Source organism: Leucoraja erinacea, chromosome 10, assembly GCF_028641065.1.
Source record: "Leucoraja erinacea ecotype New England chromosome 10, Leri_hhj_1, whole genome shotgun sequence".
In the NCBI taxonomy this organism is placed as follows: domain Eukaryota; kingdom Metazoa; phylum Chordata; class Chondrichthyes; order Rajiformes; family Rajidae; genus Leucoraja; species Leucoraja erinaceus.
Window position 1 is genome coordinate 10,151,850 of NC_073386.1, and position 229,414 is coordinate 10,381,263.

At 44.3% G+C, this 229,414-nt stretch overlaps 2 protein-coding genes across 3 annotated transcripts; one reads left to right on the plus strand and one right to left on the minus strand.

The window, feature by feature from the left end:
• The first annotated feature begins 78,067 nt into the window (after window positions 1-78,067).
• On the plus strand, window positions 78,068-145,937 carry LOC129700774 (choline transporter-like protein 3). Of its 2 annotated transcripts, XM_055641463.1 has the most exons (16): window positions 78,068-78,304; window positions 87,097-87,201; window positions 99,644-99,786; window positions 101,798-101,934; window positions 103,010-103,103; window positions 108,339-108,508; window positions 111,070-111,159; window positions 112,082-112,206; window positions 112,744-112,930; window positions 119,034-119,199; window positions 123,010-123,166; window positions 125,103-125,186; window positions 135,467-135,604; window positions 137,184-137,420; window positions 143,025-143,123; window positions 145,762-145,937. In XM_055641463.1, the coding sequence occupies exons 1-16, from the start codon at window positions 78,083-78,085 to the stop codon at window positions 145,777-145,779; spliced, it is 2,172 nt and encodes a 723-aa protein (XP_055497438.1). In that variant the 5' UTR covers window positions 78,068-78,082; the 3' UTR covers window positions 145,780-145,937. The 2 variants fall into 2 exon arrangements, with proteins under 2 accessions (XP_055497438.1, XP_055497439.1); XM_055641464.1 differs by lacking the exons at window positions 143,025-143,123; window positions 145,762-145,937 and having other exon boundaries at window positions 137,206-137,379.
• A 9,812-nt stretch (window positions 145,938-155,749) lies between these two features.
• On the minus strand, window positions 155,750-207,943 carry LOC129700775 (calponin-3-like). Its single transcript, XM_055641465.1, has 7 exons — window positions 207,603-207,943; window positions 171,922-172,043; window positions 167,586-167,652; window positions 165,191-165,328; window positions 161,229-161,345; window positions 159,941-160,087; window positions 155,750-157,253 (listed from the first exon to the last, which is right to left on the minus strand). Exons 1-7 carry the CDS (start codon window positions 207,657-207,659, stop codon window positions 156,900-156,902), a joined length of 1,002 nt encoding a protein of 333 aa, XP_055497440.1. The 5' UTR covers window positions 207,660-207,943; the 3' UTR covers window positions 155,750-156,899.
• Between the last annotated feature and the right edge of the window lie 21,471 nt (window positions 207,944-229,414).

Consider the following 229,414-nt stretch of genomic DNA (forward strand, 5'->3'; position numbering starts at 1 on the left):
AAGAAGGTTCAGGAAGGTACAGGAACCTGAAAACTGTAACTTCCAGATTCAGGAATAGCTGTTTAAAAAATGTTGAGGTTCTCTTTCCTGTCAATCACGCCATGCCCCTTCCGGTGGGAGGGGGAGGAGCTATAAATCCAGGAAGTGAGGGCGTGGCTCAGTCTCTGCAAGATGGGGGAGGGAGAGGGTCATGACTCTCAGTCCGAGCTGGAAATCTAGAGAACACTGAGAATACTGACTTGTATGTGCCCTTTATGTGTTTTTAAACTGTGCCTATTGCAACTGTGTGGCTATTGAAATGTGTGCCTATTGCAACTGCGTGCCTTTTGCAACTGTAAAAAAAGATGAAAATGTCTTAAATTCTCACTCACCCTCTCCCCCTTCTCTCTCACAGTCTCTCACCTGTTTTCGGCTGAATTTCTGGCAGTTTCTGAGCTGCCAGGCCTGAGTGACTGAGCTGCCAGCCCAAGAATCCACTCGGCCCACAATGTCCATACTAGCCTTCCCCCCCCCCCACTGGCCAGCAATCTCGGAATTGGTGGAGAGGTGGAATATTGTTTTGGGGGACCAGCCCTCCCGTGTGAAGCTGGGACCCAACGGGTCCCACTTAGTCTAGTATATATATATATATATAAATATATTTGAATATGTGTATACATACACACTGAAACTTTTTTTTCCACTCTCGTTTATCATATTATTAACAGTGTACTATGTTTACATTTTCCGCTAGCCCCTAGAGGTCTATCTAACTCTCGTTTAAATTAATCCAGTGACTTGGCCTCTACTGCCTTCTGTGGCAGAGAATTCCACAAATTCACAACTTTCTGGGTGAAAAATTGTGAAAAAAGTGTTTATCTCAGTTTTAAATGGCCTTCCCTTTATTCCTAGACTGTGGGCCCTGGTTCTGGACTTCCCCATCATTGGGAACATTTTTCCTGCATCTAGCTCGTCCAGTCCTTTTATAATTTTACACGTTTCTATCAGATTTTCTCTCATCCTTCTAAATTCCAGTGAATACAAGCCCAGTCTTTCCAATCTTTCCTCATACGACAGTCCCGCCATCCCGGGGATTAACCTCGTGAACCTACGCTGAACTGCCTCAATAGCAAGGATGTCCTTCCTCAAATTAGGCGACCAAAACTGCACACAATACTCCAGATGTGGTCTCACCAGGCCCTGTACAACTGCAGAAGGACCTCGTTACTCCTATTCTCAAATCCTCTCATTATGTAGGCCAACATGCCATTAGCTTTCTTCACTGCCTGCTGCACCTGCATGTTTACTTTCAGTGACTGGTGTACAAGGACACCCAGGTCTCGTTGCACTTCCCTTTTTCCTAATCTGACACCATTGAGATAATAATCTGCTTCCTGTTCTTGCTGCCAAAGTGGATAACCTCACATTTATCTACATTATACTGCATCTGTCATGCATCTGCCCACTCACTCAACCTGACCAAGTCACCCTGCAACCTCCTAGCATCCTGTTCGCAGTTCACACTGCCACCCAGCTTTGTGTCATCTGCAAATTTGCTAGTGTTACTTTTAATCCCATCATCTAAATCATTAATATATATTATAAATAGTTGCGGCCCCAGCACCGAGCTTTGCGGCACTCCACGCCACTGCCTGCCATTTTGACAGGAACCGGTTTATTCCTACTCTTTGTTTCCTGTCTGCCAACCAATTCTCTATCCATGTCAATACTTTACCCCCAATACCATGTGCTCTAATTTTGCCCACTACTCTGTGTAGGACCTTATCAAAGGCTTTCTGAAAGTCCAGATACACTACATCCACTGGCTCTCCTTCATCCATTTTACTTGTCACATCCTCAAAAAACTCCAGAAGATTAGTCAAGCAGGATTTCCCCTTCATAAATACACACTGACTTGGACCAATCGTTTTACTGCTATCCAGCATCATCCCCACCACCGATGTCAGGCTAACTGGTCAATAATTCCCCGTTTTCTCTCCCATTCCTTTCTTCAAAAGTGGGATAACATTAGCACGTCGAGGGCGACGGAGGAGGATAGGGCTTACCTGGATTTGGAGCCACGCCACTACATCGAGTGTGTGGAACGGACTTTGGACTTTTGCGAACGGTGCTAAAATATGGCGAGTCGTACATGTGTGAGCTGTGCAAAAAGTATTTCGCTGTGCAGTTAATCCTGGGAATTAACCTTGTAAACCTACGCTGGACTCCCTCAACAGCAAGAATGTCCTTCCTCAAATTAGGGAATCAAATCTGCACACAATACTCGAGGTGTGGTCTCACTAGGGCTCTGTACAACTGCAGAAGGACCTCTTTGCTCCTATATTCGATTCCTCTTGTTATGAAGGCCAACCTGCCATTCGCTTTCATCATATACCTACAAACCAATCCATGTACCTGTCCAAATGTTTTTTAAAGTTGGTGATAGTACCTGCCTCAACTACCTCCTCTGGCAATTCATCCCATATACTACCACCCTTTGTGTAAAAATGTTGCCCCTCAGGTTCCTATTAAATCTGCCCCCCCCTTTGGTTTTGGTAAGTTGTAAAAAGGTCCCTAGAGTGTGTAGGTTTGTGTACGGGGTGATCGCTGGTCGGCACGGACTCAGTGGGCTAAAGGGCCTGTTTCTGCACTGTATCTCTAAAATTCTTTGGCTTGGTCATCTGGTAGACTGGAGAACTGAGGACAAACTCTATCTGACCTGCATAATTCCTCCAGCTGTTTGCTCTATATTTCAGCATCTGCAGTCTCTTGTGTCTCTATTCACTACACTTCCCACGTTTACTAAGTTAACTTGCAGTGGAGAAAATCTGTAACAGCCATAATCTGTTGTGCTAAATCAATTGATTTCCATGAGCTATGAACTAAGTTCCTTTTAATTATTCTGTCTGTCAGCATAGTGAAAGACTAAGCAAGCAAGTATTTTCTTTCAAACTTTGAAAGGTACCTTTTTTGGTCTGTGCCACCTTCCTTGAAGGATAAGGAATGAAACGAACTTCAACGTTTTTTTAAATCTTGGCTGAGAGTTTGTCCTCAGTTCCCCAGTACACGGTGAAGAAGGGGAAGCACAGTGCGCAGCGGTGGAGTTGCTGCCTTACAGCGGCAGAGACCCGGGTTCGAACCTGACTACGGCAGCTCTCTGTACAGAGTTTATACGTTCTCCCTGTGACCGCATGGATTTTAGGCAATAGACAATAGGTGCAGGAGTAATTCGAGCCAATACCACCATTCACTGTGATCATGGCTGATCATCTACAATCAGTACCCCGTTCATGCCTTCTCCCCATATCCCTTGACTCCGCTATCTGTAAGAGCTTTATCTAACTCTCTCTTGAAAGCATCCAGAGAATTGGCCTCCACTGCCTTCTGAGGCAGAGAATTCCACAATTTCACAACTCTGGGCAAAAAACACTTTTTTACTGGTGCTCCGGGTTCTTCCCACGCTTCAAAGATGTAGAGGTTTGTAAGTTATTTGGCTTCTGTAAATTGTCCCTAGTGTGTAGGATAGTGCTAGTGTGTGGGGTGATCGCTGGTCGATGCTGGCTCAGTGGGCCGAAGAGCCTGTTTCCACTCTGTATCTCTAAAGTAAAGTCAAAAGATGGGCAGACTGAATTGCGGTGTCTCCTTGCCAGCAGAGAGTATAATTTCCTCCTCCGATGGTGGAAATGCAATTTTATGCTGGATTGAGGAACTTCTCAGTAACCTGGAACACTTCTTGTTCCAGACTACTCAGCTCAGTGACTTGACTGTGAGTCTGCAGATGAACAAGCCAAAGAACATGCAATGCCAGCAGTCTAGTTCGAACCATAAATCAGGCTTATTGAGACATGGGAGGTGAACTGTGGCTGTTCTCCTCTGTCTGGGGGGAGTTGAGAATGTGGACAGAAGAGAAACTGAGATTAATGGTGGATTATTAATAGTATTAGTTGGTGATTGTGCCAGGACAACAGCCTCCTCTTGAACATCAAAAAAACGAAGGAGCTGATCATGGAATTTAGGAGGGCACATCATCCGAGGACGTACACTCCATTGAGGATAAATGGGGATCCTGTGGATAGGGTGAACTGTTTTAAATATCTGGGGTCCACATCTCCGAGGATATGACATGGGCATCACACGCCTCAGCACTCGTGAGTAAGGCAAGGCAGCGCCTTTACCACCTCAGGCAATTGAGGAAATTCAGAGTGTCTCTGAGGATCCTCCAGTGCTTCTACGCAGCGGCGGTGGAAAGCATCTTGTCCGGAAATATTATCATCTGGTTTGGGAATTGCTCTGCAACAGGAGGTGCAACTCTAGAGCAAATAAAATCATGGGAGACCCCTTCCACCCCTGCAACGGACTGTTCCAGCTGCTACGGTCAGGCAAACGCCTCCGTTGCTATGTGGTGAGAACGGAGAGGTTGAGAAGGAGTTTCTTCCCAGAGGCAATTTGGACTGTAAATGCCTATCTCACCAGGGACTAACTTTACAGAACGTTTTTCCTTCCATTATTTATTATGTAAAAGAATATGTGTGTTATGATTGTGTTTATAATTTGTTTGGTTGTTTTGTTGTTTGTCTTTTGCACAAAAGTCCGCGAGCATTGCCACTTTCATTTCACTGCACATCTCGTATGTGTATGTGACAAATAAACTTGACTTGACTTGACTTGTGGTCAGTGTGGACTCTAGGGCACAATGGGCCTGTTTCCATGCTGTATCGTCCTTATGTCTTGATATGATTCCTCGTCCTGATCACTACAAAATAATCTCCTCCACCTTGCTGGGCAGAAGTGAATGCCGAACGATAATGCAGAGGGCAATGTTTATCGAACCAGCTGCCAGAGGAAGTGGTTGAGGCATTTAAATAACACTAACGTGTACATTTTCTAAGTAAAATCAGAAAGGTTCAGAAAGATATGGGTGAAAGGCTGGTGAATGGGATCAACTTAGTTGAGCATCTTGATCAGTTGGACCGAAGGGCTTGTCTCCCTGCTGTATGACTCTAAATCTCTCTGTGACGAGCATCAGGCTACCGAATTGTGGCACAGGATCTTTGAGAGAACAAATGGGGTTTCATGCCTCGTCCAGAAGCTGTGAGACAGATGTGCCCGTCTGAAAAAAGGTCTCGACCCGAAACGTCACCCATTCCATCTCCCCAGAGATGCTGCCTGTTCCGCTGAGTTGCTCCAGCTTTTTGTGTCTAAGTCAGATGTGTCAGCTGTGTTTCATGGAGTGAGCCTTGAACTGATAACCTTCTGAATAACATATTGGAAATGCTGCCAAGGTGACGTTGTTGGAATTGTGGGGAGGGGTAGGGGTAGCAGAGGACTTGGGCTCTAGCTCACTAGAAGCTCGAGCATTTCCACTACAGTTGCACATGAACTGTATGTGTTTTTCCGGTTTCATTAGTGTTTCCTAATTTCCTTTGGAGAATACGCTATGCTAGATAACAAAGACCCCACAACTTATTGAACTTTTAGTTTAGTTTAGTTTAGAGATACCACGCGGAAACAGGACCTTCGGCCCATCCAGTCCCAACCGGACGGCGATCCCCGCACATTAACACTGTCCTACGTGTACGTGTGGGAGGAAACTGAAGATCTCGGAGAAAACCCACGCAAGTCACGGGGAGAACGTACAACCTGCACAAGCAGTAGTGTAAGGCAGCAACTCTACCGATGTGCCACTGTGCCACACACAATAGTTTAGGATGCACGTTATTACACTCTGGGTGTTTATTGGTTTTGAGTGCCATTAATTTCCCCAACATTATATTTTTAAACTAATTTCCTTTAAGTCCTCTTTATCATTAGGCTCGTGTTTCCCAAGCATTTCTCTGCTGGTATTGAATCATCTTCTATGAACACAGAATCAGAGTCTTTGTTTAATTGCTCTGCCATTTGTTTGTTCTCCATTCTCATTTCTCATTGTAAGTAATATCTCATCTCCGGAAGTGGCGGCGCTGCCCTAGCAGCTGCGGCTCACCTGGAGTCCGTTCGTCCTTACTTTTTTTGTTTATTTTTGTTTATTTTAGTGTGTGTGTATGTGTGTGGGGGAGGGGGGAGAAACTTGTTCTAGTCTCTTCCTTCGGGGGGGGGATGCAACCTTTTCTTGTCGTATTCCCCGTCTCCATCTCCGTCTGCGCTGAGGCCTAATCGCGGAAATGGCGGCCTTCAACTGGGGCCTACCTCGAGGCTCCGGAGGCAGAGCCAGGCAGGACGTACTATCGCGAGGTTGGCCGACTTCGGGGCTGTGGTGCCGTTGCGGCGGCGACGACCCGACTTCGGAGCCTCGGAGGCTCGGCCGTGGGCCCAGTGGAAGACATCGTCGGGAGCTCGCAGGTCCCAGGTTGGTGGCCTGTTTTTCCGGAGCTCCCGCAACAACAGCTTCATCCGCTGGACTGGAGGGTGGCAGCTTCGGCAGCTTCGACTGCCCCGGGCCACGTAGTTTGAACCGGCCCGCTCGCGGAGCTCGGATTCAGCGGCAGGACTGACTTACTTACCATCACCCGGCGGGGTCACAACATCGGAAGCCTGGATCACCTCAACGCAGAGGGAGAACATGGAGGGAAGAGACAAGGACTTTAAGACTTTTACCTTCCATCACAGTGAGGAGGTGCCTGGGGGACTCACTGTGGTGGATGTTAAACTGTGTTTATTGTGTGTTTTGCTATTTTATTCTATGTTATGACTGCAAGGCACGAAATTTTGTTCAGACTGAAAAGTCTGAATGACAATAAAGGATACTTGATACTTGGCAGAGAACTGGTCTGGTTAGGACACTTGAATGGAAAATAATGATGACAGCTTCAACTACTAAAGTCAGACAAGCTCATTATTAGTGGATTCAGTTATTCCCTTCATACACAAGCATCTTGTGTGAAAAAGCTATTCAGACAGAAAAGCCGGAAATCTCCAGGAGCGGACAATGTTTCCCTCTCTACACTCAAGCTCTGTGCCGAACAACTGGCTCCAGTCTACACAGACATTTTCAATCGGTTCGTGCAAACCTGCACTGTCCTTGCCTGCTTCAAAGTCTCCCAAACCCAAATAGCCAAGGATTACTGGTCGTAATGTCTACAGGCCTGTTGTACTGACCTCTGTAATCATGAAGACCCTTGAAAGACTTGTGCTGGCCCACCTGAAAAATATCACAAACTCCCTGCTGGACCCCCTACAGTTTGCATACCGGGCCAATAGATCTGTGGATGACGCAGTCAACCTGGGCCTCCACTTTATCCACCAACACCGAGACCGCTAGGGGGCCTATGCAAGGATTTTGTTTGTGGATTTTAGCTCTGCATTCAACACCATTGTGCCAGAGCTACCACACTCCAAACTCTCCCAGTTGACTGTGCCTGAACCCCTCTGTCGTTGAATCACCAACTTCTTAACAGACAGGAAGCAGCATGTGAGGCTGGGAAAGCACATCTCAGACCCGTAGACCCTCAGCATGGAGCACCGTAAGGCTGCGTACATTCCCCTCTCCTTTACTCTCTCTGCACCAATGACTGCACCTCCACAGACTCCTCTGTCAAGCTTCTCAAATTTGCGGATGACACAACCCTGATTGGACTGATCCAGTATGGGGAGGAATCTGCCTACAGACAGGAACTGGCATAGCTGGCATCCTGGTGCCATCGCAACAACCTGGAGCTCAATGCACTTAAGACAGTGGAATTGACTGTAGACTTTAGGAGAGCTCCCCCTCTCCCTCCCCCCACTCACCATCAACAACACCACGGTCACATCTGTGGAATCCTCTAAGCTCCTTGGAAATCATCATCTCCAAGGACTTTAAATGGGGGACACCATCGACTTCACAGTCAAAAAGGCCCAACAGAGGATGTACTTCCTGCTGCAGCTGAGGAAGCACAATCTATAAACCCATGGCTATCTTGACTACTCGTCCTCCCACCCTGCTTCCTGTAAGGACTCCATCCCCTATTCCCAATTCCTCCGTCTACGCCGTATCTTCTCCCAGGATGAGGTGTTCCACACCAGGGCATCGCAAATGTCCTCATTCTCTTGGAACCATCATCTCCAGGGACCTTAAATGGGATGACCTTAAATTGACTCCACAGTCAAAAAGGCACAACAGAGGATGTACTTCCTACGGCAGCTGAGGATATACTATCTGCCACAGGAAATGGTGGTCCAATTCTAAACAGCCATCATAGAGTCTGTCCTCACCTTCTCCATCATGGTCTGGTTTGGCTCAGCCACCAAGCACGACACCTGGAGGCTGCAGCGAATCATTCGATCAGCAGAGAAGGTTGTTGGCTGCAACCTTCCCCCCATCGATGAACTGTACACTGCAAGGGCCAGGAAGCCAGCGGGTAAGATCATCTCTGACCCCTCTCACCCTGGCCACAAACCCTTTGAAGCACTTCCCTCTGGAAGGCAACTCCGGACTGTCAAAGCTGCCACAGCCAGACATAAAAACAGCTTTTTTTCCACTACCAGTAGGTCCAGCCAGTAACCAGCTGTAGCCTCCTTTTGTTTTGGTATTTTATTTCATTACTCACATGTTTAAATTATAATGTTTTATTTTTAATTATCCACTGTCTATCGTGTTGTTACCTGTGAAGCAAAGCAGCAAGGCAAATTCCTTGAATGTGTACATACTCGGCTAATAGAATTTATTCAATTCAATTCAATCTTGAAGACACAATGGAGTATTATTATGCCTCAAATATAGGGCTAAGTGGTGGAAGCACTACTATGTCATAATGTGAATCCATTCATGATCCATTGAACGATAATTAATCCTAAATGGTTGTACACTTGGTTAGGTTCCCTCACCCATACAAGTGAGGCTCACCACATCTTTATGTCTACTGAATATCTTCATAGTGTTTAAGGCTGAGAGGCTTCCTATTTCCGAATTGTTGACATTAAGTTTAACTTTGCCAGGATCTCTCAAATCACAGTACTAACTGCATCATGATTTATCAACAATTTACAAACGTCCTTCTAGGGACACTTACTATTCTGGCAGAAATGCTATTAGTCTGCGGGGTTTGTTCCAATTTAGCTCTTGTTGGTGGTGGGATCCATTAATCTGGCAGTAATGATGATACTAACATACTGGAGTAACTCAACGGGACAGGCAGCACCTCTGGAGAGAAGGAACGGGTGACGTTTTGGGTCGAGACCCTTCTTCAGACTGAGATGCTCCCTGTCCCGCTGAGTCACTCCAGCATTTTGTGTCTATCTTCATTGTAAACCAGCATCTGCAGCTCCTTTCCGAAACATTTGCTGGGATTGTGCTAGTGTGTATTTCTCTCCTTTAGTTCTGAGTTTCTGTCTGTGCACTCCCCTTGCACTGCCTTTCGAACCCAGTCTGTTCGTGACTAGACTAGTTCTCTTTTAAACCGTGCCCTAGGGCCCTTACACCTTCTCGTCTCACCCCTGCCCTAATTTCCTCAATGAGCTGTGTGCCCACATTGTTCATTTATTTTTTAATCTTTCCCATCTCTTGCACAGATTCATCTTCAGCCAAATAAAAGGTTGAATTGCTTCAGTCCATGGGGGCATTGTATTCATGCATGGCTGTTTGCTGGCTCAGGGATAACAAGTTCTTACTTGAAGCATGCCATCCTTCATCTGATTTTATGAAGATCATAAATCCTTAAAAGTTAATGAGCAATTCCCGCTTTTCAGAAACATGTTGGTTCATGTGGCGACAGAGCCGTAAGGAAGAAACACTCAAGAAGCTATTTCCAGTTCGAGATTGAAATGTTGACACACACACAGTTAAGGCGGCTACTAAATTGACATGTCAAGATAGACGATACTCTCAACCCATTAGGGTGGTGCAGCGGTACAGCTTGTGGAGTCACTGCCTCAAAGCTGGGCTCGATCCTGATCTCGGGTTCAATCCTGCCTGCTCCCTATATCCCCTGACTCCGACTTTAGTCCCCTGGCATTAGGCAAATGTGGATAATATCTTTTGAGTTCTTGCTGTTTAAGGTGCAGAAGCTTGAACGCGCACACCACCAGACTCAGCAACAGTTACTACCTCTGCTACCAGGTTTCTGAATGGACCTTCCATAAGCTATGGTTGTGTCAAATTCACTCCAACCCCATTGAGGACATATAGATGCTCGACAATGCTCGACAATGCTGAGAAGCATATTTTGCATTGTGTATCTTTCCCTTTGCTCTATGTACTGTACTTGAGTGTATTTATGTATAGTACATCTGATCTGCTTGGATACCTTAGTACATGTGAATAAACCCAAAGCTATACCAGGAGTTTTATTTAACTGAGTGTCAGTCAGAATACCAAATTTTTTAGCTCCCTATTGAATCCATTTTGTTTGCTTTGGTATCCTAACTCTTACATAGAAACATAGAAACATAGAAAATAGGTGCAGGAGTAGGCCATTCGGCCCTTCGAGCCTGCACCGCCATTCAATATGATCATGGCTGATCATCCAACTCAGTATCCTGTACCTGCCTTCCCTCCATACCCCCTGATCCCTTTAGCCACAAGGGCCACATCTAACTCCATCTTAAATATAGCCAATGAACTGGCCTCAACTACCTTCTGTGGCAGAGAATTCCAGAGATTCACCACTCTCTGTGTAAAAAATGTTTTTCTCATCTCAGTCCTAAAAGATTTCCCCTTTATCCTTAAAAAAACTGTGACCCCTTGTTCAGGACTTCCCCAACATCGGGAACAATCTTCCTGCATCTAGCCTGTCCAACCCCCTATGAATTTTGTAAGTTTCTATAAGATCCCCCCTCAATCTTCTATATTCTAGCGAGTACAAGCCGAGTCTATCCAGTCTTTCTTCATATGAAAGTCCTGACATCCCAGGAATCAGTCTGGTGAACCTTCTCTGCACTCCCTCTATGGCAAGAATGTCCTTCCTCAGATTAGGAGACCAAAACTGTATGCAATACTCCAGGTGTAGTCTCACCAAGACCCTGTACAACTGCAGTAGAACCTCCCTGCTCCTATACTCAAAACCTATTGCTATGAATGCTAACATACCATTCGCTTTTAATTACAAGATTAATAACAAGGTCATTTTGGTGACAGTTGTGGACATTGAGCACATTACTTAGGTCTGGATTATTTCCCTTTGGCTCATGACCACAGTGGTGTATAAACCTAACTATACAACAAGTTACTTTTGGCTTGAAGCAATCAAGCAAAGAAAATAGCCAATTATGCTCCGGTCCAGAGAAAATTGGTTGCCCAATTCACAATCCTCATTTAAGTTACTGGAGCCAAAGTCATTATGCTTATTATTTTGCACAAATTTAAAGCAGCTAATCAAATTCTGCAAGCTTCCGCTCTCAAGAACAGTAAGGTCAGTATCCTGACAATTGTTTACCCCAAAAACGAATATCTAATTTCTGCGCAATAACATGGTTCTGTGCTCGGGGGAAATAGCTTCCTATACTTGGGTCAACGGTCTGTCTGGCTTCAACCTGCTCGGCACAGTGTCGCAGAGATAGAGTTGCTGCCTTACAGAGACCCGGGTTCGATCCTGAGCACGTGTGCTGGCTGTATGGAGTTTGTGCGTTCTTCCTGTGACCTGCGTGGGTTTTATCCAGGTGCTCCGGTTTCCTCCCACACGCCAAAGACGTACAGGTTTGCAGGTTAATTGGCTTTAGTAAGTACCTAGTGTGTAGAATAGTGTTAGTGTACGGGGTGATTGCTGGTCGGCACAGCCTCGGTGGGCCGAAGGGCCTGTTTCCACACAAAATAAAGTCTAAAAGCTCGGCAGTCACTGCCCTCCAGTCAACCACTAATGTTCTTCAGAGAATAAAATCTGCCATCCTTATCCAAAATGCGACACTAGACTATTTACATGAGCCACTCAGTCACAGGATGTTGACTATAGGAAATAAATTCTATACTTAACTCAAGTATACCTGATTGAGTGAAAGTCTGAAGAAAGGGTTCCTACCCAAAAGGTCACCCATCCCTATTCTCCAGTGATGTTGCCTAACCCGCCGAGTTACTCCAGCACTTTGTGTCTTCTTGGGTGAGTGGCAAATGCGGACAACGGAAGCCAGACACTTGTTATGAAATGCATTTGCTTATTGATCTCTAGATCAGAAATAGCCAATTCTTGGATGAACTTTATCCATATATAGATAACGGACAAAATCACCAATAAAATGAAAATAATAGATTGTAAAGAGTGCTCAAATATCTCATAATAATTAAGTACTAACTTCTTCACGAATTTGCGTTTGCAGTAACGATCGTTGACTGAAATTGATTGAAACTGGAGAGGCTTATTTGTGACAACGAGCTTCATAGAACTGGATGTTAATATTTAATAGTCTGAAGAAGGGTCTCGACCCGAAACGTCACCCATTCCTGCTCTCCAGAGATGCTGCCTGTCCCGCTGAGTTACTCCAGCATTTTGTGTCTATCTTTGTTAATAGCACAGGCTCAGCAATATCACATGGAGCCAGGTTTTAATGATTGTGATAACACCCATCTCCCTCTCTCAGACGCCACTGCACTGACTTAACATCACCATGTAGTTCAGTTGATATTCAATTCTCAGTTTGCAACCCAGAAACATCTAACAACCCATTTTGAAGGAGATTGAAGTCATTGTCACAACTGACAGTAAGCATGCAGGTACAGCAGGCAGTGAACAAAGCTAAAGGGCCTGACCCACTGCGGCAACCTAATACGCGAGTTTAGAAGTGTTTGCCCTCGGCTCATACTCGCAGCATGGTCGACACGAGGTCCTAGGAGGTCTTTGTAATGCCCCTGTCCCACTTAGGAAACCTGAACAGAAACCTCTGGAGACTTTGCGCCCCACCCAAGGTTTCCGTGCGGTTCCCGGAGGTTCCCGGAGGTTTTTGTCAGTCTCCCTACCTGCTTCCACTACCTGCAACCTCCGGCAACCACCTGCAACCTCCGGGAACCGCACGGATACCTTGGGTGGGGCGCAAAGTCTCCAGAGGTTTCTGTTCAGGTTTCCTAAGTGGGACAGGGGCATAACTCTCCTTCATGCCCGAGAGTAGTCCCCGCGTACTCGAGGCTTCAGCTAGGTCGCGGCGTTTTTTTCAACTTGTTGAAGAATGCTCGCGAGTAAAAAAAGGTTGCCTTGGAAAAAATCAATATTTTTTTACTCGTAGGTTTAGTCGAGGTAGTAGTCGTAGTAGGTCGTAGTAGGTCGTAGTAGGTCGTAGTAGGTCGTAATGCTATCGTAGGCAATCAAAGCTAATCAACGGTAGTCGAAGGTAAAGCTCATTGAGAAAAAAAAGGTAAGTAAACCGACCGGTGATGTTAAATGCCCGCTAAACTTTATTAAACATTGATTGGCTTCTTAAAAGTGTCTCCACTCCATCTCACCCCTCCTTCTCTCTCCCTTCTCTCCCCTTCTCTCCCCCTCTCTCCCCCGTCCCCCCTCTCCGTGCTCTCTAAAGGACTTACCGTACTGTGCCAGCCATCTTTTACCTTCCTGTTCATCGTGGGTGTGAATTTCAGACAGCGCTCCCCCACTTTCCCTGGCCCCCGCCTTTGCGATGTGGTTGTGTGTGTGTGTGTGTGTGTGTGTGTGTGTGTGTGTGTGTGTGTGTGTGTGTGTGTGTGTGTGTGTGTGTGTGTGTGTGTGTGTGTGTGCGTGTGTGTGTGTGTGCGTGTGTGTGTGTGTGTGTGTGTGCGTGTGTGTGTGTGTGGTGTGTGTGTGTGTGTTTGTGTGTGTGTGTGTGTGTGTGTGTGTGTGTGTGTGTTTGTGTGCGGTCGAACCAATCAAGCTTGAAGATTTTATTAATGATTTGGGCATAATTTTAATGATGATTTTACTACCATCAATTAGAAAAACATTCACTAACTGCCTGAAGTGTGAGGAGGAAAAGTCCAACGTTACATAGAAACATAGAAAATAGGTGCAGGAGTAGGCCATTCGGCCCTTCGAGCCTGCACTGCCATTCAATATGATCATGGCTGATCATCCAACTCAGTATCCTGTACCTGCCTTCTCTCCATACCCACTGATCCCTTTAGCTACAACGGTCACATCTAACTCCCTCTTAAATATAGCCAATGAACTGGCCTCAACTACCTTCTGTGGCAGAGAGTTCCAGAGATTCACCACTCTCTGTGTGTAAAATTTGTTTTTCTCATCTCGGTCCTAAAGGATTTCCCGCTTTATCCTTAAACTGTGACCCCTTGTCCTGGACTTCCCCAACATCGGGAACAATCTTCCTGCATCTAGCCTGTCCAACCCCTTAAGTATTTTGTAAATTTCTATAAGATCCCCACTCAATCTTCTAAATTATAGCATGTACAAGCCGAGTCTATCCAGTCTTTCTTCATATGAAAGTCCTGACATCCCAGGAATCAGTCTGGTGAACCTTCTCTGTACTCCCTCTATGGCAAGAATGTCTTTCCTCAGATTTGGAGACCAAAACTGTACACAATACTCCAGGTGTGGTCTTACCAATACCCTGTACGACTGCAGTGGAACCTCCCTGCTCCTATACTCAAATCCTTTTGCTATGAATGCTAACATTCCATTCGCTTTCTTCACTGCCTGCTGCACCTGCATGCCTACTTTCAATGACTGGTGTATCATGACACCCAGGTCTCGTTGCATCCCCCCTTTTCCTAATCGGCCACCATTTAGATAATAGTCAACTTTCCTGTTTTTGCCACCAAAGTGGATAACCTCACATTTACCCACATTATACTGCATCTGCCATGCATTTGCCCACTCACCTAGCCTATTCAAGTCACCTTGCAGCCTCCTATCATCCTCCTCCCAGCTAACACTGCCCTCCAGCTTTGTGTCATCCGCAAACTTGGAGATGTTGCATTCAATTCCCTCGTTCAAATCATTAATATAGATTGTAAATAGCTGGGGTCCCAGCACTGAGCCTTGCGGTACCCTACTAATCACTCCCTGCCATTCTGAAAAGGACCCGTTTACTCCTACTCTTTGCTTGCTGTTTGCTAGCCAGTTCTCTATCCACATCAATACTGAACCCCCAATACCGTGTGCTTTAAGTTTGTATACTAATCTCTTATGTGGGACCTTGTCGAAAGCCTTCTGAAAGTCCAGATATAACACATCAACTGGTTCTCCCTTACCCACTCTACTAGTTACATCCTCGAAAAATTCTATAAGATTCGTCAGACATGATTTACCTTTCGTAAATCCATGCTGACTGTCCAATAATTTCACCACTTTCCAAATGTGCTGCTATCCCATCTTTAATAACTGACTAGCAGTTTCCCCACTACCGATGTTAGACTAACTGGTCTGTAATTCCCTGTTTTCTCTCTCCCTCCCCTTTTTAAAAAGTGGGTTTACATTAGCTACCCTCCAATCCTCAGGAACTACTCCAGAATCTAAAGAGTTTTTAAAAATTATCACTAATGCATCCACTATTTCTGGGGCTACTCTAGTAACAGATACAAATTCAGAAGCCCACGGGATACCACCGTTCATTTCAGAACCTAACAAATCTGGGAGGAAGTAAATCCTTCCATGACCACAAGCAACTGACTGCTAAGATATGGCACTGTAAGTGCATATAATATAAGTGCACCCATAATAGTACTGATAAGACAAAACTGTACACTGCCGAGAGCCAGGAGGCAAATAGGTAAGATTATCTCTGACCCCTTTCGCCCTGGCCACAAATGCTTGGAATCACTTCCCTCTGGAAAGTAGACATAAAAGCAGCTTTTTTCCATGAGCAGTAGCTCTACTCAACAGCCAAATGACTGCCGCCTCCTTTTGCTCTGGTATTTTATTTCATTCTTCACATGTTCATTTCTCTTGCACTTTATGTGCAAGTGACGAATAAAACTGATTGTATTGTATTATTGTATTGTTTAAATTATAATGTTTTATTTTTAATTTTCTACTGTATATTGTGTTGGTACTTGCGAGCAAATTAACAAGGCACATTTCTTGTTGCTTTGCATACTTGGCTAATAAAATGTATTCAATTCAATTTAATCTGAGAGGGACGGGACATTGACTGGATCCCCATTTACAGGTACCCTCCCCTTAATACCATTTACAGGTTCCCTCCTCTAAATCCACCATTTACAGGTGCCCTCCTCTAAATACCATTAATAGGTGCCCTCCTCTAATTCACCATTTGCAGGTGCCCTCCTCTAATTCACCATTTGCAGGTGCCCTCCTCTAAATCCCAATTACAGGTGCCCTTCCCTAATTTAACATTTAAAATTTATCACAAATAAATTAGATAATATTACTTTATTGTTCTGATAATAATAATCTCGGATTAGTAGAGATTCGGGTCGAGACCCTTCTTCAGACTGAAAGTCACGGGAGAGATCGGTGAAGATGTAAGGAACAATGAATAAAAGATATGCAAAAAAGTAACAATGATAAAGGAAACAGGCCATTGTTAGGTAAGAACGAGCTGGTACGCGAGAGGGAGGGAGGGGAATGCCGGGGCTACCTGAAGTGAGCAAAGCTGCTTAGTTTCACTGATTGTATTCACTCATTAACATCTTCTCCACAGCCATCAAAGGACCATTGTGGGCTCCACCTTTCCTTGATCATCCTTTCTAGTCATAGAAACATACAGTGTGGAAACACAGGGCTGCCACCTCTCACGCATTGAGCGAAATTCTCACGCCGATCACAGAATTTCTCACGCTCAAAAATATGTATATTTTTGTAAATAAAATAGTCACAAACAATTAAATTCGACCAAGCTTCAAGCTTCCAGATCTCCTCCACGCTCACCAATGAGAATAGTTTTCTGTCGGCGGGTTTCCTGTAAAGAACGAGCAATTTGATTGCCTTAAGCCCATCGCACACTATTTAAAATGGCAACGTAACTGCAGTTCTAATGATTCCATTTGACCATCATGGAACCAAAATCTGCAGGTGCTGGAAATTCAAAATAAAGCAAGAATTATTTTAGTGAATAAAAGCCACGTTGTATGTTTGAGAAAGGACTGCAGATGCTGGAAAAATCGAAGGTAGACAAAAATGCTGGAGACACTCAGCGGGTGAGGCGGCATCTACGGAGCGAAGGAAGACCATTCTTCAAACTGATTATTGATTGTATGCCTCCTTGTCACCTTCTCCTCAGCTATGAACCATACTACATTTCCTTATCGTCGTTGTTAATTCTGGCAAAAACGGGCTATCTATGGCTTCAAAATTGAGTAAGGGCTTATGTACGGCTAGGCCATTTTGGTCAAGTTAAATGTACCTTTGCAGAACTGAGACAAGCTGCTGAATGGTGCCAGCATGTCTGTGGCCCAGATAAGTACCGCAGAGAAAGAATGGGGCATCTGCAGAGGTCTTACAATGAAGTGTGAAATGCATAGAGTTAACTGGATCATTGCAAACCAAGTATACATAGTGTAAATAATGTTGCGAGACAGTTACCTTGTAGTTGTTGATTGGTTGAAATGTTAAGCCTTGTCTGGGTTGTTTGAATCCCAAGGCACATGTTGCATTATTCATCTATGTTCGCTTCCTTCTTGAAGCCTTACCAGATACAATGTACTAGTTGTCCGAAGAAGGGTTTCGGCCCGAAACGTTGCATTTTTCCTTCGCTCCATTGATGCTGCTGCACCCGCTGAGTTTCTCCAGCTTTTTTGTGTACCTTCGATTTTCCAGCATCTGCAGTTCCTTCTTCAACATAATGTACTGGTTACTGTGTTATTGGGTTGGGGAACAGTCAATCACACACTGTTAAATCGATATGTGTTCTTGGACTGTATAGAGACCACCCCCATGTAGTTCAACCCCTCAAGGTTCGGGGACCTATAAAAGGTAACCCCCACGCGGTCCGTTGTCGATCTTCTGGAAGAACGATGGGGACTGCATGACCTTTTGGAGTGTCTCTGCTTGCACGAGCACAAGCAGATACAAGGATCGAACCCGCGGTGGTTAGTATCGTTTAGGGGGATTTGTATTGTGTTATCCAAAATAAAGTTTAGTTGCTCAAGTGCTTGATTAAGTATTTTATTGACTGAAACTAGACTGCGGGGGGGGGGGGGGGGGGGGGGGGGGGGGGGGGGGGGGGGGGGGGGGGGGGGGAGCATAGAACGAGCTATTTACAATGTCTGCCTTGATCTGCTATTTTCACACCTTCCCCTCCATATCTCTAGACTCATTCTCCTCTGATTCTCAGTCTGAAGAAAGGTCTTGACCCAAAACATCACCCATTCCTTCTCTCCAGAGATGCTGCATGTCATGCTGAATTACTCCAGCATTCTGTGTCTATTTTGGGAAATAGCTCAATAGGGAGGTTTCACGGCAGTCGGGTCACGACCCATGACCCGTACGCTTGCTATGCTACGTCAAATGGAGTATACGCGATGAACTGCAGATAGGCACTTACCATTGTTTCCAGCATAGCGGGCCCATTAAAACCCGCTGAAATTGTTAATTTTTGCGCTGTAAATAATTATGGAAATCGGGATAAGCGTGTGAGACATTTAGTCTACTTCAGAATTCCAAAAGTGAGGAGAAATGACGGTAGATAGAAGCGAGAACTGAAGGGACAACAGCCAGAATGCTTGGCGAACATTGGCCGTTTGCTCACTGCATTTCATCAACTAAGGCACTATTTGTGTTTTTTCTTGATTCCTTTGGCAACTAAAAAGTTTCAGAAGTGATAAATCTGTCTATAAATTTTTTAAATCGCCCATGGTTCTCAACTGGGTTTTTACATACAAAATGAAAACGCATCTGAAGAAAGATTTACAGCCAGATTTATCACTTCTGAGGCTTTTTAGATACCAAAGGAATCAAGAAAAAACACAAGTAATGCCTTAGTTGATGAAATGCAGTGAGCAAACGCGATAATTCCCAATATTTTCAATTCCGATATCTGCACGGCCAATGTTCGCCATGTAACATATACCGGAAGTTACGGATGTCCTCCAGATGGATTGAGCGGCTCCGTGCGTCAAGCCCTATGACCCAGTGACCTTGTGTGCAACCCCCCTATATAAAATATGATCAGCCAGATGAACAAGTGTGTTGATGGAGAGGAACTGGTCGGGTCCCTGTTCAAGGAAGTAGTGGAGCATCCTCAGAGCATTCTGATGTGAGACAGGGATCTGGATGGATTGTGTGTCCATGGTCAAATTAACCCGAATGGGAACAGAGAACGAGAAACCGTAATATTGGCAAAAGCCATACGAAGACCCAAGCATGAAAACGGGAAGTGTCTAGACTCGATGGAAAAGATCTAACCAGGATAGGGATAAAACACAAGGTAGACCCAAAATGCTGGAATAACTCAGCGGGACAGACAGCATCTCTGGAGAGAAATGGATGACGTTTCGGGTCAAGACCCTTCTTCAGACTGAGAGTCAGGGGAGAGGGAGTCTAGACAACAGGAAAAATACATGTTTGGTGGAGCAAGGCATGAAACTCTGGATAGCACTGATTGTGGATCTTGGGAAAGTGGATGAAATAGGGGGTGTGGGATTATGTGGCCAAGATGCTGGGGGCTTTGGAGAAAATCGTCTGAGAATTCGGAATTCGGAATTATAGGAAAAATGACTCTCATTGTAAGGTTATGTGTAGGATTAACTTCACGAGGTTAGTAGGGGCCCAACTGCAGATGGCTAGGGGTAAATTTGGCTGGCGGTTTGCTTTTCTAATTTGAGTCTCTGGCTACTCTTTACGTTTTGTTGTGCCGTGTACGAGGTCAGCCCACACAAGAGGGGTAGGGTAGGGCTGATTCTCCACAGCCAGCTAAATACTTCCGCAAGGAATTGTCAGTGGACTTATAGAGACACTGAACTCTGCGTAAACTGAGTGGAGAGGAAATCAGTGCGGAACATTGCATTCTTGTGTTGGGATCATAATAATGACCACCTTCTGGGACTAAAAACATGGAAAACAGGAATTTGGGTGGGTGAAATAAATTATTTATAGTCATAGAGTTATACAGTGTGGAAACAGGCCCTTCGGCCCAACCTGCCCACGTCGACTCACTTGCACCATCTACACTAGATCCCACCTACCTGTGTTTGGTTAATATCCTTCTTTTTGTGAGATTACACATTTATTGATTGAATTTGTGTCTCCTGAACTTTCTCCAATACTTGGTGCCTAATGCCCCTGTCCCACTTAGGAAACCTGAACGGAAACCTCTGGAGACTTTGCGCCCCACCCAAGGTTTCCGTGCGGTTCCCGGAGGTTGCAGGTGGTTGCCGGAGGTTGCAGGTAGTGGAAGCAGGTAGGGAGACTGACAAAAACCTCCGGGAACCTCCGGAAACCGCAGGGAACCGCAGGGAAACCTTGGGTGGGGCGCAGGTGAAGTCTCAAGAGGTTTCCGTTCAGGTTTCCTAAGTGGGACAGGGGCATAAGGGAAAAAGTCTCAGAAGTCCATAGTTTGGGTACAGTCTGACTCACCTTTACCTAGAAGATAATTGGACCATTGGACTCTGGAACTACAATACAATGGTGAGAACTTTAACCTGCACTCTGGAATTTTATTTTTCGCTCTCGTTTATTATATTGTTTACGGTGTACTATGTTTACATAGTCTGTTGAGCTGCGTAGGAAGGAAGAAGAAGGGTCTCGACCCGAAACGTCACCCATTCCTTCTCTCCAGAGATGCTGCCTGTCCCGCAGAGTACTCCAGCTTTTTGGGTCTATCTTCAAAAGTAAATAGTTTGTACATTTGGACAGGTATGTGGAGAGCAAGGTTTATAGTGATATGGCTCAAACACGGGCAAGTGGGACTGGTATAGATGGGGCATCTTGGTTGGAAGGGGCAAGTTGGGCAGAAAGGCCTGTTTTTATACTGTATGACTGTCACTCTGACTATGACTAGTTGAAGAAAAATATGTCCATGAGGTTTTCAGTATCTTATTTCCGCGTAGCAAGCCACAAGGTACAGGTTCACCTATTTTGGGAAAACTGGGGGTCGGTCCAGCACCTCTTTTAGTCTGGACATAATTACGAAAGTGCACTTGAAATCCTCCTCCCCCTCCCGAAAATTTGGTGTCTAGGCCAGGTGAGGCGGACAATCTCGACCTCATCCGGGCTTACTCGACCGATCGGTGGGTCAAATTTGATTCTCTTCAGCTCTGCTCCCGTTTCCATTCCCAATATGGGTCTGTTCAGTTTCGAGGGAAAGGTCAACATATCCACCGTGTTTAGAAGAGTGAAAGGAACTTAGTTCCTCTTGCGAGAAAATCTTGAACAAGGGGGTAACATTTTTTAAAGAAGCAAACATCCATGTGAGACAGCGATAAGTTACATATATTTTCTTGCAGGAGACCATGTGTTGGCGGCGGTGCAGCGCTGAATCACCATTGCGGAGCGGGCGAGGCCTTACTGAGGGTCGCCGTGTGGTAAGCTCCTGAGTGCTGAGATCGTCGACTCATACATCGCGGAGCTGTGGTCACAGAGCGTCCGGCTGCGGGGCGGCACTGGATTTAAACACCGTGGAGCCTGGGATCTCTCTCCAAGATCGGCAGTGTCGGAGCTCTGACCAGCGCGGCCTGTGGACTTCGGGAGCCGCGGTCTCCGGGGAGGAAGCGGCCGTTCCAGACACTCCAAGCCGCTGAGAGTGTTTTCCCGACGCCGGAGTTCCATCAACCGGCGAGAGGCCCTGTAACATCGGGCCGCCGTTGCGGCGACTGTGGAGGCCTCAATAGCCCGACCATGGGTGAACCAGGGGACTGGACTTTATGCCTTCCCTCACAGTGAGAACCATTGTGGGGGGGATGTTTTTATGTTTAATGTTAAATTCTTCTTTAATGTTGTGTGTTATTTTTATTGGTGAACGTAACAATAAATGTCCTTTGTCCTTTGTCCTAGTCTATTAAGTTCTGTTTCTTAAGTGAAGTAACTTAGAAACATAGAAACATAGAAATTAGGTGCAGGAGTAGGCCGTTCGGCCCTTCGAGCCTGCACCGCCATTCAATATGATCATGGCTGATCATCCAACTCCAACTCAAAAAACTTACTGAATAGCGAAAGGCTTGGATAGAGTGGATGTGGAGAGGTTGTTTCCACATCCTCCCCTAGTGGGAGAGTTTAGGACTAGATGTCACAGCCTCAGAATTAAAGGACGTTCCTTTAGCAAAGAGATGCGGAGGAATTTATTTAGTCAGAGGGTGGTGAATCTGTGGAATTCTTTTGCCACAGAAGGTTGTTGGCGCCAAGTCAGTGGATATTTTTAAGGCAGAGATAGATAGATTCTTGATTAGTACGGGTGTCAGGGATTATGGGGAGAAGGCAGGAGAATAGGGTTAGGAGGGAAAGATAGATCAGCCATGATTGAGTGGTAGAGCAGACTTGAATTCGGTTCCTACCACATGACTATGACCTTATTATGGTGCTTGCAGAGTCCCCAAGTATTTTAAAGGTAGATTTGCATAGATTCTTGATCAGCAGGAGTGAAAGGCTAGCATGGGGAAATGGAGTGGACGTCACAATCAGATCCGCAACCACCTTATGAAATGGCGGAATAAGCTTGAGGGATTGTATGTGTAGAAAGGAAGGTGGATTACAGGTCCTGTGTCAACTACCACATGGAAGCTTTCTCCAGTTAGACAACATGTGGCACATTCCACCATTCCGTCCGCTTGCAAGTGTTCACTTGCAAGGAATGTCGTCTCCATTGAGTCTGTCTGGCGCGGTGACCGGCATTTTGCCTGCGACATGTAATTAAACCAAGGCTTGACCTCACTTTGACCCAAACGTCAAACCACTTAACATTACAACTATTTATCATTTGTGAATGTGCCCAAATCAGCAGAGAAACGACAGGGCAAGCGAATTCAAAGAAAATAAATGGAAATGAAAACAGCTACAGTTGCTGGAAATGTGAAATATAAACAGAATGTGTTGGAAACACTGAGCAGGTCAGATGTAGAAAGAGAAATAGAGTAGGAAGAAACTGCAGATGCTGGTTTAAGCTGAAGATGGATACAAAAAGCTGGAGTAATTCAGCGGGACGCACAATATCTGGAGAGAAGGAATGTGTGACGTTTCGGGTCGAGACCCTATTTCAGCCAATAGTTTACATTTCAGGTCAATACTCTTCATTAACCTTCTAACGAAAGGTCTTTAACCTGAACATCGATGTCATTTCTTTTACCACAGATACTGCCTGACCTGCTGAATCTTCTGTTACTTTATTTCAAAGAATCTCAAATCAGTCTTATATCAATACTTTTCATTGTATGTTGAAAAGTCATGAGGCAAATGCCTTTTTCCTGCAACAGAACCACATACTCCCAACATCGCGGAGCTGGGGCTGCTGGCATCCGGCCGCGGGCGGCGCCGGTTGTAGCTCCGACCCCGGCAACTCTACCCCTGGCTGCGCGGCGCTCCAAATCCAGCACGGCCCGCGACCGGCGACCGGACGCCTGCAGCCCCAGCTCCGCGATGTGGGGGACTGAGAATTCGGCGGCCACAGCGCTCCGGAGCTAAAATCCCTCCAAACGGCGACTAACCGGTAAGCAATGCTTTGCCCGCTCCCCGCTGGTAGCCGCTCCAGCGCTGTGGCCGCCGACTCCCAACATCGCGGAGCTGGGGCTGCAGGCGTCCGGTCGCGAGCGGCCCTGGATTTGGAGTGCCGCGCAGCCAGGGGTAGAGTTGCCGGGGTCGGAGCTCCAACCGGCGGTGCCCGCGGCCGGACGCCCGCAGCCCCAGCTCCGCGATGTTGGGAGTCGGCGGCCACAGCGCTCCGGAGCTTACTGCACGGCGACCCGGTAAGGCATTGCTCGCTCCCGCCTCTCCGACCAGGTAGGGGACTGAGAATTAAAGTTTCCCCCTTCACCCCCCTCACCACATAAAATCCCTCCAAACTAACTGACTAACATTTAAGCAATGATTTACAATGATTCCCCGGTCTCCGGGGTGGAGGCAGCCGCTCCAGACTTTTCAAGCCGCCCGCGCTACCTACCTAATCTACGCTAAAAATGTTCCATTCCGAAATACGAAAAATTCCAAAATCCGAGAAGTGTCTGGTCCCAAGGCTTTCGGATAAAAGGTTGTGCACCTGTAAAATGGAAGTCAATGGGCTTGAAAGGGTAAACACCCTGGTGGCTGGGGGCAAACCACACACAACAATGGCCTGTTTCCTTCATTATTGTTACTATTTTGCGTATCTTTCATTCATTGTTCTTTATCTCTCGTTCCCTTTTCCCTAACCGGTCTGAAGAAGGGTCTCCACCCGAAACGTCACCCATTCCTTCTCTCCAGAGATGCTGCCTGTCCCGCTGAGTTACTCCAGCTTTTTGTGTCTATCCTCACACAAAGGAAGATAGTTATGGAGGGTCAATGAGCCCTCTACAGGGAGGTGTCCTCAGGTCAACCATCTTCAGTTGCTACATAGAAACATAGAAAATAGGTGCAGCAGTAGGCTATTCGGCCCTTCGAACCAGCACCATCATTCAACATGATTGTGGCTGATCATCCTAAATCAGCATCCCGTTCCTGCTTTCGCCCCATATTCCTTGATTCCCTTAGCCCTAAGAGTTAAATCTAACTCTCTCTTGAAAACATCCAGCGAATTGGCCTCCACTGCCTTCTGTGGCAGAGAATTCCACAGATTCACAAATCTCTAGGTGAAAAAGTCTTTTCTCATCTCAGTCCTAAATGGCCTACACCTTATTCTTAAACTGTGACCTTCTTCACACCAATGCTTCTTTCCAACAGAAAGTGAGACATGTGGATGACGGTTGTACAATATTCAATACCATTTGTAAAAACGTCAAAGCATTTTGCTTCACAGGCTTAATAGGTGTTTGAAGAAGGGTCCCGACCCGAAACGTCACTTATCTATCTTCTCCAGCGATGATGCCCGCCTGAGTTATTCCAGCGTTTTGTTTTTGTTTTTTTTGCTTGACAGGTATCCCATTAACTACTTTAACTAACTAAGGATGGCACACAGGTACAGCGGTAGAATTGGTCCTTCCAGCGCCAGAGACCCGGGTTCGATCTTGACAACGGGTGCTGTCTGCACAGAGTTTGTGCGATCTCCCTGTGACCACGTGAGGTTTCTCTAGGTGCTCTGTTTTCCCCCCACCATTCAAAGACGTGCAGGGTTGTAGGTTTAACTGGCTTCTGTGAACTGTCCTCAGTTTGTAGGATAGAACTAATGCGATGAGGTGATCATTGGTCTGCGCGGACTTGGTGGGCCAAAGTGCATGTTTCCTTGCAGCATCACTAAACAAAACTAGCTTCATCATTACTTTCTTCTACCACCTGTCCACGTAGGCTGTGGTATGCAACATTTGCAAACTGCAGGTGAAGTTCTGGCCAGAAATATTGTTTGTCCATTCCTGCCACAGATGCTACCTGAGCTGTTGAATTCTTCTAACTCTTAGTGTTTTGCTTTAGATTCCAGTGTCAGCAGTTTCTTGAATCTCTAACTCCTCTCCAAGGCTGTTGGGGAACAGGGTTGAGGAGATTATTTTGAGAGAGAGTGCCATCAACTCCCCCTTTTGATTCATTTCTTTCTTTAGCCTACACTAAGGGGTTATGTGTGTTAAGGAGTTACCACCAGGGGTGCCTCGCCAACAGTATGTCTGGTTTTTCATCTTTTTTTGTTATTTTTAGTGTGTTTTAAAAGTTTGTGTAAATGTTCTCTGGTTTGTTTTATGTGGGTGGAGTCGGGGGAAACTTTTTTTCAGTCTCTCACCTTGCCGGAGATGCGGTTGTTTTCCGGGTCGCATCTCGGGTCGCTCTGCGGCCTAACATCATGGAGCTGAAGGCCTTGCTCGGGACTGACTTTGAGCCCCACCGCGACGCATGGTCGAGAGCTGATCCCTTGTCTGGTAAGGCGTGGACTTACCGTCGAGAGCTCGCAGTCTAGGGAGAGACCGAGTTGGAAAGCTCCAACGACGCAGAGGTTCGACCAGCGCCGACCAGGGGTCCAATCACTCGACGAGGGGGGGTTGAGATCCCCCCCGATGCAGGAGCTTGATCGCCCCGACGAGGAGGGTTCGACCACTGGCTACGGGAGTAAGATTGTCCCGTCAATGGAAGGCTCGAGGCACCTGACCTCAGGAGGACAAAGAAGGGAAGAGATTGAACTTTTTTTTTTCGCTTTCCATCACAGTGGGGAATGTGGAGGAGTCACTGTGGTGGATTTTTATGTTAAAATGTATTTTGTGTGTTCTGTTGCTTTTTATTTGTATGACTGACTTGGCAAATGAAACTCCCCGTACGTTGCAAAACATACTTGGCTATTAAAGTATCATTGTATTATATTGTATTGTATTGTATTGTATTGTATGTGTAGTAGCCAGGCTACAAGCGTCCAGCATGTCTTTTGGATCTGAGAGGTCACTAGATAACCCAAAGGAAATCAATGCGGACATGGAGAGAAATACACTGAGTCCATTCAGTCAAACGCCTTAATGTGGATTGAAGCCTCTCTCCTTTAGTGAGTAGGAAAAAGAACAATCTCATAGTATAGAAAAAAAGGACTGCAGATGCTGGTTTATAACCAAAGATGGACACAAAATGCTGGAGTAACTCAGCGGGTCAGGCAACATCTCTGGAGAAAAAGAATTGGTAACGTTTCGGGACGGGACCCTTCTTCAGACTCAATCTTACAGAGTACCCACATGAAAATGAAAATGTTCCAGGAGGTTACCTTATGGACCCATGAGAATTGCTTTGAGATCTTATGCAAATGTTTGAACGGGACAAAGGGTGACCTTGAAACTAAAGGGTGGTGGATGCATGGAACAAGCTGCCAGAGGAGGTAGTTGAGGCAGTGACTATTGCAGCATTTAAGAAACAATTAGACAGGGCAATGGATAGGACAGGTTTGGAGGGATATGGGCCAAACGCAGGCAGGTGAGACTAGTGTAGATGGGATATGTTGGTCAGTGTGGGCAAGTTGGGCCGAAGGGCCTGTTTCCACTTAATATGACTCTATGACTCTAGGACCTTGTTTTTCACAATTGAGCATGTGTGGATTTGTTAAATGCACCAAGTTCATGTCAGGTTTTATAACAGTACATGCCATGAGATTTACCAAGCCACAGACGTTCCCAGAGGACAATACGAGAGCAATTTTGCTTCATTGTTGTATATATTTTGACTGGACACTGACATGGGCTAAAATTCAAAATTAATGAGTATACCAAGTATGGATTCTATTAAATGTCTGGAAAAGATGAACAGATATGATGCGGTGTTCTTGTGCCAAAGCCAACATCAGCCTTAACATGCTTATTTTCTAAATACCCAATGAAAGTGATTATGCCAGAAATAATATAAATATGTAGTAACATCCATATTGAGGTCACTAAGAGTATTAACATATTGTGTTGCTACTTGCCTCCGCCCTTTCAAACCATGCTCTGAACCGCTCCCAATTGTAATGTCCACCAGTGGTGGCTGTGCCCATAGCTATCTCAACCCTAGGTCCCAGATCCCATCCCGTAGCCTTTCCACCTTCACAGCTCTCTTTCAGACGGACAAATCTCTTGAAAGATGGACAAACAAGGAACTGCAGATGCTGATTTACATCAAAAAGGCACAAAGTGCCGGTGTAACCCAACGTTTAGGTAATGCTTCGGGTTGGGACCCTTCTTCATACTGATGAAAGTTGCCTTACTGACCCAGCATTTAGTTATTAATCCCTATATCTCTTCACCCTGGCTCTGTAATATCTCTCAGACTGTCATATGAGGAAAGACTGAAAAGACTAGGCTTGTATTCGCTGGAGTTTAGAAGGATGAGGGTGGATCTTATAGAAACATATAAAATTATAAAAGGACTGGACAAGCTAGATGCAGGAAAAATGTTTCCAATGTTGGGCGAGTCCAGAACCAGGGGCCACAGTCTTAGAATAAAGGGTAGGTCATTTAAGACTGAGGTGAGAAAAAACTTTTTCACCCAGAGAGTTGTGAATTTATGGAATTCCCTGCCACAGAGGGCAGTGGAGGCCAAATCACTGGATGGATTTAAGAGAGAGTTAGATAGAGCTCTAGGGGCTAGTGGAGTCAGATATGGGGAGAAGGCAGGCATGAGTTATTCTGGAATTCTCTGCCACAGAATGTAGTTGAGGCCAGTTCATTGGCTATATTTAAGAGGGAGTTAGATGTAGCCCTTGTGGCTAAAGGGATCAGGGGGTATGGAGAGAAGGCAGGTACAGGATACTGAGTTGGATGATCAGCCATGATCATATTGAATGGAGGTGCAGGCTTGAAGGGCCGAATGGCCTACTCCTGCACCTATTTTCTATGTTTCTATGTTTCTATGGGTCTCGCCCCTCAGTGTCAGGGGTTATGGTGAAAAGGCAGGAGAATGTGGTTAGGAGGGAGAGATAGATCAGCCATGATTGAATGGCGGAGGAGACTTGATGAGCGGAATGGCCTAAATCTATTCCTATCACTTATGATCTTACGATCTTATGGCTCGAAACATCACCTGTTCCTCTCCTTAAGAGATGCTGCCTGACCCACTGAGTTATTCCAGTTTTTTGCGTCTATCTTCTGTAATAAACGTTGATGGACTAAATTCCTGTGAAGCAGGTTTGGACATTTTCTTCTCCTAAAGGCCCTGTTGTTATTTTATGTCACAATAGTTCTATTCAGGCGTGGTTTGATGTAATTACAGTCTGTGCTGGCTCCTTGCATTTGCCTGGAGATGACTGAGCTGTGCAAACTGTTACAAAATCACAGTTTTTATTGGATTCATTCCATGCTCAGGGAAAAGGCATGAGGATGATGAGTCTGAATGAGTGCTGGTGCCAGAACCAGATGAAGTCATTCAGAACGAAACTATCCTAATGGAGTGAAAGATAGATTATTTAACTTGCAATCAAAACTACTGTAACAAATCGGAACCATGGATCTCATGATCTTATAGGGAGAGAACTAGAAGTAAGCTCGATATTGCAAATGTGCACAAATTCATATTCCGAAATGGTGCCAAAAATTGATCTTATTTCTCACTTCCACACAACATCCAATTATTCTGCACTTTGCACAGGATAGTGAAAGCCCTGGATAGAGTGAAAGTGGGGAGGATGTTTCCTTTAGTTTAGAGAGAGATACAGCGCAGAAACAGACCTTTCGGCCCACCGGGTCCACGCTGACCAGCGATCCCCGCATATTAACACTATCCTGCACCAACTAGGCTCCCTGTTGGATTGCAACCTTGTCGTGGTCGGGGAGCTTGTGTGTCCCAGTGACCCCTAGAGCTATGCCAGCGGGAGATTCGTCTCCTGTTAGGGTCTCCCATGCTGGACAGGTCGAAGGGTAGAGGTGAGACGAAGAGAGATCCAGTGGTCCTCCAGGTTGGAGGTTGAGCACAGGCTAACAACCCTGTCCCGTAAAACAAATATGTTACAGAAACAGCAACTGAAGGAATGAACACTACTGGGCGTGATGGACTTCCAGGGCTATCGACAGATGCTAGGATGAATGTCAATGGTGAAAGCCGAAAGGCCATAAACTGAGAAGAGAACCAGACAGCATCCCAAGAATAGCCCAGCACTGGACACCGGAAGGGAAAAGGAAAAGAGGGAGACCCAAAACCACCTGCCGTCGAACTGTTGAGGAGGAAATGAAAACAATAGGCCTGACCTGGGGTAGTGTCTAGAAGCTAGCCCAGAACAGACAGGAGTGGAAGACCTTTGTTGTTCCCCTACATGCCACGAGGCATAATAGGCAGTAAGTAAGCAAGTATGTAAGTACACCAACTAGGGACATTTTTTACATATACGAACCAATTAACCTACAAACTTGTACGTCTTTGGAGTGTGGGAGGAAACCGAAGAGCTCGGAGAAAACCCACGCAGGTCACGGGGAGAACGTACAAACTCTGTACAGACAGCACCCGTAGTCGGGATCAAACCCGGATCTCCGGCGCTGCATTCGCTGTAAGGCAGCAACTCTACCACTGTGCTAGCGTGCCGCCCTGGTTTCCACTGGTAGGAGAGTCTAGGACCTGGTGAAGAAACACATCTGCGCCAACCTCCCTCGCAACATGGACCCGTTACAATTCGCATACCGTCCGAACAGGTCCACGGACGATGCGGTCTCCCAGGTTTTGCACACCGCTCTCTCTCATCTTGACAGCCAGAAGGGAGGCTACGTGAGGATGTTGTTCATAGACTACAGTTCAGCCTTCAACACGATAGTCCCCACCAGACTGGCCGAGATGTTACTGGAATTAGGGCTCAACACCCCCCTGTGTGCCTGGGCCCTGGACTTTCTCACTGCCAGGTCCCAGGTAGTCAAGATGGGAGGGAATACATCAAAGTCCCTCACCCTGAGCACAGGATCCCCCCAAAGTTGCATCCTCAGCCCCCTATTGTACTCCCTGTACACACATGACTGTGTGGCTAGGTTCAGCTCCAACTTAATAATCAAGTTTGCTGATGACAATGTGGTGGTGGGCCTGATCTCAGACAACGATGAGAAGGCCTACCGGGAGGAGGTGGCTGATCTAGCACTCTGGTGCCAGGACAACAGCCTCCTCTTGAACATCAAAAAAACTAAGGAGCTGATCATGGACTTTAAGAGGGCACATCATCCGAGGACTACACACCATTGAGGATAAATGGGGATCCTGTGGATAGGGTGAGCTGTTTTAAATACCACTGGGAGTCCACAACTCTGAGAATATGACATGGGCATCACATGCCGCAGCACTCGTGAGTAAGGCAAGGCAGCGCCTTTACCACCTCAGGCAATTGAGGAAATTCAGAGTGTCTCCGAGGATCCTCCAGTGCTTCTACTCTGTGGCTGTGGAAAGCTTCTTGTCCGGAAATATCACAATCTGGTTTGGGAATTGCTCTGCCCAGGACAAGAAGGCTCTGCATAGAGTAGTGCGTTCGGCCGAACGCACTATGGGAACTACACTCGCCCCTCTGCAGGAACTATACATCAGGAGGTGCAACTCCAGAGCCAATAAGATCATGGGAGACCCCTTCCACCCCTGCAATGGACTGTTCCAGCTGCTATGGTTAGGCAAACGCCTCCGTTGCCATGCTGTGAGAACGGAGAGGTTGAGAAGGAGTTTCTTCCCAGAGGCCATTAGGACTTGACTTGACCAAAAGCCATAGCCTCAGGATAAAAGGACGTACCGTTAGAAAGGAGAAGAGGAGGAATTTCTTAATTCAGAGCATGGTGAATCTGTGGAATTCATTGCCACAGACAGCTGTGGAGGCCAAGTCAATGGATATTTTTAAGGTGGAGGTTGACAGGTTCTTGATTACTATGGTGTCAGGGGTTATAGGGAGAAGGCTGAATGGGGTTGAGAGGGAAAGATAGATCAGCCTTGATTGAATGGCGGAGTAGACTTGATGGGCCGAATGGCCTAATTCTGCTCCTAGAACTTATGAACTCATGAAACATAGTTTGGTAAAATTTGCCCAAATCTGTCTGTCTGTCTGTCTGTCTGTCTGTCTGTCTGTCTGTCTGTCTGTCTGTCTGTCTGTCTATTTATCTATCTGTCTGTCTGTCTCTGTCTATCTGTCTGTCTACCTGCCTGCCTGTCTGTCTGTCTGTCTGTCTGTCTGTCTGCCTGCCTGCCTGCCTGTCTGTCTATTTTTCTATTTATCTATTGATCTGTCTGTCTGTCTGTCTGTCTGTCTGTCTGTCTGTCTGTCTGTCTGTCTGTCTGTCTGTCTGTCTGTCTGTCTGTCTATTTATCTATTGATCTATCTATCTGTCTGTCTGTCTGTCCGTCTGTCTATTTATCTATCAATCTGTCTGTCCGTCTGTCTGTCTGTCTGTCTGTCTGTCTGTCTGTCTGTCTGTCTGTCTGTCTGTCTGTCTGTCTGTCTGTCTGTCTTCATTTATTCATCGATCTGTTTGTTGTGTTTGCTGTGCCTGTCAGATTTGATAGTTCTGGTTCATATCTAGTGCATGTGGTAAATAAACACTCTTGACTCGTGGTGGAGGAGGTGGGTTGCTGCAATGAGAATGGGCAAGGCAGCCAGAGAATGATGCAAACCAAATGTACTGGAGACATTACTCCTGCGAACCTAGACTCATCCTAGAGGGCATTAGCTAGAAGGAGAGGTTAGAATGTTTTTCTCTGGAGTGTCGGAGGCTGAATGGAGACCTGAGAGAAATATATAAAAGCATGAGACCCATCAATATAGTGGGAATATTGTTCCCAGGATGGAAATATCGAAAGCAATTGAGAGAGTGTAACTTGGCGGTGAAAGAGACAAAGTTTAAAGGAGATGTGCGGGGTAGGTTTTGTACACATAGTGGTGGGTGCATGGAACACACTGCCTGGGGTGGTGGTGGAGGCGGGTGTGATTTTGGCATTTAAGAGACTTTGAGAAGGGCATATGTATTTTCCTTCCTCAAACTCGGAGACCAAACTGCACACAATACTCCAGGTGTGGTCTGACTAGGGCCCTGTACAACTGCAGAAGGACCTCTTTGCTCCAATCCTCAACTCAAGTGCGGCAGAGATATTGTGGGCTGAAGGGCCTGTTCCTGCGTTGTACTTTCAATGGGTTGTAGTGTGTTCTGTGTTCCAAATGCTTTTATTTCACCATCGAATATCTCTTCGTTGCTTCCTGCATCCCGTGTTCTATTTTCTATTTCCTTACATCTTTACACCTTATTTACTTTAGGTAGTTTAAACTACTACATTCTCTCCACCTCATGGCCTTTGGTGTATCTTTCTATTTACGTCATGGTTCCTGGATTTCTATACAGCTGTTGGTATGGGTTAGATCATTTACGATCCGATCCTAGGAGGAGCCATCTTGGAGGAACAGCTGCTAACCAGCAGCCGTCCGTTAAACCCGCTTTTTTAAAAAGTTTTTTTAGTTAGTCCTGTCTCGTCCGTTTGGAGAAATGGACTTTTTAATGTGGGGGGTAGGGGGTAATTTTATTTCTAGGTCCCTACCTGGTCGGTGAGGCAGCTTTTTCTCCGGGCTGCCCCGTCGACCCATCCTCGCGGCCTACCAGCGGGCGTGGAGCGCCGTTTCCTGGCGGGGACCGCCCAGCACCTCGGCCTCGGTGGCGGCACAGCGCTGGAGCGCTATCGTGGAGCGGAGCGGGCGATGCCTTGCCTGGGTCGCCGCGCTGGATCGACGCGCTGGAGCTCCGGTGAGCTGTGACCGCCGAGATCAACACCTCCGGGCTGCGGGTCTGCGGAGCGGAGCGGGCGGCGCCGATTTCAACATCGGGAGCCTGGGAGCTCCAAACCGGCGCGGCCTTGTCGGCTCCGGAAGCCGCGGTCTACAGCTTGGAAGCGGCCGTTCCAGGTGGCCCAGCCGCTGAGAGGACTCTCCCGACGCCGGGGCAAGACCACCCGGTGAGAACGGCCAGGAACATCGGGCCTCCGTAGAGGCAACTGCAGTGGCAGGCCTGACTTTGGGTGAACTTGGGGCTGGGGACTTGACATTGTGCCTTCCCCCACAGTGGTATCCATTGTGGTGGGATAATTTTCTGTCTCTACGTAATCCTGTTAGTCTTTGTCCAAGATGGCTGCCGTGAAGGGAGAGTGGACGCTGGCGCGCTTTGGCTGCCGCTGCTCTCTCTTCACATTGTGTTTTTGATTTTCTGTTTTTGGACTGAATTCTGTTTTTAGTTTGTGTCTCTGTGATGTCTTTATTATTTATTTTACTCTGATTATATGTTTATATTCCTGTTAATCTATGTAAGGTGTCCTTGAGATGTCTGAAAGGCGCCCAACATATTAGTATGTTACTATACGATATGATACAATAGAACTTTACTTAACCCACGAGGGAAATTCATCAAAGATTCGGATGGATGTTGATTTGGATATTGTACTGTCTCCTGGTGAGAAAGTTTACTCTGCATCAACAAGAACGTGTTCTGAGTTAGGGGAATGGCCTCTTCCTGCACCTATTTTCTATGTTTTCTATTTTCTATGATATGGGGAGAAGGCAGGAACGGGGTACTGATTGGGGATGATCAGCCATGATCACATTGAATAGCAGTGCAGGCTCGAAGGGCCAAATGGCCTATTCCTGAACCTATTGTCTATTGAGTCTCACTGAGAATGTGAACTGTGTCAGATCAGGCAAATGTATTGTGTCTCATTCAGAAGGTGCACTGTTTCTCGTAAGTATTGTTCTTTATGTTTCTTTATAACATGTGTTTCCTCGCCACTTACATAGCCTATACTGTCTGCTGCATAATGCTTAATAAACTAAGTGCTGTGTAACTCAATGGCTCAGGCAGCATCTGGGGGAGGGAACAGACAGGCAATGTTTTAATTTGGGTTCTTGGATCACCAGGGTACCGGTACACTGGAATCAGTACCAGGAACAGAGTACTTACTGATTCTGGGTGATCAGCCATGAAGGGCTACTCCTGTACCTATTTTTCCATGTTTTGCTATGTTTCCATGTTCTTCAAACTAAAAGAAGGTACCTGACCTGAAACGTCATCTGCCCATTCCCTGCACAGATGCTGTCTGATCTGTTGTGTTTTTCTCTAGCAGTTTGTTTTTTGCTCAGCGTCTGCAGTCTCATATGTCTGTTCTATACTGTCGTTCACTATAGTTGTTTGCGGAGAACATCGTATTAGTCATTAAAGTCTGAGCGATGGAGATAAAATCCGAGAATGTTGTAGGTTCATTTGGTGCCAAATTAATATATAAGTAATAAATAAACACAGAGTTACTGGAAGACTTCAACAATATTACTCATGAAATAGGATGTTAACATGTTGAAAGAGAAGGGTCTTGACCCGAAACGTCACCTTTTCCTTCGCTCCATAGGTGCTGCCTCACTCGCTGAGTTTCTCCAGCTTTTTTGTCTACCTTCGATTTTTCCAGCATCTGCAGTTCTTTCTTAAACACTTAGGTTTAAGTTAGCCAATTAACAACAAAGTCATCTGACACAATTCACCAAAATATAATCTTTTAACAAAACCTAATGTTATAAGATACTCACATGAGCATGAAGCAATTTGATGTTGATTTCTTTGAGGAAAGGAGAGCATCTGTGCATGAGAATTGTGTAACTGGAGTCTGGTTTACACCAGAGGTTGAAGTTTTTGACTTATTGTGGAATCAAGCACCCCAGCCTCTGAGATTCAAAATATTATCAATCAATGTTCTACCTTTCACTTGACACCATCTTTTCCTTAACGTCTATGGCATCCTCCACATTCTTGTCATCTCCGCAAGTTATTATTTAAGCCAATATGACCCAATTCATACTACAAAATGTTGTATTACAAATGAGTCAGTGTTCCTAGCACATGAGACACATAAGGACAGCATGGAGTAACTAGAATGGTTAATAGAATGTGGACCTCAATTGCAAGAACTATAGTCTATTAAAGTACATAGGTTTTGATCAAACCTGGGATGACGGAGTAGATGGCTGAACGAAGATTGAACAGATTAGGCCACTACTCTTTGGATGAGAAGGTGAAACTATCATCTTGAAAGATTAACAGGGTAGATGTTGTGAGGATATTTTTCTTAAGGGGAGTTGCTGGAACCTGGTACGGACACTGTGGGAGATGGAGGTGAGAAAGAATGTCTTCTCTCAACAGGGGGCGTTATAGTGATGCAGCGGTAGAGTTGCTGCCTTATGGGTCTGTCCCACTTAGGTGATTTTTTTGGTGACTGCCGGCGACTGTCATAGTCGTAGCAGGTCGCCAAAAAATCGGCAAATGGACCCCCCTACGACAATGTCTACAACAACCTACCACCTAGTTGATGTCAAGCTACGGCAAGCTACCGACAACTGGCGACCCAATACTCCTGCACCTATTTTCTATGTTTCTATGTGTCTCATTCAGAAGGTGCATTGTTTCTCGTAAGGCTGAACACATTTGTTCAGTCCGCCTTATCCTTAGTGATCTCCCAGTTGCCAAATAGTTTAAGTCCCCATTCCCATTCCCACACTGAACCTCCTGTCCTGGGCCTCCTCCATTGTCACACCGAGGCCAAACGCAAATTGGAGGAACAGCACCTCATATTTCGCTTGACCAGCTTATAACCCAGTGGTATGAATATTGATTTCCCTAACTTCAAGTAACCCTTGCATTCCCTCTCTCCAGTCTCTCCCCCACCCTAGTCATTGCACTAGTTTCCCTGTTGGCCTGTTGAGTTTCACTGTCTGTGTCACTCATTGCCACCTAGCCCATAGCCAACAATGGACCATTGTGGGCTCCACCTTTCCATGATCATTGATACTTTTTACATACCTTTCATTCATTTGTTCTATATCCCTCTGTATCACTGTCTATACCTCTCTTTTCCCTTTCCCCTGATTCTCAGTCTGAAGTGTCTGAAATGTCACCTATTCCTTTTCTCCAGAGATGCTGCCTTACCTGCGGAGTTACTCTAGCTTTTTATGTCAATCCTAGGAATGGTCATTATGTCTCTTCATGAACTGTACAGTGTTACATTGGCACATACGTGACCAATACTGTCTGTTGTATTATGGTCAATAATAAAAAAGTGCTGGAGGGGCTCAATGGCTCAGGCGGCATCTGGGGAGGGAATGGACAGGCAATGTTTGCTTCAAACTGAAAGAAGGGCCCCAACCTGAAACATTCCCTCCACAGATGCAAGGTGACTTGGATAGGCTGGGTGAGTGGGCAAATGTTTGACAGATGCAGTAGAATGTGGATAAATGTGAGGTTATCCATTTTGGTGGCAAAAACGGGAAAGCAGACTATTATCTAAATGGTGGCCGATTGGGAAAGGGGGAGATGCAGCGAGACCTGGGTGTCATGGTACACCAGTCATTGAAGGTAGGGATGCAGGTGCAGCAGGCAGTAAAGAAAGCGAATGGTATGTTAGCTTTCATTGCAAAAGGATTTGAGCATAGGAGCAGGGAGGTTCTACTGCAGTTGTACAGGGTCTTGGTGAGACCACACCTGGAGTATTGCGTACAGTTTTGGTCTCCAAATCTGAGGAAGGACATTATTGCCATAGAGGGAGTGCAGAGGCGGTTCACCAGACTGATTCCTGGCATGTCAGGACTGTCTTATGAAGAAAGACTGGATAGACTTGGTTTATACTCTCTAGAATTTAGGAGATTGAGAGGGGATCTTATAGAAACTTACAAAATTCTTAAGGGGTTGGACAGGCTAGATGCAGGAAGATTGTTCCCCATGTTAGGGAAGTCCAGGACAAGGGGTCACAGCTTAAGGATAAGGGGGAAATCCTTTAAAACCGAGATGAGAAGAACTTTTTTCACACAGAGAGTGGTGAATCTCTGGAACTCTCTGCTATAGAGGGTAGTTGAGGCCAGTTCATTGGCTATATTTAAGTGGGAGTTAGATGTGGCCCTTGTGGCTAAGGGGATCAGGGGGTATGGAGAGAAGGCAGGTACGGGATACTGAGTTGGATGATCAGCCATGATCATATTGAATGGCGGAGCAGGCTCGAAGGGCCGAATGGCCTACTCCTGCACCTAATTTCTATGTTTCTATGCTGTCTGACCTGTTGCGTTCCTCTAGCATTTTGTTTTTTGTCTGCGGTTTCATATGTCTGCTCTATAATGTCGTTCACTATAGTTGTTTTGCAGAGAATATCACATTAGTCACTGATGTCTGAGCGATGGAGATATAATCTGAGAATTTTGTGGGTTCATTTTCGTGCGTGTACCAAATTAATATATAAAGTAATAAGGAGACACAGTTACTGGAAGACTTCATCAATATTATTCATGAAATAGGATGTTGACATTGAAAGACAGCTTTAGTTTTATCGTGATGTTCGCCCACTAATAACAAAGTCATCTGGCACAGTTCAACAAAACATAATCTTACAACAAAACCTAATGTCATAAGATGCTCACATGAATGTTCACTAGGAATGTGCTGTTGATTACGTTTGTGGGAAAATATCAGTGGCTATTTTTAAGGCAGAGATAGACAAATTCTTAATTAGAATGGGTGTCAAGGGTTATGGGGAGAGGGCAGGAAAATTGGATTAGGGGGCAGAGATCAGCCATGATTGAATAGCTGGACTCGATGGGCTGAATGGCCTCAAACTCAGTGTGGACATTTGGAAATGACCTTACAGAAGTAGAACGAAGCAAGCTATTGTAGTGGATTTTCATTTTAGAATGATTTATTAGTTTAAGAACAGGGTTCCATGTACATACACTTTCCCATCATGAATGGTATGATTTGACGGAATAGCAGCGAAACAAGGTGTATGTCTGTGGCAACAAGAAACTACAGATGCTGGTTAATGCACAAGAGGATACATAGTGCTCATAAGGTCATAAGTGACGGGAGCAGAATTAGGCCGTTCGGCCCATCAAGACTCCTCCGCCATTCGATCATGGTTGATCTATCTCTCCCTCCTAACCCCAATCTCCTGCCTTCTCCCCATAACCCCTGACACCTGTACTAATCAAGAATCTATCTAGCTCTGCCTTAAAAATATCCATTGACTTGGCCTCCACAGCCGCCTGTGGCAAAGAATTCCACAGATTCACCAGCCTCTGGTAACCCAGCGGGTCAGCAGCATCTCTGGAGAACATGGACAGGTGATGTTTCGGGTTGAGACCCTTCTTCAGGTTTGCTATATCTCAGTACATGTAACAACATTGACACCAATACCAATTGACATTGTCTAATGAAGCTTATACTTGAAGCATCCCATGTGAGGAGGCATTCCTATTTTCCTGTCAGGAGGAAGGGTCACTTGCTTCAACTCTGGCTCCTTGGTTTTTCAGAAGCCTGACAGGGTGAGCGGGTGAATAGAGTGCATTCCTTCCTGATTTCCTCCCTCTGTATGGAAATGTTCACAAAACATTCTGTAATCTTTATGCAGTGTAGACATTTAAAATACACTTGAACAGGTAGGTAGTTGGATGGGAAAAGTTTAGAGGGTATGGACCAAATGCTGACAAATGTGACTTGCTGAGATGAGGCATTTTGGTCGGCATGGATGATTTGGGCCAAAGGGCCTTTTTTATGTGCTGTATGACCCTGGGACTCTATGACTCTATACACTGGTCTCTGAGATTATCTAATGCAATTAATCACTCACAATTGTTATCTTTACACAAATATTACAGGAGACATACTTGCGGCTTGCATAGTTTAGTGTAGTTTAGTTTCGAGATGCAGTGTAAAAACAGGCCCTTCAGCCCACCGAGTCCACACCAACCCAACGATCCCCGCACATGAAATGCATTTCGTTGTCTCTGTACTGTACACTGACAATGACAATTAAAATTGAATCTGAATCTGAATCTGAATTAACACTATCCTAGGGACAATTCACATGTATACCAAGCCAATTAACCTACAAACCCATACGTCTTTGTAGTGTGGGAGGAATCCGAAGATCTCGGAGAAAACCCACGTGGTCACGGGCGGAAAGTACAAACTCCATACAGACAACACCCATAGTCAGTGAAATCCATTTCATACTTTTCTCTTAACCCTAGTACCAGTAATGACACAATAAAGGGCCAAGCCCTCTGCACTCTTTTGTTAATAGCCTTGAATAATGCAGTCCTTTCACCCAGAGCCAAAAGATTGTCTCCAGTTTTGTTAAGTCATGCACTGATACAAACGTCTCTCTGCAAACCAAAGCATTTGGTGTTCAAACAGGCAGGGTTTCTGGTACATGATATTTGAAAAACCATGCAAACGCCCTGCAGGTTTTGCTCTTTAAATCCTTTAAAGACATTTTTGATTTTGCTCTTTAATTTCCTTAACTTTCTTCAAGAAATTGAATTGTGACCTGATTGGGTTGATTGTGGTTTTGTAGACTCTAAAGTAGAAGTTTTTTACAGGGCATTGCAAAATATTATGGTCTGCCAATTCAAATACCTCCCACATTCAGAGACAGTGGATGGTTTGAAATCTTTCTTACTTGGCTTGCAAGTTGTTGCTGACTATATTCAGCTCCTGACTTGCCAAGTAAAATCACGGCAGCGTATTCACGGTGTCACTGGCATTGCCATAAAAACCTCTTCAAAAGAAGGGAGAAGATGTTGAAGATCTCACCCAGTATCGCAACTGGTGAAGTCATTCATTTTAAAGGTAGACACAAAGTGTTGGAGTAACTTAGTGAACTGCAGATGCTGGAAAAATCGAAAGTAGACAAAAAAATGCTGGAGGAACTCAGCGGGTGAGGCAGCATCTACGGAGAAAAGGAGTAGGCGACGTTTCGTGCCATGACCCTTCTTCAGACTGATCCTTAAGTAACTTAGGCTGCATCTCTGGAGGTAAAGAGTGGATGATTTAGTTTAGTTAGGAGATACAGCATGGAATCAGGCCCTTCGGCCCACCGAGTCCGTACTGACCAGTGATCCCCGCTATCGTGGATCAGCACTACCCTACACACACAAGGGACAATTTACATTTATACCAAGTCGATTAACCTACAAACCTGTACGTGTGGGAGGAAACTGAAGATCTCGGAGAAAACCCACGCGGTCACGGAGAGAACCTACAAACTCCGTACAGACAGCACCCTTAGTCAGGATCGAACCCGTGTCTCCGTCGCGGCAACTCTACCGCTGCGCCACTGTGCCGCCCTAACATATTTGGGGTCAGGACCCTTCTTCAGGGTCTCGACCCGAAACGTCATCCACCCTTTTTCTCCAGAGACGCTGCCTGACCCGCTGAGTTACTCCAGCACTTTGTGTCCATCACTGACATAAACCAGCATCTGCAGTTCCCGTGTTTTTGCATTCAGTCATTTTAAGGTTGACTTTAGCGGCTAACAAAGTCCATAGACTGGACGGTGAGGAAAAGGAAGATTGATTGTGGGAATGAATCAATTAAGAGAGACAAATGGCCATTGTTGCAATCTCTAGTTTAGCCAAGAGTCCTTAATGCCCAGTAGAATTATCCAATTAATGAGGAAAAGTTATAATCTAGTGAGCAAGGCAGACAAACAACTTTGTAAAGGAGCTTTATTTTAACCACAGTGTATTAATTTGTGGCATTCCCTGAATACTTTATCCCCCTCTTGGTCTTCCCAGATGTATTGTTTAGATGTTGAAGAAAGAGACTGTTTTTACTGAATTACAGAGGGACCCCACACCGACAGTGGATGGAAATCCAGGAATGGATTTGTGGTGTTTGCATAAGGATTAACAACTTAAATTTATTGAAAAGAGGACATTTACGATAATGGCTCACTAAGCCCCCTGACGTCATGTATAAATAAAACTTGTTGCCCTCAGCTTTATTCTACTTTAGTCTATACTTGAGAGATACAACGTGGAAACAGGCCCTTCAGCCCATCGAGTCAGCACCAACCATCGATCACCCCATACACGAAACCACTATTCTATACACCAGGGATAATTTACAATTTCTACCAAAGTCAATTGGCCGCCAAACCTGTACGTCTATGGAGTGTGGGAGGAAACCGGGGCAGTAAATACCGCTGTGCCATGTTGCTGATCTGTGCAGCGGTGAATCCTCTACAATCAAGGCACGGTGGCGCAGAGGTAGGGTTGCAGCACTGGAGACCTGCGATCGATCCTGACTACGGGTGCTGTCTGTACGGAGTTTCTAAAATCTCCCTGTGACCACGTGGGTTTTCTTCGGGTGCTCCGGTTTCCTCCAACATTCCAAAGACGTACAGGCTTGTAGGTTAATTGGCTTGGTGTAATGGTAAAGTGTCCCTCATGTGTGTAGAAAAGCGTTAGTGGTCAGTGCTAACTCGGCGTTCCAACGGGGCTGATTCCGTGCTTAAATTAAACTTTACAAATACAACGCAGAAACAGGCCCTTCTCCCCCCACTGAGTCTGCGCCGACCAGGGATCCCCGTACACTAATACTATCCTACACACACTATATTCCGAAGCTAATTAATTAACAAACCTGCACGTCTTTCGAGTGTGGGCAGGAAGCTCAGTTACTCTGTGGGAGTAACTCAGTGGGACAGGCAGCATCTCTGGAGAGAAAGAATGGGTGACGTTTTGGGTCGAGACCCTTCTTTATTGAGCCATGCCCAATTTGTATGGGGCTTGACGGAGGATAATGCAGAGTTGATGTTTTGCCTGGGTGCGAAGTCTCAGCTCGTACCAAACCTGATTTGTCACCAGCCCTTAGCTCGCTGGGAACCTTGCAGTGTGTGTGTGTGTGTGTTCTTACCATGCAGAGCACAGCCCTGGAATTAATGCAGGAGTAACCTAAATAAGTGACTGGTGGCCGAGGCAGGTTCTGACAGCATACGTCTTTGTATACGTCTTGTATACCTCTCTAGTTACCTATCCCTGGTCAGCACAATTACTGTTTGCTAAAGACAATGGATGGCAACCTTTCCAAAATTACAAATGCGATCAGCTATGTACTTCTACACAACTTGGCGGTGGTGCAGTGGAAGTTGCTGCCTCACAACGCCAGAGACCCGGCTCACGGGTTTGATCCTAACTACGGGTACTGTCTGTGTGGAGTTTGTACGTTTTCCCCATGACCTGTGTAGGATTTCTCAGAGATAGAAACATAGAAACATAGAAACATAGAAATTAGGTGCAGGAGTAGGCCATTCGGCCCTTCGGGCCTGCACCGCCATTTAATATGATCATGGCTGATCATCCAACTCAGTATCCCGTACCTGCCTTCTCTCCATACCCTCTGATCCCCTTGGCCACAAGGGCCACATCTAACTCCCTCTTAAATATAGCCAATGAACTGGCCTCAACTTCCCTCTGTGGCAGAGAGTTCCAGAGATTCACCACTCTCTGTGTGAAAAAAGTTCTCCTCATCTCGGTTTTAAAGGATTTCCCCCTTATCCTTAAGCTGTGACCCCTTGTCCTGGACTTCCCCAACATCGGGAACAATCTTCCTGCATCTAGCCTGTCCAACCCCTTAAGAAGTTTGTAAGTTTCTATAAGATCCCCCTCTCAATCTCCTAAATTCTAGAGAGTATAAACCAAGTTTATCCAGTCTTTCTTCATAAGACAGTCCTGACATCCCAGGAATCAGTCTGGTGAACCTTCTCTGCACTCCCTCTATGGCAATATTGTCCTTCCTCAGATTTGGAGACAAAAACTGCACGCAATACTCCAGGTGTGGTCTCAGAAAGACCCTGTACAACTGCAGTTAGATACTTCCAGCTGCTCCTCTTTAATCAAATCCTCTTGCTATGGAAAGCCATTTGTTGGCATACCATTCGCTGTTCTTTACTGCCACACTGCTGCACCTGCATGCCATACCTTCAATGACTGGTGTACCATGACACCCAGGTCTCGCTGCATCTCGGCCCCCCTTTCCCAATTAGCCACACGTTTAGATAACATCTGCTACCAACGCCCGTTTTTGCCACCAAAATAGATAACCTCACATTTACAGATCTACAGTTATGCTCGCTCACGGCGGGGGCTGTGAGCACGCCAGTCGCCTTTCCATCCCCCACACCCCCCCAGAGCCTTCCCCAGCTCCCCCACTCCCCCCCCCTCCCCCTGTCCCTCCCATCCCCAGTCCCCCCCTCTGCCTATCCTTCCCCCACATCCCCCTCCTCCAACCAACAAATTGTGTTTTGAATTGAATTCTGTCTTTAATTTGTGTACTAGTCATGTCTCTACTATTTATTTCATTCCGCTTACATGTTTTTCCTCAACTTGCTAAATTTTTGTAAGGTGTCCTTGAGACTCTTGAAAGGCGCCCATAAATAAAATGTATTATTATTATATTATTACATCTTTGGAATGTGGGAGGAAACCGTAGCACCCGGAGAAAACCCACGCGGTCATGGGGAGAAGGTACAAACTCCATACAGACAGCACCCGTAGTCAGGATTGAACCCATGTCTCTGGCGCTGTAAGGCAGCAGCTCTACACCTGTGCCACTATTGCCGCCCGTGTTACCCTGCCCATGTGCCGCCGTCATGGTAATAGTTCCTGATATTGCTTCCTCTGCATCATAGTTAATGTTGCCCAATAATGTTTGATAAGCCCAGGAGAGGGAAGACAAAAGAGATAGCAGATGACTCTTATCCAGAGAAATGCAAGCATTGTTATATGATTCACACTTAAATGTAGAGTCCGTGATTAAGACATTTGTAAATCTGAACAAATATCTCATTGCGGTTGATAGAAATTAAAAAAAACTTTCCAAGCTGAAAAACAAAGGGGAATGCAACGGATTAAACAGATGGTAAATAACTTTCAGTTTGTTGCAGTGAGATAATGCATTGGAAGAAGACAAAGTAGATATAGTGTCAGGCACTAAGTGGTCAGGTCAGGTCAGGGGCAGTTCCCCCCGCCACGGGTACCATGTAATCCCGCGCTACCTGCTCCATGGTCGGATAGTCGGCGACTAAACCGTCTCCCCCACCTGGTTTGCCAGGTGAGGAGGGGGCTGTGGACCCCCAGCTGGACCAAAAACAAGATCAGTCAAAGGGCGGATGAGCTCCTAGCGAGCCAACGGCCATCCACACTTCAGTAGAAGCTGCGATCACTGCCGTACATAGCATTGTGAGGAATGATGATAAAGCTCACACACCAGAATCCTATACATCCAGCAGTGGAAATCCACAGGGACTGGAGGACCGGGATGTGTGGTACGTCCGTCATCATTCCGTCGTAAACCAGCATCACTGCGTGGCTAATATTTTGATGATGAATGAATGACTAACTGGTAGGGTATTCAGAAATGTAAAGAAATAGAGGGGCATTGGAGTGCATGCCACAGATGCCTGAAAATAGCAGCCCAGCTTTATTGGTTGAGGAGTAGAATACAAGAATAGGGAGTTCTTGCTATAAATGTGCAAAAACTGCGACTGTTTCTGGTTGCCACATTATGAGAAGGAAAGGTTTCACAGGAGATCCACAAAGATATTGACTGGGTTGGCAGATTTGGATTGGGGATTACTGGTTAGCCACAGTAGCCTACTTTAGACAAAGGAGGTTGGCAAAAAGTGAATGTGAAATGCCAATAAATAGAGAACATGGACATAAGACGCTGGGTCCGACCTCTGGTTACGACACCAATTTGGGTAGCAAAGGATTCAAATCTGGTGGTTACATTTTTATTTTAAACTAGACCAAGTGGGACCCATCGGGTCCCTGTCTCACGGGAGGCCTGGTCCCCCAACTCAACCCGTTCCCCAACGCAATATTCCGCCACTTACCCGTTCCCCCAATGTAATATTCCACCACTCACCTCCCTCTTTTTAAACTTTTAAATAAATACAATTGCATTTGTTGGTGGGACCCGTTGAGTCCCTGTCACACGGGAGGCCTGGTCACCTAACGCAACCCGTCCCCCCAACGCAATATTCCACAACTCACCTGTTCCCCCAACGCAATATTCCACCATTCACCCATAGCCCGCAAATGCGCAGGGGCGGCTCATTTCCCCTCATTTACCCTCCCTCTTTTTAAACTTAAAAACAAAATCCAATTGCACTTGCTGCCACTTGCTGCCAGGACTCAGTGTCCTGGGATTTGCAACATTGTAGCGAGCAGGGCTACAATCCCATTGTGATGTCATAGCTGTAACTGCCACTGCAACTTCAAGTCATTTTTTTCATAGTGGGGCTTTGTAAAGTTGAAAATGTAAATAACGTAAAATGTAACATCAATGTTAACGAAACTTGATAAAAACACACCACAGGACAATTGGGAGTAAGGTGGTCCAAAAATTGTAGCGCTATCGTGTACCATTTTGGCATAGTTCACGACATGAATCACAGACAGACACACTCACAATCAAACAAGATGAGCGTTTTAGTAATGTATAGATAATGAAAATATCTGGGGAAATTTAATGGGAGATTCTGGTGAAAATTATTGAAACGTTTACCGTGCAGATTTCGTGCTGCTGTGCAAGATTCAGCATGTTTACAAGAATGACTCCAGAAATGAGTGGGTTAGCAAATGATAAGCGTTTGACAGCACTGGGCCTGTACTCACTGGCGTTTAAAAGGTTGATGGGGGCCTCATTAAAACTTACAGAATAATTAAAGGCATACAGTAGATAGAGTGGATGTGGAGAAAATATTTCCACTGGTGGGAAAGTCTAGGACCAGAGGTCTTAGCCTCAGAATGAAAGGGTGCTCTTTTAAAATGGAGGTGAGGAGGAACTTTTTTAGTCAGAGGGTAGTTAATCAGTGGAACTTATTGCCACAAAGGGCTGTGGAGGCCAGGTCAGTGGATATTTTTTAAGGCAGAGGACAAGTTCTTGATTAGAACGGGTGTCATTGGTTAAGTGGAGAAGGCAGGAAAATTGTATTAGGAGGCAGAGATCAGCCATGATTGAATGGTGCAGTAGATTCGATGGGCCGAATGGCCTAATCCTACTCCTATAATGTGAACATATGAAAGAGGCAGCGGTGTAGACTGGTAACAGCGTTGAATGTTGTCACAATGTTAATTGTGAGGCTGTGACTGAAACTTTAGTCAGTTTGACAGAATTATCAATTCACTTATCGTGCAACCTTAAAATATGGGCCTTAAATCCAAAAGTTTGATTCAATTTTGGTTGCTGATGAAACAAAATGGATGCCTTTGATATAAGGTAAATGCAAATGTTTAAGGTGAAGGGGAAAAGATTTAATAGGATTCTGAGGGGTCACTTTTTCACACAAAGGGTAGTAGGTGTATGGCACAAGCTGACAGGGGAGGTAGTTGAGGCAGGGACTATACCAACATTTAAGAAACAGTTAGACAGGTACATGGATAGGCCAAGTTTGGAGGGATATGGGACTAGTGTAGCTGGGGCATGTTGGCCGGTGTGGGTAAGTTGGTCCGAAGGGCCTGTTTCCACACTGTATCACTCTATGACTCTATGACTCAATGAATAGGATTAGAGGGACGTTGAGGAGATTTATCTTTATCCAGTGCAGTAGCAATCAAGAACACAGTTCTTGAGAGTGATGCAGAAATCCTTATTGCATTTATGTGTACGAGTGCTTAAAGAGTTGTTGGTTATACGCCTCTGATCTGAGATGTAGGATTAGGCTTAAATCGTCATTTTGGGCTGGCATAGGTGTGGTGGGCTGAATAGCCAACCTCCATGCCTTAACATTTGATGATTTTATGATGGCATGAAATCAGGGGGAATCTGTTTTCTACAAATAATTGGTGTCCTGAATACTTAGGAATTATTTAGAATTTTTGTTTGAATTTGTTTCTTTAAAGTCAAAGGAGGGAGTTAAAGCGACAAGTGTAGAATTTCCTGCGATTGCAAGGATAAGCGCCAGGAGAGGGGGTGGTTTGGGTGGGAAGGGACAAATTGACCAGGGAGTTGTGGAGGGAGCGGTCTCTGCGGAAAGCCGAAACGGGAGGAGATGGAAGATGTGGCCAGTGGTGGGATCCCGTTGGAGGTGGCGAAAATGTCGGAGGATTATTTGTTGTATGTGACGGCTTATAGGGTTGAAGGTGAGGACAAGGGGGACTCTGTCCTTGTTACGAGTGGGTGGATGGGGAATGAGAGCAGAGTTACGGGGTATAGAAGAGACCCTGGTGAGAGCCACATCTATAGTAGAATTCCCTAAAGAATGAGGACATCTCCAATGCCCTGGTTTGGAACACCTCATCCTGGGTGCAGATGTGGCATAGACAGAGGAATTGGGAGTAGGGGATGGAGTCCTTACAGGAAGCAGGGTGGGAAGAAGTGTAGTTCAGATAGCCATAGGAGTTAGTGGGTTAACTAAATTAAAGCATTCAATACAAAATAATTGATTGCTCAATTTAATAACGTGGACAATTAACAATGAGGTACAGATGATAGACACTGATTACACTACTCTTCAAAGTAATTTCTGGATGTGCAGCACTTGGAATGGATGTTTGTGAGAGAAGTCACAACAGAATGATCTATGTTCTTCTCAAAGGATACAGAATGAAGGAATATTTATGTTTATAACCAGTTAGCTATTTGTTTATACAAAATAAAATTGTTCTAAATCTGGAGTTCCGACATATAGTCATTGACCTGAAATATTAACTTAATCTTTATCTCCACTGGCACTGAGCATTTCTATCATGTTCAATTTTTTAAATTTAGCATTGTTTAGTTTAGTTTCCAGAGACAGTGTGTAAACCGTCCCTTCAGCCCACCAAGTCTGCACCAACCAGTGATCCAGTCCAATGGTTCTATACTACAGACAAGGGACAGTTGACAGAAGCCAATTAACTTACAAACTTACATAGAAACATAGAAACATAGAAATTAGGTGCAGGAGTAGGCCATTCGGCCCTTCGAGCCTGCACCGCCATTCAATATGATCATGGCTGATCATCCAACTCAGTATCCCGTACCTGCCTTCTCTCCAAACCCTCTGATCCCCTTAGCCACAAGGGCCACATCTAACTCCCTCTTAAATATAGCCAATGAACTGGCCTCGACTACCCTCTGAGGCAGAGAGTTCCAGAGATTCACCACTCTCTGTGTGAAAAAAGTTCTTCTCATCTCGGTTTTAAAGGATTTCCCCCTTATCCTTAAGCTGTGACCCCTTGTCCTGGACTTCCCCAACATCGGGAGCAATCTTCCTGTATCTAGCCTGTCCAACCCCTTAAGAATTTTATAAGTTTCTATAAGATCCCCTCTCAATCTCCTAAATTCTAGAGAGTATAAACCAAGTCTATCCAGTCTTTCTTCACAAGACAGTCCTACATCCCAGAGGCCAGTTTCCATGCTTCAAATTTAGTTTACTTTAGCGATACAGCATGGAAACAGGACCTTTAGACAATCGCGTCCATGTTGACCTTCCAGCATCTGCAGTTCCTTCTTGAACACAGATGATAGAGTTGTTGCCTCACAGTATCAGTGTCCTTGGTTCAATCCTGACCTTGAGAACTGTCCGTGTGCTATTTACATGTTCACCCGGTGACCTCTTTGGTTTCCCCTCCACGTGCCAAAGATGTGTGGGCCTGTTGGTTAGTCGGCTTCTATAAATTGCCCCGAGTGTACGGGGAGTTCATACGAAAGTGAGATAAGAAAGAACTAGAATGTATGGGTGATGGGAGGTCAGCTTGGACGCGATTGTCTAAAGGGCCTGTTTCCATGCTGTATCGCTAAAGTAAACTAAATTTGAAGCATGGAAACTGGCCTTTCAGCCCACTCTGTCCATGCTAGTCATTGGCTATTATCTTATTTAGAAGCAGGTTCAAAAAACAGTTCTGTTTGTGAAGTTTTGATTGGCATAAACAAGTATCAAGTCACTCAAAATTACACCTCATTAAAAGTGCACAGTGGTGCAGCGGTAGAGTTGCAGCCCTGTCCCACTTAGGAAACCTGAACGGAAACATCTGGAGACTTTGCGCCCCACCCAAGGTTTCTGTGAGGTTCCCAGAGGTTTTTGTCAGTCTCCCTACCTGCTTCCACTACCTGCAACCTCCGGCAACCACCTGCAACCTTGGGGAACCGCACGGAAACCTTGGGTGGGGTGCAAAGTCTCCAGAGTTTTCCGTTCAGGTTTCCTAAGTGGGACAAGGGCATAACAGCACCACAGACCAGGGTTGGATCCTGACTAAGGGTTTAAAGTTTGCACGTTCTCCATATGACAGTGTGGGTTTACTCCGGGTGCTCCGGCTTCCTCCCACATTCCAAAGACACGCGCAGGTTCGGCTTCTGTCAACTGTCCCTTGTCTGTAGTATAGAACCATTGGACTGGATCACTGGTTGGGGCAGACTTGGTGGGCTGAAGGGACGGTTTACACACTGTCTCTGGAAACTAAACTAAACAATGCTAAATTTAAAAAATTGAACATGATAGAAATGCTCAGTGCCAGTGGAGATAAAGATTAAGTTAATATTTCAAGTCAATGACTATATGTCGGAACTCCAGATTTAGAACAATTTTATTTTGTATAAACAAATTGCTAACTGGTTATAAACATAAATATTCCTTCATTCTTTATCCTTTGAGAAGAACATAGATCATTCTGTTGTGACTTCTCTCACAAACATCCGTTCCAAGTGCTGTACATCCAGAAATTACTTTGAAGAGCAGTGTAATGTGTGTTTAATATATTGTCCATGAAAAGACATCTAATATCGACTTGGAGTATATCAAAATCGTAGTCATTTGAATTCAATAGACATTAGACAATAGGTGCAGGAGTAGGCCATTCAGCCCCTCGAGCCAGCACAATAAAGATCCCCTCTCATCCGTCTAAATTCCAGAGTATACAGGCCCAGCCACTCCATTCTCTCAGCATATGGCAGTCCCGCCATCCCGGGAATTAACCTTGTAATTAGCAAATTAAGAACAACAAATCAAGCTAGAAAGGGTACAGAGAAGATTTATGAAGATGTTGCCAGGGTTAAAGGGTCTGAGCTATGGGTGTAGAAGTTGAGTAGGCTGGGACTCTCCATTCCTTAGAGGTGTGTAAAATCATGAGAGGAATAGATCAGGTAGATGCACTGAGTCTCTTGCCCAGACTAGCAGAATCGAGGACCAGGGGACATAGGTTTATGGTGAAGGGGAAAAGATTTAATAGGAATCTGAGGGGAAGCTTTTTCACACAAAGGGTGGTGGGTGTATGGAACAAGCTGCCGGAGGAGGTAGTTGACAGGGAGTATCCCAAAATTTAAGAAACAGTTAGATAGACACAAAAAGATGGAGTAAGTTAGCGGAACAGGCAGCATCTCTGGAGAGAAGGTATAGGTGATGTTTTGGGTCACAATCCTTAAACAGTTAGACAGGTACATGGATAGGTCTGGTTGGAGGGTTATGGATCAAAGGCGAACAGGTGGGACTGGTGTAGCTGGGACATTGTTGGCCGGTGTGGGCATGTTGGGCCGGCGGGCCTGTTTCCACACTGTATCACTCTATCACTCTATGACTATGACTAAGTGAATTAATAAATGTATGAAAGAGAATCTGATATAATCCTCATTGAGTCACAGAGTCATAGCAGCACACAGCACGGAAACAGGCCCTTCAGCCCACCACGTCCATGCAGGACATTAAGTATCAAATTGAATTTCTAGTGCTTGACCTATGGCCGTATATATCATGGCGTTTCAAGTTCTCAAGTAAATACATCTGGCGGGATCCTTCTTCAGATCAAGAAGGGAGGACATGGGAGGGCATCTCTTGAGGACATAGGTAGATGATGTTTCAGTTTGGGACCCTTCTTTAGACTGAAGAAAGGTCCCACTCAGAAACGTCACCTATTCATGTTCTTCAGAGATGCTGCCTGACCCACTGAGTTAATCCAGCACTTTATGGTCTTTTTCTGTAAACCAACATTGCAGTTCCCTGTACTTTACTTCACTACGACATCAGGTCATTTTGATAAATTAGCTGCTCTACAAATTTACATTAGATATAACATTTTTTTTTTGTTAACTTAGATGAGTTGGATCTAAGAATATTAGTTAAAGATGGCAAGGCTTACGAAAAGGAATCACGTTTCCTTCCACATTCCTCATATCTGGTCAATCATATTTTCTTGAGAAAATTAGTAATCAGATAGAAATATATTCCCTCAAAACATTTCCAGACTCAATTGCTAGTCATTTGAAGCACTTGCTTAATGTATGATACACCCAGGGGCATGTTTGATTCATTTCTCAAAGCTTGAGTCCACAGCTGTAAGTTTTCAGATAAATGCTCAAGAGAAATACATGCATTCCAGTCCACACTACAGTGGCATCTGGGCGGAAGTCAGCAAGAAAGTGTGTCCTGATAATAGGGCCTGATGAAGTGCAGTTACATTTTATTATTGTTTACTAAGGAATGGGCAAATGTCTTTGTTATCTGTGGCTTACTTTGTTCAACAATGTAAGCATGTTGGAAATTATAGGCTAGGGAATGCCAGTTGGTTATGGGGCCTGTACCATACTGTCATTCTGCAGTTTAATATGATGAGAAGTAACATTAGCAAATTTGCAGATGACACAAAACTGGGTGGCAGTGTGAACTGTGAGGAGGATGCTATGAGGATGCAGGGTGACGTGGGCAGGTTGGGGGAGTGGGCAGATGTATGGCAGAGGGAGTTTAATTTGGATAAATGGGAGGTTATCCACTTTGGTGGCAAGAACAGGAAGGCAGATTATTATCTGAATGGTGTCAGGTTAGGAAAAGGGGAAGTACAACGAGACCTGGGTACATAAGTCACTGAACATCTGTCACTGAAAGTAAGCATGATGGTACAGCAAGCAGTGAAGAAAACTAATGGCATGTTGGCCTTCATAACAAGAGGAGTTTATTATAGGAGCAAAGAGGTCCATCTGCAGTTGTACAGGACCTCACCTGGAGTATTGTGTGCAGTTTTCGTCTCCTAATTTGAGAAAGGGCATTCTTGCTGTTGAGAGAGTGCAGCGTAGGTTCACCAGGTTAATTCCCGGGATTGCGGGACTGTCATGTGTTGAAAGAATGGAGTTACTGGGCTTGTATACACTGGAATACACTGGAAGGAAGTGAGGGGATCTTATTGAAACATATAAGATTATTAAGGGATTGGACATGCTAGAGGCAGGAAACATGTTCCCGATGTTGGGGAAGTCCAGAACCAGGGGCCACGGTTTAAGAATAAGGTGCTTTCAAGAGAGAGTTAGATAGCGGAGTCAAGGGATATGGGGAGAAGGCAGGAACGGGTGCTGATTGTGGATGATCAGTCATGATCACAGTGAATGGCGGTGCTGGCTCAAAGGGCCGAATGGCCTACTAATGGCACCTGTTGTCTATTGTGCCGCACGGTGGTGCAGCGTTAGAGCTGCTGCCTTATAGTGCCAGAGACCCAGGTTCAATCCTGAATACAGTTGCTCTCTGTATGGAATTTGTCTGTTCTCGCCTGTGACCGGCGTGGGTTTTCCCCGGGAGCTCCGGTTTCCTCCCACACTCCAAAGACGTCCAGGTTTTGTAGGTTAATTGGTTTTGTAAAATTGTAAAATAGTCCTTAGTGTGTGTAGATAGTTCATGTGTGCTAATGTGCGAGGACTCCATGCGCCGAAGAAGGGGCCTGTTTCTGCGCTGTATCTCTAAACTAAAAACAAGACTAAAGCCCTTACTACCCCGCCCTCAACAGTCATTCACATTGCATCCAGCGGTGCTCTGATTAAACGGAAATGCATGTATTTATTTACTTGCTTACGCACATGCCTGACTAAGTGTACGGCTCACAATTAACAAAATGTACGAAAATACGAATCTCGCTAAGTGCATAGACAATGAATGTGTCACTAAGATTTTGATTTACTTGCTTCATACGTCACAGGAGAAGGCAATGTTCTATTTGACTTCCCTATTAGACATGAGAGAATAATTTGTATTGCAAGATGATTAAACTTCCTGTCATCTTTCTAAATATTTTCATCAAATGTTTTAAACCCAGTTAGCAGAAAGACTTTACATGATTACAATGGAGTTGTCCACAGTGTACAGATACATGAAAAAGGGAAATAAAGGGAATAATGTTTAGAACAAGATAAAGACCAGTAAAGTCTGATTAAATATAGCCCGAGGGTCTCTAAAGAAGCAGATGGTAGCTCGGAGGGATGGCACGGACATGGTAGGCCAAAGGGCCTCTTTCCATGCTCGATGTCTAAATAGGCCTAAGTGGTATAGAATAAGCAAAGTAGGTACATAAAGATAAGGTCTGTTTGGCTATTTGCAGTTTCATTTATTAAAGCACAATCATTCATTCAAAAATACACAGAAAATTAGTGTTCATATGTGATAGGAGCAGAATTTGGCCATTAGGTCCATCAAGTCTACTCCACCATTTAATCATGGCTGATTTATCTTTCCCTCTCAACCCCATTCTCCTGCCTTCTCCCCATAACCCCTGACACCCGTACTGATCTAGAATCTATCTATCTCTGCTGTAAAAATAACTACTGACTTGGCCTCCACAGCCTTCTGTGGCATTGAATTCCACGGAATCACCATCCTCTGAATAAAGAAATTTTTCCTCATCTCCTTCTTACAGGAAAGTCCCTTAATTCTGAATCTATGACCTCTGGTCCTAGACTCTCCCACTCGTGGACACATCCTCTCCACATCCACTCTATCCAGGCCTGTGGAAAATGTGGAAAAATAGTTTGCATTGAGACCATGATTGCAATATCTCCTCATCCAGAGCAGTAACCACAGTTTAGAAGCAATTCAATGGATATCAAGCGCTTTGATATTATGTGTAAGAAGGAACTGCAGATGCTGGTTTAAACCGAAGATTGACACAAAAAGCTGGAGTAACTCAGTGGGACAGGCAGCATCTCTGGAGAGAAGGAATGGGTGACGTTTCGGGTCGAGACCCTTCTTCAGACTGATATTATTCTAGGTTATAACAGAAGCATTGGATGTGAAATCAGCCCCATTCATTAATATCAAACATTTCAGCTGTTGTTGGAATGTTTTCATCCACCGGGTCAACACAGTGTTGTTCCTCACTGTGGTAGACAAAAATGCTGGAGAAACTCAGCGGGCGAGGCAGCATCTATGGAGTGAAGGAAATAGGCGACGTTTCGGGTCGAGACCCTTCTTCAGCCAACTTCCATCTGAAATTATTTATGGCATTTATTTGCTGACGAGAGAATGCTATTTTAACCCAACCACATTTCACTTAAAATAGAGAACTGTTGTACAGCCATGGAATTATTGAATCATAGACCACGGAAATAGGCCCTTCAACCCACCACGTGTCTGCCGACCATCTGCTCTAACCCCATTTAGTAGCAATTGGTCGACAGCCTTCTGTGCTCTACTGTGGCTTTCCTATACATGTACTCAGTCGTTGCACTCCGGTATCATACAGAATCTTTCTGGGCGGCAAGTAACTATTTTTTCGAGGCCTGAGGCGGGGATTTATCTTTTGTTTGTAATTGCCGGCTTTCCTGGGTTCTGGGTGCTGGTCCTGACCTTTGACCAGCTGGCCCTTAAATGACTCCCATATGGCCGATGCAGAATTCCCAATAACAATATGGTGTGTACACAAAAAAGCTGGAGAAACTCAACGGGTGCAGCAGCATCTATGGAGCGAAGGAAATAGGCAACGTTTCGGGCCGAAACCCTTCTTCAGTCTGAAGAAGCCCGAAACGTTGCCTATTTCCTTCGCTCCATAGATGCTGCTGCACTTGCTGAATTTCTCCAGCTTTTTTGTGTACCTTCGATTTTCCAGCATCTGCAGTTCCTTCTTAAACTATATGGTGTTCTTGCTTTCATAAGAGGCAGGAGGTCATGACGCAACTTTATACGACTTTGTCTACGCCACATTTTGGAGTATTGTGTGCAGTTCTGGTCACCGCATTGTAGGAAGAACGTGCATGCTTTGAAAAGGGAGCAGGGAAAAGTAGAGGTTTAATAGAATGATGTCTGGAGCACATAGCGACAAAGAATGATATATCGTGGAAACAGGCCCTTCGGCCTAACTTGCCCACACTGGTCCACATGACCCAGCTACACTGGTCCCATCTGCCCACGTTTGGTCCACAGCCCTCCAAACCTGTCCTAGCCATGTACCTGTCTAGCTGTTATTTAAATGTTGGGATAGTCCCAGTTTCAACTACGTCCTCTGACAGCTCGTTCCATACAGGGGCGGAAAACCCAGGGGGGCCAGAGGGGGGACACGCCCCCCCCCCCCCCCCCCCCCCCCCCCCCCCCCCCATGTTTTGAGAGGTGAGGGACATCCCCCCCAAGGTTTTGTGATCCCGATTTTAAAATCTCCGCTTTTAGCGCTGGATTGAGCCTCCGAAGCCTCACGCGTGTGTGTGAGTGTGCGCAAGTGCGCGTGGCCGGCAAAAAATTGGGTCCCCAGTCCCCTCCATGTTTCGATAGTGAGTTCCGCTCTTGGTTCCATACACCCACCACCCCTGTGTGAAAATGTTTCCCCTCAGATTCCTGTTGAATCTTTTCCCCTTCACCTTAAACCTTTGTCCTCTGGAGTAGAGGGTATTAGCTATAAGGAGATGTTTAAGAAAGAACTGCACATGCTGAAAAAATCGAAAGTGGACAAAAATGCTAGAGAAATTCAACGGGTGAGGCAACATCTATGGAGCGAAGGAATAGGTGACGTTTCACCGGAGGTTGAGGAGAGACCTTTTACAAGTCTATAAAACTATGAAAGGCATAGATAGAGTCGATAGTCAGAAACCTAGAGGGCACAGCTTTAAGATAAGAGCGTTTTAAGTTTAAAGGAGAAGTCCAAGGTTTTCACACAGTGGGCTCCTGAAAAATGCGCCAGAGGTGGAGGCAGCTATGATAGTTGTGTTACATATATACATAGATAGATACATAGACAATAGGTGCAGGAGAAGGCCCTTCGAGCCAGCACGGCCATTCAATGTGATCATGGCTGATCGTCCACAATCAGTACCCCATTCCTGCCTTCTCCACATACTCCTTGATTCTGTTAGCCCTAAGAGCTCTATCTAAGGGCCTGTCCCACTTTCACGACCTAAATCACGACCTCTGCCGAGTTTGCCCTTGACTCACACTCGCAGCATGGTCGTCATGAGGTCGTAGGTAGGTCGTAGGCAGGTTGTGATGCTAGTTGTAGGTACTCATGGCATCAAGTAGGTCGGGGTTTTTTTTCAACATGATGAAAAATGTCCACGAGTAAAAAAGCTCGTGAATTAGGTCATGAAAGTGGGACAAGCCCTTAACTCTCTTTTGAATGCATCCAGTGAATCAGCCTCCACTGCCTTCTGTGGCAGAGAATTCCACAGATTCACAACTCTCTGGGTGAAAATGTTTTTCCTCATATCGGTTCTAAATGGCTTACCCCTTATTCTTAAACGGTGGCCCTTGGTTCTTGACTCCCCCAACATCGGGAACATGTTACCTGCATCTAGCGTGTCCAATCCCTTAATGATTTTATATATTGCCAAAAGATGCCCTCTCATCCTAAATGCCAGTGAATGCAAGCCCAGTCGCTCCATTCTTTCATCATAAGGATATACATGAAATAGAGGGATATGGATCACGTTTAGCTTGACATCGTGTTTGGCACAGACATTTTGGGCCGAAAGGCCTGTTCCTATGCTGTACAGTTTTATTTTTTATGTCGTAATAACTAATATCTCCAGTTTAATTTTCTTCAGGGTAAATGCCATACGTACAGGTACACTGGGAGATTTGGACATGGTGGGCTGAAGGGACAGTTTCTGTGCAGTACAAACAGTATCTATGACTTAATGTTAGAAGAACATTACCATCTGAAACTAACAGAATCTCATTGAGTCTGTACACACAAGAGACTGCAGATGCTGGAATCTTGAGCAAAAAACAAAGTGCTGGAGGCACTCAATGGGTCAGGCAGCACATGTGGAGGATGACATATCAGAATAGGGCCTTCCTTCAAAGATTCCTGGTTCAGTACCATCCCTACCAGTCATGAAGATGAGTCCCAACCCGAAACATTGTCTGCCCTTTTACTTTCCACATTAGGGCAACACAGTGGCACAGCGGTAGAGTTGCTGCCTAATGCCCATGTCCCACTTAGGAAACCTGAACGGAAACCTCTGGAGACTTTGCGCCCAACCCAAGGTTTCCGTGCGGTTCCCAGAGGTTGTAGGTGGTTGCCAGAGGTTGCAGGTAGTGGAAGTAGGTAGGGAGACTGACAAAAAACCTCCGGGAACCTTCGGGAACCGCACGGAAACCTTGGGTGGGGGTGCAAAGTCTCCAGAGGTTTCCTTTCAGGTTTCCTAAGTGGGACAGGAACAATACAGCGCCAGAGACCCGGGTTCGATCCTGACTACGGATGCTGTCTTTACGGAGCTTGCACGTTCTCCCCGTGACCTGCGTATGTTTTCTCTGGGAAGCTCTGATTTCCTCCCACACTCCAAAAACATACAGGTTTGTAGGCTAATTAATTATGGGCACCATGTTATAGGAAAGATATTGTCAAGCTTGAAGGGGTTCAGAGAAGATTTACGAGGATGTTGCCAGGACTAAAGGGTGTAAGCTATAGGGAGAGGTTGAGTATGCTGGGTCTCTAATCCTTGGAGCGCAGGAAGATGAGGGGTGATCTTATAGAGGTGTATAAAATCATGAGAGGAATAGATCGGGTAGATGCACAGAGTCTCTTGCCCAGAGTAGGTGAATCGAGGACCAGATGACATTGGTTCAAGGTGAAAGGGAAAAGATTTAATAGGAATCTGAGGGGTAACTTCTTCACACAAAGGGTTGTGGGTGTATGGAAAAAGCTGCCAGAGGAGGTAGTTGAGGCTGGGACTATCCCAATGTTTAAGAAATAGTTAGACATGTACATGTACATGGACAGGTTTGGAGGGATATGGACCCATATGCTTGCAGGCAGGTGGGAATAGTGTAGCTGGATCATGTTGGCCAGTGTGGGCAAGTTGGGCGGAAGGGCCTGTTTCCACACTGTATAACGTTATGTCTCTATTGGCTTGGTATAACTGTAAATTGTCCCTAGTGTGTGCGGGGATCATGTATTGGATGGGCCGAAGGGCCTGTTTCCGTGCTGTATCTCTAAACTAAACTAACCTAAGAAGCTACCTGACCAACTGAGTTCCCCCAGCAGTTTGCGTTCAATATATTAAGTCCTCCATACAAATACATTTAAACTTAAATCAACATGTCAGACAAAAAATATAGAAAGTCCTTCAGTGGTGGGATGAGTAAAGCAATGTAGGTCTCCTCTGCCCAAGTCAACACCCCATGTTTGATGCCCAGATACTCGCCTGCCTAGGTTGGGCAAGGAAACCATAAACCTGGAATTTGCTTTCACTTTTTCCCTTTAATTCACTCCCTAAGAGGCAGCCCGTATTATGGTTTGTGCCCTAATGTCTCCTGAGACTGTCCACTGTCAAAATCTGTGTGACGCAAGTCTTTACTTTTGTTTAGTTTAGTTTAGAGATACAGCGTGGAAACAGGCCCTTCCGCCGGCCGAATTCGCGATGAAGAACCATCACCCGTACACTTGTTCTATGTGGGTGGCGCGGCAGGAGAATTGCTGCCTTTCAACGCCAGAGACCCGGGTTCAGTCAGATACTCTCTGTACCGAGTTTTGTGAGGGAGTTGGATGTGGCCCTTGTGGCTAAAGGGATCAGGGGGTATGGAGAGAAGGCAGGTACAGGATACTGAGTTGGATGATCAGCCATGATCATATTGAATGGCGGTACAGGCTCGAAGGGCCGAATGGCCTACTCCTGCACCTATTTTCTATGTTTCTATGTTGTCCCCCTTCTGCACCCGAGACACAAGGAGCAATTTACAGAAACTAATTGACTGACAAACCTGCACGACTTTGGAATGTGGGAGGAAACCGGAGACTCTAAAGAAGTCTGTAAGTTATCTTTGTTTTTAAATCAGAAAACACACAAAAATCACTCGGGATGGTAACCATGCCTCCACTGTATTGTTAGAATTATGTTGGTGTGAGTCAATTAACAGGAACACATTCAACTGAGTTATTCTAGCTTTCTGTATTAAAATTCCGTGGTAAAAGGTCCTTACCGGGATGAGGTCATTCACAGCAGTGTTACAGGAGTGTCTCCGGTTATAAACATCTGATTTATGGACATCTCATATTTGTGAACAAGCTCCCATAAAAACTATTAAAACTTTATGTTTATTCTTCCAGATCTGGACCTCTTACCTCTAACCTTCCTTGGCATAGTCAGTAAAACCAAGGAACTGATTGTGGACTTTGGTAGGGGAAGGATGAGGACCCACAATCCTGTTCACATCAACGGGACGATGGCGGAGGGGGTCAAAAACTTCAAATCCCTGGGCGTGCTTATTTCCGAAGATCTTTCCTGGACCCAGCACACAACGATGCAATTATAAAGAAGGCACATCAGCGACTCTACTTCCTGAGAAGATTACGGAGATTCGGCATGTCGAAGAGGATTCTCCTAAACTTCCACAGGTGCACGGTAGAGAGCATTCTGACTGCTTGCATCGTAGCCTAGTCCAGGAGCAAAAAAGTCTACATAAAGTTGTAGACACTGCCCAGTCCATCACCGACTTTGACCTTCCCTCCGACGAAGGGATCTATCGTAGTCGCTGCCTCAAAAAGGCAGCCAAAATCATCAAAGACCCACACCATCCTGGCCACACACTCATTTCACCATTCCCATCGGGAAAAGGGTACAGGAGCCTGAAAACTGTGACGGCCAGGTTCAGGAACAGCTTCTTCCCTACAGCCATCAGGCTATTAAGCACAACAACAAATGAACTCTGAACTGCAACAGACTATTATTATTATTGCACTATATTTGTTATTTATTGAGTATGTGTTACATGCATATACACACACTGATCTTTTCTTTCTTCTTCCATTATGTACTATGTTCACATATTCTGTTGTGCTGCAGCAAGTAAGAATTTCATTGTCCTATCTGGGACACATGACACTAAAACACTTTTGACTCTTCTCTTGACTCCCTGCCACAGCTTTGGGTCTAGAAATGAGCAAGATGGTACAATTAATTGACTGCAAAAAAAATATGTTGATGACTGCACTCTGATTCTGGAGTGATGCTGGAAGGCTGGCTTCTCAATGTATTTAACTCCCTGATGTTCCATCCAGTGCACCTGGCAAACAAACGCTCTTTTCTCTTCACCCTACACACTGAAAGGCCTTGAGAATCAGAGCAATGGATTGTGAGAGAGCTGTAGCAAGGGAATTTTGCCACCCTTGTCTTGCCATTGTATCTGGGAATTGCGCATCCTAAACACTGGGTGGCGCTGTGGCGCAGCGGTAGAGTTGCTGCCTCACAGCGCCAGAGACCCGGGTTCAATCCTGACCACCAACGCTGTCTGTACGGAGTTTGCACGCTCTCCCCGTGAGCACGTGGGTTGTCCCCACCTGCTCTGGTTTCCTCCCACATTCCAAACGACATGCAGGTTTGTAAGTTAATTGTAAGTCTGTGGAATTCCCTGCCTCAGAGGGCGGTGGAGGCAGGTTCTCTGGATGCTTTCAAGAGAGAGCTGGATAGGGCTCTTAAAGATAGCGGAGTCAGGGGATAAGGGGAGAAGGCAGGAACGGGGTACTGACTGGGGATGATCAGCCATGATCACATTGAATGGTGGTGCTGGCTCGAAGAGCTGAATGGCCTAGTCCTGCACCTATTGTCTATTGTCTATTAATTGACCTGTAAATTATCCCTAGTGTAGGTTTGTTGGTCGGGCGCCGACTTGGTGGGCCAAAGAGCCTGTTTCCATGCTGTATCTCTAAACTAAACTAATCTTTTAAAATAAATTTTATTCACAGGCAAATTATAAATTCAGAGCCCACAACCACCAAGTAATGTTTTGTTTCCACACAGGACTCATAGTTTGTCTTTGTCAAAGACCATGAACAAATATTAAAGTTAATCACAAATTATCGCAATGTTTTCCACATTTGACATTCTTTCAAAAGAAAATCCAAACATTACACAGAGGTGAGTGGTGATGATACAGCATGGCATTGGAAGAGTTACAGAGCTTCATACCGACAGCAAGATTATTGCCATGCATAGTTGAAATTCCAACTGCATTGAATCACTCCAGATAAGAGGTGGGATTTTGGCTCAGATCCCTGTACTAATGGAACCAATTTACCTCCAGAATGAGAGATAAATTGTGTTTAATCTGTGTTTTTAAAAAGTAATTTTCAACATTGAATGACAACAGAATGGGATCTAAAGATGAGGTTAAGCAGTTTTAAAACTCTGCCATGTTCTAGTGGGAGACACAATGACTCTCTTTGGAAAATTTGATTAGTGAAGTCGTAGACAGTGAAGAACGTTGTCTAAGGTTACAGCAGGATGTAGATCGAGTATAAAGGTGGCCAAAGGAATGGCATTTAACTCAAACAAGTGCAAAGTGATTCATTTACGGAAATCAAACTACGGAAGGACATAAGAACATAAGATCATAAAACATAGAAACCAAATTAGGCCATTTGGCCCATTGAATCTGCTCCGCCATTCGATCATGGCTGATCTATTTTTTCCCTCTCAACCACATTCACCTGCCTGCTCCGTCTGGGTAACCTTTGACACCCTAACTACTCAAGAGCCCATCAATTTCCAAATAGCCAAAGACTTGGCCTCCGCAGTGGTCTGTGATGGTGGATTCCACTGATTCACCACCACACAGTAAATGACAGTGCTCAGTGGTAGAGAACAGAGAACAAAGGGTACAGCTACATAGTTCCCTGAAAGTGGCAACACAGGTAGACAAAGGGGTAGCAAAGGTGTCCACAGTCACAGTATTAAGTACAAGAGTTGGGGCGCCATGTTACAGCTACACAAGAATGTGGTGAGACCACACATGCAGGTCTGGTCGACATACCACAGGACGTGGCTAAACTTGAAAGAGTGCAGGAAGATTCACGTATGTTGCTGTGACTGAAGAGCTAGAGTTATAAAATGAGAATGAGGGGCGACCTGACAGAGGTTTATAAAATCATGACGGGTATACACTACATCATGTTATGTTACAACTGTACAAGGCGGCCACAGTTGAAGAATAAGGGGTAAGCCATTTAGAACGGAGACGAGGAAACACTTCTTCACACAGAGAGTTGTGAGTCAGTGGAATTCTCTGCCTCAGAGCGGGGGTGGATGCCGGTTCTCTGGACGAGTACGGCTGTTAAAAATAGCGGAGTCAGGGGATATGGGGAGAAGGCAGAAACGGGGTACTAATTGGGGATGATCAGCAATAATCAGCTGGCTCGAAGGGCCGAATGGCCTACTCCTGCACCTATTGTCTATTGTCTATTGTCTATTGTCTATTGTCTAAGGCACTGGTGATGCACTGTAGAAAGTATCCTGATTGGTTGCATCATGGCCTGGTATTGCATTTCCAATGTTAAGGCTGCAAATAATAATGGAGGCAGCATGGTCCATCATGGGTACAACCCTCTCAACCATCAAAGATATCTATAAGAGGCGTACCTCAATGAAAATGTCATATATCATCAAGGATCTCCATTATCCAGGTAAGACTTCTTTCTCACCTTGATCGTCAGGCTGGAGGTAGACAGCCCCAAAGTCCCACGTCACCATGTTCAGGAATCACTATTCTCATAATACTACAGTTTCAATCTCCCCTCAGCAATGGAAGACTATGAAACCCCTCTTGCACTACCACAAACTTGTTCTTTTTCAATCATAATCATAATCATAATTTATTAGCCAAGTACGTTTTGCAACATACGAGGAATTTGGTTTGCCATACAGTCATACCAAAAAAGCAACAAGACACATAAACATCCACCACAGCAACTTCCCCACTGTGATGGAAGGCAATAAAGTCTTATCTTCTTTCTTCCTTTCCTTGGGGAGTCGAACCATTCGCAGTCGGGGCGATTGAAGCTCCCACGTCGGGAGCTCCTGAAGTGGGTCTCTAACCAGCGACCACGAGCTCCACTTTGGGAGAAGGCAGGAATGGGGTGCTGATTGTGGATGATCAGCCATGATCACATTGAATGGCGGTGCTGGCTCGAAGGGCCAAATGGCCAACTCCTGCGCCTATTGTCTTTTGTCAATTGTCTATCTCATTATCAGTTCCTTGCAGCATCTTCTTGGTAACCTCCCGGTAATTGATAGAAGATAGACAACAATAGAGATACAGCATGGAAACAGTCCCTTCAGCCCACTGAGTCCATGTTGACCACCAACCACCCATTAACACTATTCCTACATTAATCTAAACTAATTTATTCTCTTCACATTGGCATCAATTGCTAGTATATTTACCAGAGATTAATAGGGTAAAACAAGGAATGAATGGAATCATTTTCCGAGTTGATCTCTGTTGTAAAATATTTTTAATATTTTATGTCGGTGATGACATATTTCAGAAATATTCCAACATCTGCAGTAACTCACACTGATGTAATGTGGAAAATTGGATTGAAGCAATTACAGGGTTGAAGCAAGAAAAACAAACTGCTGGAGGAACTCAGCAGGCCAGACAGCATCTGCGGAGGGAAGTGAGCAGACTTGGTTTTGGGGTCAGGACCCTTCTTCAGACTGATGCTGTAGAAGGCACAAAGCTGGGGGGGGGAAGAGGGAGAGGGAGAGGGAGAGGGAGAGGGAGAGGGAGAGGGAGAGGAGAGAGGGAGAGGGGAGGGAGGGAGAGGGGAGGGGGGAGGGGGGGGGGAGAGGGAGGGGAGGAGGGGAGAGGGGAGGGGGGGGGAGAGGGGGGGAGAGGAGGGGGGAAGAAGAGAGAGAGGGAGAGAGGGGGAGAGAGGGAGAGAAGGGTGAGGAGTAGGGGTGGGGCATGAGCTGACAATTATTAAGTGGATTCAGGAGGATTACATAGTTTTACACTGACTGGGAGATACTATAAGTGACATGCCCAGTTGAAACTCCACCAGCCCTGAAATCCTCCTGATAAGAGAATAAGTAAAATCATTCAGGTTCAGATTGTAATTTCCCTAATTACTGCGGCAGTGATTCTGGGCACGTCTGATCCTGATCACATCTGGCCACCGGTATCACTAGGACCTTTTTAAAAAAATCAAGTGTTCTGAAATGATCTTGAAACTTATGTGTGCAGCGAATGATTGCATAGCTTTAAACATTTTATTTTTTAAGCTGTGCATTGGGAGTATCAGGTTTGCTGCAGCCAACTTCCACATTTGGCCACATGTGCCGGCCATCGTGCCAAAACTAACTTAATGAGTAAATTAACTAGTCCAGTGGGACCTTCTTAAAGCAGGCAGATTGTGCTTCGAGATGGTGTCAAGCCATGGTCCAGATAACATTTAAAGAAGTGGATTGCTGGGATGATGCAGGAAATATTGTCTTAACTTCAAGGCTTGACAAGGTGTGGCATTGAGGAACGCAGTTATTAGGAGAATCCTTTCTTCTGGCTGGTGATAATGGCTGTGATTGTTGGGGTTCAATCATCTCTGCCCCAGATATTGTGATATTTGTGATATCAGGATATCCACCAACCTGGCTTCATCCACAGGTAGGAGGTGGAGAGAGTCACCAACTTCAACTTCCTGGACATGCATTTCTCCAAAGATCTGTCTTGGGCCCATCACATTGAGAGCGTTTAGAGGGATATGGGGCAAACACAGGCAAGTGGGACTCATGTAGGTGTGAAGGAAGGAACTGCAGATGCTGGTTTAAACCGAAGATAGACACAAAAAGCTGGAGTAACTCAGCGGGACAAGCAGCATCTCTGGAGAGAAGGAATGGGTGATGTTTCGGGTCAAAACCCTTCTTCAGACTAATCATATTGAATAGCCGAAGGGCCGAATGGCCTACTCCTGCACCTATTTTCAATAATTTTATATTGGATGGCACAGTGGCACAACTGGTAGAGCTGCTGCCTCACAGTGCCAGAGACACAGGGTTCAATCCTGACATTGGGTTCTGTCAGAGTGGATTTTGCATGTTCCCCCTGTGACAGCGTGGGGTTCATCCGGATGATCCGGTTTTCGCCCACATCACAAGGACGTGCAGATTGTAGGTCAATTTGCCTCTAATAATTGTCCCTAATGTGTAGGGAGTGAATTGTCCCTACATTGGGACAATTGAGAACTACTGTGAACGGATGATCAATGGACTCGGTGGACCTCAGGGCCTGTTTCTACGCTGCATCTCTAAATTAACATGCTGGCATGGTCAGAATGTGGTTACATACCTTTAGCAAGGAGATGAGGAGGAATTTCTTTAGTCACAGGGTGAATCTGTAGAATTCATTGCCACAGATGGCTGTGGAGGCCAAGTCAATGGATATTTTTGAGGCGGAGATTGACAGATTCTTGATTCGTACGGGTGTCAGGGGTTAAGGGGCAAAGGCAGGAGAATGGAATTGAGAAGGAAAGATAGATCAGCCATGATTGAATGGGGGAGTAGACTTGATGGGCCGAATGGCCTAATTCTGCTCCTAGAACATATAGCGTGAACTTTCTGCTTATTAACAGCACTTTTCTCCTCTGTTGTCCTTGACTCTTTGCATATTGAGTTAGAGTTTATCCTCAAAAGCTGTGAACTTTGCATTAGGTGTAGTGGGTCAGATCAATGCTACAACTAGAGGCAGAGAGGCTGCTACTGTAGAATGGCTAATGATAGCACTTTGATGAAGATTTCGTATTCTAAGCAAATCAGTTCCATCAGAACAACCATAATATAAATTAAAGAATGGGTTAAAGTTTAATGAAAATCAAAACCCTGCAGCTGCAGAAATCTTAAACAAGAAACAGGAAGTGTTGAAAACACTCATCAGGCCAGACTATATCTTGGAAAGGAGTTAATGTTACAGCAAAAAAACTCTTTGTCAGAAGTGGGAAAGAGAATAAAGGAGGTTAATGTCCAACATTTTTTATTTCGGTTATACATTCATATTTCTGTGTAGCCTATCATTTATAAAGGATGTATTAAAAAAAAGCCCAATTGTACAAAAGCTGCCCAAAAAGCCCAATTGTACAAAATAGTCTGTTACACTTTTTTAATTGTGGATTCCAAAGCCACCTTAGCTCAATACTAACATCTAGTGGTTACAATAAGTGTGGCACAATTTAAGCACAAAAAAGAAAAAAAAAACTCCAGTCAAATGAAGACAATGTTTCCAGGTTTATTGTGTAGGAAGGAACTGCAGATGCTGGTTTAAACCGGAGATAGACACAAAAAGCTGGAGTAACTCAGCGGGACAGGCAGCATCTCTGGAGAGAAGGAATGGGTGACGTTTTGGGTCTGAAGAAGGGTCTCGATCTGAAACGTCACCCATTCCTTCTCTCCAGAGATGCTGCCTGTCCCGCTGAGTAACTCCGGCTTTTTGCGTCTATCTTTACTTTGGTTTATTTCCTGAATTGTTAAAATCATAAATTTGTTGGTCGGTTATCTACTCTCATTCTCAGGCAGAATGAAAATGAAAGGATGTACCCTCAGAATAAGAGGACGTACCTTTAGAAAGGAGATGAGGAGGAATTTATTTAGTCAGAGGGTGGTGAAACTGAGGCATTCATTGCCACAGACGGCTGTGGAGGCCAAGTCAATGAGTGTTTTTAAGGCGGAGATTGCAGACTCTTGATTAGTACGGGTGTCAGGGGATATGGGGAGCAGGTAGTAGCATGGAGTTGAGAGAGAAAGATACATCAGCCATGACTGAATAGCAGAGTAGACTCAATGGGACGAATGGTCTAGTTCTGTTCCTATCACTCATTAACTTATTCTCCCTGGTTGTTATTTACCGGCATTTACCAGCACTTGAGAATTAAGGGACAGAAGTTTAGGGGTAACATGAGGGGGAAATTCTTTACTCAGAGAGTGGTGGAGGTGTGGAATGAGCTTCCAGTGGAAGTGGTGGAGGCAGGTTCGATTTTATCATTTAAAAATAAATTGGATAGGTATATGGACGGGAAAGGAATGGAGGGTTATGGTCTGATTGCAGGTAAATGGGACTAGGGTAAAATACGTGTTCGTCACGGACTTGAAGGGCCGAGATGGCCTGTTGCCATGCTGTAATTGTTATATGGTTATATGGTTATATGAATGTACATAGAACATCAGCCACAGTCTCCTGACCCCACCCCTATGTCATCTTTGTAAATTTGTAACTTTATGTGCGACCATTTGCATACCTTGGGGATACAAGCAAATAATTTCACTGTGACTTGTCACAGGTGACAATAAAGTATTCAATTCCAGTCAATTGACTCAATTCAATTCACTTCAATTCAGGCCAATTCCACTAGTGTTTAAGAGAGAGTTAGATTTAGCTCTTAGGGCTAACGGAATGAAGGGATATGGAGCAAAAGCAGGAATATGGTACTGATTCTGGATGATCAGCCATGATCCTATTGAATGGCGGTGCTGGCTTGAAGGGCTGAAGGGCCTGCTCCTGCACCTATTTTCTATGCTTCTAATTCAATTCAATCAATCTGGCTCTTTCTGCCCATCATCTCCCCATGTTATCGTGTTTCATCTATCGCCTGCCAGAACGTGTCTCATCCCTCCCTCATCTCTCTATATACTCTCAATCCTGATGCAGGTTCCCTTTGCCTCCACGGATGCTGCTCGACCCATTGAGCTTCTTCAGCGGCTTGTTTTTTTGCTCCAGTCTCCAGTATCTGCAGTTCTTCTGGTGTCCCTGTTGCACATAAAACTTGCTGATTGCTGCGGCCACTGTGCACTCTGGAACAAACACCCGACAGACAGCACAAACTGATTGGGATTGGCAACCAAACGACGACACACTTATGCAGCGGTAGAGTTGCTGCCTTACAGCGCTAGAGGCCCAGGTTCGATCCTGACTACAAGTGCTTTCTGTGCAGAGTTTGTACGTTCTCCCCGTGACATAGAGACATAGAAAATAGGTGCAGGAGTAGGCCATTCGGCCCTTCGAGCCTACACCGCCATTCAATATGATCATGGCTGATCATCCAACTCAGTATCCTGTACCTGCCTTCTCTTCATACCCCCTGATACCTTTAGCCACAAGGGCCACATCTAACTCCCTCTTAAATATAGCCAATGAACTGGCCTCAACTACCTTCTGTAGTAGAAAATTCCACAGGTTCACCACTCTCTGTGTGAAAAATGTTTTTCTCATCTCAGTCCTAAAAGATTTCCCCCTTATCCTTAAACTGTGACCCCTTGTTCTGGATTTCCCCAACATTGGGCACAATCTTCCTGCATCTAGCCTGTCCAACCCCTTAAGGATTTTGTAAGTTTCTATAAGATCCCCCCTCAATCTTCTAAATTCTAGCGAGTACAAGCCGAGTCTATCCAGTCTTTCTTCATATGAAAGTCCTGACATCCCAGGAATCAGTCTGGTGACCCTTCTCTGTACTCCCTCTATGGCAAGAATGCCCTTCCTCAGATTAGGATCTTCTGAGTTTTCTCCGGGTGTTCCAGCTTCCTCCCACACTCCGAAGATGTACAGGTTTGTAAGTTATTTGGCTTTAGTAAAATTGTAAATTGTCGCTGGTGTGTAGGATAGTGCAAGTGATAGGGATCGCTGATCGGTGTGGACTCATAGGCCAAAGGGTCTGTTTCCATGTCGTACCTCTAAAGTCTAAAGGCCATGCCTGTTGGTGTCCTCTATGGCTGGGAATAAATGGATTTGGACCCATACCATTAGAAGTATCATTAGATATACCTTTAGTATAAATTTGTTCTTCAAAAAGTTGAATGTTTTGCTGAAATGTTGTCCTGCCTTCAGTAAATAAACCCTCCAAATAGGTTCTGCTCAACAGAAGCAAGACAATTATTGCTGCACTTGCTTCAGGATTAATTTTGTATTCAAGGGTTCACTTAATTCTGTTGCCAAATGGCATGTGATACAATTCAATCACTACTAATTTCATGATGCACAGAGTCATAGAGTGATACAGTGTGGAAACAGGCCCTTCGGCCCAACTTGCCCACACCGGCCAACATGTCCCAGCTACACGAGTCCCACCTGCCCGCGTTATCCATATCCCCCCCCCCAAAGCTGTCCTATCTCTGTACCTGTCTAACTGTTTCTTAAACGCTGGGATAGTCCCAGCCTCGACTACCTCCTCTGGCAGCTCATTTCATACACCCACCACCCTTTGTGTGAAAAGGTTACCCCTCAGATTCCTATTAAATATTTTCCCCTTCATCTTAAACCTCTGCCCTCTGGTCCTAAATTCCCCTACTCTGGGCAAGAGACTCAATACGTTTTGTTGACCTACTGCTGATAATGACATAAAATGAACTGTGAGAATCTGGTTGCCCAAACACTCCCTCATCTACTTTGTAGATTAGATTCTGCTTTGAAGTTTCTTGCATCCAAAGGCTGACAATGCCATGTTACATTTTACGACTAAATATAACTTACTTCTCACGGTGGTGCAGCGGTAGAGTTGCTGCCTTACAGCGCTTGCAGTGCCAGAGACCCGGGTTCGATCCTGACGACGGGTGCTTGTCTGTACGGAGTTTGTATGTTCTCCCCGTGACTTGCGTGGGTTTTCTCCGAGATCTTCAGTTTCCTCCCACACTCCAAAGACTTGTAGGTTTATTGGTTTGGTGTATGTGTAAATTGCCCCTAGTGTGTGTAGGATAGTGTTAATGTACGGGGATTTCTGGTTGGTGTGGACTCGGTGGGTCGAAGGGCTGCTTCCCTGCTGTTTCCCTAAACTGAGATCCAAGCCACAGGAGCTTCAACCGCCCCGACGTGGGACCTTCGATCGCCCCAATAGACAATAGGTACAGGAGTAGGCCATTCGGCCCTTCGAGCCATTCAATGTGATCACGGCTGATCATCCCCAATCAGTACCCCGTTCCAGCCTTATCCCCATATCCACTGACTCCGCCCCGACCTGGGGCTTCGACCGCCCCGAATGTGGATGGTTTGACTGTCCCGGCCGCGGGAGAATAAAGAGTAAGAAGATTAGACTTTATTCCCTTCCATCACAGTGAGGAATGTGGGGAATCCACTGTGGTGGATGTTTATGTTAACTGTTATGTAGTTGTGTGTCTCGTTGCTTTGTTTTAGTATGGCTGCATGGTCATTCGTGTTTCACTGTTCCTTAATTGGTACAAGTGACACTAAACTGACCTTTGAACCTTTTGTTGTCCTGGCAGTGGCATTGGATTGGGTCGCAGGGATCAGCCTAACCCGGTGATGCTGTCGATGCCGTCCGTCACCTCTCTGCCGCTCTGTGCTGCTACAGGCTGCGTCCAGTTGAATGGTCGGCCTCTGTGAGGACTCTGGCAACGCCTGATCCACACCACCCCAAGGCTGCTGCAAGCCTCTGGCGTGCCACTCCGCAGACACAAATTGACCCGTGAATATGCCATCCCCTCCCCTCCCGCAGCCACCACTCAACATCCGTGCCAGTGCAGAATTCACTGATCAAAGATTAATGGCTCATTGTGGGCAAGGTCATCAGGTCAAAAGTGATAGGGGTAGAATTTGGCCATTCGGCCCATCAAGTCTACTCCGCCATTCAATCATGGCTGATCTATCTCTCCTTCCTAACTCCATTCTCCTGCCTTCTCCCCATAACCTCTGACACCTGCACTAATCACAAATCTATCTATCTCTGCCTTAAAAATATCCACTGACTTGGCCTCCACAGCCTTCTGTGGCAAAGAATTCCACAGATTCACAACCCTCTGACTAAAGAAATATGGCCTCAGCTCCTTCCTAAAATAAGTCCTATAATTCTGAGGCTATGACCTCTAGTCCTAGACTCTCCCACTAGTGGAAACATCCTCTCCACATCCACTCTATCCAAGCCTTCTGTGAGTTTCAATGAGGTCTCCCCCTCATTCTTCTAAGCTCCAGCGAGTACAGGCCCGGTGCCGACAAACGCTCAACGTAGGTTAACAAACTTATACTTATATGTGTTTCTTCTGAGTAATATTTCCATGGATGCAGAACTAAACCTGTCAATAGTGAAGAGCAAATGTCTCGCGATAAAGCAGGTCTACCACACAGCACGTTTTAGGAACTTTTATCTGACCAACATCTTTGAGATAGCAATGGAAAGCAAGATGACCCGGACCTGGATGTTTCCCCAACAACTCCGAGGCAGCCTTTTTTTGTGTCATTTCAAAAGTCAAGAGTCAAGAGTGTTTTCTTGATGTATATCCCGAAACGAAACAATGATACTCTTGCTTGTAGCAGTACAACAGGCATGTAAACATAGTACTCAGTTGGTACCATAATAAACAGCAAGTTCAATAAATTAGAAAAATATGTAATGCAAAATCAAAAACAAAGCCCAAAGTCCCTCGTGCAATCAAAGTAGTTGGTAGTTCAGAGTTTAGTTGGAGTTCACATGAAGACATATAAAAGCAAACGCCTCCGTTGCCATCCTGTTAGAACGGAGAGGAATGAGAAGGTGTTTCTTCCCAGAGGCCATTAGGACTGTAAACTCCTATCTCACCAGGGACTAACCTTACTATACCACTCTACTGCTTTTTTTTTAAATTGCTGTTTTTTTTCCATTTTTCCTTCCGCCCACAATATTTAATATGAAAAAGAATATGTGATTCTGTTGCATTCTGTTTGTAGTTTGTTTGGTTGTTTGTTTGTTTGTCTTTTTGAACAAAGTCCGCGAGCATTGCCACTTTTCATTTCACTGCACATTCGGAAGTGGCGGCGCTGGTGAACGGCTGCGGCTCGCCTGCAGTCCGTTTGTTTTTACTTTTTTGTGTTGTTTTTTTTTCCGTTTTGTCTAGCTAAGTTTTTGTTTTTTTTAGGTTGTGTATATGTGTGGGGGAGGTGGGGGGTTGAAACAGGGTTTGCTGTCTCTCCCTTCGGGGGAATGTGACTTTTTTGTCGTATCCCTGAGGCCTAATGGCGGAGCTGGCGACCTCGAGGCTCTGGAGGCAGCCTGTCAGGACTCGCCCTGGGCTCGCTCCCTTGAGGGCGGCCCAGCTAGGGGCTGGAACGGCTCTCCCGTGAGGGGCTGAGACGCTCCCGTGAGGGCGGCCCAGCTCGAGGCTGGAACGGCGCTCCCGTGGGGCCGGCCCAGCTCGAGGGTGGAACGGCTTCCCGTGAGGGTGACCCAGCTCGGGGCTGGAACGGTGCTCCGGTGGCTGAGACAGCGTTCTGGCGGCGACGGCCTGAGTCCGGGGTTCGGCCGCGGGCCAGTGGACGACGTCGTCAACAGCTGCGTCCGCTGGACTGGAGGGCGGCAGCTTCGACCACCCCGGGCCGCAGTGTTTGAACCGGGCCATTCGCGGAGCTCGGTGAGCCGCAGGACTGATTTACCATCGCCCGGTGGGGTATCGCCTCAGCGCAGAGGGAGAAGAGGAGGGAAGAAACTGCAGCCCTAAGATCTTTGCCTCCATCACAGTGAGGAGGTGCTTGGTGGACTCACTGTGGTGGATGTTAATTTGTGTTTACTGTCTGTTCTGTAGTTATTGTATTATTGTATGTATGACTGCAAGCACGAAATTTCGTTCAGACTGAAAGGTCTGAATGACAATAAAGGAAATTCAATTCAATCTCATATATGTATGTGACAAATAAACTTGACTTGGCTTGAAAAACACATGATTTGTTTTCAGACGTTTGTCTACGTGCCAGTGATGCTGCTGCAAACTAGGTTTGCATTGTACCTGTAGTTTAGCTTTAGCTCGGAGATACAGTGTGGAAACAGACTGTCCGCGCCGACCAGCAATCGTCCGTGTCCGCGCCGACCAGCGATCACCCATATACTAGTTCCGCCCTACACACTAGGCAGAATTTACAGAAGCCAATTAACCGACAAACCTACACGTCTTTGGAGTGTGGGAGGAAACCGGGGCACCTGTAGGAAACCCACGCGGTCACAGGGAGAACGTACAAACTCCATACAGACAGCACCCGTGGTCAGGATCGAACCCGGGTCCCTGGCGCTGTAAGGCAGCAACTCTACCGCTGCGCCACTGTACCTCACAATACAATACTTGCGCATATGACAATAAAATGGACTTGACTTGGCAGCTACGAAGATAGACACAAAATGCTGGAGGAACTCAGCGGGACAGGCAGCATCTCTGGAAGGAAGGAATGGGTGGCGTTTCGTGTCGAAACCCTTCTTCGGACTTGACAGCTATTCACTGGTGCAATGTAAATCCAGTCTGCGCTGCCACACCTCCACTTGTAGCCCTGTTCTATCCTCGGCTTCATTTGTGCACCCGTTTGTTACTTCAAGCATTCAACAATCTCTGCCATAACCACAGCCACTGCACAAGGTGTCTCCATACCTCGATCTCAATTACAATTTAAAGAAAAACATAAACCGCCGTCACTTTTTAACGAACAAAGGAAGTAATACCTCCCACTTCATGTTATTAGATCCTTTCATGAATTGAAAACCTTCATTGAACTTTTATTTTGCTATTGCTCAACAGTGTATGGAACCTTAGACTCGTTATGTGCACACAGTTTCCCATATCAACAACAACCTTAGTGAGCTGCCCACTCAATGGGTTTCATACCTGTTCTATAATGGGGGGGGGCTCCTGAAACAACCCACCATGTTGGATGTGACTCAACATTTGGATGAGTTTACTCTCCACACTTCTTCCCTCTGTGTAACTCCCTCAATCTTGGAATGTTTGAGACATCTGAGTAAAGACGTTGGGAGGTCAAGTTGCAGTTGAATGAGACATTGGTGAGACCAATTTAGAGTTTTGTGTTCAGTTCTGGGCACCATGTTATGGGAAAGATGTTGCCAAGCTTGTAAGGGTAGAGAGAAGATTTACGAGGATGTAGCTAGGGCTAGAGGGTCTGGGCTACGGAGAGAGGTTGAGTAGGCTGGGACTCTATTTTCTGCAGGGCAGGAGGATGAGGGGTGACCTTATAGAGATGTATAAAATCCTGAGAGGAATAGATCGGGTGGATGCACAGAGTCACTTGCCCAGAGTAGGTGAATCGAGGGCCAGAGGACATAGGTTTAAGGTGAAGGGAGAAAGATTTAACAGGAATCAGAAACCTTTTCACACAAAGGGTGGTGGGTGTATGGAACAAGCTGCCAGAGAAGGTTGAGGCTGGGACTATCCCAACATTTAAGAAACAGTTAGACAAGTACATGGATAGGACAGGTTTGGAGGGGTATGGACCAAACACGAGCAGGTGGGTTTAGTGTTAGTGTATCTGGGCCTCCACTGCCACAAACATTGTGGAGGCCAAATCAGTGGATATTTTTAAGGCAGAGATAAATAGATTCTTGATTAGTACAGGTGTCAGGGGTTATGGGGAGAAGGCAGGAGAATGGGGTTAGGAGGGAGAGATAGATCAGCCATGATTGAATGGCGGAGTAGACAAGATGGTCAAAATGGCCTAATTCTACTCCTATTCCTTATGACCTTATGACATGTTGGCCGGTGTGGGCAAGTTGGGCCGAAGGGCCTGTTTTAACGCTGTATAATTCTGACTCTATAACTATCTTTCTTCCTCTAGGATCCCACGGATTTGCTCAACCACAAATGTAATCTCTCTGTCAATGGCAAACATGCGTCTAATTCAGCTGCTATTGAAGTATGTTTTCTTTCCAAAACTTTGTATATTTGATCAAATTAAACCTAATCTGCCCTTTACATACTTTGCAACTTCCAGGCTACTCACTTAGAATTTCATATCCTTCCAACGTTTGGTCTGTTTAGTTTAGTTTAGAGATACAGCGCGGAAACAGGCCCTTCAGCCCACCGGCGATCCCCGCACACTTATGCTATCCCACACACACACTAGGGACAATTTGCAATTATACCAAGCCAATTAGCCGACAAACCAATACGTCTTTGGAGTGTGGGCGGAAACGGGATATTCTGGAGAATGGCGTCATTCCGGTATCACTTATGAGCTTATGACCTCCCAGAGAAATGCCACGTGGTCACAGGGGGAACGTCCAAACCCCGTACAGACTACGTACAACCTCCGTATAGTCAGGATTGAACCCGGGCCTCTGGCACTATAAGGCGGCAACTCTACCGCTGCACAACCGTGTCACCTCAGATTTTACCTGAAACAATATCAAACCTATCACATCACATACGTAAAGGCTTTGAAAGGCAAGAACATGAAACATGATTTACTTGGCCCATAGATGTGACTTGGACCTGCTGTGTATTGCCTCTCTGTTCAGGTTTAAATGACTTATCTGGCAGCTGTGACCATTGTCTATGACTGTCCCACTGGTGAAAGCATCTCAATATTTACAGTTCATGTCGCTTAGGATCTTTCATGTTTGCATACAGTCACCCCTCATTCTGCTAAACCCCAAGTCAAGAAGATCCATTTGAATTTACTGGTGTTTGCAGATACTTAAGAGTTGACAAGTTCAACTTACAAAGACTTCAGTGAACAAAGAAATGTGTATTAACCAGCATCTGCAGTTTAGTTTAGAGGTGAATTTCTCGTCTCTACAACTAAATAGTTTGGTTTAGAGATACAGCATGGAAACAGGGTCTTCAGCCCATCTAGTCCATGCTGACCAACGATCACCTGGATACTAGTTCCATCTTACACACTAGGAACTATTTGCAAAATCCAATTATTTGGGTTAGTTTATTGTCACGTGTACCGAGATACCGTGAAAAGCTTTTGTTGCTTACAAACCAGTCACCTGTTGAGCTTTATGTTCTGAGCTTCAAAAACTTGAATGAATGAATAAGTTTATTCATAGGGCTCCTTTTCAACAATAATCCTGGTTTTTTTTGCCTAAAGTATAACTTGTTCACATACAAGGAATTTGCCTTGGTGCTCCGCTCGCAAGTAACAACACGACATACAGTAAACCATTAAGAATAAAATATAAAATATTAAAATATTAACAATAAAACATTATAATTTAAACATGTGAATGTGAATTAAATAAAATACCAGAGCAAAAGGAGGCTACAGACTTTTGGTTATTGAGTAGAGCTACTACTCATGGAAAAAGGCTGTTTTTATATCTGGCTGTGGCAGCTTTGACTGTCCGGAGTCACCTTCCAGAGGGAAGTGATTCATAGAGTTTGGGGCCAGGGTGAGAGGCGTCAGAGATGATCTTACCCACTCGCTTCCTGGCCCTTGGAGTGCACAGTTCGTCAATGGAGGGAAGGTTGCAGCCAACAACCTTCTCAGCTGATCGGCGCTGTTTCTCCAATTTCCGGTGTTGCTAACTCTGGCCGTGGAGGAGGCCCAGGACAGAGAGGTTGGATACGGAATGGGAGGGGGAGTCGAAATGCTGAGCCACCGGGAGGTCAGGTTGGTTAGTGCGGACCGAGCGGAGGTGTTCGCGAAACGATCGACAAGCCTACGCTTGGTCTCACCGATATAGATCAGCTAACATCTAGAGCAGCGGATGCAATAGATAAGGTTGGAGGAGGTTCAAGTTCAAGTTCAAGTGAGTTTATTGTCATGTGTCCCTGTATAGGATAATGAAATTCTTGCTTTGCTTCAGCACACAGAACATAGTAGGCATTTACTACAAAAACAGATAAGTGTGTCCATATACCATGATATAAATATATACACACATGAATAAATAAACTGATAAAGTGCAAATAACAGAAAATGGGTTATTAATAATCAGAGTTTTGTCCGAGCCAGGTTTAACAGCCTGATGGCTGTGGGGAAGTAGTTATTCCTGAACCTGGTTGTTGCAGTCTTCAGGCTCCTGTACCTTCTACCTGAAGGTAGCAGGGAGATGAGTGTGTGACCAGGATGGTGCAGGTGAACCTCTGTCGCACCTGGAACGGCTGCTTGGGTCCTTGAATGGAGTCGAGGGGGGGAGGTAAAGTGACAAGTGTAGTATCTCTTGCGGTTACAAGGGAAAGTGCCCGGGGAAGGGGTGGAGCGGGAAGGAAGGGAAGAATTGACGAGGGAGTTACGGAGGGAGCGGTCTTTGCGGAAGGCAGACAGGGGGGGAGATGTGAAGATGTTGCGAGAAGTAGGGTCACGTTGGAGGTGGCGAAACTGACGGAGGACTATCTGTTGTATGTGACAGCTAGTGGGGTGGAAGGTGAGGACCAGGGGGACTCTGCCCTTGTTGCGAGTGGGGGGATGGGGAGAGAGAGCAGTGTTGCGGGGTATGGAGGAGACCCTGGTGCGAGCCTCATTTATAGTGGGAGAGGGGAACACCTGTTCCCTGAAGAATGAGGACATTTGCGATGCCCTGGTATGGGACACCTCATCCGGGGAGCAGATGCGCGTAAATGGAGGAATTGGCAATAGGGGATGGAGTCCTTACAGGAAGCAGGGTGGGAGGACGAGTAGTCAAGATAGCTGTGGGAGTCAGTGGGTTTATAGATTGTGCTTCCTCAGCTGCAGCAGGATGTACATCCTCTGTTGGGCCTTTTTGACTGTGGAGTCGATGGTGGCCCCCATTTAAGGTCCTTGGAGTTGATGATTTCCAAGGAGCTTAGACGATTCCACAGATGTGACCGTGGTGTTGTTGATGGTGAGTGGGGGGAGGGGAAGGGGGAAGGGGGAGGGGAAGGGGGAAGGGGGAAAGGGGGAAGGGGGAAGGGGGAAAGGGGAAGGGGAGGGGGAGCTGAGTTTTCAATGGTGTTGGGCTCTGGTTCTTTTATAATTATTCCGCTTACTAATTAAGTTATACTTTAGGCAATATAAAACCAGGATTATTGTTGAAAAGGAGCCTTATAACTAAAGCCAGCAGAATATGTTTGTAAAACTTGGTGATAGTCCATATTGTCCTTTTATGATTATGCCACATTCTAGTTTAGTGGTACATTAGGCAATATAAATGCAGGATAATTGCCAAAAACGAGTCCCATAAATGAAGCCAGCAAAACGTTTAAAAAAAAAACATTATTAAAATCGAGTTGTTCACAGTGTACAGATACATGAGATAAAGGACAGACCGTGAATTGTCCTCCAAACCTGCGAGTGGGGGGGTACCCACGCAGAAACAGGGAGAACGTACACATGAACTGACTTTGCAAAGGGACAGGAATGGGTTTGGCTTGCGGGTGGGCGATGGAATGAGAAAGGTTTGTGTGGAGCGTGTTTTCATGTTGCACTTTGCACTCTGTGGCGGTGAAGGTGGGTCAGTGTGGCGGCTCGGCGTCGCCCCCTGCCGTGCAGGTGAGCGGCTGCAGCGACAAGTTAGCGACGCTTCGTCTTCTGCTCATTCTGCCAGCTCGTCCGGGCGGCTGCAAGTGGCCAGTGGGGGCCCGGGGATGTCCTGCTGCGGCCAGTACGAGGTGAGTCCCGAGCCCTAGCCCGCCAGCCGGGAAGCCCATTGACCCCAGTCTGTGGTTAGTGTTGTCGGAGCGCTAGGGAGGGGGGAAAGGGGGGAGAAATCAGGTTCCCCGCTGGAAGGGATTTGGGATCCAGCGGCAGCTTCACGGTGGTCTGCGGCTCTGGCTCGGCTTTAATCAGCTTGGGTTAAGAGCCGGTCCCACTGTCCGCCAGCCCTTGCCTCTCTCTCCCCCACGCCACGGCCACCGAGGCCCGCAGCGACCTGCTACAACTTGTTGCTTGTTTATTTGCAGAATGCTTATTTGTGTGTGGTGTGTGATTTGTCCTTGTTGAGCAGAAACTGTAGGCACATTAGCCAAGAACTCAGTCCCAGTCCCTCGGTTTGAGATTATCCTTTTGCTCAACCAGTGTGTCCCATCTGGAAACACTTCTATTTTCAAAAATAAACTTTATTGGTAATTAAAACAAAAAACAGATACAAGACAACACCGGGTAGACCCGAGTAGGGGAATCGAGGACATAGGTTTAAGGTGAAGGGGAAACGATTTAATAGGAATCTGAGGGGTAACTTTTTCACACAAAGGGTGGTGGGTGTATGGAACAAGCTGCCAGAGGAGGTAGTTGAGGCTGGGGCTATCCCAACGTTTAGGAAACTGTTAAACAGGTCCATGGATAGGACAGGTTTGGAGGGAAATGGACCAAGCGCAGGCAGGTGGGACTAGTGTAACTGGGACATATTGGCTGAGGTTGGCAAGTTGGGCCGTAGGGCCTGTTTGCACGCTGTATCGCTCTGTGACTCTGACAGTAGTGCAAACCTCTTGATGCATTTTTAGTGTCTGACTGTACATCCAATATTGTTAGCAAAAGTGCTGGAGTAAATCTGCAGGTCTGGCAGTATCTCAGGAGAACATATGTTAAGTAATGTGGAAGAAGGAACTGCAGATTTTGGTTTACACCGAAGATAGACACAAAATGTTTACATGCGACTTTGTGTTCATGTGTACTGAGGTAGCTTCTCTGGAGAAAAGGAGTAGGTGATATTTTGGGTCGAGACCCTTCATCAGTTAAGTAACATGGATATGGTCTTTAGAAATGTGAGGCAGCACGGTGGGGCACAATGGTCGAGTTGCTGCCTTCAGTCGCCAGAGAGCCAGGTTCGATCCTGACTACGGGTGCTACCTGCATGGAGTACCATACACCATACAGGCAGTATGGATTATGGTATACTGCATATTATGGCAGTATGGAGTATGGTATACTGCATATACTGCATTGTATGTTCTCCCGCTTGCGTTTTCTCCATGTGCCCCAGTTTCCTCCCACATTCTAAAGCTGTGCAGGTTTGTAGGTTAATTGGCTTTGGTAAAATTGTACATTTGTTTGTCCAAAGTCTAAAGATGCTGCCTGACCTGCTGAGCTATTCGAGCACTTTGTGTCCTTTTATGTATTAATCAGCATCTGCATTTCCTTGTTTCGACTTTTTAGTGTTACACCCAGTAATTAGACACAAAATGCTGGAGTAACTCAGCGGGACAGGCAGCATCTCTGGATAGAAGGAATGTGCAAAGTTTCGGGTCGGGACCCTTCTTCGGACCTGAGATTGCACTCAGTAGTGTTAGCACCTCACTTTTTCCTTCCACATTGCACCACTCGCGTAGTTTCCTGTTTGTGGGGTGTCCCCACTAATCTCAGCCCCCCCCCCCTCAATGTCCAGCAGTGGAAGGTCCCTAGACTGTGGTCCCCTTCCATTGAACCTCTGCATTGGCTGATGTGAGCTTCAATGTGGCTTTCAGCACGTACTCCTGGAGTGTGGAATGTGCCTGTTGGCTCTTTGCTGTTGCTGTTTGCCAAGGCAAACAAGAGTTGGAATCGTCAACCAAACACCATTATAAAAGGCTGGCAACTCTCAATCGATGGCAGTGCCCGCTACAAGACTCTATCCAAAGTCAGGCCCCATGTTGCCTCAGGTTTTTGTGGTTCATTTACACATGTGTGCACTGGAGATATCTTTGGCACTTTTTAAAATGGTAGTATCCCCTGCAGGACTAAAGACTGAGTGCCAGCACCTGCATGCATGGTCGACAAGTCAAAGAATGATACAGTGTGGAAACAGGCCCTGTGGCCCAACTTGTGCACACCAGCCAACAATGTCCCAGCTACACTAGTCCAACCACCCATTGTGTGAAAAAGTTACCCCTCAGATTCGTATTAAATCTTTCCCCCTTCAACTTGAACCTCTGTCCTCTGGTCCTTGATTCCCCTAATCTGGGCAAGAGACTGTGCTGGAAATCCGTGGGTCACGCCCTGAAATGTGGAGGAATGGGCCATGAGTATGGACACCTTGGCGAATCCATTCCCAAACACAGTTAAAACCTCAACATTAACCCCCAAATTATTAAGCGAATGTAACGTGCATCCCATGGTTTTACCCAGCCAATTAATGTGTTGAGTTTAGTTTTTTTAAGATTGTTTACCGAGGTACAGTGAAAGCTTTTGTTGTCTGCTAACCTGTCCAAATATGAACCATAAAACTGAATACTTGGTGAAGGAATCGTGAATCTGTATTTTGTTGTTAGGCTTGAATCAATCCCATATAATCCCAAAGTGAGTGATTGTTTTTCCACATTGTACTTGGCGAGTTATCAGTATTAATTTTGGGCAAGATTTTTGAAAGATTTTTGCAAATGTTCCACTGGGTTTATTTATGGATATCCTTTTCAACATTAATCCTGGTTTTATATTGCCTAAACTATAATTTAATTAATAGGTTGAATATAATTATAAGGACAAGAGACCAGCACCATTGAAAACTCAGCAATGTTTTTAAAGCACCAAACGTTGCACTTGACAAGTTATTGGTATCAAGTTCCAGCAATTTGTAGAACAAATGTTTTTTAACTGTAGGATGAGCCAATAATCTAATGGTGAATCAGTAAATTCAGGGTCACAACATATTATCAAAATGATGTAGCATAGAATTGGAATAGTTCTTAGTACCATGCTACGTAGAATTTGATCACCACACTGTAAGAAAGATGTGTTAGCCTTGGTAAGGGTGCAGAGGAGATTCCAGGAAACGCCCTGGCGAATCTCCTCGACTCATTCTACAGACAAACAAAAAAAATCATTCTGCAAATTGCTGAAAAATGAATACCAATGATATTGTCAAGTGCAACGTTTAGGCTTTGGAGATATAGCGCAGAAAGAGGCCCTTCGGCTCATTGAGTCCATGTCAACCAGCGATCACCCCTTACGCTGGCACTATCCTATACGCCAGGGGCAATTTACAATTTTACCGAAGCCAATTAACCTACAAACTCGCATGCCTTTGGAGTTTGGGAGGAAACTAGAGCACCCGGAGGAAACCCACGCGGTCACAGGGATAACGCACAAACTCCGTACAAACAGCACCTGAGGTCAGGATCGAACTGGGGTCTCTGGCGCTGTAAGGCAGCAACTCTACCGCTGCGCCACCGAGCCGCCCACCTGTAGAGCTTTATGTTCTGAGCATCAAAAACCTTACTGAGTTTTTAATGATATTGGGCTCTGGTCCTTTTATAATTATTCCGCTTACTAATTAAGTTGTATTTTAGGCAGTATAAAACCAGGATTATTATTGAAAAGGACCCTATAAATAAAGCCAGCAGAAAATTTTCGGAAATCTTGGTGATAGCCAGTATTGTCCCTTTATGATTATGCCACATACTAGTTTAGTCGTACATTAGGCAATATAAATGCAGGATCATTGTCGAAAACGAGTCTCATAAATGAAGCCAGCAAAACATTTTTTTAAATAAGTTCAAAAGTTCCTAAGTCGTAGGAGCAGAAGTAGGCCATTCGGCCCATCCAGTCTCCTCCACCATTCAATCATGGCTGATCTATCTTTTCCTCTCAACACCATTCTCCTGCCTTCTCCCCATAACCTCTGGCACTGGGACACAAATCTTTGTGCATAATTGATTAGATTAGTAATTAGATTAGTAATTAGATCAGATTAGAAGGCAGAATAATCAGAAACTTTTGGGTTGAATGGAGTTGCAGCCACTGTGAGGTGAGTCGGCTAGTTATTGGACCCACATAACATTTTGCTATGATCTGGGTATTTCTGCCCACAAGGAATTCATACAATTTGCAGATTGTCTGATACTTCTGAAATCACAAAATATGAAGGTATATTTTGTTGTCTTGAAGAGATTTTTACAAAAGATGTCCCAAACATGAAACACTTCCCATTTCTTTCAGTTCTAGATTTATCGTTTATCATGTGTATGTACTTTCATGTGTGAGTGGTGTGAATGGGGCAGGGCTCTGGTATGTGTCTGGAGATAAGGGTCAGACACGTGCTTAGTTTAACAGACACAAAATACTGTGGTAACTCAGCGGGCCAGGTAGCATCTCTGGATGGAAGGAATGTGTAACATTTCGGGCCGAGACCCTTCTTTATTCCAGCATTTTATGTCTATCTTTGGTTTAAACCAGCATCTGCAGTTCCTTCCAAAACCCATGCGGTCACAGGGCAAACGTGCAAACTCCGTACTGTGGGGCTTGGTGGGATTCTATAAACATGGGTCAGGTGTGTGGTCAGGGGCAGGGGTCCATGGAGGGGTCATAGGCTTTTGCCACATTGGTCTTCATCGGTCAGAGTATTGAGTATAGAAGGTGGGAGGTCATGTTGCAGTTATATAAGACGTTGGGAGTCTGCAGTTAGAGTATTGTGTTCAGTTCTGTGCACCATATTATAGGAAAGATGTCGGGCTGGAGAGGGTGCAGAGAAGATTTATGTGGATGTTGACAGGACTCGAGGGCCTGAGCTATAAGGAGAGATTGAACAGGCTGGGACTCTATTCCTTGGAGCGCAGAAGGATGTGGGATGTTCTTAAAAGTGTACAAAATCATGAGGGGAATAGATCGGGTAGACTCACAATCTCATGCCCAGAGTGAGTGGATTGAGAACGAGAGGACATAGGTTCAAGATGAAGGGGGGGATTTATTAGCAACCTGAGAGGTACGTTTTTCACACGGAGGGTGGTGGGTGCATGGAACGAGCTGCTGGAGGACATAGTTGAGGTGGGACTAGTGTAGCTAGCTGCTCGGTGTGGGCAAGTTGGGCCGAAGGGTCTGTTTCCACGCTGTAAGACTATGATCCAGTACATGGGGTTAGATGTGTGGCAGGAACGTAGCTTTGTGACTCAAGCCTCCAGTCTCTTAATCAAAGCGAGTATGTTTACGAAATCTTTCAAAACTTGGAATAAACCCACATCCCCCTGGCGCCAAACAATACAAATTGCTATTTCACTCATTAGAACGTTTTGTTTTTTTAGTTCCACTTGAGAAAGTCGTTCCATTTTGTTTTGCAGTTAAATGTTTGAGATAAGCTGCATTTTCCAGTTAGGAGTAAAATTGTGTATGGTTACCAGCAAGAGCATGCAATAAATGATCATGGGGGGTGGACCTCATTGAAACTTACCGAATAGTGAAAGGTCTGGATAGAGTAAATGTGGAGAGGATGTTTCCGTTAGTGGGAGAGTCTAGGACCAGAGGCCACAGCCTCAGAATAAAAGGACGTACCTTTAGAAAGGTGACGAGGAGGAATTTCTTTAGTCAGTGGGTGGTGAATCTGTGGAATTCATTGCCACAGAAAGCTGTGGGGGCCAAGCCAATAGATATTTTTAAGGCGGAGATTGACCAATGCTTGATATGTAAGTGTGTCGGGGGTTATGGGGAGAAGGCAGGAGAATGGGGTTGAGAGGGAAAGATAGATCAGCCACGATTGAATGGCAGAGCAGATTTGATGGGCCGAATAGCCTAATTCTGCTTCTAGAACTTTTGAACATGAATTTATGAATGCGACATTCAAAGTTCACCTCATTTAAACATATCGCCCAATTTTAAAAGTATTGATATTTAACATATTACCTTCTCCTCCCTCCCCCCGCTACACCTCTGGCAGCTCAACACCCAAACAAAAGGAGCCCATGAGGAGATGATATACTTGTTTCAAAAGGCCTGTGTAGCATTCTTAACATGACATTCTGCGAGTACGTGGCTGCTTAGATTTTTATCAATGAAGAAAAATACTAAAAGTAATGTTTGGGAGAGGTGGGGCGGCATTCCTTTTAATCAGTTTGTGCAGGATCGTTCAAGTGGATCAATACACGGCAAATGCATTGCAATGCAAGTCGAGGCACCTCATATTTGAAGCAGGCGTTATGGTCTTGAAAAGCATTGCGTAATTGCACATACGTGACTACACTGCCAGGTGTAAATTTGAGCACATGATTCCAAAAGTACGAGCGTGCGTATATCTCCGGCTTTGGTAGAAAATGAACAAGTGCATTATTACAAAAACGTATCAATCAGGCATGGGTAAAGTGTGTGGTGCCTGTATGTGTGGAAAGCAGAAAGTTAGTGTTATTTGTAAGATTTAAAGCAAACTGCAACTTCGGTGAAGGAAAATGGTGGGAAGGAACTGCAGATGCTGGTTGACACCGGAGATAGACGGAGTAACTCAGCGGGTCAGGCAGCATCTCTGCAGAAAAGGAATAGGTGACGTTCCGGGTCGAGATGTGTAGGAAGGAACTGCAGATGCTGGTTTAACTCGAAGGTAGACACAAAATGCTGGAGTAGCTCAGCGGGACAGGCAGCATCTCTGGAGAGAAGGAATGGGTGACATTTGGGGTCAGACTGAAGAAAGGTCTCGACCCGAAACGCCACCCATTCCTTCTCTCCAGAGATGCTGCCTGGCCCGCTGAGTTTTGGGTCGAGACCTTTCTTTAGATGGCAATGGTATGGAATTTGGTAAATGTTGGCCTTTGTTGGACATTGTCTCACCACACTTATACACAGCCTCCGTGAGCCCATGTTTGGAGTATTGTCTTCAGCTTTGGCTTCAATGTCTATGAAAGGATATACTTGCCATAGAGGGAGTGCAGTGAAAGCTCACCAGACTGATTCCTGGGAAGGTGGGACGTCTGTATGAAACTGGGTTGACTAGTCATGTATTCACTAGATTGGAAGTGAGTCATTGAAATATGCAAAATGCCATCAGAAAACGAATAAACTGGTTGCAGCAAAAATGCTCGGATGGCGAGCTTAGTTTGGTAGACAAAAGTGCTGGAGAAACTCAGCGGGTGCAGCAGCATCTATGGAGCGAGGGAAATAGGCAACGTTTCGGGCCCAAACCCTTCTTCAGACTTAGTTTGGTTTAGTTTTTTGTCACGTGTACCAAGGTACAGTGGAAAGTTTTTTAGTTGCATGCTATCCAGTTGGTGGAAAGACAATTTAGGACCAAGATGAGAAAAACATTTTTCACACAGAGAGTGGTGAATCTCTGGAACTCTCTGCCACAGAAGGTAGTTGAGGCCAGTTCATTGGCTATATTTAAGAGGGAGTTAGATGTGGCCCTTGTGGCTAAAGGGATCAGTGGGGTATGGAGAGAAGGCAGGTACGGGATACTGAGTTGGATGATCAGCCATGATCATATTGAATGACGGTGCAGGCTTGAAGGGCCGAATGGCCTACTCCTGCACCTATTTTGTATGTTTCGATGTAATACATGATTACAATCGAGCCGTTCACAGTGTACAGGTACATGATAAAGGGAATAATGTTTAATCAAGTTCAAGTGAGTTTATTGTCATGTGTCCCTGATACGACAATGAAATCCTTGCTTTGCTTCAGCACAACAGAACAAAGTAGGCATTGACTAATGCAAGGTAAAGTCTGAAGATTGGTCTGAGTGTCTAAAATAAGGTAGATGGTAGGTCAGGATCGCTCTCTACTTGGAGATGGTTTGGTTCAGTTGCCTGATAACAGAATCAGTCTCCGAATGAGGGTCACAGCTGGGGTAATATACAGGAAAGAGATGACAAAAAAGAGATGAAGATGAAGGGTTTAAGAAGGAACTGCAGATGCTGGAAAATCGAAGGTACACAAAAATGCTGGAGAAATGCGGGTGCCACAGCATCTATGGAGCGAAGGAAATAGGCAATGTATGTGGGTTCTGAAATTTGGTATTGTGATAGAGGATCGGTCATAATCTTGATAAAGGTAGATGAGGTAAGATGGGCAGAATGAGATATACAACACGATAGAAGAAAAAGGTGGTAGGTAAGGTACAAAGAATCAAGGGATATAGGGGGAAAAGCAGGAATGGGGTACTGATTTTAGATGATCAGCCATATCATATTGAATGGCGATGCTGGCTCAAAGGGCCAAATGGCCTACTCCTGCACCTATTTTTCTATGTTTTTCTATGATACGATAGAATTTTATTTATCCCAGGAGGGAAATTGATTTGCCAACAGTCATAAAACACAAGATACATGAAACATGAAACTAAAGTGACGGGTGGAAAGGATTGGGGATGTGCAAAGATTGGGGGGGTGGAGGAAAGGGGAGTCGGTCTACCCCGTTTCAGAAGGAGGAGGAGGCGTACAGTTTGATAGCCACAGGGAAAAAGGATCTCCTGTGGGCGCTCTGTGCTGCATCTTGGTGGAACCAGTCTGTTGCTGAAGGCACTCCTCAGACCAGTGTGTCATGGATGGTGTGAGCAGTATGGTCCAGGATGCTCCACAGTTCCCCTCCAACACCACCTCCCATGAATCCATCTCCACCCCCAGGATGGAGCCAGCCTTCCTGATGAGCTTGTTAATCCTGTTGGCGTCCGTGGCCTTCGCCCTGCTGCCCCAGCACACGGCAGCGAAGGACATATGCTTCTATGATCCATGTTGCTGCTCTCTGCACTGTATCGGTTTGTTCAGTTTGAAGAGACTACTTGGCTTTTTAATTTCAGGTGTCTGCCGCTGACGAGCCTCACAGGGAATGGCGACCACAGATCTACAGGAGATGCACGGATGTCCCTTGGCTTGTGATCTTCTTTGTTTTCTGGGTCGGAATGGTGAGTATGTTGCAGTCGGGACAACAATTGAGAGCAAATGGCTTAACTACGCAAATTTAAAACCTGACACAGCGAAGTGCTGGGGTAAATCGGTGGGGCAGACAGCATCTCTGGAGAACATGGATGGGGAACTTTTTGGGTCGGGACCCTTCTTCAGACTGATTGTGGGTGGGTGGGGGAAATGAAAGCTGGAAGAGAGGAGAGGCAGGACAAAGTGTGGCAGGTAATTGATGAATACAGGTAAGGAGGGTGGTGGTTAATAGGCAGATGGTTGGCCAGTGGACTGAGATAAAGTAACAGAATATTTGAGATAAACTTTGCCTCGCACCAGTTTCAACGTGATCTCTGAATGCGCGACTGGTGAACAAGTAGTCTGGGGTTGGAGGTAGTTGGCTTTGTGTACCTGTTCAAAATGGGCATTAAGGGCATTGGGTTCGCCCGGTAAAGATCAGTCATTACCAGAGTTGTGTAGGAAGCAACTGCAGATGCTGGTTTAAACCCAAGATAGACACAAACAGCTGGAGTAACTCAGCGGGACGGGCAACATCTCTGGAGAGAAGGAATGGGTGACGTTTCGGGTCGAGACCCTTCTTCAGACTGGTTTGGGATAAGGGAAACGAGAGATATAGATGGTGATGTGGAGAGATAAAGAACAATGAATGAATCTAGAGTACGAGGAATCACAATTGGGGGGGGGGGGGGGGGGGGGGGGGGGGGGGTGAAAGATTGCCCCCTGATTTCTGCCTGGAGCCTGTGATGGTTTTTGGGCCCTATCACACTTGCCTAGAACTGAGCCTGCAGTTTGATATGCACGCCTATAGAGAGTAAAGCTTTAGCTCGCCTCCGCCCCGCGCTGATTATTGTCCATCTGAACCAGCGATTGCTTTCATTTTCCTTGCATGCGGGTTAATTTCCATTTAGGCCGAGTTCCGTTCCTGGGTTTGGTTATCCCTGTACGAATCACTACACTTTTCTCGGTATTGAATTTCGTCCTCCTCAACTCTGCCTGATTTTCCCATAATCGGAGAGAGGTGGAGTAATTTTCCGTAATCCGAGAGAGTGCGTGGAAACTGACCCCGTCCGCCCACAGAGTCAACGAAAACCACCAAGCAATCTGTTCTTTTCTACACACAGTAATCCTAACCAAACCCGTTTTATTCTACGCATGTTTCCATCAACTCCATCCCATTCCAGATCCTTCCATTTACCTGCGTACCAGGGGGGAATTTACCGCGGCAACGCAACCTACCGACCCACACGTCTTCGGGATGTGACCCGCTCGCTTGTGACCCAAACAGCTTTCAAGTCAGATCTGTGGCTGCCTGGCAATATATTGAAGGTAGACAAAAATGCTGGAGAAACTCAGCGGGTGAGGCAGCATCTATGGAGCGAAGGAAATAGGCAACGTTTCGGGCCGAAACCCTTCTTCAGACTGAATTCAGCTACATGTATTGAAATATGTAGCTGGTGAAGTTATAACCATATAACAATTACAGCACGGAAACAGGCCATCTCGGCCCTACAAGTCCATGCCGAACAACTTTTTTCCCTTAGTCCCACCTGCCTGCACTCATATCATAACCCTCCATTCCCTTCTCATCCATATGCCTATCCAATTTATTTTTAAATGATACCAATGAACCTACCGACACCACTTCCACTGGAAGCTCTTTCCACACCGCTACCACTCTCTGAGTAAAGAAGTTCCCTCTCATGTTACCCCTAAACTTCTGTCCCTTCATTCTGAAGTCATGTCCTCTTGTTTGAATCTTCTCAAAGGGAAAAGCTTGTCCACATCAACTCTGTCTATCCCTCTCATCATTTTAAAGACCTCTATCAAGTCCCCCCTTAACCTTCTGCAAGTTAGTTGGTTAGTGACATGTAATTAAACCAAGGTGCTTAGCTCAACCATCCAGATAGTGCCGTGAACCAAGTTCTCGCAAGGCAGAACATGCCTTCAGCCCAGGCATCAATTTGAGTGAGTCAAGAGTGTTTTATTGTCAGATGTCCCTGATAGAACAATGACATTCTTACTAGCAGCAGCACAACAGAATATGTAAACATAGTATACTGTAAACGATATAATAAACGAGAAACTGTCTCTCTCTCGTCAGCGATGGCAGCCTCGCCAACAGTCTGTCTGTTTTGTTATTTTTAGTGTGTTTTAAAAAGTTTGTGTCAATGTTCTCTGGTTTGTTTTATGTGGGGGAGGGGCTCGGTGGAAAGTCTTTTCCAATCTCTCACCGTGCCGGAGATGCGGTTGTTTTCCGGATTGTATCTCCGGTCGCTCTGCGGCCTAACATCATGGAGCTGGAGGCCTTGCTCGAGATTGACTTTGAGCCCCACTGCAGGGCCGTGGACTTGCCTGCGATCGACGCTCCAACCGCGGCCTACGGATTTCAACATCGAGGAGCTCGCAGTCTCGGATAGAGACCGATGTCGGGAAGCTCCAAAGTTGCAGGAGGTTCGACTAGCCCCGACACAGGGTCCAATCGCCCAGCGCGGGGAGCTGAGATCCCCCTGATGCGGGAGCTTGATCGCCCCGACCGCTGGCTATGGGAGCCAAGATTGTCCCGTCAACTGAAGGCTCGAGGCCACCGACAGCGGGAGAACAAAAAAGGGAAAAGATTGAACCTTTTTTTCGCCTTCCATCACAGTTAGGAATGTGGAGGAGTCACTGTGGTGGATGTTTATGTTAAAATGTATTTTGTGTGTCTTGTTGCTTTTTATTGGTATGATTGTATGACAAATCAAATTCCTCATGTGTTGCAAAACATACTTGGCTAATCAAGTATGATTATGATATCTCTATATCTCGATCGATAGATCTAAAAACAAACAATAATAGTGTAAAAAGACTAAACCGTTGTCCCCAAGGCTCTGTAGTTCAGATTATTTTGGATATTGTAGTGTTTAATAGTCTGTTGACTGCAGGGAAGAAGCTGTTCCTGAACCTGGACATTACAGTTTTCAGGCTACTCTGTCTTCTCATCAACTGGTGTGATATCAACAACCTTCAACTCAATGTCAACAAAACAAAAGAAATAACTGTGGACTTCAGGAAGAAACAGACAACACACACCCCACTTACCATCAATGGCAGTGCAGTGGAGTCTGTGAAAAGCACCAAGTTCCTGGGAGTGCACATCACAGATGATCAGACATGGTCCACCAACACCATCTCCCTAGTTAAGAAGGCACAGCAACGCCTCCACTTCCTTCGACGGATGAGGAGAGCTGACCTCCCCCCCTCTGCCCTCACGACATTTTACAGGGGTGCCATTGAGAGCATTCTTACCAGCAGTTTCTCATTCTGGTATGGCAGTTGCTCTGCTGCTGACCAGAAGGCCCTACAGAGAGTGGTGAGGACAGCGGAGGAGATCACCAGATCACCCCAACCAGCAATCCAGGACCTATACCCTTCTCGCTGTCGCAAGAGAGCAAGCAATATTATCAAAGACACCCATCACCCAGCACACAAACTGTTCACCCTCCTACCTTCCGGTAAGCGCTACCGCAGCATGCGAAGCAAAACCACCAGATTCAAAAACAGCTTTTTTTCACAGGCCATCAGACTACTCAACACACTTAAGTAAATTCCATGAACAGTACCCAAACAAAGACATCAAACTGTGAAAATAACTTTGGCTCAATGAATTTGCACTTTTTCTATATTGCACCTTTCATTGTTGCACCCTGTTTAAAATACCTCAAAGGTTTTGCTACATTTTGGCATACTGTGAATATTTTAATATTTTAAATAATGTATGTCTATTGTCTATTTTTATTGATATGTTGTCTGTCTGTGTTTTTAATATTACTTGCACATTTGGAGTATGGGGAAACGTAATTTCGATCCTATGTGTAACTACTGTTGCATAATTGAATTGACAATAAAGTTACTTTGACTTGACTTCTTCCTGATGGCAGGAGTGATATGAGTGTGTTGCCAGGGTGGTGTGGCTCTCTGATGATGCTGGCAGCCTTTTCGAGGCAATAACTCCTGTAAATCCCTTCGATGGCAGGGAGGACAGAATCCGTGATGGACCTTGCCGTGTTCACTCAAATGTTTTGTCAAATGTACCAGCTGTACGTAACTAGGGCATTCATAACCTGGGGAGGATATGCACACTTGATCCTTTGCTATTTCCACATCAACACATGGACTGATTTCCACATCATTATGGACTCATTGGTACACAATGTCTTCCTGTGGCGGAAAGACAGAAGCATGCACAAAAGTATTTGAACAGCTCGGTAAACACTAAAATGTGTGTGATTATGCTTTCGTGCAATGCCACAATGTCACTCCCATTACTTTATTCTACAAGTATTATTTATTTTACTATTTGCCATCTATTGTGATGTTGTGTATTAACTGGATTAAAAGCTGCCAATTCAACGTAAATATCTGAAATATTCTTAAGATTAGACACAATGTTGGAGTAACTCAGCGGGACAGGACTGGGTGACATTTCGGTCCATACCATTCAGACTGAGAGTCAGGGGAGAGGTAGACACAGATAAGAAAGGGCAAGGTGTGAATATTTCAAGGTTCTCCAATAACAGCCCATGTAACTAAAAGGCATGTCTGGAAATATTCGGATTTTGCTGGTGTTTAAGAAAGAATTGCAGATGCTGGAAAAATCGAAGGTAGACAAAAATGCTGGAGAAACTCAATGTGTGATGTCAGTATCTATGGAGCGAAGGAATAGCTGATGTTTCGGGTCGAGGCCAGACTGATGTGGGGATGGGGAGGGTGGGGGCGGAAGAAGAAAAGAAGAGGTATTAGGCTGTGGGAGAGCTGGGGAAGGCAAGGAGGGAGAAAGCAAGGACTACCTGAAATTGGAGAAGTCAATGTTCATACCGCTGGGGTGTAATTTTGCTGCTGAGAGTCTTATGCTAGTTGTTAGAGAGGAGGAAAGTTGTGTGAAAACTTTTCGCTTTGGGTTCCTTTTTCCCCCCCCCCCCCCCCCTTCCGAGCACCTGAACACAATTTTGACTGCCTACACCTACCACCCCTCCCACCCCTTCTGACTGGATAGCAAGCACCAAAAAAGCTTTTCACTGTACCTCGGTGCACATGACTAAACTACAGATGTTACAATTGCAATGCTGCTTTGGCAGAATGATGCTAGAATCCGGAAGAGCCTCGTCACAGGATGTCAACAGCCCTGTCACAGCCAGTGATTATTGGCCATTCGTGATTGCCCATAAGGAAGTGGGTGGCATAATTGCATGCTGGGCCTTTTTGGTGGAGACCCAAGAGGCAGCCATTTTGTTATTGGTCACAAGTGAGCCATTGTTGGCTAAGGAAACAGATTTTCTTCCCAAAGGGGTAATAGTAAATTAGATGGATATCCCAACATCGACATTGTTGTCAGAACCCCTTTCCTAAATTGCAGGTTATTTATTTTGTGGAAATTAAATACCTCGGCTGCCCTGGAGCTGACATTTCCAGACCTGTAGTTCAAAAATCCGGATTAATTTTCCAATAATATAACCAGCAAGTTGATCATGGCAGTGTTAGGAACATGGTGAGTATGAAACGTGTTGGTAAAATAATAACTGGCCTTCATTTAAACACAACCATTTTACATTCAGCATTGTTAACGATCATTTTCCCAGAAATTAGATAAGAGAATTATAAGCGTTGGATCGGGAGAACTGCCCTTTAAAATTATGAAATGGGAGTTTTGTAAACATCCATTTTAAGTCGTGTTACCTGATGGAAGTCGGCTTTTCATTCACCATAAGTAAATAACTGATTAGATAATTTGTTAATGGGGGATTTTCCTTTTCAATGCCATTCAGAGATACCAATGCGTGCACTGAGTTTGTTATCTGTGTGTTCTCTGGGCAAGTATGCCTTCACTGAGATTACTACACATAATCTGTAGCATTTTCTTTCAATTAACTTTTCATTCAATGTCTAGTGGTTCCAGGAATGTGCTGGGGACAGACTACAACGGTGCTAAAGGTCTCAGAACACTGAACAAATCTTCCCTTGAATTCGACATTGCCTCCTGTTAAGGCTAATGTTTACTAATAGTTTTAGAACACTCTGATAATTGCTGAAGGCAGCACAGGATTATTCTTAACAACAAATTGTTACTTGGAATCTGTGATGTTCCTAACATGTGTCGGAAGGAACTGCAGATGTAAGTTTAGACCGAAGATAGACACAAAATGCTGGAGTGACTCAGCGGGACAGGCAGCATCTCTGGAGAGAAGGAAAGGGTGATGTTTCGGATCGAGACCGACCTTCAGACTGATGTCAGGGGAGAGGGAGATACATAGATAAGGAAGTGTAAGGTGTGAAAGCAGGACAAAGAGAATAGTGATCAACGAAAATGTAGAATAGTTCATTATTAGCTGGGAGAAGGTAACAACAAAGCAAACAGATAACATGTAGTTGGAGACAGTAAGACTGGACGGAGATCTGGGAAGGGGGAGGGATGGAGAGAGAGGGAAAACAAGGGTTACCTGAAGTTATAGAAGTCAATGTTCATACCGCTGGGTTGTAAACTGACCAAGCGAAATATGAGGTGCTGTTCCTCCAATTTGTGCTGGATCTCACTCACAATGGAGGAGGCCTAGGACAGAAAGGTCAGTGATGGAATGGGAGGGGCAGTTAAAGTGTTAAGCAACTGGGAGATCAGGTAGTTTTAGGCGGACCGAGCGGAGATGTTCAGCGAAACGATCGCCGAGCCTGCACTTGGTCTCGCCGATATACAGGAGTCCTCACCTGGAACAGCATTCCAATGAGGTCCCCCTCATTCTTCTATACTCCAGCGAGTGCAGGCCCAGTGCCGTCAAACACACATCATATGTTAATCTACACATTCCTGGGATCATTCGCGTAAACCTCTTCTGGATCCTCTTTGGAGCCAGCACACCCTTCCTCAGATATGGTGCCCAAAATTGCTTGCAATATTCCAAATGCGACCTGACCAATGCCTTATAGACCCTAGGCATTACATCCCTGGTTTTTTGTATACAAGCCCTCTTGAAGTAAATGCATTTGCTTTATTTACTACTGATTCGACTTGCAGAATAACATTTGGGAATCCTGCACCAGCACTCCGTGAGGCTCGTGAGGCTGGAAGTTTGTTGGCGGTCACCTGACTCGAGGAATGTGAGTCATTTGAGGAATGGAAGTTAGTGGTGACTATTTCACCTTCATCTCGCTGCCACGCCCTGGTCCGTGTCTCAACCTGCAGCTTCAACTGTTTCTCCTGCCCTTTACTTTCTTCATAAAAATATATACAGCAGACATTTGGCCCATCTTCCCAGTGCTAGCTCATTTGAGCTCTGCATCCTTTTTCCCCCTCATAGGCCCGTGAATCTGTCCGATTCTATTGCATTAGAGTGCTGTGGGCATTCCTGGGCACACAGCTATGGGAAGCATGTCATTAAGTTGGATAGGATGCGGAAGAGATTCACCAGGGTGTTACCTGGACTTGCTGGCTTGGGTTATAGGGAGGGGTTGGATAGGCTGCGACTTTTTCATAGGCGCCCAGAGGCTGAAAGGTGGTGTTATTTAAGGCGTACGAGATCATGATGGCATTTGGTTTTCCCCGGGTAGAGGATTCTAAAGCGAGAGGACACAGGCTTGCGGAGAGAGGGGAAAGATTAAAGGGTGGACCCTTTGTTAACTGTTTCGGAGGTTAGTCCACGTCTGGAACGAGCTGCCAGTGGAAGTTATATAAGTGTATACAAGTACCATTTGTTTGGTCATATATATGAATAAGAAGGGTTAGACAATGGACAATAAACAATAGGTGCAGGAGTAACCCTTGGGTTTCGGCCCGAAACGTTGCCTATTTCCTTCGCTCCATAGATGCTGCTGCACCCGCTGAGTTTCTCCAGCTTTTCTGTGTAACCTGTATAAATACCAGAGTGTGCTTTAAAACAACATAACAAGTTTCAACTTGTAAATAAATGTGCATTCTCTGAAACACGTGCCTCTCGCTCGAAGCTTTTCCTCTCCCTTGGAATGAATGGAATGACTGAGGCAACGGCAGGTCTAAGCTGGGCAGATTTCACAGTGTGATCACTGGAGGGTGGAAGATGCAGGAGGTTGGCACATCACTGCTGGGCTCTGAATAGTGAAAGGCTTGGATAGAGTGGATGTGGAGAGGATGTTTCCACTAGCTGGTGAGTCGAGGATCGGAAGGCCATAGCCTCAGAATAAGCTGACGTACCTTTAGAAAGGGGCGAAGGTGGAATTTCTTTCGTCAGAGGGTGGCGAATCTGTGGAATGCATTGCTACAGGAGGATGGGAAGGCAAGGTCAATGGATATTTTAAAGGCAGAGATAGATAGATTCATGATTAGCACGGGTGTCAGGGGTTGTGGGGAGAATGCAGGAGAGAGGGGTTGAGAGGGAAAGATAGACAAGCCACGATTGAATGGCGGAGTAGGTTTGATGGGCCGAATGGGCTAATTCTGCTCACGTCACTTACCGACGTATGAATGTACCATCTGTCACCCGTATATCTGAATGTTTGCTCCTTTTTATGTTCCAATAATAACATGGCATATTCACCACAATATATATTTATGGTGAGCTAATTAGAAAATGTAGGAGGACACAAAGTGCTGCTTAATTTAGTTTAGAGATACAGCACAAAATCAGGCCCTTTGGCCCATTGGGTCCGCGCTGACCAGCGATCCCCGCACATTAACACTATCCTACACCCACTAGGGACAATGTTTTACATTTACCGAGCCAATTAACCTACAAACCTGTACGTTTTTGGAATGTGGGAGGAAACCAAAGATTTCGGAGAAAACCCACGCAGGTCACGGGGAGAACGTACAAACTCCGTACAAACAGCACCCGTAGTCAGGATCGAACCGGGTCTCCGGCGCTGCATTTGCTGTAAGGCAGCAACTCTGCCCCGGTGCCACTGTAACTGCCGTGTGATCTGACCTGCTGGTGTAACTCAGCAGGTCAGGCAGCATCTCTGGAGAACATGGATAGGTGACGTTTTTAGGTCGGGACCCTTCTTCACCCCCAAAATGTCACCTATCCATTGTCATAAGTTCACGGGTCAGAGGAGCAGAAGCAGGCCATTTGGCCCATAGAAACTACTCCGTCATTCAATCATGGCTGCTCTATCGTTCCCTCTCAACTCCATTCTCCTGCCTTCTCCCCACAACCATTTGATACCCTTACTAATCAAGAATCTATCAATCTCCACCCGAAAAATATCCAATGCCCTCGATGGCTGTCTGTGGCAATCTCCAGACATATTGCCTGACCCACTGTTACTCCAGCACTTTGCGTCCTTTTGTGTAAACCAGCATCTGCTGTTCCTTATCTCTGGAAACTGTAGGAGGAACTTGGTGGAATCTGTGGAAGGAAATAGACAAACTTCATTTTGTGTTGAGACCCTTCTACAGACTGATCATTCTTTTGCAGCATCTGCAGTCTCGTGTTTCTGTGTTCATAAGTGATAGGAGCAGAATTAGGCCATTTGGCCCCATCAACTCTACTCTGCCATTCAATCATGGCTGATCTACCTCTCCCTCCTAACCCCTCCCCACAAACCCTGATACCCGTACTAATCAAGCCCCCGCTCCTCGCGTCTGATGTCTCCAGCTCTCTCCCAGTCCCACCGTCCACCGAAACCTTCAGGGCTGTTGGGTCAAGCTGCTCGTGGGCAGTAGGTCATGTTTACATTAACTTGCATTACAAAAGGGAAGGGGAGGTAAAACAATGGAGGACCCAGCGTGGGGGGGGGGGGGGGCATGGGGGGGAGAGAAGAACAATGAACCATGGGGAGAGGGGGGGAGAACAATGGGGACGGAGCGGAGAGGAGGGGGAGGGAGGGAGGTGTGGAGAACAAAGGAGAGGCTGTAACTTTGTCTACACTGTAGGGGCTGCTACCTGTATACCTTGGGTATGTAAGCAAAGAATTTCACTGTGCCTAATCACAATAAAGTATTCCATTGCATTCCACGGTGGTGAGTACAGAAGATAAGGCGTGCCCCAGAATCCAGTATTACAGAGCACATTAGCAGTGCTGCTTGAATAGTTAGGGTTTGCACTACTGGTTTCTTGAAAGCACTGGATCACAGGCTTCCTTAAACACTGGAGACATTCTTCACCTTTTTGTAATATGATTCTGCTTCCTGGCCAAAGTAAGTATCCACCATATATTTACATTCTTGCACCCATGGTCATCTGCAAGGAGAGGCCTCTTAACATTCAGCTAACACAAAGAATGTGAGATTACAGAAACACACTCACACGCGTTCCTTTCTTAAAAATATTTGAATTCTGCCACGCAACCTGATCACACTTGCGTTCACATTTGTGGGGCCGGGTTCGACACCGACCACGGACGAGCACGATCTCGCTCACTCACCAAAGTATGAAGCAATTAAAACAACATAATAATCTTAGATTTTAACAAAGGAACAATGAATACAACTATTTCATAGTTTGGAAGCAGTATCATTGGAAGCAGTAGCTGGAAGGATCAAAGCTTGAAAAAACAGAAGAAATTAAGATCCCACTGCCTCATTGCTTTCCAGGGCTGTTTATGCATAGTGATCTTGGACCTGGGCATGAGCAGTCGGAATACCGAACTCGCTTATTGATCTTGTCAGTCTTATGTGCTTTTGATGTCATTTCATTGTGATACTGTGGAGGGATAAGTACAATACAAAGTGATTTTTGTGTATTTTCAAACTTGGGGGCAAAATCTGTATAGTTATCTTGTAAACTAGAACCTGCTCGTTACCAGGGGACTATCTGTATTCAGTTGCTGTTAATGGGACATAAATTTCGAGATACAGAGCCCTTATGGTCTGAGCCCTAGGGGACCGAGTCGGCACGGACTAGAAGCGCCGACCTGTTTTCCGTGCTGTAATTGTTGATCCTCATGGTACTAACACTACCCATTTACGCACAGCCCAGAGACGAGTCTGCGCCGACGATGATACGTACTAACACTACCCCAATGAGACAACCTACGATTATACCCCAATGGACCTACATGTTTGACGTGTTTGGAGTTTGGGAGGAAAACCGGAGATCTCGGAGGAAATCCACGCAGGTCACAGGGAGAACGTACAAACTCCGTACAGACAGCACCCATAGTCAGGGTCAAACCCAGGTCTCTGGTGGTGTGAGACAGCAACTCTGCCGCCGCACCACCATGCCGTCTCTGGAATCATTGGCTGCTGTCTTTATGTACATTCAACTCATAAACTGCAAAGCTGTTTGTATTGACATGATGAGCGTGTAAATGGCTCTCTGTATATCCAACCTGTTTGATTCTTCGTTCAAATGTCTGACCATTTTTTTTTACATTGATGTGATATTGCTTGATATGATTATTTTTGATTGATATGATTGTTAAACTTGGATCTAATGGATGTAGAGATTACGAAAAATCGCTGAGATCTGGCGTGCCGCTTGTTCATTGCAGCAACCAAACATTAACCAACTGCCCCCACCGTCTCTCATTGTGCTTTTATCATTACCTCAGCATTTATCTTTTTTTAAAGAGGCAATTATTCAGGAGCACCATTCTTTGCTTGCATCGCTTGAGATTTTAATCTAAAAAATACCATCAGCTCGGACCAAATAAAAAACTCCTCTTCTTTGTCAGGACTTCGCTGCAGAAATCTGTAAGGTTTCTGCTGCAAAAGCAACAATATATTAAAACAATGAGTTAAAATAAATAATCCAAGCATTCAGTTTTTAGTTTAAATATATAATTTTTTTGCATTCATTTAAAAACAGCATGTGTGGTTCATCAGATTAATTTTTAAATGTACCCCACTCAGTTGGGTTACTCCAGTATTTTATGTCCTGCTCAGTTACTCCAGTATTTTGTGTCCCGCTGAGTTACTCCAGCATTTTGTGACAATCTTCCGTACAAACCAGCATCTGCAGTTCCCTCCAACACACTGAGGATTGTGCTGTATTTGTATTGAATATTGGGGTGTAGAGTAATGTGTTTATTATTGGGAACACTTAAGTCCCTGTCCCACTTAGGAGACCTAAACAGCAACCTCTGGTGACCTTGCCCGCCTCTCAAGTGGAGGTCACCGGAGGTTTTGGCCACTCTCCCTAATGGTTGAAAGTGGTTTCCGTGTAGTCGAGGCTTCATCTAGGTTGCTGCTATTTTTTCATCATGTTTAAAACCGACCTCAACTAAAAATAGGTTGCCGTTTTAAAAATCGATCATTTTTTAGTCGCAGGTCTAGTAGAAGCCGGTTTTCTTCATTGTCGAGGAAGGTTTTCAACATATGCGTGGGAGGTTGCAGGTCACCTCGACCTTGATTGTCTTTTTTGGGTGGCGGGCAAGGTCACCAGAGGTTGCTGTTTAGGTCTCCTAAGTGGGACAGGGGCTTAGCTGCCCGGTTCCTGCTTTGCATCTTCACTGACGATGGGCTGGTTGTGTTGTCTCCCCACCCAGGTGTTTATCGCTGGCTACGCGGTGACCGTCGGTGCTGCAGAAAGGCTGATCTTTGGCTATGACAGCTACGGAAACATTTGTGGACGGAAAAACTCTCCGATTAAAGGGGCCTCTCTGTCCGGACAAGATATGACCAGCAGAAAGTGGGTAACATTTAACCAGCATTCAGCACGCACAGGATGCAAATGCGGCGTTTTAGCGGCGATTACGTGATAAATTATTCTTTCAGCTTAGGTTTTATTTTAGAGATACAGCGTGGAAACAGGCCCACAGAGTCCCGCACCAACCATTGATAATACACTAGCACCATCCTCCACAATAGGTACAATTGACAATTGACCTACAAAGCCAATTGACCTGTACGTCTTTGGAGTGTGGGGGGAAACCAGAGCACCCGCAGAAAACCCACGGGGTCACAAGGAGAGCGTACAAACGCCAAGCAGACAGCACCTGTAGTCATGGACGAACCCAGGTCTCTGGCTGTAAGGCAGCAACTCTACCACTGGGCCAGTGTGCTTAACGTCATGTATAAAGGATGGATAAGAAAAGTCACAAATTTGCATCGTTCCCCAAACGATACAGCTCCATCAGTGCATCATCCCCCTGTACTGTTTTGAGATCTGCCAAGATGAAGGGACTTGACTGAAGGGCTCCACTGTGGTGAGGATAGTAGAGCTGCTACCTCGTACCTTCACCAACCCAGTTCGATCCTGACTGGTGCTGTCTGTGTAATATTTGCCCATTCTCCTGGGTACGAAGATTGGTCCTGTCCCAAAACAGTACCCATTCTTTTTCTCCAGACGTGCTACTGACCGGTTAAGTTACTCCAGCACTTTGTGCCTATCTCCTGGGTGACCACATGGCTTGCACCCAGGGCCCTCCATTTATTTCCCCCCACATCCTGAAGACATGCCCACTGGTGGATTAACTGGCTATTGTAAATTGTGTCTGGAGTGTTCATGGTGCTGGGAGTTGTTGACTCTGTAGGAAGAATGAAATGGGATTAGTGTAAATGGGTGATTGATGGCCAGCGTGGTCTCAGTGGGCCGAAGGGCCTGTTTCCATGCTGATTGTCCATGTTGAATATTGGAGATAACAAAATGTTGAATTCCTTGAGATGCACCAAGAGTTGCTTCTGCTTCTGCAGACAAATTACTAAAGATAGACACAAAATGCTGGAGTAATTCAGCGGGCCAGGCAGCATCTCTGGAGAAAAGGTATAGGTGATGTTTCAGGTCAAGGCCCTTCTTCTGACTCGGTCTCAACCCGAATCGTCACCCTTTTCTTCTCTCCAGAGATGCTGCCTGGCCCCCCGAGTTACTCCAGCATTTTGGCGTCTATCTTTGGTGTAAACAAGCATCTGCAGTTCCTTCCGACGCAGAATACTAAAACAAATAAGGAGATGCCGGAAATATGGAGATGGCAGATCTGCAGAGAGAGATACAGTGAATGTGTGGTGTTGATGACCTTTCACTAACCAAAGCACCCTGTCTGTGTCTCTGGCAATGGAGGTTGAGTCCTAGGTCCTCGTGGTCTGATTTGCCGTGTCCTTGGACCAGTGATCTCATCTGGGCCCTGTGATCAAAGGACCTTTCCTGAGCTGGGCCACTGAGATCCTGACCTTTAGACACCATGCTGCTTTAAAACGTGTAAAGCTTACGCAAAAACCTGAGCAGTGCTTGAATGAGAACATGGGTGGGTGACAGAAAACACCATTATTGACATGATTAGTTTGGGACCAGTGGAACCCAATTGCTTGGCTCAATTAACACTCTGCTAACGAGCTCGCTTACAGACAGATATGGGTCTCATCTGGATCCCGATTAGAACTTATACACAAGTTGTGGCACGGTAGTGGAGCTGCTGCCTCACGCCCTGGTTCAATCCTGACCTTGTGTGCTGTCTGCATGGAGTTTCTGCATTTTCCCTGGACTGTGTGGGTTTCCTCCGGGTGCTCGGGATTCCACCCACAACCCACAGACGCGCGGGTTTGTAGGTTAATTGGCCTCTGTAGAAATTGCCCGTACTGTGAGGTGGGATAACTAGTGTGAATTTGGTGAACAATGGTCAGAGTGGACTCTGGACCGAAGGACCTGTTTCCTTGCTGTATCTGTAAATATTAAAACCTTCGTGTTGTTTTTCATTCCCAAACAGACATGTCTTCTTCCTGAACACCTGCAAGATGGACTTCACGGACCATAAAATAAATTCGCTGTCGATTTGTGTATCCAGTTGTCCTCAAGAGGAACTGAATGGACTGGAGGAGATAAAACATTTTGCTCAGTACAATGGTACGTATGAGAATTGTATCAGGTATACAGCGAAGGAAAAGGACCCGGGGTCAAACTGGCTGAAGATGACAAGTCTGTGAGGTCTGTGTTCCTCATCATCCAGCGAACTCATCCCAATCACTTTATTGTTTTCTCCTTTTTTTTAAACTTATGCACTTAATTCCATTCCCCTTAAATGTACGATGCTTTTCCTCTCTGCTAATTGTATCCAGTTCCATATTCACACTTTCTGAATTATCCCGTTCACAATGTGTTCTTTAAAATTAATTTAAATGCTGGAGTAACTTGGGCAGCATCTCTGGAGAGAAGGAATGGGTGACGTTTCGGGTCGAGACCCTTCTTCAGACTGAAAGTCGTGGGAAAGGGAAACGAGAGATTTAGACAATGGTGTCGAGATATATATAGAACAAATGTATGAAAGATATGCAAAAAAGTAACAGTGATAACGGAAACAGGTCATTGCTAGCTGTTTGCTGGGTGAGAACGAAAAGCTGGTGTGACTTGGGTGGGGGAGGGAAGGAGAGAGGGAATGCTTGAAGTTAGAGAAATCAATATTCATACCGTTTAGTGTGGGAATAGGAGGGGGAGTTAAAATGTTTGGCATCTGGGAGATGACTTAGGCCAAGGTGGACTGATCATAGGTGTTCAGTGGGATTGCTTTGTTTCCTGCATCACACGATGTGTCCACTGCTTAGTGTGCACTGTTCTAGATTCACCAGATTCTTGCCTCATTTTTATGGTACTTGGCTGCTCACCTGGCTTGATGGCAATGGAAGGGAAAATAAATTTACCTCTAGCTTGTGGTGTACAATTCTTCCTCTGCTGATCAGCATAGTTTAGATTAGACATACAGCATGGAAACATGCCCTCCGTCCCATTGAGTCTGTACTGACGAACGATCACCCGTACACTAGTTCTATCTGCCACATTTGGAATAATTTACAGAGACAAGACGTCTGCTATACTATCAACGTACCCAGTGTAAAATTTAACAGCTTCTCCTTAAACTAAGTTCTGATGTTGCCTTTTGAATGTGGGTGTGATTTTAATTTGCTGTTTTTGCTTAATGTTTTAGGCTCCTACTTGTGCCTGTACAACTTAAACATTTCCGACTACACGGAGCCTTCAAAAGCAGCACACCTCTGCCCCACGTTACCTGTCCCCCCAAGGTGAGATGGTTCACTTCTTTGTATTTCCTATTCGGGTTTATTTACTCTTTACATTCCTCCTGGACAAATCAAAGTTATAAAACCAAATTACACTTTGAAACATTTGGCACATTCATCAAGGATTAGCCAGTCTGAAGAAGGGTCTCGACCCGAAACGTCACCCATTCCTTCTCTCCGGAGATGCTGCCTGTCTCACTGAGTTACTCCGGCATTACTCCAAATCTGAGGAAGGACATTATTGCCATAGAGGGAGTGCAGAGACGGTTCACCAGACTGATTCCTGGGATGTCAGGACTGTCTTATGAAGAAAGACTGGATAGACTTGGTTTATACTCTCTAGAATTTAGAAGATTGAGAGGGGATCTTATAGAAACTTACAAAATTCTTAAGGGGTTGGACAGGCTAGATGCAGGAAGATTGTTCCCGATGTTAGGGAAGTCCAGGACAAGGGGTCACAGTTTAAGGATAAAGGGGGAAATCCTTTAAAACCGAGATGAGAAGAACTTTTTTTTTTCACGCAGAGAGTGGTGAATCTCTGGAACTCTCTGCCACAGAGGGTAGTTGAGGCCAGTTCATTGGCTATATTTAAGAGGGAGTTAGATGTGGCCCTTGTGGCTAAGGGGATCAGGGGGTATGGAGAGAAGGCAGGTACGGGATACTGAGTTGGATGATCAGCCATGATCATATTGAATGGCGGTGCAGGCTCGAAGGGCCGAATGGCCTACTCCTGCACCCTATTTCTATGTTTCTATGTTTCTATTATGTGTCTATCTGTAGTCCTTTTTTTAAGCTGCCAGGTACCATTTGAAACAGTTTAATTAAGAGTCATGTCTCGTGGGTGTGGATGAGAGGGGCAATGGTCTACTTTTGCTGTTAAGTGTTTGCCTCTATTGATTCTCCATGGTTCTTTTTATTATTAGCTGTACCAATAGACAATAGGTGCAGGAGTATGCCATTCGGCCCTTTGAGCCAGCACCGCCATTCAATGAGATCATGGCTGATCATCCCCAATCAGTACCCAGTTCCTGCCTTCTCCCCATATCCCCTGACTCCGCTATCTTTAAGAGCCCTCTCTAGCTCTCTCTTGAAAGCATCCAGAGAACCGGCCCTCTGAGGCAGAGAATTCCACACACTCACAACTCTCTGTGCGAAAAGGTGTTTCCTCGTCTCCGTTCTAAATGGCTTAACCCTTATTCTTAAACTGTGGCCCCTGGTTCTGGACTCCCCCAACATTGGGAACATGTTTCCTGCCTCAAGCGTGTCCAAACCCTTAATAATCTTATATGTTTCAATAAGATCCCTTCCCATTCTTCTAAACTCCAGAGTATACAAGCTCAGCCGCTCCATTCTCTCAGCATATGACAGTCCCGCCATTCCGGGAATTAACCTTGTAAACCTATGCTGCACTCCCTCAATAGTAAGAGTTTCCTTCCTCAAATTAGGGGACCACAACTGCACACAATACTCCAGGTATGGTCTCACCAGGGCCCTGTACAACTGCAGAAGGATCTCTTTTCTCCTATACTCAATTCCTCTTGTTATGAAGGCCAACATGCCATTCGCTTTCTTCACTGCCTGCTGTATCTACATGCTTACTAAGGTACAGTGACATTTTTTTTGTATACAATAAGACCAGTAAGATTATTGCCGTACCTAAGTACAACCTCTGATTAAATACAGAATGTACAGAAACAGCCCTCTGAGTCCATATGGTGAACTTCTACCGCTGCACCATCGAGAGCATCCTTACCAACTGCATCACAGTATGGTATGGCAACTGCTCTGTCTCCGACCGGAAGGCACTGCAGAGGGTGGTGAAAATTGCCCAACGCATCACCGGTTCCACGCTCCCCTCCATTGAGTCTGTCCAAAGCAAGCGCTGTCTGCGGAGGGCGCTCAGCATCGCCAAGGACTGCTCTCACCCCAACCATGGACTGTTTACCCTCCTACCATCCGGGAGGCGCTACAGGTCTCTCCGTTGCCGAACCAGCAGGTCGAGGAACAGCTTCTTTCCGGCGGCTGTCACTCTACTAAACAACGTACCTCGGTGACTGCCAATCACACCCCCCCCCCCGGACACTTATTATTTATTTTTTATTCAAATCGTTTGCTATGTCGCTCTTCAAGGGAGATGCTAAATGCATTTCGTTGTCTCTGTACTGTACACTGACAATGACAATTAAATTGAATCTGATATGCAAGAGGTGCAACTATACTGAGGACCACAGGGAGTTTTGTGTCCATATTTAAGGATGGGTGAATACTGCATTGGTGGCAATGCATAGGAGGTTCATATTATGCTGGCTCAGGAGAGGGTGCAGAGAAGGTTTACAAGAATGATCCCAGAAATGAGTAGGTTAACATATGATGAGCGTTTGACAGCACTGTGCCTGTACTCGCTGGAGTTTAGAAGAATGAGGGGGGACCTCATTGAAACATGCAGAATAGTGAAAGGCTTGGATAGAGTGGGTGTGGGGAGGATGTTTCCACTGGTGGGAGAGTCTAGGACTAGAGGTCATAGCCTCAGAATTAAGAATTTTCTTAAGAAGGAGATGAGGAGGATTTTTTTTTAGTCAGAGGCTGGTGAATCAGTGGAATACTTTGCCACAGAAGGCTGTGGAGGCCAAGTCAGTGGATATATTTAAGGCAGATATAGATAGATTCTTGATTAGTACGGGTGTCGGGGGTTATGGGGAGAAGGCAGGAGAATGGGATTTGGAGGGAGAGATAGATCAGCCATCTTCTCCTTCTTGCGTATGGTGTGCACAGCCTAAAGTTGTAGGCCAACTTGTTCTATTTGATCTTATTTGATTGTGCCGGGTTGATTGCATTCGTTGAAACAGGGCGGACCACATGAAGGTTGCAATCTCCCACCCCAGATCAGCCATGACCTGGGGTGGGAGGGAATTGAAGAATGTAGGTGAACAGAGGGATCTGGGAATAACTGTGCACAGTTCCCTGAAAGTGGAATCTCATGTAGATAGGGTGGTAAAGAAAGCTTTTGGTGTGCTGGCCTTTATAAATCAGAGCATTGAGTATAGAAGTTGGGATGTAATGTTAAAATTGTACAAGGCATTGGTGAGGCCAATTCTGGAGTATGGTGTACAATTTTGGTCGCCTAATTATAGGAAGGATGTCAACAAAATAGAGAGAGTACAGAGGAGATTTACTAGAATGTTGCCTGGGTTTCAGCAACTAAGTTACAGAGAAAGGTTGAACAAGTTAGGGCTTTATTCTTTGGAGCGCAGAAGGTTAAGGGGGGACTTGATAGAGGTTTTTAAAATGATGAGAGGGATAGACAGAGTTGACGTGGAAAAGCTTTTCCCACTGAGAGTAGGGAAGATTCAAACAAGGGGACATGACTTGGGAATTAAGGGACTGAAGTTTAGGGGTAACATGAGGGGGAACTTCTTTACTCAGAGAGTGGTAGCTGTGTGGAATGAGCTTCCAGTGAAGGTGGTGGAGGCAGGTTCGTTTTTATCATTTAAAAATAAATTGGATAGTTATATGGATGGGAAGGGAATGGAGGGTTATGGTCTGAGCGCAGGTATATGGGACTAGGGGAGATTATGTGTTCGGCACGGACTAGAAGGATCGAGATGGCCTGTTTCCGTGCTGTAATTGTTATATGGTTATATGGTTATGATTGGATGGCAGTGGACTTGACGGGCCAAATGACCTAATCCTGCTCCTATGATTTATGATCTTATGATTTCTGGGAGGAAGATGTTTGATGCGTGCCTGACAAGATTGGACTTGAACTCATTGGAGTTTACACGAATAATAGGTGAATCTGTTGGAGCATACAAGATTCTAAGGGGGGTTGACAGGGTGTGGGGATATTTCGAATTAGGAGCCATTGTTTCAAAATAAAGGGTTGACCATTTTCAGGTGGAGAGATATTGCTTCTCCAGGAGGGTTGTGTATTCTTGGCCTCATTGAGTTGTGGTGGTAGAGTTGTTGATTCCAGTTTTTCGAACACTGGAGTCCAAACCCTTCTTTATTAGTGTTCACCACGGGGCCGGCCTCGGAACCACTCACCCGAGCCCTCAGCAGCCCCGTGCAAACAGAACTGAAGGAAAGACAACCGGCCCGCCCCAACAAAACGAACACCCTTTTAGACCCCTATACACTGGCGGGAAACTAACGGCACGGAAGGGGCAGGGGAGGCAACCCTTACAAACCAATCACAAATACAACGGGAGGTAACTCCTTTGCACAATCATAGGTATAGAATAAGCGGCAGTATATTGAAACAAAACAGAAATCTCTTCAGGGGTCCAGACTCAGTGACGACAGGTGGGTCACATAAATGGGAGGCAACCCCTTCTGCCCAATCACACATTCAGTGCATAGAAGCATCATCAGGAGTCCAGACTCGGTGGCAACAGGTGGGTCACATGATTACCAAGAATTGTGCCTCCACTTTATGATGTCACCACCAGTCTTCTCTTCTTGCGTCTGGTGTGCACAGCCTAAAGTTGTCAGACGACTTGTTCTGTTTGATCCGTTTGTGCATGCCAGGTTGATTGCATTCGCCGAAACAGGGTGGAGGTTGCAATCTCCCACCTTCGCCACCGGTGAAGCCCAGTCTTTCACAGACACCTGCCATTTACCAAAGAACCCCATTCCCTGCATATTCACAGAGTTAGTGATCATATTCAACGAGAAGATAGAGCAATGTTTGAATCATAAGCATGTCAATGAAGGTAAAAGGTCATTGATCTTTCTAGTTTAGTTTAGGGATGTAGTGCGGAGACAGGCCCTTCGGCCCACCAAGTCTGTGCCGACCAGTGATCCCCGCACACTTACACTATCCTACACACTAGGAGGACAATTTACGATTATACCGAGCCAATTACTCTACAAACCTGTACATCTTTGGAGAGTGCGAGGAAACCGGGAGATTTCGGGAAAAAAAACCCCACGCAGGTGACGAAGAGAACATACAAACTCCGTACAGACACGGACTAACCCGGTCGAACCCGGGTCTCTGGCGCTGTAAGGCAGCAAATCTACCGGCGCACCACCGTGCCGCCCACAAACATACGAAACATATGGTTCCATTTCTCTTCTCCAATGCGGCAATCCCACAACAACGTTTGCTCTTTGTATGAAGTACGATATCCATGGTGCTGTTGCATGAAGTCACAATGACATAAAATTGCAGGTTTGATCCTTCTCCACGCCAGTTCTGGAGTTTGTTATTTATACGAAGATTGTTTGTTATTTCAGCAAACCGCTCCCTCTCTTCAATCGCTGTGTCCCACAGAGCCCAGCCTGCTACTCCCACTTCATCCTGGCCCTTATCCACATGGTCAACGAGAGTGACTTCTTCCAACACATCATCAGTGGCATCATCATGAGCAAGGAGTACATTATAGGACTCTGCTTTTTTGCAGTAGGTAAGGACATTCAGTGGATGGATGGATGAATGAATATCTGTCGTATCTGAATGAATGAATGAATGTATGAATGAATGAATGAATGGATGAATGTATGAATGAATGAATGAATGTATGAATGAATGAATGAATACATACTTTGTTGGCACATGTGACAAGTCACAGTAAAATTCTTTGCTTGCATACCCATGCTATACAAATAGTCACCACATAGGGGCGCTTCCAATGCACAGTATCCTCACCAGGTCCCCCTTTGTTCTCCCCCTCCCTTCACGGCGCCCCCCCACCCCCACGCCAGCTCCTCCTTTGTTCCTTCCCTCAGCAGCGGCGTCCTCACTTCCACGCGCACGTCCTTGTCCATCCGTCCGTCCGTTGGCGCCATCATCGGCCGCCCCACCGACCTCGCCACAATCACTGCCCTTTCCGGACGCCTCCGTGATGCCGACACAGGCCCCAGCCACAGACTCCGACCCACAGGAACTCTGGCCACGCTGACTCCACCGACCACGGGCTCAGACCCGCAGGGGCTCTGACCCGCAGGGGCCCCGAGCTCGGCCACTTGGCAGCCCGCCAGCAGGCGTGTGCTGCAGCTTATCCAGGGCTGTCAATATGACGAGGACAAGTGTAACAACCTGGATGGAGCATCTTTGTTTGCACGGACGTGTGGGACTTCTGTGCTGTATGACTCTATGGCAGAGAAAAATCATGCATGTACTGACCATGCAATAGTTGAATAGTCATGGGACAATCATTAAGGATACTTATTTTTATTTTGTTTTATTTAGTTTAGTTTGTGTTAGGAGATGCAGAGTGGTGACAGGCACTTAGGGCACCAGCGATCTCCGTACACTAACACAATCCGACACACTAGAGACAATTTACAATCTTTACCGAAGGCAATTGACCTACAAACCTGTATGTCTTTGCAGTGCGGGAGGAAACCGGAGCACCTGGAGAAAACCCACGAGGGTCACGGGGAGAAACATAGAAAATAGGTGCAGCTGGAGGCCATTCGTCCCTTTGTGCTAGCTCCGCCATTCAACATGATCATGGCTGATCATCCAAAATCAGTACCACGTTCCTGCTTTTTCCCCATATCCCTTGATTCCTAGAGGCAAATCTAACTTTCACTTGAAACATCCAGTGAATTGGCCTCCACTGCCTTCTGTGGCAGAGAATTCCACAGATTCACAACTCTCTAGGTGAAAAAGTTTTTCCTCATCTCAGTGCTCAGTACAAACTCCATACAGACGGGATCGAACTGTGGTCTCTGGGGCATTGTAAAGCAGCAACTCTACTGCTGCGCCACAGTGTCCCCCCTTTGTTAATGAAAGATGGCATTGCTGACACGGTCTGTGTTCCTTGCCTGTGAATGATATAGTCGCACAGCATGGAAAGGGCCCTTCAGCCCATCATGTCCTTACTGTCCATTTTTGCCCACCTTCCCCATTTTCCTGTATCGGGACCGCATCCTGAGTCTTGCCGATTCAAGTGCATGTGTAAATGTCTCTTAAGCATAATAATTGTGTCTGAATTTCACCCCTCCTTGGATATCCGGCTGGGAAGGTAAAATGCAACAACACTGCAGTCCTAAGTCACGTCCAGGTCAACAGATTTATTCCTCATGAATACATTAATTTTCACACTATTCTTCACGATATGACACCAATCCACTGGTTTAATGGTTATTTACTTTTAGTTTCTGTTTTATTTAATTTGAGATTAAATTCACCAGCTGGGATTCCAATTCGCTATCTGAGGTTACGAGCAAATCACAATTTTGCTTTGACACATTGCGCATGGATTTTTCCAGTGAACTGCTTGACACTGAAGCTGGGAAAGGATAGAATCGGGAACCTCTTGTGTGAGCCCTCCACCGATGTTCCGGCAACTGATGGTCCGGCACGTTCCTTAATCCGGACGAAATTCCGAGAGGGCACTTGGATGATTAATGCAAATGTACATAAAGCTGTTTGTTGGCTGTTTATTCTTGCTCTGGAGCCTCATTTGATAACGGGCACTTGTGTCAATTTTAGACCCTTCATTAATATCAAAATCAGGTCACTCAGAGTCAAGTACATCAGTCTGACAAAGCGCCATTTGGAGTGTTTTGGGAAGTTTTTACTTTGTTAAAAGTGCAATATTAATGCAATTTGTTGTTCATTTGGCCTGGTATGAGAGCTGGCCATCCACAATCACGCTGTCCAACAGAATTAAAAAAAATAGTCCTCCCAAAGTAAGGAAGATAAGTGGAAACTGAAATATTAACTGAGTAATGCCGTTATATTAAAAGATTGGACAGGCTAGATGCAGGAAAACTGTTCCTGCTGTTGGGGGAATCTAGAACCACAGTTTAAGAATAAGAACCACAGGGGTCACATCAGAACGGAGTACTGATTTTCGATGGTCAGCCATGATTATATTGAATGGTGGTGCTGACTCGAAGGACCGTGTGGCCTACTCCTGCACCTATTTTCTAGGGTTTTCTATGTTTCAAACACACATAGTTTGAATGACTAACTTCATTTAGAGTGAATCTTTCTCTTTGTTTTGTTCCACAGCTCTGGCCTTCATTATGGTGGCAGTCTTCAGATATATCGCCGAACTCCTAGTTCATATCTTCATCACGCTGGTAATTTTTGGATTGCTGTGTAAGTGAGTCTACATTAATCCAATTTCACTCTTCACACAGTCGTGACAGGAGTGGCGTTTTTCTCCTGGAGGCCATTCAATTAGACGCTCAGACCCAAAGCCTCCGGATAGGAGGATCAGTGCTTCAAATGAAGATGATGGCTCACTTTTGGGAAACGTTACCAGTTTTTTATTTTTTCCTTACTTGTGACTTGTCCTTCAGATGCATGGATGGATGGATGTGATGGAATGATATTAAAGTGGAAAGTGCTCAGAATAGGTGGTATCATAGACGGTGAAGATGGAGACGAAGAATTACAGCGGGATCTTGATAAGCTTTGCAAGTGGGCAAGTGTGAAGGGGACAGACTGAAAATGGTGATCTCTGCAACCCACGTCCTTCGGTGAACGTCGTCAGCCTTGAGCTTTAACTTAGTTGCTTGCCGTATGTAGACATTAGACCGTGTGATAAAAAGTTTCTCCCTCCTAATGTGAGAATTCACCCTGCTTATCACTCCCACTATAAAGACATCCAGTCATGGTGGGGGAGCGGTAGAGTTGCTGCCTTACTGCGCTTGCAGCGCTGGAGACCCGGGTTCGATCCCGACTACGGGGTGCTGTCTGTACGGAGTTTGTACGTTCTCCCCGTTACCTGCGTGGGTTTTCTCCGGAAGCTCCAGTTTCCTCCCACACACCAAAGACGTACAGGTATGTAGGTTAATTGGCTTGGTAAATGTAGAAATTGTCCCTAGTGTGTGTAGGATAGTGTTAACGTGCGGGGATCGCTGGTCAGCGCAGACCCAGTGGGCTGAAGGGCCTGTTTCTGTGCTGTATCTCTAAACTAAACTAAACTAAATAATCCCGTCCTCCTTTTGTGCAATGTTTTCTCTCGCGAACATTTCTATTTTCCAGTGATTCCTTTTTTTCTTTCCACCCCTTCTAGTTGTGTCGGGTGTACTATGGTGGTTGTACTATGACAAGTCGCATGACCCCACCATAATCTTGGAGACAGAGATGGAAAACACTAGAGCACTTCTGGGCTTCGCTATTGTTGCAACCACCATATCGGTAAGCACAATAAAATCAATCCCTTCTGGATTACTTCCAGCGATCAAATTCAGCTTGGTTTGGATAAGATTTATTCAAGAACCAGTTCAAGATCACTGCCGTCCTTGGGCCTGCCATTGCCCGTCAAGTTAGACATGAAACTAAATATCTCTAATATGTAAGAAAGAACTGCAGATGCTGCTGAAGAAACATTTCGGGTCGAGACCCTTCTTCAGTCCGAAACGTTGCCCATTCCTTCTTTCCAGAGATGCTGCCTCACCCGCTGAGTTACTCCAGCATTTTGTGTCTACCTTCTAAATAGCTCTGACTCGTATCTCCCACCATGCTTTACTGACATTATTTGGTCTATGCTCTATATTCTCTACACCTCAATGTTCATGTACAGCCAAGGTTTAGCTCTGAAATTAATTAAGCCGAGTGATCTATAAACCGGTGCGTCTTTGGTGTTTAATTGAGTTTAGTTTAGAGATACAGCGCGGAAATGGTGCTGCAGATTTGTGTATATATTGTGTGCTGACAGATTTACTGCCTCTCTAGGTCATCATTATGGTGCTGACGCTGGTGATGCGGAAAAGGGTCAATCTGACCATTCAGTTGTTCCGGATGGCCAGCAGCCTGATCCAGGACGTCCCTCTGGTGCTCCTCCAACCACTCTGGACCTTCCTGATCCTGGCGTTGTTCTGGACGTATTGGGTGGCCGTGCTTCTAAGCCTGGGCACTGCAGGTGGGTGCGGAGGATGCCGTTTGACAAAATATTGACGTGAAGTGCTGGAGTTTCTCAGGGGGGTCCGGCAGCATCTCTAGAGGGAATGGAGAAATGGAAAATGTACCGGTGACGTTTCAGGTCGAGACCCTTCGTCGGACTGCATGCATTTATTACGAGAGGAATAAAATGTGATAACCATGTATAATTTTTGCATTTTGGAGGGGGGGGTGGGGGTGGGATTTGGACATAGCCAGCAGTTATTGCCCATTGCCTGTCTGTGTTGGAGTCTGCATGTTCTCGCTGTGACCACGTGGGTTTACATAGAAACATAGACATAGAAATTAGGTAGGGATAGATAGGGTTTCCTCCGGGCGTTCCTGTTTCTTCCCACATCCCAAATTCCTGCTGGTGTGTAGATTAATCGTCCTCTGTAAGTTGCCCTTAGTGTGCAGAGGGCGGACGTGAAAGTGGGATAACGTATAACTAGTTTGAACAGGTGTGAACATACATAGTGGGCTGAAGGGTCTGTTGCCATGCTGCATCTCGAAACCCTTTGTAGAAAATAAATTCCCAATTGTCCTGGGTTGTCCCAGCCAGTTACTTGATCTGCTGCTGTCCCTCTGGTAGGGAGGAAGGTGGATGAACGATAAATGGTGATACATTCTCAAGTGTGGAGGGTGTGCAGCCTGAAGGGGGGTCTGCGGTGTAGGGTGAAGGTAGAAACATAGAAACATAGAAATTAGGTGCAGGAGTAGGCCATTCGGCCCTTCGAGCCTGCACCGCCATTTAATATGATCATGGCTGATCATCCAACTCAGTATCCCGTACCTGCCTTCTCTCCATACCCTCTGATCCCCTTGGCCACAAGGGCCACATCTAACTCCCTCTTAAATATAGCCAATGAACTGGCCTCGACTACCCTCTGTGGCAGAGAGTTCCAGAGATTCACCACTCTCTGTGTGAAAAAAGTTCTCCTCATCTCGGTTTTAATGGATTTCCCCCTTATCCTTAAGCTGTGACCCCTTGTCCTGGACTTCCCCAACATTGGGAACAATCTTCCTGCATCTAGCCTGTCCAACCCCTTAAGAATTTTGTAAGTTTCTATAAGATCCCCTCTCAATCTCCTAAATTCTAGAGAGTATAAACCAAGTCTATCCAGTCTTTCTTCATAAGACAGTCCTGACATCCCAGGAATCAGTCTGGTGAACCTTCTCTGCACTCCCTCTATGGCAATAATGTCCTTCCTCAGATTTGGAGACCAAAACTGCACGCAATACACCAGGTGTGGTCTCACCAAGACACTGTACAACTGCAGTAGAACCTCCCTGCTCCTATACTCAAATCCTCTTGCTATGAAAGCCAACATACCATTCGCTTTCTTTACTGCCTGCTGCACCTGCATGCCTACCTTCAATGACTGGTGTACCATGACACCCAGGTCTTGCTGCATCTCCCCCTTTCCCAATCGGCCACCGTTTAGATAATAATCTGCTTTCCCGTTTTTGCCACCAAAATGGATAACACAAAACGCTGTTGTAACTCAGCGGGACAAGCAGCATCTCTGGAGAGAAGGAATTGGTGACGTTATATGTCGAGACCCTTCTTCAGACTGAGAGCCGGGGGAAAGAGAAACAAGAGATATAGACAGTGATGTAGAGAGATATTTTGAATGAAAGATATTCAAAAACGTGGCGATGATAAAGGAAACAGGTGTGTGCTGGGTGAGAATTAGAACCTGGTGTGACTTGGATGGGGAAGGAATGGAGAGAGAGAGGGAATGCGGAGCTTACTTTAAGTTAGAGAAATCAATATTCATACCACTTGTAAGTGTTGTAAGCTGCCCAAGAAAAATATGAGTCGCTGTTCTTCCAATTTGCGTTTAGCCTCACTCTGACAATGGAGGAGACAGGGGGCAGAAAGGTCAGTGTGGGAATGGGAAGGGGAATTAAACTGTTTTGAAATGGGGAGGTCAGGTAGGATGGTGAACCAAACAGGCTGCATTGTCTTTGATAGTGTGTGTCAGACTGATTATTTTTCACAAGACTGAAGAGTCCTAAATTAATATTTATTTTCTGTAATTACTGTGAAAAAAGACATGATGCTGTGGAACTCAGGGAAGTCAACATTTATGCTTCCACACATCACAGTAGAGATGCTGGAAGTCTTAAAACACATAACGGTAGATAAATGCCCAGGATATGATTTTTTGTTTGCTTTTCCAAATTGCGGTCAAGGGCCGAGAGATAATAGAGGACAGAAAAAAACTGCCCACAGGTTCTGTTGTATTACCATGTTTCTACAATGTGTCCCCTTTGACATATATCTGTGTCTCCCTCTCAGTCTGAAGAAGGGTCTTGACCCGAAACGTCACCTATTTCTTCTATCCTGAGATGCTGCCTGTCCCGTTGAGTTACTCCAGCATTTTGTGTCTATCTTTGATGTAAAGCAGCATCTGCAGTTCCTTCCTACACTACATGTAGGCGGCGCGGCTCTGGCCAGTAGCGGCCTCTGCAGCTGTCCGCGTTTTTATTATTTTTGTCTGTGTTTTTATGTAGTTTTTGTTATTTTATGTCGGGGTGTGTGTGTGTGTGGGGGGGGGGTGGGAAACTTTGTGAATCTCTCCCTGCACTGGAGACCCAACCTTTTCTCGTCGGGTTTCCATTGTCGTTGAGGCCGCAACGAGGAGCGGCCTCCAACAGGAAGAGACCGGGGACTCAGGTGCCGACTCACCGTTGCCGTCGCGGAGCTGGCCGGGTCCGGAGCAGTGGAGGAGCGCTGCTGCTGCTGATGCTGTTGCTGTTGCTGCTGCTGCTACCGGAGAGTCGGAGGCTCTCTACAGGTCTGTGGACGGCGGCGCCGGGAGCCCACGGCTCCTTGGAAGGAGACCGCTTCTCAGGGCTCCTGCAACGGCGACTTCTCCCGCCCGAGTTGCGGGGTTGAAGAGCTCCTGGAGCGGGGCCTGACACCACTGCCCCGCGCGGCTGGAATGGCTGCGGACTCTGCGAGCGCACACCGGGGGCTCCAACATCAAGACCCGGTGTGCGACCTCGCACCACCCGGCGTGGCTTTAATGGCCGCGGGACAATCGCCATCGCCAGCCGGTGGCTATGACTTTGACTCTGACATCGGGGGGGGGGGAGAGTGCAGTGGAGAGATAAGTTTATTTGGCCTTCCATCACAGCTATGTGATGGATGTTTATGTTAAATGTAATTATTGTTGTGTCTGGGGTCTATTTGTATGTAATGTATGGCTGCAGAAACGGCATTTCGTTTGGACCTCCAGGGGTCCAAATGACAATTAAATTGACTCTGACTCTGACTCTGTGTGTATGTGTACGTATGTATATATATGTATGTATATATATATATATTTATATATGTATGTGTGTGCGCGTATATATGTGTGTGCGTGTGTGTATATATGTGTGTGTGTGTGCGTGTGTGTGTATATATGTGTGGGTGTATATATATATATATATATATACATATATATATATATAAATATTTTGACAGTGTGCATCGTGATATGTGTCCATATGTGTGTGTGAGTATATGTATGTATATATACACACACAATACTCACACTCACACTAACACACAACAATGCAATAGTGCAGTTGTACCTGTTAACTCTAAGGAAGAAACCTCGGCTTCATTGCTGACTCTAGCTAGAGGGTGTCCCCTTTCCCTCCACATTGGTTAACTTGGCCATATGATTCAAGCTAAGACATAAAACCGGCCCCCTGGATGTAGTGAGAGTGGCCCGCACAACTCACTCCACAAGGTGGCGTCTGCATACAAGCTGCAGATGCTGTAAGTGCTGATTGTCCACAGATCCGTGCAAGGAGCCTTCAGCAGATTGGAAACATTGCCGTAAATTGTTGGTATATTAGCACTGCCAGCAATTGCATACTTCACCTGGGAGCATACTCCCAATGTAACTGCATAAATGGAAGTAAAATCAGCATCTGTTCTCTTTTCCGCTGGCTCTCACTGTCTTGACGTTGACCACAGTATTTCTACTCTTCCCCTGTCACTGGTTTGTTCTCTGTTTATAGAAACATAGAAATTAGGTGCAGGAGTAGGCCATTCGGCCCTTCGAGCCTGCACCGCCATTTAATATGATCATGGCTGATCATCCAACTCAGTATCCCGTACCTGCCTTTTCTCCATACCCTCTGATCCCCTTGGCCACAAGGGCCACATCTAACTCCCTCTTAAATATAGCCAATGAACTGGCCTCAACTACCCTCTGTGGCAGAGAGTTCCAGAGATTCACCACTCTCTGTGTGAAAAAAGTTCTCCTCACTCGGTTTTAAAGGATTCCCCCTTATCCTTAAGCTGTGACCCCTTGTCCTGGACTTCCCCAACATCGGAAACAATCTTCCTGCATCTAGCCTGTCCAACCCCTTAAGAATTTTGTAAGTTTCTATAAGATCCCCTCTCAATCTCCTAAACTCTAGAGAGTATAAACCAAGTCTATCCAGTCTTTCTTCATAAGACAGTCCTGACATCCCAGGAATCAGTCTGGTGAACCTTCTCTGCACTCCCTCTATGGCAATAATGTCCTTCCTCAGATTTGGAGACCAAAACTGCACGCAATACTCCAGGTGTGGTCTCACCAAGACCCTATACAACTGCAGTAGAACCTCCCTGCTCCTATACTCAAATCCTCTTGCTATGAAAGCCAACATGCCATTCGCTTTCTTTACTGCCTGCTGCACCTGCATGCCTACCTTCAATGACTGGTGTACCATGACACCCAGGTCTCGCTGCATCTCCCCCTTTCCCAATCGGCCACCGTTTAGATAATAATCTGCTTTCCCGTTTTTGCCACCAAAATGGATAACCTCACATTTATCCACATTAAACTGCATCTGCCAAACATTTGCCCACTCACCCAGCCTATCCAAGTCACCTTGCAGTCTCCTAGCATCCTCCTCACACCTAACACTGCCCCCCAGCTTAGTGTCATCCGCAAACTTGGAGATATTGCCTTCAATTCCCTCATCCAGATCATTAATATATATTGTAAATAGCTGGGGTCCCAGTACTGAGCCTTGCGGTACCCCACTAGTCACTGCCTGCCATTGTGAAAAGGACCCGTTTACTCCTACTCTTTGCTTCCTGTTTGCCAGCCAGTTCTCTATCCACATCAATACTGAACCCCCAATGCCATGTGCTTTAAGTTTGTATACTAATCTCTTATGTGGGACCTTGTCGAAAGCCTTCTGGAAGTCCAGATACACCACATCCACTGGTTCTCCCCTATCCACGCTACTAGTTACATCCTCGAAAAATTCTATAAGATTCGTCAGACATGATTTACCTTTCGTAAATCCATGCTGACTTTGTCCAATGATTTCACCACTTTCTAAATGTGCTGCTATCCCATCTTTAATAACTGACTCTAGCAGTTTCCCCACTACCGATGTTAGGCTAACTGGTCTGTAATTCCCCGTTTTCTCTCTCCCTCCCTTCTTAAAAAGTGGGGTTACGTTTGCTACCCGCCAATCCTCTGGAACTACTCCAGAATCTAAGGAGTTTTGAAAGATTATTACTAATGCATCCACTATTTCTGGAGCTACTTCCTTAAGTACTCTGGGATGCAGCCTATCTGGCCCTGGGGATTTACCGGCCTTTAATCCATTCAATTTAACCAACACCACTTCCCGACTAACCTGGATTTCACTCAATTCCTCCAACTCCTTTGACCCGCGGGCCCCTGCTATTTCCGGCAGATCTCTCTATTTCTCCACCAAACTCTCGCCACTCACTCACCCACATGCCCTCCCCCCCCTCCCCCTCCCCCTCCCCCTCTCCCCCTCCCTCTCCCTGACGAGCAACTGTTCTTTTTCTTTCTCATCATGACCCCCCTCTCTCCTCCATGAAAAGCTTGTATGTGCGTGCTACCCCTACAAATAACAGACTACACATGAATACAATGCAGCCGACACCTTGCACAGGTAATGGATGAAGGGAACAACCTTTGCTGCAAGATATAACATTGTTCATTATCAAATGCAATAGGATGGACATCAGAATGCAATTGGCAGTGTAGCCTGCATTTCTGATTGCAATGTTCCTGTATTATAGGTATGTTTTATTTAATCTCCTGCAGGTAATGCCTATGTAATCGCAGATGACCAAGTTGAATACAGATCCGTGTATGCCATTCGCTACATGTGGTGGTATCACTTAATCGGCCTGATCTGGACCAGTGAGTTTCTGCTTGCCTGTCAGCAGATGGCCATCGCTGGAGCTGTGGTGTGTTGTTACTTCAACAGGTAGGAATGAGGAGAGTCGTACGTCTGTTTAACAGGGCACATGTCCAAGTACTATTTGGTCAGAAAAGCCATTCGCTAACCAGCCAGGAAAGGACAGGAGCGTCGCTTCACGTTCCTTGTTCCTCAACCGGGAGGCACGGTGGTGCAACGGTAGAGCTGCTGCCTTACAGGACCAGGTTCGATCCTGACTATGGGTGCTAGTATGTAGGGAGTTTGTACGTTCTCTCCGTGACCTGAGTCGGTTTTTCGGGATTTCCGGTTTCCTCCCACCCTCCAAAGACGTAGATTAATTGGTTTGGTATCGTTTTAAAATTTGTCCCTAGTGTGTACAGGATAGTGTTAATGTGCGGGGGATCGCTGGTCAGCGCGGACTCGGTGGGCCCACTGGCCTATTTCCGCACTGTATCTCTAAAACTAAAAATTAAACAAAAACTGGGCCATGATTGTCCATGGAGCTAGTGCTTGGACCACTTGCTTGAGGAAAGTGGGTTTGAATGCAGTTGAACATGGTGAGCTGTGGCACCCTGTTTGCAGGTCACTCACAGACCAGGTTCTGGTTGCGAGCTGTGGCCTCTCCTGTTGATTGCTGGTCCTTCCCATTTTCTTGCCTTGGTTCTACCAAGGCTGACTGGAAACGATCCCATGGGTGCAGTTCAAGCAGGGATCCCGTTTAAGATGCTGACAGACTGGGATCAATCTCTCGGGATATTTCCGACCTCGGACCCATTTCAACATTGGTCTTTCTTGCATCACGTTTCGAAAATTGCTTAACCGTAGAAGCAAAGAACGGCAGATACTTGTTAATAAATAAAGGGACGCAACATGCCGGAGTAACTCAGCGGGTCAGGCAGCATCTCCGGAAAACATGGTCTGAAAAAGGGCCTTGACCCGAAACATCACCTATCCATGTTCTCCAGGGCTGCTGCCCGACCTGTTGAGTTACTCCAGCACTTTGTGTTCCTACGAAAAGTGTTTGATCTGTTTGACTAATGATGGGTGGTTCTGGTGCCGCCATGGCCACCATAACTCTTGTGATGTAGAAACATAGAAACTAGGTGCAGGAGTAGGCCATTCGGCCCTTCGAGCCAGCACCTCCATTCAATGTGATCATGGCTGAACATCCACAATCAGTACCCCGTTCCTGCCTTCTCCCCATATCCCTTGATTCCACTAGCCCTAAGAACTCTATCTAACTCTCTTTTGAAAGCATTCAGTGAATTGGCCTCTCTGAGGCATAGAATTCCACAAATGCACAACTCTGTGAAAAAGTTTGTCCTCATCTCAGTTCTTTTTTTTTTGTTTTGTTTTTTTTTTTTGTTTTTTTTTTTTTTGTTTATTTTATTAGAAGTTAATACAGTACAAAACAGTACAGTGGAACCTAATTTTAGGTGCCAACTATGTCATACCGTAATCCATTCTATGTACAACCTCTAGTTTTATGTTTTGAGAAGGAAGTAAGCAAGACAAGAAAAAGAAAACAATAGAAAGGGGAAAAAGAGGAAAAATAGATGGTAGAGAATAGAAAAACGTGAAGTGTGTATATAAAAAAAAAAAGAAAAAGTGGAAAGTAGAAATAGGAGAGAAGGCCCCTTAAAAGAGAAATTTTCAAATCTGTATTCGGAGATGTAGATCTATCCACGGCATGAACTGAAATCAGCAATCTTTACGGTACCGCTGCATCACATGATTCCAAAAAGTCGATGAAAGGAGACCAACTCCTTAAGAATTGGTCATATTTATCTATTAGTCGGAGTCTCATTTCTTCAAGGCGTGCTATGTCCATCATATTCCTAATCCACATTTTAACAGTTGGTATGGTTGTATTTTTCCAAAATTTAAGTATCAATTTCTTTCCAATTATTAACCCATAATTTAAAAAAACGTTTTATTTAAATTGATATCTTCTATTATTATTCCAAATATAATCCATTCCGTTTTAGGTTCTATTCTCATCTCAGTTCTAAATGGCCTACCCCTTATTCTTAAAATGTGGCCCCTGGTTCTGGACTCCCCCAACATCGGGAACGTGTTTCCTGCATCTACCCGGTCCAATCCCTTAATAATCTTATATGTTTCTATGATCCCCTTTCATCCTTCTAAATTCCAGTGTATACAAGCCCAGTCGCTCCATTCTTTCATCATTTGACAGTCCCGCCATCCTGGGAATTAACCTTGTGGACCTATGCTGCACACTCTTAATAGCAAGAAACTCCTTCCTCAAATTAGAAGACCAAAACTGCACACAATACTCCAGGTGTGGTCTCACCAGGGCTCTGTACAACTGCAGAAAGACCTCTTTGCCCCTATACTCAACTCCTCTCGTTATGAAGGCCAACATGCCATTAGCTTTCTTCACTGGCTGCTGTACCTGCATACTTACTTTCAGTGAATGATGAACAAGGACACCCAGGACTCGTTGTACTTCCCCTTTTCCTAACCTGACATAATAATCTGCCTTCCTGTTCTTGCCACCAAAGTGGATAACCTCACATTTATCCACGTTGTACTGTGTCTGCCATGCATCTGCCCACTCACCCAACCTTACCAAATTACCCTGCATCCTCATAGCATCCTCTGCACCGTTCACACTGCCACCCAGCTTTGTGTCATCTGCAATTTTGCTAACGTTACTTTTAATTCCTTCATCTAAATCATTACTGCATATTGTAAATGGCTGCGAGTCCCAGCACCGAGCCTTGCGGCACCCCACTAGTCACTGCCTGCCATTCTGCCACGGGTGATCATAGAAACATAGAAACATAGAAAATAGGTGCAGGAGTAGGCCATTTGGCCCTTCGAGCCTGCACCGCCATTCAATATGATCATGGCTGATCATCTAACTCAGTATCCTGTACCTGCCTTCTCTCCTTATCCCCTGACCCCTTTAGCCACAAGGGCCACATCTAACTCCCTCTTAAATATAGCCAATGAACTGGCCTCAACTACCTTTTGTGGCAGAGAATTCCACAGATTCATCATGCAGAATCAGTACCCTGTTCCAGCTTTCTCCCCATATCCTTTGATTCCGTTAGCCCTAAGAGCTAAATCTAAGAGCTAAAGAGCTAAAGTCTTGGTGAGACCACACCTGGAGTATTGCGTACAGTTTTGGTCTCCAAATCTGAGGAAGGACATTATGGCCATAGAGGGAGTGCAGAGACGGTTCACCAGACTGATTCCTGGGATGTCAGGACTGTCTTATGAAGAAAGACTGGATAGACTTGGTTTATACTCTCTAGAATTTAGGAGATTGAGAGGGGATCTTATAGAAACTTACAAAATTCTTAAGGGGTTGGACAGGCTAGATGCAGGAAGATTGTTCCCGATGTTAGGGAAGTCTAGGACAAGGGTCACAGCTTAAGGATAAGGGGGTAAATCCTTTAAAACCGAGATGAGAAGAACTTTTTTCACACAGAGAGTGGTGAATCTCTGGAACTCTCTGCCACAGAGGGTAGTCGAGGCCAGTTCATTGGCTATATTGAATGGCGGTGCAGGCTCGAAGGGCCGAATGGCTTACTCCTGCACCTAATTTCTATGTTTCTAAATCTAACTCTCTCTGGAATACAATGCATGTAATTTGCACCCTGGGGCTTGAGTTTAATTGTGAGCCCAATTCCAGCACTGTTCATTGGACTGCTCAAGGGTAGGTGCTGCTGTGTTTTGGGCTCGAGTCCCACATCTCACTGTGCTTTGGACCTTGAGTCTTTGCTGGAGTAACGTTGCTCACATTTAATGCATCGGGCATTGTCTACGCTTCGTTTTACTCCAGGCCTCCGACTAATGCATGATCACTGGATGATTCTCTCTCCTCAGGGACAAGCATAATCTGCCCAGCTACCCAATCCTCAGTTCTATTTCGAGGTTCTTTAATTACCATCTGGGAACAGTTGCGAAGGGCTCGTTTATAATCACACTCGTCCGAATTCCACGGATTATTCTTCTGTACGTTTACAGCAGTCTGAAGGGAAAGGTAAGACTCAGAGTCAGGAATGGGATTCGATTCCAGTCCTTTTTGATGTTTCTCAAGACACTCGTGTCCATTTGAAAGGAAATGTTGCCATTCACACTATATATTTTGCACCCCGTGACTCAGAGTGCATTTTACTGGAGTGCAATTTGGAAGATCTTTATGAACTTTTTTTTAAAATATTTTAAAAGAGGGCAAGTTGTATTCAATTGAATCCAGCTGCTAATAATTTATTTTGTCTTTGATTTTGAAAGCTTAGCTTTAATCCAGCTCATTTTGGTTCCAGTAATATTATTGGCAATCTACAGCTCCCCATCTGGCTGTGAGATCAATTATTGCTTGTGGACTGGAGCTGTGTTTTGGGACACAGCAGCTTATCATCATCTGCTTCTGGTATGGGAACATCGTGTCCAGTGAGATGATTTCAGAAACGGGTTACTCTCGCGTTGTGAGACGAGGAATTGAAAAGTTTTCTAAAGGCGAGACGCCTGTGCTGCCGTTTCAATGTGAACGAGATAGGCACCCTTCTTCGGCCCCGACCCGAAACGTCACCCATTCCTTCTCCCCGGAGATGCTGCCTGTCTCGCTGAGTTACTCCGAGTATTTTGGGTCTACAATGTAAACCAGCATCTGCAGTTCCTTCCGAAACAACACCCAGTCATTGATTTACACCTCAAATGCTCCACAAATGGAAGAGCTCTAGTCAGGGTGTCCGGCTGATATCCACGACTCTTGAGGCACATTTTGTGCCGCTGCCTATCCTAGCAGCTCACCACTATGGTACCTACCCACCATTGGGGCGAAGTGAGGTTTGTGGCATGGTGAGGAGTTGATTAGCTTTCATTGCCCTCATTAAAGTTCTCATGTATAGGAAGGAACTGCAGATGCTGCTTTAAACCGAAAATAGACACAAAATGCTGGAGTAACTCAGCGGGACAGGCAGCATCTCTGGAGAGAAAGAATGGGTGACGTTTCGTGCCGAGACCCTTTTTCAGACAGTCAGGGGGCGGGGAGGGAGTGACAGAGATATGGAAGGGTCGGGTGTGAAAATGACCGATCAAAGGGGACGATGATCAAGGAAAATGTAGAATGGTTCCTTGTTAGCTGAGGGGAAGGTGAAGGTGACAACGAGGCATACAATCAGTAACATTTAATCAGGAGGGCAGTGAAACGTTGGAGAATTAGGATTGGGGAGGGACAGAGAAAGAAGCAAAGCAAGGGTTACTTGTGGGTCGGTGAGAGGAGCGCAGGGGAGGGGAGCGCATGTGGGTGAGTGAGTGGCGAGACATAGAGACATGGAAGGGTTAGGTGTGAAAACAAGAATCATAGCAGGGGAGCAGCGAGGGAGGGTGTTGTCAACCTGACAAGTCCATCTGCAGAGTCCCTGCTGTATCTACACTACCCGTCCACCTGTACCAAGAACTAAAGGGGACCCCGTTGGTGGGGGGGGGGGACCATGTGGGGATGAGTACTTTTTGTCAGTTTGTCGATGCCTTTCTTTATACTCAAAAACAAAGAAATTCACTGCACCTGGCTAGGTACGTGACAATAAAGCCTCACATCTTAAAGAGAGTTTGAATGAACTGTCATACTAAACATAAAACAAAGTTTGGAAGAGGAACAGGGCCGTAGAGGCATACAGCGCAGAGAAAGGCCCTTTGGCCCAACTCGTCCATGCTGACCAAGATGCCCCATCAAACTGATCCCATTTGCCCCGTGTTTGGCTCATATCCTTCTAAACCTTTGCTATCCACGTACCCTTTTAGCTGCTGTGAATCCGTCTCTACTACCCCGCTCACAGCTTATTCCATATACTCTCCACACGCTGAGAGTAAACGTTGCCCCTCAGGTTCCCAGATGCCCCTCAGAGACGGAATGGAGATTGTTTTGGATTTGTTGGTGATTTTAAGCTGACGCATTTTTCCACCATCTCTTTCAGGAAAATGCCTGTGCCAGGTGCCTGCTCAAGAGTTGCCAGTGCTGTCTGTGTTGCTGCGAAAAATGTCTGCAGTATTTGAACCAGGTACTTCTCTCCTGATAGAACCGCTAATCAAGAAATGGGGCTTGTTGCAATAATCTTTAGTTAGGACAACATGAAAGGTATGTCACAGAAATGGGCCATTCGGCCCACCCTGTCCATGCTGATTTAAAGTCATAGAGTGATACAGTGTGGAAACAGGCCCTTCGGCCCAACTTGCCCACACCAGCCAACAATGTCCCAGCTACACTAGTCCTACCTGCCTGCATTTGGTCCATATCCCTCCAAACCTGTCCTATCCATCTACCTGTCTAACTGTGCCTTAAATGTTAGAATAGTCCCAGCCTCAACTACCTCCTCTGGCAGCTTGTTCCATACACCCAAGTTAAAAAGGTTACCCTTCAGAATCCTATTAAATCTTTTTCTCTTCAGCTTGAACCTATGTCCTCTGGTCCTCGATTCCCTTACTCTGGGCAAGAGACTCTGTGCATCTACCCGATTTATTCCACTCATGATTTTGTACACCTCGATAAGATCACCCCTCATCTTCCTGCGCTCCAAGGAATAGAGACCCAGCCTGCTCAACCTCTCCCTGTAGCTTAGACACTCTAGTCCTGGCAACATCCTCGAAATTTTCTCTGAACCCTTTCCAGCTTGACAATATCTTTCCTATAACATGGTGCCCAGAACTGAACACAATATTTTAAATGCGATCTCGCCAACGTCTTGTACAACTGCAACATGGCCTCCCAACTGGGATTTATGTCCTCAAGACAGTGGCAGTCAGTGGATGAAGATTTGCCCTCTGGATCAGAGGATACAAATGTATCCACATGCGATCTATCCTTTCAAAAGTTGCCGTGCAAATTAAATATGTACACAATAACAACAAAATCTGAAGAAGTGAAGGAGGAAAGTGTCTGGAATTTTTTCCAGAACTGGTCACACCCCATGCACACTCATTTGGTAATCCCTATAGAGCTGAATCCATAATTATGCCTTTGGGTTGGAGACAAGTCCCTCCACTGTGACAGCCTCTTTCCAAGATGTTTTACAGAAAACAACGTCAACCCTTCACCTACTTGCCTCACAACGCTGAGAGCAAAATTTCTGGGTTTTTTTAATTGAAATTGGTGCCATTGCTTAGACTTCAAGGCCAGCTGCCTTTGTCCAGGGTTTGAATAGTGCACAAAGCAGGCCTATTGATCCGGCTCTGCCTTTCATAGCTGGGAGGAGCCAGCTTGAATGGTTGAAGGGTAAAGGTTTATCAGGGAGCCAGAGAGAGCGGGGGTGGGGGGAAAGAGGGACCATCGGAACAACAGGAGGGGAATCTGTCATGCTCCGACTTACAGCTCCAAGAACTCAACCAGGGATCCATCATTACAAGTTTCTGTTTTATCTAGGAAAAGTATAAGAAAAAATTTAGTATTAAGAAAAAATTCTTTATATACTTTGAAACATATAATTTTGGAAACATTTTTTTTAAAGGTCTCTTCACCATAATGTTCAGTTTTCAAAATGCAATTCACGCTTTTTTCTTAACTAATTACATTAAACCTTTTCTTTTTTTAATTTAAAAATTATATATTTGAAGTTGGACTTCTTGTCTTAATATCTCCTTTTTATAAGAGCATTTTAAGTTTTGCAACTAGTCGTCAATGTTTTGTTTTCTTCACATCATGCTGTTGCTTGCACTCGCCTTGCCTTGTTATTTTCTATGTCAGTGAGGCTTGACAAATGAGGAGAGTGTCATTGTTACAATGAACACACAGAGGGGATGAATGTATCAGAGAAAAACTAGATGGTGATAGTTGCACGATTTCCCAATGGTTTGTTGGCAGAGTACTGAGTTGTAAATGACAGCTGTAAAACCACTGAGGCTCAGTCGCTGTTGAGTTTTAGATGTCCCGGTGCTTAAGACTGACGCACAGTTCCCTCGCAAAATTCAGTATCTCGGACGATGGCACGCTGAAGCTCCTTCTAAGCCTTTCGGGTGTTCCCAGGTAAACTTCTGGCACAGACTCTTCGATGCTAAAGGCAGGGTTCCGTGGTTGCCATGGCAGCCATCGATCCAAGGCCTCAGTGCATTGCAAAGTATCTCTCATTTTTACCACACAGTTCGACTGCTACACAAAGCAGCGATTATTCACAGCAAGTCGTCCGTGAAAAAAGGGGAATTGGAAACGTGCCATAGTGCTGTTCTCATGGCTCTCAGCTGCCATTGTCATCCCTGGTGGCTCGCCAGAAAATCATTGCACCCATAAACATCCCTATACTTTATACTAATAAAATATCTAATGGTACAATTTTTCAAACCTAACCCTATAATGTCGCTAGTCCTGCGTTTGTTCCAAACAACGTTTGTTGTTCAGGATTAGCTTGAGCCCAGTTTGGATTTGAACAAAGCTGTTTCTATTGAAAATGAAATGGATCAAAGACAATTGACCCATTTTCGTTTTCAAATAAATCACCGCCCAGCGACCCTTTACGTTGTGGTGGGCAGCCCGCTTTAATAATTCAGACTTATTTTCTTCCAAGCAGAAGCTGTGAAGGCAGAGCCCACTCATTCTGTTTAAACATCTTCAGCTTCAGGTTAGATGGCCACAAAATGCTGGCGTAACTCAGCGGGTCAGACAGCATCTCTGGAGAAAAGGAATAGGTGATGTTGTGAATCGAGACCCTTCTCGACCCGAAACGTCACCTATTCCTTTTCTCCAGAGATGCTGACTGTTCCGCTGAGTTACTCCAGCATTTTGTGTCTGTTTTCGTTTTAAACCAGCATCGGCAGTTCCTTCCTACACATTAACTTTATTATTAATCTCCCCATCAAATAATTCATCAATCGTTGCAGGTCAACAGATTTTACAGATCCTGAAATAAGGAGTTGGTTTCTCCGACTGAAACTGCAGGATTCTCTCTCTGTTCCCTCTGCACCTTCTCCCCTTGATGTCTTGCATTTGAAAGACTCGATTAACGTGATGTAACATTTGATGGTTGTCCTGCTCCCCGAATCACAAGATTTGTAATCTGTTGATTTAAAAATTAATTTTGCCTGCGATATCGATTGGAATTCTTGAGCAGCTTATAAATGTATTTAACTGGGAAGCAAAGATAGACGCTACATCTTTGAACTAGAAACAACTGCCCTGGGAATAAAGTCAAATAACCATGTAGCATATAACCATAAAACCATATAATGTGAGGCAATATCAACAATATAATCTAGACTCCTAACTTCACACTGTCTGAGTAAATACCCAGGATATAAAGTGGATATGTTTAATGGCTTGTTGAATATCGTTTTATCCCATCGCTGTGTAAAAGGAGACTGAGAGTATGAGCCAGGATGGGGGAAGATAGAATAATACAGGTTTTAGCTCTGTTCAGTTTAGTTTATTGTATCATGTATCATGTACATGATGTACCATGTACATATTGTATCATGTTTATTGTATCATGTATTGTATTAATGATCTGGATGAGGGAATTGAAGGCAATATCTCCAAGTTTGCGGATGACACTAAGCTGGGGGCAGTGTTAGCTGTGAGGTGGATGCTAGGAGACTGCAAGGTGACTTGGATAGGCTGGGTGAGTGGGCAAATGTTTGGCAGATGCAGTATAATGTGGATGCAAAATGTGAGGTTATCCATTTTTGTGGGAAAATCAGGAAAGCGAACTATTTACAAAGTGGTGGCCGTGTGGGAAAGGGGGAGATGCCGCGAGACCTGGGTGCCATGGTACAGCCGTCATTGAAGGTCGGGACGCAGGTGCAGCAGGCAGTAAAGAAAGACAATGGTATGTTAGCTTTCATTGCAAAACGATTTGAGTATAGGAGCAGGGAGGTTCTACTGCAGTTGTACAGGGTCTTGGTGAGACCACACCTGGAGTATTACGTACAGTTTTGGTCTCCAAATCTGAGGAAGGACATTATTGCCATAGAGGGAGTGCAAAGACGGTTCACCAGACTGATTCCTGGGATGGCAGGACTGTCTTATGAAGAAAGACTGGATAGACTTGGTTTATACTCTCTAGAATTTAGGAGATTGAGAGGGATCTTATAGAAACTTACAAAATTCTTAAGGGGTTGGACAGGCTAGATGCAGGAAGATTGTTCCCGATGTTAGGGAAGTCCAGGACAAGGGGTCACAGCTTAAGGATAAGGGGGAAATCCTTTAAAACCGAGATGAGAAGAACTTTTTTTCACACAGAGAGTGGTGAATCTCTGGAACTCTCTGCCACAGAGAGTAGTTGAGGCCAGTTCATTGGCTATATTTAAGAGGGAGTTAGATGTGGCCCTTGTGGCTAAGGGAATCAGGGGGTATGGAGAGAAGGCAGGTACGGGATACTGAGTTGGATGATCAGCCATGATCATATTGAATGGCGGTGCAGGCTCGAAGGGCCGAATGGCCTACTCCTGCACCTAATTTCTATGTTTCTATGTTTCTATGTACCGAGGTACAGTGAAAAGCTTTTGTTGCGTGCTAACCACTCAGCGGAAAGACAATACATGATTACATTCGATGGCATCCGCAGTGTACAGATACATGATAAAGAGAATAATGTTTAGTGCAAGATAAAGTCCAGTAATGTCCGATCAAAGATAGGCCGAGTGTCTTCAATAAGGTAGAACTGGATGGCTTTAGTTGTCGGTAGGATGGTTCAGTTGCCTGATAAGAGCTGGGAAGAAGCTGTCGCTGAATCATAGATACATAGACAATAGGTGCAGGAGTAGGCCATTTGCCCCTTTGAGCCAGCACCGCCATTTAATGTGATCATGGCTGATCATCCACATTCAGTACCCCGTTCCTGCCTTCTCATACCCCTTGATTCCACTAGCCCTAAGAGCTTTATCTAACTCTCTTTTGAATGCATCCAGTGAATCGGCCTCCACTGCCTTCCGAGGCAGAGAATTCCACAGATTCACAACTCTCTGGGTGAAAAAGATTTTCCTCATCTCAGTTCTAAATGGCCTACCCCTTATTTTTCAACTGTGGCCCCTGGTTCCGGACTCCCCCAACATCGGGAACATATTTCCTACATTTAGCCTGTTCAATCCCTTAATAATTGTATATGTTTCCATAAGATCCACTCTCATCCGTCTAAATTCCAGTGAATACATGCCCAGTCGTTCCATTCTTTCATCATACGACAGTCCTGCCATCCCGGGAATTAACCTGTGTTTAAGAGGGAACTGCAGATGCTGGAGAATCGAAGGTTACACAGAAAAGCTGGAGAAACTCAGCGGGTGCAGCAGCATCTATGGATCGAAGGAAATAGGCAACGTTTCGGGCCGAAACCCTTCGGGTTTCTGCCCGAAACGTTGCCTATTTCCTTCGCTCCATAGATGCTGCTGCACCCGCTGAGTTTCTCCTGGGAATTAACCTAGTGAACCTACGCTGCACTCCCTCCGTAGCAAGAATGACCTTCCTCAAATTATGTGCAGAAGTGGACATGGTGCAGAATGAGTAAACGATGCTTTAAATTTGCATTAGCTGTAGGTGCTTGATAATCGGCCGATCTCCACCTCTGTCTCTCAGTTTCCTGTGACACAATGCCGATCCCGTCAGTGGCTGCAGGGGGAGGGGGTGTCAGAGAGAGAGAGAGACAGAGAGAGAGGCCTAGCAGCCTTATAATCAGATGCCACTTTAGAACAACAGCAGTGTTTGCGGTCGTACATCGGAAAGATTGAATGGCTGTTAGGGGTCAGTGCAGCTTTCATTCGGCTGATATCATGGGGTGCAGGCTTTGAACTCTCAGTTGTTAGTCTAGGCATGAGGAAAAAGTACTGTAGTTCAGCAGGTCACAGAGACCAGCGATTATCTCAGCGGCTGGGGGCTATTAGAAGAGGGTATCAGCTTTGTGCCCCAGGCACAAGGTTTTCCACAGTATCTCGACTGCCGAAACCATTGGCACAAACATCTTGCAATTCGGGTGGGTGGAATGTTTCCTGGCAGAGGCATTGACTTGATGAGACGAAGGCCAATGGTTTTTTTGTCGTGATTCCTCACTGCACCAAGCACACTCGCTCTCCTTCCTCAGCGGGCACATCCCCATGCTAACTGTTCACAAAGGCATATTCAGGGGCTTGGCGGTGGGATCCGGGTTTTCCAGGCAATGGGTAACGCCCGTGTGGAACAGTTTGTACCGATCGATAGTTTGTGCAGGTGATAATGAGAGAGGTTTCTGAAGCAGCTCATTTTTGGAGCAGTCCTCGCCACGAATTGAATGCAAAACATTTAGAGAATTGGCATGCGTGACAATTGGCATGCAGCCTATTGGCGCGCAGACCCAAGCAGGTGGGACTAGTGTAGATGGGGCCTCTTTCCACATTCAATGACTCTTGAGTTGAGGATACCAAAGGTTCAACACACTATTAAACATGTGTGTACATTTAGAAACATAGAAAAATAGGTGCAAGAGTAGGCCATTCGGCCCTTCGAGCCAGCACTGCCATTCAATATGATCTTCTTCTTATTGAGTCCATACACAAGATTAGAATTTGTTCAGCCGGAGCTGAACGCACTTCTCAGCATCTGCACACAATGGTGTTTGTCTTGTGCTTCTTGTGCATGGTGGTGGAAACATTGGTGGGAGCAGGGCCGCGACGTGAACGCTCTTTCCTTGACCGCCATTCAATGTGGTCACGGCTGATCATCCAAAATCAGTACCCCGTTCCTGCTTTTTCCCCATATCCCTTGACTCCGCTAACTCTAAGAGCTAAATCTAACTCTCTCTTGAAAACATCCACTGTCTTCTGTGGCAGAGAATTCCACAGATTCACAACTCTCTGGATAAAAAAAGTCTCAGTCCTAAATACCGCTTATTCTTAAACTGTGACCCTCTGCTTAAGGTGTGTGATTTGTATCCTAACAAGCTAGTTAGGATATCTTCTGACTGGGACAGACTGTTCACATCTATTCAGCTGAACACATCCATTCAGTTTGCCTGGCCCTTGTGATCGCCCAGTTGCTAAACACTTTAACTCCTCCTCCCATTCCCACACTGACCTTTGTGTCCTCGGCCTCCTCCATTGTCAGAGTTGAGGCCCAATGCAAATTGGAGGAACAATGAGAGATATCCCCCTTCCCCCTCCCCCCTCCCCTCCCCCTTCTCCCCCCCCCCCTCCTCCCCCCATACCAGCTCTCTGATTAGTCGAACTGCCCCCTGATTACATTTTACTGATTGCATGTCCTCGTTGTCATCTTCCCTTCAGCTAACAATGAACCATACATTTTCCTTGATCATCATCCCATTTGATCTGTCGTTTTCACACCTTACCCATCCTTATCTCTGTGTCTCCCTCTCCCTTGACTCTCAGTCTGAAGAAAGGCCTCGAGCCGAAATGTTACCCATTCCTTCTCTCCAGGGATGCTGCCTGTCCCGCTGAGTTACTCCAACATTTTGTGTCCATCTTTGGGGTAAACCAGCATCTGCAGTTCCTTCCTATAAATGAGAATTTTAATGAGGGCATTGAAAGCTAATCAACCCCTCACCATGACCCAAACCCCACCTTGTCGCAATGGTGGGTAGACCCCAGAGTGGTGAGCCGCTAGGTTAGGCAGGGGCACAAAATGTGCCTCAAGAGTCGTGGATATCAGCCGGTCAATACACCCTGACTAGAGATCTTCCATTTGTGGAGCTCCAGTGTCGTGAAACAATGACTGGCTGCTGTTTAGGAAGGAACTGCAGATGCATTGAAGATAGACACAAAATGCTGGAGTGACTCAGGCAGCATCTCTGAATGGGTGACTTCCTGGGTCGAGACTGAAGAAGGGTCCAACCCGAAACGTCACCCATTCCTTCGCTCCAGAGATGCTGCCTGTCCCGCTGAGTTACTCCAGCATTTTGTGTCTATCTTTAATGGGTGTTGCTGTTCAACGTGAGCTGTGGAGGTTGGATTCACGTTGTTGGTAAGGCTTTTCCTGCAAGCGCGTAGAACAGAGAACGGTACAGGGCAAGGACATACCCTTTGCCTCACAATGCCTATGCCAACCATGGTGCCAATTTCAAACTAATCCCAGCTGCATGCACTTTGTCAATGTCTCTCCTTACCCTGTGATCATGTGTCATTCTACACTCTCTTCGGTATACATTACCTTTAAATTGGCAAGTATTTTATTCAATTTGCTCTGTTTCAATGGGCTAGGATCCCAAATAAACATTGAATGAAATACACATTCAGATTGGTTTCCCTATGACCATGCCATTTCCTGTAGCTGTGTTATGTCAGTGTAAAACCACCACGGGAGCCAGCTTTTGGCTACTGAGGTTATTGGATGTTGGGACCACACTTGGAGCACTGTGCTTGGTTCTGGTCTCCCAGCCACAGGGGGATGTCATTGACTTGGAAAGGTTGCAGAACATTTTTAACAGGAATCTGAGGGGTAACATTTTCACACAATGGGTGGCGGGCGCATGGAACAAGCTGCCAGAGGATGTAGTTGAGGCAGGGACTATCCCAAAGTTTAAGAAACAGTTAGACAGGTACATGGATAGGACAGATTTGGAGGGATGTGGCTCAAACGAGGGCAGGTGGGACTAATGTAGTTGGGACATGTTGGCCGGTGTGGACAAGTGGACGGAAGGGCCTGTTTCCACACTGTATGACTGACTATAAAAGACTCATAAGGATGATACCGGGAGTGAAGGGCTTATCCCATCTACACTAGTCCCACCTTCCTGCGTTTAGCCCCATACCCTTCTAAACCAGTCCTATCCATGTTGTTGAGTTATATTGAGGCTTGGGTTATAGGTTTAGACTGGGGTGAGCCTCTGAGGCTGAGGGATGACTTTATGGAGGTGTACAGTATAAAACCACAAAGGGCATGGACAAGGTGAATGGTCCATGCCCAAGGTTAGGGGAATCTAAAAGAGATTATAGATTTAAGGTGAGAGGGGAAAGATTTAAACAGGACAATTATTTCCAGAGGGTCAACTGTCTCACACAGTATGAGGTGGGTATATGGAACGAGCTGTCAAAGGATTTGGAAGAGGCAGATGTAATTACAGCATTTAAAAGACATTTGGACAAATACATGGAAGGAAAAAAAAGGTTCAGAGATATGGGCCATATGCAGGCAAATGTATTGAGGCATGAGCAAGCTGGACTGCAAGGTCTGTTAGTGCTGAATAACTCTCTGACTTTCATAGTATTATTATTGGAACCAATGTTAACCTGCATGCTGGTGTTAATGGAATTCTGAGCAGGGAAGTTAGCTTTATTCTTCTAACTTTATTTTTGCTGGAAATAAACCGAGAGAAATGCATTCTTCACACTTCCGATTGGAAACTGGGCTTGTGTGCATGGCTTGAATGTTCAATGTGCAAAGACTTTCCAGTCAGCCCACTTCCCACTGCAGACTGTGATCCCACCACTGCTGTCTAGCGACTCAACGAGGACAGAATTCATGTATCAACTCCTGCTGAGTTTCACCGTTTGTGTTACTCGTTATCTCCTCCCCCACGGCCCACAACGGACCATTGTGGGCTCCACATTTCCTTGATCATCGTTGCTGGCTTACATCTGTCTTGTTGCATATCTTTCATTAATCTGTTTTATGTACCTTTTCATATCTCTCGGTTCCCTCTCCCCTGACTCTCAGTCTGAAGAAGGGTCTCGACCCCAAATGTCACCTTTTCCTTCTCACCAGAGATGCTGTCTGACACACTGAGTTACTCCAGCTTTTTGTGTCATATGTTCTCATATCAACACCGTGGACTTTCAATGTACCCATTGTCATTCCGATTTCTGTTGGTATTGAAGGTGAACCCTCAATTGATCTGCTGAGGAGATGCCAATTAACTGATACGATGTTGTGAGGATCAAGTCGGGAACAATGAGCAGTGCATTTATTGTATTTGCAAAGAAATGAGGGATTCCTAACCATATGTAGTTGTAGGAAAGCCATAAGTTTAGTTTTTAGTTTAGAGATACATCACGGGACCAGGTCCTTCGACCCACCGAGTCCACACCGATCAGCAGTCCCCGCACATTAACACTACCCTACCCTACCTGGGACAATTTTACATTTATACCAACCCAATTAAGCTATAAACCTGTACGTACGTCTTTGGAGTGTGGGAGGACACCGAAGATCTCGGATAAAACCCACGCAGATCACGGGGAGAACGTACAAACTCCGTACAGACAAGCACACGTAGTCAGGATTGAACCCGGGTCTCTGGCGCTGCAAGGCAGTAGCTCTGTGGGTGCGCCACCTTGCCGCAAGGAGAGGAGGCGAGAGAAGGTTGCAAAATGCTCCCGTGAACAATGCTCAGTAACTAAACCCAGATGTGCAATGTAAACTTTTCACGTTCTCTTTCAGAATGCATACATTGCAACTGCGATCAACGGGACAAATTTCTGCACCTCCGCCAAAGATGCTTTCCTTCTCATTGTCAACAATGCGCTGAATGTAGCCACAATCAACTGCTTTGGAGACTTCCTGTTGTTCCTTGGAAAGGTGAGCACTTTAATGCTTTTTAAGATGTGGCACGGTGGCGCAGCGGTAGAGTTGCTGCCTTACAGCGTCAGAGACCTGGGTTCAATCCAGACCACGGGTGCGGTCTGTATGGAGTTTATACGGTCTCCCCGTGACTTGTGTGACTTTTCTCCGGGTGCTCCGGTTTCCTCCCACACTCCAAAGACATACAGGTTTGTAGGTTAATTGGCATCGGTAAAATTGTAAATTGTCCCTAATATGTGTAGGATAGTGTTAGTGTGTGGGGATCACTGGTCAGCATGGACTCGGTGATCCAAAGGGTCTGTTTCTGAACCGTATCTCTAAACTAAACAAAACTAAAAAGATCAACAGAAGTAGGAAAGCCTTTTTGTCAGAATGATTCCACTGGATGGACTCGTTGAGCCAAAGATCGCGTGGAAGCGTTGCTTCTGTTTCATTCAACTTCTGTTGAATGAATTGTCTCCAAATACCCCCTTCACAAGCTCACACCTGAACACAGCCGCCAAGGTGACGTGTGACACCCTGATTTCATAAAATGCTGGAGTAACTCAGCGGGACAGGCAGAATCTGGAAAGAAGGAGTGGGTGGCGTTTCGGGTCGAGACCCTTCTTCAGACTAAGAGCTCTGAAGATGATGTGAGTCATGTAACCACTATCAGTCAATCCATCCATCTGAAATACATCCATCTGAAATACGTCTGAAGAAGGGTTTCGACCCAAAACGTTGCCTATTTCCTTCGCTCCGTAGATGCTGCCTCACCCGTTGAGTTTCTCCAGCATTTTGGTCTACCTTTGATTTTCCAGCATCTGCAGTTCCTTCTTAAACATCTGAAATTGATATTGCTTCATTCTAACATGGCAGCATCTAATCAGGGTGGCGCAGTGGTGCAGCGGTAGAGTTGCACCTTACTGCGCCAGAGACCCGGGTTCAATCCTGACCATGGGTGCTGTCTGTCACCCATTCTTACTCTACAGATGCCACCTGGCCTGCTGGGTTACTCCAGCATTTTACGTCTATGTTTAGAGTAAGCCAGCATCTGCAATTCATCCCTATACATTCCTATACACAATGATTTCATATCCTGGTAAAGACTTGGAGCAAACAGAAAGGGAGGGGAAATAATTGGCTGTAAAAACCTTATCATGTACACGGGTTTAGTTTAGTTTAGAGATACAGCGCCGAAACAGGCCCTTCGGCCCACCGAGTCCACACTGACCTGCGATCCCCGCACATTAACACAAGCCTGCACACACTAGGGACAATTTACACTTATACCAAGTATACAAACCCAAGCCAATAAACCTACAAACCTGTATGTCTTTGTAGTGTGGGAGGAAACCAAAGATCTCGGAGAAACCCCACGCAGGTCACGGGGGGAACGTACAAACTCTGTACAGACATGCACCAGTAGTCAGGATCGAACCCGTGCCTCCGGCTCTGCAAACGCTGTAAGGCAGCAACTCTACCGTTGCGCCACCGTGCCGCTCTAAGGGTTGACAAGGTACACGGCCTGGGTTTAGGAGTGGTGTTTTGCTTGATATTTGTGAATGTGATGTACATCAGTACTTGTTCTTTTCAGGTGTTCATTGTGTGTTTCACAGTCTTCGGAGGACTCATGGCATTCAACTACACCCGCGATCTGAACTTCTGGGCAATCCCTCTCATAATGGTGGCCTTTTTTGCCTATTTGGTGGCCCATTGCTTCCTGTCGGTGTTTGAGATGGTGGTGGATGCCTTGTTCATGTGCTACGCTGTTGATCTGGCCACTAATGATGGGTCTGCGGAAAAACCATACTTCATGGACAAGGAGCTAATGGTAAGTGCAAGGGGAGCGCTGACCCTTCCGGTCTCCATATCCCCTCTTCCCTAGCAAGCAAATGAAAGGCAGGAGTGGTGGGAGGATGGATCAACATGTTCCATTTTACCTACAAGTCAACTTGTTCTTCAATAACATCATTTACCAATGTCACTGTTGTGTAGGTCTGAAGGACACTAAGGGATTGGTTGGTGGTCGGGCTGGTATCACGGAAAAGAGAATGCATAGGAAGGAACTGCAGATGCTGGTTTACACCGAAGATAGACAAAAAACAATGGAGCAACTCAGCGGGACAGGCAGCATCTCTTGGATAGAAGGAATGGGTGACGTGTCGGGACGGAAAAGAAGGGTCTAGACCTGAAACGTCACCCATTCCTTCTCTCCAGAGATGCTGCCTGTCCCGCTGAGTTACTCCAACATTTCGTGTTTATCACAGGAAGAGTCTGTATCAAATGGCCAAACAAGGACAATTACCCTACAGCTAGAATGGTGGTGGGCAGCTCACAGCCTCTTCATGCACGCCGCACATCACCGTGTCATGATATTGCATTACATTCATGTAACTGGGTTCTGAGACAAATCAGAAGAACCTCTGGAGGGGGACAAGGTGGATCTACTTGTCACTTGTAGCTGAATGTGGATGTAAATGCTTCAGTTTTCCCTTGGCACTCGCATGCTGGCCTTGTCCATTGTCGTAAAATAAGATATTCGTGGAGCCTCTTCTTCCCAGGAGCTGAGTAATTGTCCATCATCTGCTACAACTAGATGTGGCAAGACTCCAAAAGCTTTGATCTGAACCATTGCTGGTTTGTTACAATACAACACAATGGATGGTGTCCTCTGTGTAAAGATAGGTCTGTGTGATGATCACTTCCACCAATGCTATTGTATGCAGTTCATAAGTGATAGGAGCAGAATTAGGCCATTCAGCCCATCGTCTACTCCGCCATTCTATCAGGGCTGATCTTGCTTTCCCTCTCAACCCCATTCTCCTGCCTTCTCCCCATTACCCCTGACACCCGTATTAATCAAGAATCTATCTATCTCTGCCGTAAAAATATCCATTGACTTGGACTCCACTGCCTTCAATACAATACAATACAATACAATATTTATTGTCATTTGAACCTCAGTGAGGCTCAAACCAAACTCTGTTTCTACAGCCTTACAAACAAAAAAACGATTCCTACTAGACACATATCCATCATAGTGAACCTCCTCCTCACTGTGATGGAAGGCAAAGTCTTTTCTCTCCCCTGCTCTTGATTTTTCTCCCGATGTTGAAGCTCCAGGCGGGCGATGGTAAGTCCCACGGCCATTTTAGGCCGTGCCGGGCGATGTACGGCCCCACTCCAGGTCTAGTGTCACAATGTTGGAGTCCCCGGCGGGCTCTGGAATGTCCCGCGGCCTTTAAAGCCGTGCCGGGCGATGTACGGCCCCGCTCCGGTTCATTCCAACCCCGCGACACGGGCTGGGGAAGTTGCGTTGCGGGAGCTCCGGAAAGCGGTCTCCCACCTGGACCCACGAGCTCCCGATATCACAGTCCACAGAAGGTGCGTTGCTGGAGCCTCCGAGCTCCAGAGTCGGGCCGCAGCAGCTCCCCACCACCGCTCCCCATGCTCCGAGGCCGGCCAGCCCCACGATGGTAAGTGGTCCGGAGGCTCCGTGACTGGAGCCTCCAGGTCGTTCCGGTTGGAGGCCGCTCCACAGTGCTAGGCCCCAACGACAACGGAGACCCGACAGGGAAAAGGCCGGGTCTCCCGTGCAGGGAAGAGATTTTAAACAGTTTCCCCCTCCCCTCCCCCCGCGCCCTTCACATAAACACAGTTAAAAACAGTATGAAAATATCTGTGGAAATGAATTCCAATTGCTGCTGTTGTCCACAAGATGATTGGTAAGAACGAGGTCAAGTCGGCATTCTGTAAGTGCCAATTCACCCACTACCTGGTTTGGCAGCCGAGGCCTTCCGGACTGGGGCAGCTCAGAGAGCAAGCCACTCTCGCTGATCGCCACTGAAGATCTTATCTGGATCCTGTGCTTTACTCCGTCCAAGTTGGTCGCTAAACATGGAGTAGCACCGATTCATCAGCTGATGGGGAGACGGTGGGTGTTAAGCAAGAAGGAACTGCAGATGCTGGTTTCCACCAAAGATAGACACATGACCCGAAACGTCACCCATTCCTTCCCTCCAGAGATGCTGCCTGACCGGTTGAGTTATTCCGGCATTTTGTGTCTATCTTAAGCAAGAAGTTATCTTGCCTGTCTTTGATCCATGAGATGTCCCAAAGACGACTCCCGCTTGCCTGTATAATGGTGTGCTGCCATCTCTGGTGGGGCTGTTTCAGGACAGATTACTGTTCCCTGGGAGCTGCCAAGTATTCCCTCCATGTGTTTTTTGTATAGTCACAGGTTACACTTTGCACTCCTCCAGTTACTTTCCTAAACAATGAGAGCTCACCATGTCCAACTCGATGTTTCTGGTGGGACTTTTCACTTCCATCACTCAATCTCAAGACAACAAAGTAAATCTGATTTATTTCTCCTTTGGGTTTTTCTACCAGATGAACATTTTAACAATCAGTGGATCTGTGTAACTTACTGGCCCAGATAACCCTCGACCACTGTGTCGTTCCTGTCTTTGCAGTATTATTGTATAGTTTGGGTTTTTTAGAGATACAGCACGTAATTGGGTCCTTTTGGCTTACTGTATCCGTGCTGCTCAGCGACCCCTTGTCCACCAGCATTATCCCACTTATTAGGGACAATTCACTGAAGCTAACTAACTTACAAACCTGTATGTCTTTGGAGTGTGGGAGGAAACCAGAGCACCTGGAGAAAACCCACGCGGCCATGGGGAGAGCGTACAAACCACCGTACAGACAACACCTGTAGTCAGGATCGAACCTGGGCCTCTGGCTCTGTAAGGCAACAACTCTACCGCTGTGTCACCCTATTTGTTTGTTTGATAGTTTTTTTTTTAAACTTTTTAATTATTAAACTTTTTTAGTTTATTATGGTGTTTATTATGGTATTATATGTGAAGACATCTGTTGTGCCGCTGCAGGTAAAAATTTAATTGTTCAGTTTTGGTGACATATATGACAATCAAACACCCTTGACTCCTCGCTCTCTAGACTCTTGCCCTGCCAGCTCTTACTTTTCTGTCTCTTGAGTGTCGGACAGGCCATTCATTTGGTCTGGCAATATGGACAACGCTGGCATTTATTGCCCTTGTGAATTACCCCTGAGCAGCGAGGGCAAGATCTAGGGTCACATTAGCAGATAGGATGGCAGATCATTGAAGGGCATTCAGTGCACTAGATTGTTTACATACAGTTTCATAGTTACCATTACTGAGGCTAATTCTAATTCCAGATTTATTTAATTACTTCAGTTTAAATTCCTCAGCTGTCATGGTGGGATTTGAACTCATGCCTTGCGATCAATGGTCCGGAACTCTGGCTGTGAGACAGTGACTCAGTCATTGTGCTGCGCCCATTAAACATGAAAGAATGTGAATGTGTTTTTTTTTAAAAATATTTATTTGGTTTTAAAGCAAAACAATTGTTGTTTATCAGCATTTATCTTCTTCCAAAAGTTTGGTGAGCCACCAATCCTCACGGGCATAAGGTTGGCGACCAGATGCATAGTGAATCCAGGCCCACTTTGGTCAGCGGGTACATGGTGTATCCCGAGGCAGAGTGAGTGCAAGGAGCAAACCTCCAGCTCAACTCGGGCTCCTGCCCACCAATGTCCACACACACGCGGGCTGGAAGAGCCTGCGTTCCACGTGTATACGGAGTGTGTGAGGTTGCAGCACCTTTTCCAATACCTTGCCTTCTGGCTGCACTTCACACCCACCGTCCTCATCTTTGGACACCCTGTGCGGAGGGGAGAGGGTAGGGCTGAAGATGTCCTGGTTGGGCTGCTCCTGGGCCTGGCCAGGTTGGCCTGGTCACGGCGCCAGGCTGAAGAGGGATCAGCCCCTTTTCCTGCTCCTTTTCCGGGGTTACGTCAGCGTCCGGGTGGTTTTAGCAAGGGACTACGTACTGTCCACGGGCACCCTGGGGGATTTCCGGGGATTTTCTAAACCTGTCCTAGCCACACACCGGTCTAATTGTTTATTAAACGTTGCGATAATCCCTGCCTCAACTACCGCTTCTGGCAACTCGTTCCATAAACCCACCACCATTTGTGTGAAAGAGTTACCCTTCATATTCCTGTTAAATCATTCCCCCTTCACCTTAAACATGTCCTCTGATTCTCAATTCCTCTATTCTGGGCAAGAGACTCTGTGTGTCTACCTGTTCTATTCCCCTCATGAATTTATGCACCTCTCTAAGACTTCAATTGTATCGTTGATATAAGACCTCTATTGTATTGGGAGAAGATAGATCAGCCATGATTGAATGGCAGAGTAGACTTGATGGGCCAAATGGCCTAATTCTACTCCTATCCCTTAAGGCCTTATGACCTTCTGCATTTGGTGTCCATAATATGGTTTCCTCGCATTGTGAAACCAAACACAGATGGGGATCACAACTTTGCAGCACGCCTTTGTTTAGACCACAAAGGCAACTCCAAGCTTCTATTGGTGGATACAAAGAACTGCAGATGCTAGTTAATATTAAAGATAGGCACAAAGAGCTGGAGTCACTCAGCGGGTCAGCCAGCGTCTCCGGAGAAAAAGGATGGGCAACGTTTTGGGTCGGCAGTCCGACCTGGTGGTCAAGGTAGGTAGGTCCGTCCGTTATAACCAAAATCCGTTTTAAGGAGGTCCGTAATAACGAGGGTTTACTGTCTCTCCTTTTGCCTCAATCTGTCTCTCCACAGATGTGGCCGTCTCTTTTTCAATTTGTTCCTTTTCTTTTGCTTGTCTCTAACGGAGCCAAATGCAGCCAAGTGGGACTAGCCCAATATATCAACTTGGTCAAGGTGGCCGAAGGACCTGTTTTCATGCTGTACAGCACATTATATCTGTCACTTTAAATCTGCATTCCAACATAGAAATTACACCCATTCTCTCCCCACTTGTCTGCTCACTCTTTATTTCTGATGAAGTGTCGTTGACTTGAAATGTCAGCGTTTCTTCTTCCCCCACCCCCACCCCCCACTTTGATGCTGCTTGACCTGGCATGTGCTTCTACATCTTCTGTTTCGGCTCAATTTGGCACGTTACTTCAGTAAGCTGGACAAGGCAGACCAACCGATGTTTGTGTAAATTTTTATTGTGTATTGTGTGTTCTTTTTTTTATTGTACAACTGCTGGCAAATTCATTTCACTTGCACTTCACAATGAGAGATAAGATACTTGGGGACCAGCTGACCTTTCAACTACTTTGTAGCAAACAACTTGCTCTTCTTTTAATGTTTGCTCAACAAGGACGGTTTCTAAGTTTGAGAAATACAGTATTTGCATTTGTCTAATCTAAAGAGCAGATGCATCTGTCATGAAGACCTTTCAAGATAGCTTAATATTTGATTGTGTGTGCGTGTGTGTGTGTTTTGTTACCAGCATTAGTTTCATTTTTTCAGAGATCCTATTACCATAGAATGATGCTTTCATTAAACACTGCCAGAATAACTCTTATTGCTTCTCTCTAGAAATTTATAGGCAAAACCAACGAAAAAGCGAAGAGGAAAAGTGGAAGTAACAAAGCAAACGAGGAGAATAACAGCTACGTGGCAGAACTGCAGCCAATGGTCAGTGTGGAGAACTGTCACAGTAATAACTGTACTAAGTTGTGGCAGGATAGTGCTCATTTCAATTCAGTCTCCTGTGGATATCTCAAAATCTGTCCACTTTAAAATATCTGTGTCTTATGACTCAAATGTTAACCAGTAAAATGCACAAATAAGATGAGGAATTCAACAACAACTCTCATTTCTGTATCCCCCTGCTGTACAGTTAGGGTAAAAATGTCCAATTATCTTAAGAGAAGGTTCACAAACTATGGTTATGATCACAAGGAATGTTTTTTGTGGACATTAATCATGACAATCTTGCTGCGGTACACGAGGAAATTGGAGTCGTTTTAGTTTTTAGTTAGCTGAAGAGCCTGTTTCCATGCTGTATCTCTAAACTAAATTAAAGATGAGATAAACAGTGCCTAATCTGCTGTTATTCTCCAAGGCATCTTCTTCTTTTCAGGAAACAACCTTGTGAACTTTCTCTGAACTGCCTCCATTGTAACTATTTCCTTCCTTAAGTAAGGTTCTTATAGCTGTGCAGTACGTCTGCTGTTACCTCATCTACAACCTGCTTGTGTACTCCAGCTCCTTGCAATTTAGGCCAACTTTTGACTTGTTTTCTTAATGACTTGGCGACAGTGTTTTTTTTAACGATACATGCCAACATGACTCTAAAACACAAAAAAACTCAACCTTCAAATTTTTTAGGTTTATTTTAGCTATTAGTCTCATAAGATCATGAGGGATAAGAGCAGAATTGGGCCATTCGGCCCAACGCTGCCATTCAATCATGGCTGATCTATCTCTCCCTCCTAACCCCATTCTCCTGCCTTCTCCCCATAACCTCTGACACGCGTACTAATCAAGAATCTATCCATCTCTGGCATAAACACATATCCACTGACTTTGCCTCCACAGCCTTCTGTGGTAAAGAATTCCACATGTTTATTAAATTAGAAGTTGGTTGGTCATAAAATCAAAACAGATGGAGGTATATTGGTGGAAAAATATTGTTGAAAAATTTAGCTTAATTTTTTAGAGGCACAAGGAACTGCTGGTTTACAAAGAAGAAGAAAAAGGCAAAGGGCTGTATCTTCTCAGTGGACCAGGCAGTACCCCATGAGAATGTGGATAGGCGATGAATGGGGTTAGGTCGCATCTTCAGTCTTCCTGATCCGAAATACCACCCCCCTGTCCATGTTCTCAAGAGATGCTGCCTGACCCACGAAGTACTTTGTTTCTTTCTAGCTTATTTTATGTACTGGCTCTTTTTTGTCCACACACACACACAAAAAAAAAAACTGCTTTAAGAGGAAATGGTTGTCATACTCTGTGAAGACGGGAATGACCTGAAATTGTGTCTTAATGCTGATAATCCTGATGAGCTACATTGGAAGTAAACCACAAAACCAATGATTCAAAGGCTTAGTAGTGAAAGGAGGAAGGATCTGAAGTAAATAAATAAGCAACCCACACTCATTCATGAAGTGGAAGGAGGAATTGGTTATGGAGAATATTGTTAGGTTGTTTAGGATTCTAGCAATAAAGTCCTTGACGTTGTCTTTAGAGTGGGTGTGGAAAAGATGTTTCTAGTGATGGGAGAGTCTAGAACTACAGGGCACAGCCTCAGAATAAAATGAATTATCTTTAGAACAGAGGTAAGGAGGAATTTCTTTAGTCAGAAGGTGGTGAATCTGTGGGAATTCATTGCTACAGACGGCTGTGGAGGGCAAGGCATTTGGTATTTTTAAAGTAGAGATTGATCGGTTCTTGATTAGTAAGGGCGTCAGGGATTACAGGAGATGGTAGCAAAATGAGGTTGAGAGGGAAAGATAGATCAGCCATGATTGAAAGGCAGAGTAGATGGGCCGAATGGTCTAATTCTGCTACTATGGTGTATCGGACCTGCAAGGTGAGATCCAACAAGAGTACAATTGTTTGCTGAAAACAAACTAAGCCTGACAGATAATAACCATGGCAATCTCATCTCCTACTGCACCCTGGCATGCAACCCTGCAGACTACACACAGGTCTTCATTGTGAGGGAAAGAGAAGCCTCAAATATCAATTGTTTTGTGGAGGTGAATGTATCAAGGGCAGAACCTTGGGCTGACTTCATGTCCTGAGAAATATCAGAATAATTATACAGCAACATCTAATGTTTAGTTTAGAGATACAGCGCGGAAACAGGACCGTCAGCCGACCAGCGATCAGATCCCCATGCGCTAACACTATCCTACATCTACTAGGGACAAGTTAAAATATTACTGAAGCCAATTAACCTGCAAACCTGTGCGTCATTGGAGTGTGGGAGGAAACTGGAGCACCCGGAGAAACCCACGCAGGTCACGAGGAGAGTACATACTGCATACAAACAGCACCCGTAATCAGCATCAAGCTGGATCTCTGGTGCTGTAAGGCAGCAGCTCTACCGCCCTAGTGCCACCCTTGTTGCATATTGTTGTATAGCCAAGTGTTTATGTTTTTCTGCTCATTAAACTCAGAGGAAATCGCAGCCCTTGAGTTCCAAGATCTTGCCTCGAGCATGGTAGCATGTTTAGCTGACACGAATATTATTTTCACTGTAGTTAATATTCAATACATCACAGCTGCAGAACTAAAACTGCAATGTAATATTTTTGTTTGGCAGGATAGAGATGCCACATGATGTGACTCCAGTGGACTGGAAATAGGCCTTCATCTTCCATCAAAGCGGTAATATTTAATAACCGCAAGCTAGAGGGTGGAGCCATCCGTCAAGTTTGTCCGAATGGCGTGAATCAAGTGGAAATATTTTTCTATATTTAAATAAAAAGGATTATCTGATTTTTTTTTTTTTTTTTTAAATTGTTATTTATTTTCCCTTGTTGACCTCCCTGTACATTTGGCTCCAGTAATCAAATCGTAAGGTACTTGTGTTTTAAGTGTTTCAGCCTATAATTACATCTGTGCACAAACTCGTGTGAGACAGAAGAGACTGTAGATGTTGGAATCTTAAGCAAAACATAAGTGCTAGAGGAATTCAGTGGGTCAGACATCATCTGGGGAGGGAATGGAAGGGCCGGGACTGTTTGTAGAGTCATACAATGTGAAAACAGGCCCTTCTGCCCAACTTGCCCACACCAACCAACATGCCCCATCTACACTAGTCCCACCTGCCTGCGTTTGACCCATATCCCTCAAACGCTCCAACTGAGGCTTCTTCATTGAGACACCAACCTGGCTGCTCAACACCTAGCTTGAGATCTAACTCTTCCTTTGGTTTCATTCGCAAGAAAAGGAAGCTGAGGAAGGATCCTGACCTGAAATGTTGTCTGTCCATTCCCTCCCCCAAGTGCTAACATTGAGTGGAATTGTCCTTATGGTGAATGTTTCCACCAAATGGAACAGGCAGTTTGTTATATTATGATTTGGGGACTTTCCAAATCCTTATGATACGATGGCAAAGGATTCCAGTGTTGACATCTGTATTTCAAATTGAATGACCGTCTTTTTAAGTGTATATATATATATATCTATGTTAAATCGTGCCAATTCCAGATGGTTGTAGAATACTAACCCTTAATACTAGAGGTCACCAAAACTGTAATGTATTAACCAACACTAAATCACAAACCATAATGGTAAATTATTTTCTAAAGTGAATAAATCTTGAATACACAAGAGATAGTACATTTTTTTAAATTTTAAGTGGAAGTTTTCAAAAGATATTTGATAAATATGATGTAATAGCATAGGAATATTTAACGTTACTTATTGATACCTGTTTATCACAAGAAACTTTCCCCCCCACAATCATTCACTCCCTGTTCCAAGTCTATTGCTCAGTTGGATTCCAATTCTGACCCCTGCGGTATTATTCTCTGTAAACAAAATGCAGAATTAAAAAGGCTGGCATGAGTATTGCTGACCATACAGCTCTTCTTGGATTACTAGATGGATGCAACTTCCTCCTTTTGGCCATCCTTTACCAGTGGTCAAGATGTGACTCCATACCCAGTCCTGTGGGCTTGACTCTTTTGTGCACTTCAAAAGGGAATTTGATACAATGGTTTGATACAATAGGACAGAAATATTTCAAATGTCATTAGAAAAGGGAATAGTCCCCGAGGATTGGCGTACTGCGCATGTTGTTCCATTGTTTAAAAAGGGTTCTAAGAGTAAACCTAGCAATTATAGACCTGTTAGTTTGACTTCAGTGGTGGGCAAATTAATGGAAAAGATACTTAGAGATAATATATATAAGCATCTAGATAAACAGGGTCTGATTAGGAACAGTCAACATGGATTTGTGCCTGGAAGGTCATGTTTGACTAATCTTCTTGAATTTTTTGAAGAGGTTACTAGGGAAATTGACGAGGGTAAAGCAGTGGATGTTGTCTATATGGACTTTAGTAAGGCCTTTGACAAGGTTCCTCATGGAAGGTTGGTTAAGAAGGTTCAACTGTTGGGTATAAATGCAGGAATAGCAAGATGGATTCAACAGTGGCTGAATGGGAGAAGCCAGAGGGTAATGGTGGATGGCTGTTTATCGGGTTGGAGGCAGGTGACTAGTGGGGTGCCTCAGGGATCTGTGTTGGGTCCTTTGTTGTTTGTCATGTACATCAATGATCTGGATGAAGGTGTGGTAAATTGGATTAGTAAGTATGCAGATTATACCAAGATAGGGGGTGTTGTGGATAATGAAGAGGATTTCCAAAGTCTACAGAGTGATTTAGGCCATTTGGAAAAATGGGCTGAAAGATGGCAGATGGAGTTTAATGCTGATAAATGTGAGGTGCTACACCTTGGCAGGACAAATCAAAATAGGACGTACATGGTAAATGGTAGGGAATTGAAGAAAACAGTTGAACAGAGGGATCTGGGTATAACCGTGCATAGTTCCTTGAAGGTGGAATCTCATATAGATAGGGTGGTAAAGAAAGCTTTTGGTATGCTAGCCTTTATAAATCAGAGCATTGAGTATAGAAGCTGGGATGTAATGTTAAAATTGTACACGGCATTGGTGAGACCAAATCTGGAGTATGGTGTACAATTTTGGTCGCCAAATTATAGGAAGGATGTCAACAAAATAGAGAGAGTACAGAGGAGATTTACTAGAATGTTGCCTGGGTTTCAACAACTAAGTTACAGAGATAGGTTGAATAAGTTAGGTCTTTATTCTCTGGAGCGCAGAAGGTTAAGGGGGGACCTGATAGAGGTCTTTAAAATGATGAGAGGGATAGACAGAGTTGATGTGGACAAGCTTTTCCCTTTGAGAATAGGGAAGATTCAAACAAGAGGACATGACTTCAGAATTAAGGGACAGAAGTTTAGGGGTAATATGAGGGGGAACTTCTTTACGCAGAGAGTGGTGGCGGTGTGGAATGAGCTCCCAGTGGAAGTGGTGGAGGCAGGTTCATTGGTATCATTTAAAAATAAATTGGATAGGCATATGGATGAGAAGGGAATGGAGGGTTATGGTACGAGTGCAGGCAGGTGGGACTAAGGGGAACAAAATTTGTTCGGCATGGACTTGTAGGGCCGAGATGGCCTGTTTCCGTGCTGTAATTGTTATATGGTATCGGGCCCACTGCCAAAAGCTGAGCAACAAAGCCAGAAAGCTTGGAATGATTAAAAGAAATACTCTCTACAGCAACATGTTTCTGTCTTCTTGTTGATTGGTTGCATTTTTTAGAAAACAATGTGGAACTAAGGAACTGCAGATGCTGGTTTGCACAAAAGGAAGCAAAGCCCTCATAGTTTACAGGAGCAGAATTAGGCCAATCGAGCCATCAAGTCTCCTCTGCCATTCTACCTGATCTATCTTTCCCTCTCAACTCTTCATCTGCCTTCTCCCCATAATCCCCGACACCCGCGCAAATCAAGAATCGATCCATTTCCTACTTACAAAAATCCATGGACGGCCACAACAGCCTTTTGTGGCAATGAATTCCACTGATTCACCAACCTCTGACCAAAGAAATTTGTTTCTAAAAGTACGTCCTTTTATTCGGAGGCTATGGCCTCTGGTCCTGGGGTTGGAGTAACCCAGTGGCTCCGACAGCATTCTCTGGATAATATGGATAGGTGATGTTTCGGGTCAGGACTCTTCTTCAGACAAGTTCATTTTTACATGGCTAATTTCAAACATTGGTTACTGATTGTTAGAGCCAGAATTTTGCCATAAATGCCATGTGCCTTTTTTTGATGATTTCAGGAAGATAATGCCTTTTTCATGATTGAGTGCCTAAATCAGCTTTTTTTTGTTGCTTTTTTTATGTGATTTACAAGAAACTTTACAGCACCAGGGTGAAACCAGGTTGTAAGTGGTGATCGGAGAGGGGTGCGTGGGAAAGGGTCCAGTCTTTGCAAACTGGAGTCATGCTTAAAGTAGGTGTGAAGTGGTGATTGGGGAGGAGTACGTGGGGAATGATCGAGTCTTTTCTACACCAGGCTGTGAGTAGGTGTAAAGTGTTGGTTGGGGATGGGGTGTGGGGGTACCAGGGTTAAGTTTCTGTTTATCGAACCTGCAGTAGGACTCGTTCAGGTCGTTGGTCAGCTGACGATTGTCCAAGGACGGGGGGGGGGGGGGGGGGGGGGGGTTCCTCTTGTAGCTTGTGATTTCTTGCAAGCCCTTCCACACTGAAGAAGAGTCATTTGCTGAGAACTTGCTCCTCAACTTCTCAGAGTACCTTTCCTTGGCAGCTCTGATTTCTCATCTCAGCTTGTACTTCTCAGCCTGCCTGTAGAGGTCTGTATCCCCACTCCTGTAGGATCTACCCCTGCAAGCGTCAAAATGCCTAAACTCAAGTCAAGCCTTGTAAAAAACAGAACGATTTGGTGAGAGTGTACGGAAGTGATATATTCTCTACAGACAACTGTGTGCTGTTTTGCAAAGCATGTGAGAAAGCAGTGAATCATGAGAAGAAATATTTTGTCTCCCAGTATGTACAGACAGCTAAACACAGGTCGACAGCAGAGAAGCTGAAAGTAGGAAATATGCAAGCTTGTCTCCTCATATTTACTGCTGGCTCCAATCGCAAATCTAAGTTTTCAAGTGATGTGTGCAAAGCATTATTTTATGTTGGAATTCCACTGTGGAAATTGGAAAACAAATCTCTCAGAGGTATTTTAGGGAAATACACAAAGGAACCTATACCGAGCGAGTCATCATTACAGAAAAATTATGTTGACAGCAACTTCAACATTGTTGTGCAGAAAATTAGAGATGAAGTTGCATGCATCAAAATATGGATCTCAATAGACGTGGCAACCAATGCTGTGGGGAGATATGTTACCAATATGTTCATCGATAAACTGGAGGAAGGTCAACCATCAAAGGAGTATTTCTTGACATTGGAAGTATTAGATATACAAGGAAAATATGAGAGGGAGATTTTAGCTAACAAAGATCTTGAAGAAGTACAAAACATAGCTAAATTTCTCAAAGGCAGTTTTGCACAAGATATCAACATGAGAGTTTGCAGCTTGTTTCAGGTATGCACCAGTGACCTCAGCTGGGGTAGAAAGGCGTTTTTCACATCTGAAGCATATTCTGTCTGACAGACAGCATAGTTTAACACCAGATAATTTGAAAAAAATGCTAGTAGTTTTGTGCAACCAGGCAATAATGTAGTATACCTTTATAATTATCATTTTTAAACCATATTTTGGTGGTGGAAATACATGCCTTTTTCGTGCCATTTTTGTAATTTTGTTTTGCCTTTTTGCCTGCCTATTTCAGAGATTTTTAGCGCCTAAACATGTTGGCTCTACGGATTGTGTATAAAATCACGAGAGGAATAAATTGAGTGGATGCACAGTATCTCTTGCCCAGAGTGGGGGAAATCAAGGACCAAAGGACATATGTTCAAGGTGAAGGGGAAAAGATTTAATAGGAATCTGAGGGGTAATTGAGGGTAACCTTTTCACTCAAAGGGTGGTGGGTGTATGGACCAAGCTGCAGGAGGAGGTGGTTGAGGCAGTGACTATTCCAACATTTAAGAAACAGTTAGACAGGTACATGGATTGGGCGAGTTTGGAGGTATATGGACCAAACGCAGGCAGGTGGGACTAATGTAGCTGGGACATGTTGGCCGGTGTGCTGGTTCTCAACCTGGTTAAATGTCCTCAGTAAACAATATGAAGACTAACTTTTAGATCATGTTAAATTTCAGTTAAAACAGAAGCCACTATAAGTAGACATAAGTGCTGGAGAAACATAGCGTGTGCAGCAGCATCTATGGAGCGAAGGAAATAGGCAACGTTTCGGGCCAAAACCTCCTCCCTCCGAAGCCACTGTAAGTGTTAGCAGATCACAGTATCTGCAGAAGCAGCAGAATTAATATTTCACGTATTCACCAGTCTTCAGTAAGTTCTTTTAACTTAAAATTGTTGCTTTGCAGTATTTACCATTTCAGACTTGTAGCCTCCAGTATTTTCCTTTGGTTGTGATTGCTGCTTGGGCATTGCAGCAAAAATAGAAAAGTTGCTTATTTCTGACAGTCCATTGCAATATTTTGGTTCCCATAGCAAAGAAATACTAGATTCAGCGACCTTCATCAATCGATTTTGAGTTAAGATACAAACCTTAAAATTTAAGTTTGAATGTTTGTGCATTTTAATAAACTTGATCATGGAAGTCCATTAAGAATCATACCATTTTATAAACACAATTAGATGAAACATCTTGTAGCTCACATTGAATGGCTAAATACATTTCCAATATCCATTGTCATGGGAGATCATAATATTTTAAACCATTTTATAATACTGCCAATCCTAGAACTAAAAGATTTCAACATTAAATGTGATTTTTTTTTCTTCAAATGGTCGTGAAACTTCTAGAACGTGCAAATATTAACCCCATCTATTCTTGGAATAGTGCCAAGTCACTGTCTTGCAGATTTTAGAGTTTGGTTGTGGTAATAATCTTGTATATACAAATATGTACTGGCTTGAGTTTTTGTTATGCTTGGAAAACATGAACTGCTATTAAAATAGGTCAGAAGCAGGAACTGTGCAATATTTAATTTTATCCAAGTTTGTGCAACCTCTCCTTGTAACTAATACCCCCTAATGCGGGCAACATTCTGCTAAACCTCTTCTGCACCCTCTCTAAAGTCTACATATCCTGTAATCGGGCAAACTGAACTGCAGTCAGAGCTCCAAATGTGGCCTAACCAAAGTTTTACACCTTCTGAATTTTGTAGTCGGCAGGGCAGTACTCTGCATATCGCCAACTTGGACAATTTTACATTTTTATCAAGCCAATTAACCTACAAACCTGTACGTCTTTGGAGTGTGGGAGGAAACCGAAGATGTCGGAGAAAACCCACGCAGATCACGGGGAGAACGTACAAACTCCGTACAGACAGCACCGTAGTCAAGATCGAACCCGGGTCTCTGGCGCTACCTTTTGCTGTAAGGCAGCAACTCTACCGCTGTGCCATCGTGACTGCCCTGTGCAACATAACTTCCCGACTCTTATAGGCAATACCCTAACCAATGAAGACCACCCCCCCATTTTTAAGCAACAAATCCACTCATGTTGCCACTTTCTCACAGAAAGTTGTGAGTCTGTGGAATTCTCTGCCTCAGAGGCCGGTTCTCTGGGTACTTTCAAGAGAGAGCTAGATAGGGCTCTTAAAGATAGCGGAGTCAGGGGATATGGGGAGAAGGCAGAAACGGGGTACTGATTGGGGATGATCAGCTATGATCACATTGAATGGGCTCGAAGGGCCAAATGGCCTACTCTTTCACCTATTGTCCATTGAAATGCACCACTCATCTTTCAAATTCATAAGATAATCCAAACATGGCAAGTAAATAAGATGATGAGCAAAAATAACTCAGTAGGTCAGGCAGTATCTGCAGAGAGACTGGATGGGCAACGTTTCAGGTCAGGATCCTTCTTCATAGATAAGATCTGTGGTAAATGATTCTGGCAAAACTAAAACCAATCGTGACCTTGGAAAGATGATCTTACTGACAAACAAAATAGGATTAGGAAACTCAGATGCTGGAGACTTCTTCACCATTCAATAAGCACCTTTAACAAACGCAGACTATCCAAAAGCATCTCAGTTAACAAAAGTTAATTGTATTTCTTATGCAGGACTCCATATACAGGGCAGTGTTTCATGTCACAACCAGGAGCTCAGCTGTTAAATTATCCCAGGCTGTGATAAGTACTTACAGTCAGGCCATTGTTAGGCTCCATTATCATCAAAGCATCAGACGGGAAAATGGGACTCTAATTTTACAATGCTGCCCAGTAAAACAGAGAGTTGATTGGCGTACAGCCACTCGGCTGCAACAAAGGCCCAACTGTGCTACCGAACATGAAGCACAAACACAACTAGGAAAATATTCAGTATTGGATGGTGAGCCTTAATTAAAATGCCAGCACCCGACTTGCAAAGGTAGCATTTTCATGTTAGCCCTCACCATTTGAAGTCTTGAAGGGTAGTTTAGGGAACAAAATCTTCAAGGGGAAAATTTGCAAGAGGCTTTCATCACATAAAATGCATTGCACAACTCTAACAGCTGCTTTCACTGCTGCATCACCACTGTACCCATTATGTTTACCGAAAAGTATTGATTAAAAATAAACGCCAACATTCTTCATTCTTTTGGTGGGAAACATTAAGTATTACTCTTGGCCAAGAGATTCAAAATTCATTGCCTTTCCACCCGTTTGCTCAATGTAAACAAACTAGATTTGTAGCCAATATGATTATTTTTGCTTTTATGGAAGTAATTGATTAAGATTGATATCTACTCACTGAACTCCTGCCCAATACTATGTACACTTGAGTACAGGACACGGGCCAAACTTTTGCTTCTACATGATAAGAAGTATTAAAAAGGAATTACAATACAGAAACAAGATTGAAATGTTATGGCCGCTGTACTGCAATCAACCAGCTGTCATGTGCACAGCTTGGTTCTCCGTCATCAATCATATCTAGCACCAGTCATGCATTCCTGTTATAGACACAAGAAGCTGGAGCAACTCAGCGGGGAAAGTCAGTATCTCTGGAGAGGAGGAATGGGTGACGTTTCGGGTCGAGATCCTTCTTCAGGCTGGTTGGGGATAAGGGAAAACGAGAGATATAGACAGCGAGGTGGAGAGATAAAGAACAATGAATGAAAGATATGCAAAAAAAGTAACAATGATAAAGGAAACAGGCGATTTGTAACACAAGCTACTTGTAGGGTGAAAATGAGAAGCTAGTGCAACTTGGGTGGAGGAGGGATAGAGAGAAGGGGAATGCCGGGGCTACCTGAAGTGAGAGAAATCAATATTCATACCGAAGCTGCTCAAGCGAGATACGAGATGCCGTTTCTCCAATTTGCATTTAGCCTCACTCGGACAATGGACATTCCTGTTATATCATCGTTTTCATCTTAACTACTGGAAACATTCTTACCATGACAGAGACTCAAGTATGTCGAATCTACCTGCCTAGACACAAGAACAGGGCACTTCGGTAGACTTGCTGCCTTACAGACAGTTGGAGTTAGATTTAGCTCTTAGGGCTAAAGGAATTAAGGGATGGGGGGAAGCAGGAATGGGGGACTTTAGTTTAGAGATACAGCACGGAAACAGGCCCAACGGGTTCGCGCCGACTAGCGATCCCCACACTATCCTACACCCACTAGGGACAATTTTTAAATTTACCAAGCCAATTAATCTACAAATCTGTACGTCTTTGGGGTGTGGGTGGAAATCGAAGATCTCGGGGAAAACCCAAGCAGATCACGGGGAGAACGTACAAACTGTACAGACAGTACCGTAGTCAGGATCGAACCCAGGTCTCCAACGCTGCAAGGCAGCAATTCTACAGCCGCGCGTATTTCTTGCCAGGCTTTCGCCTACCCCACATCTCTTCCAGCTTGCTTCCCCAGCCCCACCATCTATCTGAAGAAGGGCCTCAACTCGTTGTTAAAAATCGCCCCCAGATTTTTCCAACCAAGCTTTAGCCCCATCATTATTTACCCCCATCATTACCGGGGTGGCTAAGTGCCAAGATTTTAATTGATAATAAAGTTCCCATGAAGTCCTGGGCTGTGTGTAGAATGTCAAATTGCTAAATGAAAGGGCATTCCTTGTATATGATTCTATTCCAACCCCTCATCTTATTCCCCCTCATCTTATTCCCCTCCCTTAAAATGCATCATGAGGAGATAGTGCCGCTCAACAATACAACCCCTACAGTACAAATTAAATTTAAAACAGAATACTGGAAATATTCAGTCGGTCAAGCAGCATCGGTGGAGAGTACATTGGACCAACTTTTCAGGTGAATGAACTTTCATAATAACTAGGAAACTAAAAAGAACACTTCTAAACAAACCAACCTTCCCGTTTGTATCAGAACTAGGCAATTCTAATACTAGATCAATTACCTGCACTGATAACTATTTATTGAGTGAAGATCTTAAAAATGAGTTCCAATGGAAGAGGATACAGAGAACCATAAAGCGCTGTGAAAATCAGCTTCATGGTTAAGGAAGCTGAAATTTGTATCAAAATAGATCATTTGCTTATGTGCATCAAATATAACACAACTTGAACTATGGAACATTCAGATGTGTTCCAATGGTTTACAGAATGTACAGTGGAAAAAAGACAAGCAAGGAATGGACAATTATTTGTATAGTTGTTTCTATAGTAATTTTTTTTATTCACAAAAATGGACCATACACAAAGACTTATGCCAAAGAAAATGGCAATAAATACAAAAACAAGGAGAGAATTCCTACATGGATAAAATATGGCACATAAGTAAAATACATTTAATCTATAGCAAAAATGAAAAAGCGTACAGCATTTGCAAAGTCCCTTTTTAGTACAGACATTTATTCAATCATCTACATTTGCAAATTGCTTTGCCCCATTTCATTTAGTTAATGTAGTGAAAGGACCGTTCAGTTTTTCAATCATGAGCTCTGGCCTCTTCATACACACAACGCCCCAATAATGCGTCATTTAATAATGGAGAATGGTAAAATGATCCTACATGTTGCATAACTAGTTTGTTCGTAGCATTCCAGGATGTGAAGTTTTAAAGCATGGTTAACCGTTTAAGGTAGGTGACCTGTGCATTTGCTTTGACCCCTGATTCACAGAGGTGATAAATGGCACTTTTTTTAAAAAACGGTTTAAGCTGTAAATGTCCATGTTCAAACTTATATGGGGGCATTGTCCATCTTGATGAACAAGAGTTTTATCTTGGCTTTGCATTTACTCAAGGTTGTGCATTTGAAAAGGCATTGGTCCCATTAATATAGATTATGAAGATTAGAAAAATTATAAGACTAAAGGATATGGCAACTGACTAACTGTAAATGCACAATTACATTGGTTTCAGCACCTAACATTTGCCACATTTGTCATAATAGGCAGCAACTTTGTGCAACAAGTACGTTGCATTGTTTAAAGGAAATCCTAATGTAGTAATATGTCAAATCCTCCCAAAATTCAATAAAACATGTATGTCGGTGGCAAATAAAACCAATTCACAAAATCTTCAAGTGGGAAGGTGCTAGGTATGATTTTTGAATACCGATTTTAAAATGTTTTCCTTCTAGTGGAAATCAATTTATCTCCAGTACGTAAAAGTGGTAATTACTGTTACCAGCACGTGGCAAGAAAGCTAGAAAAGCAAGACAGCAAAATACTGATTCATGGATTAGCTGTGCACAGGAAAGCCAGGAATCCAATCTTTAGGGCCTTTAAATTTATGGAAGACTGTAGCAAAAATCAAAAGCCGTCTCGCTGGTTGGTAATACTGATCATTAATAATCAACACCGTGCTCGGAGTATTCACCGCGGTAATCTCCTTGGTACTCCTCCTGATACTCTGCAGGGTATTCGTCTGGATATTCACCTGCATAGTCGCCCTGGTAATCTCCATCACTGTACTCGGAGCCATTTGTTCCCTGGCTTCCATTGTGAATGTGGGGCTCAGTTGGGGTGGCACAGTACTTGGAGTCGTACACTTGCCGTCCCAGGCCGTATACAGTCATTCCCGTTTGGGAGGCTCCTTTGTTCGTGCCCATCTGCAACGATATTGTGGAGGTGTCGCATTTCTCTGTCGACGCCTTTTGGTCATAGATGTGTCTTCTGGTACCCGGGGCTGTCATACCAGCCTAGATAGAGCAGAGAGAAGAATGATTCACGCAACTAGGACTTTAATGCCAAAGTTAAATGCTTGGCCAAAATCCCCAGGCTAATACGATTGGACTTTATTCATCCCAGGAGGGAAATTGATCTGAAACAGTCATAAAACAAAAAAAAAAACACATGAAACGTGAAATTAAAGTGACGAGTGGAAAGGATTGGAGATGTGCAAAGGGGAGTCAGTCTCAGTCTACCACAAGACAGAAAGGGGAGGAGTTTTAAAGTTTGATAGCCACAGGGAAGAAGGATCTCCTGTGGCGTTGTGTCCTGCATCTTGGTGGAACCAGTTTGTTGCAGAAGGTACTCCTCCGGTTGACCAATGTGTCATGGAGGGGTGATCTGTATTGTCCAGGATGCTCTGCAGTTTGAGGAGCATATATTGCTCAGTATTAATGTTGGTGACACATTGTTCCAAAGCCATTTGCCAAACCTGCTTTTGTCTATCACTAGTTTTGACAAAAAGCAGTTGGCCATTCCACTGTACTCTGGGTGTTGAGGTTTTGTTTGCACAGATTAACTGTGTATATAGGGTTTTGGGTTGGATACAATCCCAACAGGATCTAGACTGCTGCTGAGCCTAGTAAGTGTGATGACCAAAGGCCAACTTGGCGCAGTCTGAATATGCTGTCATTTGATGGGACCAGCTTGGCAAAAGAAAATTCCAATCTCAAAAGGTCAATGCTTGAAAATAGGAATCTGTATTGACCAAAAGAGTCGGAGGTTGTTAAGAGAGCGAGAAGCATGAAGATGGAATGCCAAAATTGAGAAGACCATCCTGTGAGCAGAAGCACCAGCCACTGAACTGATCAACTATTTATTCAAAGGTAGACAAAAAGCTGGAGAAACTCAGGTGAGGCAGCATCTATGGAACGAAGGAATGTGACGTTCCGGGTCACGACCCTTCTTCAGACTGATGGGGGGTGGGGAAGAGAAGCATATAAACATATAAAATTATAAAATGACTGGGCAAGCTAGATGCAGGAAAAAATGTCCCCAATGTTGGGCGAGTCCAGAACCAGGGGGCCACAGTCTTAGAATAAAGGGGAGGCCATTTAACACTGAGGTGAGAAAAAAAAAATTTCACCCAGAGAGTTGTGAATTTGTGGAATTCCCTGCCACAGAGGGCAGTGGAAGCCGAATCACTGAATGGATTTAAGAGAGAGTTAGATAGAACTCTAGGGGCTAGTGGAATCAAGGGGTATGGGGAGAAGGCAGGCACGGGTTATTGATTGGGGACAATCAGCCATGATCGCAATGAATGGCGGTGCTGGCCCGAAGGGCCGAATGGCCTCCTTCTGCACCTATTTTCTATGTTTCTAAGAAAGGAAGAGGCGGAGACAGTAGGATGTGGGAGAGCTGGGAAGGAGGAAGAAAGCAAGAACTACCTGAAATTGGAGGTCAATGTTCATACCGCTGGGGTGTAAACTGCCCAAGAGAAATATGAGGTGCTGCTCCTCCAATTTTAACTATTTACTGAAGCACAGATGCTCAGCAGTTGGAGATGGACAAAGCCATAGGGACATCAACTAAAATTTCTAGGCAAGTTCCTTCCACATCACATCTGCTGCTAAACTAAGCACATCGATGGCAAGGATTTCCTTAAAAGTAAAATGGTCCGTGACAACAGTGGTAGTTTTAATAAATCTATTCATCGAATGTCCCATCCATGCTATTCGTAGTTTTTGATGCACTGCACAGCTTCCCCTCAAAGGTTTTGACTTGAAATGTGAAAAGTGGAATTCCTTCTATCCCCATCACTATTCACACGGACAAGATTTTAATTTGCAAAAAACCATCAAATGGATGGAAATATACTTTAAGAAGGGGTTTAATCTGTTGGGTTGGGGGGCCGGGGAGGGGAGAAGATTCTAAACTATAATACTAATGTTGAAAATCATAAACTGAGACATCTCGCTTTAACAATAGCTGTGTCATCTTCTGCTGCCCGACAGCCCAAATTCCCCTTCCTCTCAAGGTTTTTTGCCACTCGCTTTAGACAACTAGCGCTGTAAATGTGGGTAAAGCTTGAAGTGCAGTGCTCAGACTCTGCCCGCCAAACTGTCCTCACCATCTCCTCACTATCCTGATGTGCACCGCCCGCTCCATTGACCCAAATGGTGTTGCAATCCAGACCAGTAAGCCAAGCAGAGACCACAAAACCATCCATCTGCTGTGTCTACTCAGAATCTCCTGCTCGATCGTTTTGTTGGGCTGGAGATCTCTGCAACAGTCTTCCACCAGCTTCCCCCCACATACTCCCTACAAGTCGGTTCAGTGAACACATCAAGTCAGCTGGGTTCTGCTTGGCTGTAGAAACTAACAGTTGTATCCTGTCCCCTGAAAATAAACAAATGCAAGAGCGCAGAGCATATAATCCTTAGAGCAAGATGGACAGAACCATCAAGCTCTACTGGACATGAACACGTTGAATTAAGGATATGATTCTACTGCAGGAAAGGGCAAAAGGGTGAAAGATGGTAAACATGATACAGAGGGGCCAAATGGCCTATTGCTTCTCGTGTACTTTTTAATCAAAGTAGCAAGCAGCAAGTAATGATGACAGAATGAATGTAACTAGGGGAATCGTGTTTCAGCTGGGAAAAAATACTTCTTACTCCACTGCAATAAAATAGACAGGAAACTTTGCTACAATTACCTGACTTGCACCCTTGTTTGTTCCCATCTGAAGGCTTATGGTTGTTTGATCGTATGGCTTCTCAGTGTGAGTCTTTGGATCATAAAGATGTCTTCTGGTGCCGTAGGCAGTCATACCTGCTTGGCTGGCACATTTGTTGGTTCCCATCTGAAAGAACATGGTTATTTTAATACATTGGTGCTTTTAAAGTAAAGTGGAGGCCATTCACTTCAGTACAAATGTGACCCATCGACTTTCAAGTTTCAAGTCAAGGTCAACAAACGAAATGACGAAATATCAGTGCAGCGAAGAGAAACAACATGTTTAAATAATTTATGACAATGATAAAGATGTTTGGATGATAAGACAAACAAGCAAGTCTGTTTATCTTTGGATACAAATGAAAAAAAGGTTGGTGATAAATACAAAATCTTGTTTCTAGTTCCCTGGCTCTGACACACACACACACATCATAACCAACTGATGATACATATCACTGGTAACGTCAAAACATTTGACACAAGCACACAGAAGAGATAAGTCACTGGATTGTAACTGCATTGTAATCAAAAGGGACAAGCAAAAGAGATCAAGTGCTGGCGTAACTCAGCGGGTCAGGCAGCATCCATAGAGAACATCACCATGTCCACTCAGCGGGTCAGGCATGTTCTTCAGGGATGTTGACTGACCTGCTGAGTTACTCCAGCATTTTGTCACTTTCCTTGGTACACCAGTGTCTGCAGTTCCGTGTCTCGGCAAAGCACAAGTTATTAAAAAGTATCCTTTATTGTCAAGATTCATCGCCAGGCTTCATACACCTCAGGAATCAATGTGTTATAAAAACAATATAAGGTTAAAGGAACTCAATGTCCATAAGGCCAAGAAGCCAGAGATCTACTCTGTGTCTATCTTCGGTGTAAACCAGCATCTGCAGTTCCTTCCCGCACAAAGTGCTGGCGTAACTCAGCGGGTCAGGCAGCCAGATCTGCTGAGTTACTCCAGCACTTTGTGTCTGCCCAAGGTCTAGCCTATTGGACTATGCCATATGCCAATACATAACACAGCCAAGACTCATTCATTGCCAGCTAAAGGCAGTTTCATTCTTGGCAAAATTGGGATCGGACTCCTTGCAATCAAGGTTAAACACCTTGGGAAAACAAAAATGCAGCAGATAGAAATTTACCCTTTGTCCAAATTACAAATGCAGAATGACGTTCCAATTTAAATCAAGGTGGGAACCTTAGGAATCAAGAAGGAAGCTTACATGTTGTAACCGTTTATAAAGTAATGGAACATCATTAATGAGTACCTGAAGTCCAATTACACTTTGTCCAGCCTTCATCTTTTCTTCCTTGAAGTGCCTCTCTTGCTTGTCTGCATATTTAACACCAATATCCGTTCTTGTGTGAAAGCCTTTAGTTTTTGCCTGGATAAAACAAAATAAAGTACATCAACACAGGAATACCAGCACACTAGGCCTGGATAGAGTGGATGTGGAGAGGATATTTCCACTAGTGGGAGAGTCTAGGACCAGAGATCATAGTCTCAGAATTAAAGGACTTTCCATTAGGAAGGAGATGAGGAGGAATTTCTTTAGATAGTGGTGAATCGGTGGAATCCATTGCCACAGAAGGCTGTGGAGGTCAAGTCAATGGATATTTTTAATGCAGCGATAGATTCTTAATTAGTACGGGTGTCAGTGGTTATGGAGAGAAGGCAGGAGAATGGGGTTAGGAGGGAGAGATAGACTGGCCATGATTGAATGACGGAGTAGACTTGATGGGCCGAATGGCCTAATTCTGCTCCTATCACTTATGTGACAGAAACTAACAATTCGGGCAGCAATTCCTGTTCAAATAACAAGAAGCAATTCACAAAGATTTGGAGTAAACTACATTCAGAACATGGAGACCAAAAGTCGAAATTAAAAAAAGAGACGCATCTTGAAAATCAATCGGTTCCCATGTAAGGAACTGTAAGTCAACTGTCAAAGCCACTCATGGTACACAGAGCCAGCCTTGTTTGTATTGGTTTGATGAAACAATGTTTTGGATCTCTCCAGCTGCGCTCTTAAACCTCAAAGACAACCTACCACTCCATCCCCCACCCACAATTTGGCACATTTGACCGTTAGACTGTGCTCCTACAACCTGTCTACAAGCAGAAACTCAAATGCAAGGATCTGGTGCAGGGAGGTGGGTAGTGCTGATATGAGGAAACAGATGAGCTCTAAAGCAACAACTTTGAGTCAGTGAACTGGAATGGGTATGCCACTGTCATTGCAGACTTCATCAGTAAACGTGTAGAGAACTTTGTGCCAAAGTAATCAATGTTTCTCAATGTTTCTCAACCAGAACACTTGTCAGGTGATCATGACTCCTTACAAGAAATCCAATTACGACCTTCGCAAAGCCATCAGGGACACTAAGAGACAATACCAAGCTGAAGTTACAGACTAACCACATGGGCACCCGTTAATTGTAACAAACTATAATGGGCTACAACATGAACAGGGCCCTTTGTGCACGTTCCCAATTATTAAATTGTTGCTTTTAAATTTATGAAATTCTATCGTTTAATTTTTCCACAGCATTTCAACTATTCCAGGCAGTGTGCTATTGCTTTTGAACAAAATTCAAGAACGTCACTAGTTAAATTCATTTGTCTTATTTACCAATCTCTTTCATTTAAAAGTGTCTGTCTGACATTTAATGACATTCATCAGCCTCATCGTTATTAGCACGACCCCTAAATTTGGAATCTCCAAATCTTTGAATGATTTTGCGGCCAATTGTAGAGTATTATCCAAAGACAAACAGTGATCGCACACTGATCTATGTGAAGCACGAGTTATCTACTTTTCATCAATATGACTAACTTCCTAGAAATATCAAAGTTTTCAGTTTGTCATGGTTCATAAATCCTTAAGAGGTGAATACTTTTGGGACCGCAAAAATGTCTTAGTTTAGTTTAGATACAGCACAGAAGCAGGCCCTTCGGCCCACCGGGTCCGCGCCGACCACTGATCCCGGCATATTAACATTATCCTACACCCACTAGGAACAACTTTTTTTATGTTACCAGGCCAATTAACCTACAAACCTGTACGACTTTGGAATGCGAGAGGAAACCGAAGATCTAGGAGAAAACCCACACAAGTCGCGGGGAGAACGTACAAACTCTGCAGACAGCCCCCATAATCAGGATCGAACCCGGGTCTCCGGCACTGCATTCCCTGTAAGGCAGCAACTCTACCGCTGCGCCACTGACTTCTTGTATAATCTATTGGATTCAGCCATCATTTAGTTAATATTTCCAAGTATTACATTACAAAGCAACTCATAACAGCTAATAACCATCTACATCTGATCTGAGGGGAATTGTTATGTATCCATTTTATCAAAAGCTTTACGCAAGCATAAACACTGGTTCACAAATGGAAAGATTCGCCCACAAGGTCAAAATTCAGCATTAAAAAGGTCTTTGAAGTAACTGAATGGAAACGCAAAAACAGCAGCAGGAGACTTGTTCCTTCAACGCTGCACCAGGCAACACAACCATGACAAGATCCTCTCCTATCCCAATCCTTTAGGATCCAGAAATCCATCTATCTTCATTTAAAAAACAATTCAGAGAATTAACCTCAGCAACTGTCTATGGCAGCAAATACCACAGGTCCATGACCAAAGTGAAGACATTTGTCCTCATCTCAGTCTTGACATTATACTTTTATTAAAAACATATACTTGGAATGCTGGAATTTTTTGGAATACGAATTTGAATGGGATTAATTAATTAAATGGGCCAATTATACCCTTCACAATGTGCAGAGTAATAAAGTCACTCACGATTACTATAGTGCCCTTGCTGCATCTTAAATTTAATGACAGCACCGTTATTATATAGAGGCCTTTGGATAACTCACACAAAGGTCTTCCTCTCTTTTGTGTTTGTTCACTCCATCCAAACTGATTGTGCATCTTTTCATTTTTGGAACCAATATCTTTTCTCAAATTGCACCAACATCATCCTTCACTAACAATGTCATCCCACCTCCTTTCCCTTGTTTGCCTATACTTCACAAATGTTGAATATTCTTGGATATCTTGTCCCCAAAGACTAAGATGGCAGACTGATGCGCAATGTGAAGGGCAGTGGAAATTTTTTTTTTTTTTTAAATGGGCAGCATCAAATCTTTACATAGACAATAGATTCAGGAGTAGGCCATTCGGCCCTTCGAACCAACACCGCCATTCAATATGATTAGGGCTGATCGTCCAAAATCAGTACCCCGTTCCTGCTTTCTCCCCCATATCCCTCGAGTCAGTTAGCCCCAAGAGCTATATCTAACTCTCTCTTGAAAACATCCAGTGAATTGGCCTCCACTGCCTTCTGTGCTTTATCACCCCAAAAGGCAAGCAGATTATTTTGGGTTAATGTGTTGCTATGTTACTTTTCCAATGAGCAGGTACGCTCTGTTCTTGGACTGTTTTACAGTTCGATGATTTTTTACGTTCTCCTGATTGATATAAAGTGGTAGCATGACTGGAAAGTAAGCAGCCAAGTTGAAGGAGAGAGGAATCAGCAGAGATCAAAGTCAACTGATGAACGGCAGTGAATGCTCATTCCCGTGTCAAAAGCAGACAGCCCGTAACATTGTTTATTTAAACCAGGGCGATTGATTTGTGACGGTGCAAGTTTCAGTACTTTAGTAGCAGATACAGCTTCCATTCATTTCAATCCTTCAAGGCAGAGTCAAATTCTGCCGAGCAACAGCATTCACAATAGGAGCCTTCAACGTTCTGAAATATGTTTTGCAACTTCAAGTGTGGTAAAGATTACTTCCACAAATGGATTATAGAAGAATACAATCCGCAGCATTGTTTTCAGTAGGGAGGCTCAATCACTTATAATAACTTCTAAAAGCTCTATCCCGCAAGATTAGTTTTAGAAGAAAGCAAGTAGTATGCTGTTTTTGTCAGGTTGCCAGGTATGCTGTATCTGTGAAGGCATAATTTGTGCCGGGTGGATGAACTAAGAAATAGCGCGTAGGGATAGCGAGGGTGAATGCATGAAAAATTTTCTTCCACCCCCCCATTCGGGGGGTGGATGAAATTAAGAACTCGAGGGGGGTGTAGGTTTATTTTTAAGGTGCAGTGAAATGAAAAGTGGCGTTGAACTCTCGGATAGGTGTAATAGCAGCCAGTTGTAGACAAAAAGGCAATTGGGGGGAAGAATTATAGAACAACTGGAGAGGAAATTCACACTTACCAGACTTGCGAGGGCCAAAAGTGTCGTCTGTACTTGAGTCAGGTTCCCATTTTCAAAAAGGTCATTTGCTTCAAAAATGTCATGTCGTCTCATCCCATAACACTGCATGGCTCTAATAAAGTTACCGATATTCTCCAGCTGAAGACAGATGAACCAAGCAGTTAAGTGATGTACAGTATATGATATGCTTCTTAGTGAAGTGCAGTTTTAGCAAGAGGACAGTTACTCCTCCTGGCTCTTTGAAAATGGGACTGTGAACTACACCAAATGACCACAGTCTTTAGGCAAACGCAACGTGGGAAATTAAATTCTTCCCACAACAGAGGTTGTACGTTCTCCCCGTCACCTGCATGGATTTTTCTCCCACACTCAGACATTTTTCACAGGTTTTTAGGTAAATTGGTTTGTGTGTGTGTGCGTGTGTGTGTGCGCGTGTGTGTGTGTGTGTGTGTGTGTGTGCGTGCGTGTGTGCGCGCGCGTGTGTGTGTGTGTGTGTGTGTGCATCACTGGTGAGTGCGGGCACGGTGGGCCGAAGGGCCTGTTTCTGCGCTGTATCTCTAAACTCAGCTAAACAGACCTTTGGAGAGGTCAGCCAATTTCAGACAGTAACAACCTAAACACTGGTAGCATTGGACTGTCATCTGGAACCACAGGGAATTGTGAAGTAAACTTGCTTCCTGGTCCTATAGCTAACGTTAGCCCAGCAGCTGTGCAACAACTTTTAATTATGTCACTATGCCAAATAATTAAATGTGAACCAATTTAAAGGGTGCAATAATGAAAATCCTGCCCAAACGGCCATTTTAATCACCATTATTTGCAGGTTATTGAATCGCAAGACTCAATCTATGGTGACTGTAATGTAAATATGTCATGAACAAGCATTATGCCCAAGGTGCCAGATCATATACCCTGTCAGCTTTATAGATGGATAACAGGCAAGTCATTAAATACATCTGAAGACCCAAGCCCCTGAATTAGCCAGTAGCCAGTACAGATAAAACTAGAAACACTCATATCAGGCAGCATCTGAAGAGAGAGGAAATAAAGTTAATGCTTCATGTGAGACACCCTTTATCAGAACTGGAAAAGGGAGACTTGAACCTGAAACATTATTGTTTTCTCTCTCCACCGATGCTGAACGAACAGACTCATGTATGTATGTATGTCATTTTATTTTAGATTTGTAACGTCAGCATTTAAAAAACATTTTCATTGTCAGGACACCACCAGTTAAAAACTGTTTAAAGAAAACCTTTGTCGTCATAGAATCTTACAGCACAGAATTATGTCTGTATGTTTCTACGCTTTGACTAATCAAGTGCCGGTGTAAATGTCCACCAAGGAGTGATCGTATCTGATACCACCCCCATGTCTGACAGCACATTTCAGATATCACCCATAAAAATAAGCTTTCCACTTAAATAGCCCTGAACAACTATCCCCTTGCATCTTTCACCTGTGCTCCTTAAAGATGGCAGCAGTGTACATTAGCAGTGCCGGTGGGCGGGCTGTGGGCTCACCTCCCATGTCTAGTTTTGAGAGATTCAGAGCACGGAGCACCGAGTTCGTACCGACCAGTTCGCGCTGGCTACCCTGCACACCCTAGGGACAACTTGCGTTTATACCAAGCCAATTAACCTACAAACCTGTACGTCTTTGGAGTGTGGGAGAAAACTGGACATCCTGGAGAAAACCCATACAGGTCACAGGGAGAATGTACAAACTCGGTTCAGACAGCACCCGTAGTCGGGACCGAACCCGGGTCCCTGGCGCTGTCAGGCAGTAACTATACCGCTGCACCACCAATGTCCTCGGAGGTACTCTGGGGGTTGCGAGGTCAGTTGCAGGACACAGCCCAGCGCACGGAGGCTGTGAGAGTTGAGGGGACGGTGCTCCCGTGGGTCGACGAGTTGGTGGCGTGGGCTGCTGGAGGCCCTACATCAGCCAGGGTATCGGGTGGATGGGGAGCCCCCACAGAGGCCAGGTGAGAGCACGGATGAGACGCAGCTTGCAGTAGCAAGGAGCGGGAATGGAGGACATCACTGACATCATTGCCAGGCCAACCCCTGGAACACCGACCACGTGTCACCAGCAGCCAAGTTAAAACTCTGGATATAAAAACTTTGGAACTTGAACGATACAAGATGGTGCCAGAAACATGGCAACACATGTGTACTGCCTCAGTGGAAACTACTATTCTTACACTTGTACATGGGTTCTATTGTGCTTAATTACATAATTGTATGCATAAAATAAATGTCATTGTACCTCTCTCTGTACATTGACAATAAAGTACAGTTGAACTCATTTTTGTTAACCTGTGGGGAAAAAAGAGAGACAATCTACCCTTTCATCCATCTTGATTTTTTATAACTAACCGAGGTATTCTTACCTGATGCCAATTTAATTTGGAGTCGTTAACTTTCCTGATGGAATCAGGTTGTAGCTTGTTCATGAGCCTGGAAAAATAATGATCAGACATTAGTAGAATGGCTTCTAGACTTAGACCTTTAAGAAGTCGCAAAATGTCCATAACGACATTTTACGCGTTGAAATATCATAATTTCAATTTAACATCAAATATTACATTCCAAAATACTGTTCTACAGGAAATTAAACAACACAAGTAATCACAGCTTTTATTAAAATGCATCAATTAGATAAAATACTGCCATCAATCAACTTTAGAAGCTGGCAGATAATCTTTAAATGTTTTTTACATCTCTGGATTGGCATCTTGTACCAAACAGGCCATTAACCAACATTGATTAAAAGTCAGACCTGGCCTAACCTCAGCCGTCTGTCGAAAAGAAATAGTCGTTCAGTCATGTTTACGTAGGCTCCAAGCTTCATCATTCAAGCTCCCGCTTGCTCGACTTGTTGGCCGAGTTAATTTAACAAGCAGACTGCGAGGAAAATCTTCCAAAGGGGCCTTCGAAAAAGTTACCATCCAATCTCCATGGATGGGATTACTTAATTTCACAGTTGTTTTGTTCTGAAGTATTAAAATATCATCTCAACTTTTTATTTGCCCATAAAGAACTATATAGATTCATATAGTTTCCACCGAGGGAATTGAATTATCAATAAATGTGGATGTCATGGCGGCTTCTTTGGGCACCAGAACATAGTCCAAGCCAACTTCACAGACAATAAACTCTTACATTCAGCAGCTGTGGACTTCCTGGCAAAAATCCATTTGAGACCGCAGTTCAGGGCAATATCTGCACAAAACCCTGTGTGGGGGGAAAAACTAAGACTTAAAAAAAAAAAAAAATTCCATCTGAACTTCCGAGATGGCATTTGGCCCATTTCTTTGCTACCTTCCATATCTTTTTCACTACACTCTAGGGCACTTTACACCTTCAATGTGGTAATGCGGTACCTCGTTGCACAGCAAGGTCCCAAGACAAGTAAAGCGCAAGGCAATCGTATCTTGGCTATGTTAAATGAAGAATGAAAATTGGCCAGGATGAAACAATGCCCCTTCCATAAGAGAGGGCAGATTGGGTCACTGTAACATTGCATCCAAATGTTGCCACTTCCAACTCTGCGGTGGTTACTTAACACGGTTCTTTACAGCCGTGTCAGACTAGATTTGCATTTCGGGCTCTGGAAAAAAAAAAAAACTTTGAACCCACTTACTCCAAGACAAGAGTACTCCCAATGAAGCCATAAGCTAACATTCGAGTATGCCTTTTATGGCAGGAAATAACAAAATCCCCAGAGCTGTAATTACCTTCACTACACAAATTAGGCATTCCAACCGGACCACTGACAGAGCAATGCCATAAAAAGTGTTGTGAAAATCCCGTGCCGTATCAGAATAGTCAGTTACCGCAACCCGTGATAAAAGATTAGCGGATCAAATAGTGATTGATGCACAGTCATGCGTAACCACAAGAGGGCTTTGGAATCTCATGTTTACAGAAGCAAAACGCAACTTAAATGGGAATAAAGTCAAGTATTTCTTCATCTGTTTAGACATATAGAACTGTATCGTTGCGAGGTGCTTGGTCACCATACAGTTTTGCAGCAGCTGCTTCATCAAAGCTGGCTTTTCCCACTTACCTCAAGGCAACAATCTTTATGTGGCAAGACACCTTCAAAAACCAACTGCACTGGGCGGCACATCGGTAGAGTTGCTGCCTTACAGCGCTAGAGACCCAGGTCTGATCCTAAACATGGGTGCTGTCTGTGCGGAGTTTGAAAGTTCTCCCTGTGATCGTGTGGGTTTTCTCTGGGTGCTCCGGTTTCCTCCCACATTCCAAAGACGTGCGGGTTTGTAGGTTGATTGACTTCTGTAAGTTGTCCCTAGTGTGTAGAAAGAGCTAGTGTACGAGTGATCGCTGGTCGGTGTGGACTCAGTGGGCCAAAGAGCTCGTTTCCATGCCGTATCTAAACTTTCTTTGAACACGTCCTCGGCATGCAATGAACCAGGGCTAGTCTCAGCATGGCAATCTGCTTTAGCAAAGGTTGTAATGTTTCTGTTAGATTTATCAGGTCAGAATTTATAGTGCTTGTCATTAAACAGGAATTTTACCAAGCATGCAAGTACAGATGCTGCTTCGTATGTTATTTTAGTTTGGATACTTGCAACTTCCCCCCCCCCCCCCCCATTTTTAATACTAGAACCATTGAAGAATCTGTCCCTCATGTTTTGAATGTCATTCCTAATGGGCGAGTTGAATGCTCATAGCAGGGGGGAGATTGTGCACGGGCTATGCAGAGGGGGATGAGCATAGGAAACATTGCTGAGGCATTGTAGTGTGGGGGGCTTGTGTACTACCCTGCCCCATATTAAACTGCAGGCTTCAATGTTTCTTATTTAAGGTCCCTTGTCTAGTCTGAAATAAAGTTCATCATTGGATATAAAAATCAGAAGAATATAATTGTGTGTGTGATATGAGTATATACATTTATATCGCATTCAGTGTATGTGTGTTTATAAATTTTTATTCTTTAACAAGAATTCACAGATTTATGAACTAACAGAGTAATTATGAATCTAACCCTACATCACACACAAAAAACTTAGAGCGGAGCAAGGGTTACTCTCACGCAAACGTGCGACGGTCATGGTCGATTCATGGTTGATTACAAAACCCAACTCAAGCACCTGCTTTCGCCATTTAAAAAGAAATGATTTAAAAAACATCTTAAAAAAGACCGGCCAAAGTCAAATTTTGTTTCTTGACTCCGAAGTATGAACTGACAGAATTATGAATCTAACCCTATATCACACACACAAACTGTTGCCCCGCAACATTGATTACCCTGCGAGTCGGGTCGAGTCAGGTAGGCTCCAGTTACTAAAATAGGCGGGGGGGGGGGGCCCAGGGGGTAGCGTAAGAGACATTGTAGCCCATTGTATTTCGCAGGGAGTGCCGGGGGGGGGGTTTACAATGTTTCTTATTTAAGGTCCCTCGTCTAGTCTTCTAGTAAAGTTCATCCGAACACATAAAAATCCCTAGTCCCATATTATACCTGCTCAGACCATAACCCTCCATTCGCATTTCCCATGTGTATAACTATAAACAATTTATTCTTTAAATGATAAAAAACGAACCTGCCTCCACCACCTTATGGAATCTCAACCACACATATACACACTGAGTAAAAAGTTTCCCCCCTGCAATGTCAATAAACTTGCAGTCCCTTAATTCGGGTATGTATCCTTGTTTGAATCTCCCAAACTCAACTCAAAAAGCTTTCCACGTCACTCTGTCTAAAATAAATTATTTAAAAAACCTCTAAAAAGACTTAACCAGAGCACTCAAATTTTAAGCCCTAACAAGTTCAACCTTTCTCTGTAAGAATTTGCTGAAACCCTGCAACATTTGAGTAAATCTCCTCTGTCGGGTCGGGTCAGGTAGGACATCCTTACCAAAATGGGCGACCAAAATTGTACACCATACTCCAGAATTGGCCCCTCCAATGCGTTGTACACGTCAGCCCATTGTATTGCTCCGCTCTAAGACCTATCTTGCTCCGCTCTAAGGTCTTTGTATCACACAGCCATTTTAGGACACAGTGGCAGGAATAAATGGCAGTGGAAGCAGTGCCAGGCAAGCAGGATACTGTGTTCTGGTGGCAGTCAAGCTCATTGTTAGACATACACTAATCCAGGTACGTAGAGAGTACTCCATCAGTCCTGAATTGTACCTTGTACCTTGGGGTGCCAGGAGGTTGATTACAAGTACTGAATATCCTGCAACATGTAGAGAGCCCAGTCTGCCTTCTCGTCCACCATGACCCTTGGAGACACATCAATGGGAATGCCTCCGAATGTCAAAGATAGATGGATAGAATCTCCTGTTGGAGATAGTCATTGCCTGCCACATTTGCGGCATGAATATTTCTTTCCATTTATCAACAAATGCCTGAATAAATGCTAGGTCTTGTTACACTAGATAAAGTACTTTAGTGGCCAGCAAAGACTTCAGGTCATCCAACGACACACAAGACACTGTATAAAGCAAGTCGTTTGATAGCGATGATTCCTTTGGAAGTGGTGTATTACCAAATTGAGGGAAGGCTAGACTGAAAATGTGTTTCGTGTGTTCTGTTGCTTTTTATTATACGACTGGCTTGGCAAATGAAATTCCTCGTATGTTGCAAAACATATTTTGGCTAATAAAGTTATTATTGTCATTGTGAAAATGTGAAGCACAAGATTTGCAGGACAGAAAATGATCAAGAGTATCAAAGGACTCGCAGCTACTTACATGCACAGAATGACACCATCCTTGAGGCTGATTTGAAAGTTCTCACCCAGGCGCTTGCCTGTAACTTCTTCAATCCAGATTTTCAATTCCTCCTCCTTTTGAGGGTCATACTTCTGAAGAATCTGGAAGGAAACCAAACCATGATTTACCCACATTATCACATAATTGAGTCTACATCTCAAACACACTGAGAATGAAGACTCTGTCATGCTTCATCCTGAAAAATGAGCTTCCTGCAACACTTCAGGCTTCATCCTACAGAGAATTGCATTTTATTACCTTCATTACTTTACTCATGGTGAAAGAATGTCAGGACTAACTTGCACAAAGCCATTTCATCGGATATACTCAGTCGAGAATTGGTGATTAAAGCTCTGAAAAGAATCCAAAGCTATTTAGACAAGGTTAGGTAGTGTCTGAGGAGCCTTGGCTTTAATGGTCTTCACAGTTGCTTACTGAAAGCTTCCACTTTCAAATCATTGTTAAATAACTCAAGACTGTTAGAAATTTTTAAAAAGGCACAAACTTTGGATTAAATTTCAAACTAAGTGGTGCTTGACTACTCCATTGTGACAATCTTCCCTTGTGTGTCTAGACCCTGCCCTTGACTAATACAAGCGGTGTGCAGACTAGCAGTCCTTGTGGATGCTGATTTTCTTGTTTTCAACACAAAGAGCAGATATTATCCAGAGCAAAGTTCTCTCAGTCATTGAGTTTTCACAGAACCCTTTCTGGTAAAAATGTAAAACAGGAAATTTGTGGAAATGCCCATTTCAGGAGAGGGAATCCATTTTGTCAGTCTCGCTAATCCTTTATTCATGCATAACCCCGTTGCCAACCTTCAGCTGACCTCCAATATGTCCTATGTGCCTCAGAATGTCCTTACGCCCGCAGAAGACTAAAGAAACTCAGCATGTCCCAAAATACTCTTACCAATTTCTATCATTGAAAGCACCCTATCTTGATACATCACAACTCAGTATGGCAACTGCTCTGCCCACACACAGCCTCAAACCAGCCTCCCCCAATCAACTTTACTGCCTCCGGAAAGCAGCTAACATTATCAAGGGCCACTCACATCTCAGGGACTCTCTATTTTCTCCCTATCCTGTCATGCAGAAAGCAAGTGCTACACTTCACGCTTCCTCGGCAAGCTCCACCAGCATATTCAAGGATGAGTCCCATCCTGGTCACTCAACCTCTCCCATCAGGCAAGAGCTACAGAAGTGTGAAAATGCATGCCTGCAGATTCAGGGACAGTTTCTTCCCAGCATATATCAGGGAACTGAACCATCCTAGCACCAACCAGAGAGCAGTCCTGACCTATCCACCTCATTGAAGACCCTTGGAATATCTTTAATTGGACTTTACCCGGCACTAAACGTTATTCCCTTTATCCTGTATCTGTACACAGTGGACGACTTGATTGCAATCATGTGTAGTCTTTTCACTGACTGGATAGCACGCAACAAAAGCTTTTAACAGTACGTCGGTGCACATGCCAATAATAAACTGAAAGCTTGAAAGCATGTGCCACCAGTTTCATGAAACAATTCTTCTCCAATGTTATTGGACTCTTGAACTGACCTCTCAAATGTCATGGATAAAACCCTATCTTCCAATCTGCCTCATTCCAATCCTTTCACGTGAAACCTGCACTTTCTCCGTAACTGTAAAACTATGTTTTGAACTCTGCTTATTTTCTCTTTTGCACTACCCAATACACTGGCGTATGGTATTACTTGCCTGCACAGCACAAAAAAGGCTTGTCCACTGTTTCTCAGCACACGTGACAATAATAAACCTAAACTATTACACGCAAGTTTACTCCCAGAAACTTAAGGGTCTAAAAGAGAAAGTAAGGTCTATAATACATCAATACAACATCAAACTGTAAATGCCACAAATGTAAAGATAGAATGGATGAGACAGCCCAAGGTAAAACACTTTAGCCATTTTGAACACCATGCTTAGCCTTGGACATGTCATGATAGTTCAATAGACTACTCCCTCACTAATACTACCACTCCATACATTTTTATAATTGAAATTAATTTGCATCAATAAAACACACTTGAGTCAATATCCAGGCCTCAAATATGCTGTGTTCAGCTGCTTTTAAATATTGCTTTCGCTGAAGTGACACAAAACATCTGAAGAGGCCACGGATCATTGAACGACTAATTAAAATAAATGTTTATGCATCTGATACTGAAATGCTTTTAAAAGCAGAGTGCGTCAAGAAGATGGACGTAAATCTTTCAGTAAAACCAGACAGATAGTTGCTCTCGAGTTCTGTTCCTGAGAACTATCTGCAAACTGGTTTCCCGGCAAGTCCAAAACAAATATTTTCCAGAATAACCCACATCATATCCCTCTACTTACATTTGCTAGAATTCTTTCATTTAGTTTTAGAGATTTTTAGTGGAAATCGGCCTTTCAGCTCACCGACCAGTGATCACCCCCGTACACTACTTTTATCCCACACACAAGGGACAATTTACAGAAGCCAATTAACCTACAAACCTGCACGTCTGTGGAATGTGCGAGTAAGCTGAAGCACCTGGATAAAACCCACGCGGTCACAGGGAGAACATACAAACTCCGTACAGTCGGCACCTGCGGTCAGGATCGAACCGGGGTCTCTGGCGCTGTAAGGCAGCAATTCCACCAGCTTTTTGTGTCTATTACAGTATTAAATGCAAGTCTTTTGACAGCCTGATGTTGACAATGATTAAACAGCTCAATTGCCAAACCAGAAACTGTGAAGGGGGGGGGGGGGGGGGGGAGAAATCCCATGAGTTTTATGCAACCGATGAAACATACCAGTGTTCACATTGTCACGGTGGAGGTACAACTAAGATAATTTCAAAGGATAGAAACCAGACTAAAATAATGAATGCTCAAATACTTCAGCAATAAGTAGAGCGATTTACTGGAATCAATTTACGACACAAGCTGAGCGGAACTTCAATGTCAAGAGCAGGTCTGGGTTTTCAGTTGCAAGGCTCATTGTTCAAACCACAATTCCCTTACGCTCTTCACAAAGTCTAGTCTCCTGACAACCTTGCAGCGGCAACATAATAGCTACAGCTGCGGGCTGACAATTCCAGGATTTCATCCTGGCCTTCCATGATGTCTGTGCGGAGTTTCATATTCTCCCTGTGACCACTTGGGCTTCCTTTGGAGTTTGAGATCCGGTTTCCTCTCAAATCCCAAAGATCCCATGCATTTTGGTGTGCTAATTTATTACCATGGCCACTCCAAGCCAGTAGATGAACAGCAAAATCCAGGGCAGATTGATGGTAATGTGGGGAGAATAAAACGGGATTAATGTTGGTATCAGTCGGTTCATTATTCGTCATGTGTATCAAGGTACAGCTTTTGTGCTCTATCCAATCAATCAATGCAAATGATACTATATACGAGTAGTGTCAAGCCACGTACAGTCAACAGCTACAGTGATGAGAAAAATGCCAGAGTGCAGAAGTAAATGGGCACTTGTCCATGACCTCTAAACTCTTTGTCGTTGTAACCCCCATGAACTCCCAAGTCAGTGAATACTTACAAATATATTCATGGCAGGTTCTGGCACTTTGTACCACCACACAAGCATCTAGGATTCATCTCAAAATGCCCCAGAACTGCATGTTAACGGCTCACCCACCACTAATTCAGTACTTCTCCCAGGTTCTCCACACTTGGTCTTCACCCTCTGTCTGACTTCTCAGCAGTTTCCACGCATATTAAAAGAAGCCTGTAGTTTTCCCAGTTAGTTTGAAAGATCATTATGATTAAAATAACTGAACCCGGATCATGTCAATCCATATGCAGGCAGTAATGAGTGTTCCACTTGCATTTCGTTGTCTCTGTACTATACACTGACAATGACAATTAAAGTTGAATCTGAATCTGAATTTTCTTCACAAACACTGCAAGGCATCAGCCCATATATTTTCTGTAAGCTCCTTTATGCTGAACATTTCCACCTTCGTCTTTTCCGATTCCAAACACATGCCCCTTTGCCCATTTTTTTCCAAAATTGCCTCCAGTTCAAGTTCAATCTTTATCTAAATCACTTCCATTCTACTCCCAATACTCCCCAACACAAGGGTTTCGGCCCGAAACGTTGCCCATTTCCTTCTCTCCATAGATGCTGCCTGACCAGCTGAGTTTCTCCAACGCTTTTGTCTACCTACAGCATATGGACATGGGTGGATGGATGATCTGTTGATTACAGCACATGGATACAGAAGAGTCCCAACCTAAAACTTCACCTACCCATGTTCTCCAGGGAAGCTGCCTTATCTGCTGACTTACTCCAGCACTTTTGTGTCTCATTTTGTCAACCAGCATCATTTCTACAGAATTACTGCGCTTGTATCTAAATTAGTTCTTCTAAGAGTAAGAGGATTCAGGGAAAGTTTGTTGCCCATTAATTATTCTCTGCTTGGTGTACAATTTACCCATTCTCTTATTTTCCCACCAGTGCCATGTAGAAATAGGGATTCATAATTTCATAAGTTATAGGAGCAGAATTAGGCCATTTGTCCCATCGTCTACTACCATTCAATCAAGGCTGATATCTTTCCCTCCCAGCCCCATTCTCCTGCCTTCTCCCCATAACCCCTAACACCTTTACTAATCAAGAAGATTATGGGGAGAAAGCAGGAACCGGATACTGATTTTGGATGATCAGCCACATTCATATTGAATGGCGGTGCTGGCTCGAAGGGCCGAATGGCCTACTCCTGCACCTCTTCTGTTTCTAAGATTTATCCTCCGTGCTGTGACCCACTGGACGTTTAAACGCATAAAAACTAAACCCACAGATGCATTTCTTGCTCCATCTCAAACTCCACAATCTTTCCATATATTGCGAGACACATATTTATCAATTTCAGATTTTTCTTAAAAACCGCTTAAACCACTGAGACACCACATGATGGGTCTCAAGCCCTTCAGTTTAACAGCTTTTTCAACTAAAATCCTGATTTACGACATGGCAAATTGGTGTGGAGCCATCCAGTTTGAACCACCACACACCAGATTCACTCAACTGATCTTTGCAAGGAGGATAAAAACAGGAATTTGCTGAAGCAACAATTCTTTTACAGAGACTATAAAAGCTGCAGAAGCAAAGATGACAAATGGTATGGTCAGACATTTGGTCTAGACCCAACAAAAATATTCGATAGAACACTACATTCTTGAAGGAACTTCACAACATCAGCTCTTTTTAATTATTCTGCTACAGTTTTACTTCAATTCACACTGGATCTGCACATATGTTCAGCAAAAGGTCCATTTAACATCAGGAATGTTAAAGTTTAAAAAACGAAGTCACTGCTTAGTTTTTAACATTTTTTAAGCAAATGTTAAGAATTAGTTGCTTCCTTCAGTGTTATCTCAGTGTGCACCAAGACCCTTTGGAAATTAAAGATTTTTCACTGTCGGAAAACAGAATTGTGCAAAACAGTAGTTAGTTACCACGACTCCATGCAAGAACAGCCCATCACCTGCATAAGTGGGGGATGACAGACAGCCCTGCTTGCGACTGTGGACATCCAGACCAGACCACCCCAGACATCGTAAATGAATGTCCACTGAGACTATTCCCTGGGGGCATCAAAGGCATCCACCCAGTTACTGATGCTGTCCTGGCCTGGATGTCCACACATGATCTACAACTTTAGGCTGTGCACGGCGTACGCAAGAAGAAGACGACAGGTCCGTTTACAGTTTACATGCCCCCGGCCAACTTGCTGCTACTATAAAAAGGATAAACTAAGTACTTGAACCAATAAGTAGCACTCGGCATTTAACAAAAAAAAACAATGGATTCTCTTCAGAAAGATGCAGAAAATAGATATTCAAGATTTCATTTCACCAACCGAGTAATGCCCCTGTCCCACTTAGGAAACCTGAACGGAAACCTCTGGAGACTTTGCGCCCCACCCAAGGTTTCCGTGCGGTTCCCAGAGGTTTTTGTCAGTCTCCCTACCTGCTTCCACTACCTGCAACCTCCGGGAACTGCACGGAAACCTTGGGTGGGACGCAAAGTCTCCAGAGGCTTCCGTTCAAGTTTCCTAAATGGGACAGGGGCATTAGATTCCACACAGTAAAGCAGTATGAACAAATTCCAAATTATTTCTGTGACGAATGTTGATTTATCATGAGGAGGAAACTCTTAATTAGGAATTATAGGTTTGCAAATACCCGAGGATAACAATAGCAAGTATTGCTAACTCTAACTCTGGAGTAACTCGGAGATGTTGCCTGACCAACTGAGTTACTCCAACAACTTGTGTCCATCTTCAGGATGGAACAGCAACTGCAATTCCTTCCTATACAAGTATAAGAAGAACAGGTTCCATTACCAAGTGCATGTATTGTTAGCAATGGGAACGCAGCAATAAGAATTGTAAATATATCAAGGGCATTAGTAAAATTGCCAGACTACTAACGAAGGGACTTGGACCAAGTATTCAGAGGGAACAGTTCAAATCCGATCACAGCAACCACGGAATTTAAAATCCAGTCATTTGTTAGGCTTACGTTGGATGTTATTACTCAACATTGTGGCTTATGGTTTGCAGCCCAATCATTAAGGGTCTGGATTGTTTTAAAAACCCATCTGATTTTCACTTTAGAACCAGGCACTTCGGCCCACCAAGTCCACGCCGGCCAGTGATCCCCATACACTAACACTATCCTACAAACGAGGGATAAATTTCCAATTTTTACCAAAGCCAATTAACTTACAAACCTGTACGCTGATACAAACTTCATACATTCAGTACCTGTAGTCTGGATCGAACCTGGGTCTCTGATGCTGTAAAACTCTACTGCTGCACCACTGTGCTGCCCTTGTGTCCGTAGAGACACCCTCCATCATTACTCAAAAAAAAACATTTTTTTTTTAAAATTCAGGAGTAACTCAGCAAGTCAGGCAGCATCTGTGGAGGACATGGATAGGACAGTTTCTGGGTCCTGAACCGAAATGGCGCCTACCTATGTTCTCTTAGGATGTTGCTGAGTTATTACAGCACTGTCTTTTGCTCAAGGTTCCAATATCTACAGTTCCTTATGTTTACCATCTTTACCCATTCAGGCCTATGTTCAACTTCAGACCCACAGCAATATTGTGGAATTGTAACTGTCTTCTCAAATGCCTCAGCAAGCAGCAAACTGAAAGGGCATTTATGGACAGACATTAAATACCAGCCTTGCCCACATTCTAAATAGAATCTGTAATCGCAAAAAAAAGCCTCTTTCACCAGTCATTTTTCCTATAGCCAAATGGAAGATGGACTTGTTTCAGGCAACATCTTGCTGTCTGTTACCTACGAACCTCCAAGCCCACAAAAACATTGCCGTGAAGTCTTAATGTACTTTCTTGCTACTAACACATCTCTTTGTGGCTGGCTCTAACATTCAGTTCAACTGCAAATGTAAAATTCTCCTAACATTAGTCATAGAGTGATATAGTATGGAAACAGACCCTTCAGTTCAACTTGCCCACACCAGCCAACATGTCCCAGCTACACTAGTCCCACTTGCCCGAGTTCCCTCCACACCCGTCCTATCCATGCACTTGTCTAACTGACTCTTAAACGTTGCGATAGTCCCAGCCTCAATTACCTCCTCTGGCAGCTTGTTCCATACACCCACCACCCTTTGTGTGAAAAAGTTACCCCTCAGATTCCTATTAACTCTTTTCCCCTTTACCTCATACCCATGTCCTCGATTCACCTACTCTGCAAGAGATTCTGTGCATCTACACGATCTATTCCTCTCATGATTTTATACACCTCTATAACATCAACCCTCCTGCACTCCAGGGAATAGGGTCCCAGCCTACACAACCTCTCTCTATACTTCAGACTCTCTAGTCCTGGCAACATCCTCGTAAATCTTCTCTGTAACTTTTCCTGTTTGACATCTTTCCTGTAACATGATGCCCAGAACTGAGCACAAATACTTTCATTGTTCCCAACAAATAAACAAACCCAAATCATATCCCAGTTGCTACTTTACTGGAAAAGGATTTCAAAACCAGCATAGACCAGTTTTAACCATGACAAGACTGCTGGTACAAAGGACAATGGACATTTATTGTCACGTACACCAATTGGTGCAGTGAAATTTGAGTTGCCATTTGCAGCACACCAATAAAAATAAAACACCACATTAAAGAAGAATTTAACAATAAACATAAAAACATTTCCACACAATGGTTCCCACTGTGAGGGAAAGCAGCAAAGTCCAGTCCTCTTCCTCTTGTTCATCCGTGGTCGGGGCCTATTTGAGGCCTCCGCAGTCGCCACAACGGCAGCCCGGTGTTTCAGGCCCTCTCGCCGGATAATGGAGCTCCGGCATCGGAAGTACACTCTTCAGCGACTTGGAGTGTCTGGAACGGCTGGTTCCTACCGGAGACCGCAGCTCCCAAAGTCCACAGGCCACACTGATCGGAGCTCCAACACTGGCGATCTCGGCGAAAGATCCCAGGCTCCACGGTGTTCAAAGTCAGTGCCACCCTGGACGCTCTGCAGACCTCACAGCTCCGCGATGTTGGAGTCGGCAATCTCAGCACTCTAGAGCTTACCACATGGTGGACCTCGGTAAGGTTTCGCCCGCTCCGTGATGGTGCTTCAGCGCTGCGTCACCGCCGAAACTGAAGATTCTGGCCGGTCCCGGCAGGAAACGCCACTCCAGTCCAGGTGGTGAAATGCTATGGAGCAGGTAGCATGGGATTACATGGTACCCGTGGGGGGGGGGGGGGGGGGGGGGAACGGGGAACTTACCCCCCCCCCCCCCGACCTGACGTGAAAGTTAAAGGATACATAAGCACCACCAGACAAAAATCTTCGACAGAAATCACTTAGTTATTTGACATCTCATGTGTAGCAAGAAACACTGGCTTATTCTCCCCCACGAGGTGGCAGCCTGGCTCCCAGTGCCCCAGGCATAAATCATAAACATTCTAAAATAACCAAAGTTAAAACACAAAACTATTAACACACATCATCTCCTTCAATCTTGCGTCAATTATCAAATCTGGATTTTCTTCACAATAAACTGTCTTCTCTCTCTCCCCCCCCCCCCCCTACACTGGACCACAACCCAGAGAAGAAAATGTACAGGCCAGTGCAGCAGATTCTGCAGCTCATAAGTTGTACAGGTGGTCATACAATCTATGAGAAAAGACAATGTTATTCCAGTATCGCTATTGACCCAACTCTGGTCTGGGGTGATGTCCACACATTTGCTTCACACACAGGATATGAGATAGGCATCAGCAAATAAAACCCTGGCCCAGTTCTCCACTTAACTACACCCAACAGAAATTCCAATAAAAAGTGGTTAGGTCAACCTTGTTCCATTACTAACGACCTTAATGTGCTAAATCGGCTTTTAGTGGTACATGCCTTGTTGCAACTTGCCCAACTGAGCTAGAAATCCACAGCCAAACAGCATCAGGTGGAAATAAAAATAACAAGGAACTGCAGGTGCTGATTAATACCAAAGGGAGATACAAAATGCCAGAGTAACTCAGCGGGTCAGGCAGACTCTCTGGAGAAAATGGTTGGGTCACCTATCCATTTTCTCCTGAGATGCTGTCGACCCGTTAAGTTACTCCAGCACTGTGTTAATATCAGGAGAAAATTTGTTTGGCATGGGCAATTGCAGCATTGGATTTAGACACAGAAGATGGCACATTAAGGATCATTTAAATAATTTGTTGCTCGAAAACTACAGGCAAAGTTCTTGGATTTGTGTTCAGAAGCTTTTCTCCGTGCAAATCAGTGGTTAATACTGCCACAAGTTATTCAAGAAGCTACATCGTGATGGAGAGGGGTTGGGGCGGGGAGAAGAAGAATTTAGATATTGTTAAGTTAAGATGAAGCTAAATGATGATTTTCTCATTTGGTTATCTTCCGACAAGACAAGCTGACATTACAAACAATCCCAATACTGAACTAAGGACTTGCTTTAACTGGGAAGTGGTATGGTCAACGTGTCACGGCACAAATGTGGATAAGGCAAAGAGCATGCATGGGTTTAAAGGGAAGCTGGACAAATGCGTAGGGAATGACATGTTGACGTTATTGAGACAAAATGCTGGAGTAACTCAGCGGGACAGGCAACATCTCTGGAGAGAAGGAATGGGTGACGTTGCGGGTCGAAATCCTTCTTGAGACCAGTCTCGACCAGCAACGTCACCCATTCCTTCTCTTCAGAGATGCTGCCTGTCCCACTGAGTTACTCCAACATTTTGTGTCTACCTTCGATTTAAACCAGCATCTGCAGTTCTTTCCTACACACTTGGTGTGGTTGAGGGTGGCTTTCACGCAGACTGCATCGAACAAATAGACCAAACGACAGTCACTTTCAACCGACCCAACTCTGCACAGAATGTGGACTTGGTGGGCTGAAGACCCTGTTCCTGTGCTGTAAGACAAGGGAAGCAGCTGGGAATTACAATGTGCCTGCCCCCCCCCCCCCCCCCCCCCCCCCCAAGAACTCTAAAACAGAGTTCCATTTTCAAATTAAAGTGTAGCCACAGCCCTTTAATAGATCAAAAGGAGTTTATTTATGATATTTAATATCTTGGTCATCCCAAAAAAATCTTTTTTTTTTTTTTTAAATCAGAATTTCTCCTTTTCTAGGGAAGAGCGCTGCAACAAGCATGCCTTAAAAATACTGAACCTTTGACACACTCATTAAAGTCCTGGCAACTCCATATGTATTCAATAGATGCAAAGGAATTTACTTGAAACCTGGGTTTGAAGATTCTGCACGTATGCCAACAAAGGCTCACAGTTCTAAAGGCATGGACAGTGTTTAAAGTGCTGAAACGAGTCTTTCTTTGCACGTGAAAGTTTCACAAATGAAATATGAAAAATGAGTTCATCAAAACCATACATTATATATATATATATATATCTTGATTTGATTCTGCCTTTAAGCACTGAAACAAGTGCAAACATCAAGGACTGCATTTAATACAAGTGGAGATGGAGCAGTTGACAGAATATTACTGTTGCAGCCAGATCAAAGTTTGCACCACACTCAGCCCCACTGTAGACATGAGGCAGCAATGTTACATAAATACATTCCCTCTCCTCAGGAGTATTAGCCCGGTCAGTGAAAGACTTCAGAACAGAAACTAGGGGTCCATTTTAAGTCTGCTATACAATACAAATAACATTGCGTCATTATTCTGATAAAGAAATTATCTTTAGTACCTTGGAAAAATATCTACCCAAAAAAACTAAATGAACATCTTGTGGTTATTAAATTGGATAATGTGGAAACTTGCTCTGCTTCAATTGCCTACCATGTTTCCCACATTACAACTCTGATAACACTTCAAAATGACATTAGAGCACAGAATTCTGAAAGGCACTACATTAATGCAAGATCTTGAGAAGAAAGAGCTTGTGCTTATCATATTGAACAGGTATTACTAAAAATGAGGGGTTTTCTTGCTTATAAGACCTTACATTTTGTAGAGCATTAAAAGAAAGTTCTGATCAAAATTAATGCCCCATGTTGCATTGAATGTAAAAGTGGCAGAGATATGCTCGGTCTGGTTTCCAATCATAGGGTTTTAAGATTGGAGAAAAAATTGCTTTTGACCAGATATTTACTCAGGCAATTGCAGAACTACTTTTCAAATTATTCCAAAACTAGCACTTCTCACCAGAGAAAACATTCACCATCAACTTTAAATAGTAGCATTTAGATTACGTAGGAGTATGTGATCCTAATGATGTGATTGAAGTTAACTGTTACTCTCCTGCTGACATATGGCTCCAACCTGGGGCCGTCTGGCAAACTGACCTATTCTCCAGAAGATAGACACAAATTGCTGGAGTAACAGCAGGTCAGGCAGCATCTTTGGAGAAAAGGAATAGGTGTCGTTTCTGGTCAAGACCCTTCTTCGTCAACTTCTTCAGTAGGGTCTCAACTGGAAACATCACAGATTCCTTTTTTCCAGAGATGCTGCCTGACCCGCTGAGTTACTCCAGCATTTTGTGTCCATCTTCGGTGTAAAGCAGTAACTGCAATTCCTTCCTGAACACTTACTATTTTTCAACCCATTCCCTTCTACCTCAAATACCATGGCTCTGCAAACTAACTTTTTCCCCTGAACATACCCAACCCATTAACCCCTCTCCTACTGAAAGACACCTCAAAATCACTGTCCATTTGGCCCCTTCCAGTGAAAGAGCAAGTATTTCAGTTGAGTTAGTGGCACATGTGCTCGGGTAGATACCCAGGTGGTGCAGCGGTAGAGTTGCTACCTTACAGAGCCAAGGACCCGGATTCGATCCTGACTACGGGTGCTTTCTGTCCGGAGATTGTACGCTTACCCCGTGATCTGCGTGGGTTTTCTCTGGGTGCTCCAGTTTCCTCCCACAGTCCAAAGACATACAGGTTTCTAAGTTGATTGGCTGGGTATAATTGTAAATTGTCACGAGTGTGTGTAGGATAGTGTTAATGTGCGGGGATCGCTGGTCGGACTTCGGTGGGCCGAAGGGCCAGTCTCCGTGCTATATCTCTGAACTTATCTAAACATACAATAGAAAACTGGTATTCACTCAAGGAATCTAACATCAATACAAAAGACATTTCCATCTCGGAAAGATTCCATATATTCCATAAACAGGACACACACACACACAACCTATTCACACCCCATCATTGCTACAAGTGTTGGACTTTATTTAAATGTCATTAAAAATGAAACATGCATCCATTTTGCATCCTCTGGGTATTGATTAGCCACAGCCACACCTGGTCTATCCTGCGCGTGTCCCTCGATTCATCCAAATCACGCTTTCATGTCACAACCTCTGCCAAGGACAATGTGTTTTTACAATAAGTATTTTACTTGTAAAAGCCATGGGAGTCAGGGGCCCCGGTCTGAAACAGGTGACATCACTTGCCAGTATAAGTGGTGTAAAACTTTCATCATCTACATCCTGCATCAGATATTAACCATCGGGCAAAGGGTGTAGAAGTGTGAAAACGCACACCTCCAGATTCAGGGGCAGTTTCTTCCCAGCTGTCACCAGGCAACTGAACCAGCCGGCAAGTGTCCAACCAACAACCAGCAGTGCTAAGCTATTATCTACCTCATTGGCGACCTTTGGACTATCTTTGAACGGACTTTTACCTTGCACTGAACGCTATTCCCGTTATCATGTGTCTGTATACTGTGGATGTCTCGGTTGTAATCATGTAGCGTCTTTCCGCTGACTGGTTAGCACGCAACAAAGGCTTTTCGCTGTACCTCAGTACATGTGACAATAAACTAAACTCAAGATAAATACAAAACAAAATTCATCACAATGTCATAAACTTTAAATACACCAGCACAAGATTCTCAAAATAATTACATCTCAAAAATCTGTCGTACTGCATTAAAGTAAAACATTAATATTTTATATTTAGGTGGATGGAGAGCAAGACAATAAAGGTTAAAACAAAGTTAAAGCAATATTTAAATCTGAATGAACACTGCCTAAATTACCTGCAAGTTTCTTGAGCTTTCCTAATGATTAGAAGTGCAATTTTAAACTGTTTGCATTTAAATACTTAATATTAACAATTTAGTGTTGTCATGATTTCCACAATGAATCAATAAGGAAGTAGATTGCTTGTAGAACTGAGAGCTCCAGAATTAGCAATGTTACACAACAGCTCTGAAGATGATGTGGGTCATGTAACTACTATCAGTCAATCCATCTATCTGGTTTGTATTGTTTCATTCTAACACGGCAGCAGTTTTTAAATTCCATTCGCTCTACTCTATAATCAGGACAGCACAGTGATGCAGAGGTTGGGTTGCTGCCTTGCAGCGCCAGAGACCCGGGTTCGATCCTGACTATGCGTGCTGTCTGTACGAAGTTTGTATGTTCTCCCTGTGACCACATGGGCTTTCTCCGGGTGCTCTGGATTTCTCCCACGTTCCAGAAGCGTTCCAGGTTGGTAGGTTAATTGGCTTTTGCAAATTGCCCCTGGTGTGTAGGATGCGAAATTGAGACAACACGGAACCAGCATACGGGCGATCATTGGCTGCACGGACTTGGTGGGCTGAAGGGCCCATTGCGCGCTGTATCGCTAAAACCAAAACTAAAGATGGGGAAACAAATTGTCAACGCATATTAGCCTGGGAAGCCATCCAACATTCAACTATACAAATGCAGGCAAGATTTTACATTTTTAATATATATTCTCAAGAAAGAGAATTATAGCATAATTAAGCAATTTAATCTTTCAGCCCACATGACCTAATGTCTCTGCAAACCCAGGCAGAGGCTTCTGAAAACAAACTATTGAACATGGTGGAAACCTCAAATATAAATAACAATGGAAACACTTAGCAAGTCAGTCAGCATCTGTGCGGAAAGAAAGATCACAGCTTAGCCAAAATGTCCTTCTAGCCAATTTCTTCCCAAATGTGGCCACAATCAAACATCGCCAACTTCTTAAAACTCAACATGAGATAGATTCAGCTGGCTTAAATGTCCCGTTTCCTTCTATTTAGTACTGAAATAAATAACTTTGTGTATCCCAACTGATGCTCAATCTGCAGGGATCACTTATTTCCCCACCTCTGTCAAACTTGCAGCTCTTCAACCTTTCCTCCACAGATCCTAGCATTTTCCAGACTCCTTCATAGCAGAAGAATTTTAACTGCATTCAATCTCAAATTACAATGGGAAAGCCAGATGTCACGTAAAGATGTGCAACTCCATCCCTCACAAGTTCCTCAGACGGAGACGTCACTACAAGCCACTTTCTCTCCCTATGCCCCAGCAAGCCATCTCCTCTCTAGTCAATCCTGGCCAAAGAATAGATTTCTGGATGATAAACATCTTGCATTGTATCCCCATTACCAACACCTCTGGAATACCAATACCTTTCCCCAGCGGTGTTTTTTCCACGGCACATGCATCTTCGATCATCATCAAGTCGGCACAGAGCAACAAGAGAGAGCCAGAGGTTGCTCTTGATGAATCAGGAATGACATGAAGGGGTAGACAATACAAGGGGAAGAGGAGACATTTAGCAGAAAGAATTCAAAGCAGGTGCTGAAAATAAAGAATAAAAGCAGCTCTCAGAGTTTGAGAGGAAAACATTTGATTGTTATTATACAGACTTGTTTGGGAGCAAATTCTAAGTCGTGCCACGTTACTATATTTTGCGTTGGGTGATACGCAAGTTGTTTAAAAAAGTGTTGTTAGACACTATACCGCCTTTTTCATCCCCCTCCCACCCCACACTTTAAACTGTACTTTAGAGATATCGCACGAAAACAGACCCCGCGGGCCACAGAGTCCACGCCGACCAGCGATCACCCCATATACTAGTCCTATCCGACATACTGGGGACAATTTTACCGAAGCAATTAACCTACAAAACCTGTACATCTTTGGAGTGTGGAAGGAAACCGGAGCACCTGGAGAAAACCCACGCACGTGGTCACAAGGAGAACGTACAAATTCCATACAGACAGCACCTGAAGTCAGGATCGAACCCAGGTCTCAAGGCAGCAACTCTATTGCCGTGCCACAGTGCATCCTAACATGCTTTTTGAAGAAAATTATTAAACATTAATTATACTCCATATGGGTTTCAATCGGAGCAAAACACTAACTTAATCCTGATCTTTCGCAGATGTAAATATTTGACAGATGAAAGGGATTTTCTATGAACTTCTGAAAATTGGGAACCGATTTGCAATCTAATCAATTAACCAAAAAGACAAGAGGTGGGGATTCAGGTGGTTTAACGGAAAAAACAAATATTAAAGGTTTTGAAATTTTCTTTAAACATTTTTTTTTTTTAAAATGCCACTGGAATAACTAAAGTTCAAAATGACCTTTCATTAAGGCCAATGATATTTGATGCTATTGAGCATTGTATAATGGAAGTGTCATGCAGCTCAGTAAAGAATTTGGAATTTACTCTTGCCAGATTTTTGGGTAATAAACGCTTGTATTCGCATCTCAATGACTAATGCCTGTGGAATATGAACATGAACCTTTCCAAGACTAGATTTTCCATTTGCGCGTCTCACAGTAGCTTCTTTTATCATCGACAATAACCAAATTGGAGAACAGCACTGGTAATATGTCACATCAACAATGTTAATATTTAAATAGCGGAAATTGAGCAAAAAGATTTTTTTCACATGAGCTCACAATGGAAAAATTTAGTCTGCTTTACCCTGGGAGTTCTGGATTTGGGCCCATTTCATTCCGTCTATTTTCCCTTTCAGCCGTCTGACAGTGATTAAAAAAAGACTTTCCCTGAAGCAATCGGCAAACAAAAATCGGAATAGTAAACCTCACGTGGACCTGCGAACTCCAGCAACTTTTAATTTTAGAATTGTTGAGAAAAGGCGTCGACCGATGTGTAGAAACGCAGACCCAACTTAAGTCCCACAAATCTGGCCATTTTATTTGGTATGTTGTTCGCCAAAAACCAATGCAAGAACTTCGATAGTAATGGATTGACAAGGTCACATGGAAAAGAGAAGTCTCCAAGGTTTCTTCCAACATCAGACTAAACAAATACATTCACAGCCAACAACAATGGGAGAGTAGCGTCTTTTCCAAGTTTCTTCTACGTAAATGCATCCAATTAAGACAAAATATACAGCTCAGAAAGCAGCCATGCAGCACATTAAAGCTATTCCAGTCATAAAGGGCTTGAGACTAATCTCGATGTAGTTGTGTTTATTGTCACGTGTACATGAAAACTTTTTGTTACATTCTAACCAGTCAACGGAAAAACAATACGCGATTACAAACGAGCCGTCCACAGTGTACAGATTAGATACATGATAATGGTCTTAAAGGCCTCTCCCACTTTCACAACCTAATTCACGACCTCTGCCGAGTTTGCCCTCGACTCATACTCGCAGCATGGTCGTCACGAGGTTGTAGGAGGTCGTAGGTAGGTCATAGCAGGCCGTGATGCTTGTCGCAGGTACTCGTGGCATCAAGTAGGTCGGGGCATTTTTCTAGCATGATGAAAAATGTCCACGAGTAAAAAAGGTTGTGAATTAGGTCGTGAAAGTGGGACAGGCCCTTTATTATTCATTTCGTTGTCTCAAATTGAGACAATGACAATAAATTTGAATACAATACAATACAATACTCATGGGCTTTGCACCCTATAACAATATGAGGTGCATTTGCTGCACCATCACTTATTTGGGCTGCAAAGTCCAAAATCCCTGTTCCAATCCAGGAAAATAAATCCCTCCCCCCCAAGTCTTCCACTACTTTCCTTTGTGGAGAGAAGCAGGCTCTTCCTACTTTTGCTATGAATCTTATACAATGTGGTCACATCTCCCCACGGCCTTCTCAGTTCCAAAGAAAACAACCCCAGTCTCAAACAATCCTCCTTCATAAATGAACTTCTCAATTCCTGCCAGAATCCACAGACTAAGAGCTCAAACCGGGAAGCCCACACGGATCACTTAGTCGGAGGGTGTGGCACCATCAACTACAATTCCCGAAACTTGCAACGTACGCCCTTGAGCAGCGCGAGTCCTTTTCAGCGCCGTTTGACCCAAACCAATACAATACAATACCATTTGTTGTCATTTGAGCCTCAGTGAGGCTCAAACGAAATTCCGTTTCCACAGCCATACAAACAAATTACAGACAATTTCCTACAGACATACACACAATTTAATTCACACAAACATCCATCACAGTGAACCCACTGTGATGGAAGGCAAAGTCTTTTCTCTCCCCTGTTCTCCATGTCTCTCCCGATGTCCAAGCCCCAGGCGGGCGATGATAAGCCACACGGCCATTCTAGGCCATGCCGGGCGATTTACGGCCCCGCTCCCGGTCTAAAAGTCACAAAGTAGGAGCCCCCGGCGGGCGCTGGTATGTCCCACGGCCATGAAGCCGTGCCGGGTGATGTACGGCCCTGCTCCGGGTCGTTCCAACCCCTCGACACGGGTTGGAGATGTCACGTTGCGGGAGCTCCGGGAAGCGGTCTCTCCCCCGGGACCCACGGGCTCCCGATGTCCCAGTCCACCGGACCTGCGGCTGCGTTGCTGGAGCCTCCGAGCCCCAGGAGTCGAGTCGCAGCAGCGAGTCACCACCGCTCCCCATGCTCTGAGGCCGGCCAGCCCCACCATGGTGAGTAGTCCTCAGCTCCGCAGTCTCCCGAGCCCCCGGGTCGTTCAAGCTAGAGGCCACTCCACGGTGCTAGGCCCCAACGACAACGGAGACCCAACAGGGAAAAGGTTGGGTCTCCCGGACAGGGAAGAGATTTTAAACAGTCCCCCCGCCCCTCACATATACACATTTAAAACCAGTATTAAAAAAACACCAACACTACATTTAACTAGACAAAAAATTAAAAAAAAGACAGACAGGCTGTAGGGGCCGCTGCAATGGGTGAGTCGCACCGCCAAACTCCTTAGGGTCAATTAAAACATTTTAAATGCCAGAAAGTCAAATCTGCTTTAATAGATTCTTGTGATCCTTATTTAAAAAACACGTTGCCTTTCTGTGCTACACAAAATTAGTTGGGTCCTATAGTTTTTTTTCAAGTGATGCACAAATTACTGACCTCAGTATTTTTTTATCTCAATCCCTTCTGCCCAATAGTACTTTGCTAAAGAAGGAATATCTCAGGTGCTTGAATGTCTAACCTTATTCTTTTCAGACATCTTGGATGTTGAAAATTCTTATCAACAAGGAAAAAAACTTGAGCATGCTAAGTCAGGGTGCATTTTATCTCTTAGTGTACATTATTTTTACTAATACTTGGCAAGCCTCATCAATCATCGCTTTAGTTGTGGCAGAACTATTGCATGTCAGGAGAAAGATCTCGATCCGAAACATCTAACCATATTCTCTAGGGATGCTGCCTGGCCAGCTGAGTTACTCCAGCACTTTATCTTTGGTACAAACAGTATCTGCAGTTCTTCTCATCACATGCCATTTATTTGTCAAAAATGTTTTTTGGAAAGTTGTATTTTAAGTGTTTCAGCAAGAGGCAAGCTAAAGATGTCCCATAAAGGAGCCAGCTTGAGTAAAAAGACAAGCCCTATGGAAATGTTGAGCCAGGCAGAAAACTTGTAAGTATTCAAATTCTAAAGCAAGTTATGCAGGAAACTTGGAAACGCATTGTTCTCCTGCTCCAACCTCCACACGCTCTTGCAACAAAAATAAACAAACCATCCGCCTTGCTAATATGTACAAAACACTCTGTGAAACTCAACATTTGATAGATTATTGCTATTGAGGGAGTGCAGCGTAGGTTCACCAGGTTAATTCCGGGGATGGCGGGACTGACATCTGATGAAAGAATGGGTCGACTGGGCTTGTACTCAATGGAATTTAGAAGGATGAGAGGATATCTTATGGAAACATAAAATTCTTAAAGGATTGGACAGACTAGATGCAGGAAAAATGTTCCCGATGTCGGGGGAGTCCAGAACCAGGGGGTCACAGATTAAGAATAATTTAAGTATAAGGGGTAGGCCATTTAGGACTGAGATGAGGAAACACTTTTTCATATAGAGAGTTGTGAATCTGTGGCAGAAGGCAGTGGAGGCCGATTCACTGGATGTTTTCAAGAGATTGTTAGATTTATCTCTTAGAGCTAAGGGAATCAAGGGATATGGGGGAAAAAGAATCCATTTGGCCCACAATGTCCATGCCATCCCTCTGGAATCCAGTCCCTTCAGCCCACAACACCCATACTAGCACTCCAGAAAGCCCCTTCCCCACTGGCCACCAATATTGGAATTGGTGGAGAGGTGGAATATTGCGTTGGGCGACCAGCCCTGCCGTGTGAACATGGGACCCATTGGGTCTAGTATTCTCTATCTCTTATCTGGTCACCTCACATTCAAGTCATTTAATAGTTTTAGTTAAAAGAATTGAATCCCAAATTAAATACATTCCATCAACTTTCGTTCTCGTCATTTAAAAGAAATGTGTATGTTTAAGAACAAACTGGATCAGTTGTGGCACTTTTATTTCAAACACCTGACTGAGGTTCACAATCAAGGTCCGAATCTAAAAGGCAGCCCTTTAGAAAGGCTCCAAACGTGCCCAGACAATTATGGAGGTGCCCGTATAAATATCTCCAGAGAGAACATGGCAATTGCAAAAGCTCAATTCATATCCTGTTACACTAAATATCATAAAAGCATCTTGCCCTTTAACAAAGCAAGCTGTGTTACATCTTGTACTGCACCAGACTGTGTCCATCTTGCAAGTTTACAAATAAAACATATGCAATTTAATACAGTGACGTTTAATGCATTTCCAACCGCCTCATAAATGGACACATGCCCTTTGAGGTGTTGCTGGATAAATTATCCGCCTTTCACAGTTGCCAGCAGACTACATGCAGTTTTAAAATCAAGAATAGAAAGACAATCTCCAGACTGAATTACCTTTGTAGGTTAAGGTTGACAGCTGAAGTAAGTTTTTCCACTCTCAAGAGTTCTTGAGACATATTGTTAGTATGGTTCCTTGCAAAAAGGCTGGCAGGTGTCCAAGGCAAAGAGCCTGTAACCAGCTGTACTGATTAGCAATGGACTAACATGCAATTGTTTTTAATTAGTGCAGAAGAAGCCATCAACAGTCACGGCGTGATTCATAGCTGCTGCTCATCCGCAGTTTACTAGGACACTGGTCATTTGAAGATTAAATATACCAAACCCATACATCTGGGAAAAATGACCATCAATCAGATAGCCAAGAACAAAGGGAACTAGGTTGTCAACATTATCTGTATTTCCCACACCAAAATACTAAGGTGTGCAAGAGAATTCCTCTACTCTCAAAGCTGCAGAAAAGCTTTGAACCAACGATTACCAAATGCACTGGAGAGAGAAGCCACCTGTGCATCCAAAAAGGGCGGCACGGTGGCACAGCAGCAGAGATGCTGCCTTACAGCACCAGAGACCATGGTTCGATCCTGGCCACAGATGCTGCCTGTGCGGAGTTTGTACATCCTCCCCGTGACCACGTAGGAGTTTCCCCAGGTGCTAATAATATATAGATTTTGTCCCTAGTGTGTAGTTTATGCTACTGTAACGGAGATTGCTGGTCGGCGGGGCCTCGGTGGGTCAAAGGGCTCGTTTTCACGCTGTATCTCCACAAACTAAACTAAACTAAAAATTCCACGTATACATTTGAGAAGCCAGAGCGTGGAAATGTTAGCAAGAGTACAACTGCAAAATCACTATCGTGGAACCATTCAATTATTTTCCTCCACTTATCTAAACAAAAACCTCAAATTACAAAAAAAACCCACCTGGGCTGAATTCATAAGACAGAGACTTATGAATGACCTGATTGTGGAAGATTACGCAAGAGGCACAGATGTGGTAGGTAGTTTCTTCCCAGCCGTTGTCAGAAAACTGAAGGGATCTCTCATCAGTTGAAGTGCAGTCCTGACCTGACCTCATTGGAACCTTTGAGCCATCTTTAATCGGATTTCAATGTTATATCTTGAACTAAAAGTAGCACCCTTTATCCTTTTTTTGTGGACTGCGGATGGGTTGACTGCATTGATATATCATCTTTTCTTTGACTGGATAGCAAGCAAACAAAAGCTTTTCACTATACCTTGATAAACAAGACAAATAATAAACCCGAAACTAGTTAGAATAATTCCCCATAATAAGGGTATTTAAAAACAAGAGATCACAAGTTTAAAGTGAGGGGAACACGCTATAAAGGGGACTGAGGGACACTGAGGAGGGGGTAGAATCAGCTTCAATCATCACATCTCTAAGAGACATTCAAACAAGCATTTGAATAAGCAAATCATAGAACAGACTCTAATACGGACAAATGGAATTTGTGTAGATGGACAAAAAGGCAGCATTGATGGGCTGAAGGGCCTGTTTCTATGTTGCAAGACTCCACGTTGTATATGCCAAGTTGAATACCCACCAGCTGAGATTTCACTGCAAAAGTGACCCAAACTGGCTAGTGAGCCTGAGGAACTGAACTGTGAATTTGACACCAAGCAGCAATGAATAAGAGTTCAAATCCAAGAGTTTAAGCAAATTTGCACCGTCATAGTGTATAAAATAAAAACTCTTTACTGCAGTTTGTTTACTCTCAACCTGAAGACAAAACTTGGGGCTTTCCGGGTTTCCGGCCCGACTTACAGAAATGTGACCTGATGCAGTTTCTCCAATTTTTAAAAAAGCATTTCTCAAAATAGTTACAACAATGAAATGTTTTGTAGTATTTATTAATGATTCAATACAGTATACATTCGATTGGTTTAATTATGGCAAGTGTTGGGGAGTAAATATTCAATGAAAAAAAAAGGAACCACAGCAAGTATACGCAGAGCATCATGATAAAGAGTAGCTGTAGAAAATGGACGCTTGGCTGATTGAGTCATTGGCTCACAGACGGTCCTCAGGGATGGAACCAAGGAACTGTCTGTTCTACTATCACTTGTACAGCAACGTCACTTTGTAAAATATGCCACATCACCTCACACTCGGTACAGACGCTTTTAAACCAAAATGTTAAACAGTATGGATGTTCAAAAATCCATTTTGAGACCCTCAGACTGCCTTTGAACAGACTTTCCTGGCTTTTTCTTGTTGTTCATATGATTCCCTTTATTGTGTATCTGTACACTGTAAATGGTTCCATTGTAATCATGTATAGTCTTTCCGCTGGCTGGTTAGCACGCAACAAAGGTTCGTCACTGTAACTCGGCATACATGACAATAAACTAAACTCAAACTCAAAAAATCATATGACAATTTTCCGTGGGGGTGCCACAGCTGGTCAAACCGCTGGCTCCCAGTTCCTGCAACATCGGTTCAATCCTGACCTCTGATTCACTCTTACACTTTCTCCATACTGATCCAGTTGCCTCCCACATCCCAAAGACATACAGGATGGTAGATGAACAGGCCAGCGAATTGTAAAATGTGAGGTGGTTGGTAGAATCTAGACGAATTGATGAGAATCCAGTTCAGGGATAATTTAGTGGGGTGGAGTGGAGAAATGGGATTGCCCAGAGAGTCACTGTAGACTCGATCAGATGAACGGTCTTCAAGATCATAAGGAAATAGGGATTTTTTTTTAAAATATGAAAGAGCACACTATTCTTGTAGTAAATGAGCCAACATTAAACCTACAACTATTGCAACACATTAACTGGTACATTTATTTAATTTGGCAAAGCCCCCTTGCTATATTTAGTATGTGTGTCAGAGGTTATGGGAAGATGGCAGGGGAATGGGGTTGAGAGGGAAGCATATATCAGCCATGATTGAAGGGTGTAGTAGACCTAATGGGCTGAATGGCCTAATTCTACTCCTATAATTTATGTATGTGTAGGCAGTTATATTGGTCCTCTTAAACGTAAAAATAATAATTAGCGATACCATAAAAACCCAAATTAGTCTGTGTCTTTCTTGTAATAATTTCAGAAACATACTTTTTCGACATTGCCTCAACCAAACAAAACAAAAACAACACATTTCATTTTCTACATTTAACATTTTTAAAACTCATCACGGTGTTTGGCCTATGGGAAATGTGCTGGAGAATCAGAGATTAAGAGAACTAATTTAAAGCTCCGTCAAAACTTCAGGCTAAGAACAGGCTTCTTCTTTTTTTAAGTGGTAAAAGTTTCGGGAGGAAAAGTGCAAAGAAAATTAACTGAACACAAAAGGCATAATTTTCACCGTCTTTCAAATGTATTGAATGGTGGAATGTGTTTTAAGCTCACTACGCCTCAAACAATACAAGCTACTCAAAATTTAGTCAGTATAAGAATACCAACAGGAATCTATTGTTTTCAATCTGCTTCTGGCATCCAACTCAAAGTAGTAATGGAAAATTCTGGAACCCCACAGACACAAGAATGGTGGGTGACAGGAAATATAGGTGGGAGTGCCCAATTCAAAATCATTTACATTATAATTTAAACCCAGGGTTTCACCATCTGGAAACCCGATCTGAGACTGTAACCCGATGATAATTCCTAGTTAGTCCTTCTTTTGTAACATCAAACAAGAAACGCCAAACGGATCCTCTATTATAGATTTGACAATACTCCTTTGGGGTGATTTATGACAAGTCTCTAGATTATTATAAAGTCAGACATGTGTTTTAAAAGAAAACCAAATAAAAGACCAAATGATTTAAACAACTGCAGAAGCTGACGCTGAGTGAGGTAGCCTTGCATTTATGTAGCATCTTGGACAACCCTGGCCAACTATCAGACAAGTACAATCTAAAACGTGGTCACCGTTGTACTGCAAGAAACACAACAACCAAACGTGCAGGACCTCAAGTAATCTGCTTCAGTTTAGTTTAGAGATACAGCACGAAAACAGGCCCTTCAGCCCGCACCAACCAGCGATCCCCGCACACTAACACTGTCCTACACCCACTAGGGACAATTTTACATTTATACCAAGCCAATCAACCTACAAACCTGTACGCCTTGGGAGTGTGGGAGAAAACCAAAGATCTCAGAAAAAACCCATGCAGGTCACGGGGAGAACATACAAACTCCACAGTCAGCATCCGTTGTCAGGATCGTACCTGGGTCTCTGGCACTGCAAGGCCGCAACTCCACCACCACATCGACTACAAAACAAATTTTGACAACATGGCAATCCAGTGATCAATGAACTAGTACAAAAACACATGTTGAGTTTTGTTCAAGAGAAATAATATTCTCTCCGAAAGAAGCCATCAAAAATGTTATGATTTATCAAATTATTTTTCATCCTTTCTGCTCTATGAGAGATGTGTTTATTTATTGTTGTCACAGGGTACAATGAAAATTGTACAATGCATTTCTTTGCCTGCTGTACTGTAAAAAATAATTATACATGGGTACAACAAGCCATCCACAGCACAAATATAAAGGGTAAAGAGAGCTTTGCGAGTGCAAGAAATGCTGTTGTTGAAAGAGAGATTTAAAAGAGTGGAACGATTGTAATGGATGATAGCAGATCCTCTACTGGAACAAGCGTGCAAAGTTGCAACTCATTCCATCTTCAAAATGGTCATGTACATTTATCTTTCCTCTACACTTTCCCATGTTGGACATTGAATTTGGAACCGTTCCAGCAGTTCACGACAGTCTTCACCACAGTTAGTTGGCAATGGTTACGACTGATCCATGACTTGTCAGCAGTTAGCATGAACAAGACCAAGAGGGACAGTGTTGGCCTCACCTTGAAACAGTGCCAGATAAAGGACAGAGCAGATAAATCCTTAGGTTGATGACTGTGTGTAAAAGGAAGATGGATCACAACTACACAACAGTCAAGTCTGAAAAAAGGTCCCGACCCAAAACGCCACCCATCCTTTTTCTCCAGAGATGCTGCCTGGCCTACTGTTACTGCAGCACTATCTCATACGTGTAGGAAGGAACTGCAGATGGTGGTTTACACCGAAGATAGACACAAAAAGCTAGACTCCAGTCCGAAGAAGGGTCTCAACCCGAAATGTCACCCATACCTTCTCTCCAGAGATGCTGCCTGGCCCGCTGAGTTACTCAGGCTTTTTGTGTCTATCTTGTGTTTATCATATCTGTAGTTCCTTTCTACACAACATACTGGCTGTTCTGGGAATAGAGGAATGGAATCAGGCCAGTGCAGTTCCGTGGAGAAATAAATCAAGACAAAATGATCACTTTCCAGATCATCTCACTGGTGCAGGGACGGACAGAAGTTGCACTGGAGAGATCCCATCAGTTAATGTTGTGAAAGGGTAGCCGCTGAGTGCGAGTGAGTGAGTCTCAACCACCAAGTGCAACACTACCAGTGTTTTGGAGTACATCGCAAAGGGAAACAAACACAAACGTAATATCATTGGAGTAACGATGGCGACATTCAATCCCAAATTTTTGATCTTATCATCAAAACAGTTGCACGACACAAATGAGTGCCAAGTCCTTATTTCTTCTCCTTCAGTTACGAGAAGGGTTCTGCAAATCAGCTTACATTAAAGCTTACATTCCAGATCCAAAAGAAAGGAAATCAGTTTGCAGTCTGTTTTCCATTGCGCACATTACCAATGCTGCCAGAAACAGACGTGTCAAATCCTGCAACTTCCACAATGGTTTATTTGGTCTTTCAATGTTCTCTTTAATATATCAACTGCATAATTGGCCACAAACAGGCTGTTGTTAACTGGCATAGATAGAGTGGATGTGGAAAAGATGCCTCCACTGGGGGAAGAGTCCAGGATCAGAGGTCATTACCTCTGAATTAAAGGTGGCTCTTTTATAAAGGAGACGAGAAGGAACTTCTTTAGTCAGGGAGTGGAACTCATGGCCACAGAGGGCTGTGGAGGTTAAGTCAGTGGATATTTTTACGGCAGAGGTAGACCCATTTCTGGTTATCAAGTGTTATGGGGAGAAGGCAGGAAATTGGGATGAGGATACAGAGATCAGCATTGATTGAATGGCAGGAGTAGACTCAATGGGTCGAATGGTCGAATTCTACTCGTATAACGTGAACTTGTGTGAAACAACTCAAAAACAAAAAGCTGTCTCCCCTGGAATATTGAAACACTAATACCACTCCCACAATACTAAGATGGCACAGCAGTAGAATTGTTACCTGACAGTATCAGAGGCCCGGGTTCAATGTTACGGGTGCTGTCTGGGGAGTTTGTACATTTTCCTAGTGACCTGCGTATGGTTTCTCCAGTTTTCTCTCACATGCCAAAGATGTACAGGTGTGCAGGCTGATTGGCATGAGGAAATTGCAAATTATCCCAAGTGCGTGTAGGATAGTGCTAGTGCACGGGGATCGCTGGTCAGAGTGGACTCAGTGAGCAGAAGGGCCTGTTTCCATGCTGCATCTCTAAACTAAACTAATACCATGCTCACAGCAGGTTAGGGGAACAACTTATGGGAACCAGCATGGAAGAAGAGGCGAGGACCAGCAGAGATCAGCCATGGTCATGTTGAATTTAGGGCAGACTCGAGTGGATTAATGGTCCACCCGTGCTCCTATTTGCTTGGACTTCGCTCAAGAGTGAAAACTTTGGCATTCCACTCTGCTACCATCGAGCCGCGGAGCCTGTGGAGCCGTTGCGGACTTACCTCCGTGGAGCTGGCCGGCTTCGGAGCGCAGAGCGGCGGTGGCGCGTTGCTGCGGCCTGGCTCCGGTGGATGGTGACACCGGGAGCTCGCGGATCCCCGGTGGGCGGCTGCTTTGCGGGGCACCGGCAGCGGCGACTTCTCCCGCCCGAATTGCGGGGTTGAGAGTGACCTGGAGGGGGCCCTACAACGCCCGGTGCGGCCTTAATTTGCCGCGGACTAGCGCCCGCCGGGGGCTTCGACCTCGACTTCGGGAGGGAAATGGAATGCAGGGGAGAGACAAGAACTTTGCCTTCCATCACAGTGAGGAGGAGAGCCACTGTGATGGATGTTTATGTGAATAGTGTTGGTGTGTGTTTTGGTTCTTTTATTGTATGGCTGCAGAAACTAAATTTCGTTTGAACCTCATGTGAGATTCAAATGACAAATAAAGGTATTGTATTGTATTGAGTGGTACACCGCGGTTCAAATCAGTGATTTGATTGGTTTTGTTACATAAAACCTTGCTTCAAGGACTTAAGTTCAATTTATTTAAGAAGGAACTGCAGATGCTGGAAAATCAAAGGTAGACAAAAGTGCTGGAGAAACTCAGCGGGTGCAGCAGCATCAATGGAGCGAAGGAAATAGGTTTGGCCCGAAACGTTGCCTATTTCCTTCGCTCCATAGATGCTGCTGCACCGGCTGAGTTTCTCCAGCACTTTTGTCTACCCAAATTTAATTTATTTTCTTCAGTGTGATTAGTATATTTATTCCTGATATACTAATCACTTTTTTACAAGTTCATAAGTTATAGGAGCAGAATCAGGCCCATCTAGTATACGCCACCATTCAATCATGGCTGATCTATCTTTCCATCTCAACCCCATTCTCCTCCTTTCTCCCCGTAACCCACGACAACCGTACAAATACGATACAACTTTATTCATCCTGGAAGGAAATGCCCCTAATCACCCGTACACCATATGGATGAAGTCAGGAAAAGAGTCTTTCTTTGCGACATCTGGAATTATTACTGCCATATGGCATTCTTCTCTTCTGTTGATGACAGAATCCATTTCCCCGATGGTTCATACAAACGTCTGGTCTTTGATAGAATTTCAATATGCCCATCAACAATTTAAGGTGTTCAAAATGTTTTATTCTAAACTGCAAAAGGGAATACTCGCAAACAATATCAAAAGGTTCAATATCAATGTGTTGCTTAAAGATCCAGCAGGAATGCAACATGTCCAGTCCCACACTCCAACAATAACCCCGGCATACAACTCATTTGCTTCACCTCTCCCAGAAAAACAGCTATCGTCACTTTAGAAGGGCAGCACTGTAGCTCAGCGGTAGAGTTGCTGCCTTACAGCGCCAGAAACCCAGGTTCGATCCTAACTACGGGTGCTATGTGCATGGAATTTCTATGTTCTCCCTGTGACTGCCTGGGTTTTCTCTGGGTGCTCCGATTTCCTCCTGCACTCCAAAGATGTACAGGTTTGTAGTTTTATTGGCTTCTGTAAATTGTCCCCAGTGTGTTGGATTTTGCTGGTGTATGATGCGATCGCTGGTCTGGATCAAAAGATTGGGTAAAAGACTCCGTTTCACTCCTCCCGAAAGGTGTGGACAATAAGAGCCAATGCTGAAGAAGAAAGCTGCATGCAAACAAAACTAATTTATTTTAAGTTTGGAAAAATAAGGCACCGCAGATCACTACTTATTCAGTTACTGTATCTTTAATGCATCATATTACAGACCGTCAACAGGAAGGAGAGGAAGGTTTACAATTACCATTCTAATCATACAACGTACGTCTAACCAAAAACGTACAGGTTTGGAGGTTAATTGACTTGGTAAAATTGTAAATTGTCCCTAGTGAGTGTAGGATAGTGTTAGTGTCGCTGATCGCTGGTCGGCATGGATTCAGTTAGCCAACGGCCTGCTTCCGCACTATCTCCAATCTAAACTAAACTTGGAAGACTGGGCAATGTTCTTTGAATGCGCTAAGTTGACTTATAACATACACACTATGTATCCAACTCCTACCATCATCTTCTGGCCCATTAGTTATTGTGGAAGTAAATGAAGTAAAAAATGATAACAAAACCCAAATAACAAAATTGTGCTTTTTAGAAGCAGAGCAGACCACTACCGCAGAACAGGTATAGGTATAATTAGAATTAAAATATACTAAATGAAAATCCGAACTGCTGGAAGAGAGTGAGTGTGTGTGTGTGTGTGTGTGTGTGTGTGTGTGTGTGTGTGTGTGTGTGTGTGTGTGTGTGTGTGTGTGTGTGTGTGTGTGTGTGTGTGTGTGTGTGTGTGTGTGTGTGTGTGTGTGTGTGTGTGTGTGTGGAGCGGTGAAAGAGAATACTGCAAACACTCAGCATGTCAGGCAATATTTGTGCAGAGGGAAAACAAGTCAACTTTTCGGGTCAATACCCTTTTTTGCACGTGGAAAATGAGAATATAAATGTGCTTGGAGTTCCAGAGATTGGAATGTAGTTGAGAGAAAAGGGAATGTCTTTGATGATTTGTGCTATAAAACTTTCAGAGCCACCCAGTTGAAAGAGGGCAAGTAGAAAAAATAATAAGAACATATTGGAACTGGGGTGGGCAGTATCCAGTCTGAAAAAAGCCAAAAGATCCAGCAGAATCAATGCAAAGAAAAGAGGAGTTTATGGCAGATGTCATAAAACAGGAAAGGCCTAGTTTCTTCGATTTATTGAATACAAATCTTCTATCCCAAAGTTATGTGCCCATGGTATTACAGGGAAGTCACTAGCATGGACAGAAGATTGGCTGAATGGCAGAAGGCAAGGATTGGGAATAACGACAGCCTTTTTCCTGGTTGGCTGCTGATGACTAGTGGTGTTCCACAGTGTTGGGTCCACTACTTTTCATGATGTGTATTAATGATTTGGATGGTGGAATTTATGACTTTGTGTCCAAGGTTGCAGATTACACGAAAATGGGTGGAGCGGCAGGTACAGCCTTGCCGCTCCAAAGCAAACGGAACTATTTTAAGTCATGATGGTGCTCTTCAATGAGTCACTGAAAAGTTTATCTCCACATGTTTAGAAGCATTTACTGCATTCACCTTGAAGTCTCAAGAAGCCAATGTATTCAAATATTCCACCTTTTGGGCTGAAATATTAGACGTGGTTGTGGTTTACAATCATTCGCATCACTCAAATAACCAGTGAATAAAATGCTGTCTAAATACAGACTGGCCCAACCATTCAGAGTTAAGCCACTGCCTGCTTTTGGCCCCCATTCATGTAGGGTCTTGTCTTAATTGGGTTGGAGAAAGGGTAATGGATGGTAAATGTCCTTTGTCCTTTGGGTAATGGATGGAAACACCCAATGCACCAACAAGCTGGTTTCATAATCATTCCTCAGATGAAGACATACAGCTGAATTTTTTAACTGTGGCAACGCAGTAGTTAATTGCGATTGCCCCAAGCTGTTGTATGATCCCAAGTTTCCAGAACTCAACCAAATATTAACGCTGCTTGATTATTGGCACTCTCCGTCCCTCTCTCTCTCTGATACAAAAATACAGCTGGCTACATGGCATGAGAAATGACCACAACACACACTAAAGAACACAAACGGAACAACCAGAATGGAGATGAGTCAATGAGTCTTAATTGATTGAATGAAAATGAAATTTGCAGCTGTTTTAAGTGCTTTCTAATTTCATGGAAATTAGTAAAATACGCACCTGTTGTTTTTTCTTTAAAGAAACCAGATTCTGGCAAAGTTGCAGGATAATTTTAATTTCTTGAACTACATTTGCGATATCCTATATTTGATGTTTCTGTTTGCATACAGAAAGAATAGAATGAATAACGCACATGTGCGTGTGTGTGTGTGTGTGTGTGTGTGTGTGTGTGTGTGTGTGTGTGTGTGTGTGTGTGTGTGTGTGTGTGTGTGTGTGTGTGTGTGTGTGTGTGTGTGTGTGAGAGCTTTCACTCAAAGCTTTTATAGAAAAGCAAACTAAATAATATTGGCAATCAGCTATCTTGGAGAAACGACAGCATGGAAGCAGTGCTAAGCTCAGTACATCTTTTGTCCATTCGACTGGGAAGAATAAAATACTCAAATGGCAACTGGAATTAAAGCAGATTTTCTTTCCACCGCCAAGCGCATAGAGGTCTCTTGCATACTTTGATTTTCAATAATGAATAAAATAGCAGGCATCAGTAAATAACTTTTGCTGTTATGAATGAGGGCATTATTCAATCCAATTTGTGTTACCACATGGTAATCACTTATCTGATAATGAGCACACAAATCCAGCACTCCAACTTCTTCCCGTCTACCAGCCATTATATCTTGATGCTTTCAATTTTATTTGTTATCATTTTTGTTATGAGCTTATATGATATTCTTACATTTGAAGCCATTCATGAGCCCAAACATAAGCACCGAATGGTACTAAGGATTTAGGTCAAGGTTTTGGGCGGCACGGTGGCGCAGCTGTAGAGTTACTGCCGTACAGCGCCAGAGACCAGGATTCGATCCTGACTACGGGTGCTGTCTCTATGGAGTTTGTCCATTCTCCCCGTGACTTGCGTGGGGTTTTTCGGGCATCTCCGGTTTCCTCTCATACTCCAAAGAAGTACAAGTTTGTAGGCTAATTGGCATTGTAAAAAAAAATCATGTAATTGTCCCTCATGTGTGTGTGTGTGGGATAGTGCAAGTGTCTGCGGGGTCGCTGGTCGGCGCATACTCAGTGGGTCAAAGGGCCTGGTTCTGTGTTGTATCTTGCAACTTTAGATCAGCAAATAGGTAATATTACAGAAAATTGCATTTTACAGTATTCTTTGATGTGAAATCATTACATTTCAACTCGAGCTGGAGCCAAAGCAGCATTTATTAAAAGTGCAAGAGGCCACACAACCTGAAAGCCACATTTAACAATGGGTCGATCTACTATACTGAAGAAGGGGTGCGTTTCTACACCAGCTGGATCTTGCAGCTACATCGACTCAAGAGGAATCCTGGCACTGCATCAGTAACATTTGACCACATAATTGCGAGTCTTGCAAAGTATCACAGCCTCTTAAAATCTGATCCTTCAAACGTACACTATGTCCCACTGGCGTTTCGAACATTCCTCACATTACAAATGCAAGAGCAGAAGGAACGCAAATCTCCATGCAAAAACAGCTCAGCAGAAATGATGAAAGCACGGTTGGGTGCTCATTAGAAGAAGCCAAATTATGCAATTAAATCCTCAAAATGTTGTGTCAATTTCACAAACAGATCTCAACGCTGTCTCTGGTACAGGAAAGGAGTAACAGTAAACTTATTGTGACAAAGTAGTAAACTCCCACTTTCCTCATTAAGAAAAAGTGCTGACCAAAACATTTACGCTGGGTAATACATTCCATATTTTTAACACCCATAACACTGTCTAAATTAGTCAAGATCTATCTTTCTTCCTAAAGCACTTAGTGGTTTTGCCTTTTTCAGTGCTATTAACTCGCTTAGTTTCCCTCCCATCCTGTACATGTCAGTTTGCTTTGTTGTTACATTTGCCCAGTTAACAATGATCTATTCCACATTTTCCTTGTTATCCATTCCCTTGTCCTGTTTTCACAATTTACACTTCCTTATCTAAGTATCTCCCTCTCCCAGACATCAGTCTGACTGAAGAAGGGTCTAAACCCGAAACGTCACCCATTCCTTCTCTCCAGAGATGCTGCCTGTCCCACTAAGTTACTCCAGCATTTTATGTCCATCTTCGGTTAAAACTAGGATCTGCAGTTCCTTCTTACACATGAAACAAAATGGCTTTTCTGAGATGGAATGTCATAGAACTGAAACATAGTGCTACCGCCAGGATACAATTAACATGAAAAGTGATGCAAAAGAAAAGAAAGATAGCAAAATGCTCATTTGGAACAAACAATTATATCAATTATAAATGAAAATGCAATTTTGGTTTCCTAATTTGGAAGCAGGACATTGTTGCTATTGAAGGAGTGCAGCATTACGGCGGCAGGCGCGGGCACACCGCGACGCCCTGTGTCTCCCTTTCAAGGGAGATGCTAAAAATGCATTTCGTTGTCTCTGTACTGTACACTGACAATGACAATAAATTGAATCATTTCATTTCATTTCATTTTCATAGGTTCACCAGGATAATTCCCAGGATGGTGGGACTGACATGTGATGATAAAATGGGTTGCCTGGGCTTGTATTCGCTGGAATTTAGAAGGATGAGAGGAAATCTAATAGATACATCAAATTCTTAAAGGATTGGACAAGCTAGATGCAGGGAAAATGTTCCCGATGTTGGGGGAGTCCAGAAACAAGGGGGGGGGGGGGGGGGGGGGTGTCACATTTTAAGGGGTAGGCCATTTTGGACTGAGATGAGGAAACATTTTTTCACCCAGAGTTGTGAATCTGTGGAATTTTCTGTCACAGAAGGCAGTGGAGGCAAATTCACTGGAAGTTTTCAAGAAATAGTTAGATTTAGCTCAGGGCTAAAGGAATTAATGATATGGGGAAAAAGCAGGAACGGGATACTGATATAAGATGATCAGCTATGGTCATATTGAATGGCTGGCTTGAAGGGCCAAGTGACTGATTCCTGCACCTATTTTTCTATGTATCCAAAGACAATAAATCAAGAGTTCCAATAAGGGGCCACAAATAGGAAATAATTCCCTTTCCGCAGATGCTGTCCGACCTGCTAGGCTTTCCCCAGCATTTTCTGTTTTGTACAAGATCAACTAGATCAAGATAAGACACAAATGCTCGAGTAACTAAGCCGGTCAGACAACAACTCTGGAGAAAAGGAATAGGTGACGTTTTGGGTCGAGATCCTTCATCAGGCACGATATCTCATAAGTAATAGGAGCAGGATTAGGCCATTCGGCCCATCACGCTGACCAGAAACTTCACCTATTCCTTTTCTCCAGAGATGGTGTCTGACTCGCTGAGTTACTCCAGTTTTTTGTGTCTATCTTCAGTTTTTAACCAGCATCTGCAATTCCTTCCTACACTAGATACTAGGCCAGTTATGTTGATTTCCTGGACTCGGAACAATGGGACTTCATTTATGCACCTTACTGGGGACACCAAGGACAGTTTCCTTCAAAAACGACTTTAATAACAGCCTCTACATATCGTCTACATACAAATTATAAAAATGTAAGCACAGTTATCATTAAATGCGTTAAGCAATCAACAATCACTACCTTCCTTTCTCATATTAATTGGTAATCTCTGCTGAGCGGTATGAAATAGTTGGGAGTTATCTTGGAGATTACTGTTATTCAAAATGATTACAGTCCTAGATATTAAAATTGAAATTGGGGATCTGGTATATTTTTCCCCCAATTGCCTACTTTGCCACTTATTCATTTATTGTTGAGAATAAGCATACAAACAAGATGTTTTGGTGCCACAGAAGGCAGTGGAGGCCAATTCACCGGATGTTTTCAAAAGAGTGTTAGGTTTAGCTCTTAGGGCTAAGGAATCAAGAGATATGGATTAAAACAAACAGGAATGGGATACTGCTTTTAGATGATCAGATTGAAATGAGGTGCTGGCTCGAAGGGACGAATGGCCTATTCCTGCACCTATTTTTCTATGTTTCTAAAAATTATTGCAACATCAAATACTCAATGAACAATGGTACTCATGGTACAATGAAATCAAGCAACATCACCAACCAGCTACTTATCTTTCGCAAGCACACAGTTTTAAAGCAGTTATTTAATCGCAAGTGCCATGTAAGAATGTCATTGTTCTCTCTGGGACATGACAATAAAACACTCTCGACTCAATCAATAATACCAGGCTGGCGGCAGACAATAGCAAGAGTACAACATTTACTATTTACTATCTGCATTAAATGCCGCGAAACTGCAAGAAATGTTGACCAGTTGATAAAAGAATTTGCACAGGGCTCTTTCTACAAATTTCAACTCTTCATTCAAACTGCGCCGCTGCTCGATGCTACACAAAGGCTCCCCATCCCCCTCCCCCTCTTCTCTCAATTCCTTCCTCTGGGATTCTGCTGAATAAGGAGAAAAAATATATATAGGAGAAAAAAACCCACACGTCGACCGAACCGGACTCCCTTTCCCCAAGGAGTTCACTTCAACATCAAAGGACTCTCCCCCCCTCTCCCTAAACAATGAGACCACAAACCAGGCGACCCTGGAAAACTAAAAGCGCCTCCGCCCCAAACCCCACAGCATTTTAGCAACGCTAGAACCATCTAAAAATCAATAAAAACTTTAAAAACACACACACACAAAACACACGGACCACCGTCATCTTTCGAAGTTTTAACAATAAAATATAACCTCTTGCACAAGATAAAATAAAGCTCACTTCATAAAACCTTCCCCCCTCCCCACACACACACACACACACACACAAAAGAAACAAGGGAGTTTCAATCCGTGGTTTGTCTCTATTTTTTCAGATGGGACTCGACCCGAAACGTCCCCATTCCTTTTCCCCAGAGAAAACTGACTGCCCCGCCGAGTTACTCCAGCATTTCGTATCTATCTTTGGAGTTTTTTTGCCCCCCCATTTGTTTTTACCTTGTTTCGTACTTCGGCGGTCAGACCGTACGCGGGACCTTTGTTGAAGTGAGCCATTGTGTTGTGTGGTGTTGTGTTGTTCGCGCAGAGACTCGGCTCGGAGTGAGAGCGGTCAGAAGCCACCAGCGTTGGAAGAGCTCGGATCCGCTGATAGACCGACTGTCTGTCTGTCTGGCTGTCGGACACAAGGGAACCCGACGGCGAGGGTGGAAAGGCGCTGAAACCCGGACTCTCACTCTCTCTCACACACTCTTTCTCTTGCAACCTTCCTGCTTGCAGTGGGAGCGAGATGCGAACCAGCGCTCACAATCACAATGGCACCGGGCTGGCGACAGCGGCCGCCTGACCTATTGCAGGAACAGCCAGGCCAATGGGATTCGCAGCCTTTGTTTCACCCGAGAAACCCCCACCGCTGATCAGCGCCCCTCCCCTTCTCCTTTCCCCTCCCACCTTCTCCTTTCCCTTCCTTTCCTCCTTCTCCTTTCCCTTCTTCCTTCTCCTTCCCCCCTCCTTCTCCCCCCTCCCCTACCCCCCCCCTCCTCCTCTTTACTCTTCACCTCTCCTCTCCTCTCCCCATCCCCCCATCCCCCTCCTTCTTCTTTCTCTTCCACCTCCTCCCCCTCTCCTCTTTTCCTCTTCACCTCTCCCCCTTCCCCTTCTCCCCTTTCGCCCCCCTTCCTCTCTCTCCTCTCTCCCCCCCTCCCTCCTTTCCTCTCTCCCCCTCTCTCTCTCTCCCCCCTCTTTCCCCCTCTCTCTCTCCTCCCCTATCCCCTCTTCTCTCCCCTTCTCTCTCTCCCCCCTCCCTCTCCCTATTTTTTTTCTCGCTCTCTCCCCCCTCCTTTCCCCTAACTCCATTCCCCCAACTCCATTTCCCTCCCTCTCCCCCGGTCCCTCCCCCTCCTCTTCCGTCCTTTTCATTTCATCTCCTCCTTTTCCCTCCTCCTTCCCTCCCCCTCTCCTCCCACCAGGCCGCTGTGGGGATGGGAAGTTATGGAAAAAGGAAGTTGGTAGGTTTTTGTTGGATAGTTACAAAATGCTGAAATAACTCATTGGGGCAGGCAGCATCTAGTAGGACCTGGGCAATGAGTGCCAAGGGTAGTGAGAAACATGTAGTCACCCCCACATCCCCAGAAGTTTAATTAAAAAAACCCCAGGAAATGAAGAGATTTCAGACAGCGAGTCCGTCTCCTGGGGACAAGGCACCTCTCCCAAGAGAAGGGGAACAGGAAGACCCATCCTCCTTCTGGAAAGAGGCCAGGAAATAATCTTTTCCCCTCGGTAAATCAGGATATTCCAGGAGGGAAGAAAAAGTTATTTGTCAGGGAATATTTTTCCGATGCATTTTGGTATACTCTGTCTATCTGACAGTACTCTGGAACAAGCCTTCTCAGAGGATTCTAAAACTAAAGGGCGTAGGCTTAAGGTGGGAGGGGAGAGATTTAAGAGAGACCTTGTATCGTTTTGCAAACAATTAGACAGGTACATGGATAGGACAGGTTTAGAGGGATGTGGACCAAACGCAGGAAGGTGGGACTAATGAGAATGGGGTATGTTCGTTGGCGTGGGCATGTTGGGCCGAAGGGCCTGTCACCACGCTGTATGTCTATGACTCACAGACAATTTTTTCACTCAACAGGTAGAGAGTATATGAAACAAGCTGCCAGTGATAGAATTACACACCTTTCAAATGAGATATGGTGAGGAAGTGTTAGCTGGGATATGGGCCTAATGCAGGCAAATGGGACTAGCCCAGCATACCAAGTTTGTCAGCATGTACAATATGGGCCAAAGGGTAAATAAAAGGAATTGCAGATGCTAATTTATACCAACAATAGACACAAAATGCTGGAGTAACTCAGTGGTCTGGCAGCATCCCTGGAGAAAATGGATAGGTAACATTTAAGGTCAAGATTGACAAAGGGCCTTGACCAGAAATGTCACTTATCCATTTTCTCCAGAGATGCTGTCAGAACATTTTACGGCAGCATTTTGTGTCTATCTTTGGGCCGAAGGGCCCATTTCCATAGTGTATATGTCCATGACCCCACAACAATAGACAATAAGTGCAGGAGTAGGCCATTTAGCCCTTCGAGCCAGCACCGCCATTCAATGTGATCATGGCTGATCATCCCCAATCAGTACCCCGTTCCTGCCTTATCCCCTGACTCCGCTAGTTTTAAGAGACCTATCTAGCTCTCCCTTGAAAGCATCCAGAGAACTTGCCTCCAGACTCACCACTCCCTGTGAGAAAAAATGTTTCATCATCTCCGTTTTAAATGGCTTACTCCTTATCCTTAAACTGTGGCCCCTGGTGCTGGACTCCTCCAACATCAGGAACATGTTTCCTGCCTCTAGCGTGTCCAAGCCCTTAACAATCGTATATGGTTCAATGAGGTATCCTCTCATCCTTCTAAACTCTCATATATTTTGGAAATTACTGTGCTAAAAATATAAGTGAGCGTAGTGTTGAAGACAGGGGGTGTTTTCATAAAGATGTGTGGTACACAAACAGATCATTAAACGCCCACCTCTAACTTCACTTAGCCCATTTCAATCAATCCTCCTCAGATTCTACCACTCATTCTTTACCCTAAGGGCAAATGGCAATATGGCCAATTAACCCACCAACCTTCATTGGGATGTGGGAAGAAACCAGAGCACCTGTAGGAAGCTGTATTACAGGATAACCTGTGGGATACTGAGTACGGGATACTACTGAGTTGGATGATCAGCCATGAACATATTGAATGGCGGTGCAGGCTCGAAGGGCCGAATGGCCTACTCCTGCACCTATTTTCTATGTTTCTATCTGTGCTAATTATCAAACGGCATGTGATGGAGCTGAAATTTTAAAATGCTGAAGATGTTGGAAATCTGAAATAAGAATTAAAAATGATGGAAATATTCCATAGATCATGTAGTGTTTGATATCATAGGGTAAAGGAAAGTCCAAATACACCAGATGAAAAGTTTTCTGCCCATCACACCTCAATTTTTTTCCAACAGATTTGGCTGAAACATAATTTCTCTTTCATGTGCATCATGAATTGAAGGCCATTTATCAGCCATCAGTCACGTACTGGAAGGAAATATAGAGCTTAGTAACAAGGTGTCAAGACAACAACTTAAACCAATGGCTTCTAGTTTTGGATATCTCTGTAATAGGCTCTGTCATTGTTTCCTACTCTATACTCTATCCATGCCCCTCGTAATTCTGTACACCTCCATCAGCACCTCTCCACCCTCCTCAGCTCCAGGGAAAAGAATCCCAACCTATCCAAAGATGGACACAAAATGCTGCAGTACCTCAGTGAGTCAGGCAGCATCTCTGGAGAAAATAGATGGGTGCAACCTATCCAACCTTTCCACATGTCCTTTCCTCTGACACCACATTGCATTCCTCTTCTCTGCTTATCTGCCACCTTTTTGCCTCTTTTTCACCTCTAGCCTTTGTCCACCCATCTGCCAATTAAACATTGCCTTCACCTGTATCAATCTGTCACTTGCTGGACTTTGTCCCTCCCCCACTTCTTTTCCAGCTTTCTCTTCCCATTACCACAATTAATCTGAAGAAGCATCCCAAAATGAAACGTCGCCTATTCATGTCCTCTAGAGAGGCAGCCTGACGTGCTGAATTACTCCAGCACTTTGTGTTTTACTGAAGATTCCAGCATCTGCAGTTTCTTGTGTCTCCAAATGTCCCTTCAGCCTTCTTAACAAACTTATCTACCTTTGCTAATGCCTTCAGGGTCTACAGACGTGTTTCTCCGTACTTCCAGTTGTCCTGCCATTCATTGTGTGTATTTTAGTTTTATTAGTCCCTGCAAAGTGCATCACGTCAACCTCTTTGGATTAAATTCCGTCTGCCATTGTTCTGCACATCTTACCTATTCATCAACATTTTCTGTAGCCAGAAACCTACCTCCACATTTTCATCAACTACACCAACTTTAATGTCACCTTCTAAGTTATTGTACATACCTTACACATTCACATTCACATAATTTATCGAACAACATTAAAAATCCGAGCACAAATCTAATCGGGCGGCACAATGGCGCTGGGGTATTGCTGCCTTGTAGTGCCAGATACTTTGTTTTGATCCTTACCATGGTTGCTGCCTGTATGGAGTCTGTACGTTCTCCCTCCGACCACGTGGGTTTTCTCTGGGTGCTCTTGTTGCCTCCCACACTCCAAAGACATACAGGTTTATAGGTTAATTGGTTTCTGCAGATTGTCGCTTGTGTGTAGGATAGTGCTAGTGTACGGGGTGATCGCTGGTCAGCACAGATTCGGTGGGCTGAAGGGCCTGTGTGCACATTGTATCACTAAAGTCTAAATTCACTGCACCCTACAGTACTCAATGGGTCACAGGCTTCCAATGGCAAAAACAAACATTCCACCATCACCTTCTGCCTCCCGTCACCAAACCTATTTTAAATCCAATTTGGCAAATTGCCATGGATCCTATTAGATATTGGATCTGAAAAGATGATAACTTGGTCTTTCCCCTCCCAATCCAAGTTGCTCTTCAGCCACAATGGGATGTCCTTCATCTGGCACTGGGTTTAACATTTCAGGTCAATGGCCTTTCAACAGAATGATGATGGAAGATCATGAACCTACAATATTAGTGCTTTCCCTCTCTCTATATATATATATATAATAATGCTGCAGAGTATTTCCAATATTTTTCTGATTTCTAGCAAGTAAACTTTTCGATCTGTGGCCTGCTAAACAGTGCTTCAGTTAGTGAGCAACATTGCAGAGTGGATTTCCTGCCAAAGGTAAGGTATTTTATGTCCGGAGAAGAGAGGAGACATTAACTTTTGCCTAGAGGAATGCATCAGCTGCCAGCAAGTAAAGGACAAAAAATCAACCAAAACGGAGGTCAAATGTAATTCCAGAGAAGTACTTAAAAACAAATAATGAGGGTGATATATTGAATTTCATTTTTTAATATTTTGGGAAAATGATTTTAAATATAGGTTATTGAAAAAAGAAACACATTTAGGAAAGATGTGATAAGCATTAGAACAAAAGTCATTTTAGAAGAACTTTAAATGCTCACACAGAAAGGGCATGGCAACATTCCAAAGTTAGAAATCAGAGATATATGAATAGATCATATTGCACATTTAATTGAATGAGTAACTCACTCCCTATTCAGACTCTACATTCCTCTAACACTGTGCTTAGTGTAAAAAAAAAAATAGTCAAAAAATAAAGCCTTCACACATCGAAGTCTACATAATCTCTATAATCATTTCATTCCCAAAGATCCCAATTGGTCAACTGAATAAAATAATGCCTGTTCAAAACATCAAATCATTCATCTAACATTGTAAGAAAAGGTGGATCAATGCAAATTCCACGCTTCCACGTTTACATAAAAACAATCACGCAATGGAAAATATGATTACAGACCCATAAACAAAGGCTCTGGAAATACAGTTTATTCTCATAGGAAAAATAAGAAAATTGGAAAGGTGAACATGATGTAATTTTTGAAAATATTCAAGAAAACAAAAAATTAAGGAGAAAACTATTTTGTCCAGCTGAGAAAGAGAATCAAAAACAGGAACAGAAAATAATTTCTTCGGGTCAAAAGCATGCTTTCCGTACAATTTTTGTGAGTTTCAAAAAAGGAATTAATTTAATTTATTCTCTCTGCTGAAGGGAAAATATTAATGGTCACATTGATACCTAGAGGAAAGACTGAACAAACTACTAACAGGGAAGCAGATTTATGCTAACAGTATGTTAACGTCATTTAGGAATTTGCTACGGTCTGCTTCTAAAGTTGAGCAGTTATACAAAATTCCTCTGAAGAAACGTAATTAGCTGAAAAGGTAATTCCATTTCTCTCTCCACAAATGTCAAATGTCACGTTGAGTGTTTACGGCCTTTTATTTCAATTCTAAATGATTGGAAATTATTTGAAGATTTATTTGATCCCTATTCAACTCTTATGTGTTTGAATGATAAATATCAACACATTAGAGAATAAGTTTGTTATTCTATCCACCCCCAAATTATAAGTTAAGTGAAGTAAAATGCTTCCATATGCTGCCCCTTCATTTAATCAGTCACCGTTCATTCAATTCTTACATCTCTGGATTCCACAGAATGTGACAGCCACTGAGAGTGGAATTCTGTGCTAATTTAAACAATAGATACTAACACTGAAAATCAAGAATTTTTGTTTATAAAGTATCATTTAGCCATTAAATTGCAATTAAGAACTCCGTAACATTTTCAAACAGTTGGCTCTTTAATGGAGTAACATGTTCACACATTTCTATAGATTTCTTTACTCGGTTCTTAAGCACATATTTAATTTAAAAAGGAATATTAGTTATCAGTTCATCAATATATTGAACAAAATAGCATTAATTCCATTGTTTGATAACATATCCAAAGGCATTTCTGACAACCTGTTTCAAAAGGTTTCCATGGTGTTTGATCTGAAAGGAAAAATGTTGATTTCATTGCTCTCTTTGTCAAATCAATGCATGTTTATGCCAACCTCAACAACTGCCACCAACCATCAACTCCATTTTGGATTGTCTTCCTGCCTTTTTCATCTGCTTAGATTGGTTCAAGAATGTTTAGTTAGCCTTCAGATAACAAGGGCTTAAGTACGACAATGAACTGCAACCCTTCTTTCGTAACCACAAGTCTTGGATGCACCAGGTGATCCACAATATTCTGAGGACCAGCCCTGTAGCCCTCAAGTCAGATGATCCAGAGTCATACAAGAAGTCCAGGTACGTCTGCCTGAAGGTCATCAAGAATGCAAAGAGACATATCTAGACTAAGCTGCTCAGATAAAGTCTGAAGAAGAGTCTCGACCCGAAACGTCACCCATTCCTTCTCTCCAGAGATGCTGCCTGTCCTGCTGAGTTACTCCAGCTCTTCGATTCAGAAACATACTTGGCAACAGTGGCAGGGCTTACATGCCATTACTTCCCACAAGGTGGAACTGAGTGGCTTAAGTGACATCAATGTACCACTCCTGGAAGAGTTGAATAGTTTCTATGCTCACTTCAAAAGGCAAAACAACGAGTCAATAGTGTTTAATTGTCATATGTACTTACAACGGAACAATGAGATTCTTACTGGCAGCAGCATAGCAGAATACACATTGTAAACATAATACACATTGATAATTTGTAAAAACAAAAAAAAAGACTAAAGAAGGGCCTAGACCCGAAACTTCAACTATTCCTTTTCTCCAGAGATGTTGTCTGACCTGCTGAGGTACTCCAGCATTTTGTGTCTATCTTCAGTGTAAACCAGCATCTGTGGTTCCTTCCTATAGCCTACAGCCAGAGAAATATCTTTAAAATGCCTTCAACATAGGAAGCCCTGTAGAATCTGCAGTTCCCCCCTTCACTAAGTCAAATTATTTTTTTGCCAGTGCAAAAGAAAAACAAATTCCTTAGTACAGTACAACCAAAGACATTCCATAAAAGTTCAAAGTTGAGGTTAATGTTGCTTAGCATCTGATGATAGCTGTTCCTGAAGCTGGAAACTGGTAGTCACGGTTTTCAGACTCCTAACCCTTCTTCTGAAGAAAGACTGGATAGACTCGGCTTGTACTCGCTAGAATTTAGAAGATTGAGGGGGGATCTTATAGGAAATTTACAAAATTCTTAAGGTGTTGGACAGGCTAGATGCAGGAAGATTGTTCCCGATGTTGGGGAAGTCCAAAACAAGGGGTCACAATTTAAGGATAAGGGGGAAATCTTTTAGGACCGAGATGAGAAAAACATTTATCACACAGAGAGTGGTGAATCTCTGGAATTCTCTGCCACATAAGGTAGTTGAGGCCACAGTCCATTGGCTATATTTAAGAGGGAGTTAGATGTGGCCCTTGTGGCTAAAGGGATCAGGGGGTATGGAGAGAAGGCCAGGTACGTCTGCCTGAATGTCACCAAGAATGCAAAGAGACACATCCAGACTAAACTGCTCAAATAAAGTCTGGATACTGAGTTGGACGATCAGCCATGATCATATTGAATGACAGTGCAGGCTCGAAGGGCCGAATGGCCTACTCCTGCACCTATTTTCTATGTTTCTATGTTTCATGATAGTAGGAGTGAAATGAGAGCATGGCCACAATGAAGTCCGTCTTTGATGACACTGGCTGTCTTTCTGAGACAGCGCTTCCCATAGATTCCTTCCATAATGGACCTGCGATGGACTAGGCACTGATTGGCACTCTCTGTAACCTCCTTTGTTCCTGGTCACTCAAGTTGCTGAACAAGGCTGTGATGCCACCACTTAATATACTCTCTACCATACCTCCGTAAGAGAATATTCATCGACAAAACAAATGGGTCCTAGAACTCCAGATGATCCTGTGAACTCAGTTTCCAAGCCGACATCTAAACATCCTTCATGATTGTCCACCTTCAGAAATGGATTGGTCCTGAAGATGTACGTGGCTGGGTTTTTTAAATCTGTGTTGACCAACTAGCTGGAGATTACTCAGACATCTCCAACCAGTCACTATTATGGTTTAAAGTCCCCGTCTGTTTTAAAAGGACGTCCATAATACCAGTCCACAAGAGGAGCAAGGTGACGTGCCTCAATGGCTACCAACTGGTCACACTCACGTCCATTGCGATGAAGTGCTTCAAGCGGTTAGTTATGGCACTATCAACTCCTGCCTCAGAAATGACCTAAATCCACTTCAATTTGCCTACCACCAAAATAGAGCAAATGCAATCTTGTTTCCTCTCCATTCTGGCTCAAGTGAAAAACAGGAGCATATACGCCAGGATGTTGCTCATTGACTACAGCTCAGCATTTATCGCCATCATCCCTTCCCCAATTTATCGTCCAACTCATGGAACTGTGTCTCTGCTCCTCACTTTGCAACTGTATCCACGACTTCCTTATCCAATTAGTATGGATTGCCAATAACATCTCCTACTCACTGACCATCAGTACCGGGCAGCTCATGGTTGTGTGGTCAGTCCCATGCTCTACACTCTCAATACACACAACTGTATAGTACAGTATAGCGTGTTCAACCCAGCGGTATGAATATTGATTTGTCTAATTTCAAGTAATTCTTGCATCCCCTCTCTCTCCGTCCTTCCCCCATCACAGTCGCCCTTCTAGTTTCACTGTTCGTATCCTTTTGTTATCACCTCTTCCACAGCCAACAATGGACCATTGTGGGCTCCACCGTTACTTTGTCATCGATGCCGGCTCTGATTTTTTCTGTATCTTTTCATACCTCTAGTTTCCCACTCCGCTGACTCTTAGTCTGAAGAAGGGTCTCGACATGAAACATCACCTATTCCTTTTCTCCAGAGATGCTGCCTGTCCCAAAGGACAAAGGACAAAGGACATTTATTGTCACATACATCAATTGGTGGAGTGAAATTTGAGTTGCCATTTGCAGCACACCAATAAAAATAAAACACAACATTAAAGAATTTAACATTAAACATAAAAACATTTGCCGACAATGGTTCCCACTGTGAGGGAAGGCAACAAAGTCCAGTCCTCTTCCTCTTGTTCACCCCGTGGTCGGGGCCTATTGAGGCCTCTGCAGTTGCCGCGACGGCGGCCTGATGTTTCAGTCCCTCTCGCCGGTTGATGGAGCTCCGGAGTCGGAAGAACACTCTCAGCGGTTTGGAGTGTCTGGAACGGCTGCTTCCTCCCCGGAGACCGCGGCTTCCAAAGTCCACAGGCCACACTGGTCGGAGCTCCAATACTAACGATCCTCGGCGAAAGATCCCAGGCTCCACCGTGTTTAAAGTCAGCGCCGCCCGCGGCTGGACGCTCCACAACCACAGCTCCGCGATGATGGAGTCAGCGATCTCAGCACTCCAGAGCTCACCACACGGCAGCCCGGGTAAGGCATCGCCCGCTCCGCGATGGTGTTTCAGCGCTGTGCCGCCGCTAAAGATGAGGTTCTGGCCAGTCCCGGCAGGAAACGCCACTCCAGTCCCGCTGGTAGGCCGCGAGGAAGGGGCGAAGATGTGGCTCGGAGGAAAGACCAGGTAGGGACTGAGAAAAAAACAGTCCCCCCCACCCCCACATAAAAAGACTAGACCTCCAAAACAAAAACATTTAACACACTAAAAATTTTTTAAATGGCGAAAGGACGAACGGCTTCAGGCACGGCAGCCATACTTGACAGCGCCCCCACCCACTAAGTTACTCCAGCATTTTGTGTCCATCTTCGGTGTAAACCAGCATCTGAAGTTCCTTCCTGTTTTTGCTGTTACAATTGGGAAGAAGATACAGGATCCTGAGAACCATTACATCCAGGTTCAAGAACGTTGAGTTTTTGACGGCACTGGGCCTGTACCCACTGGAGTTTAGAAGGATGAGGGGAGACTTCATTGAAACTAACCTGGATAGAGTCAATGTGGAGAGGATGTTTCCACTAATGGGCGAATCTAGGACCAGAAGCCATAACCTCAGAATTAAAGGACATACATTTAGAAAGGTGATGAGGAGGATTTTCTTCAGCCAGAGGATGGTGAATCTGTGGAATCCATTGAGGCCAAGTCAATGCATATTTTAAAGGTGGAGAGTGACATTGATTAGTAAGGGTATCAGGGGTTATTATGGGGAGAAGGCAGGAGAATGGGGTTGAGAGGGAAAGAAAGATCGGCCATGATTGGATAGCAGAGAAGTCTTGATGGCCTAATTGTGCTCCAAGAATTGATGAACATGAACAAGTTCTTCTCATCAACTATAAGTTTCTTGAACCACTTGAACCACCTAACCACAACCCAACCTCAGCACCAAACCACTGTGGACTTTGCAATACTATGGTTGCTCTTTGTACTTAGATTTTTGACCTAACATGGCCGACTTACAACAACTGATAGTTTCTTGTTGCCTGTAAAGCTGCAGCAATGTGCTTCATTGGTGCTTTATTGTCACGTGTGCAAGTCATAATTTAATTGTTCCCATTCCCATTAGGTGCATTTGACAAATAAACACCCTTGACTTTAGACTACCTGGACAGTAGAAAGGGAAAAAATCGCCAGTGATGGTTTTGATTATATTTAATCCCGGCATTTTGATGGTGTAATTATGAAGGAACTGTTCACAACCCTAGGATCACAGAATTATGGTCATTGGCAAAAGAACCTGAAGCAAGATTTGGAAAACATTAGCAGGATAGTAAATACTGGAAACTCTCGATAGGTCTGAGTGCAGTTATGGAAAGTGAAACAGAGTAAATTTTTTGGGCCCAAACACTTCATCTGAACTTCCCCAGTTAAGAAGAAGGCTCTTCAATCTGAAACATTAACTGTTTCTCCATCTCCACAAATGTTCATAGGTTATAGGAGCAGGATTAGGCCATTCACCCCATCAAGCCTGCTCCACCATACAATCATGACTGATCTATCTTTCCCTCTCAACCCCATTCTCCTGCCTTCTCCCATTAACCCCTGACACCCTTGATTTGCAGTAGACGTCAGTCGATAGTCAGTCCCCTGATCAAGAGATTGAGAAAGCAGAGAGAGTGGTGTCAGAGATATTCCTAGTGAATTCGGGGGCAGGGTGGAGATTAGTAGAAAGGTTGATGAAATCAATGAGAACTGCATGTTCCTTGCGAAGCCAAACTAAAAGGCCTGTCCCACTTGGGCGACCTAATCCGCGAGTTCCGGCGAGTTTGCCCTAGACTCATACTCGCATCATGGTCCACACGAGGTCGTAGGAGGTCTTCGTAAATCTCCTTCATGCTCGAGAGTGGTCTCCGCATACTCGATGCCTCAGCTAGGTCGCGGCGTTTTTTTCAACATGTTAAAAAATGCCCGCGAATAATAAAAGGTCGCCATGGAAAAAATCGATACTTTTTTAACTCGTAGGTTTAGTCGTAGTAGGTCAGCATGTTAGTCATAGGTAATCGAGAGTAGTCGAAGACAGATAGTCTTCATCATAGTCGAAGGGAGGTCGAAGGAGGTTGTCTTCACTCTCCGCTATTCGGTGTCCAATTTTCCCAAAGTTAGTCGTAGCTAGTCATAGCTAGTCAAAGCTGGCTTTAACATAGTCGAAGGAGGTCTTCTACATAGTCGAAGGAGGTCTTCAACATGCTATTTTTTCAAACTCTTCTAAACTCCCCAACTAGGTCACCCAAGTGGGACAGCCCCTTAAGAATCCAGTATAAATATACAAAGTTTACCTGACATGCTGAGTGTGTGGATATAGGGCAAAATAATCTACAGACATAGCTGGCATTCATGTTATGTGCGGTACATTAAATATAAAATATTTACTTTTCCAACAAGATGTAAAAATTGATGTGAATAATACCTTTACAACTGTTTAAATATCATTTAAAGAGTTTTCACTGAGCCTATTTTGTACTTGCCTTCAAGTCTTGGTCAATAATATAAAGATATCTCACATTTGGACTGAACTGGCAGAGTCATTGAGCCAATTTATCATTCTCAAGAGAATCCCACACCCATGTCAGTGTCTCTTGTAATCTTTAATATTAGTATCCTATCTCAGTCTGGAACGTTGCCCGATCAAAGTCCATAATTCTCCATCTTGCCCAGCTGTATTTAATTACAGTGAAAATGCCTGGATTCAGTGACTGGAATTTATGGAGGTATTATACATCACTGCCAATACTAACAGGCGGTGTATTTTTGCAGCGAGCAATCTTTATAAAACTGTTCCTGGCTGTATCACTGTCAGGCAGTTGGACACAGTGTACAGTAGGCTTTTGAGAAAGCATAGTTCATTGCACAGCAAAATCAGGGCTAAACGGTCAAATTTAGGGTCCTATAAGGGTCCAATTTAGAGTACTAACAGAACATTCCCGTCTCTGTTACAGGACAATACACATTTGATAATTTGATTTGATTTGATTTAATTTATTGTCATTGTCTTCAATGAAGAGACAACAAAATTATTTTTCCCTTACAGTCATAAAAAAAATAAAATAAAAAAAACACAAAACACAGAACACAGTAGTCCACAACACAAACATCCCCACAGCAGCACCAAAGTTCCCCACTGTGAGAGAAGGAACCAAAGTCCAGTCAATCTCCTCGCCGATGTTCCCCAATGTTCACCCGTGGTCGGGGCCCCCCGATATGTTCACTATGGGGTCTTTTCACATTGTGTAAGAAGGAACTGCAGATGCTGGTTTAGACCAAAGATAGACAAAAAATGCTGGAGTAACTCAGCGGGACAGGCAGCATCTCTGGAGATAAGGAATGGGTGGCGTTTCGGTTCGAGACCCTACTTACGGCTGGTCTGAAGTCATCCATTCCGTCTCTCCAGAGATGCTGCCGATCCCGCTGAGTTACTCCAGTATTAAAGGGAATAACGTTTAGTGCAAGGTAAAGCCAGTGTCGCTGTTAAAGCAAGAAATGTTGCTGTAGGAGTAGAGATGTAAGATTGTGGAATGATTGTAATATGTGATTGTAGATGTGCTTCTGTGGCTAGCACATAAATAGTCGCCTGGGTCTGGCACCATCTTGGAAGCAAATGGACAAACATAATAGTTCCAGAACTGAATAGTGTGGGACTTCAGACTTCTGTACGTCCTTGTGAGAAGATGGCACGGCTTGGATGGTGCCGATTCATGATGGTTGATGCCATCTTATTGAGGTACCATCTCACACAGGAGCCATCGATGGTGAAGAGGGCTGGGCCCTTGATGGACCAGGTTGAGTCCACCACTCCCTGTGGTCTCTTGCGTTCCTATGCATTAGAATTGCTCTACCTGGTTGTGATCTAACCATTCAGGATAAACACCTACAAGATGTGTAATTCCACTGTATCATTTTGATAAATAATGAGAAGAGTTCTCAGAGTGCCTTGTTAAATATCTTTTCCTCCACAGAAGGAGATAATCTGGTGAGGTATAACTTATTAAACCATCAGTCTGATATGTTAACTTTCTCTTTCCGCAGATGCTGCCCGACCTGCTGAGTGTTTCCAGCATTTTTCTGTTTTTATTTAAAATGATCTGGTTATTTCCTTTACATGTAAATTGATTACTACAAAGCTACATTTCAAAAATACTTGGACATTAAAAAGATACAGATGCTGGAAATCTAAATTAAAATCCAGGCATTACTCATCAGGTCAGGCCGTATCTGTGGGTAGAGTTAACATTTCAAGTTAAAAACTCTTCAGAAAACTGAAATGGAAGCTTATATACACTATGCTTCAAGGAAACTGAGCTCTACAATTCATTTTGAATTGAGTGGAATGGTTTCCGACTCGGCTGCAAACCTTTGTAACTCAATTGGTTAAAAACAAGTTTTATGAGCAGTGGAAGTGCCCACAAACATATCTCTGTATCTCTGTGCAACTCTGTTTCTTTAAAACAAGTGTCTGTCCAGAAAGAGTTACATCAACACAGAAAAGGAAGACTGTAAGTCCCATCAGTGGTGATATGCACAAACAATACTTCCCCTGTATAAATCACTGCTGCAATAATGTATTGCGTTATGAGAAATACCTGCTTAGAAAATATTTAGTGGCAAAGGGAAGGCAAAATGTCCTTGTGTGTGTGAAAGGTCCTCCGGGGAGACATGAGTGATAAATGCGCAGCCACTCATCTGTAGATGTCCGAGTCATAAACACTGGTCATGTGGAGAATGAACACTGGACACGTGTAGAAATGCAAAGCACCAGAAAAACGTCTCAGCAAATCAATCCCTTTCCAAAGGTTTAATAAGATACATAGTTCACTTTCTACATCCAAGTAAGTAAATGAGTAAGTAAATTGATTGGCCAAGTGTTCACATACAAGGAATTTGCCTTGGTGCTCCGCCCACAAGTAACAACATGACATATAGTGATCCATAAGACCATAAGACATAGGTGCAAAATTAGGTCATTCGGCCCATCTGCTCTGCCATTTGATTATGGCTGATTTATTTTTCCCTCTCATCCCCATTCTGGTAAAGCTCCTCTGGATCCTCTCCAAATCCAGCACATCCGTATTCGGGTATGGAGGTAGAAGGTACAGGAGCCTGAAGACTGCAACAACCAGGTTCAGGAATAGCTACTTCCCCACAGCCATCAGGCTATTAAACCTGGCTCGGACAAAACTTTGATTATTACTAACCAATTATCTGTTATTTGCACTTTATCATTTTATTTATTCATGTGTGTATATATTTATATTACGGTATATGGACACATTGATCTGTTTTGTAGTAAACGCCTACTATGTTCTGTGTGCTGAAGCAAAGCAAGTATTTCATTGTCTTATCAGGGACACATGACAATAAACTCACTTGAACACTTGAACTTGAGCCCAAAACAATCCCTCAGTTAGTTTCCTCCTCAGCTGCTCCAGCGTGATCGGGCTGCAACTTCTTGGTGGTGGTTAAACGCTTATGTTCAAAGCGCACTCACATCTGCAGTTCCTTGTGTCCACCTAATATAGGCTCAGAAAGCAGATTACTGAGATCAAATGGTAATGTTTCACAAAAGCAGCAGTCAATACAACCCCGACGGAACCCAATCACAATTTCCAAGTTAGCACACACTTACACGACTGATGTTTTTCAGGAGAACCCAAGCTATTATTCCAATTAGCCTTTCCCTGTGTTTTGAGATTAGGATCAAGAACAGAACCTTGAAGTCGATGGAAATCTTACATCACAGTGCTGAATAGCTTCCAATCTCAATTTATTTTCCTGCTTAATACGCATAAACCCAAAGTAGGGTGTCTTTGGAAAGGTGTAAATGATTGTGCATGGTCATTTCTGTTAATTAATTTCTTTGAAAAGTTAATAAGTTACTATTTTATAAATGTGTAAACTATAAATGTACTGCAAATACGCTTGGAGGAAGTGACAATGAACCCAATAGCTTACACGTGCTAATGTACTGCAGAACAATTGACAAATGCAAAAGTATTTAGATATTTCTGCTTTAACAGGACCCACGATTCATAATTTTTATTACTTACAATGTATTTTAACTGAACCATTATATTTCACTTGCACAATTTAATGATAGTGTATAATAATGTAAATGGGTTTATTGTCTATAATTTTGTTTTCTGTATTGCAGAATAGTAAAATTAATATTTGTCGCTCTCAAATATCCTGGGGAGAAAGATTCTTAACCAACATGAGAGCATAATAAATAGTGTTAGGGGTGGGCATTTGGCCCCTCAAGCCTGTTCTGGATTTCTTTCAGGCTGATCTTTGGGCTCAACACCATTTTCCTGCCCAGTTTCCATACCCTTTTACTCCACTATGGTCCAAACATCCATTAATCTCAACCTTGAATGTAGTTCATCGCTGCAGTGCTCACAGGTGACGAGGAGACAGAATTACAAAGGTTAATGGCCCTTGAAGAAGTGTTACCTCTGGGGTTCGGGTTCAATCCTCCCTGTGTGGAGCTTGCATGTTCTTCCTGTGACTGCGTGGGCTTTCTCCGGGCGCTCCAGTTTCCATCCCAAAGTCCAAAGGTAGAGATGTTTCCACCAGTGGGAGAATCTAGGACCAAAGGCCATACATAGCTCAGAATAAAAGGGCATACCTTTCGAAAGGAGTTTCAGAGGAATTTCTTTAGTCAAAGGGTGGTGATTCTGTGGAATTCATTGCCACAGACGGCTGTGGAGGCCAAGTCAATTCATATTTTTAAGGCGGAGATTGACTGAATCTTGATTAGTACGAGTGTCGGGGGTTATGGGACTACGGCAGGAGAATGGGGTAGAGAGGGAAAGATAGATCAGCCACGATTGAATGGCAGAGTAGACTTGATGGGCCAAATGGCCTAATTCTGCTCCTATAGCTTATGAAAGACGTGCAGGTGAGTATATTAATCAACCACTGTAAATTGCTCGCAGTCTGTAGGTGAGTGGTAGAATCTGGAAGTCGAGGTGAATAAAATGCAACCAGCATGGGATTTTGGGCTGAAGGGCCTGTTCTTGAGCTGTGTTGCCGTGCTGTACTGTTCTGTGAATGATTGTCATGGATTTGGTACGCTGATGTGTCCACGCTGTGGAATTCTATGGCTCCCTAAATTCGGTTTAACTACAGTACCTGCTCTGTATAGTTACACCAATAGTAAAACTTTTATTTTCATGATTTTTTTTAAAATGCACCGGCAGCCAATTTATTTCACAACGATTTTCTTCTTTATTTTGAAAAGTATTAGGAAATTAGAACGTAATGATAGAAACATCTTAATTTAATACTAATCAATAATAATTAAAAAATCATCGCCATTAACAATAATTAATAATTAATACTAATTTAATGATAATGATAGCATTAACAGTCCTTAGTTAACAAATTGTACTTTGCAATCTTCATTGATGCCAGTTTATTTTGATTTTAATGAGCTCAAACTCAAAATGTATTGACTTGATATTTGACAAAACTCCTGACTCACTTGGGAATTTTTGCACCGTCTTGTCATCCTGGTAGTGGTAGCGTGAAGTGTGCAGATTCGAGCGAGAGACGGGGGAGGTAATCGGGTAATACTTCACGGAACTATGGCAATTGCCTTCCAATCAGCGACTTTCACACACAATCGCTTAATGTGCTTGTATTTCACTTCACTCTGTTAGTTTTAGGATGGCGCTGAGTACCTGAGAAGAATTTAGCCCTAACGAGAAATTAACAAATGAATGTAAAGCACCTAAACTATTCTAATTGCAACATATATATTCTGATCTGCTAATAATAGACTTCTGAGGTACAGTGTGGAAACAAGCCCTTCGACACACTGAGTCCACGCTGACCAGGGAACATCCCATACACTAACACTTCTCACTAGTCACGGTGGTGCAGCAGTAGAGTCGCTGCCTTACAGCGAATGCAGTGCCGGAGACCCGGGTTCGATCCCGAGTACGGGTGCTGTCTGTATGGAGTTTTACATTCTCTCCGTGACCTGCGTGGGTTTTCTCCGAGGATAGTGACTTCCCTCCTCCCTCCCTCCTCCTCAACCCTCCTAACCTTCCAGTATAGTCCCAGGTGGACTCTTCGGAAGTGATGGCCACAAGGCACAAGGTACACACTAGGCATAATTTACAATTTATAGAAGCCAATTAACCTACAAACCTGCACGTCTTTGGAGTGTGGGAAGAAACCGGAGCACCCAGGGAAAACCAATACAAATGTATCCAGGGAGAGAACGCACAAACTCCGTATAGACAGCACCTGTAGTCAGGATCAAACCCGGGTCTTTGGCGCTGTAGGGCAGCAACTCTACCACTGCGCCTCTATGCCGCCCTATATAACCATAAGACAGAGGAGCAAAATTAAGGCCAGTCAGCCCATCGAGTCTACTCCACCATTCAATCGTGGCTGAACTATTTTTCCCTCTCAACCCCATTCTCCTGCCTTCTCCTGTAACATTTGACACACGTTCTAATCGAGAACTTCACAATAATTTCCAACAGAGGTATCATCGTGATACTTGCTCACGTGGTACAACATGCCTCAATTATTTTATTGCTTCCTTCATGCTTCAGTCACGTGAATATGAGAAGAATTTATCAGCTATTAAATAGAAATGATTCATTTTAGAAGCACCCTTAGCCAGAGTGACTATTCATGCCATTATACTGGCTGGTTTCAGATTGGAACTTCAGTAGTTATTCCAATAATAGTCTGCTCTCCAGTATCTCGTTTTATATATTTTCCATTGTAATCTAACTCTCACCTTAATTTTTATGATGAACATAAACAGTAAAGTCCAAAGTCAGTCGAGTGAAGTCCAGGGACAGGTAGAAAACCACAGTTCACATCATACCACTGATAAGGAGGGAACAAGTAGTCCAGAGGGGGATTGTAGGTGGTGGTGAGGTCAATCTGCCAGTGAGAGGGAAGAGCAGTGGGCTGAAATTTAGGATTATGTGGCCTAGGGTGAATGAAAGGCTGGATATGAAGTCAAGGACTGCTCTCACCCCAGCCACAGTCTGTTTACCCTCCTCCCATCCGGGAGGCGCTACAGGTCTCTCCGTTGCTGGACCAGCAGGTCCAGGAACAGCTTCTTCCATGCGGCTGTTACATTACTTAACTCTGCACCTTGGTGATTGCCAGTCACCTCTACTGCACTACTACTACTGTATGTATATATATATATTTATTGCTCATATTCTATGTTCGCTCGTCTGGGGAGATGCTAACTACATTCCGTTTTGTCTGTACTGTACACTGCATAATGACAATAAAGATTGAATCTGAATCTGAATCTGAGTTATTGTCCTATAGCATAAGTGTGTATGGGTAGTTTAGACTCTGCTTTGGCATTGTGCTTGGTTTTCTTGGTTGAGCACTTATCCTGGTGTTATAGCACGCACTTTGTGTTTCAACAGTAACGTTATATTTTATATCTTTCAAACATCAGAACAAACAAAGCTGTTTACAGCCAAAGATAGATGCAAAGTCCTGGAGTAACTCAGTGGGCCAGGCAGCATCTCTGGAGAGAAGAAATGGGTGTTCTTTCGGGTCGAGACCCTTTTACAGAGTGACGGTCAGTGGAGAGGGAGGCGAGAGTAATGGAAGGGAAAGGTGTGAAAACGACAAATCAAAGTAGACAATGTTCAAGGAAATGTAGAATGGCTCATTGTTAGCTGAGGGAAAGGTGACAGCTAGGCATGCAATCAGTAAAATTCTCTCCCGAGATGCTGCCTATCCCGCTGAGTTACACCAGCATTTTGTGTCTATCTTCAGTGTAAACCAGCATCTGTGGTTCCTTCCTATAGCCTACAGCCAGAGAAATATCTTTAAAATGCCTTCAACATAGGAAGCCCTGTAGCCAATCTATCTACAGCAAAGTCCCACAAAGTACACAGGTAATGTGACACCACCTCTTGATCTCCTTTGATAAAAGTAGCCTGGGATCTGAGAATCTAGAGGGTCTTGGTTTAATACATTCTGCACTCTGCTTATTACCTTCTGTAAGATCTGATAACCTTGTGTATGTAGGGTGACTTGCCTGCATGGCAAAAGGTACTTCACTGTATATCTGCACGTGACAATTATAAACCAATCCAAATAATCACCCCTCCAAAGCATGACTCCTTTTGCACTCCCTCAACTGAGTGACAATGAAGATCATTATTTCAAATCCCCAAGGCTTATCTTGATTGCATATTGACTGGCTCAGAAGCCGGTGTGAACCAATTTAGCTATGACTGCATCCCATTTGGTTGCAATAGCCCTGTATTCAGTATCTTAATAACTTATTTGATTGAAGATTATCTTTCTACTTTTAATCAGTTACTGATTTATCAATGAATTAACTTTGATTATTTACCTTCAAGGCTTCTGGAACTTTCTTCCTTTCTGCATTTTGACCTCACATTTCAATGAATAACGCAGCATTTATCCTCCAAGTATTCGAGTAAATCTCTATCACCCTTTCTCCATGATTCCTGCAACCTGCCTGTAAATTGGGTCTGTACCTGTACATAATGCTGTATGTAACACTCAACGGTTTCTATGTGTAGGAAGGAACTGCAGATGTTGGTTTATTCCGAAAATAGACTCAAAATGCTGGAGTAACTCAGCGGGACAGGCAGCAGAAAGGTCTCGACCCGATACATCACCCATTCCTTCTCTCCAGAGATGCTGCCTGTCCCACTGCGTTACTCCAGCATTTTGTGTCTACCTTCACTCTAAAGTTTCTTTTAGGTACTTCTACACCGGCAGGTTTACTTTTATCCAATGCTTCCTTCTTAGGATTTGCTGCTTGAATCTCTCTCATCAACCACGGAGTTCTGGAATTTGGCCAAAGTTCCTCACTCCTGATCCTAATAAATATTTAACCTCCCTTCTATTCCTGTTATTCAGTGGTCCAAATCTTCTCTCACAGTAAAAAAGTTTGGATTTCAAGTCCATGCCAGAATTTGGCCACTGAACTCCAGAACAGCTTCTTCCCTATAGCCACCGGGCTATTAAACACTACAATCTCAGAATAAGCTCTGAACTACATACTTGGGGGCATTGGTTTTGTCTTTTTGCACTATTATTGTTTGTTTTTATGTCTGTATATATTATATCTATGTATATGCTTAATTATATATGCATATAATTACACACACACATTATCTATCTATCTATCTATCTATCTATCTATCTATCTATCTATCTATCTATCTATCTATCTATCTATCTATCTATCTATCTATCTATCTATCTATCCTTGACCACTTCCTGTTTGCACTGTATATTGATTTTAGAAAAAACGCGACCACTTACGGCTGTGATTTTTGGCCAACTTACTCAGAGTCCTCCTCCAGCTGTCAGGGCCAGAGGATTTTTCCCATCGATGAAAAATAAAGGACTTATCAATGTTTTAAAAATGTTGAGATTCTCTCTCCTGTCAATCACGCCATGAAGACCACGCCCCTTCTGATGGGAGGGGGAGGAGCTATAAACCCGGAAGTGTGGAAGTGCCTCAGTTCTCTGCAAGATGGGGGAACGAGAGGACGCAATATTCAGTCTGAGCTGTGAATAACACTGAACACATGTCTAATAAACTGTGAGCGGTTTTACTGATCTGTCAGTGCCCCTAATGTGGTTTGTAAATGTAGTTTGAAAATGCAAAAGTGTGTTTTGGTTTGAAAGTGTTAAAGCTGTGTTGCTTTTGGTTTTGAAAGTGCTAAAGCAAGCTGTGTTGCTTTTGGTTTTGAAAGTGCTAAAGCAAGCTGTCTTGCCTAATTAGAGCTGCCTTGCCTAATTAGAGTTGCCTTGCCTAATTAGAGCTGCCTTGCCTAATTAGAGCTGCATTGCCTTCTATATATAAATAAAAGTCTAATCTTGACCACTTCCTGTTAGCGCTTTATATTGATTTTTGAAAAAAAAACGCTACCACGTACGGCT

What these genes read in the sequence shown, in the direction of transcription:
- LOC129700774 (XM_055641463.1), top strand. Translation starts at nt 78,083, where the DNA reads ATGAGAAAGGTTTGTGTGGAGCGTGTTTTCATGTTGCACTTTGCACTC. An exon ending in GGTAATTTTTGGATTGCTGT is followed by an intron (nt 111,160 to 112,081) that starts GTAAGTGAGTCT and finishes CACCCCTTCTAG; the next exon opens with TTGTGTCGGGTGTACTATGG. An exon ending in GTCTGCAGTATTTGAACCAG is followed by an intron (nt 125,187 to 135,466) that starts GTACTTCTCTCC and finishes GTTCTCTTTCAG; the next exon opens with AATGCATACATTGCAACTGC.
- LOC129700775 (XM_055641465.1), bottom strand. Translation starts at nt 207,659, where the DNA reads ATGGCTCACTTCAACAAAGGTCCCGCGTACGGTCTGACCGCCGAAGTA. An exon ending in CCGCCGAAGTACGAAACAAG is followed by an intron (nt 172,044 to 207,602) that starts GTAAAAACAAAT and finishes GTTTCCTTCCAG; the next exon opens with ATTCTTCAGAAGTATGACCC. An exon ending in TTTTGGCCCTCGCAAGTCTG is followed by an intron (nt 161,346 to 165,190) that starts GTAAGTGTGAAT and finishes TGTTTTATCCAG; the next exon opens with GCAAAAACTAAAGGCTTTCA.